We start from the raw sequence: 256,056 nt of genomic DNA, 5'->3' as shown, positions 1-256,056 counted from the left end.
TGTAACCTATATTTCTACCACAATACCCTGTGTTATTCAACTCTCAGACCATCAGTTAATCATTACAGCTGTTGATTAACAATCTGTTTATACAACACGTGGTATAAACTCTGTACGCATTTTGATTGGCTAACTCGGTGAACTTTGACCCAAGCTGCAATTGTTATTGACGTCATCAATAATCTAATGACGTCACATCACCGGGTCCCGGACGTCACCGGTACACTTTATTTGCATACGCGAAATTATACTTGGCCACGTTTCCCTTTTATTCAAGTCGATATTATTGTGGTAGAAACAGGTCACACGACTCGAAATTGTTGGATATGGAATTTATTTCACACGAGTAAGTTATTTTTTAAAAGTTGCAAAAAACACTCGCTAAAGCTCGTGTCTTTTGTAACTTTAAAAAATAACTTACTCGTGTGAAATAAATTCCATATCCAACAACCACTCGTTCCGTAACCTCTATATATATAATGATAATTATATATGGAAAGCTCACTTTCAGACTTAAATCCAGATCTGTTGCATTTAAATTGTATCAAAATGTATTTGTAATGGTGTCCATGTATTTGGCCCCTAGAATCTACTGTGTCTTATTTCCCGTATGTGTTTTTTCGTGTGTGTCCACTGTTATGGCCCTATTTTATTAGTCCCCTACCGGTGACTATCCACTGTCGTTCTTAATAACTTAAGACGATTGCCATTTCCTTACTCGATTTCACGGCATGTGTCATCACTTTGTGATACTGAAGTCCGTCCGGTGTAACGTTGAAAATGGAACCGAGATGCCGTGGAAATCTGACCCTCCTATTGAAAATGGACCCCATTAGGTCTCTCTTTTCCACGTGTAGCCTGTTGAAAACGGAACCCGTTGAAAAGTGAGCCACATGTACATGTTTCTCTGAATAATAGCACTGTTATAAGATAAAAGTCTGTATACAATTAAACAAGCATACAATAATGATCGATATTGATTAACAATTCGATCTTTGGTGACCCATATAATGACCTTTGGTATATCTTCAAACTGTAGTATAATATGCATATAAAATGTATACAATATTGATCAATATTGGTAAAACATTTGACCTTTGACCTTTGCTGACCCATATTATGACCTTTGGCATAACTTATCACTATGATAAATTATTCATCTAACACGTACACGATATTGATCGACACAGTTTGACAATTTGACCTGTGACCTTTGGTGACCCATATAATGACCTTTGGTATATCTTCAAACTGTAGTATAATATGCATATAAATGTATACGATATTGATCAACAATGGTAAACAATTTGACCTTTGACCTTTGGTGACCCATATTATGACCTTTGGTATAACTTATCACTGTTATCAGATATGCATATGACATGTACACGATAATGATCGACATTAGTTGATAGTTTGACCTTCGACCTTTGGTGACCCATATAATGACCTTTGGTTTATCTTCAAACTGTAGTATAATATGCATATAAAATGTATACAATATTGATCAACATTGATTAACAATTTGACATGTGACCTTTGGTGACCGGTATAATGACCTTTGGTATAAAGTATGACTTATATAAGTTATGTATATATGTACAAGATATTGATCGACATTGATTGACGATGTGACCTGTGACCTTTGGTAACCTATATAATAGCCTTTGGTTTATCTTCAAACTGTAATAAGATATGCATATAAAATGTATACGGTATTGATCGATATTTACCTTTGACCTTGGTTGACCCATATAATGACCTTTCGTATAAATTCAGTATATTATATTCATCGACATGAATAAACAATTTCTCCTATTAAGCGTTCGATTTTTTTTGTTTGCTTTTGGTTGTTTTTTTTTCGGGGGGGGGGGGGGGGGGGGGGGGTGTCATAAACCGAGATCCGCTGTAACATTTGAATATGGAGACGGTGTCATTTTAGACATATAATATGGAAATGGGTCAGTATGTTGAGGAGTCCATTTTCAACGTTGAATATGGAACCGGGGTCATTTTCAGCAAATGATATGCAAATGGGTCAGTATGTTGTGGTGTTCATTTCCAACGTTGAATATGGAACCGGGGTCATTTAAAAAAAAAAAAAATAAGCAAATGGGTCAGTATGTTATGAGGTCCATTTTCAACGTTGAACATGGAACCGGTGTCATTTTACGATTAGCAAGTATCCGCGTTTATCTTAAAAACGATATTTAGGCATTCATTACCAGTATGAAATATTTGTATCATAGTTTTAACTCTTGTAACTATTTATATTAAAGTTTACGAAAACATCATTTATGATTATTACACAAGTCAAAACACTCACTCAACAAGTCAGTACATAATATATATATGTATGGCGCCGACGAGAGACCATTACACAGTTACGTATCAGATTATGTTAGTTTTAACGTTGAATATGGAACCGGGGTCATTTAAAAAAAAAAAAAAATAAGCAAATGGGTCAGTATGTTATGAGGTCCATTTTCAACGTTGAACATGGAACCGGTGTCATTTTCAGCAAATGATGTGGAAATGGGTCAGTATGTTTTGGGGTCCATTTTCAACGTTAAATATGGAACTGGGGTCATTTAAAAAAAAAATGAATTGGAAATGAGTCAGTATGTGGTGGTTTAATTTCCCTTCGGGCAGGTGAGCTAAAAACGTTTAATACAATGGAAATATTGAAACATACTATTGATAGTATTAAGGTTTAAACGTTTAGGGGTGAATCAACATTGCATATAAAACAAAACAAAAATAAGAAAGAAGGACTATCATCAAGTTATATAAAAGTAAACATTGTATATAATCACATCATTGACATCACTCTATATTTCTCTATATTAAGTCTTTTCTAACCAGAACAAATAATGTTAACTTTAAAAACTTTTAATTCAAAAGGAGTACATGTAAATGGTAAAAGACTCTTAGAAGGTGTGAACTTTAAATTACTCCCTCTGTTCCAATAGTGTGGGGACTGATAATCCATCAACTTCGCTGGCCAAGGGTGTTCAATACGATACTCTCCTTTTCAGTAGAGTATCAAATTGTGTATCAATGTCGATCAGTATCGTGTACATGTTAAATGAATATCTTATAACAGGAATGAGTTATAGCAAAGGTCATTATATGGGTCACAATAGGTCACAGGTCAAATTGTTAATCAATGTCGATCAATATCGTGTTCATGTTACATGAATATCTTATAACAGTGTTAAGTTATTTCAAATGTCATTTTATGGGACACCAAGGGTCAAAGGTCAAATTATTAATCAATGTCGATCAATATCGTATACATCCCATATACATATTATATTTTAGTTTGAATATATACCAAAGGTCATTATATGGGTCACCAAAGGTCACAGGTAAAATTTTTAATTAATGTGGAACAATGTCGTATACATTTCATATGCATAACTTATAACGGTAATGAGTTATACGAAATGTCATTATCTGGGTCACCAAAGGTCAAAGGCTGAATTGTGTACCAATGGCGATCAATATCGTGTACATGCCATATGAATATCTAATAAGTGATAAGTTTTACCAAAGGTCATTATATGGGTCACCAAAGGTCACAGGTCAAATTGTTAACTAATGTCGATCAATGTCGTATACATTTTATATGCATATTTTAAAACAGTGTAAAGTTATACGAAAGGTCATTATCAGGTTCTATTAAGGTCACGGGTCAAATTATCAATCAATGTCGATAAATGGTATACATGTATAGTGACATCTTATTTAAAGTGATGCTAATGGTCATTATCTGGGTCACCAGATGTCACGAGTTAAAGTGTTAATCAATGTACATAATTATTATATACATTTTATATACACTTCTCATAACAGCCTAATGTGATATCAAAGGTCAAAGGTGGTTCAATATTCAACGGGGTCAATTTTCAACGGGTATGTAAAGAAAATTAAATTTTTGGTTCCGTTTTCCACGGCATCCCGGTTCCATTTTCAACGTTGAAAATGAACCCGTGTTCCATTTTCCACGGGGGTCCATTTTCAACGTTACACCGGCCGTCCGTCAGTCCGTCAGTCCGCCCGCTCAGTTTTCCGCACTTTTCTCAGCCATGCTTAAAGTGAAAGCTGGTGAAAGTTGGTATGTTACTTCATTATTTCAGGGGTTTTTTTTTTTGGCATGGTCAATGTTACTATTTTAAGCGGTGACCGGTAGGGGACGTGTATTTAAACATTTGAGTCATTGTATGAAAATCAACGGAGCATGAGAGTTGCGTAAAGGAAGAACAGTACACATTGGTATACACTATATATATCACCACGCGGTTAGATGATACATATAGTAAGTGTGTGATAATGCGCAGTCAGTGACTGGTGTATACACAGTATCTGTTCTATGGACTGTTACCGTGTAGTACGGTAGATATGCGTGCTTGTTACACCCGAGCTCATTACCATATCGAATACCGAATCTAGACATGTTATCAAGGAAAGGTATTAGAATATCCACTGTCGTTCTTAATAACTTAAGACGATTGCCATTTCCTTACTCGACTTCAGGGCACGTGTCATCACTTGTTAATAGTGAAGTAACCAAGCATGTCCCAACAAGTGCACGAGTGGTCATTTGTGGAGGGGGCGCTCTCGGTACCTCGGTAGCTTATCATCTTGCAGAGAGGGGTTGGAGTGATGTAGTCTTACTGGAACAAGGCAGGTATGTATAAGTTCTTATTCAAGTAGGTTCTATTTTAAGTCGTTATATATATGTAACATGATAACACACCCTCGCTGAATGATATTTTAAATTCGACCTATAAGAGAAAACATAGATAAACAGGGTTTCATTTTAACAAGATATATGTACATGTATATTCATGTGCTAAAGTTATAGAGAAAAAGGATAAAATGTTTATTTTAAACTCATTTTATTGTCAAATAAAGATACTAAGGGGTCATGCAACTATTATTACAACATATGAAAGTCCCTCTCCCGACATACAATAAAACAGACACAACATACAATAAACATTCACCAACTGAGTATATACGGTACATATTTAAATCTGTTAATGGACTTTGTGTGATGATGTAGGTGTTTGAAACGTTTATATGTTCAGCATACAGTTCACTACCATACAATGATTTATTTCAAAGTTATTAAAATTCACATTCAAATTTGGACAAATAATATTATTCTATGATTAGCATAATTTTCACATTCAAATAATGATTAGTTCTCTCATAACGCTGCAGTTTGGACTGGTTACATCAATGTCGTAATTTTATTTTGCTTGTAAAATGCATGTATTAACCTTATTATTTTCAAAATTATAATAAACTGAGTATTTCTTCTAACTCTGGACGCGTGTATCGATTTAGTGTTAAAATTACAGCTTCGTTTTTATTTTTTTATTTTTTTGTTAGTTTTTTCTGTTTTGTTTTTGTTGTGCTCATATTTTTTTTATTCTTTATCAATTTATTTATTTATTGCATAATCCAATATACTATTGTCCAGTCTGACGTGCGGTACGACATGGCATTCCGCCGGTTTGATTGGACAGCTGGGGAAGGACGATATAGACGGGTGTCGACTTATTGGATATGGTCTACAGCTATACAAAGACCTGGAGAGGAGTCATGGCATAGGTATGAATAGGAACCAAGTGTGGCAGTGTGGAATGTCCTATCTTTATCTGGGGCAAGTTTATCAATATTCCTTAAGTTAGGCTTCCCCATAGGAAAACATTTTCAGGATTTATGGAAGGTTCCTTAATTGAGATGTTTTCATGTGAAAAATTATCAAATTAAGGCATTCTTTGAAGCAATATTGATGGAACCAAGGCCTGATTATCTTAACTGTGACTGTGGTATGCATAACAGGTGTCGTCAAAGAACCAGAAGACGATTTCCCTCCAAAACAACAATATGGCCTCGTAATTTATATAGATGCTTATAAACAGACACCTCCCCTCTCTATTTTAAGAGTTGTTGCATACCAATTTTGATTTCCCGGACATTAAACATAATTTCCAAAACACTCTAGCATTAATTACAAGTCCTAAAGGGGGAAATGGTTGTATGCTGTAGTAATTAATGTTATCTGTTATTTGAATACATGTGTCCTATTGCATTATTCCAGATGTATGGGATACTGAGTACAATATCCATGGTGATTATCTATATGTTTATCGAATTTGTGGTTTCTAACACTTGTGGATTTCTAGAAAATACTAGTCCCAATTGCGTTCGATTTAAACGTAGATATATACCCTAATAATATCTTATTTGAGCAGGATGGAAGCAGTGTGGAAGCTTACTTTTAGCTCAGACCAAGGACAGACTTGTCACCATTGAGAGGAAGCACTCATTAGCTAAGTACGACATTCCGTTTAAAGGGCATCCATATTTCGATTTGATATGACTTGCCTTAAAGAGGTGTATGTGACATTTGAATAAAGCACACGATGCTTAATCTCATAAAATCGAATCGGGACAATGTTCAAAACGTGATGTTTGAAAAGTTTCTGGAACGTAACCAAGCATTTATACTAGTAAACGAACTCCTGAATATATTTGCATGTGATAAGTATACATAATTTAATGGGGTATCTTATACAAGGTGGGTTACCTCAAGTAAAACTCTACATGGCAATTAAATATTTCTCTCTAGATATAGGGGCATCCTTATTTGTACATCAGATTGTGTCATTCAATGATTATTTTTATAACGATAACTTGACTAACTCACAGCACTAATTTAAATCTATATTCGATATATTACTGTAAGAGAATCTTCACAACTCGCATAACATATAGTTAGCTACATTTCTATATGTTTTTATTAAATCCTTTTAAAGCACATTATTGATCAGATGTCAGGGATATCTGTAAACACTCTTATGCTACATAATAATGTATAAGTAGTTAATTCAAAGCATTTGTATCAAAATTGTTTTATTCAAAGGGTTATTGGTGTAGAATCTCACCTTGTTACACCATCGGAAATCGCCGAATTGTGTCCCTGGATAAAAACTTCTGATCTTCAGGTAAACTAACAAGAAAAACGTGTACAACATGGAGTGAAACATAATGCTACATGCTGTTTTTCACTTCATTTGCGATTTCAAAATAGCCCGTTCTAAGTTCTAAGAGTTATGGAATGTTCAAGATTCCTAAGGTGGTTTTATCATACAAAATAAAATAACAAGGAATCTTAGATTATGAATGTCTAAATATCGTGACAGTAATTAACAAATACATTTGAACATTTACATATTCAATTACATCTATATGTAAAACATTGATTTGACAGGGAGGTCTCTGGATTCCAGGAGATGGAGTGGTGGCTCCTAACGATCTGGTATACGCGTACAACGGCGTGGCTAAAGCAAAAGGTATCGTGATACATTAGTTACTTAAAGTGTACGTTAGAGTTGATTTTATTTATAGACATTTCCTTTAATTGTCGGATATGATAGTGAGCTGTGAATGTGAGCAATGTTTTGGTGTCATCTCAAAACTTATGTTGTACGGGTAGCTATCACTGTATACTATAAAATGTGCCATAGATTCTTGCAGAGACGGTCTCGAAAATAAGACGTTATACAAAGCCATAAGAGGGGTTGCTACGATAAAAAAAGAAAATAGGCTGTGACACATGTCAGTCTTTTGAATTGTGTATTACAATATGATATATGAGATTTTATCTGGGTAAAAGTGTTCATGAAATTAATATTCGAACTTTTGTGAAAAAGACTAATACTTTTGCATTACTGATGATCTGTTTCGGAAAATATTGTGAACAGAAATCCCTTTGAAAATAAGCCAGACTAAAACAAACAAAACAAAACAAAAACGAAAATATATTCTATTCCTATCCAGAATGCATGGCGTCACAAGGCATTTGTTACGAAAGAGACGAAACAGCATTGCTAAATCTGCTGAATCAGTATCTACAGTTTAGCATTTCTATATGTAAACACTGTATTTGTGCGTGATGTCCATCAGGAGGCTAGCAGTCTGTTAGGTTATTAATAAATTGCGTCTATAGTTTATGTTTAATAACATTTAAGATATAAATTTTATGCGCAAATAACCCAAATACAAATGTGTATAGATGCAATGATTTGATTTTTCAAGTTTAAGTTTTTTAACGTTTTACTATCGATTAAGATTTTATAATATATATAATTTATGATTCGATAATCACTAGACGATACGTACACTGCACACACACAATCCACATGCCCAATATAAACCGGAAATGTAAGCATGGCGGGTAATACAACGATACGGTCGTCGGATAAGCGGATTTAAAAAAACAACACAAAAACCGTGTAATATATTTTTTATTTTTATTTTTTAGGCCTAGTCAATAGATATATAAGGTACAGTACACAATATGGAAACTAGTAAATTAAATCAGTGTGTGAATGAAGTATGACGAGTGAGAGCCCTCTTGTGAGAGGACAAATATTGTAATGTGTATTGCTATAAATCTGAGTGAATAAAATGTTTGTTTGAAAAAAAAAAAAAAAAAGATTTTAATTCTTATCACCAAGACAATTTTAGAGATGATTTTTTGAGATGACCCACAAATATATTTCACATTCACAGCTTACTCACCAATCCGTCAGTTTATGGAAAATTCTTATTGCAGGTGTATGCATTTCAGTAGTGATGGGGCTATGGCACCTTCCAATCTGGGTTTTGTCATTTCTATCGACTTATTTTGAGTCCTAGACGAAAAAAAATCTATTGATTTATTTAAAGGTGTTAATATATTGTGCGTATGTTTCACAATCCATTCGGTTGCCATACCCTTAAATGGAAGAGATGAATTAATTATAGGGTATTTCCGATTAATGATAATTGATGTTTCTACACCCATTGTTTAAGTATGGCCTAATTTTGAATGAAATAATTAAATCGTAAAAAATGAAATATAATGAAAGCATTAAAAAACAGATAATCCTAACTCAAAATTAGCCGAAAACAGAACTAGATCCACCTTGCAACCTCTTCCCACTTCTTTACCAAACAAACAAACTAGTGACTCGAGATCTAAACAGATTACTAACAACACTGAACCTTCCCTGACATTTCTTTGTAATCTACATTATATGTATTGGTAACAAACGTTAATCAATATTATAACTGTAAATCAAATGATATTGACTCCATCATTCCTCGTCAAAACAGGTAGACAACATAATTTATGCTGTTCACCGATGTGCCGGCAAAGCAATTGTTTATGTAGTTAACTGATGAGCAGGAAAATATCATTGTTTAGTTTACTGATGAACAAGTAGAGATCGTCATTTTTATAGTTTAGTGATCAACCTGTAGAAATCATCGTTTATTTTGTTTACTGATGTACAGGTAGAATCCATCGATAAGGTTACGAGCAGATAAATAAGCTATTGTTTAGCTATATTTTCCTGTACACAGGTGTTCAGATCATCGAGGGTGTCAAGGTGGAGGATGTTAACACTACCGATAGCAAAATAACAGGTGTAAAAACGTCTCATGGACAAATTCAGTGTGAATACTTCGTTAACTGTTCTGGACAGGTGAGTATATTAAAGATTTCACGACAAATATACCTATTTGTTTGAAAATAAAAGTTGTTATACACCAGGTAAAATATTTTTGAAAAATGGTAACACGGAGATACATGAGGTGTCCTGTTTTTATATATCAGTGGGCACGACACCTTGGGGCTAGAACGACCCCTCCCGTCCAGGTGCCTCTCCACTCAAGTGAACACTTTTATATTGTGTCATCAGCCATCCCAAACATGGACTCCATGATGCCAGGTACGTAACAGCTATAGAACTCAAATACGTCAACAAAACAAACAAACTATATTAGAATAAGATATTATCACAGAACAATAAGATGATTGTATCTATTTGTTTTCGTTAATCTGTTCACGGGAAAACGGTATTAATAGCTGTTGTACACACATTTCTCGCACGACACAATGGTATTTTTACTGACTTTTTATATATTTATTCTAATTCAGTCATCATTGTTAAATTCAAATGAACGATTAATTACATACAGGCAAATCCCCATTAGATGAACGATCCCAGGTGGTATATTTGACGGAATGAGATGATAGGTATACATATTTACACAATATAATAATTGTATCAGATTTGAACACTTATTTGACAATTTAATGTCTATAGATAATTGTATAAATCTTACCCTTGTTGATAATCACAGTGATAAGAGACTATGATGGCTCTATATACGCCCGCGAATGGAGTGGGGGTCTACTTGCCGGAGGATTTGAACTTGAAGGCAAACCGACCTTCTCTTTTGATATGCCAGAGAAATTCGAGTTTCAGCTCCTTCCTTCTGATTGGGATCATTTCCGTAAGTATTATGAATTTATTTAAATATTGTTAAAACAACTTACATTTTTTATTTGATATTTTCAAGAGTCCATATAAAAATATAGGCTGTGATAAGATCGAACAGCGATAGTCTTTATTTTTTCTTGATGCTTCTGTTTCATCGACAATAATAGAATCAACCAAATCCGTTTTTTGTTTTTGTTTATTGTTTTTGTTTATTGTTTTTGTTTTGTTATTTTTACCTTTTAAGAAAATATTCCTACATAATTCTGCGTGAACACCGTACCCCATTTTAACAGGTTACCGAACTCTCCCTACCACTCAATTTCAGAGATCTTGATGGACCTATAACGTTTTAGTTTCCGGAGCTATTTCTCTCCACCCCATTTCTGAGGTCATGACGGAACAATTCGGTTTTAGTTTTCCCAGCTATTTCTTACCGCTTTATTTCTGAAGCTAATGAACAACCTATTTTATTTTCCATCTGAGCGATTCATCAACTCTTCATTTCAGAGGTCATGATGGAACCCATCCTCAACAGATTTCCAGCTATGGAAACGGCTGAAGTTCGGACACTAGTCAACGGTCCGGAAAGCTTTACAGCGGACGGGAACTGGATTCTGGGAGAATCAGCAGAGGTTTGATCCTATTATATAATTACTAGTTACGATGTCATAACTGATTATTTTAATGTTAATTGGTGTAGAAAAAATCCTAAGCAGTTGTAAATATATACAGCGTGACCCAATTTTTGATATTTCGTCATTTTGTCGAATCAATGGTAGTTTTCTTGTAGCCATCCAAATAAACACAATATTTTAACACATTTATATATTTGATAAAACATTACGTGTAGACTGATATTAAATATATAAAAACTCGCCATAAAACTACTGTAAATGAAATAATATCTGTTGTAGGTGAGGAATTATTTTGTTGCGGCTGGCATGAACGGCTTGGGCGTGGTTGGTTCCGCCGGGATAGGGAGGTACATTACGGAGAGTATCGTGGATGGTGTCTCAGGAAATAGTTTGGATGCTCACCATATTCTCCGACATAATAAAGTCCATGGCAACAGACGTTTTTTGTTTGAGCGTGTGAAGGAGGTCATAGGTTTGTCTTGGTTTATATTTCATCTACATAGTTAACACTTTTGTATTAGAGGGAAATGACAGTATGCAAATATATCAAAACTAATTGATATCTTGTTTTATCCTTAGTTCATTAATGCATTCCTCATCAAGTTATATTTTAATGTCTCCGAAGAAAAATTGTAAACAATGAAAATATTCAAAATACAATAACTAAAAAATAATGTAGTACAATGACAAAAGTAAACATGTTTTCTTTTCTTTACCGTTAATCAGCAAACAAAAACCGCTTTATTTGCAAGTATTTAAGATCATGCAGTTATATACTTCAAATCCATTCGGAAATTATGAAAATCACTTGTATTTCGCGTGGGATTTATATTTGCGTTGATATACAAAGAGTATTAATGGCGAATTCCTTGCGATATTTTGTATGAAAATAACAACTCACATTTGCGTTTGTTTCATATATACCATATTACATAATCATAAACTTCGTAATGCCTTTAAATTTAGACATCTGTAGAACTCTGCTTCCAAGCCATATCCCGTATTGCTGACTAAAGAACATCACATAACGGCGTCATTCATATAGTCAACTATAGGTCAAAGTTCAGGGTTGTAAGCATGTGCCACAATAGATAGATTTGGAAAGCCCTATCGCAAGTTTTGCGTTGTAAAAGTGCTAAATATATAAACATAAGATAGTTTATAACATACACACTATTTGTTTTATTGAATTATATGATAAGTAGGAAACTGTCAAAAATATTACCACTGGGACGACTTCTGTAGACTATACTAAGTCATTATTATAATTATATAATCACGTTACGAAGGAACGTTTCAAAAAGCTATTTCTAGGTCAGTGTTCCCAAAATCATGTACATTGTCGTATTTATGAATTTTTCTGAAGAGTTAAGTTCGCTGATAGTTCGTTGATATATTGATGAATAAGTAAAAAATAACAAAAACAAAAAAAAAACCCCACACAAAAACGGAACTTTAATGTGTCTGGTAAACGTATTGTGCACAACGTTTAAACATTTTGTTTGAGTTAATATATCAGTTTATTGATAAATAGAACAAAACGTCAAATCTTTTTTATGATGTTGCCCCTATCTAGTGTTAACTGCCGTTATCGCTACCATTGCCCCATTCCAGGTGCCTACAAACTGCGCTATCCTTACACCCACTGGACAAAGGGAAGGAAGTTAAAAACCTCTCCCATCCATACGTTACTGGAGAAAGAAGGGGCCTGCTTCGGCGATCTACAGGGATACGAACGACCTTTGTACTTCAGGGAGAATACAGGTAGCTTAACGATATGTACACTCTGTTAGTATTATAGTAATAACAATGTAAACAGGTGCCAAACATTTATTCTATGTTTTAAATATTATTACAAAATGATTAAATACGTTAATTAATAAAATGTTGATATTCACAGTTCAAATTATTCATCAAATACCGTATATACTTTTGGTTTACAGACGAATCTTTCGATCCGTACCATCTGGATAGCCCATCGTTCAACAAGCCATCATGGTTTGACCATGTGGAAGCAGAGTATAAAGCATGCAAAGACGACGTTTGCCTCATAGACACATCATGTTTCGCAATGTGTGAAGTTAAGGTAGTGGCCTGCAATAGCTGTCTACCGAAAATCAGTAAAAACATAAAATCATAATTGAGAAAGTAGACTTTATATAGCATATCATTTCATGGGTGTGAATATAGATTTTGATATATTATATCATTCCATGCTTGTGAACATAGATTTTGATATATCAAAACATCATTTCATTGGTGTAAATTTAGATTTTGATATATTATAACATTTCATGAGTGTAAATATAGATTTTGATATATCATAACATGCAATGTGTTTGAACATAGATTTTGATATATCATAACAGCATTTCATTAGTATAGATATAACTGTTGATATATCATAATATCAAGTAATGATTTTGAATAGTAGACTTTGATATCAAAGCATCAAGTAATGACGATCCAGAGATTAAACCATAAACAGAGCCGATGTTGAAACAGAATTAAATATCAGATGTATTTGTTGGTGTATAGTCTGATGGTGGCGAGGCTCTCCAATATCTCCAACATCTCTGTTGCAACGACGTATCTGACAAGACTGGAGAAATCACACAGACAGGAATGCTGAACCAACAAGGAGGATATGTTGTCGACTGTAGCGTCATCTCTCTAGCTCCCAATAGGTATGAGTCATTTTTGAGAGCATTGTTTATCAAAACATTATCGGTGTTACACTCAATATTAATTCCATTTTTATATATTTCAACTATTTCTAATATCGAGAAATTGATGTAGTTGAAATATATCATCAAACGAGAAATGTTCCCCAGATTCCTGATAACGGCGACTACCAATCACCAGCGTCGGATGCTGACCTGGATGAGGCGCCATCTTCCCTCGGACGGGACAGTTGAGCTGGTCGAAAGTGATTCGTCATTTTCATCACTGACCATCGTCGGGCCAAGAAGTGAAGCTTTAATGAGTGACATGTGTGACGTGTCTGTGCTGACCAAAGACTTCCCGTCAATGACGTGCAAAGTTAGCAATTCTTTTTAATCTGTTCAATAGTACATATCTTTGGTTATTTGTCTTTGATCATTGTGTTTTAACAAAGTTATTTATAGAACATGTGTCTGGACATTCCAACCCTCATATGTACTGTTATATCGATGTTGAATCTATATCTATCGACATCATCATTTAGTGGAAGGTAACAAACGGTATCTTGCAAATTTACTAATCATTCGTGGCGGGTATGACATCACAATCGCCATAGGAAGTAGTTGAGTTCCATTTATTAACATTCGATATCAGTATATCCTGTTAGTTAGTATGCCTTGTGGTATCAGGGGTCACTACTCCGTGACATTTTTTGTATCAGAAGTCGCTTTCCCTTCTTAACAATTCGATTTTGTCGTGCTCCTGTACTTTTCTATGTTAATCCTTACTGTACATCGGTTTCATCGACTTCGGATCTGAATTAACTATTTGTTGTAACCGAGATATATTCTCTTGGTTTTGTTATCATCCAGAACCTACATTGATGAAAGAAAAATGTACAGTATTTATCATGTTATCAATAAAAAAACTAACAGCTTCATGTTCATTTCAGATTGTAGATGTTGGATTTTCTAGTGAAATCCGCACGCTGAGAATGCCACTATCCGGTATCGATGCGTTTACCCTACATATTCCAACTGAGGTATAGTTATGTTCGCATTGAGTTGAAATTTATAATTCGCAAACGAGTTATAGATAATTGCTTTGAAACCTCATTTAACACATTTCAATAATGATATATTTATTCACTTATTTTTACACATTAAGCACTAACAGATATTAATTACAGAACACACTGCACGTGTACGAGGCCTTAAACGCGGCGGGAAAGAAGCATGGCATAAAGAACGGCGGCCATTATGTCCTCAAACAGCTCCGCTTGAAGAATAAAATTGCGTCTCAGGAGGAAGACATTTCGTCACTGACAACGCCATTTGAATGTGGAAAGGAACCAGTGTATCTTTTGAGGTAGCTTTTAAAAAATACGACTCAATGTTAAGGATTCCTGCATTACCGACAATGTTTGGAAATGTAGAACCTATTAGGCATCATTTTCGTTTTATTTCACATCATGATGGCACTGTCTTACTGTCAACGTGTAAAAGCCCTCAGATTATTTTACCGTTGTTACTGTCGCATCAATATAACCCCCTCCATTCTTATTTCAAAATCTTTTAGTAAATAAAAGCATTTTATAAAAAAAATTTTCTTCCGATTTTTGCATGGGTCATGATGGTTTCTTTACCGCCATGTAGGACATTAACAAAAACCTATTCTATAATACCTAGATTCCTCATTACATGTATTAATAGCTGACACGATTCCAAATTTCAGAAAACTAATCCATTCATCGGTAGAGAAGCGCTAAACCTGCAGAAAAGAAATGGAACAAGTAAACGCCTTGTACAGTTGACACTGAAGGACTTTGACATTGAACACAACATCTGGCCGTGGGGTGGTGAACCCATATACCGGAATGGCCAGTGTGTAGGGTCAACGTCATCATGTGGATTCAACTTTGACCTTGGAAAGGTTATTTGCTTAGGTTATGTCAATGCCAGTTCAACAGAAGAACCTAGAAATGCAGAAAACTATCAACTCGCCATCGGTACAAAAATGCACAATCTGGTTGTGAACGTGCAAGTCTGAATTAGTTGTGTGATAGGTTACGAACTACTAACTATATGCTGCAGAAATCGCTTCTCTACATTAGTGAGTATATATAAATGTTCGCTGGGTATTTATTTTCGTCTACTTTTAAATACCCCACGAATATTACCAATTATGTAATATTATATCGGGTATCTACTGCCTCAGTTATGATGTTTAGCGGAATAACCAAATAAATTTCCCATGCATGAAACCACAAAAATATGAATTGTTGTATTGGGTCTGAAACTACATATACTTCTTTATAAAGAAATAATTGTTAAATACAATTACAGTACTAATACAAAAACAATATATACGATACATGGTGTTGCGGTGTGAGAAAAGTTATAATCTTTCACCCCTCGGGGGATGAGATTTGGCTGCTTATATCAAGAATCTTCCCCCGAGGGTTAAGATCCCCCTGCCTTACTCCCAAGGGGGTGAATGATAAATAGAATTGTACATTGGCCTATTCCGTGGACAGGGATATCTCAAACCGAGTGTAAGAGTTTGGCTACACTGACCGAGTGCTTACCAGCCAAACGAGGATTGAGATATCCTTGTACATGGTAAGGGCCCATGTAAGAATATTTTTCTCGTGTATTTAAAGAAAGATGTAAAGTGTTGTGAAACCTTTCACACTAGTATCGACGTCTCTGAAATATGTGTCAAAATTGATGAAATTATCAATTTGAGACGTGGTTACGCTACATACGATGGTGATATTACGCTATTGTGAGTGACGTCGTAGTTCGTGTGAGCTGTCTTTTCCCTACTCCAGTAAACAATGTATTGTCCTTACCTAAAATCGAGATTCACATGTGAAGTTTGGGATGCTATTTTTTTCTCTTACAATGTTAACCCTTGTATGTAACTAATATTGGCGTAACATCAATGCAAGACAGTGTTGGCGTGACGTGGCGTCATAGTATTTGCTGAGAACGTACAAAGATGATGTGTAGTTTGTCTCAACTCAAATCGGTCAAATAGTGGATTTCCGTCTCCAGGGTAAGAGAACATGTTTCCTCTACTTATATTTAATAAAAGACAAAAAGGAAAAAATCAGAACAAATAAAATGACCAGAGTGTTTTAATATATTTTTCATTCTTATATTAATTGACATACAAGATCAATAAGTAAATTAAATTAGAATGTGAAACCCTGACATTTCCATTATTTGCTTCTTCATTTATACAATCTTTAGGCATTTTATTTCCAGTATTGTACTCTACAGGCTATACCGATTTCACTAATACTTGTATGTTTTTAGGACTGTATTGTACAGCAAGGCAGATATCAATACAATTAGATCAATCAACGAGACAAATAAAACAAATCCTCCTACTTCGTAACTAATTAGGTTTGAACAAATCAATAGTATATGTACACTATATATTTACAAGAAATACCATTAACAAATGCAACAACAGGCTAAAACTCCACAGACAGGAAAGTTCATACCATGTAGTCGGATTACTTTCTCGGGTCAACATTTTCTTGATTTTCATTTGATATAAAGCATTAAATCCTTACGTATTAAAATTCCGCAATATCGCATTTTGAAGTGTTGATACAATATATAATACAACCTGCAAGATCAATTGTATTATTGTCAAAATAATGACTGGCGGATAGTATTTACCAATGTCAATATTTCACATATTAGATAAATAGCGAAGAATAGCATCCCCTCGAAAATAATGGTCTATACAGTATGTCCCAACTCAATAACAAAAGAAAGCACCTGTAGGTAGAACGTATGTTACAGTATAACACACTCAATGTGCATCTCTATTCCTGAGACAAGTACTGCATATCTAGTATTTTAGTAAAACATCAAGTTAAGTGGAACTCTGTATAATATTCAATTTAACCTAGGATGGCACTAATGTTTTAATTGATCATTGTGTTACCCGTATCTGAGTAAATCCCACGTGACATTTTCATTGGTCAGTAACATGATCATCATGTAATACTGATATTCTTTAACAATAAATTTGTAATTGCATAATTGTATTCTAACAGGTGATAAGCATTTGCATGGTAGCATTTTCAAGAAAAAGATTTGGTTTCGCAAACATCGTTGATTGTGAGTGAAAAACAAATTAAAATTCACAACAAGTAGCTATTCTGCATTTCAATCTAGCATTTGAGTTTTAATATCCATGTATACCCAAAGTTTTTTTCTCAATACTAAAAATGTAAATGCATCAACAAAATTCAGCTTCAAGAAATACATGAATTACTTGTGCATTTCTAAAAAAAAATTCTTTGTTCAAAAATGACACCCATATGTACACAAACATTTTATCACGAAAGACACCAATACATATACATTGAAACTTTATCTTTAATGAGAATTGAAACGGCTCCTGAAACTGTTCTAGTGTTCTACATATGTTTTTCAATAAAATAAAGTTCTTTTAGAGTCACTGGTGCATTAACAAATTTCGATGATTCTGCAGTGATGTTCAGGTATAGTTGAGGTGACCATCTATTCCTACAGATGGACTGTTCCACTTGATAAAAACCTTACAGCTATTAGAGAATCAAAGCTACACCGGAATCAAACGCTGTTTATTTATTCATGGATGGGACAGGGATGAAGGCCGGTTCTGGGGTTGAGTATGCTTCCTTGGGTGTGTAGAGACGCACTTTGGCTTCAAACATCCGGCCACCAATGGCTATTTCATACTTCGCATTTCTGTCCAACACAAACTGGTTCATGTTCTTGTATAAAACACTCTTTCCCTGTTCGTCATAATCTCTAATGAAACCAAGACACACCATCTTATCTAGCTTGAATCCGTAGCCACTGGATGTTGTGGTACCAGAGAACTTGCCGTTACGGTAGATTGGTTCTCCTCCCCATGGCCACACGTCCGTGTCGACATTGAAGTCCTCCAGTAGGAACTGAACAAACCTCTGACTAATTCCCTCCTCCTTCTGCTTAAGTAAAGCCTCCTTCCCGATGAAGTCTCCCGCCTAAAAGAAAAACTTCCTTTATTATTCATCCTCATGAAGTTGTCAAACTTTCAATAGTGATTTATTTTCACTACAACATAAAACCTTCTTAAAGAAACCCAGCAAATTCAAAACAAAAACAATCCGTTAGCATGGACGTTGCCATTGAAATTAAAAGTAGCAAGAAGCAAGAACACATATGTTATATCCAAATACAACACTGAATCGACCCTATAGGAGAAACATGTGTGCTTATAATTAAAAAAAAACATTTTCGCTGCAGTTATTCTGTCAATAGTTACTACTGTTCTTTCAAAATTATACCAATTCTGATATGATATAAATGAATGTTAGAAATATCTTCTAAATATAAATCTGTTCGAAAGAATCTACATGTATCTTACATCAAGTTTGACCCTGAAGTCACGGCCGCACTCAAGGGGTGTGGTGTGGGTTGTGAGATCGTTTCCCCAGTAGGCATAGAATTTCTCAATACGCAACATTTTCAGAGCGTAGTACCCAGCGTGTCGGATTCCGTAGTCTTTCCCTGCTGACATCAGTGTGTCGTACACGTGGAGTGCATACTATGAATAGAATATCATTAGACGAAAAGATAAATCAAGCAATTATTAGTGAAAAGAGGATAACTTCTGGTATGTATATTGAAGATTATAAACTATCACAACTTGAAGTCTTGTCCAAGTTATTTGAAATCCAGTGACCTATATTCCTTAGAAGAAAGCTTTTCACCAGTGGTACAAGTTACTTTGGTAATAGATCTCCATGACTGATAAATGAAGCTTCGCGCTGAACATAAATTATAATATGTACATATGTAATCATATACAAGTAATCAAATTTCTATGTAAATCGGACAATTTCCATAATACAGTTCCTCAAATATATACAGAATAACATCATTGTGTCTTACGATATGGCTTCTAATGAAAGATGTTTAAATATCCAATGTAGATTTTTGACAGTGGTACATTACTCTTCGGTACTGGGTCCCCGTTGACGTGTAGGGTTTTAATGTTTCTGAGAACGATGTCCAATTGTGGAAATTACCGTCGATATTAGATGGAACAACATTTTACATACAAATATACAAGGGATGGAATTTACCTCTGAGGGAACATAGAGAATAAATCCATCCTCTCCACCGTGTGTAAGTCTCATGGCCCGAATATCACTGGCAAACCCAACGTTTATCACCTACATAAAAAGGTAAAAGGCTTTCAATTTACTAAATAATAAACTAGATAATAATAAACTACAAAATAAAAACATAGAAAGTGATTTTGGACATCAGCGTTACACTTGAAAGCAACAAAAATGTTTACTAAACTTCAATGAGATAACAGAAATAAATTTTACAGCGGGGCCAATAGCTTCACAAACAAAACTGTAGGTGTCTTTACCTCAATAGACATCATGCAATATTAATCGATCACAAACAAACTGTATTATCTGATGAATTGATCTAGTCCTGACTTATCATCCGTGTAGATAGGTTACAAAGTACATACCTTGCATGTCATAGGTTTGAAATCCTTTAGAGTGGTAGAGATGTCGGTGACATCAGCCAGTAGTTGTTGGGCATGTGGACCTATTACGTTTATCCCAGCGTACGCTGATGTGATATCTCGGATTTGTACTGAGCCGTCGTCGGGCTGGAACCGCTGCAGCCAAGCTAAGGACCTGGTCTGCTGGGACGCCGGGGATATTATGAAAAAACTGAGTGAGCAAGGAAAAAGAAAAGTAATATCACAAAGGTAATATTCAAGAATACAACACAAAACATACTGAACAAGTCATACAAAACATCATTATCTGTATATTTTCTTTCATAGGAATTAGGAAGAGTGAAGTCGCCGAGATGGAAAAATGCTAATGGGCCTACAGTAGAGACGATGAAGCAAGGTGAAAGCAATGGAGTTGGAGAGTAAGTGGCATGGACCAAATGAGAGGAAGCTAATATGGACAGAGATCTTGACAATCTCAGGGCTGTTTATGATGTGATTTCAAACACAGACAAATTTCACATATGATAATTGGTGGAATATCCTACATATTACCAATGTAAACGGTCCTAAATTCGGGAACAAAAGCTTGCAAGGACTTGGACATTTCAGGACAATATCACTTATTATATGTGATGGGGAAGCTATTCTGAACAGGACGACGAATGAGTAACTTGATAGGTCGTCACAGAAGGACGGTGTTTCGATTCAGGATTATCTGGATGTATAGAGCACACAACGCGTGCTACTTTAGCTGAATAAGGAGGTAAGGTGAACCGTTGCGACCTGTCAGTTGTGTAGTTAGATCTGATGAACACATAAGCTACACAGCTTAATAGGAAAGGTACTTGACCAGTACTATATCTTGGAGAAGGTGAAAGGCATCATACGAAGCTTCTTTGAAGGAATACATCTTGCAGATAAGAATTAATTATGTTATCATTGCAGAAGCTTGTGAAGGGAATTGGGACAGGACGTACACTTTCTGTAGTGCTTTTCGTAACGACAATGCATATGATCACTGAAGAGAAGAAGGGCCCACTATCAAGAAAAAAATCACTTAGTCGCCGATAGAATATTCATGGATGATCTATAGATCACAACGACAACACATGTCAAAGCATGGTGGGTACTGACAGTTGGCGGCTACTGTATCATCGGTTAGTGTGAAGTTCAAATCAGCTAAAGGTCTTTCATGTTCATATTGTAAAAGATTAACCTTACAATAGTAGTGGGAATCGAAAGGAAGATAAACACACATCTAATAGATGGTTAGTAGTTCATCAATGCTTCTCGTCAACTTGAATGTATAGGCCAAAATGTAGCTCCCATAGACATTAGTGGTTGACGAAATCGACTGGAAAGGTAAGGCTGGTCATGACGTGGAAGATTAGAAGAAGAGTAAAGTGAAGACCGGAAGTAAGTGGTAAGCCTGCAAGGCAGTTGTTGATGCGGAGAACTGCCACCAGGACATTGTGAGGACATTGTGGGGACAGTGTGCATCGGAAGGCAAAAGATACGAAGAATTTTGGCAGTCGCCGAGATGGGGAGATGCTAATGCAGCAGAGAGGAAAATGAAGTACAAGGAAACATCAGGCAACAAGAAGAGGAAACAAGGAAAGTGAAAGCAATGAAAGTGAACGCAATGAAAACAATGAGACTTGATCACATGTCCATTGGGGAGTCAATGGGAGGTAAACTGCAACAATAACAGGTGTATTCAGGTACAATCAAATACTAACACTAGCTGACATTGCACAACTGCCTTAGTAACTCGAGCCGACAGTTTCTAAATTATTGATCAGGAATTAAGGTAATATAAATATGCAAACTACAGCATTAGATATACACAACGTGCTCAAAGGTACAGTATACACAAGCAAATCAATAAATTGGTGGTACACACAAATAAAAAGCATAAGTATTGAGTTTTATGAAAAAAAGGTACACGGTAAGTTATTGAACATACATGTAGGTTCAAAGATATAGATGGATCCCCAACACACACACTTCATTGTAGGAGGTATAAAACACTTACTGGTTGTGGTTTAGAGGTACGATGGTACAATCATTCTCATAACCTCCGTGATTGTTCTGCATGCCCGTGTGGATGATTTCTCCAACATTATCCTCAATATCATTGGAGCTCAAATATTCCAGGAAATTCAAGGCCTCTGGGCCATTGGACTGAAAATTTCATGGAAAATAACACTACAATGCTCTCAAATTAGTACATTTACAATGAGGTACTGACAATATCAATCATCTGTCACCAAGAACTAAACACTAAATATAACCGTATTTTTTCATTATTAGTAACAGTGACCCAAGTTTTGATCACAGGTGGATGAATCACAAAAGTATACAATATATGATGGTTGTTAGTAAGCATATTCAGTTTCTGGAAAACTATGTAACTACCTGTAATGGAAATCGGTGTCAGAATAATAAAAATATGTTCATAGTACGTTATTTTTTGGTTACGTACATACACTGTCTTGGAGATCCTTACCTTGACTTGGAGATCCTTACCTTGACTTGGAGATCCTTACCTTGACTTGGAGATCTACCTTGACATGGAGATACTTACCTTGACTTGGAGATCTTTACCTTGACTTGGAGATCCTTACCTTGACTTGGAGATCCTTACCTTGACTTGGAGATGCTTACCTTGACTTCAAACTTGGAGAAGGATGACATGTCTATGAGACAGACCCGTTCCTTACAAGCCAAGTACTCCTCCTTCACATTTTCAAACCATGGAGGTTTGCCATATGAACCTTTCCCTGGGTGATACTGATCAGCTGGTTCATCTGCCAATATATTTATAGTTTTAATTTAGACACATTGTATCAGATTGACAGAAATTTAAATATAATATCCTTATTTGCATGTTCTCTCTATATTCAAAACAAGAATATTGAGAAGAAAATTTTGTTTAATGTAAGTGAAGACAAATGCAATGACAAGACAGGGACATGCACCTGGGATCTCGGACACTCTAACCATTTGAACTAACTGACCACTAGCATTCAGGCCAATTCAGTTCCACTTCATTTTTTATTCCTTCCTTCAACAAAGTCCTCAACACAAAGAAACATACAAGACCCTAATACAATCTTCTGTGGGTAACTAGTTGGGCATAAATACCATATAACAAAAATGAAATGACCAGACCTTGACTCAAATCGGGGACCTCCAAACTCTAGACGGATGCTCTATTCAAGAGCTACCTGACCATTGGTGTACATGTTCAGCCAAGTCAAGTTCACTGTGAAAACTGCAATACAATATATGAATAGGAAAATAATTCCTTGAAACCAGTGACCATGACATTACTTACCCTCAGGTCTTGCAAAGTAGATAGGTCGTTCATATGCGTTGGTTTCTCCAAAGCATGCCCCATCTACCTCCAGTCTGGTGTGTAGGGGTGAGGTTCTCAGTTTACGTCCAGTCTCCCAATATTCATATGGGAACCTCATTGCATACAGTGCTGATTATCCAAATAAAGGAAGGTGACAAACTAATTTTCTTTATTTTAATTTCATCTGCTTCAATCCTTAGAGGTCAATTGTTGTTATGTACCAGTAATAACAAGTAAGAAATGATAATACCAGCATTTCACATGGGACTTCCATAGATATACATTGGTAGATTCCCCCTTGTATAATGTATCTGTAAAGTGGTCAAATGTAACCACTGGATGCTTGACATGTTGATACCAAAGTCAAATTAACTTGTTGCATATAATAATCTAATAGTATCCATTTATTTAACCTTTAATGAGGGGATCATAAGATATTTTATATATAAGGTTTTTTCCTTCTAAAAGTGGTACAAATAGGTGGTGGTCTTGTAGTCATTAGCCTTCATCATTCAACACCAAAACATTGGACCTATGCCCAATAAGTACATATCTATAGAGTTTAAAATATATTTTCTATAGGCAAAGAAATAAACAGCAATTTTTCAAATTTCATTCATGCATTAATTAATCACTTATATTATAATAATCGTACAATTTATTGCAACTATGAAGAAAATGAAATATTTAAAATCAACGTTGATTTTGTAAGAGAATGGTGTATTTTGGCATTTATTGATTATTTTTCTAACCATATATTTACAAGTGCAAGTGACATATATATTACCAAAAAAAATACAAAGGAGTCTTACCAATGGTTTCCTTAACTCTCTCCTTGAGGAACTTTTTGTTGCTATGGTGAGGAACATATCTGAGGATGTCATGCTCTGCCAGGTTGATGCTTGGCTCACCGTCAATAATCCATTCTGTGAGATGTTTTCCTATCCCACCAGAGCCAACCACACCCATGGAGTTCATACCTGCTGCTACGAAGTAGTTCTTCACCTGATCAACATAGTTTATTCTAAGTACATGACTCTGATACAAACAACCAGGAAGGGAGTATGTCATAACTATTTCAGTTTACATAGATATCTGTTTGCTGGTGAAGCTAGTTTACTGTAAACAAGAGGCCCAGGGGCCTTAACGGTCATCTGACTCTAAATCAAAACCCTAATATTATTGTAGTATGCATTCTCTGTAGCAAGTATATAGTGGCACTGTTGGCCATGGTGGCCATCTTGGATTTCTGACGGACCCAATAAATACTAACACTTGGTCTGGACCATCTAAGGATAATTTCTGGTAAGTTAGAGCTGAATCCCACTGGTGGAATTTGAGAAGAAGTTTGAAATAGGTGTTGTTCAGGAAAACCATGATTGCGCAATCATGTTACAAAATGGCCGCCATTGCTGCCATGTCAAAGTTTTTACGAGACCGAAAAAATAACAAAACACTTTGTTGGCCCTCCTTCCTTAACATCCTCACCAATTTCAAGCTCAATGGCACCAGTGGAACTGAAGAAGAAGTTTAAAATGTGTTTTCAAGATGGCTGCCATGGTGGCCATCTTGGATTTCAGACCAATCTAAAAAATAACAACACTTGGTCGGGATCATATCAGGATCATTTCTGGCAAGTTTCAGCTCAATAGCACTGGTGGAACTTGAGAAGAAGTTTAAAATGTGTTTTTTAAGATGGCGGCCTCAGCGGCCATCTTGGATTTCGGACCGACCCGAAAAATAACAACACTTGGTCGGGATCATATCAGGATCATTTCAGGCAAGTTTCAGCTCAATGGCACTGGTGGAACTTGAGAAGAAGTTTAAAATGTGATTTTCAAGATGGCGGCCTCAGCGGCCATATTGGATTACGGACTGACCGGAAAAATAACTACACTTGGTCGGGATCATATCAGGATCATTTCAGGCAAGTTTCAGCTCAATAGCACTGGTGAAACTTGAGAAGAAGTTTAAAATGTGTTTTTCAAGATGGCGGCTATGGCGGCCATCTTGGATTTCGGACCGACCCGAAAAAAAACAACACTTGGTCGGGATCATATCAGGATAATTTCAGGCAAGTTTCAGCTCAATGGCACCAGTGGAACTTGAGAAGAAGTTTAAAATGTGTTTTTCAAGATGGCGGCTATGGCGGCCATCTTGGATTTCGGACCGACCCGAAAAATAACAACACTTGGTCGGGATCATTTCAGGATCATTTCAGGCAAGTTTCAGCTCAATGGCACCAGTGGAACTTGAGAAGAAGTTTAAAATGTGTTTTTCAAGATGGCGGCTATGGCGGCCATCTTGGATTTCGGACCGACCCGAAAAATAACAACACTTGGTCGGGATCATCTCAGGATCATTTCAGGCAAGTTTCAGCTCAATGGCACCAGTGGAACTTGAGAAGAAGTTTAAAATGTGTTTTTCAAGATGGCGGCTATGGCGGCCATCTTGGATTTCGGACCGACCCGAAAAATAACAACACTTGGTCGGGATCATTTCAGGATCATTTCAGGCAAGTTTCAGCTCAATGGCACCAGTGGAACTTGAGAAGAAGTTTAAAATGTGTTTTTCAAGATGGCGGCTATGGCGGCCATCTTGGATTTCGGACCGACCCGAAAAATAACAACACTTGGTCGGGATCATCTCAGGATCATTTCAGGCAAGTTTCAGCTCAATGGCACCAGTGGAACTTGAGAAGAAGTTTAAAATGTGTTTTTCAAGATGGCGGCTATGGCGGCCATCTTGGATTTCGGACCGACCCGAAAAATAACAACACTTGGTCGGGATCATCTCAGGATCATTTCAGGCAAGTTTCAGCTCAATGGCACCAGTGGAACTTGAGAAGAAGTTTAAAATGTGTTTTTCAAGATGGCGGCTATGGCGGCCATCTTGGATTTCGGACCGACCCGAAAAATAACAACACTTGGTCGGGATCATCTCAGGATCATTTCAGGCAAGTTTCAGCTCAATGGCACCAGTGGAACTTGAGAAGAAGTTTAAAATGTGTTTTTCAAGATGGCGGCTATGGCGGCCATCTTGGATTTCGGACCGACCCGAAAAATAACAACACTTGGTCGGGATCATCTCAGGATCATTTCAGGCAAGTTTCAGCTCAATGGCACCAGTGGAACTTGAGAAGAAGTTTAAAATGTGTTTTTCAAGATGGCGGCTATGGCGGCCATCTTGGATTTCGGACCGACCCGAAAAATAACAACACTTGGTCGGGATCATCTCAGGATCATTTCAGGCAAGTTTCAGCTCAATGGCACCAGTGGAACTTGAGAAGAAGTTTAAAATGTGTTTTTCAAGATGGCGGCTATGGCGGCCATCTTGGATTTCGGACCGACCCGAAAAATAACAACACTTGGTCGGGATCATCTCAGGATCATTTCAGGCAAGTTTCAGCCCAACAGCACTGGTGGAACTTGAGAAGAAGTTTAAAATGTGTTTTCAAAATGGCGGCTATGGCGGCCATCTTGGATTTCGGACTGACCCGAAAAATAACAACACTTGGTCAGGACCATCTCAGGATCATTTCAGGCAAGTTTCAGCTTAATCCCACTGGTGGAACTTGAGAAGAAGATTGAAATGTGAAAAGTTTACGCACGGCGGACGGCGGACGGCGCACGGCAGACGGCGCACGACGACGGACGAAGCATGATGACTATAGGTCATCCTGACCCTTCGGGTCAGATGACCTAAAAACTAGCCAAGGAATTTCACCCAAATTGTGTAGATTATAATATTGTTGTGACTATGTAAGGGACATAAAATTTACTTTTTTTAATCTGAAGGGACAGCAGTACCATTTGAAATATTCCTCTGAACACAATATCATAATCATGGCTATTTTTATTCATCATGATCCAAACGATTGGACCAGTTGGACCAGAGTTGTTCCTTTGTAAAATAAGGTCAGACCTAGTGATCTTATATTGTTTTCTGATCAGCCTTGACAAAGACTTTCACTGTTTTAATACCTACAGGTCTTTTTAAAATGTTTGTCTGAAATATCAACATTTAAACAAGAAGCCCGGGCCCCGCTTGCGCAAAACATCTCAAACTGAGCAAAATCTCAAACTCAAATCGATCTCAAATCCTTGAGATTTTTCTCACTTGAGATTTTCTCAAATATGGCTTTCACGAAAAATCTCAACTCAGTTTGAGCCCTTAACAGTCACCTAAGTTCTGATGTGTTACTTAACCAACATTGAATACATCTCAGTCCTGTGACCTTGAAAGTAAGTCAAGGTCATCAATTTGAACAAACTTGGTAGCCATTTATCCCAGTATGCTACTGTCCCAAAATCAGGACTCTGTGCCTCCTAGTTATTGAGAAGTCAAAAATGGATGGATGATGGGCAGATGACACACGGTAATGGACAAAAGGTGATTTCAATAGGTCTAAAAAATGATGAATTGGCTTTTACTTATTAATAAACCAGGCCCCTGAACTCTATGTCATCAACACTTTGAAATATGTACTAGCAACAAAATACATATAGGTACCTATAAATTTATAGCAATATGTTGATATGACATGGTTCAGGTATAATACAGACCTTGACAGTAATCAAATTTAATGAATTATAAACCTCATTTAATGAGGAAAGTACTCATTACCTGGCACTTCCTTAATGTTCCTACCTCAGGTGATTCACCTAGATTCCAGTGGCCGTCTGGAGTAAAACTTTCTGGGCCATTCACCAAATGCCTCACTTCAGCCGTCTCCATGCAAGGGAAGCGATGCAGAATCGGGTCCAAAAGTACCTCTGTTATTGTAGAAACAAACCACTCGTATTCAGTTTAACATTCTAAATAAAAATTCAAAGGGCTTTATTTGCGCTTAAGATCATTATCTTTATTGAGAATTAGGCTACACATTAAGCATACAAGTAGAAGAATTACTCGGTGTAAATAAGTCTTTGTAAAATACATTTCAAAGGCTTTTGATACAGTGTATAATCATATCTTGGTACTTTTTCCTAAATGTTTTCCATGTTAAATATCAAATATGCATTGTATACAATGTACATGTACCTGGTCAATGATCAGAAGTAATAGTAACAGTACTGACAATATGGCAAATTTTTGAAGGAATCCTGTAACAACCCCGTTATCTAGACAAAAACCTCATATTACTAAGAAAACACAGGGTAAAATAGCTTGTCTGCATGTCCTGTGATCAAACCACAAAACATCAAACAACTGATCTATTACTACAGCTGGCTAAATGTATCAATTCTTACGGAAATGATCCCAGTCCTCAGGAAGAAGCTGAAATTCAAATTTATCTGGAATTCCATTATGGAACACTGGTTTGCCTCTGGGTTCAAACCCTCCAGCCAGTAAACCTCCACTCCACTCCCGGGCGTAAATTCCTCCGTCAAAATCTCTGACAACTGACATGAAATAAAGGACAAATGATATTATGGATTAGAGTATATGGTATGGTCTTTGTAACCATGCACACTTTAGCATTCATTAAAGGTCAGAGTACATATATATCTTTCTACCCAGTGTTGTTCCTCTCTCAGACCATTGTTTAAGTGTGCTTATTGATGGATAAATATATTATCATATCACTAAAATGATATATCTGAACTTTCGGTCTTTTGATTGGCTGAGACTTTTCTTGTGTGCTTTGTGACATATGACCTTTTGTTGATATCATCAGGATTCATGTTCAAGTTGTGACTTACAGATTGTTATGGAAACTAAATATGTCACTATGTCTGACACAGGTAAGCTCTTCCCATTTGTTGGAAATATTCATAATTGATATATTATGACTTGTCCAACCAGAAATTATCTTAGGAAGTGACTGATAGAAACTGTATCTGCCACACAGAATGCATTTCTGTCACAATTAGAGGTCCTATATACTGCAGTCAACATATGTCTCTTAGAAACGTCCAAACGGTATGTTGTTATCCAACAACGTTAACCACTCATTGTTTAACCTCTGAAGGCTAGAAATATAGATATTTTAAGCATATGGAGTTAACTTTCACATCATGTTTTTTACTTTTAATGCAGCTAATATACAATGAAATATCACTTGTGAAGAATTTTGAAACAAAAAATCTCCATTACATTTGTAGTATGATTGCCCAATTACAAGATTGGCATCCGATGAAATATACAAAAGCCATGTACAATAGCAAATCAAAGAGAGTGACTCTCACCAGGCATCAAAGGGTCCAGTCCTTTTATAGGTGCCGTAACCAGGTAGAAATGTTCGTTAGGATGAAGAGGAATTTTCACATTTGGTTCAGACAATGTCCCCACCTCTCTTGCCCACTGTCAACACATCGATATAAGTGCATGATGTAAATATTTATGGTGAGAGCATGTATGGATTCCGATTACTGAAAATGAATCAAATACTCTCAAGACAAATGTGGTCTGGTTTTGACATTAATATGTGGCCAGCTCATTCATTTCACATTGAAAAGTTGTGCATACAGCTAATTCAAAACCTTATTGGATGTCTTCATGATTCCAATCAGACTGCATGCCTCTGTAGCATTGTAGTAAAATTATCACAAACATTCAATTAGACTGACAATTATTGGTCGACTTTATATACATTTTCATCCCATTCATTGTTGAATAGTGAACTGTTATGCTGGAGAAAGAATGCATGTTTTCAAATCTTGCAAACAAAGTTTTCAATCACACTTTGCATTTAAATATTTCTTTCTTTTTTGTACATAAGGGGCCATTAACAAAGTAAAATACAGACTTACCAGGCCAGCACAGTTGACAAAGTATTCACAGTTGATATCACCGTGGGATGTGGTCACATGAGATACACGCCCATTCTTGGTGTGAATTTGGTCTATTTTCACTCCCTCCAAGATCTTTACTCCTGTAGAATAGATGTTTGTTAAAATTTAAAAGCATGTACCAAATATACCTCTCTATTTCTACCACAATAGGTGGGCATTGTTCAACTCCCAAGGTGTCAATGAATTATGACGACTATTGTATAAACATACAGTTAATGCGTTTTGATTGGCTGGCACTGTGAACTTTGACTGGGACTACTTTTTATTCACGTGATTCATGGTGTTTAGATTGGCTGACATAATGCTGCTTCACCCGGATGTGGAAATGATAACACGCAGAACACAAAACTGGTCAATTAATCCTCAGAATAGCTTTCTTTATTGTGGTAGAAACAGGTCACACAAACTCATGGTTGTTGTATATTGTATTTCTATCACTCTTGTTATTTATTGTTCAAAAGTTACAAAAAACACTCGCTAAAGCTCATGTTTTTTGTAACTTTTTAAAAATAACTAACTCAAATAAAGAAATACCATATACAACAACCAATGGTTGTGTAGCTTTTATATATCCAATACAAAAGGGACGTTATTGTATGGTTGTCACCTCATGTTCAAGTCAAAACTCTTTCACCCATTATAAATCACATTGCTACTCTTCATTCAGATTTAGACCTTTTTTGGTCCAGTACCTTTCCCCCTAGCGATGGAGGTGTAAGCTGACACAAGATCTGGCGGGGTGAGAGCTCCATCTCCTGGCACCCAAAGCGCCCCCTGGTGATCACATAAATAAACAGAAGTGTATATAAGGTTTTCAAATTGGCTTAGAATTGATGCTTGTTCTTATATTTAAGCGATTCAAATTTCTGTGATAAACAAGATATCCATATTTCATTTGCATCCTTTGTCAGCACAGGATGTCAATCTTATGAAACATGGGATTCCCTTCCATAGGAGTAAGGAATATTTTTTCCCACCTAAAAATGGGTTGTATCATTTAAATAAATATTCTTTTTCTTTTCTTAAACATATGCTACTCATGTTTAAGAGATACATTTGCATGAAAAAATAGTTTTTACACTTGAAGTAACATGTGCGTTATTTTGCAAGAGCTGGTATTCATAATCAACACAAGAGGTCCAGAGGGCATTTGTTGTCTATAATGCCAAATATTAAAATTTGAACTAACCTTCAAATCATCGGTTCTGACCCAAGGACACAGCTTTCCTGCCTCTTCTGGTGAGATCATATGGGACTCAATACCTGTGGCTCTGTAAAGATATGTCATTTTGTGGTTCCATCAGCCATGAAAGTTCAATTTATACACTTTAAAAAAATAATGATACCTAAACATAACTTTAAATATTATAATTTCATTTTTTCTAATTGAAAGTAAGATTTGCAACATACTGGGCAAAAATATTTTGATTTTTAATATCACTGTATAACTACTGGTATATGCATGACAATACTCACAATGCAATATCATTTTTTCTCTGCAGAAATGTCAATCTATCTTTTGTCTGTGCCACAAAAACACTGCCACATTCTTTCCATCCTGAAAATAGATACATATGTATATATTCATAAGTTGTGTCTCATTTTGTCAGCAGGACAATCAATGTTACCATTTTGATACTGTTTATCGACAACTACATGTCTTGACTATGACGTACATTTGTCTGGTAATTTGGCAATGAGGTAACGATACATGTATTGCAATTGAGTCTATGACATTTGTCCAATAACACATTCAGAGATTGTCTGCAATGTCCAATAAGGCATATGAATAAAGATATCTTAGTTCCCAAAATTTGTCCAGCAGGATATTGAGATTGATAGAATCGTTCACCCCCTTGGGGATGAGACAGTGGGATCTCAACCCGAGGGGGAAGATTCTAAGTTGGCAAGCCTTGTGTTTGGCAGCTTAAGAATCTTACCCGGAGGTTTGAGATACCCTTGTCTCATTCCCAAGGGGGTGAATGATTATTTTTCTCTTATCCTGTTTACCCTCTTATGTATCTAATATTGCTGTTACATCAATGCAAGATAATGTTGAGGTGACAAAATTGAATTGTTGGCGTCAAATCATTGTACTGTTCCCAGGATGTCATGCGATTGTTGAGAACATGCACAGAGCATATGTAGCTTGTCTCAAACCTAGGGTGAGATTAGAAAATCTCATTCTGGTAAAATTGTGGATATCCCTGTCCAGGGTAAGAGAAAAAGATATCTGAGTCCATGACAATCATCCAGTAAGGTACAGAGATAGAGATATCCTGAGTCTATGACATTTGTCCAGTATGACACAGATATCGGACTCCATGACATGTATGTCCACTGTACAGCATTCAGGACAAGATCCTTACCCACTCCATGACTTTTATCTAACTGTTTGTACAGTTGTCTACTGTAGGCCACGAGCTGTGACCCCTCCACCTCATCTTTAGCCTGGCCCACCATTCCAGCTGAATGCCAAGTAGTGCCACATGTCAGTCTGTCAAAACAATGGGAGGAAAATAAGTAAATAAGACAAAAATAATCAATAAACTCGATCATGCTTAAAGTGTGGTCAGAAAAAAAGAAACCTAATGCATCACAACAGTAGAAAACAACAGGTAACTCATTGTAACAGTATGTGTAGAAAGCATCAGGTAACCCATAGTAACAGTATGTGTAGAAAGCAACAGGTAACACATTGTAACAGTATGTGTAGAAAGCAACAGGTAACCCATAGTAACATAATATATAGAACGCAACAGGTAACACATTGTTACAGTATGTGTAGAAAGCAACTGGTAACAAATAGAAACAATGTGTTTAGAAGGCAACAGGTAACCAATAGTAACCTTATGTCTAGAGAGCAACAGGTAACTCCAAGTAATAGTATGTGTAGAGCAACAGGTAACACACTGTAACAGTATGTGTAGAAAGCAACAGGTAACCCATTGTAAAAGCATATGTAGAAAGCAACATGTAACCAATAGTAACAGTATGTGAAGAAAGCAACAGGTAACCCCAAGTAACAGTATGTGTAGAAAGCAACAGGTAACCCCAAGTAACAGTATGTGTAGAGTAACAGGTAACACATTGTAACAGTATGTGTAGAAAGTAGCAGGTAACCCATTGTAACAGTATGTGTAGAAAGCAACAGGTAACCCATAGTAACATAATATATAGAATGCAACAGGTAACACATTGTTACAGTATGTGTAGAAAGCAACAGGTAGCCCATAGTAACAGTATGTGTAGAAAGCAACAGGTAACCCCAAGTAACAGTATGTGTAGAGCAACAGGTAACACAATGTAACAGTATGTGTAGAAAGCAACAGGTAACCAATAGTAACAGTATGTGTAGAAAGTAACAGGTAACCCCAAGTAACAGTATGTGTAGAGCAACAGGTAACACACTGTAACAGTATGTGTAGAAAGCAACAGGTAACCCATAGTAACAGTATGTGTAGAAAGCAACAGGTAACCCATAGTAACAGTATGTGTAGAAAGTAACAGGTAACCCCAAGTGACAGTATGTGTAGAAAGTAACAGGTAACCCATTGTAACAGTATGTGTAAAAAGCAACAGGTAACCCATAGAAACAGCATATGTTGAAAGTAACAAGTAACTAAGTAACAGTTTTTGAAGAAACTAACAGGTAACACAATGTAACAGTTTGTGTAGAAAGTAACAGGTAACCCCAAGTAACAGTATGTGTAGAAAGTAACAGGTAACCAATAGAAACAGCATATGTAGAAAGCAACAGGTAACCCATAGTAACAGTATGTGTAGAAAGAAACTGGTAACCAATAGTAACAGTATGTGTATAAAGTAACAGGTAACCAATAGTAACAGTATGTGTTTAAAAACAACAGGTACCCCAAGTAACAGTATTTTTTAGAAAGTAACCAGTAACCAATAGTAACAGTATGTGTAGAAAGTAACCTGTAACCAATAGTAACAGTATGTGTAGAAAGTAACCGGTAACCAATAGTAACAGTATGTGTAGAAAGTAACAGGTAACCCATAGTAACAGTATATGTAGAAAGTAACAAGTAACCCATAGTAACAGTATGTGTAGAAAGCAACAGGTAACCCCAAGTAACAGTATGTGTAGAAAGCAACAGGTAACCCATTGTAACAGTATATGCATAGAAAGAAACAAGTAACCAATAGTAACAGTATGAGTAAAAAGTAACTGGTAACCAATAGTAACAGTATGTGTATAAAGTAACAGGTAACCCCAAGTAACAGTATGTGTAGAAAGTAACAGGTAACCAATAGTAACAGTATGTGTAGAAAGTAACAAGTAACCCATAGTAACAGTATGTTTAGAAAGCAACAAGTAACCCATAGTAACAGCATATGTAGAAAGCAACAGGTAACCCATCATTTAAGTGACAGTATGCATATCCTGGCTTACATGTAATTTATTACATAATCATGTTAAACTGTGCATAACTTCGTTAAACTGCACCCTGTCATGTTCATAAACATGATTAAGTTATTACTACACCTTAAAACAGACAATTTATTAAGTTATCAAAACACAGCGAATACTATTGTGAAAATAAATCATATATGTTTCCTGTCTAGCTGTATACGGAATCAAGTTCAATGATCAAGTGCAGCACTACTGAACAGATGTAGAGACAAGTTTGTGCTGTGGTTATTTTAGATATTAAACTGTGTGATAACTGTGCTGCCTCTATCCTGGTACGAAGTGTTATCATCTGTCTATTTTATCTGTATGAATCAACAACCTCTGAGTTATAGAACAGACCTCCATAAATAATCTGCTGAGTATAGGCACAAACTGCAACTTATTGAATAACAATGTTGTTTTGACACTACACTACAGGTACGATATACAGGTAACACTTGCATCAGTTATCTGTACCTGACAATCCTCACGCCCTATATATATACTTAGTATATGGCTCAAGGCCAGTTCCTAAAAATTCTTTCACATATATCAAGTCTAAAGTTCAAAATATGCTACAAAAGTTATACAACACAGATAGACTTATACAGTAACCATGGTATGATCAGGAATCTCATTAAATCCAGAACTTTACCAAAGTAGAGTATACAATAATGGATTATGGGTAAAATATATATTTTACATCCTAGAATGTGTCAATTCATGAAGAAAAGTGATCTCACTTGAGTCAATTAATAGTTATTTACTTATATTGAGAGTTATTACTACTATGATTTTACCTGCCCTGCTCCAGTAATACAACATCGGTCCAGCCCCGTTCGGCCAGATGGTAGGCAATGGATGTCCCGAGAACACCCCCACCAAGGATGACCACTCTGGCACTGGACGGCACCTTGACCGATGGTCCATTGTTTTCATTACCAGTTACAGTTCCCTCACTGTATTGCCTGCTGGTGGTGGTCCAGAGTCCTCGTTGTACAGGTGACCTGAGCCCACGGCCCAGACCTCTCAAGATCCCACTCACTAACGCCATAATATCTTCTTGTGTCTGATATAATTGGTTAGACTTTTCTTAACAGTGGCATTTACTCATATGCTTTCTTTTTTTGGGCAGCTTTTACAGAAAACCAAGTACTTCTAATACACACAAAATGTACACCTTCAAACTGAATCATTAAACAAATATAAGAGATCGTTTTACATTTTGCAATTTAATTCTATTCACACTTTAAGGTTTTATTAAGGATTTAACCTGAGTAAGCAAATTTTCCAACTTTTAGTCAACTCAAAAAAAAAAGGTAAAAAAAACAACAAAATATGGATGAATTAGTGAAACATACATTTCACTTTAAATGAATTTCAATTATATAATTATCAGATATCTTCTGAAGAAGTAATAAAATTTAGCAGTCAGAAATGTATCTCTATATCAAATCAATGTCAACATACATGGCAATTTGTATGTACATCATAAATTGATATGTCAAGAATTCTTCATAATTCATTAATGATACACAAATATCAATAAACTTATAAAGGTAACAGTATACTTACCCGTAGTCTGTTTTTCCCTCACTGTAGGTTTGACATACTACAGCTCAGTATTGGGGACAGCGGTGCTTGACAAACAAATACCTAAAGCTCTCTACTGATATCAAGGACATCAGGATATGATGGGACCTATATCACACACACGTTTACATTATACCTATCAGTCCCCTATGTTGACCTCAAATTACATGACAGAGAGAGTTCAACTTTTCTCTCATGGGTACCGTACTGTTATTGATATTATCCTTTAAGTGTGCTACTATTAAGTCTTTTTATGTGAGATAATGAGTTCAATCTCTGTTAATCTAATTATATCTTTTGTTTGCCATTCTAAATCACATTTCGATGATTATTAGTTCATACAAGTTGATTAAATCATGATGGAATTGTTAAATAATCCGACCGACTTAATTATTGTACGTACTATCTCCTCTTCTGTCCTAGAGTCTGTTTCTAAAATCACATATAATCTACGTACTTTACAGTTAAATCCCTGACATTTACTACAAAACCCAGAAGCTGACACATCTATCCCATAACCTTATAGTCAACATATGTTGACTGTTTAAGACATGCACAGCTGGCTGTTCTTATAACATTTATCTACATACTGCATACCTAAGCATATTAACTAAGCTGACAATGCACACACAACCAATCCATGTAAACAAACATTTATGTACTAAATGTAAGCATTAGGATCATTTCATAGTTCTTTATTTATTATGTATAAATTATCATGTTGCTAATAGCCGTTTTTGCAATTTACACCAGATGTTTAAGTAAATAATATACCGTATGTATCCTCAAATAAGCCCCCTCCCCTAGTTCACTGAAGTTTTACGGGTTATTTTTAGTTATGGGGATGGGAAAGGGAGGAGGAGGGGAGGTCATGGTGACCCAGTTTTATAACTGCTACAATATACTTACGTCAATGATCAATATTAATTTGTTCCTATAAATATATACACATAAGAACAATACAGTTATCAAATCATGTTTTAATTAGAAATATTTTGCATATAAAAAATGTATTTTCCAATGTGTATTTAGCAACAAAATAGAATATATCATCGACATCATTAGCAGTTATAAAACTGTGTCTCTGTGACCTACTTTTCGACTAAGGGCTAATTTTTTCAATCATAATCATTTTCTACAGCTTTGAAATTGCATAATGCATCAAAATTATAAAGAAATAATCCAAATGTGTCTTTGAAATGTTAAAATGAATTAGTTTTGTCAGAATTGGGCCAATTCTTCCTGAAAGGAATCATTAACAAATTTAATCTGTCAAAATTCAAGATGGCTGCTTGTCGTTGATTTTGTTTTCCTTATAAGACTCAATCTTGAATGGGCACAACTAGGGACCAAGGGGAATCTACATGTGAAGTTCCCTTCTCAAGAAATAGTGATAACAATCTCCAACTGTCAAAATCCAAAATGAGTACCTCTTGACCATTTTGTTTTCCTGATCACACTCAAAATTAGATAGGCACAATTAAGGACCTACAAGTAAAGTGTGAGGAATATACATTCAGTACTCATCAAGAAATAGTGATAACAAATGTTTACTGTCAAAATCCAAGATGGCCACCACTTAATCATTTTGTTTTCCCAATCAGACTCAAAATTGAATTGGCACAACTAGGGACAAAGGGGCCTGCATGAACTTACATGAGCATTTTGTGGGAAATCCCTCAGTACTATCAACAAGAGATCCCAGAGTGATCTTGGCGTCCACCATTGAATGATCTTCATAGGTTCCATGTCAGATTGATCTTTTCTCTACTTTTCCCTTCATTTTACTAATCTGTGCAAATTGAGACATCCCTCCAGTACTTTTCAAACAAGGGAATCCTAGCTATATAAGAAATTTGAGATTTAACAATAATGGCTGTTTGTTTGCCAGGTTGTTTTCAGGACAGACTGGTCCAAAAATGCAATACAAGGGACCAAGGGGAACCTGCTTATGAAATTTCAGAAAGATCCCTTAAATACTTTCTCAGAAATCGTGATAACAAACTTCAATTGTCAAAATCCAAGATGGCTGCCTGTCGGCCATGTTGTTTTCAGATTGTTCTCAAAACGCAATATGCATAACTAGGCACCAAGGGGAACCTACATATGAAATTTGAGAAAGATCCCTTCACTACTTTCTCAGAAATAGCGATAACAAACTTCAATTGTCAAAATCCAAGATGGCTGCCTGTCGGCCATGTTGTTTTCAGATTGGTCTCAAAATGCAATATGCATAACTAGGCACCAAGGGGAACCTACATATGAAATTTGAGAAAGATCCCTTCAGTACTTTCTCAGAAATAGCGATAACAAACTTCAATTGTCAAAATCCAAGATGGCTGCCTGTCGGCCATGTTGTTTTCAGATTGGTCTCAAAACGCAATATGCATAACTAGGCACCAAGGGGAACCTACATATTAAATTTGAGAAAGATCCCTTCAGTACTTTCTCAGAAATAGCGATAACAAACTTCAATTGTCAATATCCAAGATGGCTGCCTGTCGCCCATGTTGTTTTCAGATTGGTCTCAAAACGCAATATGCATAACTAGGCACCAAGGGGAACCTACATATGAAATTTGAGAAAGATCCCTTCTGTACTTTCTCAGAAATAGCAAACAAGATTTGTTTACGGACGGACGGACGGAGGGACGACGGACCACGGACGCAGGGCGATTTGAATAGCCCACCATCTGAAAATGGTGGGCTAAAAATAGCAATAACAATCTTTGATTGTCAAAATCTAAGATGGTTGTCCGTCGGCCATTTTCAGTAAACATCCAAGATGGCTACCTGTCGGCGATTTTGTTTCCCCAATCAGATTCAAAATTGAATGGGCACAACTACAGACAAATGGAAACCTACATGTGAAGTTTGAGAAATTCCCTTTAGTACTTTTCAGGAAATAGCGATAACAATGTTCAAATGTAATGTTCAAATGTCAAAACCAAATAATATGACAGCCTCTTGTCCATTTAGAAGGCACAAATAGGGACCAAGGGGAACCTACATGTGAAATTTAGAAAAATATCCCTTCTCTACCTTTCAAGAAAAAGTGATAACAAAAATAAAAATTGTTCACAGACAGAAGACACATGATGGACAGTCCATGGACAATGTATGAAGGACCAAGGACGTAGGGTACTTTGATTCAGATGGTGGGCTGAAGGCCCAAATTGGCATCAAGACCAAAATTTGAAAGCTTTTCTTCTATGTCCACTTTTCCACAGGGCCCCTCTGTTCCTGAAGAGAGGTGGGTTCAGACCCACAATTGTACAAAATTGGTTCCCTTTCTCGCAGAAGCAGTCTATTTATTTATACAAAATCAAGTACCAAGGGGTGGGGATTGGGCCTCAACAATGACCTCTATTTTAATATCAGGTGTTTGAAACAATAAGTAACTTGTTTAAGAGATGATGGTTGTGAATATGTTCATGATGTTTCAGGACAATCATATAAGGAAGTTGATAGAGCAAAGATGATTTATTTATAGTAACATTGACCTCAAATTTGCCCCAGGTGGTTGAAATGTGAATTTGTACAAGAAATGATAATTAATGTCAGTAGATCTATAGCGTAAGGATGGCAATTGTTTGAACATACCTACATACCAAATTATGTACATACACAGGGCTGATCTCTATATCTGTTTGCTAACTCATTGCAAGGTGAAACACCCATATCTTTCCAGCATCCTGGATTTTGAAGATTTCAAAAACGTGAAAAATTTTATCGAAGACGCATGACTCACAATGATCATAATAGCTTTATAATGATTCATCCTGAGAAAAAGAAAAGATAGAAAACGAAGACCAATAAATGACCACATAGAATGTTTTGATTTACTTTATTAATAAGAAAACCTCACTAAAACACATTACAAGGAAAGTTGTTTGTTGGTAGAACAGACAATAGGGTGTTGTATGTGTTCGTATGCTCTTTGTTCCTTTCTTGTTATAATCTAATGTTAATTGACTTAATACAAGATCAATACGCAAATTAAATTAAAATGCAAAACTCTGATATTGAATAAATTTCTTCTTTCAATCATACAATCTCCAGTTATGACATTATCTAGTAACTCATGTAACATGTATCATGTATCAAGATCTCTAATATCAAAGACATATTAGATTGGCAGGATAAAAAATCAAAAGCTGTAGATGTAAATGTCACCATATTTTAGCATGATTTTAAAAAATTTGTTACTTTACGAAGTATGTTATTTCAATATTCATACAAGTCATGTTGAGTATGGAAAGGAAATCAGATCTTGGAAAACAAACTTCAAGTTGTGAACATCAACTTTGACTTAAATAAGACCTTATACAACTCCAGTATTGTAGCTACCTCTAATTGGATTATCCTAGATCACAAATACAAAAACAATATATTTAGGACTACAATGGAAAGTAAGGAAGATATAATTGTCGTAACAACTTAAATCTAAATGAATCAAACAAACTAAACAAACAACACAAATTATGTTACCCTTGAAATGTAGAAAACTGAATAAGGTTTGAATAAATCGATGATTCTGTATGTTAACATGACTGAGCATCAACAAATGACTTGACAGACATTAACTTAACAGACAGAAAAGTTGATTATTACAAAGATTTTAACAACGATAAAAACATCTGCAGATCTCAAGACACACTACAAACAAGAGGCCCAGTGGGCCTGTACTGCTCACCTGCTACTAATACAGCTTTAAAATTGATCCAGATGCAAAAAAATAACTCTTCATTCCAATTATATGGGAATAGGCTTATTATAACTTCATTTATCTGAACAAATTTTATCATCGCTCTTCCATGACCCATATCGTTATACATTTGTCCACATGACTTTGAAAGTAGGTCAAGGTCATTCATTTAACAAACAATGTATTCCTTCATCCCAGCATGTTACTGACCCCATATTATGACTCTGGGTTATTTAAAAGATGTTTTTGAAAAAAGTTAACGACGGTCATATGAATAGACAATACACCATGGCATAAGCTAAATATTTGCTGTTGAGTTAAAAACTGCAATAACAACATTAATGAAAAAATAAACAAAGTTTCTCTTCTCATGTTCATCATTCTAACCAAAACACTCCCTTACACACAATACTAATAACACACTAATAAAATATCTTTCTTGGTATCTTTTTGATATTATTGTTACATCAAAGGTAGGTATAATATTATGTTCTCATATTATCACAATGTGACACCTTAAAGGTCCTTGTAAAACATCAAATTACCTTTACTTGGAATTTACTTTGGTAAATGTTATATTGCACTGGATTTCTACCATCAATACATTAACACTCTTATAATACCAATTCTAATTGATTCACAAATATTTACACAAGGTTACAGCAAATTAGTTCTGACATACAGTGTACTCATGACAAACATGAATTATGGATATATTTCAATTTAAATCATGTTTTGTTCATGAATTACATCCATTTCAATTACTTATGGAAGTAAGAGTTGTCACTGCAGTAACCACGATATTGCCAGACATATGAAGTTTGAGATTCAATGCACAAAGAAAGATTTTGACTTGAATTACTGCTCCATTGGTGGACCAGATTTTTTCATCACAGAAATTGTCTTAAAAACTGGTAGATTATTTAAAAACACCAATGCAAGCTTGCATTGGCTATTGCAGATCTTGAGTTAATTTCAATCCAATTGCTCATCAAACTGTTTTAAGAAATGATTTCTGAACAAATGGAGCAAGATTCTTGTATAACATGATTATATTTTTTAGCTAAACAGGTTCTTTTAGACGTCATTGATTCAGCAGTGATTTTCTGGAATAATACTCCTGGAGATAGACAAGTTCAACTTAAAATCTTGACCTCCATTTTTTTCAGATAATTAAAATAACCCCAGAATTGAAGGCTGTTTATTTATTCATGGATGGGACGGGGATGAAGACCGGTTCTGAGGTTGAGTAAGCTGCCTTTGGTGTGTAGAGACGCACTTTGGCTTCAAACATCTGCCCACCAATGGCTATTTCATACTTCGCGTTTCTGTCCAACACAAACTGGTTCATGTTTTTGTATAAAACACTCTTTCCCTGTTCATCATAATCTCTAATGAAACCAAGACACACCATCTTATCTAGCTTGAATCCGTAGCCACTGGATGTCGTGGTACCAGAGAACTTGCCGTTACGGTAGATTGGTTCTCCTCCCCATGGCCACACATCCGTGTCGACATTGAAGTCCTCCAGTAGGAACTGAACAAACCTCTGACTAATTCCCTCCTCCTTCTGTTTCAGTAACGCCTCCTTACCGATGAAGTCCCCTGCCTACAAAGAAAACCTTTTTCATGTTATTCCATCTCAATAGTGGTTTATTTTCACTACAACCTCACACGAAGCATATTAGATTAAGGTGAAACATGTATCATTAACACTGCCATATAATAATAACAAATTGCTGCAGCATTGAATTTTATTCCTACTAGTTATCAGAAATATATGCTGTAAAGGTGTCTAAATCATTCAAATCAAACCAACTACAAAAAACATTTTAACAATGCTTTTTGCTGCAAGAGGATTTTTCAATAAAAACATGATGACCAAGGTTCATTGTTGAGAATTATCCTCTTACTAATTAATATCAGAATCCATAAAAAGTTTACTCTTACATCAAATTTGACCCTGAAGTCACGGCCGCACTCAAGAGGTGTGGTGTGGGTTGTGAGATCGACTCCCCAGTAAGCATAGAATTTCTCAATGCGCAACAGTTTCAGGGCGTAGTACCCAGCGTGTCGGATTCCGTAGTCCTTCCCTTCTGCCATCAGTGTATCGTACACGTGGAGTGCATACTAGGAATAGAATATTATGATGGATTAATCAAGCTTCATGCCCAACTTTTACTATAATATTCTACACATATGTAATTGTTATATAATCAACATATATACATTGTATGTAGAGGATAACCTATATATAGTTCATGCATGTAGAAGATCTATTTAGTTTGTCTTACAATGTGGTTTAAAACTCTATAAGATATTTAAAATCTACTGTATTTAAGTAAATGATTTGGAAGACAGATGTTTTACTATGTTGCTTAATATTATACAAAGTAAAGGGACTCCTTGTCAGGTTTTGTTTCTAAGAAGTATTTAAAACATTGAAAAATACTCTTAATGCTAGATTAATATTAGAAGGGATAACAATCAATTATAAAAGAGGGTAGAATTTACCTCCGAGGGAACATAAAGAACAAAACCATCCTCTCCACCGTGTGTGAGTCTCATAGCCCGAATATTACTGGCAAACCCAACATTTATCACCTGTTGATACAAAAACAAATATTGAAAGTTTTCTGTATGTGATAAATAACTGTGATCAAAATGATTTTTACACATCATCATTACATCTCTGAAAGCCACAAATTAGATTATTTGCAAATACAGTGCATTCTGCTTAATTGGGTTGCCTAATTTGCGGGGGCTTTTTACCCGATTAATCGACTTATGCAATAAGCCAAAAGGCACGTCGCCATCTTGGATTTGGTCTGTAATGTCTGTCAGACTTGGTGTACTTGAAACAGGATATAAAAGGAAAAATATTTACCTGAGGGACCATTAGATTTTTTTTTTATTACAATAATTTTTTTCTTTTTCTAATATTCATTTAAAAAATTTGCTCAAGCGTATACCTTGAATTGATAACTTTCAATAGTTAGTAGTTATTAAATGTTGAACCATTCCAAATGGCAACAAGCAAGTAAGTAACTTAATATTGGAAGCAAACTACTTTGTCAAACTCCAAGCAGATTATATACAATGTAGATATTGCTTTCCTTGGTGAAATTATTGCTTGTCCACTAGAAATCTATGAATTTAACTTTTAAAAGCCGAATAGCTGACAAATTTCCTCCCAGTAAAATAGTTGATACTAGTCTTGTATTCTAACATTGATATTAATGTCAATAAACTAAAACAAAACTATACTTATCCCTCATTTTATAGACACCTGCATTATTATGCCAATATACACTGATTATAATGATTAATCACTAACAAAACGTACCATCTGATGAATTAATCCAGTACATGATGTCAGTGAAGATAGGTTTCAAAGTATATACCTTGCATGTCATAGGTTTGAAATCCTTCAGAGTGGTAGAGATGTCGGTGACATCAGCCAGTAGTTGCTGGGCATGTGGACCTATTACATTTATCCCAGCGTACGCTGATGTGATATCTCGGATCTGTACTGAGCCATCTTTGGGTTGGAAACGCTGCAACCAAGCTAGGGATCTAGTCTGCTGGGATGCCGGGGATATTATGAAAAAACTGAGCAAGAAGGAATATGAAAAATAACATTGTTAAGAAATACTCAAATCAAAGTATATGTTTTAGTTATACTGACAACTTTATTGCAAAACATCTTAATAGTGACCAGTTACCATGGCGACAACGAAAGTTTTAATGTAAAACTAGTCACCAGCAGACCCACGTGTGAAATTTGAGAAATATCCATCAAGTAGTTATCAAGAAATAGGGATAGAAAACTTTCAGCCAAAATCCAAGATGGCCGCCTGTCAACTTAATACCATAAGGATGTAGTAGGCCAAGTTTTAGAAATATTACTACATAAATTTGTTATTATATACAAAAAAAGGGGCATAACTCTACCAAATGTTGTCGAAATTTTACGAAAAGTGAAAGGACAACAACCATATATCATATGGATGTAGTATGTCAAGTTTGAGAAATAATACTAAGTACTTTTTAGATACACTTGACATAATATTCCTGACAGACGGATGGTCAGATGGATGGTTGGACAGGGTGATTCCAATATACTAACCTAACTTCGTTGTGGGGGGTATGAATATAAATTAGTCATGTCTTCATTACAATACAATCAAATGTGAACTCAGGTTAACACTGCACAACTGCCTGGATACTGCTCAAGTCAAGTGTACAAAGTATTTAACTTTAAAGTACTAATTGATTAGTAGGAATACAAACTAGAACTGTCGCCAGGATGGCTGACTAATACCCCCGCAATCTGCACGAGTCAATGGTGAATTGGAACTGTTAATTAGAGGTTAACTAAGATATCCCAGTAATATAGTGACCAGTTGCCATAGCAACCATAATTTTGAAAAAAAAAAAAAAAGTGGCATGCACATCTACACATGGTCCTCTATATTTGTGTGAAGTTTCATTGAAATCGGCCCTTCGGTTTAGGAGGAGTTGTCCAGACAAACTTAAAGTTATGGTTCTTATCGGAAAACCTGTTTATAGTGACCAGTTGCCATAGCAACCATAATTTTGAAAAAAAATAAAGTGGCATGCACATCTACACATGGTCCTCTATATTTGTGTGAAGTTTCATTGAAATCGGCCATTCAGTTTAGGAGGAGTTGTCCGGACAACCTTGAAGTTATGGTTCTTATTAGAGAACCTGTTTATAGTGACCAGTTGCCATAGCAACCATAATTTTGAAAGAAAGGAAAGTGGCATGCACATCTACACATGGTCCTCTATATTTGTGTGAAGTTTCATTGAAATTGGCCTTTTAGTTTAGGAGGAGTTGTCCAGACAAACTTAAAGTTATGGTTCTTATCGGAAAACCTGTTTATAGTGACCAGTTGCCATAGCAACCATAATTTTGAGAAAAATAAAGTGGCATGCACATCTACACATGGTCCTCTATATTTGTGTGAAGTTTCATTGAAATCGGCCCTTCGGTTTAGGAGGAGTTGTCCGGTCAAACTTAAAGTTATGGTTCTTATCAGAAAACTTGTTTATAGTGACCAGTTGCCATAGCAACCATAATTTTGAAAGAAAAGAAAGTGGCATGCACATCTACATATGGTCCTCTGTATTTGTGTGAAGTTTCATTGAAATTGGCCATTCAGTTTTTGGAGGAGTTGTCCGGACAAACTTAAAGTTATGGTTCTTATCGGAAAACCTGTTTATAGAGACCAGTTGCCATAGCAACCATAATTTTGAGAAAAATAAAGTGGCATGCACATCTACACATGATCATTAATATTTGTGTGAAGTTTCATCGGAATTGGCCTATCGGTTTAGGAGGAGTTGTCCGGACAACATGCGTCTACAGACAGACGGACGGACGGACAACCTGATTCCAGTATACCCCCCTAACTTCGTTGCGGGGGTATAAATATATAAAGGGATATATTGGGAAGGTCGAAAACGTCAAGTAAACCATGAAAATAATTATACTTAGCATATGTACGTAGTTTCATAAAACGAAACAGCATTTCAATGGACAAACTTCCGTCCACAGGCGGAAAGATAGATGAACACTTGATTCCAGTATACACCCTTTCCCATACTGATCTGTTGCATACGGTATTGAACTATTTTACAACTGAACACTTACTGATTGTGGTAGAGAGGCACAATGGTACAATCATTCTCATATCCTCCGTGATTGTTTTGCATGCCCGTGTGGATGATCTCTCCAACATTGTCTTCAATATCATTGGAGCTCAAATATTCCAGGAAATTCAGGGCCTCAGAGCCATTGGACTGAGAATCCACAAAGTGGGAAAAAATTAAAAAAAAAAAAAATCTACCATTAGTTACTGAATAAAGCATTATAAAACATTTCACACAATCAATTACCAATTTTCAAATTTACACAGCTGTGAAATTTTTTGGTCCATTTTTAAAATGATTTTCTAGGCACTGAACATCCATTAAGACACAATACATGTATGTGACACTGTGTAAACATTATACAAAATTCTTATGTTACAACATCAACATATCCCATTTTATAATATAATACAAGATACAAAAATATATTGCTCCTTAGATACTTGAATACAGTAGATAATTATTCGGAGTGTGTTTCAATCAGATTAATCCTTCATTAATACAATGGCTGTACTCTCTCTGAGGTCAAAACTATACATACAATAGACATGTTCCTTTTCCTTAGAATTGTGATGAATGACACACAAATGTATCTACAGTACAGTGCTAAAGCAAATGGCCTGCCAGCATATCTGTAATATTTTATTTCTTACAACATGTCTATGAGACAGACGCATTTCTTACCTTGACTTGGAGATGCTTACCTTGACTTGGAGACGTTTACCTTGACTTGGAGATCCTTACCTTGACTTGGAGATCCTTACCTTGACTCGGAGATCCTTACCTTGACTTGGAGATACTTACCTTGACATGGAATTCTTACCTTGACTTGGAGATCCTTACCTTGACATGGAGATCCTTACCTTGACTTGGAGATCCTTAACTTGACTTGGAGATCCTTACCTTGAGTTGGAGATCCTTACCTTGACTTGGAGACATTTACCTTGACATGGAGATCCTTACCTTGACTTGGAGATACTTAACTTGAGTTGGAGATCCTTAACTTGACTTGGAGATCCTTACCTTGACTTGGAGACGTTTACCTTGACATGGAGATCCTTACCTTGACTTGGAGATACTTACCTTGACTCGGAGATCCTTACCTTGACTTGGATATCCTTAACTTGACTTGGAGATCCTTACCTTGACTTAGAGATCCTTACCTTGACTTGGAGATCCTTACCTTGATTTGGAGACGTTTACCTTGCCTTGGAGATCTTTACCTTGACATGGAGATTCTTACCTTGACATGGAGATCCTTACCTTGACTTGGAGATACTTACCTTGACTTGGAGATCCTTACCTTGACATGGAGATCCTTACCTTGTCTTGGAGATCTACCTTGACTTGGAGATTCTTACCTTGACATGGAGATCCTTACCTTGACTTGGAGATCCTTACCTTGACTTGGAGATCCTTACCTTGACTTGGAGATCTTTACCTTGACTTGGAGATGCTTACCTTGACTTGGATATCCTTACCTTGACTAGGAGATCCTTACCTTGACTCAGAGATACTTACCTTGACTTGGAGATTCTTACCTTGACGTGGAGATCCTTACCTTGACTTGGAGATCCTTACCTTGACTTGGAGATCCTTACCTTGACTTGGAGACATTTACCTTGACTTGGATATCCTTACCTTGACATGGAGATCCTTACCTTGACTTGGAGATCCTAACCTTGACTTGGAGATCCTTACCTTGACTTGGAGATACTTACCTTGACATGGAGATCCTTACCTTGACTTGGAGATCCTTACCTTGACATGGCGATGCTTACCTTGACTTGGAGATCCTTACCTTGACTTGGAGATGCTTACCTTGACTTGGAGATCTTTACCTTGACGTGGAGATCCTTACCTTGACTTGGAGATCCTTACCTTGACTTGGAGATCCTTACCTTGACTTGGAGATGCTTACCTTGACTTGGATATCCTTACCTTGACTCGGAGATCCTTACCTTGACTTGGAGATACTTACCTTGACTTGGAGATCCTTACCTTGACGTGGAGATCCTTACCTTGACTTGGAGATCCTTACCTTGACTTGGAGATACTTACCTTGACTTGGAGATCCTAACCTTGACTCGGAGATCCTTACCTTGACTTGGAGATACTTACCTTGACATGGAGATCCTTACCTTGACTTGGAGATCCTTACCTTGACATGGAGATGCTTACCTTGACTTGGAGATGCTTACCTTGACTTGGAGATGCTTACCTTGACTTAGAGATCTTTACCTTGACGTGGAGATCCTTACCTTGACTTAGAGATCCTTACCTTGACTTGGAGATCCTTACCTTGACTTGGAGATGCTTACCTTGACTTGGATATCCTTACCTTGACTTGGAGATCCTTACCTTGACTTGGAGATCCTTACCTTGACATGGAGATACTTACCTTGACTTGGAGATCCTTACCTTGACTTGGAGATCCTTACCTTGACTTGGAGACATTTACCTTGACTTGGATATCCTTACCTTGACATGGAGATCCTTACCTTGACTTGGAGATCCTTACCTTGACTTGGAGATCCTTACCTTGACTTGGAGATCCTAACCTTGACTTGGAGATCCTTACCTTGACTTGGAGATACTTACCTTGACATGGAGATCCTTACCTTGACTTGGAGATCCTTACCTTGACATGGAGATGCTTACCTTGACTTGGAGATCCTTACCTTGACTTGGAGATGCTTACCTTGACTTGGAGATCTACCTTGACATGGAGATACTTACCTTGACTTGAAGATCTTTACCTTGACTTGGATATCCTTACCTTGACTTGGAGATCTACCTTGACTTGGAGATCCTTACCTTGACTTCAAACTTGGAGAAGGATGACATGTCTATGAGACAGACCCGTTCCTTACAAGCCCAGTACTCCTCCTTGACATTATCAAACCATGGTGGTTTGCCATAGGAACCTTTCACTGGGTGATACTGGTCACCTAGTTCATCTGATATTAAAAATATACACAGACTGTAAGGTCTAAATTAGACAGTTTTTCAAGTTTGTTGGAAATTGTGTAGCTGCCTTATTTTGCAAACTGGAACATGTACTTCTATGTCAGTCATATGATTGCATTCATATAAATTGTGTTATTAATGCCAAAACTTTAATTTTCTATCATAATCCCTCAAAGAATCCCCACACATCATAACTTTTGTGAAATGAAGCACTGCCCTGAATAAGCTGTAAGCCATTATATTTCTTTTCCTTGGATGCTTTTTCATGTTTTTTTTTTTTTTTTTTTACATTCTTATAATGCACTTTTTCCTCTATAAATAGCCTTGCTGATATTTCAACCATTTTGATTATTCATAAGTGTTTGGGATTCCCAGTAGAACATTTCACCCCTTGTAAGTAACCAACAAAATTTTCCAGCATTACACATAGCATACTCTCTGTGTGCTGTGTGATATACCAGGTATATGATCTCAGGAAGAAGGTAAGGACCTAACTTCTACAATACATTCACAACAGTTATGTTCAAATTTGTTTGCTGAAATGAGTGGCCTGCCTGGTAGCCTTTCCTCTTTCATATCAATTATACCATATACACACCTACACTGTAAAAATGTTCTAAAAGGAGATGGCAGAAGTGTCATTGTATACTTCATAACTCTGACTGTATCTGATTAAGATTTATACATTTGTATGTGATGCACAGCGAGTTTTAATACAGGCATGACCTTCATTTTAGCATTAAATCACATCACTTCCACAGTAAATACCATTCATCAAAGCCTTATAACTTGCTCAATTCTTGTTGGGTGGTGTTAATTTTTTCCCCATAAGTGCACTGCTATTTAAATATCTTATGGTTGCCAAGGCATTATTCTTATCTGTCTCCTTTTTAATTAAAGGGAAATTGTGTTGTGACAAAATTTATTGAATGGCCCTGTCAATTCTGTTAGACAATTTACATATAGGTAGATATAATAGATTTATAAGAAATGAACTCCTTGAAATCAGTGATCATGACATGACTTACCATCAGGTCTTGCGAAGTAGATAGGTCGTTCATATGCGTTGGTTTCACCAAAGTATGCCCCATCTACCTCCAGCCTGGTGTGTAGGGGTGAGGTTCTCAGTTTACGTCCAGTCTCCCAATATTCATACGGGAACCTCAGTGCGTACAATGCTGGTTTTCAAAATGAAAGTAAAAAATTGTGCTGGTTTTCAAAATGAAAGTAAAAATCTAAGAACAAACTTATATTTTCTTTATTTACCCGTGGTTATCTACCTTTAATACTTTGGAATGTAATTTCCTGCCATACCTAGTACATTAGAATCAATTAGAATTGTTGCTAGGGTGGCTGGCTGATACCTCCTGCTCTTCTCTCCACCCTGATAACCACTTAGCCATCTAAAACTTGTCATTAAAATAAAGAGAAATTAAGCAAGATCAAAATTCTTTCTATAGCCATAGAATATTTGGCATAAAAGCCATAAAAGATATGCAGCTAGTACAGCTGCCTAACATCAGAGTGTGCTGACTAATAAGGATGTTACTAAGTTTGGAAATGGAGGAGTTGTCTGGTCAAGATTCCTGGAAAGGGACATAATTGCCATTAAAGATGTGATTAACAAAAATAGGTGTAGATGCTTTACCTCATTATGTTTTCCCACTACACTATATTAGAGAAATTTTAAAGGGCTTGCAACTGTACATGTAGTTTGGTTTGGTTTATTTTGTTTAACGTCCTATTAACAGCTAAGGTCATTTAAGGACAGCCTCCCGTGCGTGCGACATGCATGCGTGTGGTGAGTGCGTATGTGTGTTTTGGGAGGCTGCGGTATGTTCGTGTTAAGTCTCCTTGTGATAGGCCGGAACTTTTGCCGATTTAAAGTGCTACCTCACTGAAGCATACTGCCGAAGACACCCAGCAGCACACCCCACCCGGTCACATTATACTGACAACGGGCGAACCAGTCGTCCCACTCCAAATATGCTGAGCGCTAAGCAGGAATAGCAACTACCATTTTTAAAGACTCTGGTATGTCTCGGCTAGGGGACAGAACCCAAAGCCTTCCTCACAGCGCCGAACGCTCAACTTAAGGCCAAAAGTGAGGCATTGTCAAGGGAGACATTAGGAAGAAGAAAGTTTTTAAGAAAGAAGAGAAAAGATAAGATCCCAAATTTAGTCGCCTCTTACGATCATGCAATGGGGGCAGCAGGTACAATTCTTACGCCCTACCTGCAGGGCAGTTGCAACTGTAGAACAAGTTTGTTGTCAGAAAAAAATTCAGTCTACAATCATTATAGTAAAACAAGTGTAACTCCAATAGCTTAGCAGATCATATAAAGATATTCTGTATACAAGTTAACTCCAATAGCTTAGCAGATCATATCAAGATATTCTGTACACAAGTTAACTCCAATAGCTTAGCAGATCATATCAAGATATTCTGTATACAGGTTAACTTCAATAGTTTTAACCTTAACCAATCAACACCTTGAACATGACTAAGATTTTTCGTTTTGCAAAATTTATTGGGCTCCATCCCGGGAACTGATTAATCCTAGAGCTTTTGTATTTTGAGAAGTTATTTAAAGGAACAAAATTAGTGCTGGACAGACAGACAATGCACTACAGTAACTATAGCAGAACATAAGATCACATGCCTTTAGGACAGATGAGCTAATACAAAGGAGTCTTACCAATGGTTTCCTTAACTCTCTCCTTGAGGAACTTTTTGTTGCTATGGTGAGGAACATATCTGAGGATGTCATGCTCTGCCAGGTTGATGCTTGGCTCACCGTCAATAATCCATTCTGTGAGATGTTTTCCTATCCCACCAGAGCCAACCACACCCATGGAGTTCATACCTGCCGCTACGAAGTAGTTCTTCACCTGATCAACATACAGTTTAATCTCAGTAGGATAAAAGTCAACCAGAGGAGGACACCAGTGTCTTAACTAGTATATGTTTACATATGTCACTTACAATCAACACAACATTGGTCTTAGTTTACGATGCTGCTAAGGGAACAAATGTTGCTTCAGATGTTGGAGGAAAGGGGAATCAACTAACCTAACATATATCATCCCCTGCCTACAGTGTGTCCCAAGCCCTTATCTGAGGAGAGGGTGGCCCAAAATTCATGCTTGACTGAACTTATTATGAAAGCATTCTACTAGTACTGTCAGTGCATTACAATAATGATCATTGCTACGAAGAAACTCATCTTATTTAAATGTACAAATAATTTATAATTGTGGTCTACAGAATCTGATGTTCTACAACACCACAAGCTGATCAGCAGGGCTCCAATTCATCAACACTACAAGCTGATCAGCAGAACTCTAATTCATCAACACTACAAGCTGATCAGCAGAACTCTAATTCATCAACACTACAAGCTGATCAGCAGGACTCTAATTCATCAACACTACAAGCTGATCAGCAGAACTCTAATTCATCAACACTACAAGCGATCAGCAGAACTCTAATTCATCAACACTACAAGCTGATCAGCAGAACTCTAATTCATCAACACTTCAAGCTGATCAGCAGAACTCTAATTCATCAACACTACAAGCTGATCAGCAGAACTCTAATTCATCAATCCTACAAGCTGATCAGCAGAACTCTAATTCATCAACACTACAAGCGATCAGCAGAACTCTAATTCATCAACACTACAAGCTGATCAGCAGAACTCTAATTCATCAACACTTCAAGCTGATCAGCAGAACTCTAATTCATCAACACTACAAGCTGATCAGCAGAACTCTAATTCATCAACACTACAAGCTGATCAGCATGACTGATCTAATTCATCAAAACTACAAGCTGATCAGCAGAACTCTAATTCATCAACACTACAAGCTGATCAGCAGAACTCTAATTCATCGATCAATCCTACAAGCTGATCAGCAGAACTCTAATTCATCAACACTACAAGCGATCAGCAGAACTCTAATTCATCAACACTACAAGCTGATCAGCAGAACTCTAATTCATCAACACTACAAGCTGATCAGCAGAACTCTAATTCATCAACACTACAAGCTGACCAGCAGGGTTCCAATTCATCAACACCACAAGCTGATCAGCTGACAGTTCTTAAATTCATTAATACAAATGTACTATGAATGATGTACTTGCTACAAAATGCATATTTATAGTAATATTTTTATAGGACAAAGTTTGGCAAAAGTTTCTAGAAATATTTTCAAAATCTAACATTATTAAAACAATTGATGAATTAAATACATCAAAAATATTCTTGCAAAATTAGGCAGCTACTTTCTTAATGTTCCTACCTCAGGCGATTCACCTAGATTCCAGTGGCCGTCTGGAGTGAAACTCTCTGGGCCATTCACCAAATGCCTCACTTCAGCAGTCTCCATGCAAGGGAAGCGATGCAGAATCGGGTCTAAAAGTACCTCTGTTGTTATAGAAACAAATGACTCGTATTCAGTTACTTTTAACCCAAGATCACTGTTTTTGAAATGAAAATTGCTAAGATATTTCAATAATTATGTAATTATATTTAAGTGGCAAACTATTTTTGTGATCATAATTATTTTGAATCCATTGCTCCAGTCATGTAAGACAAATGAGAGATTAGGCTCCATGGATACTTGGATGACCAGGTAGTAAATGTTGATTTACTGAGGAGTTATAATAAACATGACAATGTAGTGTTGTATGTCTTTTAATAGAAGTTTTATTGTGTCATCATAACTGGAAAATTATTCTATTTGTAGATAGTTTTACTTCTTCGATTTTTTATACAATGCACATATATATATTATAAATGAAGTAATAGCGTACAGCACAAATGAGATAATTTGTTAAACTTTTGAGGTAATCCACCCCTTTAATACACAGTCAGGTTTACAAACACTACAGGGAAAAGTGTAGTTGAACTGTATGTCCCCAGCACAGAACACAAAATGCCAAACAAGTAATCCAACACAAGATTGAATGTATCAAGATAATTCTTACGGAAATGATCCCAGTCCTCAGGAAGAAGCTGAAATTCAAATTTATCTGGAACACCATTATGGAACACAGGTTTGCCTCTGGGTTCAAACCCTCCGGCCAATAAACCTCCACTCCACTCCCTGGCGTAAATCCGGCCGTCAAAATCTCTGACAACTGGCATGAAAAAGAGAAGAAACAGTAACAAGATACATGTACAAACTTATTAACAATATAAATATATATATATATAACATAGTTATACAATTGACAAAGAAAGACAACTTTATGACTCGTGCCCTGACTAGGCCTCGAACTCATGATCTACGGCACCCAATCGCCTAGCCAGAAATACCCGTAGCTTATACCGCTGCGCCACATCAGTGTTCTTAAAAAAGAACATTTCAATGGCGCAGTGATAGTCGGCCCAAAACCCTGACATGATCATAGTTGAAGTCGTCTATTAGATGATAAGAATACCTGGATTGCAATGTATTTACATACATGGATGTGAAATAAAGCAATATATATTGGAGGCTAGGAAGTAAGTTATTTAATAAATATTGAGTAGATTATCAATTCACTATCATATCTAAACAATATGTTGCCACAAGGTGAGCTGTGAGGTGTAGCAGGCCATCCAACCCCCCAAAAATGTATATACAAAAATTAATGTATTTGATTTGTAGAGTGCCCAAGGTGTCCTATCCAATGAACACTGATAAATAGAGTGGCTCTCACCAGGCATCAAAGGGTCCAGTCCTTGTATGGGTGTCGTAACCAGGTAGAAATGTTCGTTAGGATGGAGAGGAATTTTCACATTTGGTTCAGACTTTGCCCCTACTTCCCTTGCCCACTGTCAACATACAAATATAAATGTATGATGTAAATAATTTCATGGAGAGATCATCCCCTGTTAAATGAATAAAATTTTACTCTCAACACAAATGTGGTTTTAATTTTCAATCAAAATAATCTGTGTGCTGGAAAGCCAAAACAAATCACTTCACATCTAAAGATGGTGAGCATTTGGTTATCTTATGACTTTTTTATGTTGCATATATAGTTATGTAATTGTGGCCATTATAACAACGGTCAACTGACTTCTGTATGATGTGTACACTGATAGATTCGCTTTTAAACCAACATTAAACACATCTCATCTGAGCATGCTACAGGCCCATCATCATGATCCAAGGCTTCTTGGTTATTTAGAAGAAGCCAAATAAAGATTCTAGGTCATTTGACTGCTGTGACTTTGAAAGTCGGTCAAGATCATTGGTTTGGACAAACTTTGTAGCCTTTCATCCAAACATGCTAGTTGCCCAACACCTTGCATGGCCCTGGGGCTCTTGGTTATTGAGAAGTTGTTTAAAAATTGTAATACATTTGACCCGGCCCTGTGATCTTGAAAATAGTTTAAGGTCAGTCATTTGAACAAACTTCAAATAATATCATGGCACTTGACCTCTTAGTTAGTGAGAAGATGTTGTTTAAAGATTTTTGTACATTTGACCCCTGTGACCTTGAAAATAATTTTAAGGCCATTCATTCAAACAAACTTTTAATGTAATTAATAAGGTGTTAAGCTGGGTGTGTGAGTAAAGGTGAGCAAAACTGATGATCCATGACAAACAGACTTACCAGGCCAGCACAGTTGACGAAGTATTCACAGTTGATATCACCGTGGGATGTGGTCACATGAGATACACGCCCATTCTTGGTGTGAATCTGGTCTATTTTCACTCCCTCCAAGATCTTTACTCCTGTAGAATAAAAAGAGTCGTAAACTGTTCATATAAAATATGTATCAAAAATAATATCTCAATGATCAATGAAGAGGTTACACAAAGTACCTAAATCCAGCATCTTTCAGCCATCATAAAATTATAACAATGATAACTTCATTCAGATTTAGACGTTGGCCCAGTACCTTTCTCCCTAGCGATGGAGGTGTAAGCTGACACAAGATCTGGCGGGGTGAGAGCTCCATCTCCGGGCACCCAAAGCGCCCCCTGGTGGTCACATAAATAAATAGAAATGTATATAAGGATTACAAATTGGTTTAAAATTGATGCTTGATTATCAATAACAACTGAAATATCTGTAAGTCATTAACGAGAGATCAATCTAGGAGATTTGTCTACATAAACACTATCTAGTAAGACATCTTAATTATTCAAACACAGGATAGAGATGCCGGTGCTTGAAAATGTGGTAATCACAGCTGTATTGCTGATATTGTTATGTGTTTATTAAACTTGAACTGACCTTCAAATCATCAGTTCTGATCCAGGGACACAGCTTTCCTGCCTCTTCTGGTGAAATTAGATGGGACTCAATACCTGTGGCCCTGTAAAATGATGCCAATTTTAGGTTGATACAAGTATTTTCTTTTAATAATTCAAAGGTCAGAAAAATAACATTTAGTTTATTTTGAAAGAAAGAAGATAACATCTGAAAGTGTTTAAAATTTTGTTCTATTGTTGTCCACTAGTGGAATATGAACTTCCAGTCTTCTGAATGGTCAAACATCATTATTAGATATCTCAAGAATAATTATTAGATATATCAGCATCATTATTAGATATCTCACCATCATTATTAGATATCTCAGAATAATTATAAGATATCTCAGCATCATTATAAGATATCTCACCATCATTATTAGATATATCAGCATCATTATAGATATCTCAGCATCATTACTAAATATCTCAGCATCATTATTAGATATCTCATAAATTTTACTAATTATCTCAGCATTATTATTTAATATGCGGGGATTATATAGCATACAATATAACAGACCACTCTATAGCATAATGACCATGACCTTACCAACTGTAGGTGGACTTTACCAACTCATAACTGCCAACTGGCGTATGAATGTAACAGTAAACAAATGGAGGTTATATCCACTTGTATGGTTATCTTACAGCAAAAAAAAAGAATGGAAAATTTACCTTCTGCCGTGGAAAATTATAATCCTGATGTTTGTACGTATTAAATACAAGAGGCCCAGAAGGGCTGTATCGCTCACCTGGTTTATTAAACATCAAAACAATGTGGTTATGGGGTGGGAATCTGAACAGCTTCAAAGACATAACAAATTAAATAAGTCTTCAAGGGAGGGGAAAGACACCAGGTCCCATTTTTTACAACATGAATGTGTTTATCTTTTGATGTTCAGCAATGCTATGCATATATACATTGTATATATTTACATATATATATGGTTCACCCCCCATTTTGCTTAAATTTAAATCCTGTCTACCTAGGGAAGTCAACAATGTCATACATTGCTTTGGTCCAGAGAGAAGTCGTCAATATCAATATATTAATATCGCCAAATGGACCCCTTTAGGCCCTGCCCCTTGGGCCCCTGGGGGTCAGCCCCATCATTTGTATAAATTTGAATCCCAGCCACCTAGAGATGCTACCACTGAAATATCAATGCCATACACTAGTTAGGTCCAGAGAAGAAGTCGTTAATGTCAATAATGCCTAATGGACCCCGTTTGGCCCTGTCCCTCAGGCCCCACCCCTCTGGCCCCTGGGGTATCAGTCCCATCATATGTTTAAATTTGAATTGAGCCACCTAGGGATGCTTCCTACCAAATGTGGCTAAATTCTGATCAGCTGTTCAGAAGAAGTCAATTGTTGACGGACGGACGCCGGACACCACAGTATGGGATAAGCCTTTCTTCGGCCCAGGTGAGCAAATAAGTATCACATTAATTAAGCTTGTCATGCATTTATTGTATTGTTGAACGTACTATTTTTTAGCATACTTCCTTAAATTTGTCATATCAAGATGGCATTCATAAGTCCATGAATGCCAACTGAAAACAGTTCAATGTTTAAATGAAGCTCAATTGTTCCAATGAAACCTCAGGACATCTGGTACATAATCATCATGTAATCAATGTCATTCTCTTTACAGATTTAAAACATTTAAACATGCTAACAGTGAACTTCAGTATATATAGTACTGTGTATCTTGACCAAGTTTCAATAGATGGGGTGGAGGTTCAACCCTATCATTTCTATAAATTTAAATCCTAGACACATAGAGTTCTACCAAAATCAGCTTTAATTCTGATCAGTGGTTAAGAAGACAATTGTTGACAGACGACGGACAACGAATGATGGACAATGGATGCTGCACACCAGACACCGGACACAAGATCTAGACACCACATGTACAGTACTGGCCTAAGGTCAACTTGGTTCTATGGACCAGGTGAGCTAACTAGTAGTTACTCACAATGCAATAGCATGTTTCCTCTGCAGAAATGTCAACCTGTCTTTAGTCTGAGCTACAATAACACTGCCACATTCTTTCCATCCTAGAAAAAAAATATATTCATAAGCTGTGTACATGGAAGGGTAATTTGGACGATCAATTTTACAACCAATTTAACATTTGCATCAATTTGTGCAATAACCAAATAATAATCAAATTTAGCGAACCATCAATAATACTTTACAATTATAAAAGGCAGATAATAAACATTACCTACCAATTCTGTGACACTGAACTGTTTACTGAGATATTGATTTTATATGTATTAAACCAATGTATGAGTGTGATGTGGCAGAATAAATAGTACATGTACTAACCACCAAACCCCACTTGTTCCCTTGTTAGTAGTACAAGTAGTAGGAAAGCACTGTGTGACATTTGAGTTTATTTGGTCAAAGGAACCCAGAGTTATTCGGCAGAAACCAACTATCTATTCAAAGTAAGTAACCTTGGCATTTGGCCTTTTGACCTAAAAATAAATCTGAAGCAAGAACTTCTAAAAAGAGAGCAATGTTTACAAATTTGTGTTGAATTTGATCTATCCACTCTAACTTACATTACTGTGCCGGAGTAGTTGTCAGATCAGTCCAAGGGAAAGCAAGTTATAGACCAGAAAAAAATTTCCATTTTTAGCAATGAGGTGATGATATACTTACCCACCCCATGACTTTTATCTGAGGTGATGATATACTTACCCACTCCATGACTTTTATCTGAGGTGATGATATACTTACCCACCCCATGACTTTTATCTGAGGTGATGATATACTTACCCACTCCATGACTTTTATCTAACTGTTTGTACAGTTGTCTACTGTAAGCCACTAGCTGTGACCCCTCCACCTCATCTTTAGCCTGGCCCACCAGTCCAGCCGAATGCCAAGTAGTGCCACACGTCAGTCTGTTAAAACCAATATAGAGATATAGTCTACCATTATTATTATGATACTATGGTTATTTGACTTATACGACTTATTCAGATAATCACTCCAGATAACAGTATGATTAAAAAACAATGGGCAGCCTATGGTTCATAAAAAGTATGAGAAGAAAACAATGAGTAACACTTGGTATTAGTACAAGTAGAAAACAATGAATAATCCATTGTAACAGAACAATGGATAACTCATTGTAACAGCATGGGCAGGATAGTAGAAACAAGGATTGACAAACTCACTGGTTGCCATGATAAAATACTTTCAGTAAAGTTACAGTAAACTATTTGGATGTAAAATCTAAAAGCCAATTAAATGGCAATACATTTATGCACAAATTATAGATATTGATGTGGCATTGAAACAAATTTCAAATGTATAATCCCAACAAATATTAACTTGCAACCCAGAGGTGGAGGGCTAGTGATAAAGTGTACGACTGTCAAGACATCTTAACCACTCGGCCACCATGGTAGGGTAGCCCATGGTAACATTAAAAGTAGGGTAACCCATGGTAACAATAAAAGTAGGGTAACCCATGGCAACATCATAAGTAGGTAACCCATGGTAACATCATAAGTAGGGTAACCCATGTTAACATCATAAGTAGGGTAACCCATGGTAACATCATAAGTAGGGTAACCCATGTTAACATCATAAGTAGGGTAACCCATGGTAACATCATAAGTAGGGTAACCCATGGTAACATTAAAAGTAGGGTAACCCATGTTAACAATAAAAGTAGGGTAACCCATGGTAACATCATGAGTAGAAAGCAATGTGTAACCTGTGGTCAGGTAACAGTATTGGTACTCAGCAGTCTGGAACCAATGAGTAACTCATGGTAACTGTGCAGTCCCTACCAGTGATTTGGTTTTGACAATAAGTAACTCTAAGTCTGTTAAATATGATAATTATGCTAACATTATATGATGATATACCAATGAGATGTTACCTGCCCTGCTCCAGTAATACAACATCGGTCCAGCCCCGTTCGGCCAGATGGTAGGCAATGGATGTCCCGAGAACGCCTCCACCACAGATGACCACTCTGGCACTGGACGGCACCTTGACCGATTGTCCATTGTTTTCATTACCAGTCACAGTTCCCTCACTGTATTGCCTGCTGGTGGTGGTCCAGAGTCCTCGTTGTACAGGTGACCTGAGGCCACGGCCCAGACCTCTCAGGATCCCACTCACTAGTGCCATTGTCTTCAAGTGTGTGATCTTAATATGTAAAAAAAATTTACTTTATATTTTAAAGCATATTCCAACTTCCTTGTTAAGCAGATTTTATTACATGAGGCCCATGGGCCTTAACAGTCACCTGCGTTTTGAAATATTCAAGTTAATTTAATTGACCATTTTTGGCCACACCCATATAGGCCAATGGGGGCTAGTCAGTACCAACATGTGCATACCATTGAGCTGTCATCAAATGCTGATAATGTTAACCAAGATAGAATAAATTCCAATAGAAATCAAACAAATGATAGTTAAAAATGTGATTTCCCTATATAAACTATAGTAAAGTTTATCCCCTCCCCAGGGGCAAACTGAGACCCCAGGGTCATGAAATTCACAATTTTGGTAAAGCAACTCAAGACCCTTCCATTTATGAAGAGTATTTAATTCTACCTTATTTAAGTTTTGAGAGAGAAATTTCAGTTAATTTGACCCTTTTTGGCCCGCCCATAAGCCTCTGGGGGTCAGTCAATGCCAATATACATGTAGTTTCCAACAGGCATCGATCCCATACTGATGATTCTAACAAAGTTAGAATTATTTCCAATGGCAATTTAGGAACAAATAATGCTCAAAATGTAATTTCCCTACATAAACTAAAGTAAAATTTACCCCCTCCCCAGGAGGAAACATGAGACCCCAGGGTCATGAAATCTACAATTTTAGTAAAGGACCTTAATACCTTTCTATCTGTGAAGAGCATTTGATTCTACCCTATCTGGGAGTTAACAAGAAGATTTTTGAAATTTAGTCAATTTGACCCTTTCCGGTCCGCCCCCTCAGGCCCCTGAGGGATCCGGACCATATCATTCACAATTTTGATTAACCTTTGGCCATGGAAGCTTCCTGCCAAATTTCATTGAATTTGGTGCAGTAGTTTTGGAGAAGTCGAAAATGTAAATTGTTTACAGACGCACAATGCATGACGGACGACGACAGACAAAAGGCAGTTAGAATAGCTAGGTCACTTGAGACAAAGTCTCAGGTAACCTAAAAATGATCATTGTAGTTAAAATTTATGCATACTAAGGCACTTTTAGTAAAATGAATTTTTTAAAGCATATTCTAACTTCCTTGTTCAGCAGATGTCAACAATTCAGTATACAAAATGAGCACTGTAGTTAAAATTAATGCATAAGCACTTTCAGTAAAATGATTTATCATCCAGAGGGCCATGGGGTCTGTAGAGCTCATTGAGAATATCATAGCATTCATTTGCATTTCTCTTCAAATTCATGATATTGAAGATGTTTAATTCTTAATATTAAACTTGGCTGGTTTTATGTCAAACTCATCGTTTATGCCAAATTCAGTCTCTATAATGAAAAAAGTGTTCATTTTTTTTTAATTCTTCAAATAGGGCCACTCCCTTCAATCAAGCCCTAGGAGGTTCAGACTCTGTAGGAAAATGTGGTCAAAATACATTTCGTTGTTCATGACTACTACATTTTTTGGTTTCTGTTTTTTTTATTAAGTAAAGATGTTGATAGGACAATTAACGCTATGGACAACAATTAAAAGTACCAGATGACAGCAAAATGGGGCCATGCCATAAGCTCAGTGGTGCTTTAAACCAGTTGACTTATAAAATACTTGTATAACACAAAGATAACAGTACTTACCAAGTTAGTTTTTCCTCACTGTAGGTTTGACATTACAGCTCAACCTATAAGGGACAGCAGAGCTTGACACTGCCTGACGCTTCAATATCAAGGCCCTCACATCAGGTTATGATCACACAAATGTCCTGTATAATATAGATTTTCAAAATAAGTGAGACCTTCATGACTTTTTAGCATTATAAACACACCCAGATCGAATTAAGATGTCAGTAGCTGATTTTGTTATGTTTTTATCGTAAATATCCCCTGCAGCAACATACCCTGATGTAAAAGAGAAAAAGGCCACTGCCCACCAAAATTGTACCTGTAAACTTTAAATCTTTCCAATATGTTTGTGACATAATATGTCAAACCCAGGAAAACTATGATAAATAAGAGACCAAATAAGTCTGTATCCCTCAACACTTCTGCAGATTTGAAGACTTTTGTTTAAAGATTTAATTATGTGTGAATTTTACCGGTAAGTTGGTTCTGGTCATGGATATGAATGAACTCAAATACCTTTTTTTTCAGTTACTGCTACATATCAGATATAACAGCATAATTCTGGTATTCAAGGACAAATATTTGAAAACGTCAGCACATTTGAGTTCTGTGTGTGTAATTCATTCTATCATGCTGCTGGCCTGGATCATGACCCTGAACCACTTGGTTATTCAGCAAAAGCAATTGTCAACATTTTATCCTTTGGAATAAATACTATACCAAGGAATGTGAGTCACCCATATTGATACATCTATCAAAGCATCAGATGCCGATGTTGACCTTACATGATTCAAGGTTCAAGTTCAAGGTCTCATACAATTAATTCAGCCAATCAGCTGGTGTTTCACCTGAACCAAATCCCTGAAGAAAATGTGTTTCTTAGGTTTGTAGCTATTTCCTGAGTAAATAACACATGCAATGGGCACTTTTATAGAGAATAAAGAGGAGAGTCTTGAGATAATAGAAATCAAAAATATACACTCCTGGTATTAATAGAAATATGTAGGAAGGCGGGAATGCCCCAGATGGGGGTTCCCCTGTCCACTGTAAATATCAGGGTTACTGTCTTCCAAGTACTGGAGTGCTCTTATATGCTATTAAACCTATCCAATAACATCATTTTTCTTGGAAGGGAATCTTCAAACTTTAATTTGATATAAATTTCATAACATTTGAACTTCAAATGAGCAATTGAGGGGATGGAGTCATTGGTAATAACATATAGTGAAATAATTAGTTGTGTGAGACCTCAATCATTGGTACTGTTAGATATATATCCCTCGAGTGTGCAATTTTCATGCTATGAAAGGGCACATTTCACTTAGTCTGATACCTAATGTACATGTCAACTACAAGTTTCATCAGCATCAATTAAAAACAATTAGGCCACACCAACTTGTTAAGTAGTTCTTCGTGAATTATAAGTTTTATTTCTATTCTATTTCATTTTTTATTTTCCACAAATTCGGAGCGAGCAGTATAGAATATGGTTCCCAACAAGAGGTTCATGGGCCTTAACGGTCATCTGACTCTACATACTCTGTAGAAAGTATAGTGGCACTGTTGGCCATGGCGGCCATGGTGGCCATCTTGGATTTCATACCGAACACATGATTACAATCATCTCAGGAACATTTCAGGTAAGTTAGACCTGAATACCACTGGTGGAACTTGAGAAGAATTTTGAAAAAGTTGTTCAAGAGAACCATGATTGCGCAGTCATGTTGCAAAATGGCCCCCATGGTTGCCATGTCAAAGTTTTTTCGAGGCTGAAAAATAACAACACTTTGTTGGCTCTCCTTCTTTAACATCCCCACCAATTTCCAGCTAAATGACACCTTAAGCTTGCCAGTGCAACTGGAGAAACGGATGAAGCAAGAGGGCTATAGGTCATCCTGAGCCTGACACGCAGCTGTTTTTGTAATTGTTGAATGTGTATTATTTACAAAAATGTGATAACTTGCTGCATTTTGTACTTAATTATGTTTAAATGATTACGTACTAAGTGTCATTAGTAACAACATTTTATGTATTAATTATTCTAGTTGTAATATGTACAGAAAACGCTGTCACTTAGCTGTTTGTACTTAATGTTGTACCATATTTTGGTACAAAAAGTTGTTAGTTAAGCAATGTTTTGACAGCTAGTCCACTGTCGGCCATCATAATATATATGCTAGTCTGCCATAGAGTAATCACAGTGACATCCAAATAAATAAAATGAAAAATAAAAGCATTTCACCATAACAATAAAAACCAATTACATAAACTTATAAACTTCCACTTTTATTAATATAAATTAACTTGTGTAAATAAAACCTACTACTCTAACTGTATCTTCATTGACATTTATAAGCTAGAATAAATTTACACCAGGTACACCAATGCAGTGTCATTTTCTCAGAATTAATAGAGTTACATTATCATTTTTCATATGATTTCAACCATTCACATCATACACATATTAAAAAATATACAATTTCATCAGTCATGCCATGTGAGAGTGCATACATCTTGCTGTAATGTTGGTATACCTTTCAATATATTGTATCAGACTACATCCGTATTTGTATAACTGTGGGTGAGAGTTATAATACTAAAATGATTTGAATACACAGAAGATTCATTGTTTTTTAATACATACAATAATTTTCTGAAATTTTATGTAAAAATGGACATGCAATGCTGCATTGGTATTTCAATATTTAAAACTGGGAAATGTTTGTGGAACATGAATATGCCCCCACGGGATGCTTTGATAAATTTAAGTATGAATGTTTCCATCCAAGTTCGGAGTTTTTCACCTCAGAATATTTTCAAAGAGATAAACAGAGTAACTCAATCAAGATTCAATTCAATCAACTGTCAATAGCTTTCTCAATTTTAACCCAAAAATACATTACCAGAATATGGTATATATATTCTTCACACTTACCCTACATGTTCTGATTGATGATAATAGTCAGCTTGAAATTTTTCACTTCATTTTAACTTTGTCAGAAGTACAGGACTTAAACACAAAAGTTAACTTGGGTTAACGCAGTGTTGGACGACGAAACAAACACTTAATTTCCCAATCACTATCCTGGGCATATCAAACACCCATTTTTTATGAATAGTTCACCCCATCGGCGAAAAAAAGTACTTTTTCATGTTTTGATGTAGTCGCTGTAATTTAAACACTAAATTTACCTATTCCTTGTTTACAAATTTAATGCAGGAACAACCTTACTTGGAGAGAACAATAACTTTTGAAACAGACAAAAATATATCCGGATTTGTCAGAATGGTCATTGTGAAAAACGGGAGCGGTAATATTTTTATTTTTTTTACCGTGTTCCTGTCCAAATCACGAGCGGTAAATCCGACAAACTACTAATCAAATTGGAGTGGTCTTATGCTACGGACACAGAATTTTTAAATTTTCCCGCTTAAGCCGGGAAAATGTTGTATAAACGACTCGTGCTACTCGCTCCGTACGTGTAATAGCTCACGTGATACAGGTGAAATAGGGTATTGTTGTAAGGTGAAATATCATTATCTAGCTGCCCACAGTACGGTTAACACCATGGATTCGAATTCAGACGTCCGCATACAGGCCCAGATTACAGCGGCAATATCTCAATCACAAAACAGCATAATGAGCGAAATGAGAAACTTATTCCAATCCATGTCTTCAGAGAACGCGCGGCTTGCGGATAATATTAGAGGTGATTATAAATTCAAAAAACGTGGAAATGAGGAGCAACACAAACACAACGTCAGAGTTTTAAACAAATTTAAGGAAGTTGAGACAGTTGTTTCCTCCATGAACAACGAACACACACCAAGCCTTATGGAAAAAGTCGAACAAGGTATGCAGACAGTTTCCCACCGCCAAAAGCTAATTAAATTAGCAGACTTGTCCGAGGCAGGTTGGCTCGCCGTCAGCGAGTACGAAACAAATCCTTTGGCTGACGACAGCGACGACGAAAGGAGGATTATCAAGGCACAGTCACGAGCCGATAGGAAAATCAAGGCAGAACGTCAAAAACGTCAGAACGACAGTCAACCTTATAATCCAGCGTTTTGACAAAACAACCGCAACCGGAAGTGGAGTAATGGGTGACAGCGGTTTGGGCAAATTATCCAGGAAGATGGCACATTTTTTGCTACAATCCAAAAGTGACAATACGACCAAGGCATATTACAGTTTCAAGAGGTGGGAATCTTTTATCAAAGGACATGGCTTTAATCCTTTACCAGCACAGCCCATACATGTAGCGTTATATATCACGCATTTATTAGATAATAATTTTTCGTATCATTCCATTAACTCTGCTATTTACGGGATCAAATGGGCTCACGAACTTAATAATTTGATTGATCCCACAAAAAATGCATTTATATCAAATCTTCAGGAGGCGGCCTGCAGAATTGCCAAAGTGTGTAAAAAAGATCCAGTGAACGTGGAAATGCTTGTTAGATTGTGCGAGATGTTCAAAGATTCAGACGATCTCGTTGTTATCAGAGATTTGTGTATGATACTGCTGAGTTTTGCAGGTTTTTTGAGATACGACGAAGTAAGTGCATTGCGCGGTGTCGATATAAAAGTTCGCGATAGTCATTTATTGTTGTATATTGAAAAAAGCAAAACCGATCAATATAGGAACGGTAATGAAGTTCTCATAAGCAAAGGACATACTTTAGCCTGTCCTTACCAGATGTTTCAGAAATATACGGAGCTATCCGGCATTACTCTCGATAGTGAGTTTTATATTTTCCGTCCAATTTTTAGATCAAAAGACATTTGCAAATTGGTTTATAAAAACAAACGATTAAGTTACACGAGAGCCAGGGAAACGATTATTACCAGACTACGTTTGGTCGGACCAAACCTTAATCTTGGTTTACACTCTCTAAGATCAGGCGGCGCTAGCGTGGCGGTTAACTCTAGCGTGAACGAGAGATGCTGGAAGAGACACGGACGCTGGAAGAGCGAGGGTAGTAAGGATGGTTATGTGGTGGACACGGTAGAAAAAAGGTTAGCTGTGTCCAGGTCCTTAGAGCTGTAGAGTTTACCATTTGGTCCCAGCTTCACATGTCCGGAACCCCCAATTGTTGCTTTTCTACTCTACGCGGCAGGCTAGTCGGCAAAATGTAGTATTTGTGTCGGTGTTGTTTATAATGGAGTAGATAGAGGAGTTTTATACTTAAATTTTCCCGCGTTTCGCTAGTATAAGCCGGGAAAATGTTGTATAAACGGCTCGTGCTACTCGCTCCGTACGTGTAATAGATCATGTGATACAGGTGAAATAGGGTATTGTTGTAAGGTGAAATATCATTATCTAGCTGCCCACAGTACGGTTAACACCAAAACTTGACAAGTTTTGCAATGCACTTGTATTCGTTATATATATATATATATAAATTTTTTATTGTGTACTAGTATAATTTCCGAATATTTTTTATATGTGCTGTACATCTTGATGATTAGGGGTAAAACATTTGTTTCCATAATTTTGTCCATCCCGGATCAGTCCAAGGTTTTCCAGAGTTTTTTATATACATATTTCAAAAAGAACGATTTATTCTGAAACATACTATTGAGAAAAAAATGTTTTTATCTCTGGTTTTTAGCCCAGGACTCGATCTTTAATTTCAATTTCTACAATAAACGTCACATATGAGGACAGGAGTGGAAGTGAGGGACGGGTATATATACGTGCGAGGTCATGTTACATTTGTAATTTGCTCAAAATGCAAAATTAAAATAAACTCTGGCTACCGTACTCTACGCGGCAGGCTAGTCGGCAAAATGTAGTATTTATGTCAGTGTTGCTTATAATAGAGTAGATAGAGGAGTTTTATACTAACAAAGATGATAACTCTGTAAATAAAGAATCATTGGCCCTGACTTTGGTACATACACACATCATCTTAGTATGACCAATGTATACACCAAGTTACATTGTACTAATTCTAATGAAAGCAATTGCTCCAAACATGACATTTTAACAAAGGGCAATAACTCTGTAAAACAGGGTTTTTAATCTAGCACACTGCATATTGCCTTAACTTATGTACAATTTTGGTTATGCTGCCGACATGAAAAGGACGGACAGAAAGATGGACAAACAAAGCAGAAATTTTCTTCCGAATTTGGTGGAACATCATGTAACTTACTTGAAGATATATACAGGTGTATGGGATTTGAATTGCTACCTGACAACTTATACCTAAAATATGTAACAGTAATATTATATAACAGGTGTATAGTGGAAACAAGAGATTTATTAAGATTTTTAATATTGAGTACTGATCTTATCAGATTATGCAATGTGAAATAAATTACAATGTCTTTACAAAACACTAGTTTCCTCACAAAATATAAGCATGCAGACATATTACTACTAAGTAAAAATACTGAACCTAGTAGTTCGTTCTTCAGCACATGTTGTAATCTCACCAAACAATACATTGATACAAAGTAGTATTTATTTAACTTTACTACAATGTATTCAAACTAATCCAAACAATGCAGTGTAAAATTATTTACTCTCAATTAACACAGCACAATGATAACATAACTACATGTCTGTACTGAATACTTCACTTTTATGGAAGCAAGGAATACATTGAATAAATAACCATGCTATAACCTCAAATTAGCTGACAATGCAATGTTTAAAAAAAAATTATTCTTTTAAGTTATTTTTTTAGGGTAATAAGAAAGAAGAGCGTGGATACACGACATTCAATAAAGCCATACCCGTTAGGTGATCAGGTCGTCGACTGAACAGTTCCAGATGTATAATTCACTAGTGTTTGGGTAGTAGAGATGTTCACCTACCTTAAGTCAGGAATATTATACACCCCTAACTCTATGCAAGGTGCAAACACACGAAACACATTCATTTAACTTGCACAACATTATACAAAGAATTTTTATGGTGAATAATAAGTAGGTCATAAAAGACATTAAAGGTAACACAATTTCATTTGGATTGTTACCTGAAATGACTGTCTCTCAGGTAAATGATGAAGGACTTTAAATTCACTTAATAGATCACACTGCTCAAAATGCACTATCTTATAATGCATACAAAAAAAATATTCTCAAATTGCTATACCGTACTTTGGGATATTTTGGCTTTTTTTCTCAAAATAGGGCAAGAATAAGAGGTTGTTCTGGGTATTCTGGCGTTAGCCCTAAAATACTATAAAAGTCTGGCGTTGACACAAAATAACCACTACTGCCCCTCAAGTATTCTCTTTTCTTTCTCATTTCAATTCAGTTTCATAATTCTGTAAGCACTTCAGCCAGCTTGATTATTATTAGAGTAGCGTTTGATGCTTACACACTCAATTAATCAGGTAATTCATCAATAACTTAAATTTTATATATGCGAGCAATGTAAAGTGGAATTAATGTATTACAAAGAATACTTTACAATGCGTTAAACTCTTTGACATTGTCACTGGCGGATTTAAAGCCCCCCCCCCCCCTAAAATTGTCAAAGTAAGGGTATCTTAAAAAAAACGAATTCCTGTATCACGGACTAACAAGATAAAATGTTTTAATGCCATGCAGTGATGAGATCGTCCTTTCCTTTTCTTCAACTGCATCATTTCGGTAGTTGTTGAACTTCGTTTTCAATCAAAAAGATTGCATATAACGGTGCTCAATAGTTAATAACTAGTTATAGACCACACACAATACCGATAAAACACACCAGGTATGAATCTATCGTGAAATAGAATGCAGGATTTTGCATTTACCTGCTATTTTTTTCAGGGGGAGTACCCGCGGACAAAACCCCAGCCCCCCCCGCCCCCTTTAATTTCGCACGCCCCCTAATTGAAAACCCTGTGTCCGCCCCTGATTGTAGACACTAAGGGGCAAACTGATATTGAGTGTATTAAAATTGAAATCAAGTAAGAAAGTAAAACTGTTTCGAAAATTTGAATAAAAAGGGGTTTAAAACAAAATGACCGAAGGAACTCCTCAATATTTCGATAATCATACAGTGATAGATCTATAGGCAAGTCCCGAGTCTTGTATGTACTCATAAAATTTGGATTGAACTCGAAGAACTTCTGATTCACTTTTCTTCTTGTTCGTCCAGATTTCAGTAAACTGACAAAAGTTAATCAATAAATAAGCGTTTTGTTCTACCTTTGTGACAAAAGTATGCGAATCCATTTCCCTTTTACCATTTTTTTTTTAATTTCAAGTATAAAATGTCTAGGCCTACTACGTGAATGTGATTGCAGAATAGGTATTCTTGACTTCTTTTGCTTTTCCTGTGTACTAGCGGATTCAGAGGGGGAGGGAGGGGACCAGGGGGTCAGGACTCCCCCCCCCCTTTTTTTTGGATGAGGAAAAATTGTTTATAGCCTTAAAAACCGTTCATTATTTAGAAAACGATACCATAGTGACGTTCTGTGTGAATCAATTTATGCCCCCCCCCCCCCCTTCCACTTATCGAAAATCTTATTCTCGAAAGATTGCAAAGTGTGCTATAATCATTTGATCATTTCATTTTTCCGAAATTTTGTTCAGAAATTTTGGCCCCCAGACCCCTCGCCAAAAAAAATTCGGCTCCCGCCTATGGCGCTGGCAATACCACTAAATTACTGGACCCCCCCCCACCCCCCCCCCCACCCCTTTCCAATTCCTGGATCCGCGCCTGCTGTGTACTGTCATATACGGTGCATGGTAGTCTAATGTTCAAAATAATGAATAATTTATGATTATAAATCATCGTTCATCGACGAAACTCTTCAAATAATCGTAAATTAGACGAAACTCTTCAGCGAGCCGAAGCATTTTCCGGACAAAATGCATGCGGAGATGACCCCCAAAAGTACACCTGACGACTGACGATCATATAATCGCATGACCTTTGAACCCCGTATGTAAATGAAGAATCTGGACAGGCTGAGGGAGCTGTTTGAAAAATGGCGTTCTGAGCGGGAATTCGGCGATGTTTTCACGAATTATTATGTTTTGGATGTAACAATTCGTATTGAGTGGCACGGTAGGTTAAAGATGAATGTTTTCTGATGACGGTCGCATATAGTGTGCGCCGTGTCAGTTTGAATAAAAGTGTTTTTTAGTCGATTGAAGTGTGGTGGTCTGCCGTTTCGCTCGTGGCGGAGTTGACAACCTTGAGCTTAACAGATTACACATACCACTGTCATATCAATTTTTTTTTTTTTTTTTTGAAAATCGCATTTTCTATGCAAGTGCCTGTGAAATAGGGTGGTCACATTTTGGCATTCCATCATGTGTGTTAAATGTTGGCACTTACCTGTAGCTATGTAATTGATATGTTTGTTTAGAAGCCGTGTCCCATAGACACCTACAAAGGGATTAAAAGCTCAGTGGCTAAGTGACAGGATGCCATCACCTACCTGAGGTTATCAGTATAAGCCTTTTGTATTTTGTCTCACCTCAAGTTCAAGTTCAAGTTCATTTATTACTTTGAGTCTTACGACTCATCAGTGTAAACATATGATATACAGGATATTTACATATATACAAAATGTTAAATTGGCCACAGGAGAATGAACAAAGCAATAATATAATATAATAGTAACATCAATCAATATTATTATTACAATATATATATATATCTCATGCTTGTGATCGGCACTAATTTGCCGCTAACAGATATTTCCCAAGATTACACAAGTCTTTAACATTATTTGTATTAAGTAATTGAGTAAGCTTATATACACTTGGATTATTTCTATAATAATATTTTAAATACTTCTGTCTTAAATCAGAATACCTAGTTCAAACTAAAACAAAATGAAATTTGTCTTCTATATCATTAAGATTACATAGAGTACAAACTCTGTTACTTCTATCAATGCCAACATATCGCCCAGATTCAATATTCAACTTGTGAGCGGACAGTCTGAGCCGAGCAATTTCTTTCGTATAGCTGATATTAACTGATTTTGTTAGATACGATTGTAATAGAATTTTATCATTTAATTCCCTGTAAAGCAAACCTTTCGACATATCTATAATAGCACTATATCCATTTTGATTAAAAATGTCAAATAATCTTTCCTTAATTATTGCAAAAGTAAAATCGTTTCCATTCTGGGCGTCCCAAATATAACCTAAGCCTAAGCTTCATAACATGATTTCAATATACAATTTTCAGTATTGAGCAATTTAAACCAATATTTAAAAATTCTAAGTTTCCTTGTTATGTACACCTGGTTGCACACCTGGTTGCACAGGAAAACAGTCTTCGCTTTGTAAGTTACACAAGTAAATCGATAGACCGAGACGCGACTTGTCCTTGAACACAGCTAATACAGCAATATGAAAACAATGTGAATGAAATTTATGATACATTTAGATGAAAACATACCTTTATTGATACATTTTTATAAAAAAAAAAACATTCCAACACACAACACAGATCGCAGAAGCTAGTAATGGGTATGTAGTAAATAAACAGAAAGACGGTTGCTATAATCTGGATATTTGTTCCGCAATTTTTTTTCCGTGAAATTTTGCTACTTTTAATTTTGGCTAATTCAGCCAAGGCGCCAAATAAACCAAAATATAACCCCAAATCAATATATCCCAAAGTACGGTATGTATAATACAACTATATCCCAAAGTACGGTATGTATAATACAACTGTTTGATGATAGATTTTTCAGATTTACTAATATACTACCTGTATGGAGCCACTTCAATAACAGCCTGTTAATACTGGTATGCTAATATCATATTCCAAAGAATATAAATAGAACTATAGGGGTTGTATTACTCACCTGGATATTTCAGTATGTAATGGGTGCGTAAAACAGTATATGGTTTATTTTGTTTAACATCCTTTTAACAACCAGGGTCATTTAAGGACGTGCCAGGTTTTGGAGGTGGAGGAACAACAATCATTTATTGTGAAGTCTTAGATAAATGTGTAGTCATCAGACATGACGTCATAAGAGAGTGCACAAAAAACTGCCAAATTGCCGGAGAAATAAATTCGGAATGTTTATGGTGGTTTCTCTAGCTCAGCTGATCATATATCATGTTTCCACAATCAATTGAGTAAATTATTGTCAGTCATTTGATACTTGTATGTGTTTTTGATATGATATCCTTTTATTCGATTAACATTATTAACTGTGCCTTTGCTTAAATTATCCAACTTTAGAGACTCAACTCATCGTCGAGCCAGACTAAATAAATTATGACAGTACTCTAATTGTGTCAGACAATACAATACTGGATATTGTTTCCACATCACAAGTTTTTTTGTGCACATAGTCAAGGGGCCTTATCAATCACCTGAATTCTGTCAATATGACCATTTTAGGCCCCACCAATTAGCCTCTTGCGATCAATTTGGCAATATGTGCATATAACCATCAAACTCGGCTATCTTTTACTGATAATTCTAACAAAGTAAGAATAAATTCCAACAGAAATTCAACATATTATAGTCAAAAATGTGATTTCCCTATATAGACTATAGGAAAGATTACCCCCTCCCCAGGGGCAAACCAGGCAAACCAGAGACCGCAAAATTAACTATTTTTGTAAAACACCTTAAGACCCATCCATCTATAAAGAGTAATTGATTCTACCTTATTTGGGTCTTGAGAAGAAAATTTTTTAAAACTTCAATTTCACCTTTTTTTGCCTTTTCTTCAGTACCCTAGGGAGTTGGGACCACATATAACTCACAATACTCACAATTTTGGTTGACCTTTGACCATGAAAGGTTTCTGCAAAATTTCTTTGAAATCTGTTCAAGAGTTTCTGAGAAGAAGTTGTTTATCAATACATGTCAATGCAGGATGATGGACAAAAGGCAATTGTCACTTGAGGCTTCATCTTCCAATGCATAGTGCGATATAGGTCTTCATGAGAGAATATAAGCATTGAATAGCACGAGTCTCCCACCAAGGGTGTGAGAGTTGGCAGCCTTGTTCATGTGAAATTTTAAAAGATCCTTCCAGTATAACAGTAACATTAATTGCTTTGCGAGAGGACCATGCAAATGACAAAATCTTGAAAATCTAAAATAAGTATTGGATGAGGTGAATATGAATTTTATGAATAAGTGATACTTACGTAAAAGACACAAAACATTTTAATACCCTATATAAATACATCTTTGCAATCCAATGTTATCTTTAATTATCTTCATTTCACCAAATGTGTTGTAAGCTAGGAGGATTTCACTTGATCATAAGTATGAAATGTTAGAGGAACACACAACGAGAAACATATATGATGTTGGTTGGTAGAGATGGGAATCGGTTGCACTTTCAGAATAGATAATAGGGAACTCAAAATCGATTGATTATAAATATAATGGGTTTTCTAAATCTAAAACAGAATTCCTTGTTTTGTTTTTGTTGTACATCTCAAGTACATTTATTACACGTCTTAGCCTTCGTTATTAATATTTTTAATACTGAACATACACACACACAAAAAAAGTTAATGGTTGTTTGATATTTAAATCCCCTTAATCATTTGTAAACAATCATTTGTCTATATATTGGTACTTTTTGGTTTGGAAACATTACCAAAATATGCAAAGCCAAAGATTTACCAACATTTCCAGATCATTTCCGTTTAAATTAATAGCCTTCTCAAAATCGTCATCAATGATTGGTTTCATTTTTTTTTCAACTAATTTTCTATTATTTTCAATCATCTTCCCACCATTATTGGTTGGCATGATTACAAATAATTATCAAGAGGCTTTTAGCTACAAAAACAAGAGGCCCATGGGGCCTGTATCGCTCACCTGGTTGGATTTGACCAAATGTCAAAATAATGTTCATGTTCAATTCCTTTTGTTTGTTAACCTCAAACAATGCAATTTATGGTTACAGCGTGGGGATCCCAACTGCTTCAAAGAAATAATGAAGTCCAGACTCTCTGAGTTTACAACATGCATTTATAACTTTATGACTAGTAGTGATTTAAAGGAATTACCTCTATTTCCTATATGGGGCCCCGCCCCTTTTGCCCCTCGGGGGTCAGAGTCACCATTTATGAAAAATCTGTTCCCCTTCCCCCAAGAATGTTTCTTACCAAATTGGGTTCAAATCCATTCATAACTTTATGACTAGTAGCAATTTTAAGGAATTACCTCTATTTCCCCATTAGGCCCCGCCCCTTTGGCCCCTTGGGGGTCAGAGTCACCATTTATGCAAAATCTGTTCCCCTTTCCTAAAGGATGTTTCTGACCAAATTGGGTTCAAATCCATTCATAACTTTATGACTAGTAGCGATTTGAAGGAATTACCTCTATTTCCCCATTAGGCCCCGCCCCTTTGGCCCCTTGGGGGTCAGAGTCACCATTTATGCAAAATCTGTTTCCCATCCCCAAAGGATGTTTCTGACCAAATTGGGTTCAAATCCATTCATAACTTTATGACTAGTAGCGATTTAAAGGAATTGCCTCAATTTCCCCTATTGGGCCCCGCCCCTCAGGCCCCTGTGGGGTCAGAGTCACCATTTATGCAAAATCTGTTCCCCTTTCCTAAAGGATGTTTCTGACCAAATTGGGTTCAAATCCATTCATAACTTTATGACTAGTAGCGATTTGAAGGAATTACCTCTATTTCCCTATTAGGCCCCGCCCCTTTGGCCCCTTGGGGGTCAGAGTCACCATTTATGCAAAATCTGTTCCCCTTCCCCAAAGGATGTTTCTGACCAAATTGGGTTCAAATCCATTCATAACTTTATGACTAGTAGCGATTTAAAGGAATTGCCTCAATTTCCCCTATTGGGCCCCGCCCCTCAGGCCCCTGTGGGGTCAGAGTCACCATTTATGCAAAATCTGTTCCCCTTTCCTAAAGGATGTTTCTGACCAAATTGGGTTCAAATCCATTCATAACTTTATGACTAGTAGCGATTTGAAGGAATTACCTCTATTTCCCTATTAGGCCCCGCCCCTTTGGCCCCTTGGGGGTCAGAGTCACCATTTATGCAAAATCTGTTTCCCTTCCCCAAAGGATGTTTCTGACCAAATTGGGTTCAAATCCATTCATAACTTTATGACTAGTAGCGATTTGAAGGAATTACCTCTATTTCCCCATTAGGCCCCGCCCCTTTTGGCCCCTTGGGGGTCAGAGTAACCATTGATGCAAAATCTGTTCCCCTTCCCCAAAGGATGTTTCTGACCAAATTGGGTTCAAATCCATTCATAACTTTATGACTAGTAGCGATTTGAAGGAATTACCTCTATTTCCCCTATTAGGCCCCGCCCCTTTGGCCCCTTGGGGGTCAGAGTCACCATTTATGCAAAATCTGTTCCCCTTCCCCAAAGAATGTTTCTTACTAAATTGGGTTCAAATCCATTCATAAATTTATGACAAGTAGCGATTTAAAGGAATTACCTCTATTTCCCATATGGGGCCCCGCCCCTTTGGCCCCTCGGGGGTCAGAGTCACCATTTATGCAAAATCTGTTCCCCTTCCCCAAAGAATGTTTCTGACCAAATTGGGTTCAAATCCATTCATAACTTTATGACTAGTAGCGATTTGAAGGAATTACCTCTATTTCCCCATTAGGCCCCGCCCCTTTGGCCCCTTGGGGGTCAGAGTCACCATTTATGCAAAATCTGTTCATCTTCCCCAAAGGATGTTTCTGACCAAATTGGGTTCAAATCCATTCATAATTTTATGACTAGTAGCGATTTAAAGGAATTACCTCAATTTCCCCTATTGGGCCCCGCCCCTCAGGCCCCTTGGGGGTCAGAGTCACCATTTATGCAAAATCTGACCCCCTTCTGCCAAGGATGTTTCTGACCAAATTTGGTCAAAATCCAATAAGAACTTTTTGACTAGTAGCGATTTGAAGCAAATGTTGACGGTCGGACGACGGACGACGGACGCCGGACGACGGACGCTGCACCATGGCATAAGCTCACCGGGCCTTCGGTCCAGGTGAGCTAACAAGAGACCCATGGGCCTTAACGGTCATCTGACAAACATTTACAGCAGGGACACACCCCTCAATCAAGCATCATTACCATAAATTATCTATATTCAGCCAGTTATGTTTCAGATCAAATTTGGTTTTTATCCATTTTGGCTTAAAGGAAGAGCAGCATCTTATAAAACAAGAGGCCCATGGGCCTTAACGGTCATCTGACAAACACCTACAGCAGGGACACCCCCCTTCAATCAAGCATCATTACCATAAATTATCTATACCCAGCCAGTTATGTTTCAGATCAAATCTGGTTTTTATCCATTTTGCTTAAAGGAGGAGCAGCATCTTAAAGCAAAATTTCAGCCAAGTTCCCATTTTTGGGGCATGCCCCCTCTGTCCCAATTGGTGGGACAAGCCTCATTTAGGGATTTCCCTTCCCCAATGATGTTTCATACTAAATTTTGTTGTAATCAATGAAGGCATTAATGAGTAGTAGCATTTTAAAGCAATATTTAATCTAAGTGCTCCTTTTGGGCACCCCTGTGACCCTTCTTTCCCCAGCCTCGGGCCCAGGGCTCAGACCTGTCTCATCTATATAGATTATGATTGCTGTTCCCTTAAGATGTTTCAAACCAAATTTGGTTGTAATCAATAAAGGCATTAAGAAGGAGTAGGATTTTAAAGCAAAAGTTTTGCTAAGTTCTCCTTTTGGGGCCTCGCCCCTCTGTCCCCAGGGGCCCCACAATCCTCATTCATATAAATTGTGACTGCCATCCCCTTACAATGTTTCAAACCAAATTTGGATGTAATCCACCCAAGGGTTAAAGAGGAGTAGGCGGCCGGGTTTTAAAGCAATAATTCACCAAAGTTCTCCCTTCGGGCCCCACCACAGCGGCCCCAGGGGTCAGACCTGCCTCATTCATATAAAATATGATTGCCCTCATGCTCCCCAAATGATTTTTCACATCAAATTTGGATGAAATCCACCAAAGAGTTAAGATGGAGTAGGGTTTTAAAGCAAAAATTCACCAAAGTTCCCCTTTTGGGGCCCTGCCCCTCCGGCCCCAGGGGTCACACCAGCCTTATCTATATAAAATATGACCGCCCTCCCCAAATGCTGTTTCACACCAAATTTGGATGTAATCTACCCAAGGGTTAAGGAGAAGTAGGATTTTATAGCAAAAATTCTCCAAAGCTCCCCTTTTGGGGCCCCACCCCTCCGGCCCCTGGGGTCACACTACCCTCATTTATATAAAATATGATTGCCCTCCCCAAAGGATGTTTCACACCAAATTTGGTTGTCATCCATCGAACTTCAGCCAAGTTCCCATTTTTGGGCCATGCCCCTCTGTCCACTTGGGTCAAATAAGCCTAATTTATATCAATTAGGATTGCCCTTCCCCAATGATGTTTCATACTAAATATGGTTGTAATCAATTAAGGCATTAACGGGTCAGTAGCATTTTGAAGTAATATTTAACCTAAGTTCCCCTTTTGAGGCCCCGCCCCTCCGGCCCCAGGGGTCAGACCAGCCTCATTTATATGTGCTTTAAACCGGACGTAATCCATTAACCCTTTCACTGCCAGATTTTTGAATTTGCCAAATATGACATTACAATATTGATGACGTCAATATTCGATGAGGCGACATACAACAAAAAGCCCGCCGGCTCTCGTCACGTCACCAGGTCACAGGAATGTCGTTGTGTGAAATCGGGGGTATAATAGTCGAGTATCGTGAGTTGTACAGTACGAGGAGGGTGATTTGGTACTCAAACGCTCACAGAGCGTTGATCCGCACAGCCATCCGCTCAGAATTTGAGCGGGTTTGCAGCGGGATTGCAGCGGGATTGCAGCGGGCTTCGAGCGGGCTTGAGCGGGTTCGGGCGCGGGCTCGAGCGGGCTCGAGCGGGCTTTAAGCGGGCTTCCAGTGGGTCCGCTACATGCCCGCTCAAGCCCTCTCGAGCGGACTTGTAGCGGACCCGCTCGAGCGGATTGTAGCAGACCCGCTCGAGCGGACTTGTAGCGGGCCCGCTCGAGCGGACTTGTAGCGGACCCGCTCGAGCGGACTTGTGTTCCGTCACTTTCATTAGATAATATCTTTGCCTATATTGATATTTACCCTATCAAAATATCTAACGAGCGTACTGTTTGTGCATTTCGCATAATCTGGTTTGTCTATATTTGCTTATGAATTGTTCCTTAATTTCTTCATAACCTTGTTTTGATAAACCTTGTTGGTTTAACAGATTAATTTGAATTTCAACTTCATAGTATTTTAAAAATTCTCCGTTTCCATTCATTTAAAGAATTCAAAGTTTGATTTCAGTATGAATTTTTGATGATATTTTAGTAAGTTCATGAATGATGACGGGAACTGGGGTATTGGTGTTCCTTTTAATATTTTACCAACATATAGCTTTTGAAGCATGACATTTACATAAAGAATATCTAGATAAAATATACAGTCGAACCCACTTAATTTGAAATCGGATATATTGAAATATCGTTTAATTTGAAGTGAAATAAAATCCCCGTCCAAATGCCTTCTTTGTCTTTGTATTGTTTCATCGGTTATTTTGAAATCGGTTTATTTGAAATATCGCTTTATTTGAAAGGAAATTATTGCCCCTGGCAATGCTAAACCATTGTTTATGTACCGCTTAAATTGAAAGTCGCCACGACTAGCTTAGATTATATAATTACCGGCCGTTACGGTACGTGCGTCCGATCAATAGATAGGTAAATATGAAATTCTAATTTACACAATACAAATATATTGTGACTTTTAATCATTAAATGCGTTCGTTATGAGCATGAATCTGTATTTGTTTATGAATATACCTCGAGGGACACAGCTTATGTTGGCCTCTGCTACATATATACATCTAAATCGACTCTCATTTAACTACACGCGAGACAATTACAAACGACGAGGCCATTCTTAGGGATTCGACAGAAAATGAAAACAACGTAACCAGACCAGTGATTTTGACAACGACCCTCAAACATTTTAAGTGTGTCTTATTTAATTGTCACAAACATGTACATAAACCGACCGTAGAATCTTTCTCCCTTTTTTCTATGCATATTTTTCCTGGTTTTGAATTTCCTGAAAAAAATGGCATTCTATGTTCTTTAATTGTTACTCGATAAAAGGACATATTACCGCTGATTTAATAGCGTTTGATACCTCCTGAAGTTGGCAACAGACAATTATATAAATATCAGATTATTAGGAACTTGTGTGAATTTGCTTGTGTACTCATCACCGTTTGTCAACATGTCACTCGATCACAGCCAGGTAAGTTGTGAATTTTATTACAGGTAAATTGCAAGGTTCCTTTGAACTGCAGTCAGAGAACTTTATATCTACGTTCCTACCTGTAATGGTATTGAAGATAGGTTAAAGTGTACCCTGAACGAAAAATTATATTGAAATATGTTATTGGTATTGATTAATAAACAAGAATGCAGAAAACCGCATAACAATCGGCCGACCCATTACCGAGTAATTGCGATTTTTCTCGAAAACACACCTGAAGACCTCGTTTTGGTGACCTCTGACCTGTGACGTCACAGGTTTAACACGATCGGAGCCGCCATATAGGAAATATATAGAAACAAACGTGAACACGTGCCTGTAATTAATGCGAATAAGACAACAAAAATGAAAGTGCTGAATAAACTCTCCGAGTTATATTTGTGAATTAGTAAACAAGTGCTACCGAAACCAGGGACATATAATTTTCTCACTAATTTTCTCTCATAACGAGCCATATACAACATGTAACATCTTTCTAATTTTCTATTATAACGGGCCAAATACAACGTGTATCATCTTATTTATTTTCTATTATAACAGGTCGTATATAACATGTATATTTAAATAACTCTTTTTATTTTAACGGGTCGTTGTAACATGTATGACATTTGAATAACGGGCCGTTTAAAACGACTTACATCATATAGCCTTTATTATGAGGGCATGACCGGTTTGTTAAATACAAATGTACCAGTATTGATTTCGGTTATAATACTTCTAGTAATACAAGTTTAAAATGCAATTCATACAAGATGTGAAATAAATGCTAATCATTTTGATTTTTTTATTAGCCAAAACAGCAAGATTGTAAGTAATTGTCCGCAATTGATAAAACGTGTCCACGAAAGATCAGTAACTCCCAGACAAGATTCATAGAGTAAATTTTCAACATCATGGGTATATATATGAATGAGGTAACTTAGGTCAATTATTCTATAGACAAACCTTTGAGATACGAATTTTTTCGTTTGTAAGGAAAACGAAACTCACTGAATTCCAAAAATAATGTGTTTGATTTCAACAACTTGAAAATGTATTCCCTATAGTATAAACGCAATTCTTAATAAAATTCAAGCTCAATTTATGTACAACCTGTAAAAAGCATGTCTTCGGAACTTTTTTGAAGCGCACAGAAACCAAACACGTTTAACTCACAAGCAATTATCGGCGTGTGCCGATTAGAACACCAGAAATCACAGACACCTGTGGTGCAGTGACAGGTGTGACGAGCTTGTGGACCGTAATTTCACACCTGGTAATTGTTTAGCGGTATACTAACCCATTCAAACTTTAGAATTCGTAATTCTCCGAACATGTTATACATCTTTTAAAAGTCCCTTTTTAATTGAAGATATGACTTGCGACACGAATGGAAAGCAAAACCACAAGGTTCTCGATCACTTCATAATAATGACACAATTGTATATTGTATATATTTTTTATTTTTATTTTTTGTTTTTGTTTTTCACATCCGGATTAAGAGAAAAAATGAGATTACAAAAGTGAATTCCCTGCTCCTTAACATATCTTCTGAATGTATCAACCTTGTCTGTATACATCTACCATCATGAAATTTATTTTTCTCAATATGATTCTGTTGAAACTCAAATTTCCAATTTTGTATATATATGTATGTGTTCTTGTTCTCAATATACATATCATGTTCAATATCTTCTGCTGCTCACAAGCATATTTCCTTTTACACATCCCGATTTGCCACAATTTCATCTTCCAAGTCTATATATTTGACAATGGGTAATGGTTATATGTCTCATAGAATGGCAATCGGTACTTTTTACTCCAAAGCCTATGGTAGAGTTTTATTGAAATATTCATATCTTTTATTCTCTTATTATACATTTTATGTGATTTTTACAAACATCTTAAAACAAAATTTCACCAAGTTTGCAGGCTTACTAAATACATTTTTGCTTTCACATCTAAACAATATAAATTTCATGTTAATCTTGCTATTGCTTTTACTACAACATATGGACATTGAATCAAATCCTGGTCCTGAGCCAGGGGAACTCTCAATTTTTCATTTAAACATCAGAAGTATACGGAATAAAATTGATTATGTGGAGAGTATTGCAGGAGAGTATGATATAATTTGTTTAAACCCATCTTGATTCTTCTTTACCAACAAGTGATTTATCTATGGATGGTTTTTACTCCCCTTTTAGACTTGATAGAAATTTTGCAGGAGGTGGTATAATGGTATATATTAATAATGCACTTAAAGTCAATAGATTAACTGTTTTAGAAACTCCTGGTCTTGAAGTTATGTGGTTTGAAGTGTTTCTTCCTGAAGGGAGGAAAATCATTATAGGAACTGCTTATCTGTCAAATTATCATGATGCAAATCATTTTTGGAATATACTCCGTATCTCTTTAAACTACGTCAAGGACATTACTGATGAAGTTATATTGTTGGGTGATCTAAATGTAGATTTGCTAACAATTTCTCAAAATCATGTTTTTGCAGATATTATTGATACTTTTAATTTGACTAATATAATATTAGAACCTACCCGAATAGGTCCTACAAGATCAAGTTTACTTGATCCTATTTTATTATCAGATTCTCTTATTTGTATAGACTCTTCTGTTATTGAAACTGATAAAGATTTTACGGATCGTGAAGCTTGTGTTGCTTACATTGAAGTTCCTTTTAAAATAAAACCTGTATTTAGAAGACGAGTATGGCTATATAAAAGAGCAAATTTTGAATTATTTAACGATCTTATCAGGAAATATGATTGGAACACTCTTTTTACAAATTGCAATTCAGCAGATTCTGCCAGTGTAGAGTTTACCAAAGTTTTCCTTGATTTTGCTAATACATGTATACCAAATAAAGAAGTTACTATTAGGCCCAAAGATAAGCAATGGATGAATTCTGATTTGAGAAAAAATATGAGAATACGTGATAGGTTGAGGAAAATAGCAATAAATTCCAAGCATCCAAGGGACATAACAATTTTTAAACGACAGAGGAATAAGGTAAATAACATGAAAAAATTTGCAAGAACATCATTTTATGATAATGTAGGTGGTCTTATTGATTATTATTATTCAGGAGATCCTAAAAACTATTGGAAGCTAATAAAGAGACTTATAAATAATTCAGGGACAGAGTCTATCCCTACTCTTATAGACCCAAACACTGGTCATATATCTGTCGATGATAAAGACAAGTCAAATTTATTAAATGAATATTTTTGTAGTATTACTAATATTGATGATAATAATAGTGAAGTGCCTATCTTAGAGCCAAAAACTAACAGCTCTTTAAATTCCTTATTAGTTACTTCTAATGAAATTTGTGATGTTTTAAAAAAATTTAAAGCTTGGAAAAGCCTCAGGTGAAGATGGTATAAGTCATCATATGCTTAAATACACAGCATATACAGTTTGTAAACCCCTTGAACTTCTTTTTAATTTTTCTTTATCTACTTGTATTTTTCCAAATATATGGAAAACAGCTAAAGTTATGCCCCTCTTTAAAAAAGGAGATAGGCATTCTATATCAAATTATCGTCCCATATCTCTTCTCTCTACTGCTGGGAAAGTGTTAGAAAGGGTTATTTTTAAGCACTTGTATAATTATTTTTTTGAAAATGCATTATTTTATCGGTTTCAAGCAGGATTTATGCCTGGAAATTCAGCAGTATACCAACTAATTGAAATTTATCATAACATTTGTCTAAATCTAGAAGAAAAGAAACATACTTGTATGATTTTCTGTGACATTTCGAAAGCCTTTGACAGAGTCTGGCACAAAGGCCTCCTAACAAAGTTAAATTCATATGGTATTTCAGGTAACCTCTTGTCCTGGATAGAAAACTATTTATGTAACAGACAACAAAAAGTATATATTAACAGTTCATCTTCTGATGCTGGTATGATAATGGCTGGAGTTCCCCAGTGCTCAATTCTAGGACCTCTTCTTTTTTTAATACAATAATGTATATACAATTTTGTATTAATGACATAGCTGATGAACTTGAGTCAACAGCACGTTTGTTTGCTGATGACACTTCTCTTATAAAGTCGTCTTCTTCATACCGAGAAATTGAATTAGTTTTAAACAGAGATTTAGAAAAATTAAATCAGTGGGCAAAAACTTGGCTTGTTTCTTTTAATCCTAATAAAACTGAGATAATTTTTATATCAAACTCCGACAATATTGAAGAAAATCTTGATTTAATTTTTGATGGAACCTTTTTAAATTTTAGTAGTTTACATAGACATCTTGGAGTAATATTTAATTCAAATGCTAAATGGTCTGACCACATTGATGAGATATACAAATCAGTAATGAAAAATATAAATGTTTTAAGGAAAATTAAATATATGTTAAAGCGTGATGCTCTTTTAAGAATTTATAAGTCATTTATTTTACCTGTTCTGGAATATGCATGTGAGGTTTGGGGCGGATGCTCTCAAGCTGACTCAGAAAAGTTAGAGCGGGCTCAGCTTGAAGCAGCTAGAATAATAACTGGTCTACCATCTTATACAAGAAAAGAATTTTTTATATTTTGAAACATCTTTGGAACCACTTTCAGACAGAAGAGCTAAAAGAAATCTTCAATTACTTTATAAAATAAAAAATAATATGACTCCAAGTTATCTATCTAACTTATTACCTCCTTCAGTGGGCAATAATAACCCTTACCCTTTAAGAAATAAGGACAATTTCAGAATTCCAAATTACAGACTCTCTTCTACAATAAACTCCTTCTTTCCCTCCACTTTAAGAAACTGGAACAATTTAGACGACAATGTTAAATCCATTTCTCTTTCTTCTTTCAAACTAGCTCTCTCTCAACCTATTTCTACTAGTCTGCCTTACTACTATAATTATGGTGAAAGAAAGTTTAATATAATACATACAAAATTAAGATATAAGTGTAGTTCTCTTAAGGATGATCTTTTTCGTGTAAATTTGGCAGAGGACTCTATTTGTGTAAACTGTGGTAACATTTGTGAAAATGTGCATCATTTCTTTTTTGAATGTCCAATATATGCTACTGCTCGTGCTGAAATGTTCCAATATTTTAATGATTTAAATATACATGTAAATTTAAATTTGTTATTATATGGTAATGAAAACTTGGCTTTGAAAGTGAATAGTTATGTATTTGGATATGTGCAGTCTTTCATAAAGTCCAGCAGAAGATTTTGAATATATATACTTGTATCTCTTTATTATGTAAATGTACATTGTATGTTAAATTATCCATTTTTCCTCCTAAATGTTACATGATTTACTATATATTATACCTATGTCATTACTTGTAAATATTAACATGTTGAGTGGAGAAGGCTTCATAAGTTGTAATAACTTGTGCCTAATCCTATTGTTCTTGTTTAGACAATAAAATATGTTTAAAGTCAATGACACAATTAAAAAAATAATAGCAAAAAATTCAAAAAATTGAAAAAAAATCATACACGAAAATCGTTGCGAGTTTATAAGTTTTAGTATTAATTATGATTAGTCACGATGAAATAAATTGTATGTTTTTATCATAAAAAACGGAGCTAAAATGATGGTTTTAATAAGTACCTATGCTTTATACCTGTACAGAAAGTATCAATTATATTATAATTGTTGCGAATCACTTTTATATAATTTCACTGACAACGATCGTATATAAATTATATCTTTCTCAAGCATTTAATCGTCCCTAATGCCTGAGACCATGGCATGTAAAATAAGGGATAAAATCTGTATATGTAGAAGTTTGTTGTAGGCTTCACCACTGGTATTCATACGGGAGAGATTTAGTCTATTGTAGATCATGATGATTATAATATTTTACTTTCTGAATTAAGTCTCCTTCATTACTAGAAGCGGGTTTTGTATAGAATATAACGCATGCATTTACTGTACGTGTGTATCGTCTTTTCTCACAAACCAGAATATCCAGAACTGTTGTATTGTTGGTATGTTTATTTGAATATTAATTTGCAAATGAAATGGCACATAATTTTATTTAAAAATGTTGATGCTGTGTTCCTTTCTTTGGTAATGAGTAAGAAATGGTAAACACATAACTAATGTACATTTATTGGTGATTGACCGATTATTACACCAGTCTGTGTTAACCAAGCGGTCATTTTCAGAGTCAATTTCACTATTTTTTTTTTTTTAAACTCAAACTTATATTGTTGGATTCCGACTTCTTGTCGGCAATATTCGCCAAATTCAACAACCTCGAATCTCATGTCCAGATCGTATTCAGACATGTTTGTGCTGCTACTGTTCACACTGTTAATGTGTTGACATACAGCTTGAGGTGGCCAAGTAATGTACATACACGGGTGACACAGAACGCAACATTTTCATTTGGATACAACAACGAAAAAAAGTGAAATTATAACCTATTTACTCGGTATCATTACAAGTAAAATGTAAAATAACTGCAGCGTTGACAACAGGCATATATGGATTAATAGTGTAAACATTCCTATTTAACATGTCAATTTAACTTTATTTCATATGGTATTGTTTGACTACATAATCCGTTCACAACACATAGCGCGCCAATGGACCATAACGATCTATTTTGGTACGGTGGGAATCACTGGGGTCGCATGATATTTCACCTGTACTATCGCTGTCATTCGACCAGCACGGCACCACTGCAATGCGCTATCGTTCAAATTAAATCGTTTGTTAGATTTTTATAGTTTTCTCAGACCGGAGATGTATATATATATATATGCAAGTCTCTGCTCAGACGTATATAATTATGTGTGTTACAACGTGTAAGTTTATGCAATGTTGTTGTCTTCATATGTTATTCTCTTGTTGTATCATGTAGTACAAAACCGATTGGCTGTCAAGCCGAAAGTAATCAAATGAATTGAATTGAATTGATCAAGCATTACCTAAAAAGCAAATTTTACACATGGCAGAAACACAGCAAATGTTACCCACTCTCTACTAACACTAACGTATTTAGAAACTAATCACCTTTCCTTTTTGCCGGATCTGGGTATGTACAAATGTGCAATGATAGTCTGGAATGTATATATTTCTAATTTAGCATACTATTTCATAATTACAAATAAATAAACAATGATACTCGTCACCAACACCATCAGAACACAAAGGACAAAATCGATCATTACGATGTACATTTACGATGTATACCAGCCCGTTGTCGCATAACTACATGAACATAATTATTATTGTGACCGTTAATGCAAACATTTATATTTTAAGATATTGTTTAAAGAAAGAACTTTGTGTTAAACCCATTTTCTGTGATTTTACAATAACAAACATATAAATGTATTTTTGTCAAATCAACTTCTTCACTAACGCTACAGAATCACTCAAGCAAGTGATTACGAAACACATTTGGAAACGTTACATTACATTCTGCAGACGTTTCTGATGAAAGAAATGTGAATTCCTCCTTATTCATCGTAACATAAAACAAAGAATTCCTTATGCCCATTCTAGGGAAGCGACAAGAGAAGCTGGATCGCTGGATGAGCGGATTTGCTGGCCTGCCGGAGCGGGATCGCCTCGTGAGCTGGATCGCCTCGTGAGCGGGTTCGCTGGCTGAGCGGGTTCGCTGGCTGAGCGGGTTTGCCTCGTGAGCGGGTTTGTGGCCCGCCGGAGCGGGATCGCTGACTGAGCGGTTTTGCTAATCCGCCAGAGCGGGATTGCCTCGTGAGCGGGTTTGCAGGCCTGCCGGATCTAAATCGCTGGCTGAGCGGGTTGCTTCGTTATCAGAGCGGAATCGCCGTGTGAGCGGGATCGCAGCGACATCGCTTGCGTGGGATTGCAGCGGGATTGCAGCGGGGTTTTAATCCCCAACGCTCACGCAGCGCAAACGCTCTGTGAGCGTTTGAGTACCAAATCACCCTCCTCGTACTGTACGTACATGTATTTAACGTAAGATGTATTTGTATTACAATAAAGGCGAAACAAAACAACTATTTATGTAAAATCCGATGAATCTTTTGTGACCCGATTCTCAGACACGATATCGGGTTCGATGGATGTCTCCCAGGAGACACACATTTCCTCAAACATTATTATTCTCTTTATTTCCTCCTTCAAGAAGATTTTTTAAACAGAACAAAATAATTTAACGATAGCAAACAACATAGTATAATAAATCATGAAAATAAAATATATGTATACATAATGATTAAACAAAATAACAATAGATCAATAGATCAATTTTAGATATCATTCACTTAAAGGAAGCACAATCTGATTAAAATCATATGTTCATGGCTTTTATAATTATGCATTTTTACGTAATCTTTGCCTGAACAAATGATTCGTAGGAAGCAATGTATAATAACTGCGACGTATGTATGCATGTCATAATATAATGACGTCTGTGACGTCATAATTAACGTCCGGTATTTTAAGATTTACCCGATTTTCCGTTTAAGGTCAATGAAAATGAATCTCAATTCAATTTAAAACATTTACTTCTAAAAATCCTTATGAACGGCTCAATCGGCCCTCTGGCACTCTGGAAACCAAAAGATCGGCCCTTCGGCACTCTGGAAACCAGAAGATCAGCCCTACGGCACTATAAGGGTTAAAGGATTACAGAGGAGTAGTGTTTTGAAATAAAAAGTCTTACGCACGGCGGACGGCGGATGAAACACGATGGCTATAGGTCATCCTGACCCTTTGGGTCAGATGACCTAATAAAATGTAGCTAAAGTTGCAAACCAAGATCATCATTCAATGAATGATCTTTTATCCACTTTTCTCTTCTTAACCCTCTTCCTCGTAAGACTAAAACAGATCAAAGAACTTTCTGAGATATAACAAATTTCCATTGTATGCGTTAAATAAGAAAATATTTATATGAATGGAATAGCAAATGAATCAACAGAAAAGAAAGTCTTTCAGATTATAAAAGGTTTTGTTAATCTCCAGCTCTTGATAATTCTCTGGAGATAGGTGACCAGTATGTTACCCATGCTTATATCATGCTGGTATCATAAGAAGGTCTAAAACATTGACAATATGAAAACAAAACAATGAAAAAAGAGATTTAGGTCTAAGTTAGACAATATAAACTATATTATTCACTATGAATATCGCAATGAGGATAAATCATTGAAAAATAAGTAGACATTATATTTAGCATCATAAATAATCTGTACAGAAAACATCAAAAATGTTAAACATGATTATATGTCACCTGTTAAATCACTAGTAAAAGCATTGAATCAAAGATAAAGAGCACCTTTTCAATCTGTCCGATACTGCACATACACACATGCCGCTTTATAGTGAGTCGACAAACATTGGTCACATATGTTAACTAGAATATACAGTAGGTGGGAGATCCAACGTCCGTATAAACAGTTCGGTATGATTCTGTGTTACCCAGCCAACGGATTCCACAAGGAATAGAAGAGTCTGGCCGTAAAGTTGAATAGTCAAAGTGTAACAATAACCATAACAACGTCGTGCTGGGTGGATCAGCTTTAATCAAGTACATGTCACATAAGTTGACTAGTTTCGACATTTAGGCGTGTCATCATCAGAACAAATTAAAAAACAAACATTCAGGTATAAGGTATAAAATGCGGTGCCTTGCCTAGTGACAATAACAACAAGTTGTTATGAGTGACGTAATGCATAGTACACAATAAAATGACGTCATCAATAACAGTGAGAGCTGATAGCGAAAACATTATATCAAGATGTTTTTTATGTGTTACATATAGTCTATACTAACTGTACTATACTATAATATACGGAAAATAAATTCTGATCTCGTATGTACATTTGTATAAATACTAATAAAATTGAATAGTTTTATAGACTCCATAGATTATAATGGCTATCAACAGAATTAAACATCCTATTTGTATAAGTGGTACATGTACAATTAAATCAGTAGCATACAAAATGGAGTTTTTTATAGTAATATCACTCTGAAGATAGGCTTGTATACGGTAGGTTCCTGGTATGATGTACAATGTATGTTAACAGCCTGTTTCAGGTAAGATAGAGACAGGATGAATCACATTATAGGTTAATATTCGATTAAAAACTTACAATACATGCAGTGAAAAATATGTTAACTAGAATTATACGCACGTCATTAACCACATTGCACCCAGATTTTAATAAGAATTACTTTCCATGTTTTTTTATTAAAATCAAATGGCCTTGGCAGCATCTGGTCAGCTAAGGGAATTATTAGCCATTGCCGACAATATTGTACTTTATTGTTTGAGAATAAGTTTACACAATGGAACTTTGAATCGTGTTTAGTGTTAATGTGCTGTAACTTTTTGTTAATTATAATTTGTGTCTTGATAAATTTAAAGGGGATGATTGACTTGAAAATTAACAAGTTACTTGTCAGTGTACTAGCTGTCATCAGTACTTCAACGTGAAGGTGCTTCAGTACACCTGTGCCAAGTAAGATTTGAGAAATTATAACCACACATGCAATTTGTAATGAATGATGAACCCATCCAAGTTTTGATGTGGTATATTTGTTAAGGGATCGTAACAGCTAACATTAAAAACAAATCTATTCCATTGTAGTTTTTTTGCATTAGACAATATGACCTAGTTTATAATTGGTGCAATTGTTACATACTAAGAATTAATATTTTTTGTGGCACAGTTATATAATAATTACAACAATATAACTTTATTAGTTTTTAAGAGCGAAGCTCTTGTGGCAGCAAAGCTCTTTACCGTTAACGTGCACGTATGTACAATATTCTAGTCCATCTTCGCATAACGTTCTGCGGGATGGTACAGCCAGAAAAAATTCTGCCGGAAACGGAAACAGTTAGGAGCCCGGTGCAGATGTCTGCAGAAACTGTTAACATAAAAAGTCTATATAACGTACAATCCAGTTGGTGTGTTTATAATGCTGACTAATTATTTTTATAAAAGGTATCTCTTATAGCGTGCGAATAAAATATAGCTCAAGTTATGGTTTCGAGGACGGAACTGGGAACATTCTGCATATTTCCGAAGATTGCCGGAAATTAACCGAGATGTTGCGATTGCATTTGGATGGAAAGTACCGTCAGTTCCCAGTTGCAGAATCGGTATGTCGAAAATTACCGATAGTTAACGACTGTCAAAGGTCATGTCATATAAGCTCACATTCTCGTAATTAAACGGCGAAACGTTTATCACTATATTTTTATGTTGTACATTTATTGGCATACTAGCAAATTAAGCTTCAACACTCTTTTCAGGCATTGCCTGTTTCATATTATCTTTGTCCTGCCAGGCTTGTTTTTGTTAAAATGGTCAAAATAGTGTTGTATTGATAATTTTTATAATAAAAAAAATTATTTTCATGTAAAACAATTAGAGCAATGGAGGGTATTATCGTCAGTTTAAGTATGACTGCTTCATTACCAGTGAATACTGTTCATAAAAATAAAATAACTGTTGTAGGTTAAGCTTAGGCTAGTGTTGTGTTTACCCGAGTCTGACTCGTTGAGCGTTTGTCACTAATACGAGGGAACATACTTTATTTGTATTTCCGGCCGAACAGAGGCAGTTATCGTCAGGTGGAGGCAGTTATCGTCACCGTCAATATTCTCATGCGTTTTGAAATGTTTCTTGTTATAAACACAAAAAATATCATGTCTACGTTTAAAGAACATGCATTGATCAACAAAAATAAATGCATTTAAACCGTTATACAAATATGCAACCGGGCAAATATCATTGTCGGAAATGTTTTGGGTTTCTGCACGTGCTGCCCGAGCTTTCAAGCACTTTGCAACAGTGAACATTACATTCAGCATCGATATTACGTATGCTAATACAATATTACGATATCAATAAATAACAGATGAAACTTGGAAGACACAGATCAAATACTGATCTTTTAAAATCAAATTTTAAATTTAGAACAAACAATTGGGTCTTCTAAAAGACTAGGTTATTTATTTCGATTATGCAAAACTGACGATAACTGCCTCCAGTGTACCAAATTGTGGCAGATATCGTCAGGCCAATTTACGGCATCGAAGAAGCCCGGATGTACATACAACGCGGGTCAACTTAGCAGACGCGGCGGAACTTCACATATATCACAAACATTCCAATGTTTGCTTCGAGATTTGGATATTGATAGGAGAAATATGATGCACTTACCTTATTAAGTGACGTAAGAACATCAGAAAATTATGACGTGAAGATTATTAAAATATTTAAACGTAAATATTATCTGTTTGGAAACTTTGTCTGAATGAAAATAAGGCCAGAAACGTTCTAAAAAATCACAAATTTGTTTAATGAAAACAACAGCAATTTCACTTCAACATTTAATGAAATATTCAAAACTTTTGTAAAAACTGACGATAACTACCGCCTGACGATAATACCCTCCATTGCTCTAATATAAACTGTCTAACTTGAGCTTTTTCACATTGTTTTTTTACAAAAAAAAACCTGGCACGACATATATAACACTAATACAATGATATTATTGTAACTGTTTCTCATACAAACAACTTAGATACCTGGAATTTCAAACCGTACAAAAATGTCGAGAACACTTACCATTCCCTTGGGAGCATGGAAACGAAAAACCGTTCAGCCTAAAGGACGACAGTCAGAATCCTTAGATTTCTGTCTGCTACAATGCCCCTTACCACGTTAAAAATAGGAAAAAAAAAAAGATCTAATGTTGGCTTTGTTTGGATTTAGCCTACCATTTTGAAAGACTTTTCCAATATAATGATATACCCAAAAATCAATAGAGCATAAAAATATACCATTATTATCATAATTATTGAATAATTATAGAAAATTTATTTTTAACGTTATGTGCGACATTACCTGTACTTTCACTTTGGATAAGGCCGGCAACCGGGTCATACTAATTACAGCCCGGTACAGCCCGGCACTGCCCGGTACTGCCCGGGACCGCCCGGTACTGCCCGGTGCTGCCCGGTACTGCCCGGGGAATATATATTGACCGCCCGGGCTTTTATTTATATCCAAACACTATTTAAACTATTATATATGGATAAATGGTAGCTTAATCAATAATATGGCAAAATGTGGTGAAAATATATCAATATTTGACAGAGCTATGGCTACGTGAAATTAGCGATCTCGCAACCTAACGCTCGGGATGAGCCATAATCTTGTTATTTGCAATTATACGACCGCCCGGGCTTTAATTTTTCTCCAGACAATATTAAAACTATAATATATGGATAGATAGTAGCTTTATCAATAATGTGGTAAAACATTGTGAAAAAATATCAATATTTCACAGAGTAATAGCTACGATCTCGCAACCTAGCGCTCGGGATGAGCCATAATCTTGTTATTTGCAATTATACGACCGCCCGGGCTTTTATTTGTAACCAGACACTATTAAAACTATAATATACGGATAGGTGTTAGCTTTATCAATAATATGGCCAAAAATGATAAAAATATATCAATATTTGACAAAGCTATGGCTACGTGAAATTAGCGATCACGCAACCTAGCGCTCGGGATGAGCCATAATCTTGTTATTTGCAATTATACGACCGCCCGGGCTTTTATTTGTAACCAGACACTATTAAAACTATGATATATGGATAGATAGTAGCTTCATCAATAATATGATCAAAAAATGTTGAAAAAATATCTATATTTGGCAGAGCTATGGCTACGTGAAATTAGCGATCTCGCAACCTAACGCTCGGGATGAGCCATAATCTTGTTATTTGCAATTATACGGCCGCCCGGGCTTTTATTTATATCCAAACACAATTAAAACTATAATATATGGATAGATAATATCTTTATCAATAAAATGGTGAAAAATTGTGAAAAAAATATCAATATTTCACAGAGTTATGGCCACGATCTCGCAACCTAGCGCTCGGGATGAGCCATAATCTTGTTATTTGCAATTATACGACCGCCCGGGCTTTTATTTATATCCAAACACAATTAAAACTATAATATATGGATAGATAATATCTTTATCAATAAAATGGTGAAAAATTGTGAAAAAATATCAATATTTCACAGAGTTATGGCTACGATCTCGCAACCTAGCGCTCGGGATGAGCCATAATCTTGTTATTTGTAATTATACGACCGCCCGGGCTTTTATTTGTAACCAGACACAATTAAAACTGTAATATATGGATAGATAGTAGCTTCATCAATAATATGATCAAAAAATGTTGAAAAAATATCAATATTTGGCAGAGCTATGGCTACGTGAAATTAGCGATCTCGCAACCTAACGCTCGGGATGAGCCATAATCTTGTTATTTGCATTTATACGACCGCCCGGGCTTTAATTTATATCCAGACGCTACTAAAACTATAATATACGGATAGATAGTAGCTTAATTCATAATATGATCAAAAGCGGTGAAAAAATATCAATGTTTGACAGAGTTATGGCTGTTACATGTATTTGCATTTATACGATCGCCCGGGCTAAGTATGGGATCGTTTGGATGGTTGGTTAATTGTTTTGTTAAATATAATGCAAAGTTTGCTATCATTTACAGAAGGAAATGCTTGAAATATTATGCATTTTACGAGTATGAAATTTCCTATGTCGTAACATAGGCTACAGACTTGTTATTTGCATTTTACAAAATATCAAAAATTGACAGAGAAACTGTCTACGTGAAATTGGCAATTTTAGCATGTTTAAAATCAGAATTAATGCCAAACCCAAGGTCTCTATTGTTATGTGTCCTCTCCCTCATCAGTTCGTGATTGTGTGTTAATGTTACAAATATTTGTTGTTTGGGTATTTTTATTATTATCATCATCATTATTGTGTAATTGTTTACTAGATTTGGGAAATTGATAGATAGAAATGGTTAAGAAGCGTTTTTCGAGCATCAATGGGCTTTTTGGGAAATTTGGTGGCCCTAAAAAGGGCCGTTTCAAGAATGTCCTTAAAGACACGAGTTAATGGCTCTGCGTATGCTGTGAAAGAACCTCTGGTTCCCCAATCTGTTCAGGTGGACCCCATCAGCAGAAAACAGTGATTTCGCCATGAAACTATGGTGCCAGTAGTCAAATATGCCTTGGGTGGCCATAGTCTTCAGGAGGTAATTGACGGTCTGCTTTTTCCGGTGATAAGCTGTAGACGTCATATTCCGGGGTTTGAGGCGGGGAAACAGGGAACCTACGATAACATGTGGGACCCCAAGGGATCTGATGTAGATGGCAAGTTCTTGGAGCTCCGACGCGATACTTTGCCCTGATCTCTTGGACGAGATGTCGTTGGAGCCCACTTGTAAAAAGACAATGTCTGGCCTCATCTGTGTTATCAAGTAGCTGTCTTTGAGTTTGGTATCATTGATCTTCCTCCCTCCGACTCCGTAAATAGTCAACTGGTACCCTGGGGATTGGTAGAAATCTTCTGTCTTCGTCCAGTCGTCGAGTCTTCTGGCGAAGCTGTGGCCGAGTACAAGTGCAGTCTTCATACTTGATTTTATGTATGTATACGTTTTGGTGTGATTATTATATATTATCTACATAAGGTATACGAGGTTTTCATTGGCTAAAGTCCTCGTCTGAAATTCCAAATTCGCCAGACTCCTTGTCGCCAAAAAAAAAAAAAAATGTTCAGAAGTGCAAAATGCATAATTATTAAATTTTGAAATCTAAAAAAAAACCACTAAATATATTCATTTCATTTCAACAAAGTTTATTTTTTTAAATAATAATAGGATTGAACATCAGGCTTAGCCTATTTGAAGTTATCTCCGTGTTATAATAATATTAACAAAAAAGAAACCATCCGGTATTAATAGCATACGATATAGAGTAATATTTAGTATTGCACACACACACGCACACACACTCGCACATGTTATACATGTTTATGTACAGGGGAAAGAAATTCAAATTCTCTATGTATATATAAAGTGGGTTTTCCATTACTGTTATAATTAGAATTTATAAATATGTTTGATATTGCATGCTATCTGAATACACACCTTCCCCCCAACCCAGGCAGACACTATGCACACATATGTGTTTTTAACTTTTTCTTACCAACTTAGAATAATTAATTATAAACTCAGAGTATTACATGGTTTAGTATTACTCATCCAAACTGGGTCACCTACACAGATTCTTGCGCAAAACTGCATAGACATGAACAAAATTTTAAGATGTTCATAATATCTCATCAACTATATACAAGGATACATGACAAATACATTCTTACTAAGATCTTAATCTGATCAAAAATTTGATCAAAAATATACATGTACTAATGAACCACTAAATATCCTACACTGGTTTAGGCTGACCTTTACCCTTAGGACCAACTAATAGATAATAGACTTCCAGTACAAAAGACTTGAATAAGACTCAGACTTTTGACTTTATGACTAATGTAATAGTCTATTTGTGTTTTTAATATATCTTATTACATTATCAAAGATATGAGTGTTTATATCATCACTGTAACTGTCAGAGCCATTTAGGAGTATGTCAATATGAAAATATTCCTGCTTATGTAATCTATTAGAGTATCTCTATGCACTCTCTATGCACAATATAGTTAAGGCATAACAAGAAAAAATGATATGAATATTTCACGGTGTATCCCACCTCGGCATTGTTCTATATATATTTTTTAACAGAAATATATATGGATTGAACGGTGTTTTATTGCGGTGGTATGAACGCAATGGGATACAGACATATTCTATATAGCGGGTTACAATAGAATATGTCTGTATCCCATTACGTTCATACCACCGTAAACGAAATAAAGAAACTATTAAATTCATATATTTAAATCAAACAAATACAAAAAAAATGTATTTGTTTTGTTTTATTTTTATTTATTTTTTTTGCCAAATTTTATTCTTGATAAACACAGAAAGTTACAACAATGTCATACATGTTTGGTAACTATGGTAGTCGTGGCTGCTAAGATAGCATAATTCCGGTGAATCTACGTTAAGACACCAGTACTGTTTACAAAATTAAAAGAAGCAACTCAACATTCTTATTTAATTCATTTTACGTTTTCAATCAATTAATATATAAACACACCACAATTTCGGTCTCGAATTAACTATGATTGTTAAACACAGGAGGTATTGACACAGATATAGGAACTGTAAAATTGCGTTGATCAGTCCTTTGAAAGTCCTTTATAAAGATGTGGGCTGAGAAAAATTATTTAAAAGACGGGAAAATCACAAAATTGTACAGTTTCATAAAATGTATCACAAGAAAACTCCATTTTATCTGTCAGATCTTATTCCAGGTAAAATATCAGATAGTCATAGGCATAACACACGAAATTCAAATCATTTACTGTCAATTAATTGCAGAACTCAGTTTTACAAAACCTCATTCTTAAATGCCTCAATACAGTTATGGAATTCATTACCAATTGACATTCGAGAAAATCCGTCTGTCAGTATGATTAAAGGCTTTTTACAAAAGGAAAAACTGATAATCCCCAATTATTTTAGCATTAAAAAGAGAAATCTTAAAACCTTACATACAAGATTAAGGCCCAAATATAGTAATGTTAAACAACATTTATGCATAAGAAATTTAGAAGAAAGTCCATTATGTTCTTGTGGATTAGTAGAAAGTACTTACCATGTTTTACTATCGTGTGACAATTACAACATTATTAGACAAAATACCTTATTTCAGTTAGATATTATACTCACTGAAAAAAGTTTGCTATGGGGAAAGGATATTTATTCCAAACACCAAAAAAATGATAAAATATTCTTAACAGTACACAATTATATTAAGCTAAGTAAACGTTTTAGCTGACATTTTTTAACCCTTTATGTCATCTATCGAATGTATAATGATAAGATAATTTTATTTACAGGTGTCACTGTCCTTTATTTCTGCTTTTAATTCTATTCACCACATATATATATGTCTATTGGTTTTAATCGTAAGCAATTAATATTATTATTTCATTTCATATCGATGTAAAGTGTCCCAGTTCCGAAGATTTATATTTGCCTTTGTATGTAAATGGGAAAGGAATTAATATAAGCTCTATAAACATGTTTTCCCACCCCATAAAAATATTTGTACATGTATTGACTATTTTGATTAATGAATAAATATTATTTAAACAAAAGAGACGAGGTCATGATTATGATTCCCGCGCTTATTAATCCGCCGAGCAATTTCCCATTGCTTCATGGTAATTTTAACACAGCCAGAGTTTACTAAGCTGAAGAAGGGAGAGATGTAAATATATGCGAATTAAAATCATAATTGAGTAAATATTTTTCTGATATTTATTTCTGTATGATTTCATATGAAACTTGTTTAATTCCCAGGGGAAGGTAACAAATACAAATTATTGATGCAACAACTAAAAGAAAATTTCTTTTAAATTGTGATCTCTTTATGATTCCAAGAAGACCGCTTTTCTGTTCTTGTTTATAAATCATATTTATGGGATTTGAATCATATTGTATTTTTGATGAAAAATGCTGTACTCATGAAAACGTAGTTGAAAAGAAAATATTTTTTGTGTCAACTTTAAGTTAATTATCACTACATCGGAAATACCTTTTCTGCGTTTTCTCAGCTCATTTTTCAACATTCATTTTTGATTGCACAGTTTGCCTTTCTTTCGTGATGACGTCACAAAGCAAGGTCATATACGTCATGCAGCATGTATGGAGCAGTGCAGTATTATGGTCTTTATTAGTCACCCATCAAAATTCGTACGAGATGGACAGACTTTAGCTTAAATAATATTTATTGCTATTAAAGAAAAATTAATTAGACACAAAAATAATATACAAAGAAACTGTGCTTTGTATATAGTGAAAATGCCATATTTTGAATGAAATGTAATAAAGTATTCTATAAACATCAGAAAATATTTTCACAATAGAAATGTTTCAACAGTGATATAAATATTTATGGCAAAAAATTTTCATTATGTTTTCTGGCATTAGACTTCAATTAAAAGCTTGATGAAAATTATATATGGATTTTGACATGTTAAAACATTCACTTCGTAGCTCGCGCTGCCATCACATCGACTCAACTCGCGATGTTATTTTGTTAAACCTTTTAGTTATATTATTTATTTACTTTTACCATCTGTACACCAACCAAGATGTTTTCTAATTAATCATAATAGGCCCTCGGTAAATTAATTATCGGCCGAGGGGGATCGTTTTTCACAACATAACGATATCTATTGTTGTTTATACCCACTATATTTGTGTAACTGTTCCATGTTCTATGTCTATATGTGTGTAACTTACCTGTGTCTTGATAAAGAGGCAGATTGCCTCGAAATTTCTACAAGTTACTTGTCTGTACTGTCGTTATATATATATATATATATACATATACGTGTAACTATATGTTTATTAAATCGGAGTAAATAAGAGCACATATGTACACTAGCTCTTAGACAAAAACCACTTCTATATAAATTCAAATACGAGTGCAGGACAAAAGCCCCCCCACTTCCAACTTTATTTTATCAAGTACCTCAGACTTTATTCATGTAAGCACTACCCATAAATGTAAATGATAATTCAACAGAGTAAGTATACAATGTAAACAAAACGTATGTAACTGTCCAATACCTTTCGAAATACTGTTCCTATACCTCTCTTTATCATTTTTGTTAAAATCTTGAGTTTTGAGGGGGGACTCTGTAATTGATTAATTCATTTGTTTAATTAGTAATGTCACACACAATCATTTAAAACAATATTTATCCTATTCACAAAGTTATGACTGCCATCCCATATTTGCAGAGTATTTGTATATTCATTTCATTATAATTCATAACGACCATTTTTCCACCTGCATACACGCTTCGTTTCATGTTTTCGTCAATTTTATCAATATGTCAGACTTTAAATCATAAATTTGGCATTGTTTACCCTGAAACGAACCTAGACATATGATTTACGTTTTTTATTTGACATATATATTGTGTCTTAACTAAATTGAAAGTGTCTTGTTTGACGTGTTAGTTAGCAGAGAAATCGGTTGTTATTTACGAACATAATATTATGAATTGTTGTTTTAAAGCAATAATTGTCACCAACCGACATCATGCAAAGAGGCGTCACCTTGTCTGGGTGGTATGTTTTCTGTAATTGGGAAATATACATGCATCATTTATAACACGTGACATTCGTGCCTCGAAAACGATTGGGCAAGTGTATCACGTGGTAATTTTGCATAGCAGTAGAATTCAGCGGACTTACTATCCAATTGATCATCAATCAGCTACTGGCCATCACCATTGACAGCATCTTTACTCAAACGAAGATTCACTGTCAATACCTACTCCAGGATAGCCGTTATCACAAAACTTCTTACCTCTAAGATCGCTCTGATATATATATATATCTCTTTTTGTCTGTTCCAAACATTATCATTCGAACTTGAATCAGTTTTCTGTAATTTATATTATATACATTTCACTGTTAAGAAACTCAAGCTTCAGAAGTTCTTAAGCTAAGATTTTTTTGTGATTTGGAAGGATGTCAAGGTATGTACATTTAACTTCATTTTACATCACACCTTTTAGTCGACAATATATATATATATATGATGGTAACTACCTTTGTTTGAAACATGATGTCAATGGTTTTAATCAGAGTTAGGGTTTTTTTTAAGAAAAAATGAAATTTGTATTAATGATATAGGTATTATGACTGTCATCGCTCTGCATAAATCGTCTGGTGACTCAATATTAAGTGATATACATATAAATGTGATATATACATGTATTTCTTTCTGAATCAACGTCTTGAGTTAATTTGTAAAGCTTGCGAAACTTAAAAACAAAAACAAACAAAAAATGTTTATCATCAATATACGTCAAAACAATTTCGGAAGTTGCGATGAGTTGTTCTTCGGACTGAGTTATCATATGTGTGTTATACTCTTCGTGTGTTTGTGTACTTATAAGAAAAATAAGTCTATGTGTCAGAAATGCAGAAGGATGGTTTTCTTATTGTAAACATTCCAAAATTCTCAGTTATACATGTATCTTTTTTTTGGTCACATCGCGCTAAATCCCGTTCGCTAATGGTTGTTCGACTTAAACTGAAAAAACTTGCACCATTTAAAATTTAAAATATCTGAAAATATGCATTTTACACATCAATAAACGACCCCCCACCCCCCCCCCCCCCCCCCCCCCCCCAAAAAAAAAAGAAAAAAGAAAAATAAATAAAAAAGAAAAAAAACCCCGAATTATTCCTTACATATATCAATGTAACTTATTATTCAATATAAGAATCTTGTGCAAACAAAGAACAACGAAAGAATCATTGATATTATTATAAAAAAAAGTTTTCTATAGACCTGTTAAATTTAGGTTAAATATATCATATTGGCATAATTGCCATTAAAAGCAAATGGATTTTGTACAACTTACATGAACAATATAGACGCCCTTTCCTAATACTATTATTACACATATATATACATCATAAGATGACTTAAATATTGATAAGTATTTACAATATTATTTAATGAGAAAAGCGGAAATAAGGAGAGTGAAGGTGGGAGAGATCAAGGTATATCGATGAATTAAAGGAAAATGGTACATTTATGATTGCACACAAACTAGCATAAACACACAACTTTCAATATAATTCCTATATTCTATATAACAATTTTATATATAGATCTGTTTTATTAAAATAGAAATGCGTTTTTTTTCATATTTGATCCATATCCTTATTAAAGAGATATTTGTATTCAGTTTTTGATATCTAGATGTATCTTTTTATCAATATGAAATAGAGATTAATTAATTCAAATAGAAATAATTTAATTTCTATATTCAACAAAGCATAACAGCAGGTCATAAGCCATACTTTAATTACCACTTTGATATTCACTTTATAACTTGGACAAAATTAGCCTTATATACATGCATATATAGCATTTTTGCACTAAACATTTTGAGTTATTACATAGATCGTGGCTATATGATTTAATATCACATTCAATGTACTTCTGTATCATTTACAATTTATTATGTTGTTCTGTATCTAACACAAACTAATAATATAATTTTAAAAGCATATGCGTTCAGTTGCAAAGCACATTATACAACAATCTAAAATAATAGAAAAGGAAAAAAAGTTAATTCGACTTGAAAATAACTGTAACTGTGATATTTTTTATGGAAACCAAAACGATTAAATATGTACACGATAAAAATGTAGAGACAACAATGGCGGTTAAGTTCAACATTTCACTTCCGGGTCGTTGTACACGAATGTAGTTCATAGGCAAATTTTAATTGTTTCTATATTTGTTCAATTTTTCTTCAAAACCTTCATCATTTAAGCATACATTTCTATTAAATTATATGTTCAGGCGGGCAATTTAGCTTTAAACATAGTTTATTTTTCACGAAGCGAATTGAAAGAATGCATGACGCGTATGGAGGGTTAAAAGGGACATAAGTCAAACATACTATTTTCAATCTTTTTTCTTACTTTTTTTTACTTTTCTATTTGCAACTTCTCATTATTTGTCATTACTGATTTATTTCTCACAATTTTAATGCTTCATTTTACGTTATTACTTTTTTGAATTCAAAACTCTTTATTTTAACATTTTATCTTCAATTGTGCATTTTGTTTTTTTGTTTTTGTTTTTTTTATACTGTTGTTAAGATTTTATATTTAAACTTTAAAGTTCTCCAATATTACAACTTGTAAAATAACTATTTTTGCTAAAACATGTTACATGAAAGATGAAAACTAAAAATGAAGAGAGAAAGAAAGGGGAAAAAGTAAGAAATAGAAAGTTAGAATTATGTCCCAAAAAACCCTTATGCAATTTTTCATCTTCATTCTATCGCCAGAGGGTGCTCAAATCAATCGCTTCGGAAGTAAGGATTACTCCCTACAGCAGCCATGGCAACAGTGACTCTCAAATTCCTACCAATGCCCGACTGAAACACTTCATCATTGTTTGGATTAAGCTTTGGCCCTAAATTATACACTCACTGCTTTTCATCCTTAATATTCGAAATAATATCAATATTATATCCTCAGATGATAAAATCCTAGTTTAAAAAAAGTGTTTACGACACCGAGCCCGTTTTTTCGTGTCTGCTCCGGTTGAATGGCACAGGCAGTAGGCCAAGAGCTCGAAGTACTAGACTGGTTTTCGTAGTTCCGCATATCATACAGCAATCTAATTAAAATCTAGATGGTCATTCTCACTACGTTACATGAGAAACGTGTAGTGATAATGACCATCTAGATTTTAATTAGATTGATCATACAGCGCTCGTACTGCCAGTTCCAAGACTTCGATATGTTAACGGTTAGACTTCCATCAACCGATGATTTTGCCGAATATTGCAATATATTAAATTGTAAATTTCATTTCGGGACTTTCCCCATAGTTCAAAGTCAGTATCAAGCGTCTTTCTCAGTGGTCCGTGTCAAGCAAATTGGGAGATTGTCTAATTTTTTTTATTCGAAAACTTCTTCAGTAGTGTTGGGAATCACTAATAAGTTCATTATCAATCATCATCATATCGATAATTGATCGATCATGAATATAACTTTAGGGAAATATCTTATTACCCATGTAATTTAATATCAAGAACAGGTGAGCGAGTTATCTCCCTTTTTCTATCACAGATGAAAATTAAGTAATTAGCAAGTTTTAAATTATTTATGTGAATTTGACCAATAATTCATGTAAAGGAAGCTTAATAATGCATAATAAATAATATTTTTATTTTTAAAAAACTTTTTCAACCTTTTATCAGGTAGCAGTGTACACCAGTTTGCCCTGGAGTTTCTGAAAATTAAGTGGCAAATTATCTCTTACTCTTATATATATTTGCTTTGTTATTTGTTAGCTTTGTTTATCACCCTTTGAATAGCCAGCTGAGTCAGTTTGAGGCAGGGTCTCCTTGTAGTAGTTAGTGACTACCTCTGAACAACATGCAGGAGACCTGTCTGTCCACAAGCCATCCAGGAAATGGAGCTTACCAAGCAAAATAAATAATATTTTCTTTTCAAATAAATGATTTAAACTTCTTGTAAGGTAGCAGTGTAGACCAGTTTGCCAAGATTCTAAAAAATAAGTAGCATCTTTAAGTCTGAGGCTAGGTCTCCTTGTAGTAGTTGGTGACTACCTGACAGAACAACATACAAGAGGCCCATTGCATGCCATCCAGAACAAAAAGGGTAAAGTGGTCTTGTCCAAAGACATAACCATGACAGCACATACCGGACTGATTGTCAGCTTCCATTTTCTTCTGCAGGATAACTGTTCAAACTATACTTCTTCTATATATATAATACTAATATACTTGGTGTATTTGGTTTAACGTCCTATTAACTGCTAAGTTCATTTAAGGACGTGTCAGGTTTAGAGGTGGAGGAAAGCCGGAGTACCAGGAGAAACACTACCGGCCTACGGTCAGTACCATGGCCAGTTAACTTCCAACGTAGGTTTCGAACTAGCAACCCAGAGGTGGATAGCTAGTGATATTAAGTGTCATGACACCTTAACCACTCGGCCACTCAATAATAAATAATTAACTATCTTACAGTGGCAATAGTACCAAAGAAGTGAAAATTGTGGAAAATTTGTTTCTTAATATCTAAATGGCTTGAAATTGAGAGAGTACTTCTACAAAATGAAATGAAAACCATATTTTATGCAGTCTCAAAAACATTTTAATGAATTTTTTTTTAAAGTAGAACATAGAGGATAATTACTTGCGGTCTAAGGCCTGCAATTTCAGTACCTGTTTAAAACTTTTTAATTTTTATTTGTTACAGTTGCAATTGTAAAAGATGTGAAAATAAAAGAAAATGGTGTTATCCCAATATCAAAATAGTTTGATATTGAGAAAATAGTTCTACAATATGAAATTAAAACCAGATTTTATGTAAAGTTTCAAAATCCTGAATTTGTTTCTTCAGTAGAATATAGAGGGAAATTAACTGCAGTCTTTGGCCAACAATTTGTAACACCCTTCCTAATGTAAATGTTTGCATATGGTGGTGTTGGCCTAAAAAAAGGAAACATATAAACTATTTACATGTACACTAGTCCTACTGTAGTGTTACTGTGTTTCACCTGTGTGGAGATGACATTATGAAGAAGACTATCTTGTAGAATGGTTATCATTAAATCCTGGTTATTGTTTGAATTTGTCAAATAATTTTCTATAATACCTTTATATAAGTAAAGTTTAAATTCAAAAGATAAAAAAAAAAAACTACTTTGTTCCCCAACATTGAATTTAACATAGTGGAACACAGTAAATACATAATAGTTCCAAAAACTTAAGTATAAATTTGTCAGAATTGGTGTCTTGCACATTGTTTTCTTTGGTATATGTAAGCGAAAGGTTGAAATATGTTGGAATGATATTTAAAGCAAAGATATTTCAAAATTTACCACTTGCTACCTATGCGCAGATGAAAGTTTGGAGAAAAACCATTTTTTTTTAAATAGTGCTAACAAAATATTAGCAATTCTTTAATTTTGACAAGTAGTTTTCTATTATACCTTTTGTGATAAGTTGAAACTGATTACAAACTCAAAAGACAAAACTACAACATGGTTCCACACCCTAAATTAGTTAATTAACTTATGTGATATAACAATCAACATAATTTTAGTAAAATTTTCTCAGAACAGGTTTCTCGCACATGGTTTTCTTTGGCACTTGTAAGCGAAGGGTTGAAATATGTTGATATGGAATTGATAATAAAGCAACTTATAGATATTTGAAAATTTACTAATTCATGAAATTTCAAAGTAAACTATTTTGTAAAATTGTGATAGCTAAAACCTGGTAACTCTTTGATTTTGTCAAATAATTTTCTATCTAATAATTTTTTGTAATAAATTGAAATTGATTTAATTTTAAAAGATAAAAAAAAATGTATGACATCTTTCTATACACCCAAAGCAACACAATTTTTCCTAATGCAACATAATAATTGACAATATTTTAGCTTAAAATTTGTCAGAACAGCTTTCTTGCATATTGCTTTCTTTGGTGCATAAAAGTGAAGGGTTTAAATATATTTGAAAACTTATTTCATTTGTTAATCAATGCAGGGACGTATAATATATATGTCCCTGATCAATGCAACAGATGATATAATTTGACACTGTCAAAATTTAAAGCATTAATTAGAACATATCTATATTTCATTAAGAATTTGAGAAAAAAACTTCTATTACTGAAAAAGAATTATTTAATATACTGCTAGTGTACTGAAGTACATGTACAGTATACGTAGTTCCTTGAAAGTTCGTGTCATCGTACTTAGCTAATGTGTACGAGATATGATTCTCGAAATGTCTTTGCGCCACAACATAAACAAATATCAGCTGATCAAGACATCAAAGCATAAACTAACGACACAGCAATTTCATTAAACAAACAAACAATAAAGACATTTAAAAATATTACATATTTAAACGTCGCCTGTCTCTAAAACGTGAATGAACACGTAACATTTATACTAGACCTAGGAAACCTACTGGAAACCTACGACTCCATAAGAGATTAGATTTGTTATCGAAAAGATGAACAGCTGATTGACCCACTTCCGTCACAAAAGTTGAGCGATGTCGTAAAACGACACGGAAAAATCGTCAAAAAGAAACATTTTATGGGTACACAAACGGTGTCTCAATACTAATAATTACATATCTAATAAGCACAATGCCTAGGATTTAACCGTTTTGATAAAATCATAATATGAAGTTACCAGTCGGTGGTTGTTGGGGAGCGCCCCGTGATTATATATTTATGTTTAGATTTTACTGCCCCCTGGTGTTAGAATAGTTGAAAAAATGCACCAAGGGTTTTTTGGGACATAATTCTGAAACACTTACATTGTTGTTGTGAAACAAAATATACTTAAATAACCAAATAGGAAAAGAAGAAAATGCGATATTAAACCACTAAATTTGAAAACCATAAAACTATCAAGCAGAAACTGAAAAAATGACATATTAAATAAAAGTTTTTGGTCACAAAATAGAAATAGCCGACTAATATCTAAAATTGTTAAACACAATTTTACTTAGTTTATAGCATCAGTCTGCAGCAATAGGAATATGAAACAAAGAAACACAAACTATCTACCTCTGAATAAAAGAAATTTAATATCAACACTTATCACGATGTAAAAATAAAGAAATGAAAAAATAAAAGATAAAGGAACAATAATCAAAACAATAAGTTAAATGGTTAAACAAACAAGAAAAGTTAAACATATAATTATGTCCCTTTTAACCCTCCATAGACGCGAGTAGTAATTTTTGTAATTGTTTGAGTTACGGCGATTTAGAAAATCCGGCTTTTTATAATTGTTATAATTGGTATTTGGCTACCGCCCGGCCGTGCATCTTACCGCCCGGGCTTTCATGCGTGGTTAAATATCCCCACCGATGGACAGAACATGTAGTGTATAGGTCAAGGAAGTGAAATCAAAAAGAATTATGAAAATATCTGTAAAATTGTTTGAGTTACGGCGATTTAGAAAATCCGGCTTTTTATAATTGTTATAATTGGTATTTGGCTACCGCCCGGCCGTGCATCTTACCGCCCGGGCTTTCATGCGTGGTTAAATATCCCCACCGATGGACAGAACATGTAGTGTATAGGTCAAGGAAGTGAAATCAAAAAGAATTATGAAAATATCTGTAAAATTGTTTGAGTTACGGCGATTTAGAAAATCCGGCTAGGTTGCGAGATCGCTAATTTCACATAGCCATAGCTCTGCCAAATATTGATATTTTTTTTATCATTTTTGATCATATTATTGATAAAGCTACTATCTATCCATATATCATAGTTTTAATAGTGTCTTGATATAAATAAAAGCCCGGGCGGTCGTATAATTGCAAATAACAACATTACGGCTCATCCCGAGCGCTAGGTTGCGAGATCGCTAATTTCACATAGCTATAACTCGGTGAAATATTGATATTTTTTCACAATTTTTTACCATATTATTGATAAAGCTATTATCTATCCATATATTATAGTTTTAATAGTGTCTGGATATAAATAAAAGCCCGGGCGGTCGTATAAATGCAAATAACAACATTACGGCTCATCCCGAGCGCTAGGTTGCGAGATCGTAGCTATAACTCTGTGGAATATTGATATTTTTTCACAATTTTTTACCATATTATTGATAAAGCTATTATCTATTCATATATTAAAGTTTTAATTGTGTCTGGATATAAATAAAAGCCCAGGCGGGCGTATAAATGCAAATAACAAGATTATGGTTCATCCCGAGCGCTAGGTTACGAGATCGCTAATTTCACATAAGTATAACTCTGTCAAATATTGATATATTTTCACAATTTTTTACCATATTATTGATTAAGCTACCATCTATCCATATATCATAGTTTTGATAGTGTCTTGATATAAATAAAAGCCCGGGCGGACGTATAAATGCAAATAACAAGATTATGGCTCATCCCGAGCGCTAGGTTGCGAGGTCGTAGCTATAACTCTGTGAAATATTGATATTTTTTCATAATTTTTTACCATATTATTGATAAAGCTATTATCTATCCATATATTATAGCTTTAATTGTGTCTGGATAAAAATAAAAGCCCGGGCGGACGTATAAATGCAAATAACAAGATTATGGCTCATCCCGAGCGCTAGGTTGCGAGATCGCTAATTTCACATAGCTATAACTCTGTCAAATATTAATATATTTTCACCATTTTTTGCCATATTATTGATTAAGCTACCATCTATCCATATATAATAGGTTAAATAGTGTTTGGATATAAATAAAAGCCCGGGCGGTCAATATATATTCCCCGGGCAGTACCGGGCAGCACCGGGCAGTACCGGGCAGCACCGGGCTGTAATTAGTAGGACCGCGGCAACCTGATCAGCGTCGAAATCAACAGACAAAAGTCGTCATGTTGAAATTTCTGGTGAGATATTTGTGTGTTCTTCATAGTGTTTTATATATTATCCTATCTAGATTTTAAGTTTAATCTGTATATCTTTGTGGTTTACTTGTTGACCGTTTCAAGTTTGTTAGACAAGTTGCTATGTCATTGCCAATAATAATGCATATCCATATATATCCGCGGTCAACACCATAGGCATAGGTATACTGTATCTGATGCAAACATATAACCAATATTTTCAAAACATAAAAGTGTACACCATGAAACATGCTCACGTGTATTTGTAATCTTAGATGTTATAAGCTCACCTGGCCGGAAGGACCAAAATTAAGGTGAGCTTATAATATAAAGTTATGCCATACTGTACTGTAGCCCGAGTTTCCTCTGGCCCTGACTTTGGTGTACTGGCCAGAGCGCACTAGCGCACTACTACAGTATTATATATGAAAACTTGGAATTCTACGAAACCGTTTGGTGTTGCTAAGATTTTGGCACAAACGCAATAAAATCTAAAATCGGGCATGACATTTATTACACCTACCTGACATATATGAATAAATGAGATATTCATTATATCCCCCCCCCCCCCCCCCCCCCCCATGAGGGTTGGTGCAAAAGGGACCAATTTGTCTATAATTGCTATAAGCTAATTCATGAATCTTTGAAACTGTTGAGATCTAAAAAGAAGTTCAGATTGATGAAAATGATAGCGATTCAGTCATCATCTCGACTGAACCACAGGGGCATATCTAGTATTATATATCTCTTTCAGTATCGTTGTCGACTATAGTCGACATAAAAATGTGCTCCCTCTTCCCCGTTGTCAACTATATGATATAGTCGACAGGCTAAGTTGACGTTATTTAAGTGTTGATTTGTTAAAAACATCACCCAACATTTACAATTATCCAATGCAATGACAAATAAAATGTGTCCAAAACTTCTGAAACAAACATTTTGGTTGATAAATTCGTTTTCATTTTGTTTGGGTTACATGTTTCTCCGTTAGAGTATAATGGTGATATTTTCTCAATATGTAAACTATATGGCGGCTTAATTGCTACATTTGATTTTAGATATCGGAGTCCAGGACGTTTCGGAGTATTCAATCTGACATCTATATCTTATTTAATTGAATATTTCTTAATTATGTACAAAGGTAACACAAACCTTTCTGTTTATATATGAAAAAACAACACACCGAAAATGCACATGTAGTCTGCCATTTTGTTTAAACTTCTGGGGGCGAGCCTAATAACTACTTCCGGTACGGAATCCGGAAAGAACACAATTACGGAAAGAGTTGAAAAATAACAATTTTTGAAAATACATTTATAAGTCTGTGCATGCCCCTGTGCCACTGAACAGTTTTGTATTTGTTTCTGTACCAGCTGATTTGGGTATTATACAGGCCAAAATCATGATTGTTCGTTTCCTGTCCTAGATATTTTTAATTCTCCATGTCCAAAGGTGCATTTTTATCTATTTTCCCATACATTAAAGCACTTGATTGATAGCTTGGCACATGTATGCTCCTACAGTAAAGGACTGTGTTATATAACAGTTATATCAGTCATCTGCCTTTTATAAGCTATACGCTTCTGGACCTCCTTGATTATATTTCTTCTCTCTCATGGAGTTCCTTAATTTCTTTCTTAAATACTTGTTTACATATTGTTTCATGTCCTATATTACATATATTATTATCTGTGCTGCACATCTCAAGTGTCTAGTATCTGTTGACTGTTGTCTTTAAATTATGCTCACTATATAATGACACAACAAAATATTTTACTACTTGTTATTAGACTTAGTGACTCCATCCCCTCAATCCCTCATTTGAAGTTCAAATGATGTGAAATTTATATCAAATTAATGTTTGAATTTAAGTTTACACTACCTGAAAAATGATGGTTTTGTTATAGGTTTAATGGCAAATAAGGGCACAAAGGTACTTGAAAGACAATAACCCTTACATATACAGTGAACAGCTACAAACATCTCACATTTAGGGATCCCAAAGTAATTTCATTTTAAAACTCAACTACTGTACTAATGTTGGCAACAACTTCATTCATCTGGGTCAAATTAAAAAGTATTATTTTTGGATCCAAAAAAAAGATGAATAATTTTTCTCTGGGGAAAGTATGGGTACACAATACAATTCATAAAATTTAACAGGAATTTGATTAATTCCATACATAAAAAGCCAGTGCCTGTTGTTGAGATCCAGAAAAACACTGTGTTCAGACTTGTACTAATGGTGGGGTCCCCTAACCCCCACCCTTACAGAGTTGAGAGGCATGACCTAAAGGTGTATATTTGGCTATCTTGCTATAAACAACTTCTTTTCTGGAACTACGCACTAGATATCATATTATTAGCTTAACTACCCCAACAATAACCGATAACCAAGTTTGATCAAATGAATGACCTTGACTTACATTCAAGGTCATAGGGGGTCAAATTTGTAAAAATCTTGAACCATTGATTTGTTGATAGCCAAGAAACTGGGGTACCTGATAATGGGCCAATGGTATATTGAAATTTGTTTACATGAATAAACCTAGCTAGTCTCTCTGATATTTGAATAAAGTGGTAATCAACTAAGTATTTGCATAAATGACCTAGATCAATTACTTCAAAGTTGTTATAGAAGTTGATGAGCAATACAGGTCCATTGGGCCTCTTGTTATTTGATTGGACTGTTTTTTCTTTGAAAACAGTGACACTTTTGGATATTATAACAGTTTAGTAATACTAGCCATTGGGTATTTTGCTAATTGTCATACAGTATTTAATTTTCCCTGTAAACTGACCGATGATTATATCAGGAATTCTTTACTTTTACAGGCTACATTTGCCCTTGGTCTTTATGCTGGAATATACATTGACCAGAATTATAAGGTAGGTGTATTAGGAACTTCTGGTCATCAAGTTTATAAATAGGCTCTTCCTCTAAAGACAATACACATGTACTATGTTCAGGATATTGCGGATATTAACTATTTCATTTAAAAGTTTTTCAGCAATAGCAATGCATGTTACTGTACTCTACCTAATAACCACACATGTCCCTATGACCGTACCCCAACCTTTTTTGTGAGGAAAAGTGGATAAGTGTGCTAATTGAAACACATAAAAAATTCCTTATAAATCATGTTTAGGATTTCTTTATAAAGTAAGGTACATTTATGTAAATGAAAATTAAGTTTTTACTTTTTTTTCCCACCCAAATATCACATACAAACTTTTCCCTTGCATGCTCTTATTAAGCATACCCTTTTCTGCTTTTTAGGTCATCTGACCCGAAGGGTCAGGATGACCTATAGTCATCATGCTTCGTCCGTCGTCGTGCGCCGTGCGTTGTGCGTCGTGCGCCGTGCGCCGTGCGTAAACTTTCCACATTTCAATCTTCTTCTCAAGTTCCACCAGTGGGATTAAGCTGAAACTTGCCTGAAATGATCCTGAGATGGTCCTGACCAAGTGTTGTTATTTTTCGGGTCAGTCCGAAATCCAAGATGGTCGCCATAGCCGCCATTTTGAAAACACATTTTAAACTTCTTCTCAAGTTCCACTAGTGCTATTGAGCTGAAACTTGCCTGAAATGATCCTGATATGATCCCGACCAAGTGTTGTTATTTTTCGGGTCGGTCCAAAATCCAAGATGGCCGCCATAGCCGCCATCTTGAAAAACATATTTTAAACTTCTTCTCAAGTTCCACAATTGCTATTGAGCTGAAACTTGCCTGAAATGATCCTGATATGATCGTGACCAAGTGTTGTTATTTTTCGGGTTGGTCCGAAATCCAAGATGGCCGCCATAGGCGCCATCTTGAAAAGCACATTTTAAACTTTTCTCAAGTTCCAGCAGTGCTATTGAGCTGAAACTTGCCTGAAATGATCCTGATATGATCGTGACCAAGTGTAGTTATTTTTTGGGTTGGTCTGAAATCCAAGATGGCCGCCAAAGCCGCCATCTTGAAAAACACATTTTAAACTTCTCCTCAAGTTCCACCAGTGCTTTCGAGCTGAAACTTGCCTGAAATGATCCTGAGATGATCCCGACCAAGTGTTGTTATTTTACGGGTCGGTCCGAAATCCAAGATGGCCGCCATAGCCGCCATCTTGAAAAACACATTTTAAACTTCTTCTCAAGTTCCACTAGTGCTATTGAGCTGAAACTTGCCTGAAATGATCCTGATATGATCCCGACCAAGTGTTTTTATTTTTCGGGTCGGTCCAAAATCCAAGATGGCCGCCATAGCCGCCATCTTGAAAAAAAACACATTTTAAACTTCTTCTCAAGTTCCACCAGTGCTGTTGGGCTGAAACTTGCCAGAAATGATCCTGAGATTATCCCGACCAAGTGTTGTTATTTTTCGGGTCGGTCCAAAATCCAAGATGGCCGCCATAGCCGCCATCTTGAAAAACATATTTTAAACTTCTTCTCAAGTTCCACAATTGCTATTGAGCTGAAACTTGCCTGAAATGATCCTGATATGATCGTGACCAAGTGTTGTTATTTTTCGGGTTGGTCCGAAATCCAAGATGGCCGCCATAGGCGCCATCTTGAAAAGCACATTTTAAACTTTTCTCAAGTTCCAGCAGTGCTATTGAGCTGAAACTTGCCAGAAATGATCCTGATATGATCTTGACCAAGTGTAGTTATTTTTCGGGTTGGTCTGAAATCCAAGATGGCCGCCATAGGCGCCATCTTGAAAAGCACATTTTAAACTTTTCTCAAGTTCCAGCAGTGCTGTTAGGCTGAAACTTGCCTGAAATGTTCCTGAGATGATCCCGACCAAGTGTTGTTATTTTTTAGATTGGTCTGAAATGCAAGATGGCCGCCATATCCGCCATCTTAAAAAACACATTTTAAACTTCTTCTCCAGTTCCACTGGTGCCATTGAGCTCGAAATTGGTGAGGATGTTAAGGAAGGAGTGCCAACAAAGTGTTGTTATTTTTTCGGCCTTGTAAAAACTTTGGCATGGCAGCAATGGCGGCCATTTTGTAACATGATTGCGCAATCATGGTTTTCCTGAACAACACCTATTTCAAACTTCTTCTCAAATTCCACCGGTGGGATTCAGCTCTAGCTAACTTACCAAAAATGATCCTTAGATGGTCCAGACCAAGTGTTATTATTTATTGGGTCGGTCAGATATCCAAGATGGCCACCATGGCCACCATGGCCAACAGTGCCACTATATACTTGCTACAGAGAATGCATACTACAATAATATAAGGGTTTTAATTTAGAGTCAGATGACCGTTAAGGCCCCTGGGCCTCTTGTTTAGGTCATCCTGACCCAAAGGGTCAGGATGACCTATAGTCATCAGTCATCATGCTTCGTCCGTCGTCGTGTGCCGTGCGTAAACTTTTCACATTTCAAAATTCTTCTCAAATTACAATAGTGGGATTGAGCTGAAACTTGCCTGAGATGATCTTGAAATGGTCCTGACCAAGTGTTATTATTTATCGGGTCAGTCAGAAATCCAAGAAAAGCACATTTTAAACTGATTCTCCAGTTCCACTGGTGTTATTGAGCTGGAAATTGGTGAGGATGTTAAGGAAGGAGAGCCAACAATGTGTTTTTATTTTACAGTCTCATAAAAACTTTGAGATGGCAGCTATGGCGGCCATTTTGTAACATGATTTCACAATCATGGTTTTCCTGAACAACACCTATTTTAAACTTCTAATCAAATTCCAACGGTGGGATTCAGCTCTAACTTACCAGAAATTATCCTGAGATGGTCCTGGCCAAGTGTTGTTATTTATCGGGTCGGTCAGAAATCCAAGATGGCCGCCATGGCAGCCATATTGAAAAACACATTTTAAACTTCTTCTCCAGTTCCACTGGTGCCATTGAGCTGAAAATTGGTAAGGATGTTAAGGATAGAGAGCCAACAAAGTGTTGTTATTTTTTGGCCTCGTTAAAACTTTGACATGGCAGCCAAGGCAGCCATTTTGTAACATGATTACAAGTGCAATCATGGTTTTCCTTAACAACACCTATTTCAAATTCTTCTCAAGTTTCACCAGTGGGATTCAGCTCAAACTTACCAGAAATGATCCTGAGATGGTTCTGATCAAGTGTTATTATTATTTGTGTTGATCCAAAATCCAAGATGGCCAACATGGCCAGTATACTTGCTACAGAGAATGCATACTACAATAGTATAAGGGTCTTTAGAGTCTGATGACCGTTAAGGCCCTCGGCCTCTTGTTTGTAAGCAGACAGTGCACTTATTAGGTCAAATACAGAACCGGGTATAGGTAATTCACCTTAAATGATATTATATGGTACAGAATATCAGGCCTTGACTGAGATAAAGTCAATATCTTGAACACAAATGGATACAGTAGTAGCATGCATACACATTTACATAATTTAGTTTTAAAATTTTTGATAATTGCATGGACAGATCTGAATTTACCTCCCTTGTGGGTTATAAATTTAATTATAACATCATTTTGTGCCAGATATCACATAAAGGTGACAGACAGATTGGATGAGACAGAAGGTTTCCCTTTTGAATGATAAATCCTTACACAGGTGATCTAGGAGTTAAATCATGGCCAATATGTAATAAATAATTATACAGTGTACAGTTGAATCTCGTTATCTGGAAGTCAGTGGAGTCGTTAAAAAACTTTCCTGATATGCCGAGTATTTGGGGTAGATTATATTCTATATAAAATTTCCACTGACAGAACTGAATTTTTACATCAGGTTAAGCAGGGTCTTCCTGTTATCAGAGTTTGAGACAACAAAGTTTGACTATACAAGTGGTGTATTACTTGTAAATTGTGGAAATAAACAGGTCATTAAAAATTGAGAACTAATTTTTTTATGGTTTTGTTCTGATAGGTGCCCAATATGTCTGATCCCAACAGCATTTATGAAGAAGTGAAGAAGATACTGGAGAAATTTGAGAAAGGTGGAAAGAGTGACAAGTAGATAAAGATGACATGGTTTATCTTGTTACCTCCATATGTGCATGTGAGATAAACATTCCCTGATCAGGACTGAGATGTACGTCTGTGTGTTGTTTGAAACGTGATGAGATTATAAGTTCATAACTTCATAGTATGAGGTTATACATGTACATCAAGTATGGACATATTACACATATGCTCCATATAACTCTATTATCCGCCATCATCATCATATAACAAAAAAAAATTTTATACATTAAAACATGTTATTTGTGTTAGGAATCTCACTAACAGTAATATTCAAGTACATGTACTTTAAAATATGAAATGCTTGTATGTACATGTACTTTCTTTTGTGGTTCGGAGAACTTCCAAACAATAATATAATAATAATACAGACAATATTCATTGTATTTATATTCGTGTTTACAAAGCAACCACAAAAACAATGAAAGTTTATACACATCATAAGTTTCATGTTATACAGTACGAGTGGTTTGCTTATATACTGCATATGAGTGTGTATCTAGGAAGGTGTAGTTTACCATTCCCAAGAGAAAAGAACATAGTGGTATTTTAGCTTAACAGATGGAAGTTGTGGAAGTATTTATCTTAATGTTATTTCTTATTTTTTGTCTGCTGTAAGTGTTACTACGGAAATAGTTATGAAATATTGAGAAAGAATAAATTTAAATTGATCTTGATCCAATTTGAACTTGGAAGATAATGCATGCTATATGCAGTAGTTTTTGTGAATCGTTTGGTATAGTTGGATGGTATTGTACATCTACAATTATATATTAGTGTATGCAATAAAACCTCTTAGACAATAATCATAATATTCATAATTTAACTTTCAGATTGGATTCTAAACTTGCTCACATGGACTTCCTTAGCTCTGTATAAATGTACATGGTTATGTTTTCGTTAATATCCATAAATATTGATTTAATACTGTTTATATATCAGATAGAAATATGTAACATCTGTCATCACCATAATGTAACAGGAAAATTGGTTTTTTTTTAGTTGAACTTTAATTGTTATCTCGAAGTCGGTGGGGTCATGGAAAACTTCCCAGTATTTGTATATTTTTGCTATCAGAACTGAATTTTTACCTCCAGTTAAGCAGGGTCTTTGAGTTATCAGGGTCTGAGATAATGAGGTTTGACTGCATGTATAATTATTGGATTCATCCCGTAATAAAAATATTTGTCCATTACAGTAGAATTCCAACACATGCTATTTGCCAGCAATTAACCCTTCCCAACTTTGATAAAGATTATAGGTTTAAATGTTGGAGCTAAATTTTTGCAAGATAAATAGTGACAAGAATCATGGTTTGCCCCTCCTTCAATGGAAATGGTACATCTGACTTAATAAACTCACTGACATGTTTAAACATGGCTCATTGTCTACCAAAATTGAAAGAGTGAACAAGTAACGAGTTTTTATGAATTATTCATCAGACAGAGAGAACAAGTACCTAGTTTTTATGAATTATTCATCAGTGTTATATATGTTCCCGATTGATTTCATAATCTTCGTATAATATTACGAACAGTCATTGTATAAAGTGTTTAAGGTGTGTGAATTTGTATCGTTTTGTGTATGAGATTATCCCAAACAGACAGATGGTTATGATAAAGTAATGATTTGTGTTGTGACTATCAGTTGTAATATTTGTAGTACTGGCTCAATCAGTCGATCATTAAACGTAGTGGCAGCTGTTGCTACAACTAAATGTAAATAAATATACAAGAACATTAATTTGTGTGTTTTGAGTTTTAAATTTCTTGTATTGGCAGAGTAGTAGAAGCACAGTAGTGGGAATTACCAGTGTTGAAGTCATAGGGCATTGTACAGGTAACTGTCCAAAATGGGTGATGTGGCCAGAATATCGATATATATATATATAGCTTGTTGTCCAATTAACAAAGCTTTTGATTGATAATGTTAAGAAATCATCAAAAATTGAAATACTTGGATTAATTGAATTTCACCAAACTAATCTAACTAAACAGAAAAGAAGAGTGGAAATTAGTAAAAGAAAATTTCAGTTTGAAATATGTCACAAGATTTGAGAAGTTTCATATCGTGTTGTTTGCTGCCGGAGATGATCGCCCCAATGGAAAGTCATTTTGAGGTAGGGTCTCCTTGAACCTGATGATACCTCAGTACACACACATAGAAGTTCCATCACATGGCATCCAGAGTAACATATTGTGGATAAATGTCAGTGTTGCTAGATTATTAATGTAAAAAGTAACTCGGTGTCCTGCTGGGTGTCTTCGGCAGTTTCATTGAGGTAGCACTATAAAGTCAGCACCAGTTCTGCACTATCACAAGGAGACGAACGTGAACATACTGCAGCCTCCCCAAACTCACAAACATTCACCACGCTCATGCATCTCGCACACAAAGGAAGCCATCCTTAAATGACCTTTACTGTCGATAGGACATTAAAACAATGCAAAACCAAAATGTCTCGGCCTCAAATCTACATCTGGTTTGGTTTTATTCCAGAAATGACGGGATCAAAATCATAATTGATACTTAAAAAGCATGTTTACTTTTAAGTACAGTCTTTATTAGGACAGGATACATTATGCATGCAGGCTAACATAAATGCATGTAGTCTCTATGTTCATAAGAGGCCTGATGGGCTTGCATTGTGGGGCTCAGCCATCATCATCTGATGACAGTTAGCCTAGCCAACCATAACATGTCAACTCAATAAAAACCTACCAACCCACGGAATCCCTGGTGCAGAACCTCCATCACTCACGTGGCTTTCATTACCTCTCATCTATGGAGCTCTACATAATATTCTAGTATCCACCTAGGATTCCTCCACCGAGACATCAACAGACCAGCACATACAGGCCTCTTTCACTTATCATTTTATTATGTATTTCCATTTTATTTATTGACAGGTAGCCTCTTGACTTAAGTTATGACCTTGTTTTTAGAGTAGGGATGTACATCTGTAGACATGTTAATTCCACAAACATCCTTTTAAGATTATTTACAAGTAAAATGACACAAATAAATTGTGATGACAGGTTATATATAGATGAACAAGTTAGAAATGAAACAAAAACGTCATTCTATACATATAAACATTTTATTAAGTATCAGCTTTTTAGACAGTTTGTCATGACAAAGCTGCATCATCTTGGTATCCATTGCTTTACATAAATATAGTTGAGAATGAAATAACAAATTAATGTGCAGAATAATTTCCAACATGGTTAAAATATACCAGTAATTTACATAGATGTATCCGATACTGGTAGACATATTCACTAACTGGCAGTCCGATACTGGTAGACATATTCACTAACTGGCAGTCCGATACTGGTAGACATATTCACTAACTGGCAGTCCGATACTGGTAGACATATTCACTAACTGGCAGTCCGATACTGGTAGACATATTCACTAACTGGCAGTCCGATACTGGTAGACATATTCACTTAGTGGCAGTAACAGGTCTGTATTTAAGATTATGCATGCAGATAAACCCAACACTAGCTGAGTCTATATACATTTATCTTCATTTCATAACAAATGAATACTGAACATAAAATGACATTTACGGGCAACAAAACCCTTTCTACCCGGTGAATTGTAAATAACTTCTCAATTAACAAGTTAATTATAAAGAATTGTACTAACAGTCTGACTAGTCCTAAGAATTTTGACATACCAATGATGTTCAACATCTATAATAATCAACACTAAAATATTTTCAGTTTGGTCATTTGTTAATTAGTTTTATTTAACTTTTTTTCATCCTTGGCTCATGATCTAGAGATTTCAGTTTATAGTGAGATCACTAAGAACAGCCAATCCTATACATCTCTAGTTCATACATTAAACATCTCTTGGAAAGTTCATAGTAAATTATTAACCTTTGGATACCCCTATGAAGAGTATCAGCACCTACATCAGAAACATCATACATTGAAGCAATTGCACCAGAAAAAAAAGAGTATGAATTTTCATTCACAATACTAGTGGCAGTATTTCTCGCTGAATAATGCATTCTGGTTTTATCTTAATGACCTTGAACTCTGAAGTTGTCCAATCCTGTCCTTGGTAAGGTGCCTAGTTCTACCCCAGTACAGTGTCTGATTCTGTAACCTAATAAAGAACTGATGAAGTAATAATCCTGACATGGCCACTGTCTTGTTCAGATGTCCAATCATTTGTAATGACCTTGACAAGTTGCCGTATACCATGACAACAACCTCAGAAATGTCTATGTTATCACATTGTGTGGAATCGGGAGAATCAGGAGAAAAGTCTGATAGTACTGTCAGAACCTGCACTGAATAACCAAGGCTGTTTGGGGTGGAAGACACAGTCCATCACCCCAAGGCCGTTAGTTACACCATGTCCCTTCAACATCTTCACAGGAACAAGCAGAGGATTCTGTAACATGTCACTGAAAGAGGAAAACAGAAATAAGAAATTATATTCAGATTTGGGAGAAAACAATTCTTTACCATGATATGCATTTTACACAAAATTAGGGAAAAACAATTACCTACCATGATACGCATTTTAAAACAAAATTAGGGAAAAACAATTCTCTACAATGATACACATTTTAACACAAAATTAGGGAAAAACAATTCTCTATCATAATATGCATTTTAACACAAAATTAGGGAAAAAAAATTCTCTAACATGATATGCATTTCAACACAAAATTAGGGAAAAACAATTCTCTACCATGATACGCATTTTAAAACAAAATTAGGGGAAAACAATTCTCTACAATGATATGCATTTTAAAACAAAATTAGGGAAAAACAATTCTCTACCATGATATGCATTTCAACACAAAATTAGGGAAAACAATTCTCTACCATGATATGCATTTTACACAAAATTAGGGGAAAACAATTCTCTACAATGATACACATTTTAAAACAAAATTAGGGGAAAACAATTCTCTAACATGATACACATTTTAACACAAAATTAGGGGAAAACAATTCTTTACCATGATATGCATTTTAAAACAAAATTAGGGAAAAACAATTCTCTAACATGATATGCATTTTAACACAAAATTAGGGGAAAACAATTCTTTACCAAATTATGAATTCTTTCAAATCACAAAATGTATCGAGAATACATCATCAAACAACAACTTCCAGAATATGTATTCTTTCAAACACAAAATGTACAGCATACATGTAATCCAAAGATTTCTGAAGAAACAATTCTCTACCATATAATCTGGTATCCACTCTTTAAAAACACAAAATATACTGCATACTTGATTGCATTAACATTTGGGAGAAAACAATTCTCTTATCATATCGTAGATTCTTTTTAAACACAAAATGTCCTTGAAGATTTGTGAAAAAATCCAAAAACAGTCATTCAAAACAATATGTACTTACTTGTAAACCATTCCATGACAGACAATAACTGTCCCATCATCTGAACCCGATGCGAACAGAGGGTACTTCTTATGGTAACACACTTGACGCAGAGCCTTTTTATGGTGTCTACAAATAAAGGATTAAGTTAGAATAGTGTTATAAAAATAGAAATCCTGGATAAAAATATGGGATGTGGTACCTTACTTTGACATAATGTGCAATGGCCTGGCTTGGTTGAAAGTTTGGAATTAATCACATCAGTTGAAATACTTTTTTAAACTAATCAATCAAAGATCGATCTTGATGCTTGACTCAAATAAAATGTTGTACAAAACAATTGGAAATTTAAATCACCTGAGTGTTTTGTGAGGTTGTCCTCTATAATTCCATATCATTTAAGGTTGTGGCCTAATCCAATACACTAAGATGTCAAATCACATACATGTACTCATTTTTTTTTATTAGGATATTGAGCCAAAGTCTTGCAAGGAAATCATCCAAGTGTTTGGTATGAAAAGTGAAATAATATACATAATTAACTTTAGCATAAGGAAATCAAATCCACACTTTTGTTTAATAAGGAAAGTGAATTTACCTGAGTGTTTGGTAAGGTTTTGTTGATAGATCCAAATCAAACCATGAGAGTCTGCAGTCATAGCTTCCAATTATCAAATTATCACCTGAAATAGGAAATTAGTAAGAACATGTTGTCTTAAATCACATAAGATGATGTCTTATTTCTTCATCAATTGAAAAGGGATTCTTCTTCTCAAAATTTATATACAATATCTAGAAATCATCCTTATTCTACATACTGTATATGATAACTAGACATCATACAATGCCATTAAAAAGTTCCTCCACATGTACACTTTAAAGAAAATATTTTGAAATTCAGTAAATCTGATATATCAAAAGATGCATATTGTAATTTTCATTTGATAACTTCTCAATACTGGTACTTTTACGATAGTTTATTAACAGTTGATATGGATATTGATGATCTACAAATCCTCAAAATGCATCATTTCCACAATTTCATGTCTTTTTAGAAATACAAGTGTATGGTAAAATTGAGAGTAAAATATTGTAATACCAGAGCATATTTTTGTAGAATACCATAATTTTTTCATCAAATTTTTTTCTCATAAAGTGTAATATATATAATAGTACATGTCTGTAAAATGGGGTTTTATGCATTTTTGGAATATCTTGGAAAAGAGGTCTTGACCATCCTTGAACCTTTTAGAGGTGGACTATTTTCATAAGAATTTGTCACTGGGAAAGGAATAATCTTCAAGAAATTGCAAAGTTAAACGTTTTTGATGTACATATTATATTTCAACATTTCAAAACAGCATGCACAGTTTTTATAGAAGGCAGTGTATAATATTTCATTCACTACTTTTCTACAGCCCCCTTCACTCTACTTTTTATTCGTCACTTTATTATAAATATCTTAAGTTTGCTCATTGTTCTTTTTCACTATAACATATCCAGAAATTATCCATTCACCAAGTTTTACTTTTTGGACTTGTTTTAGGAGGGCTTTCTTGTTGATACCAATCTAATTCATCAAAAAATTGTCTTCATATTAAAGTAAGCGAAGTGGGTGAATATCCTTACCTCCTGTGTGTACGGCCATACTGGACACCCATTTACTGTTGGTCATCAATTTTTTGGAAAGTTCTTGTTTTAGCAGGTTATATACACGAACGTATCGCTGGGTCTATACAAATAAAACAAACTCAATCATCATACAACTTAAGGAGATATGTAACTTTATCAATAATAATAAATGTGACACAATCTAAATTATAGACTTCAACTTACGGAGGCATGCTACTATGCTACTTAACCCACGATACATTAACTAGAAATTGCTGAAAGATATGCACTTGTTTGACCTTGAGGTCAAGGTCACAGTGACATACTGCAGTGCACTGATTTAAGCTTCAAGTGATGCAAGTATGCTCTAAATTTCATCAAAATATCTTTATAAGTTTCAAATATATGGCCATTATAACAAATTATTGAATTATCTAGAATTATTTGACCTTTGACCTCGAGGTCAGGGTCAAAGTGACATAACAGCAGTGCATTGCACATTGGCTTTAGGTTATGCAAATATCCTTCAAACTTCACCAACATATCTTCAACGGCTTCAAAGTTATGATCTGGACAATTAATGTAAAATTCCCACTTGTTTCACCTTTGGCCTTGAGGTCAAGGTCAGAGTGACCTAACAGCAGTACATTGCACAGGTTTCATCAACATATCTTCAACGGTTCAGAAGTTATGGTCCAGACAAAAAAAATATTGTAAAATTTGCACTTATTTGACCTCTGACCTTGAAATCAAGACCATAGTGATTTAATGACAGTGTACAGCACATAAGTTTTAAGTGATGCAATTATGCTATAAGTTTCATCTACATATCCTCAACAGTTAGAAGTCATCGTCTGGAATGGAGGGACAAGACAGATAGAGAAATGGACAGACAAACATGATTATTACAGGGCACCTGCATCTTGATGTAGGATCCTAATAACCAACCACACTTTTTATGTAATACATGTATATGATAATTCTACAGCTGTGTATTGCAGAGTTGGTCTAAATTTTTAATTGATTTCATATGACAAGTCCTTTTCTGATTACAACAATACAGTTAATCAACCTATAACACAATACTGTTCACCATCTGATTGTATCAGAATATTTAAAACAATACTTACAGCCACGAAAAGGAAAGGTCTGAGTGGATGGAAAAGGACACATTGCACCAGGCCCTTGGATTTTGAGAACGGATTCTAAAAAAAATAGATGTAAACTTAGAAGCATGACAATCAATGCCCCTCAGTCATTTTAAGGAAAATCAATTTATATCAAGGAAATTTTTAAAATATCAATAAATGCAAAGTAAAACATTGAATAATTTTATTAATGTTACAATCATTTTCTTCCATGGTGATTTGCGTAAATTCATAGTTACATGACTGCAATACTCAACCCAGCATCTCATGATATATAAATAGCTAAAATTGACCTTCATGTCCTTAGCTGCAGAAAAGGCATTGCTAAGTAAGCAGCTGGCAAGACATTGATGTTAAGCTTTTCAAAAACAAAATAACACATTTCAAGAACTTCAGTTGTGACCACATTCAAGAATCAATGAATGAAACACAGGATAGTTCGAGATTTTATCATATTTTCTGAAGTAACAAATTAGGGAGCTACGAATAAGGAATAAGTTATTTCACCTGTGACCTTCGTCGTGACAACTGGTGTATCATGACTGCATTGCTGTCCCCTTTGGGCATCACAGACGCAAAGTAGTCTCCCTTGGCATGCCATGTCACCTGGTTCAATTCCTGCGACAAAAATACAATTAACACATTATTCCTTGTAGAAACCTCTTACAACAAAGTATACATAATGCGTCCACTATCTACAACTGTCCTTTCATCAAAGCAAATGAGTATCATTGATGATGTAAAGGATTATCTCCTTTTGCCGGGAAGTGTTGTCTCAGCTGTTAAAACTCCTCAAGGCGTCTCCCTGCCAAGTTGGCGTATTCTTGTAGTCAATGTTTTTGTTAACGAAATCAACAACAAGGATCGTACAGATATAAGACATTTAATTACATATATTAGCAGGACATGACATGGAACAAACTTCAAACATACTACATTAACACTGGGAGTACGGCTCTGAGTGAGTTGTAGGCGTCTATGCGCCCGGCGCTACCTGGCGTTCTGGCAAAATACGGGCGTTACGCTGGCGTCAATAATCATATACTGCAGTAACTCATAGCAAAGCTAGGGAAACTTAATGAGGAGGAACTCACTTCGCCGTCATCCACGCCCAACAGTACGACCCTAGGCGCCCTGGCAACCTTCCGCCAAACCCCTGGCGTCCGCGATACCCCTTACGCCAATAATTTCCCGGCGTCCGCGCCAACCCCGATACTGTTAACTATGGCAATACTGGACCTCTGACGAAGTGCGTTTTCCTCACTGCATTCCTATATATCAATCATGTCTCACCTATAGACCTTCTGTCTGTTCTGACCCCAGCGGAAGAGAGCAAAGAACCGAACTCTCCGACCTTATATACCCGTAATGTAACCTAAACAATATAGCCGTACTCCTGACTGACATCAAAGGTGTGCTACGCATGACTACATTTCAATACGACTAGCTCGTGCACGTGATCGGCCACTCAATGACAAGCTTATACATGGTGAACAATACAATAGAATATGATCTAGCGAATACAGGTAAATCTTATTCGGAACATGCTATGTAGATATACCGAACATAAATATCATTTTACAATTAGTAAATTTACAGATACATTATACAACAAAACATTACATTACATAAATATCAATTTACAATTAGTTAATTAACATATACATTATACATCAAAACATTACAATGACAAATATATAAAAATGACCCCGAACATGGAACCATGAATCAAAAAAAATCCTTAGAGCTTATTCCCATACTTAACCTAATTATAATGTTGATCAAAATCCCTCGAGAAGTTGTAGCTGGTGGATAGAAGCTGGTGTATTCTGTGAAATTGTTCTTGTTTAGTTAGTACTCTGGAGTGGACACCAGAATACCCTTATGGTATCCACACTCCAGTAGGAAATCACAAAAGGACAACACAAAATACTGATACCTACATTGATTCTACATTCTAATTTTAGTAATCTCTAGAGAAATGACGTTCGGAGATAATCCTGGATTCGATGATGATTTTCTTTAAATAGTCATTGTGACAATGACCTTGAAATTCTGAAGCAAAAACTAGTCATTATCAAACTTTACCTCTATATAAATTCTGATCGAAATCCCCAAAAATATGAGGTTGCTAGCTATATATAGTGTGATGAAAACCACGCAAGACAGGGTGAATTTGAATGGAGATACAGCTAAAATTCTAAGACTAATTTTGTGTGCATATATTTTTCAAGAATCATGATTATTATGACAATTGTGTAGTTAATCATAAATAATTTTGTTTATTTAGACCTACTTAATTTGGAACCAACTATTTCTGGTATATTTTTTAACAATTATTATCTTAAATAGACTTAACAGATCTAGAAATTTGGAAAGATTTGCAGATAATATGTTGATACTTATGCAATTTATTTACCAGTAAACATATGGATACAAACAGTACATGCATAAGTATGTGTTATAAGTCTTCTAGAGTATTACCTTTGGATGTGAAAGCTTAAGCCTATATCCGGCCTCATAATCTTCTCCTTCACTCTCTATCCAATTAACAGGAGGTTTCTTACCTGCAAGTTGGTAAAAGTTCAGAAAAAAAAATTCAACCATGAATTAACAAAATTTAAAACATTTATTATGGTGGCTCTCCATAACAATCAACACTTCAAAACCTTAGGCCTTATGGTTCTGTAGAAGAAGCTTTTAGAATAAATGTGCACAAAAAGTGAACCATGAATGCCTTACCATCAGACTTGCTCACAAGAACAAGGTGTCTAAAGAGCAGAAATGAGCATAATTGCTTATTTCTGCCCAATATTTATATTTTATAAACTTAATTTCTACAGAAATATTCAACAATGCATTGGAGATTTTTTTAAAGCAAATTATTAAGATCAATCTAAGGATAAACCTCCAGCAGGTTATGGTCAATGGAATAAAGCACACTTCACAATGCATACCTCACATGACTAGAAATTTAACAAAAACAGAAACAAACTAAGTGTGCATTTCATTTATCCCAAATTAATTCTAATTCAGCTAGAACTGTCGCCAGGATGGCTGACTAATACCCCCGCAATCTGCACGAGTCAATGGTGAATTGGAACTGATAATTAGAGGCCAACTAAGATAACCCAGTAATATAGTGACCAGTTGCCATAGCAACCATAATTTTGAGGAAAAGAAAGTGGCATGCACATCTACACATGGTCCTCTATATTTGTGTGAAGTTTCATTGAAATCGGCCCTTCGGTTTAGGAGTAGTTGTCCGGAAAAACTTAAAGTTATGGTTCTTATTAGAAAACCTGTTGATAGTGACCAGTTGCCATAGCAACCATAATTAAGAGGGAAAAAAAGTGGCATGCACATCTACACATGGTCCTCTATATTTGTGTAAAGTTTCATTGAAATCGGCCCAGTGGTTTAGGAGGAGTTGTCCGGACAAAATGCGTCTACAGACAGACGGACGGACGGACGGACCACGGACCACGGGCGCAAGGCGATTTGAATAGCCCACCATCATCAGATGGTGGGCTAATAAAAGCACCATATTTATTATACTGTGTTCGGGCAGCCTAATGATTATCTTGTGCAGGAGCTTTCATTCTGAGATGTTCAATTCGATTTATTAAATCAGCAAGTTTAATTCAGAATATGTTACTTACTTGTTCCAGCATCTTCTCCTGGTTTAAATGACTCCAGCATACTGTCTGTATTATTTACAACCAATTTGTCGACCAGACCTGGGTTTATGAGATACACTGAATGGCTCCTGAAATTTAGAACAAAGCACAAATTGTTTTACACATTTTAAATAGATTTTCAGAACCCCTCATATCAACCATTGAGGAAAAATGAAAAGTGTTCATAACTTTTCCCAATCCAGGTAATTAATACAAAAGAAGTTCTAATCTACAGGATCTACAGAAATATACAGTAGTAGTGTAAGGAAAGCTGGCTTCAGGATTTGCTCCTCTCCTTTATATCTATTCTGAATTTAGTCTTTTTAAGAGAGTTTTGTTTACCACTAGGTATCATCCTGAACTTATTGGACATTGGTTCTTGGGGAATTTCTCCTTGGGTAGATTTTACTTTGCTTGTTATTCCAAATCTTGGTTATAGTATCAAACTTTGGGAATTCATTAACAGCTATATAACTAGAACACTGATAGGTCAGCAAAGGGCCCCACCATGTGGCTATATATCCTCCATAATCATCAAGAAGCTATTTGCCCATATCGCTAACATTGACATTTATCATGAACATGTAGTTTGAGATTGATCAGCCTTAAGTGACCTTTAACCTTGGACCTTTAAAAATTTTAATCAATTCTAAAAAAAACTTTAAGTATGGAAGTACTGAAAGAAGTTTGAGTTAGATTGGCCAAACTCTAGATTTTCCATGGAAGGTGACTTGATTATCTATGCTTAGTAACAGCAACCTTGACATTTGAATTTTGATGCTGAAAAGCTATTCTAAGTATACTAAGCTCTTTCAATAAGAAAGCACTGTATGAAGTTTGAGTTTGATCGACTCAAGGAACTCAAGTTATTACATGAAAATAAAAGTGCTGGCAGACAGACTGACAGACGTACGGATGGATGGATAGACACAGATGACCCGATGATTAATACTTACACTGCTGCAGCCACCAGATTTATAGTAGGATTAGGATTCCAAACCAAACTCTTCACCACATCCTCTGTAGTCAGTGTTTTAAGACAGCGACCGCTGCTCACCTCCCAGAATTTTATTGTTTTGTCATCAGAGCCTAAAATGTACAAAGCAAACTTTTCATAAATATATCAAATATAAAATGGAAATCTCTATTTTTACAAGACAGATGTATTCCATGATTCTCAAGAATATAACTGATTTATAAACAAGATATTGGTGATATTCATCACTGTGAAAATACTGTAAATGCACATAATTATTAAAGCTGTAATCTTATTTCAGTGGCAAGTATTTTGAGTGCGCTAATGGATAAATTCATAATGGCACTGAGCTATTTAAATACAGTTACCTGGTATGCGCTAGAATGCAAGTACACAAAAAGGTATAGTAATTATTGCCGGATTAATCAAATCCAAAGGTATTTACTTAACAGGTGTCACCTGGTGTTCTCAGGGTACCTGTTAGTCTCCTTTATCAATGATAATATCTCGGGGGTACCTGTTAGTCTCCTATATTAATGATAATATCACTCCCTATGGTTTTCCAATATTACTGGCATTAAATAGACTTGTAATTTCCACTCCTCTACAATACTCTATGAGCAGTGTATTGTAGAGTATCTTGGAGGAGTGGAAATTACAATACTCTACGAGCAGTGTATTGTAGAGTATCTTGGAGGAGTGGAAATTACAATACTCTATGAGCAGTGTATTGTAGAGTATCATGGAGGAGTGAAAATTACAATACTCTACGAGCAGTGTATTGTAGAGTATCTTGGAGGAGTGGAAATTACAATACTCTATGAGCAGTGTATTGTAGAGTATCATGGAGGAGTGAAAATTACAATACTCTACGAGCAGTGTATTGTAGAGTATCTTGGAGGAGTGGAAATTACAATACTCTATGAGCAGTGTATTGTTACAGCAGAGTATCTTGGAGGAGTGGAAATTACAATACTCTATGAGCAGTTTATTGTATAGTATCATGCAGGAGTGGAAATTACAATACTCTATGAGCAGTGTATTGTAGAATATCTTGGAGGAGTGGACATTACAAGTCTAATTTTAATTAGGCTGATATTACTGGTATCTAGATTTCGTATGGCATTATAATGTGATAATCAACTGATCTAAAGTCAAAGATTTTTATTTTCTTTGGTTTAAAAGCAAACGTTTGTGAGTTTAGGTAAAGAAGCATAATGAATTGGTTGTTTGGGGATTTCAATCATTCCCACATTAGCTAATTCTCACATTAATACAGTGACCATAGAATATGCAGGTATTCATGTGACATCACAAAAAAGTGTCTTATACCTAAAATAGCTACCCTGTCTTTATTGCCACTGATTTCAAGCTGAACATGAATATTAATGTCTTTGATCTGCTGTAGACAGAGGTCAGAACTCATAGCCTTCCACGCTTTCAAATTGTTAAATATTTAGAGTTAAGGCTAAAAGCAAAGTATGTGATGTTTATAAGTTGATTTCAACTGTTTTTAAACAAATTTACTGTAAAAGGGGTGACATGACTGTTAAGATACATACCTGAGGCAAGCCACTGTCCACTTGGATCTAATGTGATACATCTAACAATGCTGGTGTGACCCATGTATACCTGTTAATATGTAAAGTACAAAATTATACCCTGATGGGGGAGGGGGCTCAATACTAGTAAATAAACATAAAATTGTGATGATTCAGTATGGGGATTCAATACCAGTAAACAAAGTACAATGTTATGATGATTCAACACTAGTTAATAAAGTATGACCGGATGATTCAATATTAGTAAATAAGGTATGAGGTTGTGGTGATTAAGTATGGGGATTCAATACTTGTACATTAAGTATGAGGTTGTGCATCTTCGCTAGCCAAGGCTTCTGATTACGTTACACTCCACGAACCCTTGGCGGATATAGTCGTGTTCAAACCGTCGCGCCCTGGAATCCCAGGGCATCCAATCAAATCGCGTTTTACATTCTGGCTTGGTTTCGCAGTAAACAAAAAATGCGGCACCCAGTACAGAGCTACATTGCCGACTATGTCATGGCATTTTACCTAAATACAAAAATCACAACCTTTGGGGGGAACATTCGCAGTGTTTGATCAATTCATATAAGTCATTGATCACATATCTCATCGAAATGACACCAAACCTCGATGTGTGTTTGTAAACATCACCGATGAAGTAAATCGGTAACGCTTGTTTTGATTGGTCGAAAATTTCATGCGTGAAGGGTGGTAATTTCGAATCACCGCTAGAGGGCCAGAACTGACGCCTATATCTGCCAAGGGTTCGTGGAGTGTAACGTAATCAGAAGCCTTGGCTAGCGAAGATGGAGGTTGTGGTGATTCAGTATGGGGATTCAATACTAGTAAATAAAGTATGAGGTTGTGGTGATTAAGTATGGGAATTCAATACTGGTAAATAAATTATGACGTTGTGGTGATTCAATACTGGTAAATAAAGTATGAGGTTGTGGTGATTAAGTATGGGGATTCAATACTGGTAAATAAATTATGAGGTTGTGCTGATTAAGTATGGGGATTCAATACTAGTAAATAAAGTATGACGTTGTGGTGATTCAATACTGGTAAATAAAGTATGAGGTTGTGGTGATTAAGTATGGGGATTCAATACTGGTAAATAAATTATGAGGTTGTGCTGATTAAGTATGGGGATTCAATACTAGTAAATAAAGTATGAGGTTGTGGTGATTAAGTATGGGGATTCAATACTTAAGAAATGATTAACGATGATTCGTGTATTGTTGCAGGATATACAACGAGGACGAGGATATTTTGCAATTAAATTAATAACGAAGGCCGCAGTAAATAAAGTATGACGTTGTGGTGATTCAATACTGGTAAATAAAGTATGAGGTTGTGGTGATTAAGTATGGGGATTCAATACTGGTAAATAAATTATGAGGTTGTGCTGATTAAGTATGGGGATTCAATACTTAAGAAATGATTAACGATGATTCGTGTATTGTTGCAGGATATACAACGAGGACGAGGATCTTTTGCAATTAAATTAATAACGAAGGCCGCAGGCCTGAGTTATCAATTAAAATTGCAAAATATCCAAGTCCGAGTTGTATATCCTGCAACAATACACGAGTCAAAATTGATTATTTCTATTCTACCATGTACTGTTTAGTTCTGAGATCTACCTCTTTCTAATAGAAAAACGGCAAAGAAACCCCTGGAAAACCTTGTCATTTATTTCTTGAATATTGCATTATTTTGTTGATGAAATATACATTTCTTTACAGGCACTACAGTACTACAATCAAGAACATCTATCATATGGTATTGATTTTGAAAATTCAAAAAAAAAAAAGCGGCCTTCATAGGATTCGAACTCGCGTCGTGATAAAAAGTTGAGGATAGACTAACCCATTAGATAACATTGTAACAGCCGTGACTCACGAGCGTGTATTATTGACACGAGCATGTATTATTGGAAAATAATACATGGTTTAAACTAATCAAAAATGGTGTTGCATAGCAAACATGGTAGAATAGAAAATAAAGTATGACGTTGTGATGATTAAGTATGGGAATTCAATACTAGTAAATAAAGTATGAGATTGTGTTGATTCAGTATGGGGATTCAATATGAGAAAACAAAGTATGACTTTGTGATGATTCAATACTAGAAAATGAAATACAATGTGGTGATATTTTCACAGAATACAGTTGTCATACACTTACCAATGCCTGTGTTGTTGGGAATGGCTGTAGGTCCTTTGGTTTGGGTAGTTTAGGTATCAGGTCCTCTGGGTTGATATTCATCTAAAAGGTTTTTTGTTTATTATACTCACTGACAGTTGGTAACACATACTAAACGTTTAGGAAATGTTTGATGCTATTACAAAAACAGTTTAGGACTTCTTCGAAATATGTATTGGAACATTTCAAACATAATATATCACAATCAGATTATGAAAGATGAAAACATTCAATTACCCTCAGCTTTTCAATCTAGCTTACAAGACAAACACATTTGACACCACTGACCTTGAAAAAACAGCCAAGGTCATTTACTTGTACAAACTAAAGTCTTTTATTCCAGCATACTAATGATATCATTGCACTTGGCCTCCCTGGTTATTTTGGAAGTGGGCCAAGGTAATATATTTAGATCAAAAGTAATTCATTTGAACAAATTTCATACAAAAAATCCATCATTCAATACTACTAGCCCACTACTGGGCGTATGGGTAGGTGAGCTAATAATTCATGCCTATCAACTTACATAATGTACATATTCTGTTCACCATGTGGTATAAAAATACTAGAATTCCACATAAGTAGATGTGTCACCTGCGGTCATTTAATTGAAAGAGTGTCATTTTGAAAATTTAATGGTCTCCATATAAAAGCATTATGCTTTTTGCTGTTGTGGATTTGTTGATGGAGTCTAACATCCAAACAATACCTGAGGTTATATGTGGGTGGTGCCATGATTTTCAGAACAGTGTATATGTATCATATAACTCCAAAGAATACTAACACAGAATGTCAAATCAAACTGCTAATTCATTATGCAAAGTTAGAATTAGAAATTGACATGGTAACGACTTCGTTAAAAAAAAATACAGAAAACAATTATTAGCATCGATATATCATGCAAAATGAGGAAAACTAATACAGGATTTAAAACTTGTTCTGTAATCCCTTATGAATAAGCCCTACAGAGTTTCATTTGTGGTAAGTGGTAGTGAAATAAACTCAGAGAAATGGATACTTCATGTGAAATTGCAATGTTCAAAGGGTCATAACTCCAGCAAAAGAATAGAATAATGACACGGTGTTCCACCTCAAACTGTAAATCATTATGAAAAAGCCACATACTAAATTGATGTGGCAAGCAGTAGCGAAGACATCAGGAAAACAGTTAATAATGTGAATTGGCAATGTGAAAAGGGCCAGCTCTCCAGCAAAAAATGGGGTTCAGACACAGGGTTCAAACTTCATCTGAAACCTTATATAATAAAGCAACATAACAAGTGAAAAAAAAAATTGACGAGCAAGTTCTAGGGAAAAAAAGAAACTAGTAATTACAAAAAATTTCAAATGTGCAAAGGGGCATTACTCCAGCGAAAAAATGGAATGTTGATACAGGATTCGAACTAAAAACATTACTCCAGTGAAAAAATGGAATGTTGATACAGGATTCGAACTAAAAATATTACTCCAGTGAAAAAATGGAATGTTGATACAGGATTTGAACTAAAAACTTAGTTACAAACTGATGTGGTAAACAGTAGTGAAGGGAATCTGTTTCACTTTCAGAATCGATAATCGGAAACTTGTTTATAATCGGTTTTTTTTAAATTTAGCACAGTATTGTCCTTTTGCAGAAAATTTAATATGAACATCTCAAAAACATATATTACATGTCTAAGCCTTTGTTATCACTATTTTCAATAATTAACACAAGCAAAGCATTTAATAGTTGTTAATATATTCAAATCTCCTTAATCACTTGTAAACGACCAATGAATATATCAGTGAAATAGATCAACTATTTCTTGGTTCATAACAAAACAAAAAATTTGCAAAGCCAAACATTTCAGAAATTTCCAATTAATTGCCTTTTCAAAATCGTCATAGATGATTGTTGTTTTTTTGTTTTTGTTTTTTTTAATAAATTTCAATTATTTTCGATCATTGGCCCATCACTAGTAAACAGTAAGGAAAAAAGTCTGGAAAAACTGATGTGTGACTGACCTTGCCGACACAGTGACAAAGTGATCCCTAAGTGTCCGCCATGCTTCACAGGTGACACAAAAACTATGCCTTGTAACAAATTGTAATTTTAAAATGATGCAGAGAGCACTAACCTTTGCTTTCTTTTGTCTGGGGCAAAGATACAAATCGAGACATCGTTCAAATCTCTCATTGATAAATCTGGGATAAGCTGGAACTTTCCGTAAACTCTCAAACTTTTGAGGCAAGAATTTGATTCTTCGTTCATCTGGATCCTGTTTCCTCCATTTTTCTTCCTGAAAGTAACATTGAAAATATCTAATAAACAAATGTCAACACGTTTATATTAATTTGGTGACTGAGTCTTAATAAAACAGCTTGCTGTAAAATATGTGATTGGTTTCTAAATGGAAATATACACATTTTTGTAGGGTAGGATTCACGGTGTCCATTTGATTACAATGTATTTCATCTAAAAACAAAACCGTGTTCCTAAGCATTCCCACACCGAAATAAAGTACAAAAAAAGTATGGGAAAAAAGTACTAAAAAAGCATAGAAAAAGTATGCTTTTTTTGACTCAATTTGGAACCGATATTCCAACACGGTTCCAAATTGAGTCAAAAAAAGTACTAAAGTACAAAAAAAGTCTAACAAAAGTATACCTTTAGTACATTTTATTGTTTTCATTAAGTACAGAAAAAGCACAAATATAGTACAGAAAAAGTACATTAAAAGTACAATAATAGTATAAAGTGAACAGGGCCAAATTGATGGTGTACTTTTTTTGTGCTTTTATACTTTTTTAGTACTTTTACAGGTAAGTCCATAAAGTACAAAAAAAGTACAAAAGTACAAAAAAAGTATGAAAATGGTACAGAAAAAGCAGGAAATTAGTACTGAAAAAGTAGGAAAAAAGTACCAATAAGGTAGGAAATTAGTACTGAAAAAGTACTAGAAAAGTAGGAAAATAGTACTAAAAAAGTAGGAAATTTGTACTGAAAAAGTATCAAAAAAGTAGGAAAATGGTATTGAAAAGAAGGAAATTAGGACTGAAAAAGTAGGAAAAAAGTACCAATTAAAAAGTAGGAAAAAAGTACCAATAAGGTAGGAAATTAGTACTGAAAAAGTAGGAAAAAAGTACTAGAAAAGTAGGAAAATAGTACTAAAAAAGTAGGAAATTTGTACTGAAAAAGTATTAAAAAAGTACTGAAAAAGTAGGAAAAAATTACCAAAAAAAGGGACTTAATTTAATGGTGTAGGAAATTAGTTCTGAAAATATAGGAGATAAGCTTAAATGAGAATACTGCATGCTTAAACAATACATACATCGGTCCCATTCCTAAGAGAAATGCACAATTGTATCAAGTGAAAACAAACATTGAAATACAAGATTAGTTATCCAATCACAATTCCACGGAGTATAATTTCATGCCATAGCAAAGTCTTGATCTAATAAGCTCGAAATTTGTTTAAGGGTGAGGTTAAGGATTTACAGATGGACATTTATGTATAAGGGCAATATCTTTTGATAAATTATTCTAATATTTTTTTCAAGCAGGAAAACACAATTTTATATCATGTGTATGTAGGAGATCCAGACAAAAAAAATATACTATTCTAAATAAAAAGGGCAATAACATTTGTAAAAATTGTCGAATCATAATTCCTCTTGAGGAAACACAACAAAAAAATGTAAATAAAAAACAATGCATAAATGCATACTGAATACAATAAAGTATGGTATATGCATAATGTTGCTTGCTTAAACTGGTCAAATCCAAGTAAGTGTGAATTCGAAAAATAAAATGTCTGATTCTCTTCATTCCTTTTTTGCTTTATGCGAATCATTGCCCTCAATTCGGACCACAATGCAATATCTTCAAGCTTTCCGTCACTTCAGAATGTACTGCATAATCTGTTGGAAGAAAGAGAAAATTTTAAAATATTTTTTATATCAAAACTTAGAATAATTGTGAAGATTTGTTCAATATAAAAATGTAGATAATTTTCCTTATATATGCACCTGATCACTTTACTGTCATTTATTACATGCATGTCTGCTTGGAAGTCTTTTTATCAAGAAAAGCTAGCCACAGGTATACAAGTTTAAAGCTACAACATAAAACTTTTAATTATAAGGATGAGTACTTTAATAAAAATCAAGCTACTCCAGAATTCTATGACAGTTAAATTATGCAACTAACTATCTAAATACTCCAAAACACAGATTTTTTTTATTCACAATCATTTCTTGAGATCATTTTTTTGTGAATTGATCATGATCATGACGTACAACAAATTTTCAATGGATTTTATTGACTTCGTTTTTGTATTTATTTTCTTCAAATTCCATATACTATAGTAGACAATTATTAGTTCATTTACCGATATTTTTACATATATTCCCTAAAATAGATATACACATGTTGCCCGAAATGTGACGTTTCTTTCGTTCTTATATTCTAACTTAAAAATGTTATTGCTATTTTTTTTGAAATTTTATGCAATATCTCTTGAAATCAACTACAAAAAATTCTATAAATATTATCAGATGAATAAGCAAATAATTCTTTACATGTAAGTGAAATTTCAATAAATTCCATTGAAAAACGAAGTCATAAAAATTAATTGGAAATTTGTCAAAATGCATGAAATATGTAGTAAAGATATTACGAATTTACCGTTACGTGACAGAAATAAAAATGCAATATAACTACGTCGAAGTTCGTCAATAAAGAAATAAAATTCTTCTTGTTCTCAATATTTGGGTGCTATCAATCAGGATGCTTATAAAATCCCAGGCGTATGGTAGCATAAATCTGTAAATTGAATACTTACGATTGAAACACACGTGGATCTAGCAGTTCTTTGTTAATTAAACTCGGGCCGTGTAAACTGTAATCGGTGATGAATTCATTATGAAAACCCTGAAACACGAAGTAATCAAGTATTAATATTAACATGTGTAGGCCCCTATTCACCTATATAATGTGAAACGATGTAGGAACGTGCAGAAGACGAAATAGATTTAAATAATAAAATTGTAAACTTACCTGGTCGCGATATCTGTGATATTTTCGGGTGAAAATGAGCATTTGTCGCCAAAAACAACAAGAAAGCTGATATTCTTTGGCCACTTACTGACAGATAGTCGATCTTCTTCAGTTAGGCAAGAAAATGAATTTCGTTTTTAGGCTATTCTATATCAAAATCGTGTTTGTTTATGTTTCTTCCGTAGATAAACATCCGGTGAAATTCAAACATGGCTATCAGACTTCCCGCTAAAATCTCGCTGTTTGTTGCATCATGGGATAAAAAAAAATTTTGTCGGAGATCTACTGTATCGATTTCATTCTTTTATTACTTGTTTTTTTATATTCTACTTCCTTAACCTCTATTGTTTCATACTTTTGGTATTACTACTTCAGCATTTAAAGCTTGCACATTGCACAAAATGATCGCACGAAGCGAACTCGTCAAATCTCGGTAGATTCCGTAAACCGAAGTAAACAAACGAGATCACGGCCCCGAGGTCATAGGTGAACCGACCGATGGTAATCTGACACAGGTATAAGCCTCGTCAGTACCTGTTATGTAATCCGGATGTTTTGTTTAAATGAGGGTAGGCACCTGTGATCTGATCGTAGTGAAAGGCAGTCAAGCTTGACAATATAAATTGTTATAATTAACGCCGCGGGCATAGGACTTAATCTAAGAGGGGCAATATGTGTACAGGTGAGACGGGAGGTACACAGGTAACTCCAATAAACAATAAAGCTAGGTATGATTTGCCATTACAGTCGACTGTCGCTTATATTAATTAACACCACGGGTGAAATTAACTTTCGGTACGACGTTAAGCATATATCCTGATCGCTTTGTTAGCTTAACACATAGGTTTCAAGATTTAGTTTAAAACAGTTGAAATATTTTTGATCGATCTTGGTGTAGCAGTTATTCAAGCCGTCTACTTTATCAATTAACATATTATGATAGATCTTGGTATTGATCTTGATTTTTGTATACAATAGAGTATTTTATTTGTACACACAACACTCCTACGAGATCATTCTACAACAGATTAGAGTACAGCTACATTGTGTCGTTGTCCGAATTATCGTACGATCTTGCTAAATAAATATCAGACAAATTAAAGTTTTCTTTTTGTGTTCACTTTCACCATTTCAATGAATGCGATGTAATTCTGATTTAAATACCGGAATATTGTTCCTTGATCATGCCTGTTTGTTGTCAGTCAAGCCATATCGAGATCGAGATCATCACAGCGCTTGACTTCAATATACGTTTTACAAAGAAGCGTCCGAGTGACTATATCAGTATTACACATGTTTATATGAGTATATCGGTGAATATTTTGACAGAACACGACGTGATTTCGGGTGCAATTATCAGATGTAATCTTAAAACCACGTATATCCAGCAAGTATATGATATGCAGACAAAGAGCAGGTGATTTTAATTTCATTTGAATGAATTAAAAGCGTATTACAGGCACGGGCACATGTGTGTTCGTAGAGTGATCCCCGATCTGGTAGAGGTTAACGTTTGGATAAACGAAATGTTTTAAACTCCGTTAAAGAGTTTATAATTAAAGCCAAAATACTGTAACTTCAAAGAACGATCTGGAACAAAATTTTTATAGAGCTAAGTTTTGACGTTCGTCACATGAACGTATAGTAACATTCATCAATGTGAAGTTTATTACTTCTGAGATGCATATGGAAATACAAACGAAAAGTGACAAAGAAATCACCGTTAAAATGTGTGAACCTTACTAACAAAGAACATTGAAGTGAAATACTTATGATAATAATTGTTGAATTTAATTATTTTTAGATAAATTTCTGTGGTACTGATCAAAGTATGAAAAGTATTTTTTAGAACATAAAAAAGACAAAAAAATAAATAATGATAATGATAATTTTCTGTATCTTATTTGATAGATATTTGTTGTGGTTAATCCTGGGTATTATTTTTTTAGTCTTAGATTTGTAGTCGACTGAAAAAGTCAGATTTAATTTTGAAAATATTAATATGCTATAACCCCTCGCAATGTCTGAAAATATTCTAAGTCCATAATAAGTACAAAAAAAGCACAATGGCATTAGCTGAAAAATTCTAAGTCCCAAAAAAGTAGGAAAAAAGTACATCCATATTTTCACAATCTTTCAAAAAAATTCTAAGTCAGATTTTAGCACAAAAAAAGTACTCTGAAAAATTTCAGAGTCCAACTAAAGTACAGAAAAAGTACCCTGAAAAATTTCTAAGTCCAGAATAAGTACAAAAAAAGTACTCTGAAAAATTTCAGAGTCCAAATAAAGTACAGAAAAAGTACCCTGAAAAGTTTCTAAGTCCAGAAAAGTACAAAAAAAGTACTCTGAGAAATTTCAGAGTCCAAATTTAGTACAGAAAAAGTACTCTGAAAAATTTCTAAGTCCAGAAAAGTACAAAAAAAGTATACTTTTTTGGTACTTTTTCAAAAAAGTAGGAAAAAGTGTATACTTAAAGTAGCATAAAAGTATACTTTAGTGTGCTTTATTTCGGTATGGGTTACTTTGAATTAGATCTAGCTGATTTATGAAGCTGATTATCAATCTATTCAAATATAAGTGATATTTACCCTGGAATATAGGTCAAGGTATTCACTTAAACAAACCTAACCCTTCACCCCAGCATGCCACAGACCAAATATCAGGTCACTGGGCCTCTTGGTTAATTTGCCATGGCATAAGCTCACTTGCTCTGATAGGTAAGGTAATTATTTGGAAAGATGTTCATCTTTATCAAAGACAGCAATTGAAACACTGTACACAAAGTTTCAAAAACAAAGGAAATGAAATAGATTTGGAAGATCGTTCCTTATTTCATGATGGGATGAAAAAGTGATGTCTGCAGCTATCAAAGACAAAAATTTATCACTGTTTATTGTACTGCCCCTAATTAGAATGACTTCTCAGTCTAGTAGCACTGTCTATTGTACTGTTGAGTGTCCTACCTCCTCTTCTGTAAACAGATACTCTGGTGGTGGATTATAGGATTCAATGTGTCCAGGTAAAGGCATCTTGGGGGCTTGAATCTGAGATCTGTACCTTCTTGTGATATCATTCTACAATCAAATTTATCACAGAATTAATAGAACATCCAATAATTCCACCTTGTATAAAATTTGTTATTGCAATTGACTTCAATGAGAAACTGCTATCACTGACATACAAATAACTGCATTGTCCCACATCATTTACCTTGAACAATCATGGCAAAACAATTAATTATGGTAATATTTCACAAACAACATTTTTCTTCATGGTTCCAAAGTCAATTAATTCTGATTAATCTATTTTAATTGTCATTCTCCAGCTACACAATTATTGTGATATTAAAAATAAGGCCATGACAACATATTTCCCGAAGTTAATAAAGACATAAATCATGTGAGTGAAGTGAAAGTGATTATTTTTGGACGATCCGACAAAACTTGACACTTTGTAAAACAAACCTCCTCATCATCTCTCCATAGCATATAGAACTTATCGTCCTCCTCCTCATCCTCCTCTCCATCCCTTTTCTTTTTGAGGGTTGGTTTCATCCAACCCATCTTCAAGGCATGCACCATTTGTCCTACCTGTGTTAGAAATAAAGAAATCACACCTCTTGTTTCTACTTACTTTGAGGAAAACCATGCCTTTCTTTATTTTTTGTGTGTAATGCATTTCATATTTTCGCATACTGCTACTGTAATTGTGAGCGTATTTATTTTGACATACTCAAAGCTAAATGCATCACAGAGTTTAAATACATTAGCGCAATGATTAATTGACACACAATCTTAATTTATCAGAAGGCCTTCAAATTTATAAATTTATAAATTTGAAGGCCTTCTGATAAATTATATATATATTATATAAATGTATCAACTTATCAATCTAAAAAAACGTTTTGTTTAGTTATAAAACCTACCTTAAGTCGTTCCCACTTGGACGGAATAAAACTACGTTTGTGTTCAGGTCGGTTTGTCATAGGATGAATCATCACTTCTGATGTCTCAAAATCCACCCATGGCTGGAAAGGAAATTACTCATCTCTATTAGAATTTCTTCAGTGGCTGATCTGATGATGCTAAAGGCATCGATTTGTTGTTGTCATACATTCATTTTCATACCTTAGACTGATTCTCTACTCCGTTAGGGTGCTTCCCTCATCACTATACAGATCTATTGACATACCTCAGACCGATCCTCTACCCCGTTAGGGTGCCTTCCTCATCATTATACAGATCTAGATCTACTGACATACCTCAGACCGATTCTCTACCCTGTAGGGTGCTTCCCTCATCACTATACAGATCTATTGACATACCTCAGACCGATTCTCTACCCCGTTAGGGTGCCTTCCTCATCACTATACAGATCTATTGACATACCTCAGACCGATTCTCTACCCCGTTAGGGTGCCTTCCTCATCACTATACAGATCTATTGACATACCTCAGACCGATACTCTACCCTGTTAGGGTGCTTCCCTCATCACTATACAGATCTATTGACATACCTCAGACCGATCCTCTACCCCGTTAGGGTGCTTCCCTCATCACTATACAGATCTATTGACATACCTCAGACCGATTCTCTACCCCGTTAGGGTGCCTTCCTCGTCACTATACAGATCTATTGACATACCTCAGACCGATTCTCTACCCCGTTAGGGTGCTTCCCTCATCACTATACAGATCTATTGACATACCTCAGACCGATTCTCTACCCCGTTAGGGTGCTTCCCTCATCACTATACAGATCTATTGACATACCTCAGACCGATCCTCTACCCGGTTAGGGTGCTTCCCCATCACTATATAGATCTAATGACATACCTCAGACCGATTCTCTACCCCGTTAGGGTGCTTCCCCCATCACTATACAGATCTATTGACATACCTCAGACCGATCCTCTACCCCGTTAGGGTGCCTTCCTCATCATTATACAGATCTAGATCTACTGACATACCTCAGACCGATTCTCTACCCTGTAGGGTGCTTCCCTCATCACTATACAGATCTATTGACATACCTCAGACCGATTCTCTACCCCGTTAGGGTGCCTTCCTCATCACTATACAGATCTATTGACATACCTCAGACCGATACTCTACCCTGTAAGGGTGCTTCCCTCATCACTATACAGATCTATTGACATACCTCAGACCGATCCTCTACCCCGTTAGGGTGCTTCCCTCATCACTATACAGATCTATTGACATACCTCAGACCGATTCTCTACCCCGTTAGGGTGCCTTCCTCGTCACTATACAGATCTATTGACATACCTCAGACCGATTCTCTACCCCGTTAGGGTGCTTCCCTCATCACTATACAGATCTATTGACATACCTCAGACCGATTCTCTACCCCGTTAGGGTGCTTCCCTCATCACTATACAGATCTATTGACATACCTCAGACCGATACTCTACCCCGTTAGGGTGCTTCCCTCATCACTATACAGATCTATTGACATACCTCAGACCGATTCTCTACCCCGTTAGGGTGCTTCCCTCATCACTATACAGATCTATTGACATACCTCAGACCGATTCTCTACCCCGTTAGGGTGCTTCCCTCATCACTATACAGATCTATTGACATACCTCAGACCGATCCTCTACCCCGTTAGGGTGCTTCCCTCATCACTATACAGATCTATTGACATACCTCAGACCGATTCTCTACCCCGTTAGGGTGCCTTCCTCATCACTATACAGATCTATTGACATACCTCAGACCGATTCTCTACCCCGTTAGGGTGCTTCCCTCATCACTATACAGATCTATTGACATACCTCAGACCGATCCTCTACCCGGTTAGGGTGCTTCCCCATCACTATACAGATCTAATGACATACCTCAGACCGATTCTCTACCCCGTTAGGGTGCTTCCCCCATCACTATACAGATCTATTGACATACCTCAGACCGATCCTCTACCCCGTTAGGGTGCCTTCCTCATCATTATACAGATCTAGATCTACTGACATACCTCAGACCGATTCTCTACCCTGTAGGGTGCTTCCCTCATCACTATACAGATCTATTGACATACCTCAGACCGATTCTCTACCCCGTTAGGGTGCCTTCCTCATCACTATACAGATCTATTGACATACCTCAGACCGATACTCTACCCTGTTAGGGTGTTTCCCTCATCACTATACAGATCTATTGACATACCTCAGACCGATCCTCTACCCCGTTAGGGTGCTTCCCTCATCACTATACAGATCTATTGACATACCTCAGACCGATTCTCTACCCCGTTAGGGTGCCTTCCTCGTCACTATACAGATCTATTGACATACCTCAGACCGATTCTCTACCCCGTTAGGGTGCTTCCCTCATCACTATACAGATCTATTGACATACCTCAGACCGATTCTCTACCCCGTTAGGGTGCTTCCCTCATCACTATACAGATCTATTGACATACCTCAGACCGATCCTCTACCCCGTTAGGGTGCTTCCCTCATCACTATACAGATCTATTGACATACCTCAGACCGATTCTCTACCCCGTTAGGGTGCCTTCCTCATCACTATACAGATCTATTGACATACCTCAGACCGATTCTCTACCCCGTTAGGGTGCTTCCCTCATCACTATACAGATCTATTGACATACCTCAGACCGATTCTCTACCCCGTTAGGGTGCTTCCCCCATCACTATACAGATCTATTGACATACCTCAGACCGATCCTCTACCCCGTTAGGGTGCCTTCCTCATCATTATACAGATCTAGATCTACTGACATACCTCAGACCGATTCTCTACCCTGTAGGGTGCTTCCCTCATCACTATACAGATCTATTGACATACCTCAGACCGATTCTCTACCCCGTTAGGGTGCCTTCCTCATCACTATACAGATCTATTGACATACCTCAGACCGATACTCTACCCTGTTAGGGTGCTTCCCTCATCACTATACAGATCTATTGACATACCTCAGACCGATCCTCTACCCCGTTAGGGTGCTTCCCTCATCACTATACAGATCTATTGACATACCTCAGACCGATTCTCTACCCCGTTAGGGTGCCTTCCTCGTCACTATACAGATCTATTGACATACCTCAGACCGATTCTCTACCCCGTTAGGGTGCTTCCCTCATCACTATACAGATCTATTGACATACCTCAGATCGATTCTCTACCCCGTTAGGGTGCTTCCCTCATCACTATACAGATCTATTGACATACCTCAGACCGATACTCTACCCCGTTAGGGTGCTTCCCTCATCACTATACAGATCTATTGACATACCTCAGACCGATTCTCTACCCCGTTAGGGTGCTTCCCTCATCACTATACAGATCTATTGACATACCTCAGACCGATTCTCTACCCCGTTAGGGTGCTTCCCTCATCACTATACAGATCTATTGACATACCTCAGACCGATTCTCTACCCCGTTAGGGTGCTTCCCCCATCATTATACAGATCTACTGACTTACCTCAGACCGATCCTCTACCCCGTTAGGGTGCCTTCCTCATCACTATACAGATCTATTGACATACCTAAGACTGATCCTCTACCCCGTTAGGGTGCCTTCCTCATCACTATACAGATCTATTGACATACCTAAGACTGATCCTCTACCCCGTTAGGGTGCTTCCCTCATCACTATACAGATCTAATGACATACCTAAGACTGATCCTCTACCCCGTTAGGGTGCTTCCCCATCACTATACAGATCTATTGACATACCTCAGACCGATCCTCTACCCGGTTAGGGTGCTTCCCCATCACTATACAGATCTATTGACATACCTCAGACCGATCCTCTACCCGGTTAGGGTGCTTCCCCATCACTATACAGATCTATTGACATACCTCAGACCGATTCTCTACCCCATTAGGGTGCTTCCCCCATCACTATACAGATCTATTGACATACCTCAGACCGATTCTCTACCCCGTTAGGGTGCCTTCCTCGTCACTATACAGATCTATTGACATACCTCAGACCGATTCTCTACCCCGTTAGGGTGCTTCCCTCATCACTATACAGATCTATTGACATACCTCAGACCAATTCTCTACCCCGTTAGGGTGCTTCCCTCATCACTATACAGATCTATTGACTTACCTCAGACCGATCCTCTACCCCGTTAGGGTGCCTTCCTCATCACTATACAGATCTATTGACATACCTCAGACCGATCCTCTACCCCGTTAGGGTGCCTTCCTCATCACTATACAGATCTATTGACATACCTAAGACTGATTCTCTACCCCGTTAGGGTGCTTCCCTCATCACTATACAGATCTATTGACATACCTCAGACCGATCCTCTACCCGGTTAGGGTGCTTCCCCCATCACTATACAGATCTATTGACATACCTCAGACCGATTCTCTACCCCGTTAGGGTGCCTTCCTCTTCACTATACAGATCTATTGACATACCTCAGACCGATCCTCTACCCCGTTAGGGTGCTTCCCTCATCATTATACAGATCTATTGACATACCTCAGACCGATACTCTACCCCGTTAGGGTGCCTTCCTCATCACTATACAGATCTATTGACATACCTCAGACCGATTCTCTACCCTGTTAGGGTGCTTCCCTCATCATTATACAGATCTACTGACATACCTCAGACCGATCCTCTACCCTGTTAGGGTACTTCCCTCATCACTATACAGATCTATTGACATACCTCAGACCGATTCTCTACCCCGTTAGGGTGCCTTCCTCATCACTATACAGATCTATTGACATACCTCAGACCGATTCTCTACCCCGTTAGGGTGCTTCCCTCATCACTATACAGGTCTATTGACATACCTCAGACCGATTCTCTACCCCATTAGGGTGCCTTCCTCATCACTATACAGATCTATTGACATACCTCAGACTGATCCTCTACCCCGTTAGGGTGCTTCCCTCATCACTATATACAGATCTATTGACATACCTCAGACCGATCCTCTACCCGGTTAGGGTGCTTCCCCATCACTATACAGATCTATTGACATACCTCAGACCGATTCTCTACCCCGTTAGGGTGCTTCCCAATCACTATACAGATCTATTGACATACCTCAGACCGATCCTCTCCCCGTTAGGGTGCTTCCCTCATCACTATACAGATCTATTGACATACCTCAGACCGATCCTCTACCCCGTTAGGGTGCTTCCCTCATCACTATACAGATCTATTGACATATCTCAGACCGATTCTCTACCCCGTTAGGGTGCTTCCCTCATCACTATACAGATCTATTGACATACCTCAGACCGATTCTCTACCCCGTTAGGGTGCCTTCCTCATCACTATACAGATCTATTGACATACCTCAGACCGATCCTCTACCCGTTATGGTGCTTCCCTCATCATTATACAGATCTACTGACATACCTCAGACCGATCCTCTACCCTGTTAGGGTACTTCCCTCATCACTATACAGATCTATTGACATACCTCAGACCGATTCTCTACCCCGTTAGGGTGCCTTCCTCATCACTATACAGATCTATTGACATACCTCAGACCGATTCTCTACCCCGTTAGGGTGCTTCCCTCATCACTATACAGGTCTATTGACATACCTCAGACCGATTCTCTACCCCATTAGGGTGCCTTCCTCATCACTATACAGATCTATTGACATACCTCAGACTGATCCTCTACCCCGTTAGGGTGCTTCCCTCATCACTATACAGATCTATTGACATACCTCAGACCGATCCTCTACCCGGTTAGGGTGCTTCCCCATCACTATACAGATCTATTGACATACCTCAGACCGATTCTCTACCCCGTTAGGGTGCTTCCCAATCACTATACAGATCTATTGACATACCTCAGACCGATCCTCTCCCCGTTAGGGTGCTTCCCTCATCACTATACAGATCTATTGACATACCTCAGACCGATCCTCTACCCCGTTAGGGTGCTTCCCTCATCACTATACAGATCTATTGACATATCTCAGACCGATTCTTACCCCCTTAGGGTGCTTCCCCCCATCAATATACAATCTATTTAAAACCTCGACCCATTTTTACCCCCTTTGGGTGCTTCCTCTCATTACAGATCTTTGACAACCCAGACCCATCCCCACCCCTTATGGTGCTTTCCCCCCTCATTAAAATCTATTGGGCATACCCCAGAATCCTCTACCCCGGTTTGGGGCTTCCCCATCACTATAAGTCATTGACAACCTCGGGCGATTTACCCGGTTTGGGTGCCTTCCTATACATACAGTTTTTGAAAACCTCAGCCGATCTTACCCGTTAGGGTCTTCCTATCAATACAGATTACTGAAACCCCGACAACTTACCCCTTAGGGTGTTCCCCTTATATACAAATTTTTCAAATCCCTTCTTTCCCTCTTCCCCACCCTTCAATCCCAAAACCTCACCTTTTCCCCTTATCCTCCATCACTTACAGATCAACATCCCCCCAACGTTTTCCCCCCCCTTAACTTTCCCCCATCTTTTATACAGATCTACTGACATACCTCAGACCGATCCTCTACCCGGTTAGGGTGCTTCCCTCATCACTATACAGATCTATTGACATACCTCAGACCGGTTTTCTACCCCGTTAGGGTGCCTTCCTCATCACTATACAGATCTATTGACATACCTCAGACTGATTCTCTACCCCGTTAGAGTGCTTCCCCCATCACTATACAGATCTACTGACATACCTCAGACCGATCCTCTACCCGGTTAGGGTGCTTCCCTCATCACTATACAGATCTATTGACATACCTCAGACCGATTCTCTACCCCGTTAGGGTGCCTTCCTCATCACTATACAGATCTATTGACATTCCTCAGACCGATTCTCTACCCCGTTAGGGTGCCTTCCTCATCACTATACAGAATCTATTGACATACCTCAGACCGATTCCTCTACCCCGTTAGGGTGCCTTCCCTCATCACTATACAGATCTATTGACATACCTCAGACCGATCTCTACCCCGTTAGGGTGCCTTCCTCATCACTATACAGATCTATTGACATACCTCAGACCGATTCTCTACCCCATTAGGGTGCTTCCCTCATCACTATACAGATCTATTGACATACCTCAGACCGATCCTCTACCCCATTAGGGTGCTTCCCTCATCACTATACAGATCTACTGACATACCTCAGACCGATTCTCTATCCCGTTAGGGTGCCTTCCTCATCACTATACAGATCTATTGACATACCTCAGACCGATTCTCTACCCCGTTAGGGTGCTTCCCTCATCACTATACAGATCTATTGACATACCTCAGACTGATTCTCTACCCCGTTAGGGTGCTTCCCTCATCACTATACAGATCTATTGACATTCCTCAGACCGATTCTCTACCCCGTTAGGGTGCCTTCCTCATCACTATACAGATCTATTGACATACCTCAGACCGATTCTCTACCCCGTTAGGGTGCTTCCCTCATCACTATACAGATCTATTGACATACCTCAGACCGATCCTCTACCCCGTTAGGGTGCTTCCCTCATCATTATACAGATCTATTGACATACCTCAGACCGATTCTCTACCCCGTTAGGGTGCCTTCCTCATCATTATACAGATCTATTGACATACCTCAGACCGATTCTCTACCCCGTTAGGGTGCTTCCCTCATCACTATACAGATCTACTGACATACCTCAGACCGATTCTCTACCCCGTTAGGGTGCCTTCCTCATCACTATACAGATCTATTGACATACCTCAGACCGATTCTCTACCCCGTTAGGGTGCTTCCCCCATCACTATACAGATCTATTGACATACCTCAGACCGATTCTCTACCCCATTAGGGTGCTTCCCTCATCACTATACAGATCTATTGACATACCTCAGACCGATCCTCTACCCCATTAGGGTGCTTCCCTCATCACTATACAGATCTATTGACATACCTCAGACCGATTCTCTACCCCGTTAGGGTGCTTCCCCCATCACTATACAGATCTATTGACATACCTCAGACCGATTCTCTACCCCGTTAGGGTGCTTCCCTCATCACTATACAGATCTATTGACATACCTCAGACCGATTCTCTACCCTGTTAGGGTGCCTTCCTCATCACTATACAGATCTATTGACATACCTCAGACCGATTCTCTACCCCGTTAGAGTGCCTTCCTCATCACTATACAGATCTATTGACATACCTCAGACCGATTCTCTACCCCGTTAGGGTGCCTTCCTCATCACTATACAGATCTATTGACATTCCTCAGACCGATCCTCTACCCCGTTAGGGTGCTTCCTCCATCACTATACAGATCTATTGACATACCTCAGACCGATTCTCTACCCCGTTAGGGTGCCTTCCTCATCACTATACAGATCTATTGACATTCCTCAGACCGATCCTCTACCCCGTTAGGGTGCTTCCCCCATCACTATACAGATCTACTGACATACCTCAGACCGATTCTCTACCCCGTTAGGGTGCCTTCCTCATCACTATACAGATCTATTGACATTCCTCAGACCGATCCTCTACCCCGTTAGGGTGCTTCCCCCATCACTATACAGATCTATTGACATACCTCAGACCGATTCTCTACCCTGTTAGGGTGCTTCCCTCATCACTATACAGATCTACTGACATACCTCAGACCGATTCTCTACCCCGTTAGGGTGCTTCCCCCATCACTATACAGATCTACTGACATACCTCAGACCGATTCTCTACCCCGTTAGGGTGCTTCCCCCATCACTATACAGATCTATTGACATACCTCAGACCGATTCTCTACCCCGTTAGGGTGCTTCCCCCATCACTATACAGATCTACTGACATACCTCAGACCGATTCTCTACCCCGTTAGGGTGCCTTCCTCATCACTATACAGATCTATTGACATTCCTCAGACCGATCCTCTACCCCGTTAGGGTGCTTCCCCCATCACTATACAGATCTATTGACATACCTCAGACCGATCCTCTACCCGGTTAGGGTTTTTCCTCATCACTATACAGATCTATTGACATACCTCAGACCGATTCTCTACCCCGTTAGGGTGCCTTCCTCATCACTATATACAGATCTATTGACATACCTCAGACCGATCCTCTACCCCGTTAGGGTGCTTCCCTCATCACTATATACAGATCTATTGACATACCTCAGACCGATTCTCTACCCCGTTAGGGTGCCTTCCTCATCACTATATACAGATCTATTGACATACCTCAGACCGATTCTCTACCCCGTTAGGGTGCCTTCCTCATCACTATACAGATCTATTGACATACCTCAGACTGATTCTCTACCCCGTTAGGGTGCTTCCCTCATCATTATAAACTACTATACACTACTGAGATGCTTCATACAGATTTTAAATCAACCCCCTTGTTGGGGGGGGGGGGGGGGGGGGGGCTCATCATTATTCATTACATTTAGTGACATACCTCATATTGATTTTCACTACATTTAGTGACATACCTCATACTGCTTTTCACTATATTTAGTGACATACCTCATAATGATATTCACTACATTTAGTGACATACCTCATACTGATTTTCACTACATTTAGTGACATACCTCATATTGATTTTCACTATATTTAGTGACTTACCCTAACCTCATAATGATATTCACTACATTTAGTGACATACCTCATATTGATATTCACTACATTTAGTGACATACCTCATACTGATATTCACTACATTTAGTGACATACCTCATACTGATTTTCAACCCCCTTGGGGTGCTTCCCCTTCTGTAGCCTCTTTATGATCTTCAGGTCTTCCTCACTAAGCACCACATTCTGTCCAGTCATCTTATTGGTAACAGTTCTCCTTTAAAACAAAATTAAAATACAAGATTAAAATCCAGATTCAATGTTCAAATAAACCAGAATCATTCAAAAACATATTTACGACATTCAGTTCATAATACTTTTTTCATATCCACTGTAAGGTGTGTAAAATACTTTATGTATAAAGTTTGTACATACCAGTAATTAGGGTTGTCCATTTTGTTAAGGAACTGATCCAATTCATCTGCTTTCTTTGGTTTGGCAATTTTCCTGCCTTCTACATCATAACCAAGATGGTCATAATCATTGTACCACTCCAGTGGCACATTTCCTATGGTGTTCCTGATATCCTGTAATGACAATTAAATACTCATAAAGAGTAACATTTTTATAACTTTTGCCATGGAAGGTTCTTCAGAAAAAAGTCAAAAATGCCTCTATTGTAATGTCCTTCAAAAGTTGTAATTCATCTCAAGTAACATAAAATGGAAAGCAGGTGTCACCGCGAAAATCAATCATTTTCTATAGGTGAGAAATTTTATCATTTTCTACAGGTGAGAAAAGTTATCATTTTCTATAGGTGAGAAAAGTTATCATTTTTTACAGGTGAGAAATTTTATCATTTTCTATAGGTGAGAAAAATTATCATTTTCTATAGGTGAGAAATTTTGTTATTTTCTACACATGAGAAATTTTATCATTTTCTACATTGTTCAGTTGCATGTACATCTCAAACTTCTATTACAACAACAGTATTAATTACATGTAATATGCAGTGCATACCTCCTCATCAGAAGAGTCACTTTCATATTCGTCTTTTTGTGGAGTGGACAGCTTTGTCTCCATTCCCTGTGCTGTCCTGGAAGGTCTAGGTTTGGTATGAGATTTTATGTCTATGGCTTTCTCCAAAGTATCATCATCATTGTCAGCATCACTTGATCCTTCCTCTATTGGTAAATTACTAGCTTCATCATCATATGATGATGAATTAGAGTTCCTGTCACTGTCTTCATCCTACAACAAATTATTTATTTAGTGGTTTGATCTGTCGCTGTCTTCAAATTATTTATTTAGTGGTTTGATCTTCATCCTACAACAAATTATTTATTTAGTGGTTTGATCTTCATCATACAACAAATTATTTATTCAGTGGTTTGATGTTCATCCTACAACAAATTATTTATTTAGTGGTTTGATCTGTCGCTGTCTTCATCCTACAACAAAGTATTTATTTAGTGGTTTGATCTTCATCCTACAACAAATTATTTATTTAGTGGTTTGATCTGTCGCTGTCTTCATCCAACAACAAAGTATTTATTTAGTGGTTTGGTCTGTCAAAGTATTTGTTTAGTGACATTATGTATACATATTTGTAAGTTAATAACGTTGATGCATACAGTATTTAAGATCAAATATGCATTTTATAAGAATCTAAAAATTGATTTCAAAGTTAAATCATCTACAATTAATTTGAGTATGCAATGGAAATTATTCTTATAAAATCAAATAGATTACGGTACTGCAAACTTTTTAAAAGAGTAAATATTGCACCCACTTTTTATATTAAGGTTTTTTCATTTGATTCTTCAATTTTTCAAGTGAAAATTCAGATTTAGGTAACTAGTAAAGTAAATAGCATTGAAAGGGGATAATAAGGTCACATATGAGAAGAAGTTGCCTAATTCACTAAGGCAGGTTTGACAGTACTTGTATAATGAAATAACTGTACCTCATTGTCAGACTCAGTGTCTGGCTCTTCTTCAAGACCAGAGTACACACTCTCCTCAGAATCAGTGTCATTATCGCTGTTCGAAACTGGTACATCTTTGAACAAGTCTACCTACAAACAAAAAATGAATTGAATAACATATAAGAACTGAATATGAAATATTATAGTTACATATCAATTACTGTAATACAGTAACAGGAATGAAAATGACTTGCATAAGTCCAAGATTTTTTTTTTTTTTTGATTGCATGGAAATACATACATACATGTATTTTGGTCTTGAGTCACCTTGATATAACTTATAAAAATATGAAATAAAGATACAATGTAACAATTAAACATGTGTATAGAGGACACAATTTTACAGGTGTGGTCATTTTTTGATAAATACATTTTTACATGTGTGGTATTTATATCTGATAAATATAATTTTACAGGTTTGGTCATTATCCGACAAATATAATTTTACAGGTGTGGTCATTATCTGGCCATCAACAAATATTACATAATTATTTACAATCAAACCTATGTATGAAAGACACCCAAGGCCAAGGGACAAGGCAAGTGTCTTTCAGAAAGGTGCCCTTCATATGGATTACTTTGTTTAACAAGTTACGTCCCTTATAAACAAAGAACCAAGTGTGAATAAATGTATCAATCAGTTTTATTACAGTTCACTATATATCTCCTGATTCAAACACTAACAAATAAATTAAAAAAAAAACATGATAATTGAAAATAAATAATTTATTAATTTTCAAGATACACCGGACACAAAATTCAAAGTTTTGTTTTGATGTTTGAAATGTCATTTTTTCATATACACCATGTTAAATTTTACAAGAGACAGCAAAGTTGACTGTAGCAGATTCAAAATGATTAAAACCATAGCAGGGCAAAATTCAGAAAATAGCTAGAACATAGTAAGAAAGTAAAGGTAATTCTTATAAAAATGTTCATTATGTACTAACTATATAAACATCATGTATATAATGGACACCTATCTAATGCAGACAGAGGACACTATTTCTGTTGGTAAATTGTTGAAAATTATGTATAATGGACATGTGAAACCATACTTAGTGACTTTCATTGGGGATTTCTGGCACTGTCTGTTATGGACAGGTGCCCGCTTTATAAGGGGTTTCCACTATGCCAGATTTGGCTGTAGCTATATTTTTTAGGTGAATATGGCACATAATTTAAGTTTCTTTTCACTGAAATATTCTTAGTCTTTGCCACTGTACAGATACATTTTTATTTTAATGGCTTTTTATTAAGGCAAATCCATAATCGTCATCATTGACGGAGGCGAGTCAGAATAAGAAGAAGCTTGGTACATATATATTGTGTAGTATTTTTCTATATTAGTGTAGTATTTTCTATTTTAATAGCCCCTCTATCTGTTGACCGGTATTGCCCCTGTCAGAGAGGTATTAATCGCCTCTCATCCCTATTACCCACTACAAATGGCTGGACCCGTCTGGGAGCTGCAGCGATGCCCCATCTATAATACACATGGTCAACATTTACTCAAGGCTAATTGTTTTTCTAAGTGTTATGTACATTGTTATTTCCACATTAAAGTCACCAGAGCGGAGGGCTCCTGCACAGGTGCGCACCGCTCCGGCGCTCCTGCAGGTTTTGTTATAAAAGGGGTGAAAGCGAGAGCGGAAGGGGAGTTCGAGTTCGAGATTTGCGTGTCTAGGTGTTACTTTGTTGGATGTTACTACGTGTTTTGATGGAAAGCGAGAGCGGTGTTGCTAGTTATATATGCTCTGTAAATCGCTGATGTTGCTGAATATATATATGATGTTGTTGATTATAGTTCCCCAGTTATTTCGCTACAATTTCATATAGCCGCATACTTTTCCCATGCCTTATCTCGGCAAAATATCCCTCTGATTTTTACGAAATCTCTTTTTAAACATCCTATTATTATGGAGATGTCATTGGTGAAATTACCAAAACTGTCATCTTGGCATTAAAAATGATTGAGCACTAGCTACCATTTGCATGATGATGATCATTCATTACAAATATGTGTGCCTAGGCTATAGTCTTGAATACATTGTCATTAATCAATACATTTATGTTCTATCTCAATAAAAATGGAAATAGTTTTCGTTTAACAGTTTATATCAGGCAATCATGAAAAAAACTTACAGGGTCTTCCTTAGCCTCTTCTATTACTCCTCGTGTACGTTTTCTGCCAGTTGTGGCCATGCTTGTTTTGGTACTACACGAGTGCAGTGAAATAAGTACAAAACAGTCGATAAGAAATAGACAACAAACGTTGTCGCATTTGCTAAAATATCATAATTTAACTATTCATCAATTTTCAATGTCAACACATACATATTTATCAATTTTCTGCAGCTAGCAATTTTAATGTCCAATTTATACCGATATTATTATATTTATAAAATATCGACTGTTTTATGAGTTTTACGGCTAATTAAGAGATTTCCTGCAAGAGGCATAACTCTCATTATAACTCGCTGTCAGAAGTTCCGGTTTGAAAGTAGGTATGTGTACGGGTAACTGCCTATATATTAACCTCCATATCTTCATTGATAACTATATCAAATGATCTTTCAATCCCAGTTTGTAACTTGTGTTGATTCATCAATAAAATACAGTTCAACCTAATGTTAAACAAAGACGGCAAAATAAAAGGGAACAGACCCCTTTTGACAGGCTGTCAGTCGTAATATCCACCAATGTAATCCGGTGGAATAAGACCTCATATACGTATAAGAGTAATTGTTTATACTGCAGTATGCTTTTTGTATTATGTATATGTTATAATCCGAAACAAGTCTAATATGTTGGTAGAAAGAATGATTGGAGACAATTAACAGTCAATTGCAAAAAAAAAAAGCCAGGACATATTTCACTCAGTCTGATCAGAGACATATATACATGTATATATGTCTCTGGTCTGATACTTAACATACAGCAACTTGTTAGCTTTAAGTTTCATCAGCATCAATTCAAAATACAGTTACATTATATGCACCAACCATCATAATTTCAACAAAGGGCAATAATTCTGAAAAGGGGGTTGTGGGCCTTGAATCTAATGTGCACTTAGTGTAACTGATGAATGCAACATAGTTGCATTTTCCTTGCAACATTGCTTATAACAACATGACAATGTTATGCTCCTGAAACGGAAAGAACTGACAGACAGACACAACAGTAAATATATATGTATTTTTCAAGGTGGCTTGAGCATAAATACTTATATTCTAAATTGAGAAAAATTGATCAGGTGTTCAACTCCAACAGAGGTAGTATCTATATTTATATCAAAATTATTATTGGAAATTTGATGTGAATGAAAGAAACTTAACAAATTGATTTTAACTAGCATTCAACATTTTAGTTTCAGATATTCCAGTAAACTAACAGATCAAGGATGGATCACGATTTGCAAGACTACCTCAAGACAGCTGTTGGAGTAGCAAGGAAGGCTGGTGATGTAAGTATAATAGACTGACAAATTCTTATCCCTCCTTTTATTTTTCCCTGCTTTTTCTTTATATCGAGAGAAAATACAGAAAGTTTAAAGGAGAAGAGAGCAGAAAATGAAGACTTAATCAATTCTTGTTTGCCATGCATAGATTCCTCATCCTTTATGTTGGCTTATTATAATGACCTTTTGACCTACATCCAGGGACTTGATATTGGGTCTGCTTTGGTGAAGGGCTGCCAAGTTTGTTTAAATGAATTATGATGACCTACATTTGACCTACATTCAAGGTCACGGGTCAAATAGGTTAAAATCTTTAAGCAGTGATTTCTAGTTGATAGCCAAGAGATTCCCAAGACCTGATATTGGGCCAATATAGTATGCTGGAATGAAGGCTTACTGATAGGAATAAACCTAGCCTACTGTGATGATTTAATAAAGCGGTGATCAGTAGTAGATAGTATCTGCATAAATGACCTAGATCAACATTGCTGTAGAAGCAGATGAGCAACACAGGCACATTGGGCCACTTGTTCAACCTTTATGTTAGCTTAGAATACATCAATACATCAATAATTATATTATGTAGCATGTATCATGCATGTTCAGCTGTCAATAACAGCAGGTTTCATTTTACTGCAGATTTAGCAGTTAAGATAAAATTCAATGACACAAATTCATTTGATTGAGGAAAATACACTATGTTATTGAAAAGAATCCAAACATTGCCATTAGCAACATTAATATTGTGATTAAAGCAGACATTTTTAGGTGCAAAATTACCACTAAAATATGTCTATTTAGTTAAAACATATTAAACGTGTTAAAGATATAATTAACACACAGATTAATAATGTCTGCTCAGATGGTAAAGAAGGCCTATTGTGTGGATAAGTCAGTGGTTACCAAGGAAAGCTACGCTGATTTAGTGACGGAGACAGACCAAGCTGTGGAGAGGATGATTATAGATTCTCTGGCAGAGAAATACCCCACACACAAGTAAGTATCCATTCTTACCCATTCTTATATTTATATTAATTAGTTGTGGTTCAGTAATAACATTAGAGGTAATGTCCCATTCACATGTTTATATACAGTTCTTTCATGATTATTATCAAGGCTCAAAGGGTCAGGATGACCTATAGCTACATCATAAAACATTTCATCCACTGTCCTGCACTGTCTCGAGTGTGCAACATGCGTAAATTTTTGATATTTCCAATTTATTCAGCTTCAAGATCCACTGGTTGGATTTAGTTAAAAGTTGACAAGCATTATCATAAGATGGTCTCCCCTAAGTGTTGATATTTTCAGATGTGTTCAAAAATGTAATATCTGAGATTTAGCCGAAACTTTTATGAATGATTCTGGTGTGATACTTTTTAATATTGTAATTGTCTGAATTTCAATAATGACAATTACAGTATAGAGGGACATAATAATATTTTTTAATATAAACCGGGCACCATGAGATATAAACCACAATCCTGTTGTAGGATATAGGCCCTTGGGTCTTTCCCCAGCCCTAGGGGACTTGTAGAAACAGTCCTTGGGGTCTTTCCACTCTCCGAGGGAGACTTGACTGCGTTTCTGGGTTTTTATCTTTGAAGCAGTTGAGGTCCCTTCCCCATAACTATATATAGCATTGCTAGACATTAACAAATAAAGCTATTAACTGTAACATATTGAACATGAACATATTTTGATGTTTGGTCAATTCCAAACAGGTGAGCGATACAGGCCCTCTGGGCTTCATGTTTAACATAAACATTGTTGAACTTACATTTCTGTTACAGTTTGGTACTGCATTGACCATAAATAACCTTTGGCTACACCCCATAAGTGTACAATATTGTTATTTTCATAGGTTTATTGGAGAAGAATCTGTGTCAGGAGGGAAGAAATGTGAATGGACAGATACTCCAACATGGATTATTGACCCCATTGACGGAACAGCTAATTTTGTACATAGGTATAGTACCAGTGTTTTAAAGCCATTGCAGTTTGAGGTTCGTTCATAGATCATTGATAAATGTTCTGGAATATGATTTGTTTCTGTGAGCTTGTTTGGAATTAAAAGAAAATACACAGCATTTCTAATTAGCTTCATACCCATATACATGTTAATTATCTTAGCAAATCTGTTTCCATTAATGTGTAATGTTTGAAATAAATGGTTGCTTTTCTTGAGGTGCAACAGTATTTTGGTTACTGATCAATCAAATAAATTTAAGATTTATACCACATTTGAATCTGACCCAGACATGTACAATTTACTACTAGAATACAATGTTTTAAATCTACACTACAGTTTTATACTAAAAGTAATTTGTTTTATATAAATCATGACTTGATTTGACCTTGACTCCCTAAACTTGTGTTTCAGGGTATGTTTTACTTACATATATGTCATGATAGATTGAGTCCTGAATATATATGTCAGAATATATTGGTATTGAAGTCCAGGAGGTTGTTATAATATATACTATAATGATTACATTGTTTGAGCTTCCATGTTTCTATATATATTACAAATCAATTATAAGCTTGTGAACAAGATTCTACCTCTAACTAGCAACAGCCAGATGGTTGGTTCTGCCACTATTCATTTTTGAATCTTTTTATTATACAGTACATTGATGCTATTTGCTTCCTGTTTACTACCTTGAAGTGCAGAATATTGCATATAATGTACAATGTATGTTTTATTCATCCTGAGTTGAATTCATTCTCTAATTCAATAATGAAAAAAAGTATAACTGTGTGAACATTTAAAAATAAATATAATTAATGGGTGGAAACACTTTAATAGAAAAGATACAGACCTGTTATACTATTTGGTATAGTACAAACGGTTTATATTTTATCTGTATAACTTTGGTATAGTACAGCTGGTTTATCTGTATAATATTTCGTATAGTACATCTGGTTTATCTGTATAATATTTGGTATTAGTACAACTGGTTTATCTGTATAATATTTGGTATAGTACAGCTGGTTTATCTGTATAATATTTCGTATAGTACATCTGGTTTATCTGTATAATATTTGGTATTAGTACAACTGGTTTATCTGTATAATATTTGGTATAGTACAGCTGGTTTATCTGTATAATATTTGGTATAGTACAGCTGGATTATCTGTATAATATTTGGTATAGTACAGCTGGTTTATCTGTATAACTTTGGTATAGTACAGCTGGTTTATCTGTATAACTTTGGTATAGTACAGCTGGTTTATCTGTATAACTTTGGTATGGTACAGCTGGTTTATCTGTATAACTTTGGTATAGTACAACTGGTTTATCTGTATAATATTTGGTATTAGTACAGCTGGATTATCTGTATAATATTTGGTATAGTACAGCTGGTTTATCTGTATAATATTTGGTTTAGTACAACTGATTTATCTGTGGTTGTGTTGCAGCATTCCTTACAACTGTGTATGTATTGGTCTTGGAATCAACAGAAAGGTGAGCTTAATTATGTCTGATGGAAAGATCATTTTTCTATGTCTTTTGATTTTAGGTTTCTCCTGAAAAAATGACTTGTCAATTCAAATATACTCATAAAGATTTATAGAAAAGGACTTTGAATTTTATAGGTCTCTTTTAGCTACCAAAATATCTTAAGCTGCTTCTGTTTCTGGTGTACATAATGATTCTGAAATTATTAATAATGCAAAAACAGATATTACTGATAATTTGTCTAAAATTAGTCTTAGAGTAAAGATTACGAATGACATAAAAAAAGTATGGAATGTTGTAGATTGTGCGTTCATACTGCACCTCTTTCTGTGTAGCTCCTCAAATGATGCCTGGAAGCACTAAGGTATTCTAAATGACACTGAAAACAGTCCTATCACTACTAAATGTCATACATTATCAAAAGTTTGCTGAAATAACATAATTATTTACAGATTGTGGTGGGTATTGTTTATCTCCCTATAACCGACCAAATGTACACAGCTGTGAAAGGTCAAGGTGCATTTTGTAACGATACAAGAATATCAGTGTCAAAAGTCTCAGGTGAGTACAACCTTTACTTCCTGAAATTTATAAATATTTTATTTTTATTTTGTGTATAAGGATTTCACCCTAATTTCAATATATTGTTTAAAGGTTTTGTTCAAATATAACAGGTATATCCTCACAACAGTCATAGCAATATGAAGTCATTTTGTTGTAATTCTTTGACTGAGGGATAAATTTAAAATAGTCAACAATAATCAGAAACATTTTAAAAGTCAAGTTAAGATAGGATATTTGTGAAAGTTAAGTATTTACACTGTCTAGTTTTAGCCCCTTGTGTAATTCCATTCTTTATAAACAGACTTGAAGAATGCTGTAGTGTATACTGAAGCAGGAAATAATCGGCACTCTGATACTGTCCTCACCAAGATCGAAAACATGAAAAATATTGTCTTCGCTTCTCATGGGTTAGTACACAATTTTTAGCTCACCTGGACCGAAGGTCCGGTGAGCTTATGCCATGGTGCAGCGTCCGTCGTCCGTCGTCCGTCGTCCGGTGTCCGTCGTCCGTCGTCCGTCCGTCAACATTTGCTTCAAATCGCTACTAGTCAAAAAGTTCTTAATGGATTTTGACCAAATTTGGTCAGAAACATCCTTGGCAGAAGGGGATCAGATTTTGCATAAATGGTGACTCTGACCCCCAAGGGGCCTGAGGGGCGGGGCCCAATAGGGGAAATTGAGGCAATTCCTTTAAATCGCTACTAGTCATAAAGTTATGAATGGATTTGAACCCAATTTGGTCAGAAACATCCTTTGGAGAAGAGGAACAGATTTTGCATAAATGGTGACTCTGACCCCCAAGGGGCCAAAGGGGCGGGGCCTAATGGGGAAATAGAGGTTATTCCTTCAAATCGCTACTAGTCATAAAGTTATGAATGGATTTGAACCGAATTTGGTCAGAAACATCCTTTGGGGAAGGGGAACAGATTTTGCATAAATAGTGACTCTGACCCCCAAGGGGCCAAAGGGGCGGGGCCTAATGGGGAAATAGAGGTAATTCCTTCAAATCGCTACTAGTCATAAAGTTATGAATGGATTTGATCCCAATTTGGTAAGAAACATTCTTGGGGGAAGGGGAACAGATTTTGCATAAATGGTGACTCTGACCCCCAAGGGGCCTGAGGGGCGGGGCCCAATAAGGGAAATTGAGGCAATTCCTTTAAATCGCTACTAGTCATAAAGTTATGAATGGATTTGATCCCAATTTGGTAAGAAACATTCTTGGGGGAAGGGGAACAGATTTTGCGTAAATGGTGACTCTGACCCCCAAGGGGCCTGAGGGGCGGGGCCCAATAGGGGAAATTGAGGCAATTCCTTTAAATCGCTACTAGTCATAAAGTTATGAATGGATTTGAACCCAATTTAGTAAGAAACATCCTTTGGGGAAGGGGAACAGATTTTGCATAAATGGTGACTCTGACCCCTAAGGGGCCAAAGGGGCGGGGCCTAATGGGGAAATAGAGGTAATTCCTTCAAATCGCTACTAGTCATAAAGGTATGAATGGATTTGAACCCAATTTGGTCAGAAACATTCTTATGTGAAGGGGAACAGATTTTGCATAAATGATTACTCTGACCCCCAAAGGACCAAAGGGGCGGGGCCTAATGGGGAAACAGAGGTAATATCTTTAAATCGCTACTAGTCATAAAGTTATTAAAGGATTTGAACCGAATTTGGTCAAAAACATCATAGGGGGAAGGGGAACAGATTTTGCATAAATGGTGACTCTGATCCCTGAGGGGCCAAAGGGGGGCATGGCCCCATAAGGGAAATAGAGTTAATTCCTTTAAATAGCTACTAGTTATAAAGTTATGAATTGTTTTTAACACAATTTAGTAAGAAACATCCTTTGGGAAAAGGGAACAGATTTTGCATAAATGGTGACTCTGACCCCCAAGAGGCCAAAGGGGCGGGGCCTAATGGGGAAATAGAGGTAATTCCTTCAAATCGCTACTAGTCATAAAGTTATGAATGGATTTGAACCCAATTTAATAAGAAACATCCTTTGGGGAAGGGGAACAGATTTTGCATAAATGGTGACTCTGACCCCCGAGGGGCCAAAGGGGCGGGGCCCCATATGGGAAACAGAGGTAATTCCTTCAAATCGCTACTAGTCATAAAGTTATGAATGGATTTGAACCCAATTTAATAAGAAACATCCTTTGGGGAAGGGGAACAGATTTTGCATAAATGGTGACTCTGACCCCCGAGGGGCCAAAGGGGCGGGGCCCCATATGGGAAACAGAGGTAATTCCTTTAAATCGCTACTAGTCATAAATTTATCAATGGATTTGAACCCAATTTAGTAAGAAACATTCTTTGGGGAAGGGGAACAGATTTTGCATAAATGGTGACTCTGACCCCCAAGGGGCCAAAGGGGCGGGGCCTAATGGGGAAATAGAGGTAATTCCTTAAAATCGCTACTAGTCATAAAGTTATGAATGGATTTGAACCCAATTTGGTAAGAAACATTCTTGGGGGAAGGGGAACAGATTTTGCATAAATGGTGACTCTGACCCCCGAGGGGCAAAAGGGGCGGGGCCCCATATGGGAAATAGAGGTAATTCCTTTAAATCACTACTAGTCATAAAGTTATAAATGCATGTTGTAAACTCAGAGAGTCTGGACTTCATTATTTCTTTAAAGCAGTTGGGATCCCCACGCTATAACCATAAATAGCATTGTTTGAGGTTAACAAACAAAAGGAATTGAACATGAACATTATTTTGACATTTGGTCAAATCCAACCAGGTGAGCGATACAGGCCCCATGGGCCTCTTGTTATATACACAGTCTACTAGTAGAACTATTTTGTGTCACACAGCTTTGCTGTTCATCAACATTATTCATTACGAGCTGTATGTGGAGTTTTTCAATTTATAGTTAATTAAAGACAACAGACAAAGCCACCATCAATATTGCTCAATACCTGGTATCCTACCTTAGCGATGAAGCTGAATTATATTTAAATCTACAGCAGTACGAACACATTGTATAACATCCTTACCAATTTCTACATCAGCATTCGCTGTTTGGGTTCTGCGGCCGTCAACATGTGTATGGTTGCTCAGGGCAGTGGAGATGCTTATGTCGAGTATGGAATCCACATCTGGGACGTTGCAGCCTCTGGTATCATTGTGGAAGAAGCAGGTGGAGTTCTTATGGATCCAACAGGTACTTCAATCTAATATGACATCGATGTTACAAAACAATCCCTGTGTAGAACATGGCTGTTTTTAGATCGTCTCTTCGAAGAAGAGTGAGAGCTTATGTCGTCACTCCGGCGTCGTTGTTGGTTTTTCAAATGTTAAGTTTTTGGTGCAAGTGTTGAAAGGCATAGTAATTTATGATAATATGGTCCCTGTAGGGGTTAAACTATCCCTTGCCAGAGTTTAACTAAAGATTGTTTTGGGGAAAAAACCAGAATTTTGAAATTTTTGGACTTAAAATATTTCTGCGTTAAGTTTTTGGTGCAAGTGTTGAAAGGTATTAATACATCACTCTATAATTGTACTAGGGTGCTGATAATTGGTAATAGAGTCCCTCTGGAGTTAAACTATCCCCTGCCGGAGTTAAACTAAAAGATTTTTTTGGGGGAAAAAAAACCGAATTTTCAAATTTTGGACTTAGAATATTTCTGCATTAAGTTTTTGGTGCAAGTGTTAAGAGGTTTTAATACATCACTTTATAATTGTACTAGGGTGCTGATATTTGGCAATAGAGTCCCTATGGAGTAAAACAATCCCTTCCTGGAGTAAAACTTAAAAAAAAAAAATTGGTGTTTTTCTGTTTTCAAATCTTTGGGCTTTGTGTTAAGTTTATGTTGTGAGTGTTGAAAGGCATAGTAATACATGGTATTAGGTTCCCTGTGGGGGTTAAACTATCCTTTGCCGGAGTTAAACTGAAAGATTTTTTTTGGGAAAAAACAGATTTTTAAAAATGTTTGTGCAAATGTTGAAAGCTATTAACACATCACTTTATGATTGTACTAGGGTGCTGATATTTGGTAAAAGAGTCCCTATGGAGTTACACTATCCCTTCTTGGAGTGAAACTGAAAAAAAAAACAATGTGAAATTGCTCACATTAGACAATTTATACCGGTCCACATTTTTCAAGGGAGACAACTCTCATAAGGATAATATTTTATCAAAAAATTTAAGAAATCGGTCCAAAAGCAATTACATTTGTATTTAATATATTCATTTAATCTACAACAGCATAGCTTGTCTCCTGAATGTTTGTCAATAAATAATTAATATATAAATTGGTATGGTTTTGAAAATTGCATGATTTCACAAAACACAATCTGATCAAGTAAACAATATAAATATTATTAATGCAATTTGCGAAACCATTCCAATTAATATATTTTAATTATTTATTGACAAACATTTGTTAGACAAGCTATGCTGTTCTCCAACATTTCTTGTTGTTTTATCATAGTTCAAACAGATTGAGTTATTCGTGTACGAAATATGGACAGACCTGGTGATTTTATGTTACCTTCAAACGACCTTGACAAAGTATTTACATCTGCAGATCTGTCAAGATCTATAATAATAATACAATTACAAATTGATGGAAAGTTTGTCAGCATTAACGAACAGGCACCTAGTGTTTGTATACAAATGTAGAATTTGACAAGTATGTTTTAATTGTGACACTTCTGAATATGATACAGTATTACAGAACTTCCTATTGTATCCCAAAATATGATGAATTATATACTCTCTCAGGATGTTTAAGTTCTATTTATATATATATCGGTACTACTTTCACAGAAAATTCTATTAATTTCTGTGAATTACAAATAAAGAATTGATAATTTTTGCATTTGATTGATATTTACCCCAGGGTCAGAAATGGACTACCTTAGCCGAGGAATCCTCTGTGCTAGTTCTCCAAGTGTGGCCACCAGTATCAGCAAAATCATCAAACCATTGGAGCTTGAACGAGACTAAAGTTTTAATTTTTATAAGAAATATCTATCAAAGATATGTATGTTTAATTTTTAAAAAATGATTTTAGTATTACTGTGTAGTGCTATACAATTAAAATGAATGATATTTTTATGCAGATCTATATATATACATTGTATGGAGGATATGTTGTATAACATATTGATTTTATGTACATTTCTAGCTCATCTTGTCCAAAGGACATTGGAGAGCTTATGCTTTGGTGGGGCATTTGTCGTCAACTTTTTCTTTAGATAACTTCTTCTAAAGAGCTATTGAACATATTCCAATTAAAGTTGCCTCAGAGCATCTTGACAGAAAGCAGTCCAGCTTTGTTAAAGAAAAGTTCTCATATCTTTCCACTCCCTCTATCAATAGAGTAGTTTACAACTACAGTATGTAAGTGTGCTATCTGCCTGTGACCCTAGTTCTATGGTCAACATCCAAAAAAATTAGTTGGGATCCCTATAATGAGAACATCTTTTTCTATAACCAGCACGATGCCCAGGTGAGCAATACAGGCCCACTGAGTCCTTTTTAGCTTGCCTAACTAATCAATAAAACACAAACTAGTCACTTTGGTGTCAACATTTTACCTCCAAAACTTTTTGAGGATATTTCCTGTCATTGTTTGAATCAGTGCATGCATTTATTACTATTCATAACTTTGTTGCAAAAAACATTGCAGTTGTGAAAATTTTGACCATTTCAGAGGCCCAAAGGGGCTTTTTACCTATTATTTAATCTTGTTGGTGACTCTTACCTGGTTTCAACTTGTTGGTGTGTTCTGACCTATTGTTGGTTGTTTTACCTGTAACTTGTTGGTAATTCTGAAACTTTACCTAGAGCTTGGGCTAGTTGATGGTTCTTACCTGTAGTAACGGCTTGTTGGTTCTTACCTATAGTGTCAGCTTGTTGATGGTTATTATATATGTCCCCCAAATGAAGTGGGGGAAATGAAATGGGGAACATATTGTTTTTTCTTCGTTTCGCTGCGGAGGTTTCCGATCACTTTTCTCAGAGACCTACTGGGAGTATCTTAATGAGACTTCACAGACATACTTAATAGGGGCAGGGCTGTGCAATCTGAGAGGTCGAAGATGGCCGCCAAAGCCGATTTCTATTTTTGGATTTCTGTCTCCAATTTCAGTAAAAATTAGTAAATATGGTTTTTAGGGATGCTAAATAATGTGGTAACATTTTCGTACAGTTTAGTTACCAGAGTATCAAATGAAGGCCTCTGATTAGTGGAAATATAGATATTGTTTGATTTAGGTGAAAATTGGTTCATAGGAGTTATAATGGTATGTCGAACAACATGGAAACATTTCTGAAAAGGTTGGTTGCTATGGTAACAAAACCATAGGTCAAAGACTAGATATTTTCAGATTAAGATGAAAATTGGTACACAGGGGTAAAATGAGATATGTCGAACAAGAAAGTAACATTTTCAGAAAGTTTGATTGCCATGGTAATGAAATGGAGGTCTCTGAATATTGGTATATATAGTTTATGAGGGATACCGAACACAATGCTATGGTTGGGTGTTTGGGGACTTACGTAATGGTCCCCATTACAATCAGTTACCTGAAGTTTTGGCTTGTTGGTGGATCTTACCAGAAGATGCAGGGTGGTAATTTGAACATATAATTTCAGCTTGTTAGTACATGTAGTTCTTACCTGTAGTTTCAGCTTGTAGGTGATTCTTACTGGTAGACGCAGCTTGTTGGTGGTTCTTACCTGTAGTTTTGGCTTGTTGGTGATTCTTACCTATAGCAGTGTAATTAACAACTACCAATTCCTTATTGATTTATGAAAGGGAACTACATGTGTCATACAAATGATAAGCTTTAAAGCCCCAACACTTACGGTAAACCTCCGGTCAGTTCGAATAAAATTAAATAAATATTGACGAACCTGTTCTAAACTATTCAATGTAAAAATGTTAAAAAAAACTTAATTAACGCTAAAATATGAGGCATATATCAAATTATAGATGCATTCCAATGATCACGCATACAATCTAATAACCTAAACGTGCCTGTTGATCAAATTTAAATCTTCGCATTTTTTTTCTGGGCTGGTCGTCTGGACCAGGATGTCGCGAGCTTTCAATGGAGTTTGCCGAAAAAAATCTTACTTAACATTCTTAATTTGACAAGTTCGAACTATCCGAAATAGTGTCAGTTATAAACAACCAGAGTTTGAACTATTAGAAGCTAAAAAAATAGTTTTTCTTCAAAAAAAATGTGTGAGGTTTACCGTAATCATTTGTTTTAGATAGAATAAACTGTGTTACTTAACCTATATTTAAAGGTGCTCTTCACTAATTTAAGTCTTCATGTCCTTTATACATTGCATTGATGACAAATTCACGACCATCTACCTATAGCGATATATACATGATTGTAACCAAGATAATGAAGGAAATATACAACAACTTAATGTCTTATAATTATAAAACAGAACCACAAAGTCCCACCAGATATAGAATTAAATTGTAAAGTTCCCTCAGTGAAATGTCAAAGTACCAGTATCATCTGAAGCATACAAAGCATTGTTTTTATAATTCTACTCTACAAACAACATGTAGGGCCTACAGCACCCTCAGGAACAGTCGATGTGTATTTGGCTATACTGAATGTGTTAATATGGGGGTAATATAGTAGACATTTTATCATTACAGAGGTGTGTCACATTTATCAAATGTTGGTCTTGCCCCATATAACGTCTAACAGTTGCTTTTACATATATGTCCAAATATAGATAAATACACCAATACACGGACTGTAGCTGCGATAGCGTAGCTCTGGACGACGGACAGACAATTTCTGACAGATGGTCATCGTCAGAGAGAGCAGAGTAGGCTGGGTATGAATATTTGTTCTTCACGTACTGTAATTCGTCAGGATCCAACAGATTCAAATGAAGTGCGAGAAGCAAGCTGCCTAGGAATAAATCACATGGCATTTTTGACAGTTGCTTGTCATTTTATTGTGATTCAACTTTGTATTTCTTATGGTTCCAAATAAATTGAACCCATTTGCTTTATTTACATTTTCCTGAGAGCTCCATGTAAGAAACAAGGGTAAAATCATTATTTAGTGTAATTTTAATGAATATCAACACTGTGTTTAAACAGACATTAACTATGATTGATAGAGATATATTTGTATTTGTATTAATGAGCTGTTTTGCAAATACATTTTTTTTTTTATAAAATCAGTGTTAAATGTTTTTTGAACCCATCAACGTGTACACCATTAATTTTTTTTTGTGGTTGAATTAATTCTGTTTCATGAATATCATTTGATTTATAAGAACACAGCTGCTCTTATGCAACCTAAAAAACTCATTTTCAAGGGTATTGTCCTGAGAGAAATCAGGTTTGAAAGAATGGACTTCTCTGGAACATCTTTTCGTAAAGGGTTATCAAACTCTATTTGCCAGTACTAGTGTAACAAGCACCCTTTTATGGAATTCCATGCAACATACACCTCAGAAAAAAGCTGGACTATACTTATAGGGACAAGTTTCAGTTTCATCAATATTAAGAGAAGTATAATTTTCCATAGAAAAGCATTATAGTCCCGAGATATTTTGTCTGAAATCCAATAATTAACACTTTCCTATGGAAAATTTTAGGTAAAGGAATGTTCTTAAGTTAATTAAGGGCTGTTGATGAAACCGAGGTGAGGCTAGTTATCTTACTAGGACAGTTTGTCGTACGATGTTGAAATGGTTTTACCGTTAGTTGTTGATGTGTACACCTTAGCATGTTCAAAATTCATGTAACTCCTATATTTCTAGTAATATGTTTGTTTTGCAGATTTTTATGCATAAGATATACACAAATGATCTCATTATACATATTTTAAAACTTCTTGAAATAAAATATAATTTAGACGGCACAGATTGATCAGTTTAACAGTGATACCAAACAAGAAAACACTATAGGGTATGTTATTGAAATATTTACCCTAGTATTTCCCATTTAATACCTTTAGGTACATGTTTTTTTTATATATAAATATCCATACCATTATATTTGTTTTGTGTTCAAGAGTAGAATTTGTTATTTATCATGATGTAAGTGTGTACATGTATATAATGAATTGTATTAATGTAATTGATTATAAGTCCTTAGTTTATTGAAGTTGTATACATTTTTAATTGTTCTGTTTATTTTGGGGCTGCATTCATGTCAAAAGATGATAAATAATCGAATATGTTAATACCCTTGGATATTTTATTCCCTGCCAAATAATTTAAGAAAAGTTACTTCCAGGTATTTCCATGTTTTTTAATCTGTATTTTCATTCTTGAGGTTCTTGTCCTATTTTACACAGGTGACCGGGAAGTTCAACTTAATGCAGGACGAATAATGAAATTACATTCATGTTTTGTTGAACTGCAATTGAAATGTATGGATTTATTATCAGGGCAGATGAATAACTTTTATATAATTATATACATAAAAAATTCTATAGCAAATGGAACGGTTTTCACAATCATTTAGTTATTGATATTATTCCATTTTTTTTATCCCAATTTAGAGAACCTTAATAATCCTGAAATGGTAAGAAATTTGACAAGTAAGGTCTTATTGCCAAATAACTTTAATCTGTTGTTGTGTATCAATTTACCTGTAACAGTTGTAGTAATTTAATGTCTGTTGTTTTTGTGTAACGTATCAATGGAGCAGTAAGCCAACATATGCAGAGCATAAATTTATGAAAGTAACAATATTTTATAATTTGACACAAATATATACATGTATGCATAAGTTGAACCGCAATTGTGTGCAATTGATAGAGAGCATGTATCTTAGTAGCTTCTCTTGCAGCATAAAAGCATTGTGACAGTTCTGACAGTCAATGTCTTATACAATGTACTTGTCTTCTACAACAGCTACTACTAAGTAGCTAGCATTTAAAATCTTACAACACTCATTTCTAATGCCAACTACAAGATACATTTGTATAATTGGAGGTAAACCATAATCAGTGTGTTATATTGGTTGGCATTATGGTATTGTAAATACATGCAATGTAACCCACTGTCGATGATCTTTGAATGCATGATATAAACTGTTATTACTTAGACAGAAATGCATGAGCATGTGGGTCCATTGAAATTCTATACCTACAGTGCTTGACAAATTTTGTCAAAATAATTTGAGTCGTTTTGTTTAATTCATTGACAACTGGTTTTCTGCAGAATTATATTCTAGCATATGCTCAGCATTATACTGGACACGAGTGTAGTGTAGTTTTCAGTACTCTGAATCCCATCTTCGCTAGCCAAGGCTTCTGATTATGTTATACTGTTCGTGGAGTGTAATATAATGTAATCAGAAGCCTTGGCTAGCGAAGATGTCGGAATCCATGCTCCCTGTCAACTTCATACCACCATGTCCAATTGTGAGTCAAGCTGTGAGGATTTTTGAAAAGAAACATCACCAGTGTGAAAGTCCAATTTATTAACTTTAATTTGAAGTGTTATGTTAAATGAAGAGGGAGATACATGTATTTAATTTGTACCGTTATTTGCCAGTAACCAAGCTGCATAGTTTAAATGGTATGGAAGGTAATTTGTTTTATATTACAAGTCAATTTAGGTAATATAAAACTTCATAACTATGTGACTTATTGGAAATAAAAAAATGATTGAATTTACTTTTTTCATGATCCTCAGAAATATTATAAACCCTGAGCCAGGATTGATATTTAATTGTAATGAAATATAAATAAAAGATATTACAATACAAACTGTGTTTTTGTAGTATTATCATAGCTTACTAGTACAAACATTATAACTCAGGTCTTTGACACATCGCGGGATGTGGTGCCCATGTGCCTTATAGTACGATAATCAGGTTGCCTGTCTGTCCATTTTTTTTTGGGATTCTCATGCACAATGTCACGAGTACGGGTTGATTGCTTCCTTGGAAAAAAGTTTTTTCTTGGAATAGCTTTTCAGTTTTGAGATCAAAGGTCAAGGTTATGGCAACTATAAATCGAAAATCACTATGCACAATATGTTGATTCTGTTGGACCAACTGCAGACTTTATCCAGTACTCTCTAGAAGATGTCAAGGAAACTTTGTTCTGCAGTCTAGAGTTCTGTAAGGTACTTCATCAAAGAATACACTTTCTTGAGATAGCTTTTCAGGCTTCTATATCAAAGGTCAAGGTCACAGCAAGGTCTACTTCATATTCACAGAATGTCTTGATAACAAACTAAGATACATCTTCGCTAGCAAAGGCTTCTGATTGCGTTACACTCCACGAACCTTTGGCAGATATATGATCAATAACTTCTATCAATTGATAAGACACTGTGAATCTTTCCCCAAAGATTGTACGTCTCTGTATTTAGGTAAAATGCCATGACATAGTCGACAGGTAAGCTCTGTACTGCAGCTGGGCGCCGCAATTTTTGTTTTACTGCGAAACCAAGCCTGAATGTAAAATGCGATTTGATTGGATGCCCTGGGATTCCAGGGCGCGACGGTTTAAACACGACTGTATCTGCCAAGGGTTATTGGAGTGTAACATAATCAGAAGCCTTGGCTAGCTAAGACGACTAAGGTAGTGCTACGCAAAATATCAAAATATTAACCACACTCGTGAAAACTGAAGACATTGTTAGATATCATCTATATGTTTTGTTTTATAGTTTTTAACATCTTTAACATCGGGACAGTGTGATTTACTATAGAATATAACAATACATGGCAAGTCTGGACACTTGTGGACATAGTCTGGACACTTGTGGACATAGTCTGGACACTTGTTATCATAGTCCGGACAGTGGAATATCAAGATGACGACAATCGCGGTGGAGTGTATCGGCCAATACAGCTGTATAGCAGTTAAAATAGGGTACACTGTGATATCAGTGTTTAGAAACCGAATACTTCTCAAAACTTCACTTTATAACTACAATACACTCCAGGTTTTTGGTACTCTTTAGTCTACTTTTCATTTAATCAAAAACAAATTCAGACCTGATCAAAATGTCACAAACATTTTAATTTTCAAAACATTAGTACAATCAGGTAAAACGCCATGCTTAAAGCCAAGGTGTAGATCGACATAATTACAACTGTTGGAAAATAATTAGTGGCACATCATGTATATATTGTACCCTGGAAACAACATGAACACAATGTAAGTTACCATAGTAATTACCAAAGGGATACGGAATAACAATGATCACAAGATAAAAAAAATATAACATGAGACAACAATCACCTGCATTCATATTTCTCCTCCAACTTGTGTTTATACAGCAATGTTGGTGATTCAAAACCAATCACAGCAGTAGCAATTTCTCTGTCAAGTTATCAATATGCTAACAAAATGCTGATTAAAAAACACCAGAACAAAAGTGTTACGATGACCAAGATTCATCATTATCTTTTAACTTACTGGTAAACATTTCCATAAGAAAGCGTTGTAAAATTTAAGGAAGGTTCTGTCACCAAGATTTTTCCATTAGAAAATTTTAAGGAATTTCCTAAATTGATGGAATATTGACGAAAGTGGGGCCAGAAGTTTTAAATCACTCATTACTTACAGAGTTTGTGATAAAGGTATAAGTGTTTCACACTGTCAGAGTATGCCATATAGCCTGTTATTTCCGAGGATCAAAATTTGCGCGATATCTATTTATGGCAAAAGAAATAACTTTTTAGCAAACACAAAGATTATATGTGGATATCTAATTTTCTTCTATATTGTTCCCAATGTCATAAAGTGTTTAACATAGGATTGTTGATAGAGTATAGAAAAAACAGTTCCGGAAATAACCTTGTATGATTGGAGGCATCGGAGTCGCCCAATGGCAGTACAAAATAACAACAGCCTTATCCAAAGTTTATTTCCCAGATAATTTTTACCCACGTCTTATTATTTCATGGATCAAATTTTTGCAGCCACATCAATGGGCTGCGAAATAGCCAAAACCTCATCCCCACGAAAATAACAGGATATATGGTTACAAGTTTTCTTATGTTATGGAACTACATATAAACATCTGCATAACATAACAAATTAAATGTCCCACATGCTGTTGTTTAGATATACAGCATTCTGCTGTATTTCTGAGGTCCACGGCAACTGTTTAACTCAAGAATTGTTTCATCGCAAACAGTAACATTTTACAAGACAAAACTATCGTGTAATCTTAGAAAGATGTTAAATTGGTAACTAAATCATTTATATTGACTATGCTATAACATATAGTATATATTCACAAATCGTTCATGTATTTAATCCCCCACCACCAGTGGTTATAAAGGGGGTTTTCATTTTATTCTCAATTAAAAAATACAATGTTTTAAAAATTAATGTAAATGCATGTTGTACAAAAACTTCTTTGGTAACCAGAGTAAATTATTTTGATTTAGTTTTTTTTCTAAATACAGGTTTACCACATGACTTTCCTGAAGGGAAAAAAGAGGGAAAATTTACATTGATCCTACCAAGTACAACAGCCTATTGCCATCCACAGCCACTCTTCATTATGAGGTCACATACACTGTTGGAATTCCTTTGTTTCATACAATTGTGTTTGTTCTACAAACTTCCATCACCCTGACCTTCATCACATACAATAGCTATACCAGTACATTCCAATATGATTTGCCCTGTTGCTCAGTATTCCTAATCATTATCCAAAAGCAGATCAACACAAAAACATCATGATTTTCTTCTTGTATCTCTTATTCTATCTCTCCGTTGATTTTTTTTCCATTTATTTCATATGAGAGTTTAATTACGACACCTTTTTTTTCCTCAAAAAAAGGCCACCAGTACAATGTTGTCATTCAGTTAGAATCAAACTACATTACACACATCCTCATAATTATAATTCAGTACATACTGGAATTGGGAAATAATCACAGATTAATTAAGATTATATACATTGTCTCACTGCTTACATTGTCTCATTGCTTAAGTAAAGATATTTTTCACACCATCAGAAAATCCAGGTTTATAAGATACACAACTTTCTAAAAATACACAAGTAATACTTTGAATATTTCATTCTGAAGTCAGCATAATACTGAGGTATGGATGAAGTGTTGGAGTATCAAAATACTGATAAGAGCTGTTTTAGCGAGAAAAAAATAATAAGATACAATGTATGAGGGACTACATTTCCAAAATACTGAATTCAATATTATTACTGAAAACGTTCACCCATATTATAATACTGTATAATTTCCACTTCCTTAATGATCACTCTTTTTTATACTATTTTACATGTACAGAAATTCAGAAAAAAACAATTTTGCTGCAGGCTTTTACATGCTCACAGTTCAATCCTAACTAACACAATTACAAACACAAATTTTATGCAACAATTTATCTGTAGTGTTTAATCCTCTTTTCCCTTCTAGAAAAAGCATGATAATGTTTATTATACTAAATTGATTAGTCATTTTTTTCTTAAAGATTTCATCTAATACGTCTATGCACATATATCCCAGTACCAATTTAGTGATACATACCTTTAAGATCTACAGCGAGCAATTTAACATGAAACTAACACAGGCTTTTCTGTAGCGTCCAAATGCAGTTTTTTTTTTATTTTCCGCTTTGTTATAGGAAATAGTCATACAAAATTTGCTCATCAAAAACACTGAAGAAAACTTTTGAAAATTTTCACAAACAAGTCTCCTCTTTAATGTAATTTAATATGTAATGACTATGTATCTCTTAATAACACAATGAAAATTTAACTCTCTGGAGTTGTGTTCTTAACAAAAACAAGTAAAATTGAGCTGAACCAATTCCAAGCTAGATTTTTTTTTTATTAGGTACCAGTATTTAGATTTTGTTAATTCCAACTTTATATATATCATAAAACATTTCAACAGATTGTACAAAATAGGAAATACTTCTTAATTTTGCAGCAGTTTAGTAAAAGGTCCACTTTAATGCTTGCTGAAAATTTGGTAAAAACATAACAAAAAAAAAACAAGCAAACAAAAAAACAGTCATCCATAAAAAAAATATGGATTTCAAAATTTCTTTGATTTTCTTTCAATTATTCACATAAAATACTTTTTTAAGAGATTCTTCTAAAAGTTGCAAAAATTTCACATTAAAATGAGACCAAGATTTATCACAGAACATCATCCCATCAATGCTCCTTTGTGAACGCACTAAACACCTCATTAAGTTGCTGAGTGACTCGTATAAATGTCGTCCTTCTGCTCAGCTCCTTCAGTTTACCAGCACCAACGTATGTACATGTGGACCTCACACCTCCAAGGATGTCCAAGATGGTATTCTCCACATCACCTCTATACTCAATTTGGACCGTCTTTCCCTCAGAAGCCCTAAATTAAGGAAATAAAGAAAAGAGGTAAAATCTGCAATTAAAATCCTTTGAAATTAACCAAAGAGGCGAAATTAAAACAATGAGGAGAAAATTTGCTTTTAAAATCCTAACCAGGCTGACAACAACAAATAGATAACTTAACTACCGGAGGACAGATTCTACTTCCATTGAAAGAGAAACATGAAGTAAATTGGTCTGTACTTTCTCCAAATTTAAACAGAAGTGGCAGGTATTTAAAAGTTTAGAATACCTGTCACTTTCTCCAGGTATATAAAAGTTTAGAATACCTGTCACTTTCTCCAGGTATATAAAAGTTTAGAATACCTGTCACTTTCTCCAGGTATTTAAAGTTTAGAATACCTGTCACTTTCTCCAGGTATATAAAAGTTTAGAATACCTGTACTCTGCAACACCTCCTGCATGCTTCTTCATGGCAGTGGCTGAGCTCATGCCGTAAAACAGTTTAAACTTCTTTCCATTCTTTTCTACAATTTCTCCACCAGATTCGGTGTGCCCAGCAAACATGCCGCCCAACATGACAAAGTCAGCTCCAGCTCCAAATGCCTTAGACACATCTCCCGGACATGTACAACCACCATCCTAAACATTAGCATAAAGTTAACTTACAGTAAAATGAAAGTAAGATTCTCCTAAAATAAATAATATTACCCAAGTCTTACCAGAGACTTGTCTTTTTCAGAAGAAATTTAATTTTTAATGGGGGTTGAAAGCCATCATTTAAGTAGAAGCTACAGTATTTCGGGACAACTCAATATCTGAATTAACAACAATGTAAAGTTCATTTGCACAAAGTTTTTTTTTTTTTTTACTGTGAATGGTAGGACTCTTGTAAAACAAGAATTACATATTATATATGTCTACATGTGTAGCTTGTTCCTGCTTCTCAAAGTCCAGTAAACTGTAGATCAAATGCATGATCTAAAATGTGTGGTGGGATGGCCATGTATAGATACAACTTCATGTATATTCAAGGTTTGCTTATGACAATACATGCACTTGGAGAAATTAAGCTCAATGGTTCAAGCTAAATGGAACAATTACAAGGTAATTAACAAAGTCCAATTAACTATTTTTACACAGACTTGGTAATAATAACAAACAATTTAGTTTTTTAACACTAATATTGACACTGCTGCAGGAAAAGTAACACCTATATTTCACTCCGCTAAAAGAATATTGAGCAGGGCTCAAAGTGGCGCCTATTCTAGTGGCCATGCCGCCTTAAATTCACCATTGGCGACCACTTATTGACCTGTAAGGCATCTGCATGGCCACTAAAAAATGGTGTAAATTTGCGATTTGGTTAATCTTTCAAAGGTTGCAGTCAATGCTAAAATGATGTCCACAATCGAAAAAGTTACAGAGAGATGTTTTTTAAGTTAAGACATCATTCGGTACTTTGGCGGCTAACTTTTCCAATTAGCGTCTAGATTTTATGACTTGGTAGCCAAATAGGCCTACTGGTAAAACTATCCACTTTGAGCCCTGTTGAGATCTGAATGGAATTTTATTTGATTTCTCTGTCGACTGGAAGCCCTATAATAAAACCCGTAACCATTATATATCCTACATAAGCCAGATATTAGGGCAAAATTGGAAGACAATAAATTAACCCCACATCTGTATCTGCTGTGATTGATTCTTCACAGCTGAATTAAGAGCATATAAATTTGTGTAAAAGATAAATCTAAGTATTAAACAATAACTTTTTTGTATCAAGCTTCAACAAGTAATGAAGTAAACATTGCTGAAATGTAAATTAGGTTTACTTATTACATTAAGATTGATCTAGTGTCATGAGTGGACTCATTTAGGGCTAAACAAATAAGCATTTCATAGACTTGATTCTCACAAATCTGCTTGAAATCGGAGCACTCAATAATAAAATGTTGAGTTGAAAGTTTCCTATTCTTGAAATACTGAAATAGTTGGTTTAGCCAAAATTTAACATAGGCATATATGTGGCAAATATTCCCAAAATACTGAAATCAGTATTAATACTGAACAATATCTTTTCACCCATGAGAGTAAAACAGGTACTTGTGTAATTTTAGCCTTCCTTACAGAGATAATGTGTCCGCCCAGACCATGGGCAGCGTCCGCACATTCTATGACTGCACTGAGCTGTGGATAACCAACACCAGTCTTCTTGCGGGTGGTGCACACACTTCCCGGGCCGATGCCAACCTTGATGATGTCAGCTCCTGACAGGATCAACTCCTCAACCATCTCTCCTGTCACAACGTTGCCTGCCTAAAAATAGGTTAAAGGTCATTCAGTTTAAACAGGAATATTGCTAGAAGTATTACCAATTATATCTGTCAAATATATAGAGGTTTTCTTATTTTTCACTCTTATATGGCTAATGAGAATGTAGCATGCTATTTTTATACATGATTTTTTTCCCCCTTCATTCACGAATTTTGCGAATGTAAATTCCACATGAAAGAAAGTTGGTTTACATCATATTCTCTATCGAAGCAGCCTCAGCTCTACAACATATAAACAAAGTAAATGACAGGTTTTTTTTTAATTTAACGTCTATTTAGCGTCAAACTGACTTCTTTGAATAGATATTGTCCTTTAATTCTCATAGGATTGCAAACAAATTGAATAGCGTGTGTTACGTATACACTGTCCTATGATATAGATAACATGGTATTACCTGCCAGTTAAAAGGTTAAAAAATATTTTACCATAATTGTGTGCTTCGGGAACCTTTTCCTGACATCTCTGACAAACTGAACAAAATGTTCTGAGTAGCCATTGGCGACATCTACACAGATGTACTTAATGTCAGGAACAGCCCCCAGTATATCACAAATCTTCCTCAGGTCTCCCTCACCAGTCCCCGTGCTCACCGCAACATGCTAGAAGTGTAATTAAATAATACCTAACAAATTTCATTTCTGAGATTTCATTTCTGAATACATATTACTTTATGGTATAAAGGTTTCAATCAAATTCATTTATGAACATAAAACTTCTTTTTTAAAACATTGTTGATCACAATGCAGTTCTGAAACAAGTGATTTTAAATGGAATATTTCTTCTGAAGACAAGAACACAATCTACTGTTAATTATTGCCATTTCTAAATGGAACAGTTTTCTGGTATGAGAGTGTAACTGCCGAGGAAGAGCGAGTCCCTTAGTTATGGAACTATTCCTCTAGAGACAACATGATTAAAAATATCTTTTGATTTTTTAGGAATTATTTACAAAATTCTTTGGAGATTGCTTTCCTCTGCCATTTTTTCTTTTTCCCCTTTGTCTATCTGCCATATGTTTTGACCCTGTACATTTATGAGAAACAGCGAAATTGCTAAAAATCAAGGGTCAACTGGATGCTCTGGTAACTGTACCTATTTTTATCAATAAATACAAAGTTTTACAAGTGTTTTACTCCAGCACCTACACATATTCATACCTGTATGATGTCTTTGGCTTCTTCAGCAAACTGCTTCCAGGCCTCCACAGAGTAGTGCTTGTGTATACACGTGAACATGGCATGCTGCGATAGCAAATAAACTCTTTACATGTAAATCATATAGTTTCATATACACAATTGCCAAATTACAACTTTAATTAATAAATCAACTTTATAGTTTGACTACAATTAATTAATATTGCACATCGATCATTCTATCTTTATAACAGTGAGTACCAGTAATACTAATAACCTCTTGTCTGTACCATTAAGATAATTCTAGAACTAGAAAATGTCTATGACATAAATGCCCCGTTGCCACTTGACACCCGAAACACAGTTTGGTGAGGATCACATCAGCAGTTCTCGAGATAAGCTAGTTACATTGCTTCGGGATGTGATGCGACGGAAATGGGTAACACTATAATGCCCTCGATTTCATGGTGAGGGCATGAAAAAGGTTTGTAAAAACGGCTAAATAGAGGGATATTTATGTGGCTTATAAAAAATGGAAAGATATTAATGTTTGTATCGACAGACAGCATTATATCGAGGGGAATGACAAAAGCATCTAGCTCCTCCACAAATGTAGTGGTTTACAAGGCAGCATAACTACATTGTATATCTGCACATTTTAATTGTGTTAGTGTATGACAGCTGGTGAAGACATATTGATTAACCACTGGCTTGTATCCAATGATTCCATAATAAGAACATTGTACAATTTTTATGTACCTTGCCCATGGCTTTGGCCATCTCAAATGTTCCTGTGGTGTCCATGTTGGCCACCATGACTGGGATCCCATAGTAATTCTGACCAGAGTTTCTGAAGGTGAAAGTTCGAGTCAGATCAACCTACAAAAGTCATAGAAAAACATTCAGAATCTATAAACCTAACAAATTCAACATTATATCAATTTTACAGGACGTACGACAGTGTATATAATATAAGGTACAAAATTATTTGTACACTGTGGTACCAACTTTAAGACAATGCGACACACATGCACAAACCTAGCTTAATTAGTACAATAAAATAATAAACAAAATTGTTTGGTGCAATTTTTTTTAGTTTATAATTACCGGTATCTATCTTGTAATAAGCCCCGGGGCCAACAGGTAAACTGGGATCCCAAAGCAGGCGATGGATAGTACAATGAAGCAGTATTTATTTTACTGAACAATATTAATTAGGCATTGGTGATATCATTACCAAGCATATGTTTATTACGGAATAAATACTGTATAGTGTACTGTGACATGTACCCATTACAATCTCTTGTATACCAAATAAACCAGGATATAAAACCAAATATTTCTTAAAGAGTCTTGTTCAGGATAATGCAGCTTACCTGTGAGTATTATACACTAATACTTTTGCCAATGAGATATCAGGTTTGATCAATTTGATAATACTGTTTGATGTACACGAAGATGTCACTTTATATCGACAAATGTTTCAGCATTCAAATGCTTGTCAGATGGACAGGTAGATTAAATGATTTAACAGTTTGTTTTCTTCATCTTTAGTTTTTACTGTGTAATTGATGCAATACTCAAATAATATCAGGAAACAACTAATTTGCATCGAAAACTCAACCATAAAAGAGTTAACATGGGATCGAACGCCTAGATGCATCTGAAATACCAAATCCTCAGACACTGTGAATCTGTTGTTAAAACCATTTCGCACTTCATCACAATTCAATAACTCATAAGGGTGTGTACAGCATGCTCAGTGGGTACTAAAAATAAACTTGGATTTAACGCTCAGTCTTTGGCAAGGTTTGCATAAGCTTTTATTTGAGACACATTTTTGGCCAGTATGTATATATCAGAGATTTGAATATTCTACCTGGGTCATAGAGTTTGGGTTAGAACATGTAACAACAAGGTTTGTCACCTAAACTCTATACTCCAGAGTAGAACTTCCATATGTCTAACACCTACAGAATGACCAGCTATTTTTCTCCCACCTCTTGTCAGGGAATTCTGTGAAAAATGACATTATGAATGCATGTGTAAATATAATTATGTGTACATTATATGTTTTCTTAATCTTGTACAAAATAAGACTTGTGAAAGCATAACTTGATAGGAAAGGACTAATTAGGCTGAGACTGTTGTCCAATCCCTTTTCTATGTATGAATACCTTGTTATTATACTTGTTGTGTGACAATAAAACATTTTGAAATATCGAAAGCATAAGTAAATTGATACACTTTAAAAGTAAAGCCTTTTATTTATTTAGTTTTTTTATTATTTCCTGGAGACCATATACATATGATACTTGCCAATTTTTTGGCAATAGACATTCTTCTGATCACGAAATAATTTCTGATGTCAATCTGCAGACTTTAGCACTGAACACATATTAACAGTCTATAAATATTTTTTCAGGGCTCTTCTGAATCAGCTATAATATTAGTATAACAAAGCAGTTCTTGATGTGACGGCCACCAATATCTACTTTGTGTGCCTGTGAGATATAAGAGGGCGTTCCACATGGGACAATACCTCTTATAACTACAGAAGTGGGAGAAAAATTACACACGTTTTACTGAACTTTGTTGTGTAAAGTATAGCGTAGGATGTCATGATCACATCATCAAGGAGTTGTAAAAATTCATAAAACACACATCACACAACATAAACACTATTAATACACAAAGTACCAGAAACTTCAGAAGTAATGCAGGTAGTATTTTGACCAATACGAACTCTCAGGGGTCCACATCATGACCAGTGGGTATATACGTATGACAAAACAATTCCAAAAGACAACAATTGTTATTAAAAATTAGTGATACAGAATGCATAACCAGTGTTGTTATTTTTGGGTAGGAGGTATAAAGGGGACCAACTTTTGGTCTTAGAAATATTAAATTTTATCTATTTATCATCTAAAATTGAAAACAAATATATGATACACCAAATGCAATAATACAAGGAAGTTTGTAATTTTGGGAGTTATTTATTATTAATTTTACATATTCTCCAAGCTCTGTGGCACAGACCTCAAGGCCAGGAGGCATGTATTACTAGTCAGATAGTATGGTTACAGTAGAAGTTTCTTCCAGATTTAATTGTAATTAGCTGATATAACAGACATGCATTCAACCTTGATTCTGAATTCAAAAATATTTTCATTATCCGTATATAATTGCTAAATAACAAAACAATTAAATTAGTCCCGGATTGGATGTATGTCAACAGTTGAAATAAAGGTCGGAATTATCTTTTTAACCATTAAGGTAAATGGTACTGAATGTGGTTGGAATGTTCAGGCCAGACTGGGGAAAGACAAATTACTACCCGGTAAATATAACAGATGGGGAGCTCACTAGCACAAATACAGTACATAACACAAGATAGATGGATGCTGCAGCATTCCACCGCCCTTGCTGCCCACTGTCCATTGTATATATTTACTGGACATACACCCAATCTCAGTCTGCACACATAGCACACATGTCTGTCTGATACAAACCCTGAGAGGCTATAGGTCTAGATCTACTGTTCAAGTAGATTGGATCCTTACAGTGCAGACATTGTGTTATGCAATCTTATAGATCATGTATTGATTTGCATCATCACGCATCATTATGTATACATATATACAGCTGGAATTCAGGATCAACTTTGTGATATACAACAGAAACATAGACATGGGAACCCTTTCCAGTGCCCGTCTGTAGTTTTATAGATATGAATGGATAGGTATCAGTAAAATATAAGATCAACTTCATTACAAAAATACATGAAGCTGGAGATTTACAAACACTTTTGGAAGTTTCCAATTAATTGTCTTTTCAAAATCGTCGTTGATGACTTTCTCTGACTAATTTTTGATTATTTTCTATCATCAGCCCAACACTTTTATTAACTATACATGTAATAACAACTATTACTGAATTAACCTGAGTTCAACTGTAGGTATACAGCCCTAAAGTAGAAAGTGAATTCTGAAATGTCTTCATACTTTTGGAAATAATCTAGCTTAATCTAGTATAACAGACTCACAAAACAAGAGGCCCAGGTATGTATATACACTACACCATATAGTATTCAAAAAAATTCATTAACAATTCTATATGTATACATGTACAGTATTTTACTACTATTTACCATGTACACTTACAAATGTAAACATATGCTTACAGGTTAAAGCAAATCCAACAATATTTTTATAGAGTTGTACATATCTGTATAATCCCCACCTGGTTCCCACTGATGGTAGCACCAGCTGTCAGTTACTGGTATCTGTACATGTAACATCTGTACCTAACACATACATTTACTTTATATCCAACATTCACTTCAGCATTATATGTTATATATAATTACCAGAAATTACAAGCAGGCATCTCAGCATTTCCCTTTTGTTGGAATATCTTTCAATTCATGTAACAAATGGCCCCTTTAAATTCTGTCTAATAAAGATTCATCATGTTAATCAAGATGATAAAATTCCATGATATTTATCAACATAAAGAAATGTATCTGCCATATTTTTTATTTCAATTGTTGAACTATGCTTTTGATATTGTTATTGACTTGTTTTTCCTGTTTTTATTAAGTATATCCAATGATCACTGTGCCTAGTGGTCAGTTCAATGGGCCTCTTGTATTACACAAATTGTTATAGGAATTAGAACATGCAGAATCCACAAAGCCAGAGAACACATATACCCGGGTAGTCAAGGGATTTAAAACCTTTAAAGTCAAATATTACTGGATTAATATTAAACAATTATATTGTAATTCAGCAATTTTCCTTTTCGTGATTGTAAATTTTAATATATATCAAAATATTTGTGCAGGTTCAGTTCATATTTGGTACAACATGCAAACATTTAACCATTTATGGTCATAGGACTTTCCATATCTTTGAAGAAAATTAGTACTACATAATTACAGTAAAACTCAGATAAGTCGAAGTCGACGGGACCAAGCAAAATATTCGACTTATCCGATGGTTTGACTTATCCGTGTTAGTGTGTATACGGAAACAAAATATCCGACTATCATCAGTTGTATGCAGAACAAGTGTTTGATAACATAGTCGAAAATAAGCAATAAATAATTAATAACAAAGAAATTAATTAATTGTACATGATAAGAATTATCCCTTTATCTAATAAACAATATTGTGCACAGTTACAGATCAAAACAGTTCATGCGTAAAATCATCTTTGACATAGACACGCGATTTACGCACGGGAGTCGTACAATGACAGCATAATATTTTATGAAAACGATACATACATTATAAGAATATAAATGTATATATTGTACTAACATTATTAATTATCTTGAAATCCGTTCATATTGTTCTACAATTTAACAATATTAAACAATAAACAGTTCAGGAAAATTATCGACCGTACGCGTGCTGATTTTGTATCAAAGGTGAAGGCAGCTGTCAGTGTTTATCGGCTGCATGATATGCATTGCCACGATCTTTTGAACAGAGTAAAAACATCCCGCATATCATTTTTACTATTGCATCGTCGTATTCAGAATTTAGGGATATATAAATAAATCAATGACAGACAAGTATTTTTTCTGTGCATTTTTCGATGGAAGATATTTAATTTATCGTTTACTTTTTCCTATTTTTTTTCAGCAGCCATGTGTATCAAAACAGTAAACAGAACACATATTGGTTTGTAGACTTAAACGTGCTCATTTCATTCTTAGTTATGTATACCTGAACTTTTTACTTCACCTGTGCACCTGTATAAACAATGGGATGATGTGCGACCGACTGCCGGGAACTAACAATAGGCTAGCGCTTTGGACGTTGATCGGTCACACTCGGTCAATTAGGCGAGGTCAGCAAATTTTACCGGAGACAGCATGACGACTCGATGTTCGAGACAAAAATGGAAATTTTGGTATAGTTTAGAAGGGAGGGACCACAAAATATATTCTACACAACCGTAGTATTCGATTCAACAGTGTTCGAATCATTCGTGCTTAATTTACTTAGATAAAGACGAGAAAAAATCGGGACCGAACGAAACGTTCGACTTATCCGATGTATTCGATTCAACTGTGTTCGACACAAGTGAGTTTTACTGTATATATACAGTACCCAAAACTTTGTAAAACAAATTCAATAAAATCAAATCATTAAAGCTTTAAATTTTCAATTACATTACCACACACACATATTGTATGTACCACGCATCATTGGTTATTCACGCAGCTAGCATATAATGACAAACCTCGCCAAAGACATTTTGATTGAACACCTTACATACCGTGTCCTCGGACATCGCTGATGTACATTTGGCATAGTGTATGTATGGGCTGTGACAAGGGTGCTACCAACAGAACAGGCACACACTTTACACAGCAAATTCTATTGTGTTAAATAACAATGTATCAACAAATTCTTAAACAACCAAACACTTTACACACAACACATTTCTACTTCAATTTGTGCACTGTATGAACATTGAAATATCTGGAATATACCGTACTTATATACCTGGTAATCATTGTATATTTTAAAGTGGAGTGTAATTGATTCACCTAACCAGCTCAAGCTAGACAGAATTTCCCTTTAGCTTATATAGTGATAGAATGTTTACGTGCACGTGAGAGGTCACTAGTTTGCAGTTATTACTCCTTAATTCCTATGACATATAATGCATCCATGATACCTGTTACTATGTAAACATTATTAGATCCTTTATTATGTGTAATTAATTGTTGATGTATATGAACCATTATGTCAGAAGTATTTAACACTCATTGTTAATTGCACTAAATTCTCATGCCATGGGTTATGAATTGAATTGGTCTCATAAAATTATTAATGGTTGTATGATATTGTGATTTTTCACATCTTTATTTTCAGGGTATGGTTGATGGATTGATATATACCATAAAAAATTAATTTTCATGTTCCAAGTTTGAATTTGGGGTTGCACCAACTACACAGAGGCTGATGAGCTGTATATCTTCCTCAACTACTACGTATACCAAGTACCAAACCTGATAGCACAAAATTTCCGGGTAAGAATTAAAAGAAATAAAGGAATATTTAATTCTAGGGTAACATTAATTAATTCTTTGAGATATAAAATATATAATATGAATGCAGCTATAGCTACATGCAGATCTGACGACTTCTTTAGTCCTTTGTTAATTGTAATATTATAAAAAATTGAATAGTTCCAGAATCCTGCAGAAGACAGATTTCAGTCATGAATAAAAACACAGGCAAATTGTATTTACTCTTCTCAACAACAAATAAGAGATAATAAAGTAATACACATGTTTTGAGCATTTTATCAATGATGGCCCATTTTACCTTCACACCTAAAAAGGTCCGAATCAAACAGTAATATGATCATGATCAAACAAATCTATTGTGAACGGACATTTTATTTTATATATCTATTGTGCGATTATGAAAGCTGAAGTTGTGTATAACAACAATTATTTCTGTCTGCTATATCAAATTATATAAAAAATTGAGTATCATAAATTTCAGATAAAAATTCGATTTCTAGCGAACACCACAGACTAGATCTACAGGGCAGTACATGTACAGCCATGGATCAGTTTACTGATTTCTGAGTGATATACCGATAGCATAATACCAAACACGTGCGATTGTCTCATCTTGATTTTTGCTAATTACTTACCTCTGATCTACTTTTCAGTGTACTTCTTTTCGGCCTGACCAACACATCTTTGAAATCTAATTTGATATCGCTATCAATTCTAGGCATAGCTACACTTTACAATAACGATTTGTTGATGACCTTCGTTCGCGCCAAAAGGAAGTAACAACCTTTATTGTCTCCAAAGCAAGAGAGTTCCACAAGAGGCTCAAAACGGGATTTCGAGAAAATGTCATAAGCATAAATAGGCTATTCATATTTAGTTATCTTAACTGCTGTTAGAGCACTGGTTAGCAACTAACAGATTTTGATTTTTAATTCAATAATAACTTATGTTTATTGCCTCAGATATAGACATCGAAAAGGAATTAGAATTCTACGTGATTTAGGAAATTCCGTAAGATCTTTAAATCATTGCTAGAAGTAGAACCTAAATACAAGCATCTTTTCGGAATAGTACCTATCTCTAATTGAATTGTACCCTTCTCTAATTGAATTGGGCCTATCTCTAATTGAATTGAACCTATCTTCAATTACGAACAAGTAGGGAAAAAGGACCGCTCCCCTTGTTCTGCCAATGAATTAAAGATAGGTGCAATTGATTTAAAGATAGGTCCAATTGAATTGAAGATAGGTTTAATTCAATTAAGGATATGTTGAATTTGAAGGTATATATATATGTATGTCTCTGGTTTAATTTAATTAGAAATAGGTTCAATTCAATTAACGATAGGTTAATTCAATTAAAGATGGTTCATTTCAATTGTATCCATCTTTAAATAATTTAAGATAGGTACAAATAATTGGACCTATCTTCAATTGAATTGGACCTATCTGCAATTAAATTGAACCTGTCTTCAATTAATTGAACTTATCTTCAAATATGTTAATTTGGCGTTCCATAGAATATTGCATATGATTTTTTATTTAGTAAAAACCAAATAACTCTAAAGCTATTTTATTTTGTATACGGCTGAGATTTTCTTATCAAGTCCAACGTACAGTATTTGAGAAATTTATTAGAAATGTTTTCAAAATGTTTGGGTTTTTTTTGGTTTTTTTTTATATAGGACATTTTTTTCATTCAATTTTATTTAACCAAATATACACCTAGCTGTGAAATACAGAATGTTTATCAAATCTGTGTATGTCTGCGGTTACGTTAGCGATCGAAATTGACCGTTTTAACCAAATTGATCGAAATCAGAGATAGTGTTTAACTTGCAAGTCAACGACTGAGGTAGAAATTGAAATTTTCGAAGCCATTAATTATAAGATCCGATCTGTTAAATCTATAGGCATATATCTGTAAGCCACATACGTACTCATTTTATATTTGTATTATTGTCCAATACCGATATTATCTTTTATGTTGTTTATAAGATTTACTTATACATGTAGGCCGCATGATGTCAAAAACGAGATACATTTAGCAAGTTAGCATTTAACGCGTTAAACATAACATTTAACGCGTTAAACATAACGCTTTAAGACTTAACGCGTTAAGCTTTAAATAACGCGTTAACTTAACACGTTATAACGCGTTAAATGCAGTTATCATTTAACGCGTTAAAGACAGTTTTATCACGTTCATAATTATTTTAACGCGCGTTAAACTTTATCAGATTAACCAATCAGTTGCACCCTTGCATATCAGCATTCGGGTGAAAGTTAATTATTCATGGAAGATGGAAAATATGGAGGCTTCGAGGAGAGATCGAGGTTCGGGCAGTGGTTCAAGAATGCCTTGGGGCTAGCGCTGTGCCAAGACAATCCCTCAGTCCCGTCGGCGATATTGTCAGTGGGCATGTGACAATGGTTATTTGCCCAAAAAATGAAGAGTCAACGTATGACTCCTGTATACGTGTAAATCCCGATGTCGGCGTTTGGTTTGTTTTGGTCTGCAGATGTTTTTTTTTATTATCATTTCAAACAGTTTAATGACAGAACATTTCAGTACGCGTTGACAGAACATCAACACATTAAAGAGGACGTTGACATTTCTGAAACCCGATTAAAACAGAGACCGTATCAAAATAATCAATTTGTGCGAATAACCAGAGACATATATATATTCTGTATATATGTCTCTGGAATAACCAACAATTTTTTCCTCTTTCACTGTGCTTCATTCTTTTGGTCATTTGTGTAGATCTAAGTCTGTAAACTGGTACATTCTGATGACGTCACATTGTTTACAGACGTTCCGAGTTGTGTCATTTTGTTCAGCGATTTGGTAGTTTTGTCATCTTTGAAAATTGACGAGATTATACAGAACATCACACATTATACCGTGTTATAACTGTAGTTTACAGGTAACGAGATGCTCGTCTATGGTGGTCGGCTGCCATGTGATCCATCATGTATGTAAATGATCATGGATTATGGGGCTAAGAACTGGGACCCGTCGTATATTGAAAAATCGTATGAAGTTAGTAAAATCTATCAATATAAACTCTATAATAAAATGGAGAGAAAAAGTGTGACCTTTGTACAAGCTAGTGTGTCTCTTGTGTCAGCATTGCACCCCAAACAATATCTGACGTAGAGTCTCCCCTAAATCACCTTTGTGTACTCTCACAGATGTGAAGGTGATGGACAGGTGGTCCCCAGAACCCTCTGACAAAGATAATACTGAATCCTCTAAGGATCAGGTGGAGGGGGAATGGTGGGATAAACTGGGGGTCTCAGTAAATAGGGACAATCTCTCTCCTGAACAGTTAGTCGATGCATTCTCTCAAGAAAGCTGGTGCAACAAGGAATTCGATTCGTCTACTATTTTAGTCATTTTAACGCGTTAAAACAAAAGCTACGACTTTTAACGCGTTAAACGAACGAAGCTGTTTATCACGTTAAATGCTAGCTAAGTAACATTTAACGCGTTAAAATTCCAAGAAAACATGCAACATATAGCCAGAGACCTATATACTATATAGGTCTCTGATATAGCCTAAAACTTTCTATCTCCACTGAGCATATGAATGTTTAGGCTATCAAATTGCCTCCCCTGACAATATGTAAATGATGTTTAACCGTTCAAGTCCGCTATGTGTGTATCATGGTATATATAGATCACTTGTACTGTTACGTAACTGGTAGGTCCGGAGGGTACGGCGCCAACAATCAACGACAACAACTTCAAACCTTCAAGCCAACTCAATAATCGCCGTCTCGCTATTTGACCTATCTTTTAATGAGATGTTACAATAAAATCGTATTGTTTGTCGTAAAGCAATACAACGCTGGGACATCTCTGTTTCCAACCTTCGTAAATTACACGAGCGTCTGCATCTGGATAGTATCAAAAGAAAAACATATATACAGGTATACAGAAACATCTATTATATGTTTCTGGTATATATTAGCCCCTACTCTTACTATATAGTGGGAGTAGGGGCTAAAGTATTTTTTCTATACTACAAGAAACCATAATATATATATAAAGACCTACCTTCATGCAGTCACAGATGCCTGACTCGTTTTATAAAATAATAACATCTAAGAGTACATATAAATCTCATTTTTATGTACTCTTATATGTTATTATTTTATAAAACGAGTCAGGCACTTGTGATGCAGTCAGCATATTCCAGCTATTATTGTTTATGGATTGATTTGATTTAAGAAAAAATGTATTCATTCAAAGACGTTTAACTTGTACTATTATTTCTAAATTTGCCGAAGTATGATTAATTAAGTTTCCCTCTCTAAATTGACAACCTCTGAACAGCGAAGGAACGTGATCATGAAGAACAGGACAGACAATTCATGAAACGTAGTCAATTCAAGTTCAAATATGTTGTCTCAGCTAGCATTTCATGAAAATTCTTATTTTTATAAGTAAGATCATATTTAGAATAGCTGACAACTATATGAGAATGTGTTACAGACTACGTGTATTTGGACCTTTCCTAGTGTATATCACAGGGACCTGAGAATGTGTTACAGTCTACGTGTATTTGGACCTTTCCTAGTGTGTATCACAGGGACCTGACAATGTGTTACAGTCTATGTGTATTTGGACCTTTCCTAGTGTATATCACGGGGACCTGAGAATGTGTTACAGTCTATGTGTATTTGGACCTTTCCTAGTGTGTATCACAGGGACCTGACAATGTGTTACAGTCTACGTGTATTTGGACCTTTCCTAGTGTGTATCACAGGGACCTGAGAATGTGTTACAGTCTGTGTGTATTTGGACCTTTCCTAGTGTGTATCACAGGGACCTGACAATGTGTTACAGACTACGTGTTGGACCTTTCCTAGTGTGTATCACAGAGACCTGAGAATTTGTTACAGACTACGTGTTGGACCTTTCCTAGTGTGTATCACAGGGACCTGACAATGTGTTACAGTCTATGTGTATTTGGACCTTTCCTAGTGTGTATCACAGGGACCTGACAATGTGTTACAGTCTATGTGTATTTGGACCTTTACTAGTGTGTATAGCACGTTTTCGGACATACCTCAGTATTTTCATTACAAAACACAGAATGTCATTAACCGAAGTCGAGTTTAGATGTAGACTGTAAGAAATTGCCAGGTCCCTGTGATAGGCGATAATTGTTTTCCTGTGACGTCAACTAAATTGATACTTGTATTTAATAACAATATTAGTATATCACATTAACAAACAGTTTCGCAAGTATTCTTAGTTGTTTTTTCCTCAGTTTGATTAGGAGAGGAGGATTGTGAAACGCCTCCTTGGAATTTCTGATCTCATTTTCTTTGACTTGTAATGAGAGAAACTATTAAAAGGAGTAATAAAACTGTATATAAGCACATATGTCTTTTTGGTCTGTGTCTCGTGGTAAAGAAAAACGTATCCACTCCCTTTTTATATAATATAGAAATACCATAAATGCTGCGAGCTTTGTTTGCTTTATATACAGATACAGTGTAACAATGACACATAATCATGGCAAACTATTTGGGCTCACCTCTGTGGGTAGCCTTCAGTATTATTTTATCAAAATGAAAATAAAAACACATATAAAAAGCAAAGGAGAGCGGCAAAATTACGCCAAAATGACCGACATGTTGTATATTGGTATCCGCCACCCGACATAATATTGTCGTTACATTCCTCTGCATGATCTTGTAGATCATTTTACCACAGGATGTCGATTTTGATTTAAAATGTGCCGATTTGTTGTCCATTCATTATAAACAGTTGTTTGATTGTGGAGAACTCTTTCATGTTCGTTTTGAGCAAAATAAGCAGCGGTTAAATTTACAATCAATATGGTAATGGGAAAGACCATTAGAAGAATCGACAATCTTGTGCGAGGATGCAATTTTATGACCAGCTAAGTCATTTGACAAGCATGCGACAGTTACAATTTGTATTCAGCACATTGCCTAGGACCCAAGACTACTGATCTTCAGACGCAATGTAAATGTGCCAGGGGTCTTTATGTTATGGTGAATTAGGTTCCATCTTCAACTTTGAACTTCTTCCAGAAAACTTCAAGCAACTGGGTACTGATACTTTACAAGAAAATTTCTGGGATTGAAAAAGAGGCCCGTGGGCCTTAACGGTCAACTGACAAAATTCCTTTGTAATATCGTAGTATACATGTATATATGTACTCAGTATAAGTATAGTGGTACTGTTGGCCATGACTATCTTCTTGGACTGGCGGACCGACCTGACAATTTTATCTCAGGATCAGTTGGGGTAGTGAGAATATCTTGCACAACTAATTCAGGCAGCTGAACCAAGTCCCTGAAGAAACTGCGTTTCTTACGTTTATAGCTACTTCCTGAGTAAATAATACACGAAATGTGTACTTTCTATATATGAAAATCAAAAATATACACTCCTGGTATAAATAGAATTAGACGTAGGATTCCAGTTGTGAAAAGGCGGGAATTCCCCAGTCCACCGTAAATATCAGGGTTACTGTCTTCAAAGTACTGGTGTGCTGTTATATGCTATTAAACATAACCAATAACATCATTTTTCGGGAAAGGAAATCTTCAAACTTTAATTTGATATCAATTTCACATCATTTGAACTTCAAATGAGCGATTGAGGGGATGGAGTCATTGACAATAGGTAGCAGTGTACAGTAAAAATGCCTAATTCTGAAAAATATGGCACATGTTTTAGATATGCAACATTGCCAGTTAACCCTACATATAACCTCTAATAAAGTGTATATATTTGTAATATGTACAACATTTGCAATTTTAATACAGCTCTGAAGGATAAGTAAACCGATATTTTCAGTGATTTTCAGAGCTATGAATACCACGGCAACAGCTTAAAAAATGCTCAAAAATTGCAAAATATTATGATATTTGACCCAAAATGACACAATTCTCTACACAATTTTTTTTTTGAAACCTATTTAAAATGATCTCTATCCCAAAGACAGAATTAATCTTGTTTTGACATATATGTTGTAAATTAAGTTTTTCTGCTATCTTACCTTTTCTGTGGGCTTCCATTTTTCGATGTAGGCAAAACTTATTTTCCTGTGTAAAGGACTCGCACAACTAAATAATTTACTATATGTTATTACTAGGGACCTCATCCCTTTATTCGCTCGTTTGAAGTTCAAATGATATGAAACTTATATCAAATTAAAAAGTTTTTTCTATCGGATAAATGTTGTTATTGTATAGGTTTAATGGCGTAATAGAGTACATGGGTACTCGAAAGACAGTAACCCCGACATTTACAGTACACTGGGATACCCCCACCTGGGGAATTCCCGCCTTTTTACACCGCGAATCCTACGCCATTCTATTTTCAGTAGGAGTGTATATTTTTGATTTTCCAAACATCAAGACCCTACACTTTATTCTCGTATATCAATTATAGTGTACATTTATTTTTTCATTTTTTATGTAAATCATAATACAGGAGTTATTTGCTTAACAAGGCTGCCCTACTGTAGTGTGCTACCATAACATATAGTGAAATAATTAGTTGTGTGAGACTTTAATAAAGTAAGTGGTGAATCCCACTAGTGGAACTTGAGAAGAAGTTTGAAAAAGGTGTTGTTTAGGAAAACTATGATTGTGCAATCATGGTACAAGATGGCCACCATGGCAAAGTTTTTGCGAGGTCAAAATTATTAACACTCTTCTGGCTCCTCTTCCATGCTATCCCTACCAATTTTCAGCTCAATGGTACAAATGGAATTGGAGAAGAAGTTTAAAATGTGTTTTTTAAAATGGCGGTCATGGCGGCCATCTTGGATTTCGGACCAACCCAAAAAAAGAACAACGCTTGGTTGAGACTATCTCAGGTTCATTTTAGGTAAGTAAAGTGGAGTGAATCCCACAGGTAGAATTTGAGGAGTTTGAAATAGGTGTTGTTCAGGTAAACCAATATGATTACATGGCCGCCATGACTTCCATGTAAAAGTTTTTATAAGGCCAAAAAATATTGAACTCTTTGTTGGCTCCTCTTCATTAACATTCCCACCAATTTTCAACTCTATGGTACAAGTGGAAATGGAGAAGAAGTTTAAAATTGTGCTAAGATGATGTCCATCATGGATTTAGGACCAACCTGAAAAATAACAATTCAGGTCAGGACCATCTCAGAATAATTTCAGGCAAATTAGAGCTCATTCCCACAGATGGAACTGGATAAGTTTGAAATGTGAAAAGTTTACGTATGCAGCATGGCGGGTGGTGGGGAACGAAGAACAATGACTTTAGGTCATCCTGGCCCTGCAGGTGAGATGACCTAATAAAATCCCTAAACAAATCTTCAAAATGGGGAAAATGTGTTACCTGTATGGGCATCGAATGGCAATAAATGCCTCATGAAGCATGTAGTTATCATGCAGATCAGTAGTGGTACTTACATAAAACTGTTGTGTATTGAATTCACTATATATATACATCATCATTATTTTACTTAACATAACAAACACATCCAGTCACAAGATGGAACAGTTTATTGAAATAATTCAAAATATTAAGTACATGTATAATTGTACATTTAACACATACAAACTGCAGATGACAGCGTGTTACATTCTCCATACTGCAGGGTGAGAATAAAACATATACTGTTTCTCTCAAAATATACCCTATGTCATAAGTAAGCAAATCAAATTTTATCACATACATGTACCTATGGCAAGAAAAGTTGACATTTATTCAAGGAGCAAAGTTGATGCTGTACTTCATGATATTATAATATTTATTAAGATAATGTATCTTCTTATCTTGTACATCTAATATGTAAACTTCTTGCAAAAGTAAGTTCTATCAAACAATTATGATATCTGGTCAAATAAAAGATTTTTCACAAACATGTAGGTATTTATAAGATATCTTAATAAATTATGAAATACAGGATCAATATTGCTCCTTGAACAAATGTCAGGTGTGACATGTATGGTGTGACATACATGCTAGTTATTTTTACCTTTTCCTACACCAACGACTCATTTTTCTGTCCAGTTAACATCTTCAGCTTAGCCACAATATCCATAATTTATAAATACTTTAGTTGCAGAAATGTTTACCAGGATCCCATAACATGAACAATTTGTTCCTAAATTTAAATGTGTTTATGTAAGAGATGAAGCCTCCTTTTTAACATGAATACTCTTCCCAAAGTGACACACTGTTTAAACAGTGCAGAGCCTATCCTTGTTATTCACTTCAGATTTATATAGGAATACCCAGAGGTTGGACTAGGAGGCATGGCTGTATTTGGTATAGTTTTCACCAGAAATATATCAGCATTAGACAGTTTGTTTCAGACGGAATGTTAGAATACTTTCTTCCTGTATGCATACCTTGATGCAAAAGTTACCTGGTACAGATTCTTAATCCACACTCCAAATATATGTACGTTATATATCATTTGATAAATATATACATGGACCATGGATTGGGAATTATTGTCAAGTCTCGGTGTCCTTGTGCTGTACATCTATACAGCAATCTTTCAATAAGAATACTAGACATACAATCAAAGTTATAGGAGACTGTATCAAATCTAATCTGATTATTACAAATTCAGTTGCTCAAATTAAACATTTTAAGTATTTCACAGAATGCCTTTGTAGATACTACTTAACGTAAAATAAAATAAAATATTCAGGTATTCATGTTTGACCTGGTATCTTGTGTCAGAGTTGATGTGATAGTGACAGACAAAATAACCATGATCAATATCATACATGGACCACATTTTTACATAACCAAACTGTGCTGTCCATTTTACTGCATGATGTTTACGTATGTTTGTTTGTTTTTGTTTTGTTTTTTTGTTTAACGTCCTATTAACAGTCAGGGTCATTTAAGGACGTTCCAGGTTTTGGAGGTGGAGGAAAGCCGGAGTACCCGAGAAAAACCACCGGCCTACAGTCAGTACCTGGCAACTGCCCCATGTAGGTTTTGAACTCACAACCCAGAGGTGGAGAGCTGTTGATAAAGTGTTGGGACACCTTAACCACTCGGCCACCGCGGCCCCTCCAGGATGTTTACGAGAAATCTATGTAAACTATCTATGTAAACTATGTATGTCTGTTGGTGCCCAATATCAGAAAACAGTATATAATTCAGATCACAGCACACAAAATAAGGCAACACTACTTTTTGTCTTCTGATATTATCTGATGGATTCAATTCATAAAGAAAAGAAATGCAAGATTAACATTAAACCAGATCTTTAATATCACTTCAAGCTAACATATTCAGTGGTGAGTTAAAGGTTTCTATCAACTTTATAATGGTGCTATCTCTCACATGGTGAAAGAGATCAAATCGAGTACACAGGGGCTTGACACATTCCTATGACCCAGATTTTTATTCTGGGGTCATAGGAATGTGTCATGCTCCTGTGATTGAGAACTAACAAATACGAACAGTAAATGTCCCAAAAAGTCTGATCAAGCTCCTTAAAACAAGAAAACAATTTATATATTCACAATACATTAAAAACTTATAAGCATTTTTCATGAACACAGACATTTTCATAAAGCCCCAACCAGACTTTGTCTAGCAGAAATATTACTGGTGTCTGATTTTCCTACTGACTGAAGATACAACATATAATTTGATCAAAGTTCCAGACTTACCAGTTTGAAAATTTTTCAACACAAAATGCTCTTAAAGCTTAAGAATCAATTATTCTAACACAGTTGTGTCAAATTTTAAGGATTCTGTAAATGCTGTTAATGTATCATTGTGTTAGAATACTTGTAACGCAAGGTATTAGAGAAAGGTCTTTAAATATTCTCTCTATATAAGACTTCATGCTGATAAACAAACTGTGTTGAAGTATTTTCTATTTGTGTCGTTCTGACACACACCAGTTAACATAAACTGTGTTGAAGTATTTTCTATTTGTGTCGTTCTGACACACACCAGTTAACATAAACTGTGTTGAAGTATTTTCTAGTTGTGTCGTTCTGACACACACCAGTTAACATAAACTGTGTTGAAGTATTTCCTAGTTGTGATGTTCTGACACACACCAGTTAACATAAACTGTGTTGAAGTATTTCCTAGTTGTGATGTTCTGACAAACACCAGTTAACATAAACTGTGTTGAAGTATTTCCTAGTTGTGTCGTTCTGACACACACCAGTTAACATAAACTGTGTTGAAGTATTTTCTATTTGTGTCGTTCTGACAAACACCAGTTAACATAAACTGTGTTGAAGTATTTCCTAGTTGTGTCGTTCTGACACACACCAGTTAACACAAACTGTGTTGAAGTATTTCCTAGTTGTGTCGTTCTGACACACACCAGTTAACATAAACTGTGTTGAAGTATTTTCTATTTGTGTCGTTCTGACACACACCAGTTAACATAAACTGTGTTGAAGTATTTCCTAGTTGTGTCGTTCTGACACACACCAGTTAACATAAACTGTGTTGAAGTATTTTCTATTTGTGTCGTTCTGACAAACACCAGTTAACATAAACTGTGTTGAAGTATTTCCTAGTTGTGTCGTTCTGACACACACCAGTTAACACAAACTGTGTTGAAGTATTTCCTAGTTGTGTCGTTCTGACACACACCAGTTAACATAAACTGTGTTGAAGTATTTTCTATTTGTGTCGTTCTGACACACACCAGTTAACATAAACTGTGTTGAAGTATTTCCTAGTTGTGCCGTTCTGACACACACAAGTTAACATAAACTGTGTTGAAGTATTTCCTAGTTGTGTCGTTCTGACACACACCAGTTAACATAAACTGTGTTGAAGTATTTCCTAGTTGTGTCGTTTTGACACACACCAGTTAACATAAACTGTGTTGAAGTATTTTCTAGTTGTGTCGTTCTGACAAACACCAGTTAACATAAACTGTGTTGAAGTATTTCCTAGTTGTGTCGTTCTGACACACACCAGTTAACATAAACTGTGTTGAAGTATTTCCTAGTTGTGTCGTTCTGACAAACACCAGTTAACATAAACTGTGTTGAAGTATTTCCTAGTTGTGTCGTTCTGACACACACCAGTTAACATAAACTGTATTGAAGTATTTTCTATTTGTGTCGTTTTGACAAACACCAGTTAACATAAACTGTGTTGAAGTATTTTCTATTTGTGTCGTTTTGACAAACACCAGTTAACATAAACTGTATTGAAGTATTTTCTATTTGTGTCGTTTTGACAAACACCAGTTAACATAAACTGTGTTGAAGTATTTTCTAGTTGTGTCGTTCTGACAAACACCAGTTAACATAAACTGTATTGAAGTATTTCCTAGTTGTGTCGTTCTGACACACACCAGTTAACATAAACTGTGTTGAAGTATTTCCTAGTTGTGTCGTTCTGACACACACCAGTTAACATAAACTGTGTTGAAGTATTTCCTAGTTGTGTCGTTTTGACAAACACCAGTTAACATAAACTGTGTTGAAGTATTTCCTAGTTGTGTCGTTCTGACAAACACCAGTTAACATAAACTGTGTTGAAGTATTTCCTAGTTGTGTCGTTCTGACAAACACCAGTTAACATAAACTGTGTTGAAGTATTTCCTAGTTGTGTCGTTCTGACACACACCAGTTAACATAAACTGTGTTGAAGTATTTCCTAGTTGTGATGTTCTGACAAACACCAGTTAACATAAACTGTGTTGAAGTATTTCCTAGTTGTGTCGTTCTGACACACACCAGTTAACATAAACTGTGTTGAAGTATTTCCTAGTTGTGTAGTTTTGACAAACACCAGTTAACATAAACTGTGTTGAAGTATTTTCTAGTTGTGATGTTCTGACACAGACCAGTTACCAATAAAATCATGAAGCAAGTAAATCTCTTATTAATAACTTATATATGAGAGTTTTTAATTGTTTTTGATTATCAAGAGCTATACAGGATAAACAAGTACTACCTTTTCTGTACTTTTTAAAGTCTGACAGTAAATGTCTCAGACTTTGCTAGAATAATATAATGTGTAAATGCATGTACAGATAATAACATGGACGATATAAGTTGGTTTTAATGGTAATAACAGCCTAACTTCTGGTGTAATTTCACCACCGCATAGAGGTTTGTGTCGTATATACCTCAGCTGTACATTGGTGAACTGATGACTTTACACGAGTTAAATACACACAACACAACAGGGCTGTATCCTGTACCATTCTGCGGGCTCAACAATCACAGACATCATGACAATCCTTCCAAACTGACTCTCAGTGCTGTGACCACTGGATAGTTTTCAGGTCAATTCCTTCCTGAACCATTTCCCACAATGGACTGGAAATTAAAAAAAAATGTTCAGTTGGTATTCCATATTGTACCAAAACAAAGATACAAGAATAAGAAGTATAAGAAATATTAAGCATAATAGATTTTTTGAAGTGGCCTTGACCTTTCACACATGAATCTGAAACTTAATAAGGGAAACAAATGTGTCCAATTTCCTGAATGGCAAGATTTTCTCTGAATCATACAAAGATTTTCTCTGAATCACACACTCTTCATATACAAATGAGTGTACACAGATTGATAAAAACAACAACACATCCCCCTCCATAACTCATTAAAAAGCAATATCATCACTAGAACTCAAAGAATTTGCAAAAGTAAAACTTATATGTATTAGTAGTGTTGCAAGAACCTTATACTCAGTTGTATATCTGTGTAAACACAGAGTTGAGAAAGAATGATTATGTGGCTTGACTGTCTGATTTGGAAATTCTCTCCATGGAATATTCTTGTTTTCTTTCTCTTTAATATGGTACTACAATATATATGGCAGGTTAGATTTTTCAATCAATTTGTGGAATGTGAAGCAATAAAAATTTATTCAAATATTTTAAATCATTGAACAATCTCATTTCTTTTTTGAATATTACTTCACAGTTCACAAAAGTAAAACTTCTTAATAGAATATAACAGTTAATTTGCAAACAAAACTCTGGGAGGAGGTTGACATTCATATGAAAACATTTGAGATTTAAATTCCTATCGGAGAGATATAAAAGTAAGTTGCTTGGGTATACAAACAATTACCACCTATCAGGTGTTGAACTCATCTGAACGGCCATATAAAGAATAAGGGTGCTCACCTCATCTCCCTTAGCCGTGTAACATGGTCGATACATTTGTCTGCAGTGTAATCCAATTCTTCCTCTGTTGTGAATCTCCCAATCCCGAACCTTTACAGAGAAAAATGTATAGTAATTGACTATCTTCGCCAGCCAAGGGAAACAAGATGACTTTCTCTACACAAATCTTACCGCTTAACTAGCCAACATGCATTTATACACAAAAGTATATAGTAGAACATAATATATTCTTCTTGATAATTATATTGTTGAATCATGTAAATTTTCTACAAAACTTTATATCCAATAAAAAAAGAAAATTTGACAAAGCAAAAAATTTTTTTATCTGTATATTGTATAAGTACAAAGTTAATACTGGATTTGTAACATTTAGATGTAATGTGTACTTTAAATGCCATATTCTCTTCCTTATGCAGAACGGACTTTAATTACATAATAGGGAAGACTGTTTGTTAATATGTTAACTTGACAATCTGAAAGCAATGTAAAGTTTCATTCGAAAAGGTTTGGAAATTTATTTCACTACATTTTGCAAACAATTTTCTCTGCCAAATATACAATGTACTTAATATGTAAATAATTATATATATACATGTATATATACATATAATTCTGAACTCATTCTCTTAGAAGTGATTTTTTTTTTTGGCTGGTATGTGGTGTATACTGTCACAAAAAAGAATATATACAATGTATATATATACATCATCATTGTCAACACCACAAATAGCTTGACAAGAAATTTGAAAGATTTTAAGATTGATGGATGACATATAAAAACTGAATACTTGAATAATATTATATCTCTATTACAAACATACCTTATCGATGAATGTGCAAGATCTTCATCAGCACCGATCGCTCTCAATACATAGGAGGGCTCCAGGGATGCAGAGGTACAGGCGCTGAAACAGGACAAGGGAAAATAATGAGTTTCAGCTGTTAAGAGGGATTGTGTCAAATTGAATGTTAGTATACAATGATAGCAAACTATGTACACAGGTATAATGTACACCAATATAATATACACAAGTATAAATACACCAATATAATATACACAAGTATAAGTACACCAATATAATATACACAAGTATAAGTACACCAATATAATATACACAAGTATAAGTACACCAATATAATATACACAGGTATAATGTACACCAATATAATGTATACAGGTAAAATGTACACAGGTGTAATGTACACCAATGTAATGTACACAAGTATAAGTACACCAATATAATATACACAGGTATAATGTAGACCAATATATATGTATACAGGTATAATGTACACCAATATAATGTATACAGGTGTAATGTACACCAATATAATGTATACAGGTGTAATGTACACCAATATAATGTATACATAATACAGGTAAAATGTACATCAATATGATGTACACAGATATAATGTACACCAATATAATGTACACAGGTGTAATGTACACCAATGTAATGTACACAGGTTTAATGTACACCAATATAATGTAACGAGTATAATGTACACCAATATGATGTAACGAGTATAATGTACACAGTTATAATGTACATCAATATGATGTACACAGGTATATGATGCACACACATATGATGTACACAGGTATATGATGTACACAGGTATATGATGTACACCAATATAATGTACACAGGTATATGGTGTACACCTGTATGATGTGTATATTCAATCTGAATATCATTACTTTCATCTGTATGGTTCGAACTTTTCAAGAATGTCAGAGTGCCATACATTGAACACCCTTGACACAGATCATCAGCATCACAGGGGTTAGCCTGAGTTTCCTCTGGCCTTGATGCCATGTCTGGTGAAGGGCTAGAGCACACTACTATATGAAAACGTGGAATTCTCCTACACCCTTCAGTGTCGCTAAGATTTCTGTGCAGATAAAATAAAACCGGGCGTGACATAACAGCTACCTTACATTTTTGGATAAATGAGATATTTATTTACCCCAACACACCCATTTAGTCCCAAATCAATGTTCTATGCCGTCTGTATAGACCCTCGCGTTACACTTGTCAGAAAAGATACCAGCTCAGCCATTACAGTTCAGGGAAGATAATCTTCATACCAGACATTGGAGCTGTACTATCATTGAGACATTCAGTAAGGGGAGATAATCTTCATACCAGACATTGGAGCTGTACTATCATTGAGACATTCAGTAAGGGGAGATAATCTTCATACCAGACATTGGACCTGTACTATCATTGAGGTTTTCAGTAAGGGGAGATACTCTTCATACCAGACATTGGAGCTGTACTATCATTGACATATTCAGTAAGGGGAGATAATCTTCATACCAGACATTGGACCTGTACTATCATTGAGGTTTTCAGTAAGGGGAGATACTCTTCATACCAGACATTGGACCTGTACTATCATTGACATATTCAGTAAGGGGAGATAATCTTCATACCAGACATTGGACCTGTACTATCATTGAGGTTTTCAGTAAGGGGAGATAATCTTCATACCAGACATTGGACCTGTACTATCATTGAGACTTTACTATCATTGAGACATTCAGTAAGGGAAGATAAACTTCATACCAGACATTGTAGCTGTACTATCATTGGGGTATCCAGTAAGGGGAGATAATCTTCATACCAGACATAGGAGCTGTACTATCATTGACGTATTCAGTAAGGGAAGATAATCTTCATACCAGACATTGGAGCTGTACTATCATTGAGGTATTCAGTAAGGGAAGATAAACTTCGTACCAGACATTGGAGCTGTACTATCATTGAGGTATTGAGTAAGGGAAGATAAACTTCATACCAGACATTGGAGCTGTACTATAATTGGAGCTGTACTATCATTGAGGTATTAAGTAAGGGAAGATAAACTTCGTACCAGACATTGGAGCTGTACTATCATTGAGGTATTCAGTAAGGGAAGATAAACTTCATACCAGACATTGGAGCTGTACTATCATTGAAGTATTCAGTAAGGGAAGATAAACTTCATACCAGACATTGGAGCTGTACTATCATTGAGGTATTCAGTAAGGGAAGATAAACTTCGTACCAGACATTGGAGCTGTACTATCATTGAGGTATTAAGTAAGGGAAGATAAACTTCATACCAGACATTGGAGCTGTACTATCATTGAGGTATTCAGTAAGGGAAGGTAAACTTCATACCAGACATTGGACCTGTACTATCATTGAGACATTCAGCAAGGGAAGATAATCTTCTTACCAGACATTGGACCTGTACTATCATTGGAGCTGTACTATCATTGAGGTATTGAGTAAGGGGAGATAATCTTCATACCAGACATTGGACCTGTACTATCATTGAGACTTTACTATCATTGAGACATTCAGTAAGGGAAGATAAACTTCATACCAGACATTGTAGCTGTACTATCATTGGGGTATCCAGTAAGGGGAGATAATCTTCATACCAGACATAGGAGCTGTACTATCATTGACGTATTCAGTAAGGGAAGATAATCTTCATACCAGACATTGGAGCTGTACTATCATTGAGGTATTCAGTAAGGGAAGATAAACTTCGTACCAGACATTGGAGCTGTACTATCATTGAGGTATTGAGTAAGGGAAGATAAACTTCATACCAGACATTGGAGCTGTACTATAATTGGAGCTGTACTATCATTGAGGTATTAAGTAAGGGAAGATAAACTTCGTACCAGACATTGGACCTGTACTATCATTGAGGTATTCAGTAAGGGAAGATAAACTTCGTACCAGACATTGGAGCTGTACTATCATTGACGTACTCAGTAAGGGAAAATAATCTTCATACCAGACATTGGACCTGTACTATCATTGAGATATTGAGTAAGGGAAAATAATCTTCATACCAGACATTGGAGCTGTACTATCATTGAGGTATTCAGTAAGGGAAGATAAACTTCATACCAGACATTGGAGCTGTACTATCATTGGACCTGTACTATCATTGAGACATTCAGTAGATTCCACTTACCTTCCTGAAGATAAAGCTACATCCTTAAGTGCCATCAGTAAACTCTCTCCTTCCACAAAAGCAAACGACAAATTGACACACCCTGTAAAGAGAGAAAGCAGATCTAAATAATGGATCTTGTATTGTTTATAAGTTATTATTGCCTACACCTTAAGCTCCACAAATATGTATTTTGATTGTACAATGCTTACAAATGAGGTTTGTTTAGTTACAATGTATTTGATAGGAACTTACACACTGCATGTACTTCTGTGGGATTCACACCATTGATGGTTTTTTTTAAAAATAATAGCCACACAAAACTCATTTCATATTGTTTCTCATACCTGGTATTGTTGTTCAAAGCTATTAAAACCCAACAAATCACCAAACTAAGGTCAAAGTCATTATATTAAATGTCAAAGACAAATTTTGTATCTCCTAACTGGTAAACACTCCAGAACTTTTGTCTGACAAGAACAATGTCATCCCAGATCTACCATTTAGCATTCATACACAAAAATACCTGGGTAGGAGCGTTCTGGGTCACCGTTCCTGATGACCTGGGGGAGAGCTGACTGGAGTCGGTTAATTAGTCTGTTTGACAATGCTGTGATTCTCTTGTGGTCATACTGTAAACAAATCAGATTCTCTTTTTATAGTACATCTGTACTAATTAACTCTCAGGAGTAATTTTAATGCTTAGCGCATGGTCATCACAGACAATTGTACAAATTCCAAGATATTTATTATGAAATCTCATGACAATTCATACCCACAATAAATTATGCCTAAAGTAGAGCAATATTACTGCGGTTTTTAAAAGAATATTTTTTGACTATCAATTTCGAGTATTGAGAAAGAGTTTGTGATACTTTTTTATCTTTGTCCACTGACCTCCATTTCTTGCATAGAGACGTCACAAGCAGCTCCCAGGCCCACACACAGAGGTGTAGGGACAGTGCCACTCCTCATTCCTCGCTCCTGTCCCCCTCCACTCTGGGGAGCATCCACCCTCACTCTGGGACGCCGCCTCACGTAAAGCGCACCGACACCTGGTATAAAAACAATATCTGTACTGGTCACAGGTATTTTATAACTACATTTTGTATATTATGTTGTGAATTAATTGCTATTAGAAGAATGTGCATGTAGTACATGAACAATATCATAGCAAATGCTTATTCTGGTTTACAGACATCAGAATGCAGACCATTGCCACTTTGTTTTAACAGATGATAAAAGTGCCGTACAAACATAAGATAGAGAGCTATAAAAACAAACACATTAAGGACATCTCTAATGGACATCTTTAATAGACACATCACCTTGGTTATGTTTATGTAGATGTTCAAACATGTGATTTCATTCCAACAGGTATTTCTATTATGTCAGGGACACAACAAGATAATTCAAAGTTCAGATATGCAATGTTCTACCGTAATATAATTGTCTCCATTTGAATATTACTGTATGCACCACTTTACATTAGGTTCTCTTTCTTTGCAAGTGAAATCCAGATTAAAGTTTCTGCAAGTTATATTTATCAATAAAAGAATGTGTGATTCATTCCGATTTGTTTATTCACTAATTAATGTTGGTTTATAATTATGTGTACCAGGAAGCTCACTTTCCACATCACAATACCACTTAATGCTCTATTTCCCTGTCAACATGTACAAGAGTTTAGCTGACTCTGTATAATCAGTGTCTAAACAATCAAACAGATTGAAGTTAACACAAACCTTTAGGTCCATACATCTTGTGTCCACTAATGGACATCAGATCTATCTTCATGTCGTTCACATTGACAGGTACTTTACCAACGGCCTGGGCAGCATCAGTGTGGAGGAAAATCTTATTGGCCCGACATATCTCACCTGTGTCAGGCACAGAAAATTATAAAAAGACAACAGTAAAATAATGGTAACTTTACAGTAATAATGGGACAATTCTTACCTACAGATCTACTATCTAGTCCTTACCAATCAAGATCTTACATAGAACTACACTTTACTGAAAGATTTATAGATCATATCCACACAGGATCATATACTTACTTAAAGAATCTGATCTATGAATTTTGTCTTTACCTAGCTAGTTCTAACCCAATGAGCTTTGGCTATATCTATGACTTTCCGAGAAAATCCAGTTCATTTCAAGGGCTTGTCTATACTAGAAAGGACAAATTGTCCTTACTCAGTATATCATAAATCCATACTCAGGTATAGTCAATAGCATATGGAATCTACCGTGCGTTCATTTATTGGGTTCATACCAATTGTACCAGTACGAACCTGCTGTACACGTAACGGAATGCGGCAAACCAGCAGAAATGAACTAGTACTCATAGAAGAACTGTGATGCCTCATTCTTCATATTAATGTACATTTTGGCAAGTCTTTTTCAAAGGGAAAACTAATCTGCACATGATACTTCTGGGTGTATCCATAGCTTGAGACTACTGACACATACCTAGAGTACATGTCATTTTGTTTGTTTTTTTAAATCTGTTGTTTGTTTGTTTATTCATTCATTTATTTATTTATTATTTTTCTTTTTTTTCCCTTTTTGCAATCTTCCTATTCTGCAGAAATATAAACTTCTGTCAACATGTGAAAGCAGTCATTAAATACAAAATGAAAAATCACAAAATCACAAATTGTCCTGATACAAAAACCACAGAGGGCTTTTGTCCCAAGAAATTTAAAATGCTTTAGTGTTTATGAGGAAAGAGCTTTTGTTAGACATGTACAATATTTTTGTAACACCTATATAACAACAGGGATAGGCTCCACATCAGTTGTAGACATACTGTGGGTATTTGTTTCTACACTTGATACACACATACATACCAATCTCCTGTATTGGTTGTTTGACTCCGATTTCATTATTGACCATCATAATTGACACAAGACTTGTATCAGGACGGATAGAATCCTTCAGTTTCTGTTAAAATCAAAACAAAACAATGAGACACCACCAAGAACTTTAGAGCTCTATCAACATGACAATAGTAACAAGAGGCCAATGGCCTCATAGCATGATGATCCAGTCAATTAATCTTCAATGAATGGTATAGACTCGTTTCTTGATTGATCAATTTGTCAACAAAAAATTTTGTTTTCATTGTTGAGATTCGAGTAATTGATCACTGAAATTACTAAGGTCACTGTAAAGTTTACAACAGCATATATATATACAGTGAATGAAACTGCTGCCTTAGTTCAAAAACACTCACATACCTAGGGATGCCATTTTTAAATGACAGCCTTTTTTGGAAAAGATTTCCCTATAGCAATTCTAAGTAAGACATTGACCTGATTTTGCAAACTTCAAGTTCAGCATCCCACATGTCAAACACAGGATCCAACATATATATTGTGCTGTCAATTAGCACGTAGGCCTGGCTGTCGCCTGAAGACATGTGCGGTCAAGTGTAAAAACAGGTAAATCATGGCGCCTGTTCTACAAATACGGGGTATAATTACTATGATTGGGAAGGAACAGCGATAATTATCAGTTGGGGGAATGGAGGATATTCAATGAATAGCGGTTTAAGAAATAGAAGGCTAGATTACTAAGTATATATCAGGAACCGAAAGGGACCAAGAGCTGAGTTTGACGAATACCGGGTATTAGGGCAATGCGGGTTCCAGTTAGAGAGGTTTTACTGTATATAGTTTAATGACGTATGATGATAGACAAAAAGCAATAAGAATAGATCACTTTGTCTCAAGTGACCTAACAAGTGCAATCAATGATTGCGAAAGCTCAACGGCGGCAGCAATCACACTATGCATTCAGTTTTTATGTATGTATAAGCATGTCATTTTGAAATTGTACGTCACATAATATCGCTCCTAGACCTCTAATGGATGTATAAACCAAATAAGAAGGGTGTGGACTTACAAGCTTTCCAAAACTTACCCCAAAAATCTTTAAAGAGGGTTTTTGTGCAAAAAAAATGAAGTCCACTAATTAAAATGCCAAAACAAATCACAATTTTGTTCTGCATGATTTTGATATAAAATCACACCTAGATCTCTAATGAATGTATAAATTAAATTAGAAGGGTGTGAGGTGTATACTTTTGGACTTAGAAGCTTTCCAAAAACTGATCCCAAAAACTTTAAAGTAGGGTGGGACGCCGACGTGACAGCATTAGCTCTCAGTTACTCGTAACCGGTGAGCTAAAAATGAGGGTATTATTGTTTTAAGTCAATACAGTATTTTATGTATTAATGTACCTGTAAATCAATGAGTCCATTTGGCATCACAGGTAGGTAGGTGACGTCAAAGCCTTCTGCCTCTAAAGCTCTGCAGGAATCTAGTACACATTTGTGTTCCTGAAAATCATAAAATGCACTTCTGATTTAAGATATCATCTTGGCTTAATCAAGGTTTTTTGTCCACTTCTGTCCCTACTGTGATGTCATGTGATTTGATGACCATGCTATAATTTCATGCGACTTACTGTCTGTGTTGTAATGTTATGTGACTTACTGTCTGTGTTGTAATGTCATGTGATTTACTGTCTGTGTTGTAATGTCATGTGACTTAGTGTTTTTGTTGTAATGTCATGTGACTTACTCTCTGTGATGTAATGTCATGTGACTTACTGTCTATGTTGTACTGTCATGTGACTTACTCTCTGTGATTGTAATGTCATGTGGCTTACTGACTGTTGTAATGTCATGTGACTTACTGTCTGTGATGTAATGTCATGTGACTTACTGTCTGTGTTGTAATGTCATGTGACTTACTGTCTGTGTTGTAATGTCATGTGACTTACTATCTGTGTTGTAATGTCATGTGGCTTATTGTTTGGTGTTGTAATGTCACATGGCTTATTGTTTGGTGATGTAATGTCATGTGACTTATTGTTTGGTGTTGTAATGTCATATGACTTATTGTTTGATGTAATGTCATGTGACTTATTGTTTGGCGATATAATGTCATGTGACTTATTGTTTGGTGATGTAATGTCATGTGGCTTATTGGTTGGCGATGTAATGTCATATGACTTATTGTTTGATGTAATGTCATATGACTTATTGTTTGATGTAATGTCATGTGACTTATTGTTTGGCGATGTAATGTCATATGACTTATTGTTTGATGTAATGTCATGTGACTTATTGTTTGGCGATGTAATGTCAGTTGACTTATTGTTTGGTGATGTAATGTCATGTGGCTTATTGGTTGGCGATGTAATGTCAGTTGACTTATTGTTTGGTGATGTAATGTCATGTGGCTTATTGGTTGGTGTTGTAATGTCACATGGCTTATTGTTTGGTGATGTAATGTCATGTGACTTATTGTTTGGTGTTGTAATGTCATATGACTTATTGTTTGATGTAATGTCATGTGACTTATTGTTTGGCGATGTAATGTCATGTGACTTATTGTTTGGTGTTGTAATGTCATATGACTTATTGTTTGTTGTAATGTCATGTGACTTAGTGTTTGTGTTGTAATGTCATGTGACTTACTCTCTGTGATGTAATGTCATGTGACTTACTGTCTATGTTATACTGTCATGTGACTTACTCTCTGTGATTGTAATGTCATGTGGCTTACTGACTGTTGTAATGTCATGTGACTTACTGTCTGTGATGTAATGTCATGTGACTTACTGTCTGTGTTGTAATGTCATGTGACTTACTGTCTGTGTTGTAATGTCATGTGACTTACTATCTGTGTTGTAATGTCATGTGGCTTATTGTTTGGTGTTGTAATGTCACATGGCTTATTGTTTGGTGATGTAATGTCATGTGACTTATTGTTTGGTGTTGTAATGTCATATGACTTATTGTTTGATGTAATGTCATGTGACTTATTGTTTGGCGATATAATGTCATGTGACTTATTGTTTGGTGATGTAATGTCATGTGGCTTATTGGTTGGCGATGTAATGTCATATGACTTATTGTTTGATGTAATGTCATATGACTTATTGTTTGATGTAATGTCATGTGACTTATTGTTTGGCGATGTAATGTCATATGACTTATTGTTTGATGTAATGTCATGTGACTTATTGTTTGGCGATGTAATGTCAGTTGACTTATTGTTTGGTGATGTAATGTCATGTGGCTTATTGGTTGGCGATGTAATGTCAGTTGACTTATTGTTTGGTGATGTAATGTCATGTGGCTTATTGGTTGGTGTTGTAATGTCACATGGCTTATTGTTTGGTGATGTAATGTCATGTGACTTATTGTTTGGTGTTGTAATGTCATATGACTTATTGTTTGATGTAATGTCATGTGACTTATTGTTTGGCGATGTAATGTCATGTGACTTATTGTTTGGTGTTGTAATGTCATATGACTTATTGTTTGATGTAATGTCATGTGACTTATTGTTTGGCGATGTAATGTCATGAGACTTATTGTTTGGTGATGTTATGTCATGTGACTTATTGTTTGGCGATGTAATGTCATGTGATTTATTGTTTGGCGATGTAATGTCATATGACTTATTGTTTGGCGATGTAATGCCACGTGGCTTATTGTTTGGTGATGTAATGTCATGTGACTTATTGGTTGGTGTTGTATGTCATATGACTTATTGGTTGGTGTTGTAATGTTGTGTGTTTGTCGGTGTTGTAATGTTGTGCAACTTACTGTCTGTGTTGTAATGACATGCTTTTTCTTGCTCTTGTAGAACCTGCCCACACCTTTGACTGCGATATTGTTAGACTCGGTAGCTCCACTGGTGAATACAACCTCCCTGGGATCTGCACCAATTAGTGTTGCGATTTGCTGCGTATTATAAATAATGTTATTATCAATCAACAGTAATGATCCAAGATGTTATAAGAAACTCCCACTGTCTATGATTATATAACTACCACAGTAATTTAACTCTCTTGAACCTCCACTTGATCTTGATAATGTTGCCATGAATTATATCTTCATTTCAAAAGAAAAGTAAGGAAGACAAACTCAAAATATGTATGGTGACACTTTATATTCAAATTATGAGTAGTAATACATTTCTTCCCATGTGCAATTAATTTTTTTTAAAGTTTGATAATTTTAATCCTACTTGTCTTGCTTTTTCAACAGCAGCCTCACTTTCCCAGCCATATGCATGGGTCCTTGAATGTGGGTTTCCATAGTAACTGACAAAGTATGGTAGCATGGCATCTAAAACACGAGGATCCTGTGAGAAAAACAAAGATTTAGATACTCGTTAATGCCAAAACAAAATCTTGTTTTGTTTTCAAAAAGACATTGAATGTGATCACAGCAACTTTAACATCCCTTTTCAATATTTTACATTACTGGATAGTGGGAAGGTGATTTGGTACTGAGTTGCACATAGAGACAGATCAGTTGGGTTACTTGTTTTGCAAGCATTGTTTTAGTTTACTTAAACAAAATGCTAAAGGCTTTTTCTGCAGGATAGCAAATTTAAACCAGAACTGCAAGCTACAGGCAAGCTAAATATTCTACAATCCCACATATCTGGTAAATACAAGGGAAATAGATCTAACAGAAATTGTGCAATAAGTTGAAGTAAATCTCAGGTAGTGTGGGGGAACATTTGATCAGCCAGGCATGTGACTTTATAGATCATGAGGCAATTTCTCCTCATTCTCCTACATTGGACATGTATATTTTTTGTAAATTACATGTACATACATTCTGTACAGCTTAATTAATCTATGCTAATAAAATGTTTTAATAATTGAAATATTCAAATACATAGAAATCCAATAGTGGATTAATGTAAGTGGTTGCCTTATTTAGTTAGCTGCAAAACTTATTCTTTCTCTGATTTAATTTCACACCAGTCACATTATTTTCAATGATTTTTTTCTGTATTTCCAGTGATCATTTAATGTAGTTAAAAATGAGGCAATGTCAAGAATCTTACAAATGTCAGGAATGTCATGATAACAACCAACTTGTATTTACCAAGGGTGTTGTTGCTTGTGTATCCAAGTAAAGGGGTCTCATTTCTTTTGCGGGCATGTCCTTCCTTATTTCAGAGAAATCTTCTCTTTTAACTGAAACTGAATCAAATCGCAAACACATGTATGAGTTTTACAGGCAGTGGGCATTACTAGTGGTCTAGTGAAAATACACAAAGAAAATGAGTTATTATCAGTACAATGTCCGGCTAATATGGATCTGTTGTGAATTGCTAGCGTGCTTATTATGAATACCAGTAGGTTCACCCCTGATACAAAGTTAGACCATGAACTACCTTTCTATATATGCTATGTACTCATTACTATACACTACCTCGTGATTTATGTAAACAAGAGGCCCAATGGACCTGCATCACTCATCTGGTGTTCACTTTTTTTGCTGATTCTTTGCCCCTCACATAATCAAAAGAACTTGATTCTAGGCCTTTCAGCTAATCAGAAGAAATCCTTTATATATTTTATGTTGAAAATGTTAACATTATGACATCTTGTGACCTTAAATTGGTTGAAGTTCATGAACAATATTTAAACCAATTTGAAACCGATGACATTTAATGTAAAGTCAATGTACATTGTAATTTCTTTTTGCATATTTTGCTGGCTTCATCGATCCCAGGAACTAACTAGCCAAATATCATATGATTGTAGGCCTATGAGCTTGTGAGAAGAAGTTGTTTTAATGTTTTGACAAATATGACCTTGTTCTCTTGAATGTATTCCAAAGCGCATCTCTTTTCCAAACTTTGTGGAGCATCATCTCAGGAGCCTATATATATACATATATACGGGGTACTACCAGCAAAATATATATTTCTAGACCTTTTGGTTTAAGAGAAGAAGTCAGTTGAATGTTTTAAGAAATGGACACCAAGCTTAAACTAAACAAGAGGCCCAATGGGCCTGCATCACTCACCTGGCTCTACAGCAACTTTGAAGTTGATTGAGGTCATTTCTACAGATACTATGCTGATTACCTCATTATTCAAATATCATAGTAAGCTAGGTTTATTCATGTTAATAAATTTTCTAGTCCTTCATTCCAGCATTCTATTGGCCTAATCTCGATTTCACCCCTATGACCTTGAATGTAGGACAAGGTCATTTATTTGAACAAAATTGCATTGGTAGCACTTCACCCCAGCATGCTAAAAGCCTAATATCAAGTCCCTGGGCCTCTTGGTTATTGAGAAGAAGTCAATTGAAGATTATAGCCTATTTGACCCATGTGACCTTGAATGAAGGTCTAGGTCATTTATTTGAACAGACTTTGTAGCCCTTCACCCCAGCATGCTACAGGCCCAATGTCAAGTCCCTGGGCCTCTTGGTTATTGAGAAGAAGTTGTTTGAAGATTATAGCCTATTTGACCCATCTGACCTTGAATGAAGGTCAAGGTCATTTATTTGAACAAACTTTGTAGCCCTTCACCCCAGCATGCTACAGACCCAATGTCAAGTCCCTGGGCCTCTTGGTTATTGAGAAGAAGTCATTTGAAGATTATAGCCTATTTGACCCATCTGACCTTGAATGAAGGTCAAGGTAATTTATTTGAACAAACTTTGTAGCCCTTCACCCCAGCATGCTACAGGCCCAATATCAAGTCCCTGGGCCTCTTGGTTATTGAGAAGAAGTTGTTTGAAGATTATAGCCTATTTGACCCATGTGACCTTGAATGAGGGTCAAGGTCATTTATTTGAACAAACTTTGTAGCCCTTCACCCCAGCATGCTACAGGCCCAATATCAAGTCCCTGGGCCTCTTGGTTATTGAGAAGAAGTTGTTTGAAGATTATAGCCTATTTGACCCATCTGACCTTGAATGAAGGTCGAGGTCATTTCTTTGAACAAACTTTGTAGCCCTTCTCCCCAGGATGCCACAGGCCCAATATGAAGTCCCTGGGCCTCTTGGTTATTGAGAAGAAGTTGTTTGAATGAAAAAGTTGACGCCGGACGGCCGGCCAGACGGACGACAGACGCCGCACCATGGCATAAGCTCACTTGCCCTTTGGGCAGGTGAGCTAAACAAGAGATCCCAGAGGGATCTTGGCGCCCACCATTGAATGATCTTTATAGGTTCTATGTCAGATTGATCTTCTCTCTATTTTTCCCTTCCTTTTACTAATCTGTGCAAATTGAGATATCCCTCCAGTACTTTTCAAACAAGGGAATCCTAGCTATATAAGAAATTTGAGATTTAACGATAATGGCTGTTTGTTTGCCAGGTTGTTTTCAGGACAGACTGGTCCAAAAATGCAATACAAGGGACCAAGGGGAACCTACATATGAAATTTGAGAAAGATCCCTTCAGTACTTTGAGAAATAGAGATAACAAACTTAAATTGTCAAAATCCAAGATGGCGGTCTGTCTGCCATATTGTTTTCCAATTGATCTCAAAATGCAATAAGCATAATGAGGCACCAAGGGGAACCTCCATATGAAATTTGAGAAAGATCCCTTCAGTACTTTCTCAGAAATAGCGATAACAAACTTCAGTTGTCAAAATCCAATGGCTGCCTGTCGGCCATGTTGTTTTCAGATTGGTCTCAAAACGCAATATGCATAACTAGGCACCAAGGGAAACTTACATATGAAATTTGAGAAAGATCCCTTAAATACTTTCTCAGAAATAGTGATAACAAACTTCAATTGTCAAATCCAAGATGGCTGCCTGTCGGCCATGTTGTTTTCCGATTGGTCTCAAAACGCAATATGCATAAAGAGGCACCAAGGGGAACCTACATATGAAATTTGAGAAAGATCCCTTCAGTACTTTCTGAGAAATAGCGATAACAAACTTCAATTGTCAAAATCCAAGATGGCTGCCTGTCGGCCATGTTATTTTCAGATTGGTCTCAAAATGCAATATGCATAACCAGGCACCGAGGGGAACCTACATATGAAATTTGAGAAAGATCCCTTCAGTACTTTCTGAGAAATAGCGATAACAAACTTCAATTGTCAAAATCCAAGATGGCTGCCTGTCGGCCATGTTATTTTCAGATTGGTCTCAAAATGCAATATGCATAACCAGGCACCGAGGGGAACCTACATATGAAATTTGAGAAAGATCCCTTCAGTACTTTCTGAGAAATAGCGATAACAAACTTCAATTGTCAAAATCCAAAATGGCTGCCTGTCGGCCATTTTTTTCCCTGATTGGTCTCAAAACGCAATATGCATAACTAGGCACCAAGGGGCCCCTTCATATGAAATTTGAGAAAGATTCCTTCAGTACTTTCTCAGAAATAGCGATAACAAACTTCAATTGTCAAAATCCAAAATGGCTGCCTGTCGGCCATGTTATTTTCAGATTGGTCTCAAAATGCAATATGCATAACTAGGCACCAAGGGGAACCTTCATATGAAATTTGAGAAAGATCCCTTCAGTACTTTCTCAGAAATAGCGATAACAAACTTCAATTGTCAAAATCCAAGATGGCTGCCTGTCGGCCATGTTGTTATCCAATTGGTCTCAAAATGCAATATGCATAACTAGGCACCAAGGGGAACCTTCATATGAAATTTGAGAAAGATCCCTTCAGTACTTTCTGAGAAATAGCGATAACAAACTTAAATTGTCAAAATCCAAGATGGCTGCCTGTCGGCTATGTTGTTTTCCGATTGGTCTCAAAACGCAATATGCATAACTAGGCACCAAGGGGAACCTACATATGAAATTTGAGAAAGATCCCTTCAGTACTTTCTGAGAAATAGCGATAACAAACTTCAATTGTCAAAATCCAAGATGGCTGCCTGTCGGCCATGTTGTTTTCCGATTGGTCTCAAAACGCAATATGCATAACTAGGCACCAAGGGGAACCTTCATATGAAATTTGAGAAAGATCCCTTCAGTACTTTCTGAGAAATAGCGATAACAAGAATTGTTTACGGACGGAGGGACGGACGGAGGGACGGACGGACGGACGACGGACGCAGGGCGATTTGAATAGCCCACCATCTGATGATGGTGGGCTAAAAACAAATAATTATTTTAAAAAACGTTTTCAGACATTTCATAGAGGAACTGAATTATCTCCTGATTTTTTTTTGATTTTGTTCTGAAATATTTCTAAATGTATTTATCACATTATCTCGAGCTCCCTTCCTTTCTCAAATAATAATTACACAGTAATTTATTAATTATTTTTGTTTTACTACTAGTTCTATTGTGACATAAAACAAACTTCTTAAAAGTGTTTTTTCTTTTTTTTTCTGACCCAATTCAAATTTAAATCCGGATTTTTGTGTCAGTTTATGACTTTATATTAGTATCGATCACGACCAATTAAAGATGGCAGCAGTACAAACACTGGTACTGACAGCTACGATTAAGAAAGGCATTATTGGCTTTCATGCGAGTAAATCTTGTTGACAGATATGACCAGTGTTTGTTCTTGAAGTGATGTATCGTAGTTGAAATCACAAAATTTACTGACCGTGTCAAATGAAGCCATGCACATACTGTTGTAATGTATACACCGGTCAGCAGGCACGAATGGTGACTGACTCTCCTCTCTCACCAAGCCCCAAGGCAAGGGCAGCTACACAGGTGGTGGGGTGTTGTGTTTACATAATCAATCATGGGTCAAAGTGTCTGATTACCGGGGTTTTATGAGGGATGACTGCTCAAATTCGGGATAAATTTAACCCCGATTCTGGAACTGTACCAAATCGTGATTTAGGGGAAATTTTAATGATTTTCTGGGGACTTCCCGAGTAATCCAGGATGGTTGACACCTATGTATGTTGGAACAGCATAACATATATAAGCTGATGCATATTTTACAACATACTTCATACATATAGATGGCCAGAGAGATTGTAGGTAGGGAATGCTCAATCACTCTCTCTCTCTCTCTGGCTATCTATATACACTGTATAACTTGTATATTCAACTTAAATGATAAGGAATGTTATGTTTTGTATTGTCATAATTATGTAAATCTATTTGTGGAACATGATGTCTATGATATATTTATATTTAGCATTAACATGAAATATGCATCTCTCAAGCCTTCCACTGTCTGTAAAATTTGTACTGCATGTAGTCATGTACATATTTGTTCAATTAATGGAATCCTACTTATTTGTGTCGATTGTAAAATCTTACATAACAAGCTTTTGTTACGTAACTCTGGTAAACACCAGCCGAAATTACCGCTCAGCTAGAGAAGTCTTCTCTTTTAGCTCAATCAGTTGAGAGTAAGACTAGTGTAAGCCAGAGGTCCCAGATTCGATCCTTAGCAGAGGCTAATTAATCCTGCACTCTGTTACATTGGCGCCCACATAGGGACTTAGGAATGATAATCGTCACTGCTCCCAAAGGCATTGCTGTTACCCCTGGAAAACTTCAGGACAAGTTCTTTCCTAGAGGGGGAGTATGTAATCCTGGTAAATACTTGTCGCAATATACCGCTCGGCTAGAGAGATCTTCTCCTTAGCTCTGCTCTGTCAGTTGAACGTATGACTAGTAACTTAGTAAGCCAGAGGTCCTGGATTTGATCACTAGCGAAGGCAGTGATTTAAATTCATTTAATCCTGCTCTCTGTTATATAGTTATGTTAAGCCTATAGATATCCACGTTAAATAAGATTTACTTGAACTTGTGAATATATATACATGATATAATGCTTACCGAATTCGAAGTATCGCCCAAAATTGCATCGAAAATTTCAAGTCGTACAAATCTTCTGAGTTATATTAATTGTTAATCATGGCAATGCAAATTATTGAAATATTATGAAACCAAAATGGAAATATATATCTGTTAAGTAACCGACTTCCTATCAATAAATTTGGGAAAATGAAGTATAATTTTGTATTTTGATTTCACAAAAAAAGAAGTGTCATAGTGATGGTGTACATAAATCAACTAAATCAACACGGAACTAAATTGCATCATCCCCTGACCTTCCTATAACATATTACACTCCGATCCCGAATTATGCAATTAGTAAAACCACGCATGTTATATTTACCTGCCGTCTGAGCAGCATTGTCTGAAGCGTGTGTTCGGAGACATCTTGCAGCAACCAGCTTATCTGAACTTGTTGTTAGACTTCTGGATGCATGTCGAAATAGAATTCTGATTGTGTACATTTTAAATGATTATCAAACCCTTTTGCGTCGAAATGTGTATCTCATTTTCTCTTCAACGGAAACCTCACATGGAACAAAATAATCGAACCAAAGCACTGATCATATTTCCGGATTTTACGCTAACATCTTTTTATTTTTAACACAATATATCTTCAAAAAAACAATAATTGTCTTTTCAACATATATACTTTGTCCATTCATAGAATTTCTGAAAAGTTCTGTCGATATAGACGATTTTTAGATTCCCCTTTGCTAAGAAATTCGCCTCATTTAGCTACAGTCACACATTAGTTCGGATTCTTGAAATCATCCATGTTTATTTTTACACGCCCGTGTCACATTTCCGATTCGTGTTTTGTGGTAGCAGACAGGGCCGACTGGTGTACTTGTCAACGTGAAAGTGACAAACATGTAGTAATCGCACATTTTAAAATGTTTTTGAATGACTATATGTGAAGACTGACATACAATTATGTCTTTAAGATTAGTCGAACTTTTACAATCGCTTCCGATATGTAGACTATCACCGTTGACCTTCAGTAAGATGCCTCTGGGTGGAAGACTAGGACAGACATTAGTGCGTTCATTTCACTCGAATGCACACTATTTTAGCCCAGCCACTGCTAAACTGTCACCACAACAGGTGAACGCTTACATAAGACTTAATGAACAGTCAATTACCGGAGAGGGTGCTGTGAAAAGCTTCGACTGCAACCGTCTTCCTGCTAATAATCCAATAGAAGACAGAGATGCTTCAGCAAAACTGAAGAATTCAAAACCTGGACAGTATTTGTTCGGTGTATTTGATGGTCATGGTGGCGACTTTTGCTCTCAGGCTGTTTGTGAACGACTTTACAATTATATATCGGTGACAATGTCTCCACCAGAAATACTTGATGTGGTAAGGAAAACCAATTATGATATTTCTTCTCTTGTGGATTGGTTGCATGGGCCACAGAGTGTATTCACAGATGTCATGGACAATGTTTATAAGGCAAAACTAGCAAAACTTGCATCAGAGATTCTTTCTCTTTCAGAAGAAACAACTATAAAAGAAAATCTTATCAGTGCATTTAATTCCCTTGACCATGATCTAATGATTGAAGCCGCTCCCACTACTCTAAATAGAGAGTTGCAATTTAATTCTATGCATATGGCATTTCAAGGATCATGTGCATGTGTTGCAATGTTAGATGACACAGATTTGTACATTGCGAATACAGGAGATTGCAGGGCAGTTTTGGGAATACAGGATGAAGATGGCTGGAATGCTCTACCCTTGTCTCAAATGCATGATGCTGCAAATCCATCTGAAATCAGGAGACTTTTGCAAGTACATCCTAATGAAAGAGCTAATATGATTCAGCAAGGAAGGCTTTTTGGGATATTAGCTCCTCTGCGGGCATTTGGAGATGCTCAATTTAAGTGGTCTGCAAGAGATTTGAAGCATGTGGAAAGGACAAGTGCCTATGATATTCCTATTTATGGCAAAACCTTGATACCTAGAGGATACCAAACTCCCCCTTATGTTACTGCTGAGCCTGAAGTTATCCACCATACACTGACACCAAAAGATAAGTTTCTCATTATAGCTTCAGATGGACTTTGGGAACAAATGCCAGCAGAAAAGGTTGTTCAATTAGTTGGTGGTCACAATATAGGACATCAAGTACCTGTGAACTTTCAGCCAAATTCAAATATGAGTTTGAGAGACATTAATGAAGCACTCAACAAAAGAAAAAATGACTTGAAGAAGAAACCACAGGATGACAATGTGTGCTCTTATCTTCTGCGCCATGCTCTTGGTCCAGAACACCAAAGAATCTCAGAAACACTATCTCTTGCCCCAGGATATGCCAGATTTTACAGAGATGACATCTCAATTATTGTTGTTTATTTTGACAGCGAATACATCAAAGACAAATATGTAACATGACATTTGAATTCCAGATTTCTCATGGTCCCTATATATATTCAATTTTGGATTGAGTGTAACCTAACTACTGATATATATCTATACATATATATAACCAAGTATTGCAGACAACTATATATATGCAACAACTGCCAATAATGATCCCAAAAAATCCAAATTTTAAAGAAAGTACAAATATATATTATGTCAATATATATAGCACTAAGCAGTTTTGAATATTTAAAGATTTGTAATTACTTTTAGATGTTCCAACCAATTTGCTTGTATCATTTAGACAAGGTATGGGAATTGAATGTCCATAACTATATATATATGTAATTTTTTTATTCATTTATACTATTCATAATCAGAATACCATGTCCATAGTTACTTGATCTGTGTTCTTACAATCATTAAAAACATTGAAGATAAATGTACACATGAATTAGGAGTCACTACATGATATAATTAGCTAAAATGTAAGATATATATATGTGACAAAGATGTTATGTAGTGTCAGCAGGGGTTAATCTAGGATTTGGGGAAAACTACCCATTATGAAATTTGGTGGAATTGAAGGGCTGCAGTGTTAACGTTGTGTTAAGAATTATTCTTTAAACCTTAACACTTAATCGTTATTCTTTGCTATAATTCTTACATATTTCATCAAAATTTGAGGGATTTCCCCTGTTTTTTAATGGATTTTTTCTTTGTGGCAAATTTGTATTATTCAAGGAGGAAAACTTCATCAATGGGGAATACTACCACATTTCAGTAGTAAAAATGGTCTAGATTAACCTCCGAGTGTTGAAGTACTACTCAGAACATCATATATACTACACCATTGTTTAAACCCCCATGCATCAAAGCTTAACTTCAGAAGTTTGAATGTAATTCTAAAATTATTTCTAGTACATTAAATGCTGTTAAATAGTTTTGAATTTAATTATGATCTGATATAGGTATATTTAAGTGGTTTTGTTGACATTTCCTATCTAGTTTTCTAAAAAAAAAATCATTAGTATAATGTCAGTTTTAGCTTGCCTGGTGCAAATGACCAGTCATATAATATGTCAGAGAATTTTAAGCTTTTCTACGATAATGATTGTGGGCTGTTCAACTTTAGTATGCACTGTAAGCTTTATCTCATTTATTTTGAAAATTTTGAATTACCGTATATGAAAGCTGTAAGAGTCACTGCCACAATTATATATAAAACTAACCATGACCTCATTTTAAACTACAATTGAGTGTACATGTATACATACCAACAATGTTTCTCTACGCATTTTATTTCTTTGATCTTGTTCATTTGACACACATTTTTACTCAGCATTTATTAGCCCTAATGACATTTCTGTGTTGATGAGCTATTAGGAATATTGTATTGATAATAATACTCTTATGGTTTAGTTCAGAAACTACTCTATAGATTTTTTTTTTTTTTGAAAGTTGTTTGTAGGTTCAAACTTTTGCATGCTTAATATCAGAATAATAAAGATCCATGATATTAAATGTATCTATATATAATGATAGTAGTTTTATGTACCAGCTCAAAAAAAGATGCGAAAGTAGACTAAAAGAATATCAGTCCAACTCAGAAATATGATAATGGACACCCGAACTATACATTGTAAGATATGTACAACATGCAAGCATTTATAACTGTCAAGAATTTCACAATTTACTAAGATGTTGATTTTTAGTTTGATGTACTTTACAGTGACTACAGCCCATTTATAAGTGGAACTAATACTGATCATGACAGCATATTCTAAGGTTCATACCAAGATGTATAGCAAGTTAAAGTTTTAACCATTTACAAATTACTCAGGCGTGTGTTTATGTATATTAATAACCGTTTTTAGGTCCTTTTGAAACATTATTGGTCTACTACATACCCCATTCCTGCTGCATAAAAATTATGTGATCATGATATTAATTACAATGAAAAATTAAAACAATAATCCATAATTCATTTATTTATATATACATCTCTGAAATCCAAGGGATACATTCTCCATTAAGATGCAGATCTTTTCATGAATGCAATATCTTGGATTTTAAGGATGCAGTCTTTTACAGTGCAATTTGTTTCCTCCACATATACCATGTATGGAGGTATATATCTTAATCACTTATATTATATAACTGATTTCTGGTAAATTACATTCAGTAAAACAGACTTAGTTAAACAGATATTCTATAAAAGTTGAAAAAATTCTAGTTGTTCTATACCATTAAAGAACTCTTTCTGGTGACTTTTTAGGTAACCTGAGACAGAGTGTTAAGTGATCTACCATATATTCTAATCTCATTTTGCATTTTGTCTGTCTTCGTCCATCATGCATCATCCATTCATCAACAATTTACATTTTCAACTTCTTATCAATAACCAAAGAGGCCTAGAGACTTGGGCTTATAGCTGGGTGGGGTATACGTAAAGGGCTATCAAGTTTGTGATAATGAATGACCTTGACCTTCATTCAAGGTCACAGAGTCAAAGCAAGAGGCCCAGAGATCTAACTGATATTGGGCCTGTAGCATACTGGGGTTGATAACATTGACTGTAAATCTTTGTAGTCTGTTGACCAATCAGGCCGAATGGGCCTCTTGTTAAAAAAAGCACCTTACGAAATAAGTGTAGAATATCCATTTAACACATGCTTGCTTTGAAAAGCCTGGACGTGTTGGTGCTTTCATATTCAGATATACCTTACATTATATAAGTATATATAGATACATACTAATGATGTATCCAGTTGATAAAAATGATCTGATATATTGTAATACAAATGTAGAATGATAAGGGACTTTTTCTGTGAGAGTATGATCATTAACATTGGTGATAATGTGAGGCATCTTAAGAATATAATGAAAGCTTTACAAAGTAGGTGCTTTGTTTCTAATCAATTTGGTCTAGCCATTGTATTTTATCTACATAATTTTAGTTAGTTTGAGTTATGTTATATATTGACAACACTACAATGTATGTGTGTCTTTCTTGTTTAAAGTCATTCCATACAAAAATGATATGCTATAAAAGTTATTTCAGTCTTGTAAACTATCGTCCCACTCCTGATTTCCAAGGTTTTAAACTGATTTCCATTGAAAACTAAAAAGTATTGTCAATTATACCTCAGAACTTATTATTAAGTTACATGCACACAACAATCAAAACATCATATATGTACATCATGCATACATGTCAATAACAATTGACAATATAAATATAGTGCACTTGTAATAGATATGGAGCTTATCCGAGATATATAGCTCCAGCTGCAATAAAATTTCAAAAGCGTTAGAATTTCATTCTCTGCAAGTAGTATGGTCTCATATTGCCTGTCTACAGTTCATATTTCCCAAGCTGAAGGAGAATCAAATTTGAAATACTAGTACTATACCCACAGAAAAAACCCAGACGTGTAATTTCACCACCTTGTACCTAAACCTAAATAATATGAATTGTCATGCTACAAAGCATAATTTAAAACAAATAATCAACATTATCTTATTATTTAACAAAACAATTATTAAAATTATGCCTGCATTTGAGCAGAAATGTCTGTTGTGTAGCAGGCAAACCACACAGATTCCACCATTGGGATATATGTATATCACTCTTTGTAGTCAACTTTTTTTTTTTTTTTTCTTTGTAGTCAACTTTGTATTACTTGCACATGCATTTATATTACCTGTACATGTGTAGAATCAGAATATAGAAAATTACACCTGGGTTATTGGCTAATCAAATGCTTTAAATTTTCTTTAGCATTGTATCAAGATTATATATAACCTGGTTACTAAAGTCATGATGAAATGTGTATGAATACAAATTGTAAGATTACAAATTAACTTTTGCTATGTTTTACTAATATTTATCAGTTACCCATTTATTGTTGAAATACTCAGTAATCGGGCATCTTACATCAGCATTAATGAATGCCATTTAATCTCCTGTCAATCAACAGACAAGTTTAATTAATATGAGATGAACATAAGATTCTCTTTATGACAGTCTTAGACGGAATAATTATATACTAAACACAGGATTGGCTACAGTCTCGTGATCATGAATGACAGGTTTGAGGTTTGGTTGCATTGATCACCTATTTCAATGTGCTATCAGTGATATAAATGTTACTTTGCACAAGCTTCACATAAGTCTGGAAAAATATGTTTTGAAGACGACAGTTTAAGTGGTGAAAACCCATCTGGGTTCATTTTTGCATATCTTTATTCGAAATTTGTAGACGTCCTTGTAAATATAAACTTAATGTGCGAAAGTGCATGGCTCATATACATGTATATTCATAGGGAAATAATCCCCCCCCCCCCCCCCCCCCCCCCCCCCCCCCCACCCCCCCAATCACCCTCGTCCGCATTTAATTTTGAATTCCATTGAAGTCACATGCAAACATCGACTCTGACAGTACATCGTATGTTTTTTCAACATAAGAAATAGTGTAATATTTACATGATATTGATGACATGAGCATTTTATATGGTGGGTTTAAACAGAATAAGTATTTAAGCCTTCTACTACTAAGTAGTTAGTGACAATTAAAATCTTGTCTATGTCGTTTATATGTTGCTATATATATGCACTTTTCAGCGACACATTCGTCTGACAAGGACTTTATGACTCAATTGAAATATCCCAATAGGTGAAACAAATTCTCTATATTCTCTATAGTTTATGGAAAATTCTCATAATGCCTTATACTACAATTGTAGCTAGTGTAACAGGAGAGGGAAAATGCATGACCAGACCGGGACTCGAACCCGGGACCTCCGAACTCTGATAGATGCTATAACCATTTGCCTACCTTTTCCATCAGCGCTCAACCCAGTCCAGTTCTTCTACCCTAGATAAATGGTGAAAATATTTAATAATGTATAATAGTACAGGTTAAGTAAAGAATTCTGTACCTTCTTAATAGTTTATTCAAGATAATGAAACTACAGTTTTATGATTGAGTAACATTCTATTTTATTCCGGATAAAGAGACTTACAATTTTATGATCAAGTGATATTCTGTTTATAATCAGCCTGTATACAGTATTACATCCCAGATAGTTTCCTCATGTCTGCTCAAACTTGTTTACAAATGACAGAACATGTAATTTGACAGCGAGGGCGACAGAATTTCATGCTCATTTCATGTGTTTTTCATTACATATACATAATAAATTTTGAGTTTTTGTTAGATATTGTAAAATTGTTGTCAAAATTATTTGATATATATTTAAAGAGGCTTACCCGCAGACGGACCGGTAAACAGCACATCTCCAATCACTAAATAAACTTCAGTACATGTTTCTATGTGACAAAATTAGAGGCTTTCCGACTTTATTTCTTGAAAACAATTACAGAATATGTATTTAAAAGACGTTTTAAAACTCAACCTGAGAGGGAAATGTATGGAATATAACAGCAAATCTTCTTTGTAAATCGCCGCTGCCTTTGAAGTTATCACTGTGCGGCACTGTGCACGTGCTTGTTTCTTTGATGTGTCAATCAAATTAGACTTATTGCGGGTTGCGATTAAATGAATAATATTTAAAAATGAGGTTTTAATATCACTTTTCAGCATTTTATAAGGAAAATAAAATGAAAAACTCAAGAATTCCAATAATCTGTCATGTGTAAAAAATCTTTTTCTATTAGCCAATTTTTCTGATCTCTCTGCAGGCAAGCCTCTTTAATTTCTATAAAGAAACATCCAATACCCACCAGTATAATCAGACCTAATAGTTTTAACACAATTATCATGCCTGAGTTAACGTTGTTGCCGTATAACTGAATGTGTTTATCATGAGATTATGCAAGACAAATGTAAGAAAATGTTGTGCTGTGTTCAAAGATTGTACCATATTCAACCTAATAAGTTCACCTGCTCCTATAAGCTTATACCCACATTTTTGTCATGAATAGAGGATGTGCGCGCGGATTGAAACATTTAAAAAGTTTCTTAATTACCTAACTGATCTGCTGTATATGTTTATATATATATATAAGCTTCAGTCGCAAGGAAACTTTTCCTGCATAGAGTTTATTAAGAGCATAGTGTGTTATTAGTCTACCAGTGAAACCGGGGGGATGGGGGACTATAGTTTTCCTCTCTGTCCATGTTATACATATGTAAGTAACGACAAAATTTGCCAACACTCTAGAGGCTTAATTCCTTGAGAGATTTAGATAAAACTTCAGAAACTTGTAAAATACCACACTAGCTAGTGTTGGGTATGTGGTAGAGGAGATATATTGCTTAAGCAATACGCAGTATGCTTGTTAGGTTGAATACGGTAGTGATCAGGGTTATTGTTATATCTCTGTATTGTAGTCTGTATACTATCTTACATATCAAACTTAGAAAGTTCTGTTAAGTGTATTTTGTTTTACATTGAGTGCTGAGTTATGTTTGAAAGTCTGAAGACGAATAAAAAATATGACCCTTTATATAAATCCTTTTGTCTTTTTACTGACCAGAACATATTATTACATGTACCAGTACTGTGAAAACTATCTGCTGACAAGATTGTGGGCGAAACTTGGTCTGGGCTTGCTCTTAAATTATGACCTAAGATTTTAAATTATATTTAACTTTTGTTCCACATCATTGCCCATGCTACTTTTGGTCAATATCGGAATTCCTGGGATCCGAGTATACACAGAGTTTTATAACCATCTGACAATTACAACATATGAAAAATAATGTTCCTTTTATCATCACTGGTGCCACTTAGCTAATGCTGATATAAGTTAATGCTTCAAGTTACAATATCATAACATATCTAAATAAATACTTTTTATTTAGAGTCAGCAGTGAGTTATGATAAATAATTTCCAGAAATAATTAAAGATAATGTAATTTTGCATCTATTTTTTGAACTTGTTGCTTATAAAATTATAAGTTTTTTTCTCCTGTTTTTATATAAGTGAGGGAGGGAAGTGTTCATGCAGGGAAGTTATTTTTCAAAAGCAAATTATCTCCCCTTATTTTTTGTTTGCTAAATGTGTCGCACGTGAAATGTGTTGTTCGGTCAAATATGCTGCTCACGCACTTCCTCCCCCTTGAGAATTTTATAAAGTTGGCAAGTATGGTGACATCATAACCTTTTGGTTTCAAAGGTGCAAAGTGACATCTCTGATAAGTTAAAGAGAATTGTGCTGCCATCAGTAAGCTTGAATTTACTGGCTTTGAATTTGCTGTTCTCATTTAATTTGCAATGGAAAGTGTGCCAACGAGGCTGGAGAATGACTGCCTGTGACCCTCAGGAGATGTCTATGAACAATATATACAATTAAACACTAGGACACTACTTCAACAAAGATTCTAACTCCATATAGTGACTCTCCATCTATAACTTGTAACTGGAGTGAGTAGTGTGCCTCCACTAGTTGTCAACCCTGCAAACTTTTACTTGCCAGTTCGTCACTCTGCTAATAAACTATAGGGAAGTTTCCTCTTCAAAGAGAGAGCTTGAAGACAACTGTATCACTGTACACTAGTTTTAATACTAGATACAATAAAAACCTGCCACAATAGCATAGGATGTGTCTTATACCAATCAAATATGTGTTTACATAACCTAACTACAAGCTTTCAATTTTATCAGTACACATTATGAAACCCTATATTTGTATGCTAGGTCAGGTACGTAGCTAAATGCCCATTTCACCAATCTTAAGGAAGTTAGTAAGAATGTATATATAGCAGGTGAAATCAAATCTGAAGCTAACTTAATGCAACATTTTCATCAGTTATGCATATAGTAATGGACAATGCAAAATACATTGACAATAATTGTATTGCAGCTTATTGTAATTTAGGTATCTGGTTATAATAATTTCATTGTTATACCAGCTAATTATTATTTAAAATCCAAGAAGTTATAAATGCATATATATGCTAATTGTGAAATCAATTTTATACTTGACAGCATACTTTTAGTTTAATGTATGAACGTACACTGTAGGCATTTTGTAATTTACATTTGGATGAGGGGTTATGTAAACAATCAGAATGACATACAGTCAAAAAGTACTCTTTGCTAAGTAACTTACTGTAAGAGCAGTCAAGGCTTTTTGTGGCTCTTATAGTTGGTAGTAAGATTATTTATTGAAATCAAACGAAAAAGAAACTTGCCCTAGAATGATTTTAAATACATGATTTGACAATAAAGCAATATCGATTAAAAGAGACAAATAAAAATAAATAAATAGTAATAAACTAAATAATGTTCTTTAATCTCTGTCCATGGTGAGTGTCGAATCGAATCTCCACTGTCGAGTGAAAGTGCCCGGAACTCTCCGACCGCGGAGATAAAATAGTGGAAGTATTGCCAGGGACGCTGGATGAGCGCGGACTCGCACCACACGGGTTCTCCTGAACAAACAAGTGAGACAGGCAAGGTGGGTGTAGTTTATATACTTGATGTACAGTGTCTTCATTTTGTTACTTGTATAAATGTACAAATGATTCGTTCCGAAAACCGGCTCTCACCTGATTGTCTATATTCGTATTTAGAGGTCTGTCCGCCTGAAAGTAATAGCAGATGTTACATGGCTCCTATCAAAAGATTCTCGTCGTGTTTAACCTCTCATTGTTCAGAGTAGTTTTTTTCCCTTTAATTTATGTACTTACCGAAGGCCACCTTTAATATACAGAGCATTTGATTTCAGATGCAGGCCTTTTTTCTCATTTGTTTGAAATATTATAGGGCCATTTCGTCTCATTTTGGGAAGAAATTGGTGAAATGGGAAAAAAAGCAAATTTTGGGAATTCGCTTAAATATGAAAAATTTCAGTTGGGAATGGGACCAATCAATGGCCCCAAGAAGCCCGGAGATGTTATCAAATACCTGTACATTTGTCATGTTTTGGTCTATCAGATCGATATAGCTCATAAGTGTAGTTGATGCACTTCTGTATGTATCCTTCATTGGTCACTTATTGTTTTTCGTTTCACCTAGTCATTTAATATAACTTTTATGCTGTGATATTACAGGGTTTTTTTTTCATAAATTTTCTCTGTATTTTACTTAGGTTTGTTCGTAGAAATAGCTCTACAAAGTTAATGTTCTTTGTTTAACATATACGACTTCAAATAAATCTCCTTGTTTCTTGTATGTTTAGGGAGTCTCCATAATAGTCTCTATTCAAACACAGAATCTGAGGTTTTATCACAGTCTAGTTTACATCAGCTAGCTGAAGATCTTTGCCTAATTAGTTGATTTTGACACCAACAGACAGACAAGTGCTTGTCATAAATATGTCTTGCCTTGTAATCCTCTATCATTGTTGGAATAAGTCTAGCATGATATGTGTAAAAGGAAATTGTGGGTCTGTTTGGCACGAGAAGTGAATGAGTTTTATCCTGTTTTTTCTCACTGATGCTCAACTAAAATCCTACATTGATGGTGTTCAGAGTCTTGGGTTGAGATTTGGAAAAAAGGAGAGACTGCACAAGGAGCAGGTCATGTGACTTGTATAAAAGTACATAGTGCTGAATACGGTCTTTGTCACTTACTAATTCACTATGTCTGAATGTATGGTTTATAAAAATGTTAAAAAGTATCTTCCTTATAATCTATCTCTGAATTCTTACATATGATTCTATTGGCAGATGCATAATATATACGGTTGTAATTTTAGCTCACTTAGAACAATTTAGTCCTTTTGTTTTTTGATAAAAAAGTAACCATCCATAGTTGATATTCTTCATACAAACACAACAGCTGCCATTAGCATTTGTTTCATGTCTGTACTGTCTCATTTTACATTCTAAAATCTATATAAAAAATGTACATAACTACATATAACACAGCAGTTACTGACAAGTGTCATTCTAGTATATGGTTATTAATTAAAACACCAGAAAAAATTTTGGATCTGTCAAAATTTTAAATAACCGAAATCTAGTTTAATTGTTCGTATCACAAATTCACTTGATTTCTCCTGAGGTCAACCTGACATCAGCCATTATCATAACCTGTTACCATTACATGTATCTTTAAAAGACAAGGGCCTCATGTACAACATCACCACTGTACATTTATCTAACCTAGCATTTTGATTTAGTTACTTTTTCATTCCCCCTATCATCAAACTCAATTCTATCTCTACCACTATTAAAATATGTTGCCTACCAGTAGATGGCATATACCTCACAAACTTAAACTTTATTTATATTACACATTGTGAATCTGGTAAGTGTTTCATAATTACTTAAAGAAGAACCATATTAACCAGAGCTTGTTGCAATTGACTACACTTCTTAGTTTGTCCCTATTTAACCGCCCTTCATACTGGGTGGTACATGTATCCCGGCCAGGAATATCATGAATCAACCAAACCTTTATCAAAGCAATGGTGTTGACTAAGCCCTTGGATCTAATTGCCAAACAAGTTATATATTAACTTCAAACATTAATCACTGTTGTTGGCCCAGATGAAAGTACAATATAACCATAGACAGCATATTCTAGTGTATGACATCATCTATTATCATGGAACAAGTTTGTTAAACAGGATTTGAATTTATTAGGTCTGATCACCGCTTAAAAGTTGTCAGTCCTGCAATTTTGTTCTGCAACACTGTACAACTGTGCCTTTGTTATTGAAACAATGGATACTTTGATGTCACAAAAGTACATAAAACATCAGGATTTAGGAGTGTTTTCTTTACAAGGTTTTCAGAAGTTCCCCTTTAACTCTTGTCTATATCGTCTGATGTTATCTGCACAAGGTTGACATTTAATACGCAAAGCAGGTGGTGGTTGAAATTAACAAAATGTGAAAGGAAAAAACACAATTGATTACAGGTAGATCTACCAGATAAGAAACTATAATCTTTGTGATCTTGGATTGAGGCTTTTATCTAGGTAGAACAGTAGTTCAGATCTCAGGTACAATCTATCACCTGTATTGACGAGTAAGTCTTGTTTATTTTGGCTTATCAACATTCATTACCAATAAGACCCCCGATAACCTTTATTGATATATGAAAATGAGATGGAACAGGACACTGTTCAGGGGTTTAAATTAATGCTTTAAGATTGTTCTATATTACATCCCTTGTGTAATGAGAAATATTTTGTACCTAAGATGTATATTACTTGGATACACACATACTTTTAACAGATATAAATCACTCCCTAGGACAACATACCACATACTTTAACAGATATAAATCACTCCCTAGGATAGTATACCACATACTTATAACAGATATAAATCACCCCAAGAACAGTACATACCAAATACTTTTAACAGATATAAATCACTCCCTAGGACAGCATACCACATACTTTTAACAGATATAAATCACTCCCTAGGACAGCATACCATATACTTTTAACACATAGATCACTCCCTAGGACAGTATACCACATACTTTTAACAGATATAAATCACTCCCTAGGAAAGTATACCACATACTTTAAACAGATATAAATCACTCCCTAGGACAGCATACCACATACTTTTAACAGATATAAATCACTCCCTAGGACAGCGTACCACATACATTTAACAGATATAAATCACTCCCTAGGATAGTATAGCACATACTTTTAACAGATATAAATCACTCCCTAGGATAGTATAGCACATACTTTTAACAGATATAAATCACTCCCTAGGATAGTATACCACATTCTTTTAACATATATAAATATAAATCACTCCTTAGGATAGTATACCACATACTTTTAACAGATATAAATATAAATCACTCCTTAGGACAGTATACCACATACTTTTAACAGATATAAATCATTCCCTAGAATAGTATACCACATACTTTTAACAGATATAAATATAAATCATTCCCTAGGACAGCATACCACATACAATTAATAGATATAAATCACTCCCTAGGACAACATACCACATACATTTAACATATAGATCACTCCCTAGAATAGTATACCACATACTTCAAACAGATATAAATCATTCCCTAGAATAGTATACCACATACTTTTAACAGATATAAATATAAATCATTCCCTAGGACAGCATACCACATACATTTAATAGATATAAACCGACCTGTAAGGTTACAATATATGATGTGTAGTAGTTCCCATGGAGTGACGTCCTGTAAGGTTACAATATATGATGTGTAGTAGTTCCCATGGAGTGACGTCCTGTAAGGTTACAATATATGATGTGTAGTAGCTACTATGGAGTGACGACCTGTAAGGTTACAATATATGATGTGTAGTAGTTCCCATGGAGTGACGTCCTGTAAGGTTACAATATATGATGTGTAGTAGTTACTATGGAGTGACGACCTGTAAGGTTACAATATATGATGTGTAGTTCCCATGGAGTGATGACCTGTAAGGTTACAATATATGATGTGTAGTAGTTCCCATGGAGTGACGTCCTGTAAGGTTACAATATATGATGTGTAGTTCCTATGGAGTGACGTCCTGTAAGGTTACAATTCCTGATGTGTAGTAGTTACTATGGAGTGACATCCTGTAAGGTTACAATATATGGTGTGTAGTAGTTCCTATCGAGTGACGTCCTGTAAGGTTACAATATATGATGTGTAGTAATTCCTATGGAGTGACGTCCTGTAAGGTTACAATATATGATGTGTAGTTCCCATGGAGTGACGTCCTGTAAGGTTACAATATATGATGTGTAGTAGTTCCTATGGAGTGATGACCTGTAAGGTTACAATATATGATGTGTAGTAGTTCCTATCGAGTGATGACCTGTAAGGTTACAATATATGATGTGTAGTGGTTCCCATGGAGTGACATCCTGTAAGGTTACAATATATGATGTGTAGTAGTTCCCAAGGAGTGACGTCCTGTAAGGTTACAATATATGATGTGTAGTAGTTCCTATCGAGTGATGACCTGTAAGGTTACAATATATGATGTGTAGTTCCCATGGAGTGACGACCTGTAAGGTTACAATATATGATGTGTAGTAGTTCCCATGGAGTGACGTCCTGTAAGGTTACAATATATGATGTGTAGTAGTTCCCATGGAGTGACGACCTGTAAGGTTACAATATATGATGTGTAGTGGTTCCCATGGAGTGACGTCCTGTAAGGTTACAATATATGATGTGTAGTAGTTCCCATGGAGTGACGTCCTGTAAGGTTACAATATATTATGTGTAGTAGTAGTAGTTCCCATGGAGTGACGTCCTGTAAGGTTACAATATATTATGATGTGTAGTAGTTCCTATGGAGTGACGTCCTGTAAGGTTACAATATATGATGTGTAGTTCCCATGGAGTGACGTCCTGTAAGGTTACAATATATGATGTGTAGTAGTTCCCATGGAGTGACGTCCTGTAAGGTTACAATATATTATGTGTAGTAGTAGTAGTTCCCATGGAGTGACGTCCTGTAAGGTTACAATATATGATGTGTAGTAGTTCCTATTGAGTGACACCCAGTAAGGTTACAATATATCATGTGTAGTAGTAGTTCCCATGGAGTGACGCCCTGTAAGGTTATAATATATAATGTGTAGTAGTTCCCATGGAGTGGCTTTATGAGGTTAGGATCTCATTGATTTCATCAACATAATTTGTTTGACATATTGAACAACTGTCAAAATGTCATTCTAATTGAACTATATTTAATACCTGAACATGATTTATGATGGTAAGCACTGAATATGAAATAATATAAAGAAACTTTCCTCATTTGATAACATGAAATGGTATACATTAAACTAATAGAGCTGATTTTTTTATATCTATTTCGAGGATAAAACATGTACAATGGATACCTGAGTTAGATGAGAATTAACATTTAATTTACATACTGCAGTGTATACTATATGAAATTAGTTGTTAAAATTTTTTCAAAGCTAAACTTTTAAGGTAATATCTATACACATTTATCATCAACAGATAATTTTGACATCAGCATTTAAGAATCATGTTTGTATTCGTACATGTATATCATGTTTAATCCAGTCAAAATAAAAACTGTGGAGAACACCAAAATTTGTACAGGACATACATGTACGTACAGTTTGTATAATTTACAAAACCTTACAAGATCACTGAAGCTTAATTTCTTTGAAGTAAAAAAAGAATGCAGCAAACCAACTCACATTTGTGTAATTTTTATGTGAAACTTCAATTGAATATAGTACATGTTCATATTAAAAAGGATTTATGTAACAGGCACAACAGTGCCAGCCTCGACAGACCCTGTCCGTTTTTGCATACAAACTAACTACTACATTTAAGAAACAAACATATGATATCGATATATCATAATTTATCAAATATTCAAATATTAAAAGAAGATGTACGGTTTAATGGCTATCCCCAATATCCTTTATACTCATGATTTCGGGGATCCAGCACCAGAAGTTCATAGTACACACAAACGTAATCCTGGTACTTTCCATTATTCAATATCTCTTTTTTGATAATTAATCAAAATATCAATTAAGCTACCGGTATATTAGATTGTGTAAAAGACATTCCAGTTCTTAAAAAATAAAATTCTTTTCTTTCTTTTTTCTCCAGTTGTTTTTAAAATACAATTCAACATGTAATAGTTTTTCATGTTATGTGCCCAATGTAGTTCCCAGACACCATCAGGGATTGAAGATGCTTCACACAACTAGATTGGCTTTGTAAATTTTATACATGTACATGCACTCAATCTCCGTAAGCACAAACCTCAAACATATGAGTAACAGGTAGGGCTGACAGTGAGTAATGTAACTCTTTAAAGAGCTACTTATATTTTGAATACAGAAGTGTGATATTTCATATTGTCATAGCCGTTATTGCCTAGCACCATATAAGTACCACTAGGGGCCAGGAACTCTGTACAATGGTAGAAACAAAGTGACGACACACTGGGATTACTTTCTCCTTTCCTGGTGACCGTGATATTGGATATATTGAAATGATCGTAGAGAACACTACAGCGATTGTTATCCGCCTCATTGCTTATAGGCTATCTTTGATCTGTTTCGTTGACATGCTTTGTTATTTACGCCCGAATTGTTTTGAAAAGCTTGCCTTGAAACGGCAGTTTATTTTGATAAGGAGTTAGTATATAACATATGTATATAAGACATAGGTAATATTATGATAAACAGTAGATCTGTTGCCACAGATCACCTCAGCCAATAGACAACTAGATAATACATCTCTTTTTGTGAAATACCTTATGATTGGACAGATGGAGACCTGTCCTAAGTATTTGTATGATATCCGGGACATTCAACAAATAGGAGATCACATCTTCTCAGCTATAGCTTGTGTTTATCAAGACTGAAGAGAGTTTAGGTCAACATGGGTGACAGCAGGTAAGTGTTGGCCTGTCTGATATGCTGGTATATCATTCCCATATAAAAATGTATTGTTATTGTTTTACTGGGACTGAAACAGGACTATATTTTTGTAATGGGACTGTATTTCTGTAATAGGACTGTATTTCTGTAATAGGACTGTATTTCTGTAATGGGACTGTATTTCTGTAATAGGACTGTATTTCTGTAATAGGACTGTATTTCTGTAATAGGACTGTATTTCTGTAATAGGACTGTATTTCTGTAATAGGACTGTGTTTCTGTAATGGGACTGTATTTCTGTAATAGGACTGTATTTCTGTAATAGGACTGGATCTGTAATAGGACTATATTTATGTAATAGGACTATATTTCTGTAATGGGACTGTATTTCTGTAATGGGACTGGATCTGTAATGGGACTGTATTTCTGTAATGGGACTGTATTTCTGTAATGGGACTGTATTTCTGTAATAGGACTGTATTTCTGAAATAGGACTGTATTTCTGAAATAGGACTGTATTTCTGTAATAGGACTATTTCTGTAATGGGGACTGTATTTCTGTAATGGGACTGTATTTCTGTAATAGGACTGTATTTCTGTAATGGGACTGTATTTCTGTAATAGGACTGTATTTCTGTAATGGGACTGTATTTCTGTAATAGGACTGTTTTCTGTAATGGGACTATATTTCTGTAATAGGACTGGATCTGTAATAGGACTGTATTTCTGTAATGGGGCCGTATTTCTGTAATAGGACTGTATTTCTGTAATAAGACTGTATTTCTGTAATGGGACTGGATCTGTAATAGGACTGTATTTCTGTAATAGGACTGTATTTCTTGTAATAGGACTGGATCTGTAATAGGACTGTATTTCTGTAATAGGACTGTATTTCTGTAATGGGACTGTATTTCTGTAATAGGACTGTATTTCTGTAATGGGACTGTATTTCTGTAATAGGACTGTATTTCTGTAATGGGACTGTATTTCTGTAATGGGACTGTATTTCTGTAATAGGACTGTATTTCTATGCTGTATAGGACTATGTTTGACATAAAGGGGTCTTGCTGTGGGAGGAAATGGGAGTACCGGAGAATTAAAGTCGAATATGAGAATATCAAACAAACCTTAATCAAAGTTGATCAAATTTTGTGAAAGGTTAGTGTGTTACCAATGCCACCTGATCTTCCTAATCAACATGGATACTTGATATATGGCTCTAAAGCTGCTAGGTGTCTGTTAATACACTCTAATAGTGTTGAACAAATGACAGGATATTGAAAAAAATAGGTGACAACAGGGAATTCTTCTTAAGGTTATGACAGACATTTCAGTCCAATATTGATCTACCTGGTCCAATACTGTAACTGCTTATATTAAATTCTGATACCATGTCACTTAATTGTTTGCTGTTTTCTGCATCAGTATAGGAATATCAATATCTGTATTTGTATATTCTAATCAATACAGACAAGGGTATATATACCATAACCTGTGATTCTATACATATATATTGCTGCTCTGCACAACATTCAATTGTTTACATATAATTTTTACATATTCAAAATACAAATGTATTCAGTACAGCAACTATCAATATTCAAATGATGACTATGAGCTCAGGTTGCACATCAGGTCTTTTTTTTTTAATTTTGAAATGTTTTCATGGTACATTAAATGATATATTGGAAGTCATTTAATTTTGAGAATTTCATCTATGATTTAATAGGAATGAAGTAATTTTTTAGTTGAACATTTATTACATATAAAGAACTACAGTATAAGTATAGATTGTGTATCAATTTCAAATAAAGATATATTTGTCTGTTTACTGATCTTTTATTACATACCAATTATAGAAAAATGATGACAAAGGCATTTTATAGAACCTGCACAGCCAGTGTCTGAGTGAGACACAGCCTGGCTTTCCAACTGATACTCAATGGGTCTGTTCATGGTCAGTGATAGGGGTGAGGCATACTTGTGTGATAGAACAGGGAAAAATACATTCCTGCCGAGTGTCCCGACAGGAATCAGATCGGGTCTCCACCATGATAAGCTATGGCTCCTTTTACACTACACCCCCTGTTTTTCTTGAGATTTACCCAAATTTTAACCCAAGGCTCTCAATACCACCACCATGGGATTTGAGTTAGGTGCCAATGTGAAAGAACAGGGAAAAACCCATTCCTGTTGAGTGCCCAAACTAGAACTGAACCCAGGTCTCCGGCATGATAAGCCATGGCTCTTCCCTCCTGAGCTAAAGATGTATACTCTGTCAACTGAGTGACAGAGACAGTATCTAACACTGTGTGGAAGCCACACTGACCCCTTTCTTTTACACTTGTAGTCATGTGTACTAAGTTAAAAAATTATGATCTGTTTTGTGTATGGAAAAGGAAGAAAGGATTCAATCTTTTAATTAGCAAACAAAATGTCACATAACAGATTTTCTAAGTATTTTAAGAATCACAATCTTCTTTGACTGGGCACAACTTAACATTATATTGATGTACCTCAAAAGTCACATTCTTTCCTTCTTCATCTTACTTCAAACTGTTATTCTTTTATACTATCTCTTCCTGTTACGCATTATTTTCAATAGTTTTTAAGGTTTTTCTTCACTTTAAGGTCGGGAGTAAAGTATCCCTGATTTCATGGGTATCTAATCTGCTTTCTTTGCTTCACGGTTTGCAGTACAATGATCTTGACTTTAAACATTTTGTTGTTTGAATAATATGTTTACACTTTACAGATAAAGTCCTTCAGTGAAAAGGACAGTCAAACATTCTACTACTGATTTTTTTTTTAACACACACTCAGACGAGTTTTCTGTTTGGTGATAAAGACCACCTGCTGTCTTACATGTAAATTTCACACTGAAGTGTAAAACACACAGCACTAACTTCTGTTTCCAGCAGAACCCTCATGTTTTAGCTGACTGTACCCTAGTGATAGAGAAGTGTTTCCAGACACCCTGGTATTAGGATGGTGCTTGAATTACACATATATGTTTATTTTGCCATAAACAGTGTTGTTAGGATCACATTTAGAGTGTCGCATAAAACACATAACACCACGGAACTCTCCTGTAACTGTCTATGGAGAGGATTGTTTGGGTACTTGTAATGGATTCTTCTGCAATAATATAGTGTGATAATTCACATTTCCTGCCAAATAAACATATAAAATGTAGGTCATTGTAGATATTTATTTCAGTGTCTCCGCTAGGGATCAATCCCAGATCCCCTGTCTTATCATTGTCTGACACTTTCTCTACTGTTTAAGAGAAGTTCTCCCTAGCCCAGTTGGTAGGATTAGCACCGACTAAGGTGACAAACTTCAGTTCCCATCCAGGAATTAACTCATCTGCAGAAATACTTGTGAAAGTAAGGCTGAGTATTTTTATTTATGTTTCTCCATGTAGGTACATGGATGCCAAAATTATGTCAATTGTGTCAAAATTGCATAAAATCAGTATGAACTTTTGTTATTTCCAAATTTTTCAATTAAACTGAAAATTATCTCCCTTGTAGGCTATGCATCTGATGTTTAATGTTCACAGATGACATATGGGACACTGCAATTAGTGTTAAAGGTGTCAGACAGATCAGATAAAACTGAAAAAATTAGCACTGAGTAGCACTATGAAGTTCCCTTGTCTCGTTATGTTAATTCGGCACAGAAGTCTATCTTTAGTGAATGCAAACCAATACTGTATGTGATATACAATATAGCTGTCGATATTGGTGGTATTTATGAGCACTTTGATATGCAAGGACGTGTTGACACCCAAACGTAATCTGGCCTTGTCAGGTAATTTATTTGATCTGGTTCATATTATGATATATTACAGACACTTTGGAATTTAAAATATTGAAATTTATGGTAGTCTCTATGGGTCATAAGATATGACATCCTAGACTCTACTACAGAGGATACTTGGGTTTTTACAGGAGCAATATACATACAAATTGTAATATTTTTTTCCATTGACAATGTTAATGTGGAGGTAATCACATAATTATTATGCATGGACAACATGCACCTTGTTCACTGGTTAAAAACTACTAGCACCTTCTATCACAAGATATATATAATTGAAGTTATCAAAAACACATTATGAGGAACTAGACAAGTGTTAACTAGGCAAGTGTTAAAATTTTCCATTTAAATAACTCAGGATTGTGTCACATTTGTTCGGGATTAGTGTTTGAACTAGGAAGTTAAATACATATGTCATGACACTGAAGACTTCTGTTCTATCAAATCTGTGACAGCTCTGTTCATATAAAACGTTCTGTACGTGGCACTTTGACACCGTTAGTCATCTTCAAAATACACATTTATTGAGACGTATCAATTTGAATTTTATAGAGTTAATTCTGACATGACAAATATTAGAATCGGGACTAAATCAATACTTCAGCTTACAGAATAAGAGGGGGAGCTAATACTACGCTATGAAAGTTCAACACACCTGATTGTGAATAGCTAATCATATGGGTAAAATCTCTGAGGTATTGCTCAAAAATTTGACCTTTGAGGTAATTACAGGTTTCAAGTATTTTACAGCCAAGGAAGAGTTTGTAATGTAGGATGGAATCCCTCACCTTTAACCTGTCCATATATATATATAATTAAATAAAAAGTCAAACACAGATCTGCTGTGAAGTGTCTCCCTAGTACTTTCGTGGCTACATCGTGCCGCTCTTCAGGGGATTATATATATATAGTTATAACATATGTTTGTTGTTGTTGGGTTTTTTGTGGGTTTTTTTTCAATTTTCTAATTTTCTATTCATTTGTTTAATTTATGATCATCTATTAATTTTGTTTAGATTTGTTTTTAATCTTTTATTTTTTTAATTTTAGTTGCAGACATATATTTATGGCAATCCAAGATGCTCATTCACACTCTCCTAACAGTAAAATCACCACTGGCCTAGACACTTGGTTGGGGGAATCCTTATGACATAAGTGTATAAAAATAACTCGAAACATTTAGTTTTATCGTGAGATTTGTCATTGAGCCCAGAATGTGAACTTGCCTAATAATGCTTTCATTTGAACATATTAGCACAATATTCTTGTAAAAACTGATCAATATTAACAAACACACAACTAAATACTTGATTCTGAAATATAGCAATATTGATACAACAAAACATGGATAAAGTTCAGATCTACAGTAAAAGCTAACTACAATCTAACAGACATCTGGCAAAATCAAAATTTGGGTCTATTCCTTTAAGAAATCATGTGGTTTTGCTGATTCCAGTTCCTTTTACGTTGATTTCTGTTTGGCAGAATTTGTCTGCGTTTTGTCAGGCCCATGCTTTTGGCGTTCAGCCATTCTGTGTCCGTCAGACCAATTAAGTTATTATTTTGGTAAATTTCCCATATACTTTAATAAATACAAATTATTCTCCAGTTTTTGATTCACGATGATTTGTTAAGTCTGAAAAGTATTTCAATTTTGAGATGGGCTTTTAATGTTATTGGGAAGGATGATGAATTGTGATTTCACTACCTGGCGAAAAGTTTTCTTTTGTTAGCAAATATACCCCCATATATAAAATCTGTTTTAAGAAAACAGTATAATTACTTTAATTCAGCCATTAATTGACTGGGGTATTAATCCCGTGTTTTTAAGCCCACACATCTATTACTGAGACCGTCACCCTCATTCATATTTTCTATATATCCACTCCCACATTTTACAGTGGTGCCCTGGGTTTGTTCCAGGATTATTACATTGAGCTTATATACGGTTACTTAAGGTCAACAGAATGTTATTTTGTGAATGGAGGTATGAATTGATTCTCTGTATTGGATTTAAATGAATTTATGTGATTATAACAATGAAAAGAATCCAAAGTTATTACAGCACTTTAATTCCAAGTCAGCTAACAATAAATATTAACTGTTTGGTTGAGTTTGAGTATCGTAGCTCCTCATTCCTCGGCTTTCGGCCAGCGATTCAGGATTACATTAAAACCCACTATTGTGAAGGGGCCGTCATGGCCGTCCGATTAACCAACTATTGTGATACTTGGTCATAAGCTGTACAGAAATTAATGAAAGTATTTTTTGTGATCAACTTTACAAGTGTATGTGAATACATAGTCGAGGCCTGAGACTGTATTGGGTATATAACAGTGTGTACAGGACGTACCTGTGTTGTAAATAGCCTGACTGACGACCAGAGTCAACATCCGTATACCAAGTAGGTGTCATAGTAGTTTCAATTGATTTTGTGAAATTTTGCTTATTGATTATTTCTTTTGATATAAAATTTCTGTAAATAAGATAAATAAACATGTGTTAGTTGTAATAACTTATCAGTATTATTATAAAACATTGAGACTCTCCATTACTGGGATATTTGTCTGATACAGGTGTTGTGATAATTCAGAATCCTTTACTAATCAATTAATAAGAAGTAAACTGTTTTTATAGTTATAATAATAAGGTACCAGGATGATTTTTAGAGGATTATGATTAATTAGCTTAATTAACTCAATTCCTTTGTGTTTTTTATTGTAGACTTATATTGTATCATTTGAATATCATGTACAAGTACAGATGTACATTATTTTACAGCCAGAATAGTGGTCTGTGAATGTTTTAAATAAATTTAAGTCCAATCTTTTAAAAACTATCACGAAGATGACTAACTAATTGGGTACCTTCCTGCTCCCCAATCCACTCAGCTAGATACCCACACCCACACAAACACTTGTATAACTAAAAATACCATTCTCAAACATACCTACATATCTGTGAGTACCGGATATTTGGACGATTTTAGGCCTAGATACATGTCTTTAAACATTTAAAAAACTGTGTACTGATCACACTTCTAATCTAGACTGTTGTTATCTAACAATGTATGCTATCACTACTTTTGTCCAAATTTAAATATAAATAAGGCAGTCAACAATTTTGTAATCAACTACCTCCTGCTGAGAAATGATCGAATTGCAGCCCTTTAAACAAATTTAGTTTCTTAAATTTGAATAATTATAGCACATATCTGAATATAACTGACCATAAATATCAATATATTTGTATAATATGTGTGCGTTCGCGTGAAAGATAACCATTTTGCTCACAAATTACTGTATACCTGTATTTAAATACCTGTCTAGCTATCTCCATTAGATAAAATTTATTCCACAAGAAACACCACCACGACTGTTGTATCAGGGCTTTGTTAGTCTAATGACACCATAATTAAAAATCGAAATCTGCGATAAAATCATTATTATCAAAACTCAAAACAAAATACATTGTAGGTATGTTTTCCTATTCCAAATGATTACAATCAGGTAATGATATAACGAAAATATTCATATTATTCCACAAATAGCTTTTAAAAAGTTTAAAAGTCTGATTCAATCAGAATCATATCCTGGTTAATGAGTCGACATTCACACTATTACCAGTTTATACTAGGTTATTTGAGAATCACTCAAGTTTATGACATTGGAATGAAGGATGTTTATTCAACCATTGCAGAATTATTATTGTCTATTAAAAACATGTTTGAACTTACCAAAATCTAGATTTTCACATTGAGGTAAGGATGGTTATCACACTCGGTTTTTGTAAATGTTTATTAATATCATGGTTATATATGACTGAATTTAAAAGTTGCAGAAAAATAGAGAAAAAAGACAGAAGCATGTAAGAGAGTGAGTATATAATAAGATGAAATTATACTAAAAAACCTGCCTGTACTTATTGAAGGATTGTGATTACTTAACACTGGGAAATACATGTACAGTACCTTTCAATTTGAAGTAATTGTCATATGGTCTTAAAAAGGGAGTAGACTTACCACCTGCTTGACTTCAGTGTTTTTTCGTTTACCTTCAAATTACAAGGACTGTATTCATTCTCATAGTCAAAACATTATGCTTTGACTTTATGTATAAAAATAGTAAGTTTGCAATATTAGTCTTCTTTAGCAATTAATCATTGGTGTGACAGACTTCACGAAAACCCAGACAAAGGTAGAATAGTTACGTATCATCTTATTTCTATCACATAGTATCTTATTGGGTAGACTACGTTGTGCTTATCATAAAGCTGTACATGGCTATATCCGTGTACAGCTTTACGATATGCTAGCGATAATCCGTCAAATTGTGCGGAATAAATCAGATGATAGATGTAGCTTCACTATGTTTGTCTGGGTTCCATGAAGTCTATACTTTACACACTTGTGGCCACTGAAGATGACTAATATGACAAACTTGCTTGTGAGGCGGTAAAGATGGCCGCCTTTCCAGTACCTCAAACACAAACGGGTGATAACATAGATTGGTGCCCCTGAAACTGAGCTGAAATTTACTGGTATATCTACATGGTTTGTATCAATGTAGATTGAGTTTAATCTGTTTATTTGTCCTTATTCACAGTACTGCATGTCACTATTAGAAAAAGTTTATGAAATAGAAAGATTACAGATCAAGTATAGAATTATTATTTTAGTTTCCAATTCTGTTGACAGAGTTACGGCCCTTTGAACTTCGATTTTTGTTTTTATGTTATCAGACCAACATGCATACTGATTATGTGTATCTTATTTAAGATATGTGAACAGTCAATATGCTAACATGACAGATTTGGGTATTATTTGATTAAAATCCGACTTAATTATGAATTAATTTTGTAATTTTTTTTTATTCTTTCTAACTTAACACCAAAGATGATCCTTATTAGCTTGGCCGCAGGAAAGTTTGTTCAAATCAATGACCTTGACCTACATTCGAGGTCACATGGGTCAAATAAGCTAAAGTATTTAAACAACTTCTTCTCAATAACTGAGGAGCCCAGGGACTTGATATTAGTCATGTAGCATGCCAGGGTGAAGGGTTACCAAGTTTGTTCAAATGATTGGCCTTAACCTTCATCCAAGGTCGCATGGGTCAAATACACTGAAATCTTCAAACAACTTCTTCTCAATAACCGAGAGGCCCAGGGACTTGATAATATGCCTGTAGCATACTTTGGTGAAGGGATACCAAGTTTGTTCAAATGAATGATGTTGACCTTCATTCAAGGCCATATGGGTCAAATAGGCTTAATTCTATAACTCATTCACCCCTAAAGACACATTTGAACTCTTCCAATTCAAACATTGGAATAGTTCGTTATGACACTTAAGGGGTGAATGAGTTAAACAATGATTTTTTGATAGCTAAGAGACTCTGAGACCTGAAATTAGGCCAATAATATACTGGAAAGAAGGACCAGTAGAAAATTATTGACATGAATAAATCTAGCCTACTCTGATATTTGAATAAAACAGTACGGGTAATCAGCATAGTATCTGCAGTAGATAGTATCTCTCAGAGCCAGGTGAGCAATACAGGCCCATTGGGCCTCTTGTGTGATGTAATGTTGTAATATATATAGCTGATGGGGGCAGGTAGGAGACCTTTATTACTTTACCAATTTTCAGTATACTTGTATGTTTCAGGAAGTCAAGAAGCTCTGCTGGTCATAATGAAGTAAGCAGGACAAAAGATGTATATTCTTACTCCTCCTCCTCCAGGAGGCAGGTTAGATCCAGTAAAGCTAAAGCAGTGAAAAGGAGGTCTGACTGCCAGACTAAGGAGAATGGAGCCATGCCAGATATTCCTCTGACCCCAACTGACAAAGAACTACAAAAAATGATGAAGAAACGACATTCCTTGGCACCTGTTGCTAAGGAGTTTGTGGACTTCATACGTGCTGGGGACCACAAAAATGTGAAGCGTATGATAAAGGAACGTGTGGTTGATGTAAACTTACGGGACACAGAGGATCCTGTCCTACCCACACCTCTATTGATTGCTGCAGAAATGAATGACGAGGAGATGGTACGGCTGCTGTTGAAGGCCAAACCTAATCCAGCCAACATCAATGATGAGACCACCAAGGGCAAGCGGGCAATATGGTAAACCATTTTGGTTAAATAATGAAGTCTTATATGGTTTCAAATTCAATACAGTTGTTGGGGAACTAGGACTTCATACAGACAAAATTCTCTTAGTCATACAATGTAGTAGTCCATGTTTAATCTTATTTTGAATTGGCTGCAGAAATGTTCGTCTTGCATCAGATATGAGAGCTCAGCATTTAAGTGTCATCATTCACATGTGATATCCTTATTTTACCATCAGCTGCTTAGTATACAGATAGTAGATTGTATATGACTAGTACATTTCTATGATAAACCATACATTTTGTGTTAGGAGGGGCTACGATAGCTTATGCCAGTTGGTTAGGGCATTAGCTTATACCTAACCTCAGTTGAAGATCTGCGTTGCCAGGTTTGACGTTTCCTACCCTCGACGGTTTGTGTTTCTCAGGAAGCCGAGAATCAGACCAGTCCGTGCTGTCATGGTTGTGTTCTTGAGCAAGACACTTTACTCTTATTGCTCTGGATACCATGCCGCAGGCCTCCCATATATTGTTCAATGAGGTAGTCACTAACTACAACAAGGAGACCCCCGCCTCAAAATGACCCTGGCTCTTACGGGCAATAAATCCAACAAACAGACACATATATTATGATTTATTAATTACACTTTTTCACTTACTTTTTTCTTTCCATTGAATTTTTAAGAAAAAAAAATTATTCTAGTAGTTTTCTATTAGGAGACTATAGCTATTATCAAGTATTTAATTTCTAGACTTATAAAATATATTACTAGTTTCATTGAAATTGTTAAATTTTGATTTTAGTTTGGAAATCAAATATAATATATGCACTGTGTATCCTATAAAATAGACTTACTTTTGGTGTAGGTTAGCAGCTAAGAATGGAAATGTGACGATGGTTGAATATTTACTTAACGGCAAAACACCATGTGAGGTCAACAAAGTAGACAAAGAATCAGGTATGTATACTTTAGCATAACAATAAGCTACCTTAAAGTTGTATGCTACCTTTAGTCATAGATTTTACTGAAGAGTTCCAGACTGATATACATGTACATGTAGGTATAACTTTACACATTGACTGTAAGAAAGTTTAATGCTGAATATATTTGTAGTCCACCATTATGACGGTGGGCAATTCAAATTGCCCTGAATCCATCGTCCGTCTGTCATCGTCCATCTATAAACAATCCTTGTTATTGCTGTTTCTTGAAAAGTGCCAAAGGGATATTTATCATATTTCAAGTGTATGTTCCCCTTGGTCCCTATTTGTGCCAATTCATATAAGAATTTTGATCCGAAAAACAAAATGGCCACAATTAAGTGGCCATCTTAGATTTTGAGAATTGCAGATTGTTATTGGTATTTCTTGAAAAGAGCTGGAGAGATACTCCTCAAACTGCATGTGTAGATCGCCTTAGTCCCTAGTTTTGCCCGTTAAATTTAGATTTTTGATCCAGCTTTCTTGGAATTTGAGAATAGAGTTTTGTTATGGCTAGTTCTTAAAATTACTGAAGGGATGTTTCTCAAAATTCACATGCAGGTTCCACTTGTTCTTTGTTCAGATTATTTAGAGGAAAAGAAAAAAAAAGGGAAAAGTAGAGAGAAGATCAGTCTGACATAGAGCCAATAAAAACATTCAATGGCAGGTGCCATGATACCTCTGGGATCACTTGTTAATCATTATATTTTCATACTGATTAATTCTTGTTTATTTTTTTCGAAATCCAAAGTCATCAACAGATATAGATGTATCTGACCATGTTTATCTGGAAAGATTCTTACTGGGAAGTTAATATATATATATATCAGTTAGTCTCGAGACATCAGCTGTATACTCAGTAATCTGATGATATTCTGTGGTGATCCACACAACTACCAATTTGAATTAATTAAAATTAATTTGTCAGCTCTCCACATTGTGCTAATTTTCTTCACTCCATTTTTCATGATGTGGTCTTTAAATTAAAGGGACTAAATGGTTAGATTTTCATTTAAATAACATATAAAAGATGTCTTTTTCATTTTTTTGAGATTGAAAATATTAACATTCATAATTGTCATATTTAAGTCCATTCTTTTTCAGGAAACATTGAAGGTAAACTTAATTTTAAAACTGTAATCTATTGTTTATCTCCAGGTTGTTCCCCATTGTTTCGAGCTGTCCTCACTGAGTCGGCAGAGATCTGTCAGATGCTGATCAAAGTGGGCGGTGATGTTAACCTCCGTAGACTGTCATTAGAGAACAGCAATGAGACTCCCCTCATCAAGTAAGATGAACAATATTTATTGTGTATTATGCTAAATTTTAAAACTTATGAAAGATTTTTATGAAAAGTACCTGAATATTCACCCACCTGTTTAGATATAACTGTTATTAAGAAACCAAAATTACATTGTATTACCGGTATCTTCTCTACCAGGCCCTGGTTTCATCAATGTTCCCGAATTAAGGAAATTCCTTAACATAAAAATTTCTATCGGAAACTATTTCAGAATTTAAAGGAGAGTTACTTAACTTTAAATCCAATAATGCTTTCTCAAGGGAAATTTGAAGTTAAGGGATTTCTTTAAGGAACGATGAAGAAACCAGGGCCAGGTATATTGGCCAACATTTAACCATCAATCTTTTGTTTCAGAGCCATTCAGATGGACAATAGAGACATATGTCAGATCCTGATTAACTCACTCTGTAAGCTACAGACAAAGACTGACGCTGGTCTGAATGCATTGCACTTTGCTGTGGCATACTGTCGCTATGATATTGCAGAGTTACTCATGGAAAATGGAGCCAAGATCCATGCTAAAAGTAACGCAGGGGTCACTACCATGTCAGTCGCTATAGAAAACCATAATGCTGCCATGGTGAAAATCTTACTTACAAATGGATATAAGGTGGACAAGAAATATAAATGGAAGGAGACCCCACTTCAACAAGCTATCAAATTACATGCCACAGAAAGTGCTCTGACTTTAATTCGACATGGTTGTACTGTCAAAAAAGACAAAGGATCATCTTATATGTTCATGGCAGTAGAAGAAAAACTGGTACGGATTATTAAATTCTTAATAGCACTGAATCCTTTGTCTTTGAATGAGGAATGGTTGCAAAAACAAATGTGGCCTGTGTCTATCTATCAGCGGCCAGATATATTTAATTGGCTTCAGAAAGAGGCTTCAACTCCAAGGACTCTTAAGCAATTGTGTCGTGCAAGGATATTTAAATTACTTGGAACTCATGCTCCTTCCAAGACTAAGGAGCTTCCTCTGCCTGAACCCCTTCAGGAATTTTTACAATACAATGAATTTGTGAAGGAAGAATATTACCGACGAAAGCCCCTTAATTCCAAAGAATGTCCCTTTGACTGTCCTCCCAAGTGTTCATACAGATATTGCCCTCCTATAGAGGTCTCAGCATCTGAATCTGAGTCGGAGTCAGATTCAGATATAGAAACAGATTCATCTTAGCCAACAAAGTCTTACATTATGAAATCAAAATGCTTTTACTGACATTTTTTCCACAGATTATTTTTTTCATTTTATATGTTATATTTGTTCATCATAGATCTAATCTACTCCCGTTATTTTCATTTTTTAGTATTTATATTTTTACAAATAAGTCTTTCAATTTAAAATTAAATGATATCTTAAATATAACATAATTGCTATTCCTCTTTTTTTTTTAATCTGTCTTTGATTTTTTCAATCTGGTATTTATATTTTCACATATAAGTCTTTCAATTCAAAATTTAACTGATATTTTAAAGGTAAAGTAATTTCTATTCCTCATATTTCAAAACTGTCTTTGACATTCAAGGATTTCATTCTCAGTATCACATATAAAATACCTTGGAGTTTTTACATGACAGAATCAAGATTCCTGTATACATCACCTGGCTGATAATAAAAGTTGACTAGTCTCAAAGCTGTTACAGAATAAAGCATTATACCTCAGATTTCCATGTAATTCTTTGATAGAAGTTTAAGAGAATCAAATGCACTATTGCCAAATTAATCAATTTTTTATGAATGTGAATCTAGCTGAGCAAGAGCCATCTATTCTCTCATCAGAGAATTCACTAGAGAAGATACAAGAATGAGATCTGAACCTTTGGATTTCAAAGAAGCATATTTGGTGTGTTTTTACTTGGCTGAAAATTTTAATTCATTTTAATAATTTTAAGCATTCATCAACAATTTTGATATATATATTTTTTTATATATATTTAATATTGATTTGTTCAGGCAACATACTTTTTGATTATTTTTTTTTACATGTACTAATAAAATGATGATGTACCTCAGGTAGATATTACGTCTTGATAACAGGGTATATGATTGGTAGAACCATCACATGGAGACATTGGTCATTTATAAAAGCATATAAAGCTGTACAATTATGTTTAGAGCATTTATGTAAATGTTTAGTATGTGTAAAACAGTTTTTCAATGGTTTGTGATGAAGTTTGTATTTTTATAGACAAGCTGTTACAAGTACGAATACATTTAGATAAATGGCATAATATACAGTAGCAGATCAGCCAATATAATCTTTATGCATGTTGATGTTAGACATACAAAACACTTATTGTATTTTTAATAGAATAGCTTATTTATTCTGGTACAACTGTGATTTCAAAGAAGTGTCGCTGGATTACTTCCCTTTGGAGTGTTTTCCTACTTCCATGATGGTTTTATTTAAACTGATCCATTAGTATACAGCACATAAATATGATGAATCTTCAATAATTGAATTAAACACTGATATTATTTTATTACTGCTATTGATAAAGTAGATGTACAGTGTTCTTTATAATCCTAACATTAGTTCCAGTTGTAGTTAATCCACCAGTTAATGTTTTGACAGATTTCTAGGTAATGGTGGGGTATTGCTGGTATGCTGGAAATACTAGTTCTTTTTATATATAATTGACATCCTGTCTCAGCAGTGATTCAGACATCATGTTTGTGTTATACATGTCCGGTTTGTCTTTCCTTATTGTACCAGTATTGTAGTGAAGGACAGGAGTGGAAGTAGAGATCCGATTATAATTAAAATGTGTAAGGTTTTAATTAGGACTTCTAACTGGTAATAAATTCCTCTATGTGGCCTAACTACATGAGTTTTATTCTAATTTTCAAAAGACCATTATTTTGTTGTCACTTTCTGTGAAGTTCACCATATGAGATTTACACACGAATTTAAACAAGGTGATACTGTTCCCTTACTCTTCATTTGACCAATATTAATGCAGATACACTCGGCAGATGTCTACCCATACTGAAGTATCATTTACCAGCAGCTGTTGTTTAATTCTAAATCTAATTTGTACACAACAAAAACAAACAAGGATATGATCCGGAACATACAACATCATTGTAAATCATGTTTTCAAACTAAAAAAATATGTAAATATTGTAAAATTATATCTCTTGTTTACTTTATCAGGTAATTATAAACTTCACATTGTAAACCATTTCAGGTTGTTTTATTGTGTACAGGTATCATATAAATAATACTGGACTTCAATTTGAGGTTAAAGTTTTAAACTTGAACAAAACGAATTGTGACATTGAACTCTACTTTCCATCATTTTAGAAAAGTTTCAGTTTGAAAATCATTCAAATAAAACTGAGCTTCTTTTACTTTTGCTACACAAAATATGTTGCTTTTCTCACTAATTCCTGATGTTACTCCCTAATTATGTGAGATAATAACAAATACCTGTTCAAAACAGCAAATAACTTTGTATAACGAAAAAACTCAATGGCACCACTAACTGATCACTTCAGCTTCATTTAAGGCCACCAAGCTCAAATTGAATTAAAATCTTTTAAACATCTTGATTCTTCTTCTTGAGAACCAACACATTAAGAAAGCTGATATTTGGCCTGTAGCATGCTGGGGTGAATGACCCTGACCTCAAAGGTCACGAGAAGCAAATCTGCTAAAAATATGTCAAAACTCAGGTGATCAAGGGCCTTTTGTTATATCAAATGATAGTTTACCTTGATAGGCTGCCATCAACTTGTACATCCACAGCCGTTTAGTCTACCTTTAACCAAATTCCAAGTGACTTTGGTCTTTGAGCCTCCACTCTGAACCTTTCTAGATTTTCTAGACAACTTTAAAATGTTTGAAATAGTTTCTTAGTTCTTGCTTTCAGAAAAAGGGTATGTTTTCCAAAATATGTGTGACCTTGCGATGTTGTTTACACGTCTGGAAAGGGACGTCTGTTGAAAAGGAAAACTGGCAAATTGTCCATATTTTGCAGAAATTGTTAATAAATCTACATTGTAGAAAGGGGAACCCTAGAAGGTTTGTACAAAAGACGCGAAGCATTAGCATTTTTCATAACAAATAAATGGAGATTTTGATACCATAGAGCCAAAATGAATTAAAATGCATCATGCAGCTGTTTTAATTCCTCCTTATTGGACTCGTCAGTGATGCTAAGGATAGAAAGTGTAAATAGTAGGGCACTAAAAAATTGAAAAGGATAAAAAAAATCAAATCTTGTATGTCATCCTGATGACGTCAATGTGTGCCTGAGTATTGCAACCTGGGATTTACGGCATATCGTGTATGGTACTTTGTACACTATTCGTGAACACTGGTTGAACACAATGATCAAATAATGTTATGGAGTTTCTGCCTCCATCAGCTAAATCACCATTAAATAGATACAGGGACACTCTTTGATATATATGCCAAAATCGGGACTAAAATGTAGGTATTTCTTTTTAAATGACATCTGTAGAAATCAATTTGCTTTGAATTCCCAAAGGAAAGATGTCCTATTTCGATGTGTTTGGTGACATTTACTGGTGGTGGTATTAACTGTAAGTTCGGGAACAAAGACTCGACACAGAAAACTAACTGATCATGTCATCAGTCCAAAACCACTGTTTATATATCACCTGATATAATATACAATAGCACAGTATTCAACTGGGATTTGGATATATATACTGATGTTTAAGGAAAGAAATTTCATCAAACAGGAGTATATACATATTGTAGTATAGTTCTATGTACCGAAGGTAGAATACTAGGGTCATCTTCCGGTAAAAAGCCTCTGGTATGTAAATTGTTTAATGTACATGTATATATGTGGTAAAATACAGCTAGGGAAATATAGATCTATGAGTGAAGACTGAGGGGTCATCAGAATAACTCCCATGTTGTATATAAAACGGAAGATCATTTAGAAAGCCAAAACGTGTCGCTAAGAAAAGGCGGCAAGAGGGAAACGCTGAAGACATACGGGAAGCTGCCGAAATGGAGGCAAATCACTTTTACAGAATTGTAAAAAAAAACCACAAAAAAAAACAAAAACAAAAATGCAGAAAGTCAATTCAATTTAATATGAAATGCTCAAATGGGTGATACGGCAGGTGAAATGTAATTTATTCCGAAACAATGCGTTGAACTTTGACCAAGAGTTTTAAACATTTGTGAGCAAGAAAATCCAAAATATGGCCAAGAAAGAAAAAGTAACAATGATATGATTCCTAATGATACTTGAAAGTTAAGTAAAAGAAAGGGAAAGGCGTCTGGCCCTGACTTTATCACAAATGGACAATAGATTATTACGCTACATAGTAGATCTTTATACAGCCATTTTCCTATGTGAATATGTACCAAGGTCATTAAAACAATTACACCTTAAGGCAAACCAGACCTTTCAAGTTACAGAGCAATGGTATTGCCATCAGTAGCAGGGAACATTTTGGAAACAAATACTACTCATTAGAATAGACGACAGAATATGTGCAGGACATTTCCACACTCACGTCAGGGTGGCTTTCGTAAAGAATTAGGTTCCATCCCAACACTTTGTGTGATGATTGAAATAATTAATTGATATAATGTGCGATATTCTAACGTCTATCATTGCTTCATAGTGAGAAAGCATTTGACAGAATCTACCAGAATAGGGTTTTCTATAAGCTGTACAATGATTTAAATATAAAAGGTAGATTGTGGAATCTGGTATACAACATATACACTGAAACTATCTGTGAAGTCAGGTATCAGTCGTGAATGTTTTTTGTATAGATAAAACAAGTAGGTCTTATCATGGGACGCACATATATAAAATGTCCTTTTAGAAGACGATAATAACATGCAGCATTTTGTACAATGTTTAGAGGACTATGCTAGCAAATGGCGTTTAACCTTTAATGGAAACAAAAGCTCGCTTGTTGTATTCAGAAATAACAGTAAAGAAATACCTAGTATAAAATATACATTAAATGTTTGTGACACTAAAGTTACTGGAAAAGATTTACCGATATATGGTGGAAAAGACAGCGAAACGTGATAGAAGTAATATTGTTAAGTAGGCATCCAAATATCCAAGATGTTGACATGAAACCTTCAGGATGGTACCAACATCGGCCATATATATCTGAGAACGTAATGTACTACCTGATGCATTATTCTCATTTAAAACAAATAATCCATCTCCAAAGGTCAATGGAACTTTAGAAATAAAGCAGATGGATTTGGTGAGATTTATTCTTAGGTTGTATTGTATTTTATCAGTAGAATCTACAGGCCCTTAGACTCTGCCCACTTCACGATTAACTAATGTCATATGCTATTTTTTGAAAGGTTATGTGATAACAAGTCTGACATTGTCCATAACATTTTTTAAGTATCGTCTTGGATATTATGCAAATGAAAAAAAAAACATTAATTACAATTACGATTAATCTAATATATATGGTATTGATATATCAGCTTGATTTGTGTAGAACAATTTTTAAGAGATAGATGACTTCTATCGAAACTCAGAAAGCATTGCTTGTAATGTAGGTCAAAAACACGAAGAAGAGACATTGGAAAACAGAGCTGAAAACAGATTAGACATGAAATGTTTTTGATTAATTCGTACACAATTAAAGTAACAGCGTTTGATTGCATTGGTATCAAATCATTTTGATCTCAGAAAGCAATTAACTGACTTCTTAAACATGGATACATATTTATATGATAGGTATTCTACAGGTAACTGAATCCGTTTTAACTAAAATGATGATGAAATACAAAATGTACTTTTAATTATTAAGATTGCCGTCAGATTAGGATAAACAGTGCAAAACAAAAACAAAAAACAAAAACAAAAAATAAATAAATAAATAAAATTAATAGATCAAGTAAAGGCCAATATGAAGGAAATCGTTGAGATATAGAAGATCTATGAGGTATCTTTTTAATTGATTGAACGATTGTGTACAATAGGACTACAAATGTATAAGTTAGTGTTAGCCATGTGATGAACGATTGTGTACAATAGGACTACAAATGTATAAGTTAGTGTTAGCCATGTGATGAACGATTGTGTACAATAGGACTACAAATGTATAAGTTAGTGTTAGCCATGTGATGAACGATTGTGTACAATAGGACTACAAATGTATA

The 256,056-nt window shown here is 35.4% G+C and overlaps 9 protein-coding genes and 1 long non-coding RNA gene across 16 annotated transcripts; 5 read left to right on the top strand and 5 right to left on the bottom strand.

Annotated features, from left to right (window-relative positions):
• The first annotated feature begins 4,286 nt into the window (after positions 1–4,286).
• On the top strand, positions 4,287–15,426 carry LOC117338393 (pyruvate dehydrogenase phosphatase regulatory subunit, mitochondrial-like). Its single transcript, XM_033899740.1, has 17 exons — positions 4,287–4,693; positions 5,495–5,625; positions 6,273–6,354; positions 6,944–7,025; positions 7,292–7,373; positions 9,430–9,551; positions 9,683–9,797; positions 10,213–10,365; positions 10,860–10,984; positions 11,267–11,459; positions 12,602–12,751; positions 12,931–13,073; positions 13,526–13,674; positions 13,822–14,029; positions 14,604–14,693; positions 14,841–15,019; positions 15,386–15,426. The coding sequence occupies exons 1-17, from the start codon at positions 4,458–4,460 to the stop codon at positions 15,417–15,419; spliced, it is 2,274 nt and encodes a 757-aa protein (XP_033755631.1). The 5' UTR covers positions 4,287–4,457; the 3' UTR covers positions 15,420–15,426.
• A 1,352-nt stretch (positions 15,427–16,778) lies between these two features.
• LOC117338392 (pyruvate dehydrogenase phosphatase regulatory subunit, mitochondrial-like) lies at positions 16,779–36,467 on the bottom strand. 2 transcript variants are annotated; one of them, XM_033899738.1, is made up of 18 exons: positions 36,345–36,467; positions 35,570–35,838; positions 32,722–32,849; positions 31,829–31,910; positions 31,542–31,623; positions 31,045–31,126; positions 30,311–30,432; positions 29,747–29,861; positions 28,808–28,960; positions 28,206–28,330; positions 24,368–24,560; positions 23,535–23,684; positions 22,862–23,004; positions 22,230–22,378; positions 20,198–20,405; positions 19,794–19,883; positions 19,073–19,252; positions 16,779–18,689 (listed from the first exon to the last, which is right to left on the bottom strand). In XM_033899738.1, the coding sequence occupies exons 2-18, from the start codon at positions 35,821–35,823 to the stop codon at positions 18,282–18,284; spliced, it is 2,664 nt and encodes an 887-aa protein (XP_033755629.1). In that variant the 5' UTR covers positions 35,824–35,838; positions 36,345–36,467; the 3' UTR covers positions 16,779–18,281. The 2 variants fall into 2 exon arrangements, with proteins under 2 accessions (XP_033755629.1, XP_033755630.1); XM_033899739.1 differs by having other exon boundaries at positions 35,570–35,924; positions 36,345–36,430.
• Positions 36,468–40,189: 3,722 nt separating this feature from the next.
• On the bottom strand, positions 40,190–93,675 carry LOC117338391 (pyruvate dehydrogenase phosphatase regulatory subunit, mitochondrial-like). Its single transcript, XM_033899737.1, has 19 exons — positions 93,588–93,675; positions 62,802–62,926; positions 60,890–61,161; positions 59,773–59,900; positions 58,961–59,042; positions 56,962–57,043; positions 56,624–56,705; positions 56,335–56,456; positions 55,432–55,546; positions 54,715–54,867; positions 54,027–54,151; positions 52,418–52,610; positions 50,747–50,896; positions 49,566–49,708; positions 46,750–46,898; positions 44,474–44,681; positions 43,584–43,673; positions 43,020–43,199; positions 40,190–42,678 (listed from the first exon to the last, which is right to left on the bottom strand). Exons 3-19 carry the CDS (start codon positions 61,141–61,143, stop codon positions 42,271–42,273), a joined length of 2,664 nt encoding a protein of 887 aa, XP_033755628.1. The 5' UTR covers positions 61,144–61,161; positions 62,802–62,926; positions 93,588–93,675; the 3' UTR covers positions 40,190–42,270.
• A 16,252-nt stretch (positions 93,676–109,927) lies between these two features.
• On the top strand, positions 109,928–118,685 carry LOC117337597. Its single transcript, XR_004534868.1, has 3 exons — positions 109,928–109,989; positions 112,822–112,875; positions 116,848–118,685. It is a non-coding gene; the product is annotated as an uncharacterized LOC117337597 (long non-coding RNA).
• A 1,338-nt stretch (positions 118,686–120,023) lies between these two features.
• Positions 120,024–156,393, bottom strand: LOC117337108 (ribosome biogenesis protein bop1-like). The gene is made up of 20 exons (XM_033897897.1): positions 156,186–156,393; positions 154,020–154,130; positions 153,074–153,304; positions 152,489–152,640; positions 152,213–152,330; positions 142,451–142,552; positions 141,990–142,115; positions 141,489–141,599; positions 135,605–135,766; positions 133,470–133,550; positions 131,295–131,364; positions 129,713–129,845; positions 128,739–128,845; positions 127,561–127,643; positions 125,584–125,694; positions 125,059–125,133; positions 123,947–124,049; positions 122,916–123,000; positions 122,339–122,446; positions 120,024–121,368 (listed from the first exon to the last, which is right to left on the bottom strand). The coding sequence occupies exons 1-20, from the start codon at positions 156,243–156,245 to the stop codon at positions 121,215–121,217; spliced, it is 2,283 nt and encodes a 760-aa protein (XP_033753788.1). The 5' UTR covers positions 156,246–156,393; the 3' UTR covers positions 120,024–121,214.
• A 112-nt stretch (positions 156,394–156,505) lies between these two features.
• LOC117337109 (inositol monophosphatase 1-like) lies at positions 156,506–172,148 on the top strand. 2 transcript variants are annotated; one of them, XM_033897899.1, is made up of 9 exons: positions 156,506–156,543; positions 157,411–157,506; positions 158,363–158,496; positions 159,365–159,469; positions 160,924–160,969; positions 161,416–161,524; positions 161,829–161,934; positions 164,551–164,702; positions 166,384–172,148. In XM_033897899.1, exons 2-9 carry the CDS (start codon positions 157,444–157,446, stop codon positions 166,488–166,490), a joined length of 822 nt encoding a protein of 273 aa, XP_033753790.1. In that variant the 5' UTR covers positions 156,506–156,543; positions 157,411–157,443; the 3' UTR covers positions 166,491–172,148. The 2 variants fall into 2 exon arrangements, with proteins under 2 accessions (XP_033753790.1, XP_033753789.1); XM_033897898.1 differs by having other exon boundaries at positions 156,517–156,547.
• Positions 172,149–173,503: 1,355 nt separating this feature from the next.
• Positions 173,504–188,114, bottom strand: LOC117337382 (GMP reductase 1-like). 2 transcript variants are annotated; one of them, XR_004534800.1, is made up of 8 exons: positions 187,961–188,114; positions 181,031–181,150; positions 180,296–180,379; positions 179,564–179,737; positions 178,932–179,120; positions 177,244–177,446; positions 174,068–176,844; positions 173,504–174,011 (listed from the first exon to the last, which is right to left on the bottom strand). XR_004534800.1 is itself a non-coding variant. In XM_033898353.1 (7 exons), the coding sequence occupies exons 1-7, from the start codon at positions 188,045–188,047 to the stop codon at positions 176,646–176,648; spliced, it is 1,056 nt and encodes a 351-aa protein (XP_033754244.1). In that variant the 5' UTR covers positions 188,048–188,114; the 3' UTR covers positions 173,504–176,645. The 2 variants fall into 2 exon arrangements, 1 of the variants encoding a protein (XP_033754244.1); XM_033898353.1 differs by having other exon boundaries at positions 173,504–176,844.
• A 7,729-nt stretch (positions 188,115–195,843) lies between these two features.
• LOC117337190 (cysteine desulfurase, mitochondrial-like) lies at positions 195,844–219,538 on the bottom strand. Its single transcript, XM_033898040.1, has 13 exons — positions 219,342–219,538; positions 213,350–213,447; positions 212,475–212,591; positions 212,051–212,188; positions 209,669–209,767; positions 208,274–208,367; positions 207,164–207,298; positions 206,316–206,473; positions 205,945–206,050; positions 205,440–205,521; positions 202,274–202,357; positions 201,453–201,542; positions 195,844–200,637 (listed from the first exon to the last, which is right to left on the bottom strand). Exons 1-13 carry the CDS (start codon positions 219,460–219,462, stop codon positions 200,574–200,576), a joined length of 1,386 nt encoding a protein of 461 aa, XP_033753931.1. The 5' UTR covers positions 219,463–219,538; the 3' UTR covers positions 195,844–200,573.
• A 262-nt stretch (positions 219,539–219,800) lies between these two features.
• LOC117337622 (pyruvate dehydrogenase [acetyl-transferring]-phosphatase 1, mitochondrial-like) lies at positions 219,801–221,962 on the top strand. The gene has a single exon (XM_033898690.1). The coding sequence runs from the start codon at positions 219,935–219,937 to the stop codon at positions 221,396–221,398; it is 1,464 nt and encodes a 487-aa protein (XP_033754581.1). The 5' UTR covers positions 219,801–219,934; the 3' UTR covers positions 221,399–221,962.
• Positions 221,963–229,659: 7,697 nt separating this feature from the next.
• LOC117337563 (putative ankyrin repeat protein RF_0381) lies at positions 229,660–252,855 on the top strand. 4 transcript variants are annotated; one of them, XM_033898595.1, is made up of 5 exons: positions 229,660–229,799; positions 246,181–246,639; positions 247,494–247,585; positions 248,767–248,896; positions 249,266–252,855. In XM_033898595.1, the coding sequence occupies exons 2-5, from the start codon at positions 246,329–246,331 to the stop codon at positions 250,092–250,094; spliced, it is 1,362 nt and encodes a 453-aa protein (XP_033754486.1). In that variant the 5' UTR covers positions 229,660–229,799; positions 246,181–246,328; the 3' UTR covers positions 250,095–252,855. The 4 variants fall into 4 exon arrangements, with proteins under 4 accessions (XP_033754486.1, XP_033754485.1, XP_033754488.1 ...); XM_033898594.1 differs by lacking the exon at positions 229,660–229,799 and adding an exon at positions 236,481–236,702; XM_033898597.1 differs by lacking the exon at positions 229,660–229,799 and adding an exon at positions 238,618–238,644.
• Positions 252,856–256,056: the final 3,201 nt, after the last annotated feature.

The sequence above is a fragment of the Pecten maximus genome, chromosome 11 (assembly GCF_902652985.1).
Source record: "Pecten maximus chromosome 11, xPecMax1.1, whole genome shotgun sequence".
Classification (NCBI taxonomy): domain Eukaryota; kingdom Metazoa; phylum Mollusca; class Bivalvia; order Pectinida; family Pectinidae; genus Pecten; species Pecten maximus.
The sequence above is the reverse complement of the archived record's forward strand: the minus strand, read 5'-3'. Positions and strand labels throughout refer to the sequence as shown.

What these genes read in the sequence shown, in the direction of transcription:
- LOC117338393 (XM_033899740.1), top strand. Translation starts at nt 4,458, where the DNA reads ATGTTATCAAGGAAAGGTATTAGAATATCCACTGTCGTTCTTAATAAC. An exon ending in AGGAAGCACTCATTAGCTAA is followed by an intron (nt 6,355 to 6,943) that starts GTACGACATTCC and finishes TTTTATTCAAAG; the next exon opens with GGTTATTGGTGTAGAATCTC. An exon ending in ATCTCTCTAGCTCCCAATAG is followed by an intron (nt 13,675 to 13,821) that starts GTATGAGTCATT and finishes AATGTTCCCCAG; the next exon opens with ATTCCTGATAACGGCGACTA.
- LOC117338392 (XM_033899738.1), bottom strand. Translation starts at nt 35,823, where the DNA reads ATGGCGTTAGTGAGTGGGATCTTGAGAGGTCTGGGCCGTGGGCTCAGG. An exon ending in ACTGGACCCTTTGATGCCTG is followed by an intron (nt 28,961 to 29,746) that starts GTGAGAGTCACT and finishes ATTTCATGTCAG; the next exon opens with TTGTCAGAGATTTTGACGGA. An exon ending in GAGAGTTAAGGAAACCATTG is followed by an intron (nt 23,685 to 24,367) that starts GTAAGACTCCTT and finishes TTGGATAATCAG; the next exon opens with CACTGTATGCAATGAGGTTC.
- LOC117338391 (XM_033899737.1), bottom strand. Translation starts at nt 61,143, where the DNA reads ATGGCACTAGTGAGTGGGATCCTGAGAGGTCTGGGCCGTGGCCTCAGG. An exon ending in AGATAAAAGTCATGGAGTGG is followed by an intron (nt 59,043 to 59,772) that starts GTAAGTATATCA and finishes TTTTTTTTCTAG; the next exon opens with GATGGAAAGAATGTGGCAGT. An exon ending in CTACTTCGCAAGACCTGATG is followed by an intron (nt 49,709 to 50,746) that starts GTAAGTCATGTC and finishes TTTTAATATCAG; the next exon opens with ATGAACTAGGTGACCAGTAT.
- LOC117337108 (XM_033897897.1), bottom strand. Translation starts at nt 156,245, where the DNA reads ATGGCCACAACTGGCAGAAAACGTACACGAGGAGTAATAGAAGAGGCT. An exon ending in AAGAGGCTAAGGAAGACCCT is followed by an intron (nt 154,131 to 156,185) that starts GTAAGTTTTTTT and finishes TTTTGTTTGTAG; the next exon opens with GTAGACTTGTTCAAAGATGT. An exon ending in TGTCATGGAATGGTTTACAA is followed by an intron (nt 121,369 to 122,338) that starts GTAAGTACATAT and finishes TTCCTCTTTCAG; the next exon opens with TGACATGTTACAGAATCCTC.
- LOC117337109 (XM_033897899.1), top strand. Translation starts at nt 157,444, where the DNA reads ATGGATCACGATTTGCAAGACTACCTCAAGACAGCTGTTGGAGTAGCA. An exon ending in TAGCAAGGAAGGCTGGTGAT is followed by an intron (nt 157,507 to 158,362) that starts GTAAGTATAATA and finishes ATGTCTGCTCAG; the next exon opens with ATGGTAAAGAAGGCCTATTG. An exon ending in AGTTCTTATGGATCCAACAG is followed by an intron (nt 164,703 to 166,383) that starts GTACTTCAATCT and finishes TATTTACCCCAG; the next exon opens with GGTCAGAAATGGACTACCTT.
- LOC117337382 (XM_033898353.1), bottom strand. Translation starts at nt 188,047, where the DNA reads ATGCCTAGAATTGATAGCGATATCAAATTAGATTTCAAAGATGTGTTG. An exon ending in CACTGAAAAGTAGATCAGAG is followed by an intron (nt 181,151 to 187,960) that starts GTAAGTAATTAG and finishes TGACTTTTGTAG; the next exon opens with GTTGATCTGACTCGAACTTT. An exon ending in TGGGCGGACACATTATCTCT is followed by an intron (nt 177,447 to 178,931) that starts GTAAGGAAGGCT and finishes GCTAATGTTTAG; the next exon opens with GATGGTGGTTGTACATGTCC.
- LOC117337190 (XM_033898040.1), bottom strand. Translation starts at nt 219,462, where the DNA reads ATGTACACAATCAGAATTCTATTTCGACATGCATCCAGAAGTCTAACA. An exon ending in GTAGCTTTATCTTCAGGAAG is followed by an intron (nt 202,358 to 205,439) that starts GTAAGTGGAATC and finishes GTCCTGTTTCAG; the next exon opens with CGCCTGTACCTCTGCATCCC. An exon ending in CTTGCACATTCATCGATAAG is followed by an intron (nt 201,543 to 202,273) that starts GTATGTTTGTAA and finishes TTCTCTGTAAAG; the next exon opens with GTTCGGGATTGGGAGATTCA.
- LOC117337622 (XM_033898690.1), top strand. Translation starts at nt 219,935, where the DNA reads ATGTCTTTAAGATTAGTCGAACTTTTACAATCGCTTCCGATATGTAGA.
- LOC117337563 (XM_033898594.1), top strand. An exon ending in AAGGGCAAGCGGGCAATATG is followed by an intron (nt 246,640 to 247,493) that starts GTAAACCATTTT and finishes CTTTTGGTGTAG; the next exon opens with GTTAGCAGCTAAGAATGGAA. An exon ending in AATGAGACTCCCCTCATCAA is followed by an intron (nt 248,897 to 249,265) that starts GTAAGATGAACA and finishes CTTTTGTTTCAG; the next exon opens with AGCCATTCAGATGGACAATA.